Here is a 209,850-nt window from a genome sequence, read left to right on the forward strand (position 1 = left end):
GAAAAGCCCATCGCGCGGACCCCGTTTCCCGATCCCTCCGTCCCAAGGAATCCCGCCCGGCCTCCATCGGGACGCGGAGAGGCCGTCCCGCGGGAGAGGTCGCCGTGTCTTTCCCTGCCTTCCGTCCCCCAACTCTCCTTCCTTCTCCTCCAGACCCGCACATCGCTAAACCCTCCCTCCACCTCCCCGTGTTCCCGTCTGTGCCAGTCCAGGGCTGTCACGCGCGCACAGACGCCGCTCCGGCCTGCGCGCGAGAACCCACACGCGTGGGCCTCGATGGTACGGCGGGAAACGGTGGAGACGGAAAGCGATTGCGGCCGTGGACTCCTCCGCGTCGTAGCCAATTCGGAACGCGGGACTCCCGGCGAGGGGTCTCGGAGAGGGCCGGGTGGCCCCGGGAGGGTTCCGTCGGCGGGTCCCGCGGAGGGCGGAATCTCCCCCAAAAAGACTACGGGCCCAACTCCAGCCGGATTCCCGAACGCTGGAGCGGGGGCCGGCAACTTGGGCGAGCGCCTGGCGGCCGGTCGACCGGCGGGGGCGGGCGGGGGTCCGCCGGGCCCTCTCGGACCACGCTGTCCGGCGGGGAATCGCTCCTCCCTCCACGGAACCCTCCCCCGGTGCCCAAAGCGCTCTTCCGAACAAATGCCTCCATGCCTGCCGGGGAAGCAGGAGGCGGGGACGTCTCCGACCGCTTCCCACCGAGGGAGCCCCCCCGGGCCTTTACGGCCAATAAGCACTTCGATGAGGAAAAAGGGCTCCGATCCGCGTGACAAAGACCCAGGCCCGCCGTCGTCCGAGACCGGACCCGAACTGCGAAAAAAAAGTCACTTTGACTCCCTCTTGACTTTCGTTTGGAGAGAACCTTTTTGTACGATCCCTTGACCTGACCAAAACGATGATGATTTTATTTTTGGCTGATTTTTTTTTTTTTTTTTTTTTGGTTTCGTTTTCCAGGGTGGGGGGGAGGGAGGTGGCTTCCGGCAGCTGTGTCGGACGTCCGTGTGTTTTGAACGTCGAGCTCGTGTAAAAGCTGCTTCTGTATCCGGTGTGAGGTGGTGTTTACAGACGTCTCGACCGCAGTGGAAGTATACTAACCGGTGTCTGTGTATCCGAACTGTTTAATTTTGCGTTCCGTTTGGATGAAGAAATATTTATACGTCCTTCACCCGACGTTTCTTTGAATGTTGGTAAATATTACTCTTCGGCCGTCGGCTCCGGTGTCCTTCAGAAGTGATCGCGACGGGTGTACTTGAGCAATGAATTCAGTATATCGAGCTTTCATGTTGCTAAGATAAATGAAAAAAAATCAATAAATCGCCCTTCATCCCACTGACAGTAAACCCTCCCGGTGTGAGTATGGAAAAGTCGAACTTCAGGATAGGGTCTTTCGAGTCGGAGCGCGTCGCCAGAACGTCTCTCAGGGCAGGGTTGGAGTTCCGTTACAGAGAGTGGAAGGTAGCGTAGATCTGGGGGGGGGGCGGGGAGGTGGTCGCCCGGCCCCGATGGGGTCAAGACGCGAAAGAGGCGCCGGGACTCTCTCCCCAGGACGTAGGAAACCGTACCGACGTGACCAGTCGCATCCCCGTTCCGTCCCTCGAGTCGACCTCGCCGTTAATATCGCAGTCCCGTGACTTTTTCGGTCGGGATCCGTTCGGTGCTACGGCTTGGCGCTCAGATGGAGGGTCTCGAGAAACCACCGTTTCTGGCTCTTGCTCTCTGCCGTCCATTTTTACCACAGATTTTTCGTTGAAACTTCCAAAGGTTAAGAGCTCCTTCACAACGGCCGCGGCGACTGCAGCAACGACAAGATCGACCCTTGAGATTGTTTACACGTCATCCGAGTCGGGCCGGCGGGGCTGGTTTCGAGGGTCGAGGGAAAGGAATTGGACTCTTGGAGGAGCGAGGAGGGTGAATAAAGTTTCAGGTGGGTCGTTCCTGACTCGGACGGCGACTGTACAGTCGGTTCGCCTCTGAGGAGCCGACGTTCTTCCCGAATGTCGTTCCGGAAGCCGAGAGCCCCCTCCTCTCACCCTCCTGTGCCTCCGGGGGCCGTGGGCTTGGCGAGACACCCTTCCTCCCCTCGGGGATAAAAGCCCGCCCTGTTCTCCGCGGGCTCTTTCCACCAACCGCACAGTTGCCTGCAGTCTCTCCCCGTCGCATCGTCGCCAACCCGCCGGCCTTTCCGGCACTGCCTTCGCAAGAACCGTCCCCATCCCGAATCCTACCCGAAACCCCGAGGGAAAAAGCGCCCCGTGGCAGGACCCAGCGTGAAGACCGAAAAGGGCCTCCGGAAACTGAATTCCGCTTGTTGTTTTACAGTGCTACTACGGGGCAAAAGCCAAATTAAACCTTTCGCAGAAAATCAAGTGCTTCCCTCCGTTTCACTAAAGGCGGATTCCCTCCCGTCCCCCCAGAGTTGGTAACTTATGTCCCTGACGCAGGTAGATCGAGCCGACGATCGATCGATCGTCGGATAGATACTTTCATCGCCGAAGGCAGAGGTGTCAGATTTTCAATCTGAGCGTGACGGGTGGAAAGGGGTGTTGGGAGAGTCAGTCGGTCGTATTTTTTGAGCGCTTGTTGTGTGCAGAGCGCTGTGCTACGCGCTTCCGAGAGTACAGTAGAACAATAAAGACATATTCCCTGCCCATAACGAGCTTCCACTGCGGAGGGGGAGAGAGAGGTTAATAGAAATGAATAAGTAGCCGATCTGGACAGAAGTGCTGTGGGGCTGGACGGGAACCGGGACCCAGTTTCCCTCACTGTTCATTCATCCAGTTAATCGTATTTATTGAGCGCTGTGTGCAGAGCACTGTATTAAGCGTTTGGAAAAGTACAACTGAACAATAAAGAGTGACATTCCCTGCCCACGACGAGCTCACGGTTTAAAGATGAGGGGCCCGGAGATGCGAAGTGACTTACCCAAGGTCACACGGCAGACAAATGGGATTAGAACCCAGGTCCTTCTGACTCCCAGGCCCAGGCTCTATCTGTTAGGCCTCACTGCTGGCCCCGACTCCCATCGTTTTGGAGACCGAGACCACAGTTCTTCCACAAGGGTGGCGAGGGCGTCTCCAGGAAAATTCTCTTTCGGAGAAACTGCTCTAGGGAGGACTGGGAGGATTGGTTTGCCGCCTCGGCGCGATTCAAAGACATCAATCAATCAAGAGTTCCGATCGAGCGCTTACTATGTGCGGAGCACTGTTCTGAGCTCTTGGGCAAGTACGATACTGAAGACATGGATCATTTCCCCATTCCCCTTTCCTCAGCTTTCGTTGCCCGGACATTTTGGTCATATTTCTTCCCACTGGTAGGATTCTGGGGAGAAGAAACGATAAGCATTCAAGATGACTGGGCATTTGTTAAGAGCCTAGACCGTAAACTCGTTGCGGGCAGGGAGTGTGTGGGTGTTTACTGTTCTGTCATACACTCCGAATAAGCGCTTAATACAGTGCTCCGCCCAGTAAGCGCTCTATAAATACGGGCTGGAGCAGATACAAGTCAATCGGGCCCAACCCAATCCCTGTCCCACGCGGGGTTCCGGGGCCGAGGGGGTGGGAGAACGGGGATTGGATCCCCGTTTTACGGATGAGGAAACCGAGGCCCAGGGAACTGAAGGGACTTGCTCGAGGTCACCCAGGAGGCAAGCGGTAAAGCCAGGATTAGGACTCGGGTCTCCTGACTCCCAGGTCCGGGCTCTCTCCATCAGGCCACGCCGCTTCCCCCGGGGCGCAAAATGGAAGCCTGCGTTACTCGAGCTATGATCAGTGGTATCGATTGAGCGCTTACCGTGTGCCCGGCCCTGTACCAAGCGCCTGAGAAGCGTACCGTGTCACAGAGTCGGTAGACACGTTCCCCGCTCACAATGAGCTTACGGTCTGGAGGAAGCGGAGCATTAGGAGTCAGGGTTTCATTTTCTTTTACGGTGTTCGTTGAGCGCTTACTATGTGCCAGGCCCCATGCTAAGCGCCGGGGTGGATACAAACTAATCGGGTTGGACACAGTCCCTGTCCTACACGGGGCGCACGGTCCTAATCCCCATTTTACGGATGAGGGAACTGAGGCCCAGAGAAGTGAAGTAGGCAGGGAACGAGTCTGTTTACTGTTATATCGTGCTCTCCCAGGGACTTAGTAGGGGGCTCTGCGCACCGTCAGCGCTCAGTAAATACGACTGAACGAACGAGGTATGCCGCCAGCCCCCGCCTCCTCGTGGCCGGGTTTTCCAGAGGGGGTCACGAGGCTCCGCAAATCTCGGGGCGGAGGGGCCGGAGCGCCGAGGTCAGAGCCCAGTCCCGTTGGGGGGGCGGGCCGCGCGGGATCTGGTCCCCCGGCAGTCCGACGAGAGCCCCGGTCCTAACCCCGCCTCCTCTGCCTGTCTGCTGTGTGACCTTGGGCGAGCCACTTCACTTCCCTGGGCCTCGGTTACCGCATCTGTAAAGTGGGGATTGAGACCGTGAGCCCCTCGTGGGACAGGGACTGTGTCCAACCCGATGTGCTTGTATCCACCCCGGTGCCTAGTACGGGGCCTGGCACATAATAATCACTTAACAGATGCCATTATTGTTATCATTATTACCACCGGCGTCTTCACTCAGTCCATCAGTGGCGTGTAGTCAGTCAACCCTATTCATTGAGCGCTTACTGTGTTCACAGCACTGTGCAGGGAAGCGGCGTGGCCTCGTGGATAGAGCAGGGGCCTGGGAATCGGAAGGACCTGGGTTCTAATCCCGACTCCCTCACTAATCTGCCGGGTGACCTTGGGCGAGTGAGTTCACCTCTCCGGGCCTCAGTTCCCCCATCTGTAAAATAGGGATCAAGACTCGGAGTCCCACACGGGACAGGGACTGTGTCCGACCCCATTTGCTTGTATCTACCGGAGTCAGTCAACCGTCTTTACTGAGCACTCACCGTGTGCAGAGCACTGTGCCGAGCGCTTGGGAGAGGACAATACAACACTATAACGCTCCCTGCCCGCAACGAGCTTACAGTCTGGAGGGCACCTTAGGGTCCTGAACCGCTTAATACCAGTGCCCAGCACATAGCTAGCAAGCACTCAAATTCCTTTTATGTACGTGTATATCTTCAGCGATATCGATTTCTGTGCATCAATATAGGTATCGATAAATATGTATACACGCTACCATCATAGCGCTTTGTACCGGGGCCTGGAAGATAGTAGGCATCTACATACCGTATGTATGTGTGCGTATATGTGCCTATACACATACATGTATATGTATAAAACGAAACGATGCAAGAGCGCACCCATCATCCAGCTGTCGGCGAGGTATATCCGGTTCCTCGGAAACCTGGCTAAGAGCGGGATGACTGACGCAGCGCCGCGTCGTTTGCACTGTCCATGAGAACGCCCCTTCGGCCGAAGCCGTGGCCCACGAAGCGGAACGCGGCCGTCCCCGGGTTTTTCCGGAGGAGAAGAGGGGGCTGGGGATTTCCTCCGCGAGGCAGCGTCTGAAGGGAAAGAGACCAGACACCCCCTTCGCCCCGCCCCGCTCCCCACGGAGAGGCCACCCAGCACCGGTTGCCAATCCCCCGGTCTCTGGGCTTCCTCCACCACCCCTCTCTCTGGGGAGACCCTAACCGACAGCACATCCGTCCGTTCGTTCGATCGTATTTATCTGAGTGCTTACCGGGTGCGGGGCACCGCGCCGGACACCTGGGAGAGGACACTAGAACAATAAACGGGTGCGATCCCTGCCCGTGCCACGGCCTTCTGTTTTCTGGGCCCGCTCCGTCCCCCACCTTTCGGGAGGACCGTCCCTCGCCGTCCTGAAAGCCGAGCGACCCGGAAAGGCGCCATTTCACTCCCGCCCGGGATCGTCCCCGCCCCCCCCCCGTCGTTTCAGAGGCGGGCCGCCGTCCTCCCACAGCCGGGGGCGGTGAGGGCATCGGGGTCCGTCTCCCCGGGGGCTAGTCGGAGGGAAATGGTAAGGCCCTTTAGGAACCGGCGGGGTCGGAGGTTAAAGGCCTCTCGATGCCGGTCGGTAAAAACGAGGGGAAGAGGGAGACGGGGTCACGGGGCTGTCGGGTGGACGCTTCGAGGGGACCTCTCGCGACCCACCCGGCTCCCGCGCCACCGTCTCCTACCCAACCCGTTCCGCGGCCCACCTCCGCTCCCGGAGCTCGAGCCGAGACGCCGCGCCGACCCGGACGTTTCCCGACGGACGAGACCCCGACTCCCGAGGGGAAGGCTCGAGTCGCATCCCTCGACCCGACCCTTCTCGGAAAGGGCCGGGAGGGCGTGGTTTCGGATCCGGGCGGACCCGGACGCGAGCTCGGGAGTCCGCTCCTCCTGCCGGGCCCGTTCCGGGCTCCGGGCTAGTCTGAGTTTTAACTTATTTTGGAGTTGAAATGTCTTCGTTTTTGAAATTTTTGTATGACATTGTAAAGGTCGAGAATGTCACTCGTAATTTATTTTGTTGCCATACCTTGATACATTGTCATTTCTATATGAAGTGTATTGTTTATCGATTGCTTCTCCGGCAGCAATAAAGATATGAAAGTTGTTCTCGCTTGCCTGTCAGAGTTAACTACCGTCACGATGGTGTTTATTAACGATGATAATCGCGGTATTTGTTAAGCGCTTAGTATGTGCCAAGTTATGAGAGAAGCGGCGCGGCCCGGGCGGAGAGAGCTTGGGCCTGGGAGTCAGAGAACCCGGGTTCTAATCCCGGCTCTGCCGCGTGGCTGCCCTGTGACCTTGGGCGGGTCACTTCGCTTCTCTGTGCCTCAGTTTCCTCAGCTGAAAAAGGGGGATTAAGACTGTGAGCCGCAGGTGGGACAGGAACTTTGGGATCGTCTTGTGTCCGTTCCAGAGCTTGACTTAGTCCCGTGCCTGGCACAAGTAAGCGCTTAACAGATGCCACCATTATCATCATCACTATCATTATTAGGCACTATTATTATTATTATTATTATTATTAGGTAGCAAGCGGTGTGCTAGAGTGCAGGGGGGAGATACATGGTAAATCAGATGGGACACAGCACGGTATCACAGAGTGGGCAGACGCATTCCCTGCCCACAGCCGGCAGACGGCCCAGAAGGGGAGACGGATATTAATATAAACGAACAGACGACGGATAAATGCAGTCCGGGCGAGGGAGGGGTGGGAATTAAAGGTCCAAATCCAGGTGCCTCTCCTTACAGGACGTGGCTCCGTCCTCTCTCGACCCCTCGGCCTGCCAGGGTCTCAGGGGGTACGATCCAGGCCCGGGGGGGGGGGGGGAGGGGGGGTGGTCTCTCGCAAGAACGGACAAACGCCCCGTGAGGATCGGTTCACGCCCCCGCCCTGATTTTCCCACCGGTCACCACGACGGGCCGGTAGGCACGGGGCCGCGGGGGCCCGGTCTACCCGGCCCCAGTTGAAATCCATCGATCGTTCCTCTTTACGGAGCGCTCGCCGTGTGCCCAGCACTGGGCCAAGCCCTGGGGAGAAACCCACGGCCCCCGGGGGAGGTCGACCTTCAGCCCGGGCCCGCGGTCCGCGAGGGAGGGCAAGAAGAGATCGGTTTCCTGCTTGAGTGAGTCCAAGGGCTGAAGCGGCGACCTCCTCGCCTACGAAGGCTTCCGCCTCTCGGCGAAATGTTATTATTCCCGCAGTCTGACTCACCCCGTTACACCGCACCACGCTCTGATAAGGAGCGAAACGCTGCCAGCGTGAAAATGTATCTCCGGGGGAATGACTAATAAGACTAGCGGAGGCCTGGGGGGAAGGGAGAGCAGAAGCTAGAGGAGTCCAGGGAAAACGGAGACGCCGGAGAAGCGGCGTGGCCTAGTGGACGGAGCCCGGGCCTGGGAGTCGGAGGGACCCGGGTTCTAATCCCGGCTCGGCCACCCGACCGCCGGGCGACCTTTGGAAAGTCTCCCCCCGGTAGACCGTCACTGGGCAGGGATGGTCTCGATCCGTGGCCCGACCGTCCATTCCAAGCGCTTAGTACGGTGCTCCGCACGGAGAAAGCGCTCAATAAATACTACTGAATGAAGGAATGAATGAATGAACTTCTCCGGGCCTCAGTTATCTCATCTATAAAACGGGGATTGAGCCCCACGGGAGACAGGGACCGCCAACCCGACTGGCTCGTGTCCACCCCAGCGCTCAGCACAGTGCCCGGCACATGGTGAGCGGCTGGACAAACACCGTAATGATCATTATTACCGTTCTTCAAATGGGGATGGAGTCCGCGAACCCCACGAGGGTCAGGGAGTGGGCCCAACCCGATCGCCTTCTATCTACCCCGGCGCTTAGAATGGTGCTTGACAGAGGGTAAGAGCTCAAGAACTACCCCCGGTGAAAATAATACAGAGCCACGGTGATAACAGAGTCCTTCTAAACCCCTTGGAAATATCGAAAACAGAACCAACAGCGTACGGCTGCCTGACGGGGCCACTAGATGTCAGGTTTGGACTGAGGATTGTGGAATCGGGACACGTCAGGCCACCAATTTGCACGGGATTTCATAAAGTCGGAATCTGCCCGGCGCTTACTGCGTGCCGAGCACCGTTCTAAGCGCTGGGGTAGATACGGGGCGATCAGATCGTCCCACTGCCTCAAACCCCATCTTACGGGTGAGGTGACCGAGGCACCGAGAATAACGCCAATCGCGTCGGCATCTGTTAAGCGCTTACTCTGTGCCGAGCACCGTCCTAAGCGCGGGGGGAGATGCATGGGGATCCCGCTCCCAGTCTTCATCCCCATTCTACAGAGGAGGTAACTGAGTCACAGGGAAGTGAAGTGAGTCGCCCACAGTCACCAGCTGACCAGAGGCAGAGCCGGCAGTCGAACCCATGACCTCTGACTCCCAAGGCCGGGCTCCTTCCACTGAGCCGCGCTGATGCTTGAAGTGAGGTGACTTGCCCAAAGTCACACAGCTGACAGGTGGCGGAGCCGGGATTGAGACCCGTGACCTCCGACTCCGAAGCCCGCGCGCTTTCCGACGAGCCACGCTGCTTCTCTGTTTTTTATTCCTCTCTTGTCTCCTTCCTCCATCAGTCCTTTCGAGCCGCCGATATAATTGTAAAAGAGAAAAAGGCGAAAAAAGAAGAAAGACATCTATCCACGTCAGCCTTGGAGACGAGAGTCGTGTCTTCCCACTCTGTGGTGCTGTACTCTACCCGGCGCTCAGTACAGTGCCCACCGCCCAGCTAGTGCTCAAGACAAGTAAGGGAAATAAGAAGTAAGAGAAACCGTGCGGCGCAGTGGAAAGAGCCCGGGCTCGGGAGGCAGGGGACGTGGGTTCTAATCCCGGCTCTGCCGCCTGTCCGCTGTGTGACCTCGGGCAGGCCACTTAACTTCTCTGCGTCTCAGCTCCCTCATCTGTAAAATGGGGACGAAGGGCGTGAGCCCCACGTGGGACGACCTGATTGGCTTGTATCTACCCCAGCGCTTAGAACCGTTCTTGGCACGTAGTAAGCGTTTAACAAATACCATCATTATTAACAGTGATGATAACGATAATAATGATAATCTTCTAGACTGTGAGGCCCCTGGTGGGTAGGGATTGTCTCTATCTGTTGCCCACCTATACTCTCCAAGCGCTTAGTACAGTGCTCCGCACACGGTAAGCGTGGCCCCTGTCGGCCGCGTGACCGCGGGCAAGTCACTTCCCTTCCCCGTGCCTCGGTTCCCTCATCCGGAAAATGGGGGTGAAGACCGTGAGCCTCACGTGGGACGACCTCATCCCCCCGTCATCTCCCCCAGCGCTTAGAACGGTGCTCTGCACGTAGTAAGCGCTTAACGAATACCGACATTATCGTTAATAAATACGACTGAATGGATGAATGACGATTATTATTAAGAATGATAAACACCACTGATCGACTGTGCTCTGCATCGCAACAATGATGGCGGAATTATTCTGTAATTCTAATTACAAGACCGTAAGCTCGCGGTGGGCAGGAAACGTGTTCCGTCCTTCGTTCTCTTGTCCTGTCCCAAGCTCGTAGTCCGGTCCTCTGCTCCCAGGAAGAGCTCAGTAAATACGACTGAAGGACAGGATGAACCCAGGCCCTTCGGACTCCCAGGCCCGTGCTCTGCCCACTGGGCCCCACTGCCCCTTTCCGACTTGACTCTCCCCAGTAGACAAGCAGCGCGGCTCAGTGGAACGAGCGCGGACTTGGGGGTCGGAGTTCATGGGTTCGAATCCCGGCTCTGCCGCTTGGCAGCTGGGTGACTGCGGGCGAGTCACGTCGCTTCTCTGTGCCTCAGTCACCTCGTCTGGAAAAGGGGGATGAAGACTGCGAGCCTCACGTCGGACAGCCCGATTAACAGTGCTCCGCACGTAGTAAGAGCTTAACAGACACCGACATCGTTATTCCTGTCCGGAGAAATGGTGCGATCCGCGTCCCCCCCCGGGCTCCTGACCTGGAGTCCTCCCACACGCGGGCCACGGGCCGGCTCCGCCCGGCCGGCCCGGGGTCTCGAGTGATTGCCCTCTTTGTTCTCCTCTTCGCCCACGGCAGCTCCAGCCCTCTCTCTCAGTGCCCTCTGTGCCGAGGCCCCCAACCCACGCGACATTCCCCAACCTCGGACCAGCCCCCGCCGCAAGGATCCTCCCCCGACTCAACCCGGCGGTCACACGCTCCGCTCTCCCCGCTCCATTTCCCGGCCCTCTCGGCCATTTCTCCTTCTTGTTTTCTCTTTCAGTGGTATCCGCTAAGCGCTTGCTACCTACCAGGGGAGCGGCGTGGCTCGGTGGAAAGGGCACGGGCTTCGGGGTCGGAGGTCATGGGTCCGAATCCCGGCTCCAACTGGCTGTGTGACTTCGGGCGAGTCGCTTCACTTCTCGGTGCCCCAGTGACCTCATCTGTAAAATGGGGATCAAGACCGTGAGCCTCACGTGGGACGACCCGATCCCCCCGAGTCTACGCCGGCGCTCAGAACGGTGCTCGGCACATGGTAGGCGCTCAACGGATACCAACATTATTATCACTATTATGCGCCACGCTCCGTAACGGTAATAAGGATGCGCCAAGCACCCTTCAAAGCACTGGTTTAGATACAACTCGTTGTGGGCAGGGAACGGGTCTGTTTCCTGTTGCATCGCACTCTCCCGAGCGCTTAGTACAGCGCTCTGCACACAGCAAGTACTCAATGAATAGGATCGACTAAACCCACGAATGCAAGCCAATCGGGTCGGACACGGCCCGGGCCCCACATGGGGCTCACGCTCTTCATCTCCATTTCCCAGACGAGTTAACTGAGGCCCAGAGAAGGGAAATGAGTTGCCCGAGGTCACACAGCAGAAAAGTGGAGGAGCCGAGATTAGAATAATGACGTTAGCATTTGTTAAGCGCCGACCGTGTGCGAAGCGCTGGCGTAGATACAGGGTGGTCGGGTTGTCCCGCGGGAGGCTCCCAGTTAATCCCCATTTTACAGATGAGGTAACCGAGGCAAAGAGAGGTTAAGTGACTTAATAATACGTGCCGAGCACCGTTCTAAGCGCCGGGGTAGACACGGGGGAATCGGGTCGTCCCGCCCGGGGCTCACGGTCTTCATCCCCATTTTACGGATGAGGTCGCTGAGGCCCGGGGAAGCGAAAAACAGTCACCCCGCTGACAAGTGGCAGTGCTGGGATTCGAACTCACGACCTCTGCCTCCCTTTCCACCGAGCCGCGCTGCTTCTCTAGCCGGAAGCCGAGGAGCCCCATTTTCCCCTAAGCGTTTGGGCTTCACGCGGTAGCGAATCTGGGGTTATTATCATTATTATCGTTCGAAAGACAAATCATCGATTGATGTGTAAAAACGGGAACAAGATAGTGAGCTTCCTGGGGGAGAAGGCACCCCGTCTGCTCCCGATAACCTTCTTTCTACACTTAATGAATACCATTGTCATTCAAGCTCTGTAGGGGGGGGGGGGGGGGAGAAAAAAAACCCCTCAGGCCATTATAAACATGCAAGGATAAAATTCATTAAATCAGTTTAAAGTTTCCTGTTACCCCGGAGCCGCTGACTGCGCTGGGCATCGAATCAAGATTGCATTGTTTCGCCTTCGCCTCGTCAGTCGTCATTAGCTTCGCACAAAGAACTTCTTTGTGACTGGTTAAGGTGTGCGGTTAATTCGGGGTCACCTTTAAGGGGAGGTCTCCGTCTGATGCAAATTTTGGGGGGGTGTTGGGGGAAAGGGGGCCAGGGGGCCCAGGCTTTAGCGTAGCCTGGAGTCAGGAGATGGAGCGAGTCATTCAGTTTTTCATTCGATCCGTCTGTCTGTTGAGCTCTTCCCGCCCTTTGGAGAGGCCGAAGTCACAGTAAACAAGCACATTCTCTGTCCGCGACAAGCTCGCTTTGCTGCTTCCTGCCTCAGTTTCCTCATCTGTAAAATGGGGCTCCCTCCCCCTAGCACACAACCCAGGTCAACTCCCCGGGCTTTTTCTTTTTTTTCTTCGCTATCCCTTAAGCGCTTACTATGGACTGCGCAACGGGGTCGTGGGACAGTTCCCGTCCCGCGCAGGACTCGCACTCTCAATCCCCATCTTACGTTAAACGAGGTAACTGAGGCCCGGAGAAGTGAAGTGACCTGCTCGATGTTACACGGCGGACGAGCGGTGGGGTGACGATTCGAACCCAGGTCCTTCTTGCTTCCAGACCCGTTCATTGAATTGTATTTAGCGTGGCTCAGTGGAAGGAGCCCGGGCTTGGCAGTCAGAGGTCGTGGGTTCGACTCCCCGCTCTGCCACTTGTCAGCTGCGTGACTGTGGGCGAGTCACTTCCTTCTCTGGGCCTCAGTGACCTCATCTGTAAAGCGGGGATCAAGACCGTGAGCCCCACGTGGGACAGCCCGATTCCCCCGTGTCTACCCCGGCGCTTAGAACGGCGCTCGGCACGTAGCGAGCGCTTGACGAACACCAACATCATTATTATTATTTGCATCATAACCGTGGGTGTCGGTTTAGCACTCACTACAGTGTCAGACACTCATCTAAGTGCTAGGGTAGATACAAATTAACTGAGTCCTACATGGGGCTCCCACTTTGAGTAGGAAGGCGAAAGGCTACTGGATCCCCATTTTGCAGGCGAGGGAACTGAGGCCCACAGAAGTGAAGTGACTTCCCCGAGGTCATCCAGCAGACGAGCGGCGGAGCCGGGATTCGAATACAGGCCCTCGGACTCTCGGGCCAAGGGCTCCCTTTTCCCTTAGGCTCAGAGCGGGGCTCCGTGGAAAGAGCCCGGGCTTGGGAGTCAGAGGTCGTGGGTTCGACTCCCGGCTCTGCCACTCGTCAGCTGCGTGACCGTGGGCGAGTCACTTCGCTTCTCTGGGCCTCGGTTGCCTCATCTGTAAAATGAGGATGAAGACCGGGAGCCTCCCGTGGGACAATCTGACGACCCTGTATCTACCCCGGCGCTTAGAACGGTGCTCTGCACGTAGTAAGCGCTTAACAAATACCAACGTCGTTATTACCGAGCACTTACCGTGTGCGGACCGCTGTCCTAAGCGCTTGGGAGGATACGGCATAACACTAAACGGACTCATTCCCTGCCCACAATGACATTACAGTCTAGAGGGCTACCCACTGGGCCACGCCTCCACCCCGTCGCTTAGTCCGGTGCCTGGCCCCTAGTAAGCGTTTAACAAATAGCACGTTTAGAGTCCAGGATTTACCAGGTCTCTTAGGCGATTAGTGGCTGAAAGCCATGCTTATTTTCTCTAGAGGGTTCAGAGAGGACACGTTTGAGAAAAACAAGTCCTTCTTATCAGCAAATCCCTTAGCAGAGGAGGAAGGGGAGAGGAGAGAAGGAAAAGAAAGCTGTGTGAACTTTAGAGAGCAGAGAAGCAGCGAGGGCTAGTGGTTAGAGCCCGGGCCCGGGACTCAGAAGGACCTGGTTTCTAATCCCGGCTCCGCCACCTTTCCGCTGGGCGACCCCGGGCAAGTCGCTTCACTTCTCTGGGCTCTCAGGCGTCTCATCTGAAAAACGGGGATTAAGACTGCGAGCCCCCTGTGGGAGCTGGAGCGGGGCCGTCCTGACTAGCTTGTGTCTACCCCAGGGCTTAGTACGGTGCCCGGCACATAGTAAGCGCTTTACAGATCGACACACAGAAAAGGCACGGTCACACAAGGAACCGATCTCCGCTCTCCACAAACTTTCTCCGGAAAGATCGGGAATCGGCCTTCGGGAGACGGGGTTGTGCCAAACACCTGCCTCTCTTCCTCTCCCTCGCTGGTCTTTTTGAGCCTCACCTGAGCCTCCTGTGCATTAGAAAAGCCCGAACTCGTCACGGGTCAACCGGATTTGACCGGGCAGCCAACCGGGTCACCTGATCTCCACCCCACAGCTGGGACCTCTTCTATCCTGAGCCATTCAAAATGCGTGTTCGCTCCCGCTTGGAAAAGCATCATAATCAACTCCAAGGAAGCTGGCCCATTTGGAAATTGGAAAGTACGTGGTAAGGCGGAGTCTATGTCTAAGACCTCCTTTCTCTCTCTTTCCACAGGACCCTCTTTCACATCCCCCAAAACGACTGCTTCTCTGGCTCAAATATCCGTTCCGGGCCCTGGGTTGGAAGAACTGAGGGGAAACAGCCGGACCCGATGCCGTTGCTGAAATATTTTTATTAGTGGAAAAAATGGTTGGGCTTTTATAATATAAAACCTCCACTAATTTGGCCTAAAGGGCCCAAATTAGCCTGAATTAGTGGAGTATGGATTCTGGAAGGGGTTTTTGTTGTTTGTTTTTGGGGTTTTTTTGAGGTACTTTTACTACTCTAGTGGGAGGAAATCTTTTTAAATGTGTCAATCAATTAATCAATAGGATTTATTGAGCTCCTACTCTGCGTGTCTTCTTTATTAAGCGCTTAGGAGAATGCAACAGAACTGGCAAACGTGTTTCCTGCCCATAGAGAAGAAACTGGCTTAGTGGAGAGAGCATGGGCCGGGAGTCCGAGGTCATGGGTTCTAATCCTAGCTCCGCCACATGTCTGCTTTGTGACCTTGGGCAAGTCACTTCACGGGGCTTCAGTTACCTCATCTGTAAAATGAGGACTAAGAGCGTGAGCCCTATGTGGGACAGGGACCGCCCAACCTGACTACCTTGTATCTACCCCGGGGCTTAGAACAGGGCTTGGCGCATAGTAAGCCCTTTATAAGTAGCATGATTAATTTTTTTAACAAATTTAACAAGCTTACAGTCTAGAGGGGAAGCCGGACACTTTTTTTAAAATGATTTCTAATGTATAACTAAAGATTTTAGGAAGCAGCATGGCTTAGTGGAAAGAGCCCGGGCTTGGGAGTCGGAGGACGTGGGTTCTAATCCTGGCTCTCCCACTTTGGGCAAGGCACTTTACTTCTCTGAGCCTCAGTTACCCCATCTGTAAAATGGGGATGAAGACCGTGAGCCCAGCGTGGGACGACCTGATCACCTTATATCCACCCCAGCGCTTAGAACAGTGCTTGGCACCCGGTAAGCCCTTAACAAATACCATCATTATCATCATTATTCTCTGTGACCTTTGGACGGTTGATATTTGCAGCGAGCGCCGTGGGATCGCTGCAAATATCAAGAGTCCAAAGGTCACAGATTCAAGCGCGTAGATGAAGCAGAAGGGAGAGCGAGCCCAGGAAAAGGAGGCTTAATTGGGGAAGGGGAAATGGGGGGAGCCCGGCGGGATGGGGTTGATGGAAGCCAGGGATATTACTCGGTGAGCCTAGTAGGGTGTTTCTCTTTAAATCAGCCTGTGGGGCCTCTGGATTCCCCCTCGGGCCCCTTGCTTGACTCCACCGCAGTGATTTAATGAAGAATTAGTAAGCCCTGGGTCACTCTTCCCCTTCCCGCCCAAGGGGAGAAAAGAAATAATTCTACCTTTCCTGTGTAGTCCAGAGTGGAGGTGAGAGAAGAAGAGGCAGTAAGTACTCTGTGCTCAGTGATAATGATAGGGGTGTTTGCTAAGCACTTCCTTTGAGCCGGACACTGTTCTAAGCGCTAGGGTAGATAGAAGTTCATTAGGTTGGACTCAAAACCTGTGTGGCACGGGGACAGACACGTTCCTGCCTATTACGAGTTTACAGTCTAGAGGGAGAGAGAGACATTAGAGCAGTGTGGCTCGGTGGAAAGAGCCCGGGCTTGGGAGTCAGAGGTCAGGGGTTGGAAGCCCGGCCCTGCCGCTCGTCAGCTGTGTGACTGTGGGCGAGTCACTTCACTTCTCTGGGCCTCAGTTCCCTCATCTGTCAAATGGGGATTAACTGTGAGCCTCCCGCGGGACAGCCTGATTCCCCTGTATCCCCCCCCCAGCGCTTAGAACGGTGCTCTGCACATAATAAGCGCTTAACAAATACCAACATTATTATTAATAGGAATCATTTATAATATGTACTTTAAAAAGATGTACACAAGAGCCATGGGGGTGGGGTGAATATCAAACATCCAAAGGCCACAGATCCAAACGTACAGAAGACGTAGAAGGGAGAGGGAGTCGGGGGAAAAAGAGGGCTTAATCGGGGAAGGCCTCTTGGAGGAGATGTGACCATAATAATAATGATGATGATGTTGGTATTTAGGCTTTGAAGGTGGAGAGAGTGGTCTGCTTTAGGCGGAGAAGGAGGGAGTTCCGGGCTAGGGGGAGGATGTGGGAAAAGGGTCAGCGGTGAGATGGACAAGATCGGGGAAGAGGGAATAAGCCGGCGCCAGAGGAGCGGAGTGTCCGGGCCGGGCTGGAGGAGGAGGGCAGTGAGGTGAGGTGGGAAGGGGCGAGCTGATTGAGTGCTCTAAAGCCAAGGGTAAGGAGTGGGATGCGGAGATGGATGGGCAGCCACTGGAGGTGCTGGAGGAGGGGGGAGACGTGAACTCGTGGGTTCGAATCCCGGCCCCGCCACTTGTCAGCCGTGTGACTGTGGGCAAGTCCCTTAACTTCTCTGGGCCTCAGTGACCTCGTCTGCAAAATGATGATGATCCCGTATCTCCCCCAGCGCTTAGAGCGGCGCTCAGCACACAGTAAGCGCTTAACCAACACCGACGTCGTTATTATTATGAACCGAACATTTTTCTCGAAAAATAATCCGGGAAGTACGGTCTGGAATGGGGAGAGCCGGGAGGCTGGGAGGTGAGCGAGGAGGCAGATGAAATAGTCAAGGCGAGATGGGATAAGCGCTTGCATCGGCATGGTAGGAGTTGGGATGGAGGGGGAGAGGGCAGATTTTAGCCTCGTGGCGAAGGGAGAACCGAAAGGATTTGGTGACAGAGTGAATAAGTGGGTAGAAAGAGAAGGATGAGCCGAAGACCGAGTTTATGGGCTTGAGAGAGAGGCGGGATAGCGGGGCCGACTGCGGCGATGGGAAAGATGGGGGAGGACAGGGTCCGGGTGGGAAGGTAAGGAGTCAACTGTGATTTTAGTAGGGCTTCAGAGATGGGGAAACTGGGTTTTCTGGACATTCTAGCTGTCTCTGACACTGAGGGTTGAGTCAGTAAAAATATGGAAAGCTATGGACTGAATGATTTGCGTGGATAAGACATTTTTGAAGAGAGCTTTTTTTTCTCCCGGTACAGTAGTAATAGAATTTATTCATTATGATCAGCATCAATCCCGAGCTCTTTCTGGAGGCATTCATTCATTCATTCGATAGTATTTATCGAGCGCTGACTACGTGCAGAGCACTGTACTAGGCGCTGGGAATGTACAAATCGGTAACAGATAGAGACAGTCCCTGCCCTCTGACGGGATGACAGTCTACGGGACCTACAGATGGGTCAGGATTTTTTAATGCAACCTCTGCCTACTGCCTAAAGTTGTTGGAGTGAAATGCCCTCTAAGCTGTTGTGTAAAGGTGCAAAGAGACTGAAAGATCCGTGTGCCCTCAAACTTTCCATAGGGTGTTGAGGGTTCTTTCGGTTTCCTATCTGCAAAGCTGCTGTATCCACTCATTCTTTCGACTGTATTGACTGAGCGCTTACTGTGTGAGGAGCACTGTACCCAGTGCTTGGGAGAGTACAAGGCAGCAGTAAAAAGAGACGTTCCCTGCCCACAGCGAGCTTACGGGCTAGAGGAGTTGTTAAGGGAGGTGGTTCAGTAATAATAATAATAATAATAATGTTGGTATTTGTTAAGCGCTTACTATGTGACGAACACTGTTCTAAGCGCTGGGGTAGACACAGGGGAATCAGGTTGTCCCACGTGGGGCTCACGGTCTTCATCCCCATTTTACAGATGAGGTCACTGAGGCACCGAGAAGTTAAGCGACTCGCCCAAAGTCACACAGCCGACAAGTGGCCGAGTGGGGATTCGAACCCATAACCTCTGACTCCAAAGCCCGTGCTCACTCCGCTGAGCCACGCTGCTTCTTTTCTCCTTAAACCAAGGAATGAGTAGCTTCCAGCGTCTTGAATGGAACTCCTGTGAAAATGGTTTCCCAACAGCCCAGAATATCTGAAAGTCTGGTTTCTAAAGCACTTGAGAAGCCCGGCGTGGGCCGGGATTGTCTCTCTCTCTTGCCGAAGTGGACGACAACACTATACGTTCAGTCACGGCCTCCCTCTTTCCAGGCTAAAGAGACCTAATCCTTTCAGTCGCTCACGCGGAAATGAACCCCTCTCCTCCTCCTCCCCGACCCAGCTATCCATCCCCCCCCAAAAAATCAGTGTAAGAAACTGGGTGTCTCCCACGCGGCAACAAAACTTTTCCTCTTTTCATTTTTTTTTCCTTTGTATCTCTTTCTTGAAGGGTGAGCCCGTTCATGAAGGGGCATGTGAGATGAAAAGGCCCTTTTGCTTGCGCCGAGGGTTAATGAGCGTATCGGGACGGTTCCGTGACGGTACCTACTGGCAGAGCATAAGACTATCGGTAGAAAGGGCGACAGCACTAGATTTTCTCGCGTCCCGTCTCGTTTTCGGCCCTCTCTGAGCGTATTTCGCTCCCCGGTTCGTCCACCGTCGCGACGGGCGTCCTGAGCCCTGTGGATTCGGCGGGGAGGACGTACGTCTTAAATCCAGTTTCCGGGTTAAATTTCTCGGCCCGATTCGCTTCCGTTTTTAGATCCTAGGAGCTATAACGTCGCCCTTCAGTTTGTCTCTGCCTCTCACCGTCCCGATCGAGCTCGACCGACGCTCCGCTTGAGCTCGATCTGGGCATCGCTAGTCAATCGGCCGTATTTATGGAGTGCTTGCCGCGGGCCGAGCACCGGACTGATGGCTCGGGACAATGTAAGGCGTTGTCTTTCCTCGGATCCATCCGATTCGGGGGCGGGCGGGCCCGTCTTCTTCTCTCGGGCCCGGAATAAGCGTTTGGCTAGGGCACGGTGGATAAATTTGGAGATGGCCGCATTCCATCTGGGGCTAGACGACTCACTGTAAACCGAGAGAAAGACGATGAATAAAAGAGGTCAGGCCCTGATGATGGGTGGGAGGGGGCATTCAGCAGCCGAGGGCTGGGAGGGGGCTCGGATAAGTTTCCCCGCGTCGCGTAAAACAAACGTCTGCGAGAGATTAATTTTTTCGGTAAAGGTACCGGATGGTGCGCTTTAATAAAGAAGTTTATTCCCACCTTTGGACGTACGCCCACATCTGCAGTGAATCTATAGTGATGTCCGTCTCTCTCCCCGGACACCGGGGGCAGGGGAGGTGTCTGTTTATGGTTGCATCGCACTCTCCCAAGAGCCCCGCACACCGTAAGCGCTCAGTACCTACGACAGATGGAATTGACGACTCTCCTCCCTTCCGCGCTCACTGGGTGCAGAGCACCGCGCTAAGCCCTCGGGAGGCAGGGTCGGCAGGCACGTTCCCCGCCCGGAACGTATCGAAATCGACGGATTTCAGGAGGGGGATTTTCTCCCGGGCGGAATTTAAAGTTAATTACAGGTTAGCGTCTATCAACCGTCCTCGCTCCAAGTTCTGAACGACCGGGAACGTGTCCAGGTCGAAAGCCAGGGTCGTGACCCGTCACCGAGCCGGCGCTTCTCCGAGCCTGTGTCGGCGACGACGACATCACGTGGCCTAGTGGAGCGCCGAGGTACCGACCGGCATCGGAACCCACCCGCGTTTTAAAAGCAGGCCAGCCGAACTTGCCACAGAATAAACAGACGGGCCCGGACCCGGCCCTCGGCAGAAAAGAGAAGGGCACCGTGATGCGATCGCAGAGTCGGGGAAGCGGTGTCCATTGCGGGGGGCAAAATATTTACCTACGAAGGAGAGGCGGGTCGCGCTTCACGATGCGGGGAGAAGAAGAGCGTCCATTCGGGCGCCGGTGTTTTGATTTCCAAGCGTCGACTGAGGGGCCGGCGTTTTGATTTCATTCGCTTTGACGCCGGGGGCCCTCACAGGCTGGAACAATGGGACTGTGTTCGGTATTAATGAAGCGAACCTCCCGGGAGTCTGCGCGGGACCCTCCGCGCATACAAATCCCGTTTCAGTTGTACGGTCCGACGACGACGCGGTGTGAGTTTGAAGGGAGATTAACATTTTAATTAGCACTCCGCTCGGTGACCCAGGGTTTCCAATCCCTCCCTTGGTGGCAGTGGGGAGAAACCTCTTTCTCTCGCCTCCCCGCCAAACAACAACCGTTCGCTCGCATGTACGGGGCGCTTACTAAGCGCAGAGCACTGCGCTAAGCGCTGGGGCGGGTACGCTACCACAGAATCAGCAGACGCGTCCCCCGACCGTAAGGAGCCTACGGTCTAGAGGCGAGAGCGGGAGTGACTCTCTCTAAAGAGGGCGACGGAGTTGGGTAGGGGATGACCCAGGGTCCCCAACGTTCATTCGGCGGTATTTACCGAGCGCTTACCGTGCGCAGAGCGGCTTGACGGAAGGAGCCCGGGCCGGGGAGTCAGGGGTCGCGGGTTCTAATCCCGCCCCCGTCACTTGTAACTCCGTGACTTCCCCGGGCCTCGGTCACCTCATCCGCAGAACGGGAACGAAGACCGTGAGCCCCCCCCCCCCCCCCCCCGTGGGACAACCGGGTGACCCCGCGGCCACCCCGGCGTTTAGGACAGTGCTTGGCACGTAGTAAGCGCCTCACAAATACCGCGGCTGTATCAAGTGCCTGGGAGAGCACGCTATAACAGTGAACGGACGCCTTCCCTGCCCGCCGCGAGTTTACGATCTAAAGGGGACGCTTAAGTCCCCGGTCCCCTAGACCGTACGCTCATCACAAGCCGGGGCGGGGGGGGGGTGCCCGCTCGTTCCGTTGCGCCGGCCTCTCCCGAGCGCTCGGGGAAGCAGCAGCGTGGCTCGGTGGAAAGAGCCCGGGCTCCGGAGTCAGGGGTCACGGGTTCGACTCCCGGCTCCGCCACTCGTCAGCCGTGTGACCGTGGGCGAGTCGCTTGGCTCCTCCGGGCCTCGGTTCCCTCATCTGTAAAATGGGGATTTAGCCGTGAGCCTCCCGCGGGACAACCCCATGACCCCGTATCTCCCCCAGCGCTTAGAACGGTGCCCCGCACACAGGAAGCGCTTAACGAATACCAACCTTACCGTTACGGTGCCCGGGCAGACGAGTCGACGGTACTTACCGTGGCCCGGGCACTGGACCGAGCGCTCGGGAGTGGGCGCGCACGTTCCCGGTCACGACGACCCAACGGGCCGGCCTCCACCCCGGCGCTCAGGACAGTGCCTGGCACCAGGGTGAGGGCTGAACAGAGGCTGCCATTATGTGGGGGGGGGGGGGGGGCTTCGGGAGAGGAAGGGGGGAGCTAAGGGAAGGTGTAGTCGAGGCCCCCTTGGGGAGCGAGGCCTGGGGGGGGGGGGCGGGGGTCTGGGGGTTGGGGGCGGGGTTTGGGGTGCTCGGGGGCGGGGTTTCGAGCATCGGGGGCGGGGCCGCAGGTCTAGGGGCGTGGCTTCGTGCCTCGGGGGCGTCGCTTTTGGGCCCGGTGGGCGGGGCTTGGCGCCTCGGGGGGCGGGGCTTCGTGCATGGGGGCGTTGTTTCGTGCCTCGTGGGCGGAGCTTCGTGCGTGGGGGTGCGGCATCGCGCCTCGTGGGCGGAGCTTCGTGCGTGGGGGTGCTGCATCGCGCCTCGTGGGCGGAGCTTCGTGCATGGAGGTGCTGCACCGTGCCTTGTGGGCGGAGCTTCGTGCGTGGAGGTGTTGCATCGTGCCTCGTGGGCGGGGCTTCGTGCATGGGGGTGCGGCATCGCGCCTCGTGGGCGGAGCTTCGTGCGTGGGGGTGCGGCATCGCGCCTCGTGGGCGGAGCTTCGTGCGTGGGGGTGCTGCATCGCGCCTTGTGGGCGGAGCTTCGTGCGTGGAGGTGCTGCATCGCGCTTTGTGGGCGGAGCTTCGTGCGTGGAGGTGCTGCATCGCGCTTTGTGGGCGGAGCTTCGTGCGTGGGGGTGCTGCATCGCGCCTCGTGGGCGGAGCTTCGTGCGTGGAGGTGTTGCATCGTGCCTTGTGGGCGGGGCTTCGTGCGTGGGGGTGCTGCATCGCGCCTCGTGGGCGGAGCTTCGTGCATGGGGGTGCTGCATCGCGCCTCGTGGGCGGAGCTTCGTGCGTGGAGGTGCTGCATCGCGCTTTGTGGGCGGGGCTTCGTGCGTGGAGGTGTTGCATCGTGCCTTGTGGGCGGGGCTTCGTGCGTGGGGGTGCGGCATCGCGCCTCGTGGGCGGAGCTTCGTGCGTGGAGGTGCTGCATCGCGCTTTGTGGGCGGGGCTTCGTGCCCGGGGGCGGGGTTGAGCGCCTCGTGGGCGGGGCTCGGTGCGTGGTGGGCGGGGCTCCGCGGGGTCCCGGGGGGGCGGGGGCGGCCGGCGCGGCGGCCGTGGCGGGGAGCTGTCTGCCGGCCGCGGTGCTGCACCCAGCGCGTCCCGCCCGGCTCCTCCTCCTCCTCCTCCGTCCCCTCCTCCTCCCGCTCCGTCCTCTCCTCCTCCCGCTCCTCCTCCTCCTCCTCCTCCTCCTCCTCCCGCCGGTGTCGGTGGTCGGCGGGGGATGCTCGGTGTTGGGGCGGTGGGGGGCTGAGCGCGGGGCGGCCGGTCCCGGGAGGGGGGCGGCGGCGGGATGGGCAACCAGGAGGGCAAGGGTCGGCGCGGCCCGGCGGGGCCCGAGGGCGGGGAGGCCGCGGGGCCCTGCGGGGCGGCCGAGCCGGGGCCGGGGCCGGGACCGGGGCCGGGGGCCGGGGCCGGGGCCGAGGGGGGCCGGGCCCGGGCCGCGGGAGGCAAGAAGAGCCGCTCGGACGCGCGGGGCTCCGTCTTCTCCAACCTGCGCATCCGCAAGCCGCTGGGCCGGGCCAAGGGCGCGGCCGGCCGGGGGGGGGCCCGCGGCCCGGAGGACGGCCCGGCGGCGGCGGCGGCGGCGGGGGGGGGGGACGACGAGGATGCCCCGGACGAGGCGGGCCCGGGGGGCTCCGGGGGGTCCCCCTCCCCGCCCCCGCCCCCGCCCCCGGACGGCCGGAGGCCCAGCTCGGGGTCGGAGCCGGACCTCTACAGCTTCCACTCGGCCGCCGAGCAGGAGGACCTGCTGTCCGACATCCAGGAGGCCATCCTGCTGCGGAGGGCCCTCCCCGCCCCCCCGGCCCCCCTCCCCGCGCCCCCCGCCCTCCCCTCCCCGCCGCCCCCCGCCGCCCCTCACCGCAACGACTATCGCAACGTCTTCACCGGTGAGTCCCCCTCGCCCGGGGCTTCCCCCGACTCCGCCGTTGGCGTCGACGGAGGGGGTGGGGGGCCCGAGTTGGGGTCGGCCCACCTGGGGCTCGCTCTCTTCGTCCCCATTTTATTAATGATGATGATGGTGGTGGGAGCGGGGAAGCGGCGACTAGGTGGCCCGCACTGGTCCAAGCGTTGGGGTAGAGACGGGGTCGTCCCACCTGGGGCTCGCTGTCTTCGTCCCCATTTTATTAATGATAATGATGATGATGATGGTGGGAGTGGGGAAGCGGCGACTAGGTGGCCCGCACTGGCCTAAGCGTTGGGGTACGGGCGGGGTCGTCCCACCTGGGCCTCGCTGTCTTCGTCCCCATTTTATTAATGATAATGATGATGATGATGGTGGGAGTGGGGAAGCGGCGACTAGGTGGCCCGCACTGGCCTAAGCGTTGGGGTACGGGCGGGGTCGTCCCACCTGGGCCTCGCTGTCTTCGTCCCCATTTTATTAATAATAATGATGATGATGGTGGGAGCGGGGAAGCGGCGACTAGGTGGCCCGCACTGGTCTAAGCGTTGGGGTAGAGACGGGGTTGTCCCCATTTTATTAATGATGATGATGATGATGATGGGATCGGGGAAGCGCCGACTAGGTGGCCCGCACTGGTCTAAGCGTTGGGGTAGAGACGGGGTCGTCCCACCTGGGCCTCGCTGTCTTCGTCCCCATTTTATTAGTGATGATCGTGATGATGATGATGATGATGGGAGTGGGGAAGCGTCGACTAGGTGGCCCGCACTGGTCTAAGCGTTGGGGTAGAGGCGGGGTCGTCCCACCTGGGCCTCGCTGTCTTCGTCCCCATTTTATTAATAATAATGATGATGATGGTGGGAGTGGGGAAGCGGTGACTAGGTGGCCCGCACTGGCCTAAGCGTTGGGGTACGGGCGGGGTCGTCCCACCTGGGCCTCGCTGTCTTCGTCCCCATTTTATTAGTGATGATCGTGATGATGATGATGATGGGAGTGGGGAAGCGTCGACTAGGTGGCCCGCACTGGTCTAAGCGTTGGGGTAGAGGCGGGGTCGTCCCATCTGGGGCTCGCTGTCTTCGTCCCCATTTTATTAATAATAATGATGATGGTGGGATCGGGGAAGCGCCGACTAGGTGGCCCGCACTGATCCAAGCGTTGGGGTAGAGACGGGGTCGTCCCACCTGGGGCTCGCTGTCTTCGTCCCCATTTTACTACTACTGATGATGGTGATGACGGTGGGATCGGGGAAGCGGTCACTAGGTGGCCCGCACTGGTCTAAGTTTTGGGGTAGAGACGGGGTCGTCCCACCTGGGGCTCGCTGTCTTCGTCCCCATTTTATTAATGACGATGGTGGGATCGGGGAAGCGGTTACTAGTTGGCCCGCACTGGTCTAAGCGCTGGGGTAGAGGCGGGGTCGTCCCATCTGGGGCTCGCTGTCTTCGTGCCCATTTTATTAACGATAACGATTGATGATGATGGGAGCGGGGAAGCGCCGACTAGGTGGCCCGCACTGGTCTAAGCGCTGGGGTAGAGACGGGGTCGTCCCACCTGGGCCTCGCTCTCTTCGTGCCCATTTTATTAATAATAATGATGATGGTGGGACTGGGGAAGCGCTTACTAGGTGCCCCGCACTGGTCTAAGCGCTGGGGTAGAGACGGGGTTGTCCCATGTGGGGCTCACTGTCTGTCTTCATCCCCATTCTATTAATGTTAATGATGATGATGATGATGAGATTTGGGAAGCGCTGACTAGGTGGCCCGCGCCGCTCTAAGCGCCGGGGTAGAGACGGGGTTGGCCCCCGTGGGGCTCGCGGTCTTCGTCCCCACGGATTCCGAAACGAACCCGAGCCCCCCCCATCCCTTGGCGCGGAATGGCTCGTCCGTGACATTGACCGAGCGCTCGCCCCGGGCGGAGCGCTGTCGTCCGCGGATGCCCGTCTACCTGTTTCGACGTCCGCCTCCCCCCGTTGCGGACGGTGAGCCCGTTGTGGGCAGGGATCGTCTCTCTCTGTTGGCCGGGTGTACTTTCCAAGCGCTCGGTCCGGTGCCCCGCGCAGAGGAGACGCTCGATACGTGGGATCCAACGAGCGAATGGTGGTCCGCGGTGAGCGGGGTTCCCAGCCCCTCGCCGCGGCGGGGGAGGCCCGCGGCTCCTCGGGGGTGGACGTGTCTAAAATTCAGGTCGGAGCCCGACCGTCGGAACGGAGGTGCCGGAGCCGCGGACCGCCGGCTGCAGGGGTGTCGGGTTTTTGCCTTGGCACGAGCGAAAGCGCCGCGTCTCGCGAAAGCCCGTTCTTCCCTTTCCCATCGCCCGCGCCTCTCTCTCCCCGACCTCCCCCTCCTCTTCTTCCTCTTCCTCCTCCTCCCCGTCAAGGTCTTCCCGGGTCTTCCACCCCGTGACCTGGAAGAAGCGCCGGCAGCGACAGCCTTGCGTGAGGTCGACGACGCGGCGTGGCCCGGTGGATAGAACGCGGGCTGGGGAGTCAGAGGATCTGGGTTCTGATCCCGCTCTGCTGTGGGACCCGGGGCGAGCCGCTCGACTTCTCTAGGCCTCAGTTCCCTCGTCCATAAAATGGGGATTGGGACTGGGACCCCATGCGGGACAGGGGACTGTGTCCGACCTGATCGATGCGTGCCGCTCCCAGCGCTTAGTACGCTGCCCGGCGCACGGTAAGCGTTTAACGAATGCCGTTGGAGGAAAGAGGGATCGGGCCGGGAGGGAAGAAGCGAGCCCGGGTCGGTGGTATTGGAGCCACGAGCCCCGGACGCTAGCCTTCGGGAGGCCCTGCCCGGGGCGCTCGCCGGGAGCTGAGCGCAGATGCTCTTCCGCCCACCGGGGGTATCGAGAGTGTCTACCATCTGCAGGGCACTGTACTAAGCGCTTGGAGTCTGTAGGTAGAATCCCTGCCCCGAAGGAGCTGACGACCAAAGTTCCAGGCGGGGCTGAGAAGAGCCCGGGGTTGCCGGGGGTTGCGGGGTGGGGGGGGGGCGGTTGGGTAGAAGTGGGACTTTATTTCGGACCCGGGCGGCCCGCCAGCGGGTCGAGCCGGGAGAGCCGCGGTTCTGGGGCTCGGAACGGCCCCGGGCCCGCACTGCGAGACGGTGGGGAGGGTGACTCCTGGACCGGGATGACCGGCCCCGAGTGCTCTTTCCGCTCTCTCCGGGAAAATCCCCGCCCGGAGCCGGGCCGCCGAAGCCCGGCTTGGTCGAGGCCGCCGGTCGGGAGGGAGGGAGCCCGGGAATTCTGGGCCGGTCTCTTCCCCTCCGCGCCCCGGTTGAGAGAGGACGGGGATTTTGGCGAGGGGGAACTCGGAGGGGAGTGGGTTTCCGAGCGCCGTTTAGAGAGCTGCCGTTTGCGGCCTTCTCGGCCCGGACGGGAAACTGTCGGGTCTTGTCAGAGGCCTGGAGTGAGGGAGCCCGGGAGTCCCACGGCGGTCGATGACGTGGGCCCCGCGGGGGTCCGGAAAATTTTCCACCTGCCCCCCGGAACCGGTGTGACCTACACGTGAGGCGGGGGGATCTTACCTGGTCGGGATGTCCTTGAAACCAGTGCTCCGCCCGATGTAAGCGCTCGATAGATATCGGTGAATGATTTGAAATGCAAATTTGGAGTTCAATCCAGGTACCTCGGAATCTCGTTTCTCCTCCTCCGGACTTAAAAGATCCTGTCTACCGCTTCTGTGGTATATTTTAATCCCCGTTAGATTTTAAAAATCCCTAAGGGTGGGAACGGCGTCTACTGGAAAGCAACGCGGCCGAGCGGATGGAGCCCGGGCCGGGGGCGGTGGGGGGGGGGGCGGAGGGACCTGGGTCCTGATCCCGGCTCTGCCACTCGGCTGCTGCGTGTGACCTTGGGCAGATGGCTTCGCTTCTCTGGGCCTCAGTTACCTCATCTGGAAAATGGGGATTAAGGTGCGAGTCCCACGTGGGTCAGGGACCGTGTCTGACCCGATTTGCTTACGTCCACCCCGGCGCTTAGTACGGCGCCTGTCGCATAGTAAGCGTATAACAGATACCACGATTATCATTACCGATTCTACTGCGCCCTGCCAGGCTCTTGATCCATCACTCGGCGTGCAGTAGGTGCTCGATAAATACCAGTGATTGAGAAGGATCACCGTGATGGCAGCATTTGTTGAGCGCTTACTGTGTTCCAAGCACTGTTTTAAGCGCTGGGGTAGATACGAGGTCATCAGGTTGTCCCACGTGGGGCTCGCGGTCTTCATCCCCGTTTTCCAGGTGAGGTAACTGAGGCCCAGAGAGGTTAAGCGACTCGCCCAAAGTCACGCAGCTGATAAGCGTCAGAGCCGGGATTAGAGCAGACGACCCGTGACTCCCGAGCCCGCGCTCTTTCCACTAAGCCGCGCTGCTTCTTTTGATGGACTGATGGAAGAGCCGCTGTAAAGCCGAGGTAGATCTTTCCCGGTTTATATTGCCGCCCATCAGACAGAGCCCATAATTACGTGACCCTGGCCCAGGCCAATTAGAGCTTTGGTTTATCCCCTCTGGGGCCAGAGAGGGGATCGGGCAGAATTAACCGCTAGGTTTTGGCGGTGGAGCCGTGTGAACCGCCACTGCTTTGTCGACGATCCCGCGGATTAGGGTGCCGACCGAAGCCGTGGCCACCTCAGACCCCGCCATTTTGCCCGCGGTGAATTGAGGCCTGCACGTTTGCAGATATCCTCCCACTTGGAGGGGTCTTTTGGGAGACCTCTACGCCTCCGTTCTTACGGCCCCTCCTACCGTTTTGCTCTCGGAGGCCAAGGCCGACGAGTCTCGGTGCCGAGGCGAGTCTATCTTGATGCTGTTGACGCCTGCCCGCTTCTTTCGTTTGGTCGTCCGTCTCCCCCTTCTATCCGTGAGCCCGTCGCTGGGTAGGGATGGTCTCTATCGGTTGCCGGATTGTACTTTCCAAGCGCTCAGTAGAGCGATGTGCACACAGTAAGCGCTCAATAGATACGACCGAATGAGTGAGGAACGAAGCGTAGAATTTCCCCGGCTTGGTTCCCTTAGCTTGGCATCATTCCCTCGGCTCCTGGAGGTATCCAGGATCCTCCGGACCGGGAGCGTCCCTCTCTAGGCTGTAAGCTCGTCGCGTGCAGGGAATGTGTCTGTTCATACTGTCGTACTCTTCCGAGTGCTTAGTACAGCCTCTGCTCACGGTAAGCCCTCGGCAATCCGTTGGACTGACTGAAGATATCCGAGTGATCGGGGACGTAGCCAGTCTCTACTCATGCGGTTTCCTGGAGGGGCTGTCGATTTCCCTGAGCGCTTTGGTCGCTTGGGGGCTAAGGAAATAATAATAATGACGATGATGTTGGTATCTGTTAAGCGCTTACTACGTGCCGAGCGCTGTTCTAAGCGCTGGGGTAGATACGGGGTCATCAGGTCGTCCCACGTGAGGCTCACAGTTAATCCCCATTTTACAGATGAGGTAACCGAGTCACAGAGAAGTGACTTGCCCACGGTCACACGGCTGAGGCACTTCCTGCTTCCAGCAAGGGCTGGAGGCGGAAAGAGCGGGAAACGGGTCCGCCTACTCTGTTCTGTTGGACTCTCCCAAGAGCTTAGTACGGAACTCTACGCGCAGTAGGCACTCAGCAATGATGACAATGGTATTTAAGCATTTACTATGTGCCACGCACCGTTCTAAGCGCTCAGCGAATCCCGCCGATTAAACGGGGCTTCGAGGACGTGACCGATCTAGTAGCCCTGCGACGCGTCGGAACCGGAAACGGAAGCCGCGTCTCACGACGTTGGGCCCGGGCGACTTTTCCTGACACTGCTAGGTTTGAGCACCTGCACGGACACGTCTGGAAGTAATGATAAAAAAAAAGTTCGCTCGGTATAGTGCTTGGCCCACGGTAAGCGCTCAACGGAGGCCGCGGTTATCGGCTTGACAGAAAAATTCTAAACATGAAAGATGACTTTTAAGCTTTAATAGTCACGGCAGGCTATTTCGCGGGGAGGATAAAACTGTCGGGAGCGTCATCTTTTCAGGACGGGAGTTCTGGAAGCCGTTTGGGGGAACCGTTCAGGAGCGGGACGGGGTGGGGCCGGTCTTTGGGCCACGTTTTTCTCACCGGACGCATCCTTCACGTGCGCGCCGACGGTCCTGAAATCCGAGGGATTCTCCTTCCCGGCCTCCATCTCCTGCTCCCCTCTGGGCCTGGCGGGCGTGTGACCGGAAGCGGAGCGCGCGACGGCCGTATCTGTGGGCGATGGCCGTATCTGTGGGCGATGGCCCGGTCCCGAGGGAGACCGCCTCGGCCATTATTTCCTGTGTAAGAAGTGGAATCAATTAATTGCCAGCTGCCTCTGAAAGAAGAGGCTCCCACTGTCTATAAAAGTCCCTGGGGCTTCTTTTTTTATTTTATTTTTAAACCACACAATGAGGGGTGTCGGCTCAGTAGAGAGGAACAGATGTTTCTCCCTCCCTCCCTCCCCCTTTTTGTATTGCTTGTAGAAGGCAGGGTGGAAGAAACCCCCTCCCACACCCTTGTCTCTCTGAAACGAGGCGAAGGAGACCAGCTCCATCCTCTCGTCCCCGTCAGAGGACGAAAAGGGATCTTGGCTTCGCCGTCCGGTCCCGTCCGTCTCTCCGATATTTTCCCTCCACTAAGGGTTGCCTTTTTTTTCCCTCTAATTCAGAAACGTGTGGCTCGTCAGAAGAGCCGCCGTCTCGCAGCGAAGGCCTTCGCCCCGTGTCACTGGTCAAAAGAGCAGTCAGCTCGAAGCGAAGGCCTAGAATCGCGTCGGTCGCGGATGCGGCCGATTCCGGCTCGGTCCTGCCGCGTGGCCTCGGAACCTGGCTTTAACGACGGTGTTTTAGGAGCCGGGACTGGCCTAGTTTCCGACCGCAGTCACGCGCGTGTCCAGGCGGCTCCGGGCGCTTTTTCTTCGAGGCGGCCGGCCCTGCCGTACGATGCTTGTGGAAGGGGCGCTGACGCCCAACCGCTGAGGGGAGGTTTCGAGCGTTTCCCTCCTGGCTCCGGGTCGACGTCCCGTCGGATGGACGTTGAATGTAGTTACCAATCATCGCGGCGTTTCGGTCTTATTTACCTGTCAGACTCTTGCTCACTTTTGAAGACAGACATTTAGGGCCCTCTTTACACACGCTAGAGGAAACCCTCAGAAGTCTCGTTTTAGGAATCGGCTGCAGATGGACAAGGAGGCTCTCGTCGCCTTTTTCATTCATTCGATCGTATCTATTGAGCGCTTACTGTGAGCAGAGCACTTTACTAAGCGCTGGGAAAGTACAATTCGGCAACAGATACGCTCCCCGCCCAACAACGGGCTCACGGTCTAGAAGTGGTGAAGCAGACAACAGAACAAGTAGACAGGCATCGGTAGCATCGATATAAATAAAGCGAACTGTAGATATATGTAGATTATTAGTAAAAATAGAATAACAAATACGTACATTTACAGACCTTATTGTGAAAACGGTCTTTAGAAAAGCTCCACTGATTCGTTCAATCGTATCTATTGAGGGCTGAGAATGTGCAGAGCCCGGGAGAGGACGGAATAGCAAGGAACAGGCACATTCCCTCAATTTCAGGGAAATTCCCTCTGGGGAGGGAATCTCTTTTTGGAATTTAAGTGCTTACTATATTCCAGGCACTCGTCTAAGCAGTGGGCCGTGGCTGAGCGGAAAGAGCCCGGGCTTGGGAGTCAGCGATCATGGGTGCGAATCCCGGCTCTGCCACTTGTCAGCTGTGTGACTTTGGGCAAGTCACTTCACTTCTTTGTGCCTCACTAATCTGTCGAATGGGGTCGAAGACTGTGAGCCCCACGTAGGACAACCAGATTACCTTGTATCTACCGCAGCGCTTAGAAGAGTGCTAGGCACATAGTAAACGCTTAACAAGTACCATTATTATTATTATTATTATTACAATACAAGGTATTCAGGTTGGACACAGTCCACGTCCCACAGTCCTAATCCCTATTTTACAGATGAGGTAACTGAGGCACAGAGAAGTGAAGTGCCTTGCCCAAGGTCACACAGCAGGCAGGTGGCGGAGCCGGGACCGGAACCCAGGTCCTCCTGACAGATGTCAGACCTGGATGCTTTGAGGGAGGGACGATGTGATCGCAAGGTGGGAATTCTTACTGTCGGTCCATCAGTCGGTCCGTGGTATCGACTGAGCGCTTACCGTTTGCAGAACCCTGACCTAAGCGTTTGGGGAAGTACAGTACAACAGACGGGGTACGCACATTCCCTGCCCGTAATGAGCTTGCGATCTAGACTCTAGTTCACAGCAGACAAGAGTCTGCTGTGTGACCTTGGGCAAGTCACTTCACTTCTCTGGGCCTCAGTTCCCTCATCTGTAAAATGGGGATGAAGACCGTGAGCCCCACGTGGGACGACCTGATTCCCCTGTGTCTACCCCAGCGCTCAGAACAGTGCTCTGCACATAGTGAGCGCTTAACAAATACCAACATCGTCATCATCATTCCATCCATCAGAAATATGTACCGAGTGACCTCTCTTGTGCAAAGCTCTGTACTAGGTGTTGGGGAGGTTAGGAATCATGATCTTTGCCCTCCAGGAGCTGAAGATCTAATAGAGGGAACAGAGATGAGATAATTTAGAGGTAGAAATGAAAAGAAACTCAAAATTACTATCGATTAATGATATTGAGTGCTTACTGGGTGCAGAACACCGTCCTCAGCATTTGGGAGAGTACAACAGAGTCGGTGACAAGTTCCCAGCCCACGAGGAGCTTACAGTCTAGACTGCGTAAGTCCGTCGTTAGGATTTGAGTTCCTCCCGACTGCAGAACACTGTGTGCAGTATTTGGGGGAGTGAAATAGAGTTAGAAGACGGGATCTCCGCACGCGAGGAGCTCCCATCTCCCTTACCCTCGTGACAACAGCTGTTTGGGTCTCCTGAGGCGTTGGAGTCCATCCTGACGTCTTTGGGTCCATCCTGTTCTGTATTGTTCTGAGATGCTTGGGTCGTCCCGAGGCGGTTGGGGTCGTCCCGAGGCGGTTGGGGTCGTCCCGAGGCGGTTGGGGTCGTCCCGAGGCGTTTGGGTCGTCCCGAGGCGGTTGGGGTCGTCCCGAGGCGGTTGGGGTCGTCCCGAGGCGGTTGGGGTCGTCCTGAGCAGTTTGGATCATCCTGCGGTTACTCCTCCTTCTCACGTGTCTCACCCAGCAGGGCCGTATTAAGCTTTGATGCTAGAAGACTGATGACTCTAAGGAACGTCCTCATCCATCGTTCTGTCTTGCCTTTTACTTTTTAAATTTTTATTAATGGTATTGAAGTGCTTACTGTGTGTCAGGCACTGTACTACGTGCTGGGGTAGATCAAGGTAATCGGGGTGGACACCGCCCCTGTCCCTCATGGGGCTCGCAGTCTTCACCCCCATGTTATCGATAAGGTAACTGAGACCCGGAGAAGGAAAGTGACTCGTCCGGGGTCGCTCCGCAGGTAAGTGGTGGGGCAAGGATTAGAACCCAGATCATTCTGACTCTGAGGTCCGTGCTCTATCCACGAGGCCGTACTCCTTTCTCATTGGCTTTTGAGACTGGGCTGTAAGCGATGGTGATGGAACTCCTCAAGGAACCGGGTGGGATAAGTGGGCCGGATCCCGGGCTCCCAACGGGAGGGAAAGCGGGCCCTCGCTCCAGCTCTGTAGACCTTCCGTTGGGTCGTCCACACTCTGGCTGCCTCCCTAAGCACGCCCGGGCCCTTTCCGATGAACTTTTCTACTTATCCTTCACCGCGTCGTCCATCAGGGCACTGCCCAGGTGGTGGATATCTGGGATGGCGTCTGAACCCCGTCTGGCCTAGCGGATAAAGCCCGGGCCTGGGAGTCGGAAGGCCCTGGGTTCTAATCCCAGCTCCCCGACTTGTCTGCTGCGTGGCGAATCAGTTCACGTCTCTCAGCCTCAGTTCCCTCATCTGTAAAACGGGGATTAAGACTGTGAGCTCCATGTGGGACAGGGACTGTGTCCGACCCGATTAGCTTGTATCTACCCCGGTGTTACTACGGTGCTCGGTGCGTAGCAAGCGCTTAACGGCTACCTCTATGTGAAGTTTTGGTGGTGTCTTCATGGACCCATCAGAAGCTCTCCGATACAAAACTCCAGGACACGTCAGGATGGGGTGGGTGGGGGTTTTGGGCAAGCAGAAGAAGCCACCCTCCCCCAAGAGGGAGAACGATCTGTGAATTCTGTTACATTGTTGCGTCGCCCTCTCCCTAGCCCTTAGCACAGTGCTCTGCACACAGTAAGGGCTCGATTAAATATGATCGGCATTCTCTCGAGCACTTAGTCGGTGCTCTGCACATAGTAAGTGCTCAGTAAATACGATTGATTGATGGATAAAACGGGACTTGTTCAGTTGGTTCCCAGCTTCTGGAAGTTCATAAATCCTAGAATAGATAGGGAGCCAGGCAATCCGGAGTCCATTCGCGACAGCGTCGCCGGTCAGTCGCCCGAAGCGGTCGAACCCTCGGATCCGTTCTCTTCCCCAGACTCTCTTTCAGGGTTCCTGAGAGGCTTCGTCGGTGCAGTCGCTGAAAGTTGCCCGGGAATCCTCTGAAAATGCTAATTGGTCGAGTTAACTATGCTTTGGCCTATGTATTTTCATCACTCGTCTTTTCCTTTTGATCCCTTGAGAATGATACCGAAGGCCTTGTTTTTGTAGTGTTTGAAAATGGCCCTTGCGCTGGGCAGCTAGAGTGGAAACGTTCGGTTTCCTAACTCTTTGCCGACATTCAGGGTTTGCATTTTCCTGTTATTCAGGCCACGGCAGGCATTTCTCAGGACGCACTCTGTAATCTCAAACCACGCTTGGGGAAGGGTCTCGAGCGGAAATAGATCGGATGAAGAGGAAGAGTTTCAAGACCAAACAATCTCGTTCGAAGCCTTGAGTAGTTCAGCGATCAGGTATAGGATGGCATGGGGATATCGATCGGTGACGTTTAAGAATGATGCTAACTGGGGTATTTGCTAAGTGCTCACCGTGTGCCAGGCGCTGTACGAAGTGCTGGGGTGGATGCAAGGAAACCCGGGTGGACGCGGTCCCCGACCCGCGTGGGGTTCACGGTCTCAATCCCCCTTTTCCAGATGAGGGAACTGAAGCCCGGAGAATAACGTTGGTATTTGTTAAGCGCCTACTATGTGCCGAGCACCGTTCTAAGCGCTGGGGTAGACACAGGGGAATCGGGTCGTCCCCCGTGGGGCTCACGGTCTTCATCCCCGTTTTACAGTTGAGGTAACTGAGGCACAGAGAAGTGAAGTGACTTGCCCACAGTCACACAGCTGACAAGTGGCGTAGTGGGATTCGAACCCATGACCTCCGACTCCAAAACCTGTGCTCTTTCCACCGAGCCACGCTGCTTCTGCAGAGTGCAGAGAAGTGAAGTGACCTATCCAGGGTCACCCTAGAGCTACGTGGAGGAGCTGGGATTAGAATCCATGGCCCTCTGACTCCCAGGCCCGTGCTCTATCCACTACGCCGTGCTGCTTCTCGAGTCCTCGCTGGGTGCAGAGCACTCTAGTCAGTGCTCGGGAGAGTACGATCGACCAGATTTAGTGGACGCTCTCTCTGCCCACAGCAAGCTTACAGTCTAGAGGGAGATCTTAGACAGGCAACATTTTTCGTCTCCAAAGGACGGTGAGACAAACATCCGTGATCTGTGAATTAGGAGGGGGTTGCAAGAGAATTTTTTCCTGATTGGAGCTCAGTGTTTATTGGTTAAGCGCTTACTGTTTGCCAGGAACTGTACTGAGCACTGCAGTAGATACAAGCTCATCGGGTTGGACACGGTCCATGTCCCACATGGGGCTCACGGTTTTTATCCCCATTGTACAGATGAGGTAACCGAGGCCCGGAGAAGCGAGGTAACCAGCCCCGGATCTCACGGCAGATAAGCGGCAGAGTCGGGATTAGAACCCAGGTCCCTCCGACTCCCAGTCCCGTGCTCTGTCCGCTCGGGCCGCGTGTTGTATGAGGCACTTATTTTGAGAGCTGTGGAGCGGGCATTCTCAGAGCGATGACCACTGGGGAAAGGCGCTGTGTGGTCACACGGGATGGGCCAATGGGGGAACAGCGAAGCCGCGTGGCCTAGTGGGTAGAGCCCGGGCCTGGGAGCCGGAAGGACCCGGGTTCTAATCTCCAGCGGTACTTGGGGTTGACGCTTGATGCGGCGGGATCCCAGGGAGGCTCACCCCGGCGGGGAACGTCACCGAGCTGGCCCTCAGACGGGGAGAGGGATCGTTGCACGGCACAGGACGGGAAAGTTAAACAGCGCTGACCTACTTCTGCTCGGGGACTCGCTCCTTTCTTCCTTCCCATTCGAGAATCAGAAGCACATCTCGCCGACACCCCGCCGTTTCTAGCCTCAGCTGCCAGGGAGCCCAGAGGGCCCCGGTCTCGGTGGGGGGGGGGGGGAGGCGGCGTTAAGCGCCCCGTGTGCTTAATGCAGTTCTCCCTCACCTGGCAGACGCTCAGTAAGTAGCCCCGATGGGTTTGGGCTGGCCTGGCAGCCCGTCTCATTCCCCTGATCCCCGTGGCGTGTCTTAGACGAATCTACTCTAGACCGTAAGCTCGTTACGGGCAGGGAGCGTGTCTGCTAATTCTGCTGTACCGTCCTCTCCCAAGCGCTTAGTACAGTGCTCTGCACATGCGGAGCGCTGTATCCGACAGACGGTCCCGCTCCCCACCTTCAAAGCCTGATTAAAATCACGTCTCCTCCAAGAGGCCCCTCATCTCCTCTTCTCCCAATCCCTTCCCCGTCGCCAGGCGCTTGGATTTGCATCCTTAATTCCCCCCTCCCTCAGCCCACAGCGCTTACGTCTCGAAGCATAATTTACTTATGCAAACGTCTCTCCCGCTTTAGACTGTGAACTCGTTGTTGGCGGGGCGTAGGTCTACCTACTCTGTTGGAGCGTGCTTTCCCAAGCGCTTAGTACAGCGTTCTGCACACAGTAATCTCTCAAAAAATGCGATCGAGAGAATCGGGAGCTTCTGTGCGTGGGAGAGGTTGGAATCGACAAGTATCAATGATCGATTCCGACCTCTTCCCCGCGCATTTTAAGTTTTCGATTACTTGAGGCATTTTGGAGGGGGAGGGGGGAGAGAGAATCTCGATCTTCCCAGCGCCCACAGACTCACCGATCCAGAAGAAGCAATTTCAGAAAGCAGCCCTTTTGGATGTTTTCGAAGTCCCGTGCTGGGACAGCATCGGTATCGATCTCATTTGTTAAAACTCATTTCTGAAGTTGGATGGCGGCAACCAGACGCTTTATCGTTTTTTCCTTTTTTAAATTTGTGGTATTCATTAAGCTCGTACAGTGCCAGGCACCGTACTAAGCGCTGGGGTAGATAGGAGATAATCGGGTTGATGGCGCATGTCATTTCATTTCATTCAATAGTATTTATTGAGCGCTTACTATGTGCAGAGCAGTGTACTAAGCCCTATGTCCCACACAGGGCTCACGGCCTCAATCCCCACTTTACAGATGAGGGAACTGAGGCACAAAGAAGTGAAAGCGACGTGCCCGAGGTCACACAGCAGACAAGCGGCAGAGCCGGGATTAGAACCCTGGTCCTCTGAGTCTCAGGCCCGGGCACTAACTACTGGACGATGCTGCTTCTCATTTGTTTCTTTTTTGAACCCTAATGAAGTCGACTCCGTAGCGATCCATGTGCCTACAGAGGGTTCGGTTCGGTGCTGTACGCTCTTTTATGACAGTGAAGTTGGGAATTAATCTGCTTACTGTCTTGCTCTTTTCCAAAGAATCAGGAGCTTCAACGGCTGGTGGGAGTCGGAGGGCATTGTGACAGAGGATGGATTTTTTTTTTTTTCCCTTGCCCCGGTGTGGATGTTGCCCCTCTCAACGGACCTTTCATTTGAAAGAAATCGCTTCATTTGAAATTCATGAATTCAATCAGAGCACTGTATTAAGCTCTTATGAAAGTCACTATCGGGCACTTAAAAGCAGCAGGGCTGAGTGGATAGAGCACGGGCCTGGCAGTCAGGAGGACCTGGGTTCTAATCCTGGCTCCGCCCCACGTCTGCTGAGTGACCTTGGGCAAGTCACTTCAGTTCTCTGGGCCTCAGTGACCCCATCTGTAAGATGGCGATGATAGCGTGAGTCCCGTGTGGGACAGGGACTGTGTTCGATCTGATTAACTTGAAAGATAATAATGATAATGATGGTATCTAAGCACTTAATATGTGCCAGGCACCGTTCTAAGCGCTGGGGTAGATGTGAAGTAATCAGGTTGTCCCACGTGGGGCTCGCGGTCTTAATCCCCATTTTTATAGATGGGGTCACGGAGGCCCAGAGAAGTTCAATGGCTTGCCCGAAGTCACCCAGCTGACAAGTGGCGGAGGCGGGATTAGAACCCACGACCCGTGACTCCCAAGACCGGGCTCCTTCCACTGAGCCCCGCCGCTTCTCGCGTGCATCTAATCCCAGCATTTAGAACGGCATCGGCGTTTGTAACTTGTATCTATCCCGGCACTTAGAACAGTGCTCGGCACAGAGTAGCCACTTAACGAGTACCATCGTCACCACCGTCATCACATAGACAGGGCCCCGTGGTTGATCTGTGGGCCGAAGGTCAGTGACCAGAGACTCAAGAAAGAGAGGAGGTTTAATATGATAATTATAATGATGAGAATAATTAATTGTGGTATTTAAGGGCTTATGTACTAAGTGCTGGGGTAGATCCTTAATAAGCAGGTTGGACAGAGTCTAAACAGGAGCGAGAACAGACGTTGAATCCCCATTTTACCTCCGGGGAAAACCGAGGCCCGGAGAAGTCGAGCGACTCGCCCGAGGCCACAGAGCGGACGAGTGGCGGGGCTGGGATTAGAACCCAATCCTTGGCCTTCCGTGCGCGGGCCTGGGATCGGGATTGGAACCCAGGTCTCCTCACTCTGTCACCGAACTGGGATGTGACCCCGGGCAAGTGATCCAACTTCCCTGGGCCTCTGTTTCCACGTCTGTGAAATGGGGATACAGGACCCGCTTCTGCCTCCCTCTTCGACTGTGAGTCCCTTAGGGGATCAGACCCAGTCGGGATCCGATCATCTCCAGTCTACCCCGGCGCTTGGCATAAACGTGACGATAACGATGGCGAGGCAGGGCCGGAGCAGAGGGGTTCATCCTCCGGGAGGTTGATGGAGGGCGGCTGGCCTTGTTTGGCAGCCACCTGGAGTCGTTGAGGTTGCCTAGAGCCCGGGGCCCCATGAGAAACTGCCACAGTTCCTCTGAGGGAGGGAGAAAAACTGCCTTCTCTGGGGGGCGGCTACTGTAGCCATCAATGTACTGAGAAGCTGAGCCAACTAGATGGAACAGAATCCTCTCCTTCGAGGATTTTGTTCTCGAACTACAGGATTGGTAAACCTGAAGCTTTTGAGGAAGGAGCTCTCTCTTTCCCCTCTCTTTCCCCTCTCTCCCATTTTTACCCTCTTTCTTTCTCCCCCTCTCTTTTCTCCCCCTCTCTTTTTCTCCCCTCTCTTTTTCTCCCCTCTCTTTTTCTCCCCTCTCTTTTTCTCCCCTCTCTTTTTCTCCCCTCTCTTTTCTCCCCTTCTCTTTTTCTCCCCTCTCTTTTTCTCCCCTCTCTTTTTCTCCCCTCTCTTTTTCTCCCCTCTCTTTTCTCCCCCCTCTTTTTCTCCCCCCTCTTTTTCCCCCCCTTTCCCCCCCCTTTTTCCCCCTCTCTTTTTTCCCTCCCCTCTTCCCCCCCCCCTTCTCCCCCATCTCTTTCTCCCCCATCTCTTTCTCCCCCATCTCTTTCTCCCCCATCTCTTTCTCCCCCTCTCTTTCTCCCCCTCTCTTTCTCCTCATCTCTCTCTCATCTCTCTTGTCTCACTTTTCCTCCCTCTCCCTCTCTCATTCACTCACTCTTTCACTGTGTGTGTGTGTGTGTGTGTGTGTGTATGTGTGTGATATCCTCTATGGACCTGCTATGTCGTTCTTGTAGGCAGAAATACCCAGCCAAAAAGATATTCATCCTCTAATAATGGAACCGAGTTCTGTTATTTGGAATCAGTCGGTGGTATCTGAGTGCTTTTTTAATGGTATTTAAGTGCTTACTAAGTGCCGGGCACTGTACTAAGTGATGGGGTAGATATAAGGTAATCAGGCTGACACAGCCCGTGTCCCACGACGGGCTCACCCTCTTAATTCCCATTTTACAGAGAAGGGAACCGAGACACAGAGGAAGTGCAGTGACTGGCCCAAGGCCACACAGCTGATAGATTAGAACTGAGGTGCTCTGACTTCCAGGCCCGAGTTCTTTCCAGTAGGCCGTGCTGCTTCTCTTTTGTGACGAACACTGTACTAAGCTATTGGGGGAGTATAATACAGTTGGCAGATTTGATTCCAGCTCTCATTCATTCGGTAGTACTTATTGAGCACACATTGTGTGCAGAGCACTGTACTAAGCGCTTGGAATGTACAATTCGGCAACAGATAGAGACGGTCCCTGCCCAACGACGGGCTCCCAGTCTCAAGGGGCTTTCAGTCTAATGGAAATTATACTGAAGCATTGATTTATTTCTTAAAAACAAAAAAAGGAAACTGCTTATGTCCTGGGTGAGTCCTTATCAGTTCCGCTTCTGTTAGCTCTGTACATTTGATGTGGTCCTTCACAAGTTCCTTTGTTCCTCTTAAATCTGGCCGAAGTCATCCCAGAGGTGTTTTTCTTCCCCCAAGAGGATTAATTAATCTGTTTGGATTTGAGACTCCGGTAGGTAAGATGAAACTTGGCTTTTCTGTGAAGGGTAGCAGAAATGAGAACCAATGAAATGGCCGGCAGTGGATCTCCGAACCCTTTCCGCTTGCCGGCTCGGTGACCTTCTGAACGATAGTCAAAATCAGAAACTAAAGACGTCGATTTGGCCGGGTAGAAGAGTAAGACGCGACAAGCCTCGGGAAATGCTCTCCCTCCGGACTGTAAGCCCGCTGCCGGCAGGGAACGTTTCTACCGACTCCGTCGAATCGTCCTCTCCCTGGCGTTCAGTCCATTGCTTCGCACACAGTAAGGGCTCAATAAACGCGGCCGGTGGATCGGTCGTATTTATTGAGCGCTTGCTGTGTGCAGGGCACTGGGCTAAGCTCTTGGGAGAATACAAAGAGATACATTCCCTGCCCCCAGGGAGCTTATAATAACAATGATGATGATGATGGTATGTTAAGCGCTTACTTTGTGCAAAGCACTGCTCTGGCTTATGCTCTAGAGGGGAGACCGGGCATTGGTAGAAATAAATGATTTACAGATGAGGACATACACGACGTGGGCCGGGCGGGGGGGGGGGATCAAACAGTGATAGTGAGTGCTTACTGTGTGCAGAGCACTGTACTGAGCGCTTGCAGGGAGTCCACCGGAAAAGAGCCATTCCCCGCGCACCAAGAGCCCGGGGGCCGATCGGTCGGTCGTATTTATTGAGCGCTTGGTCCCGGCTCTGTAGGGCGCACCCTCTTGGAGAAGCTGTTCAGCCAGCAGGAGAATGCTCCCCCGGAAGAGGCGGAGAAGTTCTGCTCCCGGATCCTCGCCCTGGGCCTGCTCCTGCCGTTCAGCGACTGCTTCCGGGAACCCTGTCCTCAGAGCGCCCACGCCCCAGCCGCCACCTTCGACGTGAGTCCGCCCTCTCAGCCCCCGTCCCCCCGCGGTCGCCAGGCGCAGAACGCTGAGCTGAGAGCTTGGGACAGCCCAGTCCTTCCCCCCCCGGCAACGTGGCGGCGGTTGTTGGGGGGGGCGTGGTGGTCCCCTCTTTGGCGCCTTCCCCAAGCGCTTAGGACAGCTCAGGGTGCCAAGCGGGCGTCCGGGACGTGCGACGACTCTTCTTCGAAGATGGACGGTTTTCGATTCACGCTCACTGGCGCTAGAAAGACTCGAAGCTGCGTGGTCTAGTGGGAAGAGCCCGGGCCTGGGAGTCTGAAGATCTGGGTTCTAGCCCCGGCTCCATCCCGTAACGATGATGATTTTCATGCTTGTGGTATTAAGCGTTGATTATGCATCAGGCACTGTCCTTGGCACTGAGGTAGATGTGAAAATTTCAGGTCGGACACAGTCCCTGTCCCACATGGGATTTAAAGTCTTAATCCCCACTTTACAGATGAGGGAACTGAAGGCCACTGAAGGAAAGTGACTTGCCCGAGGTCACACAGCAGACAAGCGGCAGAGCCGGGATTAGAAGCCAGGTCCTTCTGACTCCCAGGCCCGGGCTCTGTCCACTAGGCCTTGGGCAAGTCATTTAACTTCTCCGGGCCTCAATTCCCTCATCTGCAAAATGGGGACTCAATACCCATTTTTCCCTCCTACGTAGAATCGGAGCCCCTTCTGATACTCGATTATCTTCTACGTACCCCAGTGCTTAATACAGCGCTTGGCACATAGTGAATGCTTAACAAGTACCATTTTTATTATTATTATCGTCAGCATTTCTGTTGGCTCTAACCTAATTACCTTCCCCAGTGCTTAACCCAACGCTCGGCACCCGGTAAGCTCTTAAATACCTCAGTGGTCGTAATCGTTCCCGATACTCATTAGAATGCCTACTCTTATTACTGTCGTTAATAACGATGCATCCGAGCTGAAGGCAGAGGGTTGGGAACCAGCTTTAGCAAGCAGGGGGATGCCAGAGAGTCAGTCAGTCAATGGTATTTAGTGAACGCTTACTGTATTTACTGAGGCGACGAGCACGTTTACTTCCCTTTCCCCGTATCTCTACAGTGTCTCTTTGGCGACCTGTAATTCAGTTATTCCTCTTAGCGTCCCTCCCCCTCTAAATCGGAAGCTCCTCCATGGCAGGGAATGTGTCAGTTTATCGTTGTGATGTGCTCTCCGAAGTGCTTAGTACAGTACTCCGCCCGCAGTAAGCGTCCAGGAAATGTGACTGAACGAATGAGGGGAGTGAGGGGAAACCGAAAGCCCCTTGTGTGGAGATTTCCGGGAGCTGTGTTTTCTCTTTCCCGTCCCGCCACGATTTCGTTCCTTCGGTCGGATTTATTGAGCACCGTACTAAGCGCTTGGAGAGTACAGTTCGGCAACAGAGAGAGACGATCCCTACCCAACAAGGGGTTCGCAGTCTAGAAGGGGGGGGACAGACAACAAAACAAGTAGGCATCGATAGCATCAAAATGATGATTTCCCCTCCGCCCATCCACCGTCTCGCCCTCTGCCGCTCTAGCAAGACCAGCTTTACACCTGGGCGGCAGTGAGACAGCCCCCGCACTCGCTGGATTTCCTGCAAGAACAGCCGCCCTCCGACGCCGCTCGACAGCCCCGACCTCCTGAAGCAGGTAGGACCGTTGGGGGGTCCGTACTGACCTCCAGCTCACTCTGGAAAAGCTCAGCTTCGCAGCAGGGGCCGGGGCGGGCCGGGATGCGGGAGAGGGCTGTGGCGGTCGGAGCTCATTCCTATCCTTGTCATAACGATAACCGCGGTATTCGTTAAGCGCTTACTACGTGCCAGGCGCTGTACTAAGCGCTGGGGTGGACACAAGGAGATCGGTGCCACGCGGGGTTCGCGGTTTTCATCCCCATTTTACAGATGAGGGAACTGAGGCCCAGGGAAGTGAAGTGACTTCCCCGAGGTCACGCAGCAGACGAGCGGCCGAGCCGGGATTAGAATCCGTGACCTTCTGATTCCCAAGCCGGTGCTGTAGCCCCTGGGCCCTGCTGCTTGGATCCACCCCGGTGCTTAGAAAAGTGCCTGGCACATAGTAAGCACTTAACAAATACCATTATTATTATTATTCATGTCTTCATCAGCTGTGGGTATTGAGCCTTGCAGACTGTAATCTCGTTGTGGCCAGGGAACCCGTCTGTGCATCGTTAATAATATAATATTGGTATTTGTTAAGCGCTTACTACGTGCCGAGCACTGTTCTAAGCGCTGGGGTAGACACAGGGGAATCGGGTCGTCCCACGTGGGGCTCGCAGTCTTGATCCCCATTTTCCAGATGAGGTAACCGAGGCACAGAGAAGCGAAGCGACTCGCCCACCGTCACACGGCTGACAGGTGGCAGGGCCGGGAGTCGAACCCATGACCTCTGACTCCGAAGCCCGGGCTCTTTCCACCGAGCCACGCTGCTACAAGGCGGACATGGACTTGTCCAACCTGATTATCTCGAATCTACCCTAACGCTTAATACAGCGCGTGGCACCCAGTAAAGCTTAACAAATGTCGACGTTATTAGCCGCCAATCTTGAGTCTACCCCAGTGCGCAGCACAGAATGAGGGCTCGGTGTCTTTATCGCTGCGGTTTCCCTCGGCTCAAAATACCGGATTCTCTTTGAATGGACTCCCTTGGGGTGCTCGGTAGTGATGGTTTGCGGATTTGGAGTTGTAGTTCCTTCGAATAGGCTACCGAGAAGATAGAATGTAAAGCGTGCTTTTTCATTTTCCCGAGTGCTTGAAAGCAAGAGTTGTGCACGTAAAGGCCGGAGTAAGCAAATTTTCATCTGTCGACTTTCTTTTTTTCCTTTTGATATGCCTTCCTGTAAGTGGATGCTGAAGGTGAGTGTGATATTTCACGTCACTAGTCGATGAGCCTGTTGCGCTGCCTCCCCCTGAATTTCAGGGGCAAAGTAGCATTTGCCCGGTCCTTAGAACGGGTCTAGACGGGGAGCTCGTTGGGGGCAGGGAACGGCTCTGCCAACTCGGCCGTGTCGTCCCCTCCCAAGCGCGTAGTGTCCCGCACGTAGAAAGGACTCGGTAAGTATCGTTGATGATGATAAACGAGTAGTCATTTTTCCAGTCAGAATGTTGGTATTCGTTAAGCGCTTACTGTGTGCAGAGCACCGTTCTAAGCACTGGGGTAGACACAGGGGAATCGAGTTGTCCCACGTGGGGCTCACGGTCTTCATCCCCATTTTACAGATGAGGTAACCGAGGCACAGACAAGTGAAGCGACTCGCCCACCGTCACACGGCTGCCAAGTGGCCGAGCCGGGATTCGAACCCCTGACCTCCGACTCCAAAGCCCGTGCTCTTTCCCCTGAGCCACGCTGCTTCTCCAGCCTTCTCGTGGTGTCAGCACAGTTCTGGATTTCCCTTTTGGGTGAAATCGCTGCGGTTAACGGAGACATACCAGAATTCTGGACTTCCAGAATTGTTCCTCTGCAGGCCCACCCCACCCCCAGATCCCACAGTTAGTTGTTGTTGTCGCTGCTGCTGTTTTGTTAGTACCGCGTTTAAGTGCTTACTATATCTTGAGCCCCGGTCTAACAGCGAGGGGTAGAGACCGGTTTCAGAGGAGGGATGCACACACACGGGGCTCACCCTCTAACTTCTCTGTGCCTCAGTTACCTCATCTTTAAAATGGGGACTAAGATTGTGAGCCCCACGTGGGACCACCTGGTAACCCTGTATCTCCCCCAGCGCTTAGAACAGTGCTCTGCACCTAGTGAGCGCTTAACAAATGCCAACGTTATTATTATCATTAAGTATGAGGGAGAACAGGTATTGAATCCCCGTTTTACCCGTGAGAAAACTGAGGCTCAGAGGAGTGAAGTGACTTGGCCAAGGTGACCTTCTGACTCCCAGGCCTGGGCTCCATCCACCATACCACGTTTAAGTGACTCGTCCAAGGTCTCACAGGTGGCAGAGCTGGGATTAGAACCCAGTTCCTCTGAGACCCAAGCCTGGGCTCTTTCTGCCGGGCTCCCAACCCGCTTGCACCGCGTCTTCCAGATGAGGCGGCCCAGAGGGGGTTGTTGGGTCTGCTTTGGGGTGTCAGTCTTGGAGACGGGGCTGGAAGTTGGACCTCGTGACCCCCCTGGTCCTAGGCTTCTGCAGAGGAGCCGATGGGGACCCCCCCGATCCTCAAGTGAACGTCGGCCGCAGCTTCAGGTCAAGGGTCCAGGGGGACGGAGAGGGAGATCTGCAGCTGGAAACAGACGATTTCCGGTCGCCGTGACTTGTGAAGAAGGGAGGTCTGTGGCCCGAGCGGAAAGAGCCTGGCCCTGGGAGTCAGAGGACCTGGGTTCCAATCCAGGCTCCACTACTCATCTGCTGTTCGGTCTTGTCCAAGCCGGTTCACTTCTCTGGGCCTCGGTTCCCTCATCCGTACAGTGGGGATTGGGTCTGTGAGCCCCACATGAGATAGGGACTGTTTCCAATCCAATTAATTTACGTCTACCCCAGCGCTTAGTACAGTGCCTGGCGTATAGTCAGAGCTTAAAAAATACACTTTTCTTTTTTTAAAAAAAAAAGATTGCTGAGCTTCCATTCTGTGATTTCCTAGAAAGAAAGCCCTTGGGAATTCCAGAATCCCAGCTCTCCTTTCCCAGCCTCCCCTCTAATCCAAGAAAAGAGCTTTTACCAGTCTGAACTGTGCAGTTCAGCTAGGGCAAAGCACAAGGCCCGTGCGTCAGGAGGCTTGGGTTCTGAAACTGACTCCGCCCCTTGCCTGCTGTGTGACCTCGGGCAGATCACTTAGCCTCCCTGGGCCCCGGGGTCCTCATCTGCAGAGCGCACCGCACCCGGCGGGCGCTCAATAAGTGCGATCGATTGACAGGCGCGTCGGAGGGGATCTGAAGCTTATCCCGAGGGGGCTGTGAACCCACTAGGTGTCGCTTACCGCTCTAGGGAAAGGTCTTCCCCGCCTCTGGGTGGGATTAAGGGAGAAAATAAATGAAATTAATTTCATTTACCCCCCCCCCCGCCCATTCCTGCCTCCTCCTTAACAGGTTCAGCCGTCAGTCTTCCAGGCAAGTGTCAGGCGCGCCCCCTTCTGGCCTCCTCGAGAAACATTACCTCCTATCTGGAATAATAATAATAATAATAATAAAAATAATAATTGTGGTATCTGTTAAGCCCTTACTACGTGTCAGGCACCGTACTAAGCGCTGAAGGGGAGAAGCAGCGTGGCTCAGTGGAAAGAGCACGGGCTTTGGAGTCAGGGCTCATGAGTTCGAATCCCAGCTCTGCCGCTTGTCGGCTGGGTGACCGTGGGCGAGTCACTTCACTTCTCTGGGCCTCAGTTCCCTCATCTGTAAAATGGGGATGAAGACCGTGAGCCCCACGTGGGACGACCTGATTCGCCTATGTCTACCCCAGCGCTTAGAACAGCGCTCGGCACATAGTGAGCGCTTAACAAATACCAACATTATCAATAGCGGCAAATCGGACTGGACACAGTCCATGTCCCACACGGGGCTCCCCGTCTCCCTCCCCATTTTTTTTTTTTTTACAGATGAGGCCCGGAGAAGGGAAGTGACTTCCCCAAGGTCACACAGCAGACAAGTGGCGGAGGCGGGATTGGAACCCATGAGCTGCTGACTCCCAGGCCTGGGCTCTATCCGCTACGCAGTGCTGCTTCTCTATGGGGGGGGACAGTGGTCGTTTTGTAGGGTCCAGGGGTCAGAGCATCTCAGGGTAACTACGGACACGCTCTCCCCACCAGCAGCTCTTCCCGGGAGTGGAACAAACCCGGAGTCAGTCAGGAAATCGTATTTATTGAGTGCTCGCCGTGTGCAGAGCACTGTGCTAAGCGCTTTGTAGCGGACAATATAACAATAAATGGACGCGTTCCCTACCCGCGACGAGCTTACAGTCTGGAGGGACTGTATCTACTCCGGTGCTTAGGACGGTGCGTAACACACAGCAAGTGCTTAATAAATGCCATTTAAAACAAAAAGTACATAACTCCGGATGAAATCGCTTTTTACCGGGGCGAAACAGTCTACAGATGCCCCAATTCTCCATATACTGAGCTAAGTTTGGGGCAACCAGAGAACTATCTCTGTGAGATTTCTGAAGACCCAATCAATAACCTTTGTTCGTTTAGCGTATTGTTTCCCCAGAGTATTCCCTCTTGCCATCAGAGCCTTGATTTTTTATTTTCATTTCAAATGTCATGGAGGTCAAGCCCACCATCGAACGGCTAGACACCGGGGGGCCGTTGAGATCGGGGTCCCTCGCTCGGGGAGGGAGACATTGACCCGTCCCCTCCTCCCGGTGGAAGGCAGACCTGGGTGATAGAGAGGGGGAATATCATCCCGGCTCTGCCACTTGTCTGCCGTGTGACTTGGGGCGAGCCACTTCACTTCTCTGTGCCTCAGTTACCTCATCTGTCAAATGGGGATGAAGACTGGGACCACCTGATTACCTCGTATCTACCCCGGCGCTTAGAATAGTGCTTGGCACATAGTAGGCGCTTAACCTATACCATCATCGTCGTCATTGTTATCCTTCTCTCAGGGCTTCTAACTCGGCCATTTCCTTTCCCTTCCAGAGTGTCAAGGCGCGGATCCGGAGACGCGGCGGCTAAGCCCTGAATCCGTCTGCCCGACGGAGGTGAGTGGAAGCTCTCCGTCGGATTGGGGTGGGGCGAGTTCTTCTTTTCCACCGGCTCAGCGGGCAGGAAGGAGGACAGGAAGATTCTGGAGGCGCGGGGAAACACGGAATGAAAGTTTCTGTGGAAAAACGATCCGGGCAGCAGAGTGAACTATGGACTGGAGTGAGGAGAGGCGGGAGGCTGCCGGGCTTGTTTCTTGATGAATGCTTACTGCGTGCAGAGCACCGTACTGAGCTCTTTGGGAGAGGACAAAAGAATGGCAGATACATTCCCTGCCCGCAGTGAGCTTACGGTTCGGATGGACGTTAATATAAATAAACTCCGGATACGTAGACGTAAGTGCCGTGGGGCTGGCAAGGGGGAGGTGAATGAAGGGAGCGAGGCGGGGAGATGCAAAAGGGAGAGGGAGGAAAGGAGGGCTCAGTCAGGGAAGGCCTCTTGGAGGAGATGGGCTTTCGATAAGGCTTTAAAATGGGGAAGAATCATTGTCTGTCGGATTTGGGAGGGAGGGCGTTCCGGGCCGGAGGCGGGACGTGGGCGAGATAGAAGAGAGGGAAGCACGGGGAGAGGCTTAGGTTTAGAGGAGCAAAGTGTGCGGGCCGGGATGGAGTGGGAGAGCGGCGAGGGGGCGAGGGGATGGACGGCTTTAAAGCCAAGGGCGAGGAGTTGCTCTCTGATGTGGGGATGGATGGGCGACCGCTGGAGGGTCTCCTCCCCTCGTCCCCCTCCGGCTTCTCGGCCGCGGTCACGGAAGGGTCCGGCCTGCCCCCGTTTCCTCAAGTTTCATTCGTTCGGTTGTACTTATTAGCCACTTGGCGTGGGTAGAGCACTGTACTGAGTGCTCGGGAAAGTACAGTACAACCAGAAAGTGATATTCCGGGCCCACGACGAGTTCCGTTTCCAATCTACCTCACGTCCTCGTACGGACGACGAGGTGGGGAGAGCAGGCGTCCGTTCCCCCCGTTTTACAGATTTTTCTTTCTTTATGGTATTTGCTAAGCCGTGTTCCAGGCCCTGTCCTAAGCGCTGGGGTAGATAGAAGCTAATCAGGTCGGACCATGTGGGGCTCACAGTAGAAATCCCCATTTTAGAGAATGAGGAAACTGAGGCCCAGAGAAGTGAAGCGACTTGCCCAAGGTCACACTCAGTAGACAGATGGTGGAGCCGGGATTCGAACCTCACTTCTCTGAGCCTCAGTTCCCTCGTCTGTAAAATGGGGATTAAGACTGTGAGCCCCAGGTGGGACAGGGACTGTGTCCAATCTGATGATTTTATAGCTACCCCAGCACTTAGTACGGTGCCTGGTACATAGTAAGTACTTAAAAAATACCAAAAACAAATAAAAATCTTCCAGCTCCGTGGCCTAGCGGAAAGAGAGTGGGCGTGAGAGTCAGAGGACCTGGGTTCTAAGCCCGACTCTGCTGTGTGATCTTGAGCAAGTCGCTTAACCTCCCCGAAGCCTCAGTTCCCTCATTTGTAAAATGGGGATTCGATACCTGTTCAACTCTCCGACTTAGACTTTTTTTATGGTATTTATTAACTGCTTATTATGTGCCAGGCACCGTTCTAAGCGCTGGGGTAGATACAGGTTAATCAGGTTGGATGCAGTCTATGACAGTCTCAATCCCCATTTGACAGATGAGATAACCGAGGCCCAGAGAAGCGAAGTGAGTTGCCGGAGGTCTCGGGCGGACAGGCGGCGGAGCCGGGAGAAGCAGCGTGGCTTAGGGGCAAGAGCCCGGGCTTGGGAGTCAGAGGTTGTGGGTTCTAATCCCCCTTGTCTGCTGTGTGACCTTGGGCAAATGACTTAACTTCTCTGTGCCTCAGTGACCTCATCTGTAAAATGGGGAACGCCAGTGGGGCAACCCGGCGATCTTGTATCTACCCCAGTGCTTAGAAGGGGGCTCGGCTCATAGGAAGCGCGTGGCTCAGTGGCAAGGGCCCGGGCCTGGGAGTCAGAGGTCATGGGTTTGAATGCCGACTCTGCCCCTCGTCAGCTGTGTGACTGTGGGCGAGTCACTTCGCTGCTCCGTGCCTCAGTTCCCTCATCTCGCGTGGCTCAGTGGAAAGAGCATGGGCTTTGGAGTCAGGGGTCACGAGTTCGAATGCCAGCTCTGCCACTTGTCGGCTGTGTGACTGTGGGCGAGTCACTTCACTTCTCTGGGCCTCAGTTACCTCATCCGTAAAAGGGGGACTAAGACTGTGAGCCCCACGTGGGACAACCCGATTCCCCTGTGCCTACCCCAGCGCTTAGAACAGTGCCCTGCGCACAGTAAGCGCTTAACAAATACCAACATTATTATTGTTATTAAAATGGGGACGAGGACCGGGAGCCTCACGTGGGACCACCTCATTCCCCTGGGTCTCCCCCGGCGCTTGGAACGGTGCTCCGCCCGTAGTAAGCGCTTAACGGATACCAACGTTATCATCGCCACGTATCTGCCGCAGCGCTTAGGAGAGCGTTTGGCGCACGATGAACTTTGACCCTCCTGCCCCGTCCCGGCTCTTGCTGTTCTCTTGATAGCCAGTAGATGGCAGCTGTGCACCTCGCTCCTTGTCCCTAAGTGACCGCGGATCGTATTTGCAATGATAATAATGTTAATAATAATGTTGGTATTTGTTAAGCGCTTACTATGTGCAGAGCACTGTTCTAAGCGCTGGGGTAGACACAGGGGAATCAGGTTGTCCCACGTGGGGCTCACAGTCTTAATCCCCATTTTACAGATGAGGGAACTGAGGCACAGAGAAGTGAAGTGACTCGCCCACAGTCACACAGCCGACAAGTGGCAGAGCTGGGATTCGAACTCATGAGCCCTGACTCCAAAGCCCGTGCTCTTTCCACTGCGCCACGCTGCTTCTCATGGCAATGATGCCATTTAAGCGCTTACTAGGTGCCAGACTCTGTTCTAAACGCTGGGGTAAGTGCACGATAATAGAGTTGGGCCGAGTCCCCGTCCCACACGGGGCTCACCGTCTTAATCCCCATTGGACAGATGAGGGAAGTGACCTCAAGCGCTCAGTACAGTGTCGCGCCCGCCGGAAAGGGCGCGATATAGCACCCGACTGGCTTGCCCCAGGTCACAGCAGAGAAGCGGAGGGGGTCGGGATTAGAACCCGGGTCCTTCTGACGCCCGGGGCCCCGGCTCCGTCCGCTAGCCCGTTTTGCTTCTCGGCCTCGGAGGCCTCGTTCAAATAGTTCCTCCTCCAGGAAGCCTTCCCTCATTAGTGTTTCCCGATGACCCATCTTCCTTCTGGGTCGTCTGTGTTCTTTGAGCTCTGCCCTCCGTAAGCATTTCAAGAGTCATCTCACCTCCACAGCACTTCTGTACATTTCCGTTGTCTCCGTTCCTCGTTAGTAGTAATGATACTGACGCTGGTATCGATTAGGCGCTCCCTAAGCAATAATAATAATAATAACGTTGGTATTTGTTAAGCGCTTACTATGTGCCGAGCACTGTTCTAAGCGCTGGGGTGGACATAGGGGAATCGGGTCGTCCCACGTGGGGCTCACAGACTTAATCCCCATTTTACAGATGAGGGAACTGAGGCGCAGAGAAGCGAAGTGACTTGCCCACAGTCACACAGCCCGTTCTAAGCGCCGGGGGAGATACAGGGTCATCAGGTTGTCCCGCGTGGGGCTCACGGTCTTCATCCCCAGTTGACAGATGAGGTGACTGAGGCACAGAGAAGGGAAGTGGCTTGCCCGAGGTCACACAGCTGACAGGTGGCGGAGCCGGGATCAGAACCCATGACCTCCGACTCCCGAGCCCGGGCTCTCTCCACCATCTGCGACTCCCCCATTAGACCGTAAACTCTTCGAGAGCAGAGATCTTATCTACCAGCTCTGCTGCATTGTACTCTCCCAGTGCTTCGTACAGTGCTCATCACGCACCAAAATACCACTCTTGGGTTGATGGGGGAGAGGTCAGAATTTGTGGTCTGAATCTATTTGGTATTCGTTAAGCTCGTGCTATAACAAGAATAATAATGTTGGCATTTGTTAAGCGCCTACTGTGTGCCGAGCGCTGTCCTAAGCGCTGGGGGAGACACGGGGGCATCGGGTCGTCCCGCGGGGGGCCCACGGTCTTCATCCCCATTCTGCAGATGAGGTAACCGAGGCACCGAGAAGCTAAGTGACTCGCCCAAAGTCCCTCAGCTGACGTGGCCGAGCGGGGATTCGAACCCATGACCTCTGACTCCAAAGCCCGGGCTCTTGCCACTGAGCCGCGCTGCTGTGGGCCGAGCGCTGTTGGAAGCGCTGGGTAGGTACAAGATAATCGGGTGGGGCGCAGTTCCTGTCCCACGGGGAATCCGTTCTCCCGGTTCGGTCGATCGGCGATATTTATCGAGCGCTGACTGTGCGCGGAGCACTGTACCAAAACCTGGCAGAGTGCAATAAAAGCGGGGTTAGTAGACAGGTGTCCTGCCCGCCGAGAGCTTACGATCTAGAGTGGGAACTTGCTCTTCATCCGAATGTGGTTTCCCAGAGGAGCAGCGTGGCTCAGTGGCAAGAGCCCGGGTTTAGGAGTCGGAGGTGGTGTGTTCTAATCCCGCCTCCGTCACTTGCCAGCTGGGCGACGGCAGGCGAGTCCCTTCGCTTCTCAGGGCCTCAGTCGCCTCATCTGTCAAATGAAGCAGCGTGGCTCAGTAGAAAGAGCCCGGGCTTGGGAGTCAGGGGTCATGGGTTCGAATCCCGGCTCTGCCACTTGTCAGCCGTGGGACAGCGGGCAAGTGGCTTCACTGCTCTGCGACTCAGTTCCCTCATCTGTAAAATGGGGATCGAGACCGTGAGCCCCACGTGGGACAACCCGATTACCCTGTATCTCCCCGGCGCTTAGAACGGTGCTCGGCACATGGTGAGCGCTTAACAGATAGCGACATCATTATTATTACGGTTATTAGAGCAAGCGCTTAACAGATACCAACATTATCATCATCAAAATGGGGATGAAGCCCGAGAGCCCCACGTGGGACAACCCGATTCCCTCGTATCCCCCCTCCCCCCGTGCTTAGAACAGTGCCTGGCACCCGGTAAGCGCTCACCGAAGGCCGTCGTCGTCATTTATCATGATTACCATCTCGCAGCAGGTAGCGATTCTCGGAATCCAGTGTGCGCGGAAGCATTTCCACAGACAGACAACAATCCCCGTGCGTACGTGTGTGTTCTGCGGCGGGGGGGGGGGTTGGGGGGGGAGGAAAGATTTGAAAGAAGGAAGGAAGGACCGTGTCTCCCGGGGCAGTGAGGCTCGGTAGATGCTCCTCGACCGTTTGGGGAGAAAGGAGCTTGAAGCTATGCCCATGTTAGGAGCTTTCCAAGGGGTCAGAGCTTTCTTGGAGTTTAGACCCAGGGCCGGGCCGCTCAGCCGAGTGGGCGGCTGGGCTCGTGCGGAACAAAAACCGATGCCGAGAAATCCAGCTCTTCCAAACTGTGTACGGAAGGATGGTTCCAGCCTGATCTTCCCACTTTACTTGTGATCCCCGCGTCTGTCTCTGTATGTCTGGGCGCGTCTCTCTTTCTCTCTCTGTCTCTCTCCCCCTCCCTCCCCCCACCTCACTGCCGCTCGGGTCACGGGGTTTGTCCCATGGAGCGCGGCTCAGTGGAAGGGGTCAGAGGTCGTGAGTTCGACTCCCACCTCGTCACTTCGCTTCTCTGGGCCTCAGTTCCCTCATCTGGAAAATGGGGACTAAGACCGTGAGCCGTCCCGATTCCCCCGTGTCTCCCCCAGCGCTTAGAACGGCGCTCGGCGCATAGTAAGCGCTTGACAGACACCGACGTTGTCATTCCTTCTCCCTCCCCCCGTCCACGAGGAAAGGAGACGGAAGCGGGCTACGGCGACCTATCAGCTCCTCGGAGGCAGAGGACGGGTCTAACGGGCAACCGCTCGGTAGTGATAACTGTGGCGTTTAAGCGCTTGCTACGTGCCGCGCGCCGTGCCAAGCGCGGGGGTCGATGCAACCGGATCGGGTTTGACACGGTCCCTGCCCTGCGTGGGGCTCCCGGACCCATTCCCCGTTTTCCCTCAGAGGTAACCGAGGCACGGAGAAGTTGTGACTTGCCCAAGGCCGCACGGCAGACGGAGCCGGGATCGGAACCCATGATCTTCTAACTCCGTGGCCTGTCCGCTTCGCTCTGTGCGGGATATGCAGCGCGGCCTCGCGGAAAGAGCGGGGGCCCGGGAGTTAGAGGACCTGGGTTCTAATCCCGGCTCTGCCGCTCAGCCGCTGTGTGGCTCTGGGCGAGTCACTTCCCTTCTCTGAGCCTGTTACCGCTTCTCTAAACTGGGGATTGAGACTGTGAGCCCCGGGGCTGCTGTGCGACCTGGGGCGGGTCACTTTCTGAGTCCGTTACCTCTTCTTTAAAATGGGGATTAAGACCGCGGACCCCCTGAAGGACGTGGGCCGTGTCTAACCCGATGACCTTCTATCTACCCCGGCACTTAGTACGACGTCTACCGAGCTGGAGCTTATTGGCCTCTTGGAGGAGGTGCGATTTTTTTTTAATAAAGCTTCGGAGGCGAGGAGAGCGGTCGTCTGTCGGATCCGGAGAGGGAGGGCGTTCCGGGCCAGAGACGAGACGTGGGCGCCGAGTCGGCGGCGAGATAGATGAGATGGAGGTTCGGTGAGTAGGTTGGCGTTAGAGGAGCGAAGCGTGTAGGCCGGGTTGGAGTCGGAAGTCGAGGAGGTAAAGCAGAAGTCAGGGAGGTAAGAGTAGGAAGGGAGCAAGGTAACTGAGTGATTCAAAGCCGACGATGACGAGTTTGTTGCGGAGGAAGAGGAGGAGGATGATGGTGGTGTTAAGCGCTTACTATGTGCCAGGCACTGGTGCGGGTAACCCCTGGAGTCGCTCGAGGAGCCGGGGGGAGACCGGACTGAAATTTTCTGTAGAGAAATGATCCGGGCAACGGAGCGAAGTACGGACTAGGAGTGGGGAGAGACAGGAGGCAGGGAACGTCAGCAAGGAGGCTGATGAAGTGATCAGGGAGGGCCGGCGTAAGGGTTGGATTAACGTGGCAACAGTTCGGACGGAGAGGAAAGGGCAGGTTTTAGCGACGTGAAGGTGGGACCGCCGGGATCCGGTGGCAGATCGGACACGTGTTTGGAAGGAGAGAGATGAGTCGAGGGCAATTCGGCAATTACTGCTGAACGGTGCTTTCCGAGCGCTCAGCGCAGAGCTCTGCGCACGGTAAGCGCTCCCGAAATACGACTGAATGACCGGATGAGGATAATGCCAAGGTTCTGGGGTTGGGAGACGGGGAGGGTGGGTGGGGCCGTCCACAGTGATGGGAAAATCGGGGGGAGGACAGGGTTCGGGTGGGGAGATGAGGGGTTTTGTTTGGGAATGACTTGCCCGAGGCCACACGGCAGGCAGGCGGCAAAGCGGGATCATCCCTTTTCTGGGAATGAGATGGTGACTGAAGCCGACTGGCCCAGTGGAAAAAAGCAGGAGTGGGAAGCGGGAGATCCGAATTCTAATCCCGGCTCTGTCACTCTGTCATCCTGGGGGAAGTCCCGCATCCTCTCTGGGCCTCAGTTTTTTTCAGCTGTAAAGTGGGGATGGAATTCATCTCCCTCCCCTGTAGACTGAAGGCCCCAGGTGAGACAAGCACCCGCGTGATCTGACGGTATCGAATCCACCCCGGTGCTGAGCACAGCGTTCGCCGCCCAGTAAGCGATGACGAAACGCCCCTACCGTCGTCGGTATTAGCGTCGTTATCAGTCTGACCGTCTTCAGAGGAAGCAGTCTGGGTGGCACCTTAAATCGAGCGTTAAAATCTACCCGCGTCCTACCACCGACCCACCCAGAATGCCACCTCTCACTTGTCCGATCGGACCGAGGACGCGGGAAGCTCGGCCTGTCCGTCGGACGCGGCGCGGACCGGCCCGAGTCAACGGCCACGTCCACCCCCGTCAACGGCCCCGGGTTTTAAGACGATACTTTCCCCGGGCAAAACACACCCACGGAGGGAGCGTATTAAGCACGCGACTCCCTGCCTGCCCTCCCTTCGGAACCGACGTCCTCATCTGTCCGCTCCTGCCCGTCTCCGTATCTGTCGTTCCCCGCCGACCCGTAGACTCTGGGCGGAGTTCCCAAACCGGATGGTGTTTTCTCGGCCATCGGTCCGAACCCCAAGGAGCGCCGGCTCGGGAAGGTACGGGCTCTCGGGTCCGCGGGAGCCGGCCGCGGCGGAGGAAGGGGACCCGGGACCCCCCCCGGGAGACGGAGACGTCAGGCCGTCCTCAGACGGAGGGGTTTTCGGGCCCGGGAGCGATGGGGGGGGGGGATCCGGGGTCGGGGGGGGCTCGCCGTCCCCTCCGCCCCCCGGCCCGAGGAGGGGGCCGTCGCGAAATGTCCCGTCGAGAGTGACGTCCGGGCCTAGGACAGCGGGAGCCGCTGGAGGAAGCGGGGGTTCCGTTCTGGCCGCCCGCCGCGCCCCTCGTCCGCTCGGTCGTGTTTATCGGGCGCTCGCCGCGGGCAGAGCGCCGCACTGAGCGCCCGGGTACCTCGGTGCCCTCGTCCCCACCCGGGGCACGGCGAGGAAGGAGGCGGGCGCGAGGGACCACCGGGACACCCCGACGTCGCCCCTCGCCCTCTGCCTTCGCGCTCGTCCGGGCGGCCTTCTCGAGGGCTCACCGTGCGTGGGTGACCTTACCGAGCCCGTGAGGGTCCAGCGGAAGGCTGTGACCCACGCGTTCCCCGCCCCCGGCGAGCCTCCGCGCCGGAGATATCGACCCGACCCGTGCCCTTCCGTCCTCTCCCGTGGCAGGGATCCCCGGAGCCGAAGGCCGAGGAGACGGAGAGCACCCGGGTGATCCAGAAGCTGGAGAGGACCATCGAGCACTTGAAGACGAAGCTAGCCCAACTGGAGCGGCGGCAGCCGCGGCGGCAGACGGCCGCCGCCCCCTGCCCCTCGGCGGCCGGAGACCCCCCGGAAGGGGACGGGGACCTCCCGGGGGGAGACTCGGACCGGCCGGACGCCCCCGGGGCCGAGGGGCCCGCTCCGGCCCGGAGGGTCTTCCGCGCGCGGTCGGCGCAGACCTCCCCGGCCGGAGAGGAGCCCCCCGGCCCGCCCCCGCCGGCCCCCCAGACCACCTTTTGCTCGGAGATCTCCCTGATCGTGTCCCCCAGGTTGATCTCGGTGCAGCTGAACGCCAGCCGGCCCCCGCCGCCCCCCGGGGCCCCGGGGCCCGCTCCCTCGCCTCCCGCGGCCGCCCCGGGCCTCGTCCCTCCCCCGCCGGGCACCGCCTCGCCGCCCCCGCCGCCGCCGCCTCCTCCTCCTCCTCCGCCTCTGCCGGGCGCCACGATGCCACCGCCGCCGCCCCCTCCGCCCCCTCTGCCGGGTACGGCGATACCGCCGCCGCCGCCCGCTCCGCCGGGCGTCGTGATCCCGCCGCCGCCCCCTCTGCCGGGTGCCACGCCGCCGCCTCCGCCGCCCCCTCCGCCCCCTCTGCCGGGTGCCACGATGCCACCTCCTCCGCCCCCTCTGCCGGGCGCCGCGATGCCGCCGCCGCCGCCCCCTCCGCCCCCTCTGCCGGGTACGGCGATGCCGCCTCCGCCGCCCCCTCCGCCCCCTCTGCCGGGCGCCACGGCGCCGCCTCCTCCCGCGCCGCCGTTGCCCGGTATGGCGATACCCCCATCCCCTCATTTGCCCCCTCCCCCTCCGCCTCCGCTGCCCGGAGCCGGCCCCCCGGCCCGGGGCCCGGGGCCGCCCCCCTGTCCGCCGCTCCAGCCGGGCGGCTTCCTCCCGCCGCCGCCGCCCCCCGGCCTGTCGGCCGCGGGGCCGAGCCAGGAGCGGGGGAGTCGGAAGCGAGCCATCGAGCCCTGTCGACCCATGAAGCCGCTCTACTGGACGAGGATTCAGCTCCACGGCAAAAGGTAAAGGCCGGAAACCCCGAAGACCCACCGCGGAGGGGAAGGGTGGCCCCGGGGGTCGGAGGTCGTGGCTCCTGATCCCGGCCCCGCCGCCTCCTTCGGTCGTATCGATTGAGCCCCGTACTGAGCGCTTGGGAGAGTAGGCCGCGACAACGGACGGTGACCATCCCCGCCCACGACCGGCTTAAAGTCCAGAGCCCGGTTTAGAGGAAAGAGCCCGGGCTTGGGAGTCGGAGGTCGTGGGTTCTAATGCCGGCCCCGCCGCTTGGCGGCTGGGTGACTTTGGGCGAGTCACTTGACTCCTCTGGGCCTCAGGGACCCGACCTGGGAAATGGGGATTAAGACTGTGAGCTCCACGTGGGACGACGCGATCACCTCGTGTTTACCCCGGCGCTTAGAACAGCGGCTGGCACGTAGGCCTAACGAACGCCATCGTTTTTTATGTCGTCGTCTACGGTGTGACCCGGGGCAGGTCGCTTCATTTCTCGGGGTCTGTGCTCCTCCGTCTGGAAAATTGAGGTCGGGAGCCCCGCGTGGGACCGTGCCCGACACGATTTGCTCGAATCCACCCCGAGGCTCCGTGCGGTGCCTGGCACGGAGTAACCAAATAGTGAATACCACAGTCGTCCTCATTATCGTTGTTACCGTCGAGTCGTCCCCCGAACCGTGGGGGAGAGCGACGTGCCTCTGGTGCCTCGGTTTCTCATTTGGTCGGTCTCTGGTGCCGCCGAACTTCTCGCCGGACCTCCCTCTCCCCTGTCTCGCCACCGACCCCCTGGCCCGCGTCCTGCCTCGGGCCTGGCACGCTCACCCTCCTCAGATCCCGCAGACGAAGACTCTCCCCCCACCCCAATTCGGAGCCTTATTGACGGCCCATCTCCGCCCAGAGACCTTCCCTGACGAAGCCCCGCTGTTTCCCCGTCTCCCCCCCCCGTTCTGCGTCGCTCTGACTTGCTCCCTTTGCTCTTCCCTCTTCCTTACATCCGTATTTGTCATTTGTATCGATGTCTGTCTTCCCCGCCCCCCAACGGGACTGTGAGCTCACTGTGGGCAGGGAATGTCACCGTTGATTTCTGTATCGTAATTTCCCAACTGCTCAGTACGGTGTTCTGCACAGAGTGAGAGCTTAATAAATACCGTCGAATGAATGAATTGATGGAAGAGGACAATGCACCGGAAGCTCATCGCGGGCGGGGAATGTGTCTGTTGTTGTAGTGCACTCTCCAAAGCGCTTAGTGCAGTGCTCTGCACACAGTGAGTGCGCAGTAGATACGATTGAACGAATGAAGAAGCAGCCACATTCCCTGGTCCTCTCTCCACTTCCTCCTCCCCTAAATTTGCCTGTAAGAAGCTTCCAAGCTCTTGGAATGTTTAGGAGGAGGCTCTGGCTGGTTTCTCGGCCTCTGACCAGCCCCACGGTGTCCTATTTTTTTTTTTTCTTTTGGACGATTCGGTACAGACAAAAATGAGGAAGAACCATGAGATGAAACTCTCATTCGGGGGCCGGGAAGATCGTATCCCGGCCGCCAGTCCTTGTTTCCTGGCTCCGGGGTGGCGGGTTGGAAGGCGGGCCCTCCCGCGATGTCGGGGCGCCATTCAATCCTCCGAGCCGGGGGGAGGAACCTGGACGGGGACGCCGACTGACCCCTCTGTGGCCGGGATCCGGATGTAGCCGATCCAAGCTGGTCTTCTCTGGCTTGGCTCGGCCGAGCTCCGGAAATCTCTCGGTCGGAGCAAAGTTGCCTTTGGCCTTTCTGCGGGGATCTTAGGTGACTTAATGATAATATTGATGATGATAACGACTGTGATATCTGTTAAGTGCTCACTACGTGCCCAGGCGCTGTACAGAGCCCTGGGTTGGATGCAGCTAGTCAGGTTGGACGTAGCCCATGTCCCACATGGGGCTCCCGGTCTTTCCCCATTTTACGGATGAGGTAACCGAGGCCCACGGAGTGAAGGGTCTTGCTCAAGGTCGTAAAGCAGACGAGGGGCGGAACAGGGATGATGATGATAATGATGTTGGTATTTGTTAAGCGCCTACTATGTGCAGAGCACCGTTCTAAGCGCTGGGGTAGATACAGGGTCATCGGGTCGTCCCGCGTGAGGCTCACGGTTAATCCCCATTTTACAGATGAACTAACTGAGGCCCAGAGAAGTGAAGTGACTCGCCCACGGTCACACGGCTGACAAGTGGCAGAGCCGGGAGTCCAACTCATGACCTCTGACTCCGAAGCCCGGGTTCTTTCCACTGAGCCACGCGTGACCTTCCGACTGCCAGGCCTGCGTTCCGGCCACTCCGTCAATTTTCTGCTGTGTGACCTTGGGCAAGTGACTTCCCTCCTTCCTGCCTCAGTTCCCTCATCTGTAAAATGGTGATTGAGACTGTGAGCCCCGTGTGAGACGGGGACCGTATCCAGCCTGATCTGCTTGTATCCACCCCAGCGCTTAGTTCAGTGCCTGGCACGTAGTAAGTGCTCAACAAATACCGCAGTCGTCGTTATAAATGCATCGACGGCGGGAAAGACATCCCAGTACACTCCCCGGATCAAAACGGGGCCCTTTCGGAGTCATGAATCACTCGCGTCCTTTTGTCTGTCTATCTCCGGCACGACCTCCTTGGTTCTCCCGCTTAACTCCAGAGATCCGAGCACTTCCCTGATTTGGGAAAAGATCGAAGAACCGCCGATCGACTGGCACGAGTTTGAGGAGCTGTTTTCTAAGACGGCGGTGAAGGAGAGAAAGAAGCCGCTCTCCGACACCATCACCAAGTCCAAGACGAAGCAGGTGAGTGCCGTTCCGGATCTCCGATCGCTCTCGGTGAGGTTACTGCCGACGGGTCCGCCTTTCCGGGCCGGGGTCGGCGAGGCGGGAGCGGACGGGGTCGTGGTCGGAGGCTGTGTGGTTTAAGGACCCCCTCCCGCCATCCCCCCCGCTAAGACGCGGAGATGGTCAGCCGACCCTCCCACACGGAGGCTAGAAAAAGAAGGGAGTTTATCCAGCGACGATCCAGACGTGAGAGGGAGGGAGGGAGAGCAGCACAGTGAGGTGGAGGTATCGGAGACACGGAGATGAGCGTGGGATTAGAACCCAGGTCCTTCTGACTCCACCCTTGGTCTGAGAGGTGGGTTTCTTCTGAGGTTCAAGGGCCCTTTCTGACCCCGCTGAGACCCCGAGGCTTCTAATCCCCGGTCCCCCACTTGTGATCCTGGATTTCTCTGAGCCTCAGTCACCTCAACCGAAGCAGCGAAGAAGCAGCATAGCTTAGCGGCAAGAACGCGGGCTTGGGAGTCAGAGGACGTGGGTTCCAATCCCGGCTTCTCCGCTTGTCTGCTCTGTGAGACCTTGGGCGAGTCGCTTCACTTCTCTGTTCCCGTATCTGTAAAATGGGGATTAAGACTGTGAGCCTCCCGCGGGACAGGGACTGTGTCCAACGGTGCCGGGCACATAGTAAGCGCTTAACAGATACCATCATCGTTACTATTACAGTGTCCATTTTGGACGCACTTCAGAGAAGGGAGCGACGGAGTGCCTCTTTCCGTTAGCTCAGCTTACTTCTGCTGTGCTTACCTTGCCTAAAATGTCCTGAACTTTAATCACGCGAACGGATAGTCGTATGGCGCTTTGACCTTTCCCCAAGTGCTTTCACGTCAGTGATCTCATTTCGTCTTCCCTCCGTGCCTGGAGAGTGGAGAGGTAGGAAATCCTCATCCCCATTTTCAAGGGAGGAATCAGACCGCTACGGGCAGGGAACGCGTCTGCTGATTCTGCTGTACTGGACTCTCCCAAGCAGTTAATGCAGTGCTCCGCACTTAGTAAGCGGTCAGTAAATACCATCGATGGATTGTGTGAAGGACCGCACTGAGGACTTGGAAGGATCCAATAAAACAATAAACCGCCACGTTGGTTACCCGCGGCAAGCTTACGGGCCCGTGGCCGACCCTGACAGACCCTTTTTCTTTTCAATGGTACTTGTTAAGCGCTTAAGCTCGTCGTGGGCAGGGAATGTGTCTGCTTATTGTTGTACTGTCCTCTCCCAAGTGCTTAGTACGGTGCTCTACACACAGTAAGCGCTCAATAAATACGATTGAATGAGTGACTGAATGAATGAACGTGCCAGGCACCCAGTTAGATACGAGCTAATCGGTTTGGACAGAATCCCTGTCCCACGTGCGGCTCACGGTCCTCATTCCCATTTTACGGATGAGGGAACTGAGGTCCAGAGAAGTGAGGTGAGTTGTCCGAGGTCACGCAGCAGACGAGTGGCAGAGCCGGGATTAGAATCCAGGTCCTTCTGACTGCCGGGCCCAGGCTCTGTCCACTAGGCCAGAGAAGGAGCGTGGCTCAGTGGAAAGAGCCCGGGCTTGGGAGTCGGAGTTCACGGGTTCGAATCCCGGCTCTGCCACTCGTCAGCTGTGGGACTGTGGGCGAGTCACTTCACCTCTCTGTGCCTCGGTTCCCTCATCTGTCGAATGGGGATTAACTGTGAGCCCCACGGGGGACAACCCGATGACCCCGTATCTCCCCCAGCGCTTAGAACGGTGCTCTGCACGTAGTAAGCGCTTAACAAATACCAACATTATCATATTAGTAGGCCATACTGCAGAACCAGGCAAGAATCGATCAGGGCTCTTGATTGAGCACTCACTGCGGGCAGAGCGCTGAACTAAGCGCTTGGGGGAGTGTAGTATAAAAGAGTTGATAGGGACATTCCTGCCCACAACCGGATTGCAGTCTAGAGAGAACGCACGACTCCTGATTCCCAGAACCGGGCTCCACCCACAGCACCACTAGCAAGGCTTGCAACGTGCTCATCACAGTGATCTGCGCAATGAGCCTACGAGCCCAGTGGGGTTTTTAGTTTTTAATGGTATTTGTTAGGGCACTTACTATGCGTCAGGTTCTGTATTAAGCGCTGAGGTAAATACAACCTAATCAGGTTGGACACAGTCCCTGTCCCACCTAGGACTCACACTTCATTCATTCATTCAGTTGTATTTACTGAGCGCTTGCTGTGTGCAGAGCACTGTTCTAAGCACTCGGAAAGCACAATTCGGCAACCAAGGGAGACGATCCCTGCCCACACCGGGCTTACATTCTGTAAAATCCCCATTTTACGGGTGAGGTTACTGAGGCCCGGAGAGGGGACGTGACACGCCCAAGGGCACACGGCAGACACGCGGTGGCGCCGGGATTAGAACCCAGGTCCTTCTGGCTCCCGGGCCCGTGCTCTGACCATTAGGCAACACGGCTTCTCGTGAGGGTTTTTTTGCAATAAGAGCCTGCTCGTCGGGCTGTGGAGAGTCCTGCGTGTTTCGCCTATAATGAGGAGGTTCACCGAACTCCCTGGAAAATCTACGTGAACTAGAGCAATCAGAAAATAGTTTAAAATGACAATTTCCGATATATTTCAGGGTAGATCATAAACATTTGGAATTTTGGAACCGCTTGCCTGACATCTGCTTTTAATAGGAATACATTCCTTTTGCGAGCTTAAAACTGTATTTACATGAAAAGCCACATCAAAATGCAAGCTGTAATTAGAAAACAGGTTTGGGAGATTCTGGATTAGTCTTAGAAGGTGAAGAAATATGATTCTTCTTTTCTTTTTTTTAAAAAAAAAAAGCAGCGGTGATTATTGTCTATAAATAAGATATGACACTCCATCAAATGCTAAAATCATAAATTCCAAGCCTCTCCTTATGTTTTCATTTCTACCTAACGAATTATCTTTATCTTTTCTCGCTGGATGGAAATAGTTGAAAAACAAGATAGCCTCTTGGCAAAGGTGCATTATGATTAGCGTTTCGAGGAGTGTAGCTGGTACTAGAGGAACGATAGCGATGCAGCGTCTGGGGGGGTTGACACCTAGCCTCGGTGAGTTGAGCAGTGCTCGGTACGTACGAATGCTCAATAAATGGCATCATCATCATCGTATCGTTTCTCGAAGCTGTTAGGGTGTGGCTTTATGATAGAAATCTGTCCTGAATCAATGTTTGGAGGGTAAATGTATTCCGAGGGGCAGAGAATGCAATCGGCCGGAACTCCGTCCCCCTTCATAGCCGACAGAGGAGCATCACTCTTCCCACCTCCAAAGCCTTATTAAAGTCGCTTATCCTTCAAGCGGCCTTCCCTGTCCAAACCCTCATTTTCCCAACTCCCACCTTGGGGCTCTACCCTTTTGTCCCGTCCCCCCCACCTTCAGCTCCACAACTGAGGAGCTTACGGCCTAAGGCGAATGATGTGCAGATTTCCTGGGGAATTAGGAATGAACGGTTTATCTCGTATTCATTCGGTGTTGGTGGAATTGAGACCAAACGGCTCCATTCTTTAGAATCGTAATGTTGGTATTTGTTAAGCGCTTGCTATGTGCCCAGCACCGTTCTAAGCGCTGGGGGAGATACACGGTAATCAGGTCATCCCACGTGAGGCTCGCAGTTAATCCCCATTTTACAGATGAGGGAACTGAGGCCCAGAGAAGTGAAGTGACTCGCCCACTGTCACACGGCGGACGGGTGGCAGAGCCGGGAGTCGAACTCATGACCCCTGACTCCGAAGCCCGGGCTCTTTACACTGAGTTGGGACTTTTTTTGGAGGGGAAGGAGTCCGTCTGTCCGTCCTAACCCAATTGTCAATTTTCCGTGTGCGTGCGTACGCCTGTGTTTTATGTTTCTCTGTCTCTCTAGCCTGAAAGCATTCATAGTTAATTGTGGTAGGTGTTAAGCACCCACCCTGTGTCCGGCACTGGGCTAAACCCTGGGGCAAATACAAGATAATTCGAGGCCACAATCTCTGTCCCCTTCGGGATGCAGGACCTGAGGGAGAAGAGATATTTGAACTCCATTTGGCACCTGAGGGAATGTGATTTGCCTGAGGTCACTCAGCAGGCAAGGGGCAGAGCCAGGACTAGAATTCGGTATCCCGATTCTTCCCATTGTTAGGCTGCCAGTTAATCAAAGGTATTTATTGAGAACTTGCTGTGTGCAGAGCGCTGTTCTAAGCACTCGGGAGAGTACAGTACAACAGGATTAGCTGACCAGTTCCCCGCCCATAATGAGTCTAAAGAGAGAGATGGACATTAATGCGTGGCTCAGTGGAAAGAGCCTGGGCTTCGGAGTCAGAGGTCATGGGTTCGACTCCCGGCTCTGCCACGCGGCAGCTGGGTGACCGTGGGCGAGTCACTTCACTTCTCTGTGCCTCAGTGACCCCATCTGTAAAATGGGGATTAACTGTGAGCCTCACGTGGGACGACTCGATTCCCCTGTATCTACCCCAGCGCTTAGAACAGTGCTCAGCACATAGTAAGCGCTTAACAACATTATTATTATTAATGGGAGTAGGAATGCCCGATTTCCTAGAGCTGGAAATTATTTTAGCGTCTCTATCCCCTACCAGATTGTAAGTCTCTTCAGGGCAGGGATCATGTCAACTTTGTTTTATGGTACTTAAGTGTTCGCTTTGTGCCAGGCACTGTACTAAGCGCTGGGGTAGATACAAGCTAGTCAGATTGGACGCGGTCCTCGTCCGATACTGGGGTCACAGACCTATTCCCCATTCTGCAGATGAGGGAATTGAGGCACAGAGAAGTGGAGTGACTTGCCCAAAGTCCCACAGCAGAAAGAGGCGGAGCCAGGATTAGAACCCATGTCCTTTTGACTCCCAGGCCCGTGCTCTATCCACTAGGGGAAGGGCATGGAACCAGTTGAAGCAGCTCCTTTTGAAAGGAGGAGGAGTCTGGTCTAGTGGTTACAGCTCGGTCCCGGGAGTCAGGAGGTCTTGGGTTCTAATCCCGGCCCCGCTACTTGCCGGCTGTGCGATGTCGGGCAAGTCGCTTCATCTTTCTGGGCCTCAGTTCCCTTATCTGTAAAAAGGGAATTAAGACAGCCTCAAGTGGGACAGGGATCCAACCCGTTTGGCTTGTATTCACCCCAGCCCTTAATATAGCTCTTTGCGCATAGTAAGCGCTTAACAAACACCATATTATTAGTAGTCTATGTTACTATCTTCCAGGATTCTCTTTTAAAGGATAAAAATCCCCCCATCCCTAGTCCGGTGTCCTGAGGTGACCTCCTGGGGTAGCCGCCCCCGCACTCATCCGAATCAACCAGCCCCGTAACCCCCTCGCCAACCGACCTATCGCTGCATCTTGATGGGGAAATTTAATGGGCCTCGCTGGGAATCGTGTGAGCGGTGACCTCACAGTCCTTGGCTGGCTTGGGGAAGACGTCCTTGCTCCCTCTCGGTTAACTGTTTCGAGGACCCCCGGGAGCCGTTACGGGCAGGGAACGGGACCGCTAATTCGGTCGGACCGGACTCTCCCAAGCGTCCGGTGCGGTGCTCTGCCCCTACCGAGGGTCAGTCAGCCGTATTTATCGAATGCTTACCGTGTGCGGAGCACTGTACTGAGCGCTCGGGGGAGCACGACAGTATAACAGACGCATTCCCTGCCCACCGTGAGCTTCCAGTCTAGAGGGGGAGGCATCCAGTCTAAGGACTCAGTCGTAATTATTGAGCACTTGCTATTAAGCACTCAGTATGTGCCCGGGTAGACACAAGCTAATCAGGTTGGACACCGTCTCTGTCCCGCTTAGGGCTCACAGCCTCAATCCCCATTTGCTCGTGAGGGCAGGGAAGGTGTCCGTTTGTGGTCGTATTTTACTCTCCCAAGTGCCTACTGTAGTGCTCTGCGCACAGAAAGCGCTCAGTGAATACGACTGAGTTTTCCCGTGCTCTATCCACTGGGCAACACTCCTTCTCTAGGTGCCTCTCATCGGCTCCTCTAGCCGTTAAACTCTCTGCGGGCGAGAGCCGGAGCCACCGACCCGTCGTATCCCGAGCCCTCGGTACGGCGCTCTGCACGCGGTGAGCGCTGGGTCAGTGCCGCCGATTCTGGGGGGTCGCCAGGATCCCGCCCTGTGACGGCGGAGACGGGGGGCGTCTCCCCCCCGGCCCGTCGACACCGCCGGAAGCTTCCTCGACTTCTCGGCCTTGGCCAGCGCTCACTGCCCCAGACCCAAGGAGTTTGGTAGTTGGTCTGAAGTTGTCAGATCTCCTAGAGATTTGATTAGCCTTTTGTTGTTTCTCATTTTATTGGCGACTCCAGTCTGTAGCCTGTAGGCCTAGACAGCTGCTGGTGGATGGGTTTTTTCTTCCTTTAATTTTAATTGTGGGAATCGCTTTAGGCACTTATGCTAATGGGCATGTTTAGTCAATTAGTCAACTATATTGTGTTTCTTTTAGAACCGCTGGATTTAGAGGTTGGGGGACTAGAGCTGCCCCTCCTTTCCTCCCCAACCCTCCTTTAAAACTACTGTAAGTAAAAGGATTGAAAATATTTTTTGGGGGGGGGGGGGTCTGAAAAGACGTAGTAAGTTGCACAACGGGTCACGTGGAATGAAAAGTGGAGCCTTATTTCAGCGACACTTTCTCCGTGTTCTCCGTATCCGCAATCCAGAACTGAGACTTTCCAATGAGGCTGTTTTTAACGCATCCTATTACCCCAAGTGAAAATCCATTTCCTGTGGAGTAAGAATTTATTTCCCAGCGTTTTCCCCCTGCTCCAGTTTGGGTCTAATTGGTCCAACTCTTGCGGTTCTTTCGAAATTGTTTAGTGGGTTTTGTTTTTTTTTTTTAATCATTTTCTTCGACTACCCCTTGGCTAGGAAGGATTGGAGTAGCCCAGTTTTTTCAGTGAATGCCATTCCCGTAATCAGTTGGGCGTATAATATTCGCGGAATGCCTCCCGCATGCTAAGCATTGTGCTAAGTGCTTGGGAGAGACCAGTGGGGATAGGAAGTCACAGTCCTAACTCTTGACTCGTGGTTTAACGGGGAAGACCTGCAGACTTGGATTTTGTAAACTCTTTGGGGGCAGGGATCACGTGTACCGACTCTATAGTATAATATCACTCTCCTGCGCGCTTAGTACAGTGTTCTGCGTGCAGTAAGCGCCACTGATTGAGGTCCAATGGGTCATCTGACCAGTGGTGCTGGGTTTTGGTTTTTTCAATGGTATTTAATAATAATGTTGGTATTTGTTAAGCGCTTACTCTGTGCAGAGCACTGTTCTAAGCGCAGGGGTAGATACAGGGTCATCAGGTTGTCCCTCATGAGGCTCACAGTCTTCATCCCCATTTTACAGATGGGGTAACCGAGGCGCAGAGAAGTGAAGTGACTTGGCCACAGTCACACAGCTGCCAAGTGGCAGAGCCGGGATTCGGACCCATGACCCTCTGACTCCCAAGCCCGGGCTCTTTCCACTGAGCCACGCGGCGCTTATTATGTGTCAAGCACTGCTCTAAGCGTTGGGGTGGCTACAAGTGGATTATCATATATTCGAATTATAATATTACAATAATAAAAATGGTATTTCTTAAGGTTGGACAAAGTCCCTGCCCCAAATGGGGCTCTAAGTAGGAGGGAGAACAGCTACCCCATGTTACAGCTGAGGAAGCAGAGGCACGGTCAAGTGACTTGCCCAAAGTCACACAGCAAACCATTGGCAGAGGCAGGATTAGAACCCAGGTCCTTCTGACTCCCAGTCCCCTGCTCTCTCCACTCAGCTCAGCAGACTTCCCCTGTACGCAGAAGGACTTCTGAGGGTCCAAGACCGTTTCAAATTCCCACTTGTGTGTTCTTTCCCAGTGGCTTCGAACAGCACCCCGCTCTCCGTAAGCACTTAAAAAATTGTACACTCCCCAAGTGCTTAGTACAGTGCTCTGCACATGGTAAACGTAGATGGTAAACTTCTCTTAGAGGAGAAGTAGCGTGGCTCAGTGGAAAGAGCACGGGCTTTGGAGTCACAGGTCGTGAGTTTGAATCCCACCTCTGCCACTTGTCAGCTGGGTGACTGTGGGCGAGTCACTCAATTTCTCTGTGCCTCAGTTACCTCATCTGTAAAATGGGGATTAAGACCGTGAGCCCCACGTGGGACATCCTGATTCCCCTGTGTCTACCCCAGCGCCTAGAACAGTGCTCGGCACATAGTAAGCGCTTAACAAATACCAACATTATTATTGTTATTAAACTCTCACTAAATACCACTGATTGTACAGTGCCCTACCCGCGGTACGCGCTCGATAAATACGATCGAATGAATGAATAATAAATACTATTATTGCTACAGAGAATTTATAATCTAATGGGAGGAGGAGGAGGAGGAGTTGAGTGGAAAGAGGCTAGCAATATACGGGACCATTTTATTGTGAGCAGTGAGGGAAGATTCCTCAAGTATCATCATTATTACTATTAAGGTTTTTGTTAATAATGTTGGGATTTGTTAAGCGCTTACTATGCGCAGAGCACCGTTCTAAGCGCTGGGGTAGATACAGGGTCATTAGGTTGTCCCACGTGGGGCTCACAGTCTTCATCCCCATTTTCCAGATGAGATAACTGAGGCCCAGAGAAGTGAAGTGACTTGCCCCCAGTCACACAGCTGCCAAGTGGCAGAGCTGGGATTCGAACTCATGACCCCTGACTCCCAAGCCCGGGCTCTTTCCACGGAGCTGCTTCTCTAAGCACTCTGCTTGTTAAGCACTTATAATGTGCCAAGCACTGTTTTAAGCTCTGGGGTAGGTACGAGTTCATCAGGCTGGATCCGGTCCCTGTCCCACATGGGGCTCACGGCCCCAGTTGGTGAGAGAACAGGTATTGAATCCCCATTCTACAGAGGAGTTAACTGAGGGATAGAGAAGTAAAGTGACTTGCCCGAGGTCACGCAGCCCACAGGTGGCATAGCTGGGATTTGAACCCAGGTCCTCTGATTCCCAGGCCCGGTCTCTTTCCACTAGGCCACTAGTTAGATTCTCAACAAGAATAGCAATTCTTCCCTAGCCTGGTGTGGTTTTTCCTCTCTTCTTAACAACAAAAATCCTTATTAATAACGAATAATAATAATCATTATGGCACTTAAGTGCTTAACGTGTCAAGTACTGTATTAAACATTAGGGTAGAGGTCAGGTAATCAGCATCAGCCCCCGAAAAGGAGCTTGATTTCTGCTGTCTCGGGCCTCTAGAAGAGCAAGATAATGCCAAGCCCCAACCTCTAAACCCCCAGATCTGGAAATACAGCAGGAAACCGAAGGTGCTATTCGCCCGGACGCTGAAGTCGTTATTAGCTCGGATGCACCCCAGTGCTAAATACAGCGCCGGACACGATGTAAGAACTCATCAGATACCGTTAAAAAAAACCCCCCAAACTACCAACTATAAACCTAGAATCCCAATCAGCAGATTAGACTTGACCGCTTCTCTTTTAGAAAGAAACTGTAGACTGTAAACCCCTTTTGTGACTGAGAATGTGTCGCGGATATGGACATAAGTCCTGGGGGGCTGGGCTGGGGGGAAGAAGAAAGGGACCAAGTCAGGGTGACGCAGAAGGGAGTGGGAGAAAAGGAAAGGAGGGCTTAGGGAAGCACTTATTATGTGCCAGGCACTGTACTGAGCGCTGGGGTAGATAGAAAATAACCAAGGTGGACACCGTCCCTGTCCCACGGAATGATGATGATAATTATGGTATTCGTTAAGAGCTTACTATGTGCCGGGCACTATAGTAAACGCCGGGATGGATGCAAGCAAATTGGGTTGGACAGAGTCCCTGTCCCACATGGGGCTCGCAGTCTAAATCCCCAATTTATAGATGAGGAAACTGAGGCCCAGAGAACTGAAGTGACTCACCCAAGGTCACACAGCAGACGAGTGGCAGAGCCGGGATGGGGACCCAGGTCCTTCTGCCTCCCGGGCCCGGACTCTACCCACTAGGCCACGCTGCTTCCTGAACAGGAACCTCTTGGGGTTTTCGGAAAAGTGCTCAGAACGGCTCCACCCCTCCCTTCCCACGCAGCCCCCGCCCCCCCGGCCACCTCGCCGAAACCTGACGAGCCGAAGACCTTTAAGCTCGGCCGGGGTCGCCCTAAAATAAACTCCGGGAGAGCCCCTGGTTAGAGCCAGGGGATCGGATTCCCACGTGATATGAACCCGGCCGGGCTGACCGACCCTCGGGAGAAAGGAATCAAATTCAGAGAGCCTTTACACCAACTGGGAAAACCAACCCTTTCAGTCAGTCGTATTTCTTGAGCGCTTACCGTGTGCAGAGCGCCGTACTGAGCCCTTGGGAGAGTACTATACGGCGATACGGCAGACGCGTTCACTGACCACAGCGAGCTTGCAGTCTAGAGGAACTTTCTCCTCCTCTCCTCCCTCTGGCTCGCCCCTCACTCATCTCTCGCACGAGACCAACAAGCAGCGTAGAGTTCTAGGGTTTGGGAAATTGAGAAAGACCGAGGAAGGGCGTCTGGGATTGTCTCTCTCTATTGCCGTATCGTACTTTCCAACCGTTCGGTACACTGCACACAGTAAGCGCTCATTAAATCCGATTGAATGAGCGAATGAATGAATTGGGGTTTCCTCCTGCCGTTCTTCTTTTCCTTTCTCCCTTCCCTTTTTTTTTTTACGGTATTTAAATGCTTACTCTGAGCTGGGCACTGTACTAGGCGCTGGGGGAGATACAAGCTCATCGGGTCGGACGTGGGGCTCAAGGTCTCCATTTTACAAGTGAGGTAACTGAGGCCCAGTGACGTGACTCGCCCAAGGTTACACAGCAGACAAGGGGCAGAGTCGGGATTCATTCATTCATTCATTCAATAGTATTTATTGAGCGCTTACTATGTGCAGAGCACTGTACTAAGCGCTTGGGATGAACAAGTCGGCAACAGATAGAGACGGTCCCTGCCGTTTGACGGGCTTACGGTCTAATCGGGGGAGACGGACAGATGAGAACGATGGCAGTAAACAGCGTCAAGGGGTAGAACATCTCGTAAAAACCGATGGCAACTAAATAGAATCAAGGCGATGTACAATTCATTAACAAAATAAATAGGGTAACGAAAATATATACAATATATATTAGAACCCAGGTCCTCTGGCTCCCAGGCCCATGCTCTTTCCACTAGGCCGCACCTCTTCCCTCCCACCCTCTGTCCTAGAGGAAGAAAGGGATGGAGGGAGAGAGGTTTGGGTGTGGTGGGGACAACGGGAATCGAATGCCAAGGAACACAGCCTGGTCCTCCATCTGTAATTTGCTGTGGACATGAAACATCTAACAATTTATGCTTTCCCACGTGCTTAATATGGTGCTCTGCAGACAGCAAATGCTCAATAAATACCGTCGTCGATTGATTGCCACGGGCTCGGAAATTCTTAGACAAAGCGCGTTGTCAGGGAAGTTATTTGAAGACTGCCCGTGGGGACAAGGCCGACTTATTCTCTGCAGGCAGGATTGAGGTTGAGCTCGAAGGGGGGAGGAAAAAGAGACCGTGAAGTTCCAGGTTGGGGAGGACAGGGAGGCTAAACGGAACTTGGCAGTTTTGAGTCAGGATCCTGTAGTTTGCCCTGACAGAGCAGTGGATCGGAAGTTAAGGATCTCTATTGTCTGGTCTTTTTTTTAATGGTATTAAGTGCTTACTGTGTGCTGGGCGTCAAGCTCTGGGGTAGATACGCACTAATCAGGTTGGGTACAGTCCCTGTCCCGCATGAGGCTCACGATCTTAATCCCCATTTTCCAGATGAGGGAACCGAAGCCCGGAGAAGTGACTTGACTTGCCCAAGGTCACACGGCGAGCAAGTGGTGGAGCTGGATTGAGAACCCAGGTCCTTCTGAGTCCCGGGCCCGTGCTCTATCCGCTAGCCCACACTGCCTCCCAATTCTTCTAATTCACATCTCTTGCCGCTGGCTAAGAGAGAATGAGCCTGGGCTTAGTCTAGCCCACCCGGATGAAGCGGCTTTCAAATTCAGTGACTTTCTATTCAAAACTAAGCTTATCCTGCCACGTTCCACGCCGCAAGCGCATACGTGAACCCAAAGGTTTATCTGCCTAGTGGTGGTATTGATTAAACACTTGGACTGATTAAACGCAGGCAAAGATGCTCGCTTATCAGACCGGACGCAGTCCCAATCCCGCGTGAGGGTGGCGGCTGAAGCGGCAAGAAACGCAGGCCGTTAATCCCCATTTTACAGATGAGAAAGAGGGAGGCTCAGAGAGGTTAAGCGACTCGCCCGAGGTCACACAGCAGACGTGTGGCAGAGCCGGGACGGGAGCCCTGGTCTTTTCGGCTTGGAGACGCCCGCTCTTCCCACTAGTTTGAATCTGGTTCTTCCCGATGAGAGTAAAAAAGGTGTCTGGGACGGGAGGGGGCTCGGTTGGGGGGGAAGGGTACGTACGGAGGGTTTGGTTTGGCTGGCGTTGGCAGAGAGGGAGAAGCGTTAGCTTGACCGGTTTGATCTATTGCCGGCCAAGGCCTCTAACCCGGGGAGGCTTTGTCTGAACCTCTTGCGTTTCATGGAACGCGTGTTTATACTTCTGTGGTCTATCCTTCTGAAAGTGTTTTATTCTTTTTTTTTTTTTTCTTTTCCCCTCATGAGAACCAGGAATGCTATTACTGCAATTACAAATATTGTTTTGCTCTGTGACTTTGAGGGGCAGCTGGGTAAGATTATTTTATTATTTCTGTGATTGACCTAATTTAACTAAAAAGGAAAACACGGTCAACAATTTTGATAGCTGTTAAGGCGCCTGCCACTTCTGGTAATTTGATCTTAACTGGTCTTCTCTCCACACCCCTCTCTCCCCCTCCAAACACACACACACACACACACACTCCCTCTCTCTCACTCCCCCAGTGTGTTTGTCATCTAACAGGTTTAAAACAAAACTTGAAGCGGAGAGAAATCCCCTCTCGACCCAGCCCATCTCTGGGGCCGCGGGGCCACAGACGGGCACGAAATGACAGAAGTGACATCGTCACAAAGCGGATTTCGAACCGCTTCGCACCACAGGCTGGAAAACATGGCGTGACTTTTCGGGGACTCCGGGCCGGAAGAACGTTCTACAAACCCCTGGTTCTTTGGGAGGCCCGAGCCGAGGCGCAGGGGTCAATTCTGTTCATCCTGGACCCTCTTCCAGGAGTCTAGTGGTGCGGGGTTAGCCGTTCGCCCAAGGCACCGGCCCCGACGTGAGCCTCAGATGGGCCCAATGCTGTTCGTGGTGCACCGTGGGTAGAGTCGGTACCGATGGACTTCATCGTATCGTCCTCTCCCAAGCGCTTAGTACAGAGCTCTGCTTTTTTCCTTTGTGGTGCTCTTTAAGGGCTTACTAAGTGCCAGGCGCTAAGCACAGACACAAGCTAATCAGGTTGGACCCAGTCCCTGTCCCACGTGGAGCTCACGGTCTTAATCCCCATTTTACAGCTGATTTAAAGTAGGCCCAGAGAAGAAAAGTGACTGGCCCCAAGATCACACAGCAGACAAGTGGCGGAGGTGGGATTAGAACCCAGGTCCTTCTGACTCCCGGGCCCGTGCTCTATCCAGTAGGCCCTGCCGTTTCTCGTGGTGCAGTATAACAGAGTTGGTAGACGCCCACCACAAGCTCAGAGTCTAGAGGGGGAGGCAGACATGAATATAAATCTATTAATTAAGGATACGGTCGTAAGTGCGGTGGGGCTGGGGGCGTGAATAAAGGGAGCGAGTCAGACTCCTCCCCACCTCCCCAGCCCGGCCCTCGGGGAGTTTCGTACACCTGACGTGAAATTGGCCCCCTCCCAGGCAGGCGGTGTGATAGCTGGGCCTGAGGGTCACACGTTCTTTATTTCTTGGACCCGAAAATAGCGCTGTGACATCCCCAGTCGGTCATCATCCCAGAGCGCGCGTTAACACTTGTGTCCTCTCACTTTTTTTTTGTTTGTTTTTGTCTCGAGCAGGTTGTCAAGTTGTTAAGCAACAAAAGATCCCAAGCGGTTGGAATATTAATGTCTAGCCTTCATTTAGATATGAAAGATATACAGCATGGTAAGTGTGGGAAAGATTCGAGCTTTGGAGTTGTAAACGTCGGGCTAAATGGCGGCAGGAGTCTTTGAAATGAAAACTATTTCTCAGGATGGGCTTTCTCGATATAGAATTACCAGGACATTTTCCTCTGAGGGCAGCTCGATATTTTTCCAGCAACCGTCTTGCCAGGGCTGGGAAAGGCTTCGGGTGTTTTGTTTTATGGTTTCTATAACTTCTGAGAGTCCAACGTCTGTCTGTCTCTCCCTCTCGCTCTCGGTACGACCGGAGGGAATTTTCGAGAAGGTCGGCGTAGCGTGTTCGACCCACCTGAGTATGTTTCCCCTCCCCTCTCCCCCATCCCCCCCCTCCCCCCCAGTTACGGACACCCCTCTGGGAGAAAACTAAATGGTTTTTTTAGTTTTGGGTGCCAGCCCTGTAGAATATCTGCAGTAGACAGGATGTTCCTTGGCTTCATTCTATAGAGCAAGAATGCATTGTTCTTTCAAATAACCATCACAGATGGTTTGAAAGTATTATTACCCACTCTATATTATTGCTGAGAATCCAGACACATGGAAGTAGTAATTTCATGTCTTTTTTTTTCTTTTATGGTGTTTTTCTTTTTTAAAAAAAACTTGCATCTTTAATTGGGCTTAAAAAAATTCGATCTGGGGGTCTGGTATTGGTTGAACATTGATAATCTCCCCGGTTTTGCTACTTTCAGTGTTTTTAATGTGGTCCGTCTAGCCGACTGAAAGTTGTGGCTGAGTGCGCTTCTCGACCCCCTCCCGCGAAGTCCCCTCCGGTAAATGATCCTCTCCCCTCCCCCCGGCCCCCGAGACCCCCACCGGTCAGGACCCACCGAGGGAGAAGCCAGGCCCAAAGGTGAAAAGTGGAATCGACTTTATATTCCCGAACGTCCCTTCGGCCGCCCTGGGGCTTAGACTAGATTCGAAGCAGATTGGAGTGTCCGGCGGGGGACAGATATGGTTTCAAGTAGAGCGCAGACTTTATAAATCCTGAAAACGTTTCCTCGCCTCGTCTCCCTGCTCCCCGGCTGTGGATCGCGTTTTGCCGGGCATAAACTAGCCTGTGAATAATCCATCAATAGCGCAGGCCCGGCCCGCCCCGATCCACTCGCTGCCGAGTAAACCCTTAATCACAATTTGCGTTTTTATGGAAGTGTTTTGATGGTGAGGCGATTTCCTTCCACCGCGGCCTTTCGGCGGGTAGAGTCACCGCTCAAGACCCCAGGGCTGGCGCCGAAGAGAGGTCGGTATTTCTGAAGCTGGCAGATGGAGCTCCGTTAAGTCACCGAGTGAAATCTGAAAACAATGATATGGTCCTTTCCTTCAGTCAAATATTCAGCTCGGTTTGAGTTAATAATGAGAACCTCATGAACCGAGGAGTCGGCCTGACATCTGCATCTGCGGTGAAGCCAACGCGAGTTCATTGAAAATTTGCTCGCTTAACATGCAAACCCTTACAATAACATGGCGTGAGCATCGGTAGTTGAAGGGTCATGAAGGATTACGCGCAACCTTGATCCTATTAGGCTCCGTCGGGCCCGGCTTGTCTGCCCCAGGAGCTACATCGCCGCGTTTCGGGGCAGATCATTCCACGTAGAGTGGAAATTTGGGAGAATGACTTTCCTCTAGGGACAGAGCTGCCTGTTTAAAGCTCATCTTTTGGCTCACGAACGTGTGTGTGTGTGTGTGTGTGTCCGTAATAATAATAAAAACTAATTATGGTATTTGTTAAGCGCTTACAATTTGTCCGGCACTGTAATAAGCGCTGGGGTGGATGCCGGGAAATCGGGTTGGACACAGTCCCCGTCCCACATGGGGTGGCACGTACACGCTTGGAGGGAAGCGGCGTGGCGTAGTGGAAGGGCCCTAGCCTGGAGTCAGAAGGTCATAGGTTCTAATCCCGGCTCCGCCACGTGTCTGCTGTGTGACCTCGAGCAAGTGGCTTTACCTCTCTGTGTGCGACATGATTGCCCGATACCTATCCCAGCGCTTAGATCAGTGGGCCGACGTGGAATAAACCCTTAACAAATACCACCATCGTTATTATTGTTATTCTACCCAAGTGATGATGTGTTGGGTCAAAGACAGAGAGACGATGGTAGAGTATGTGGTAAGATCCGTTTCTTGGATTAATTCCACGGAGACTTTACAGTAGAGAAACAGAACTGTTTTCTTAAGGCCGAAGTAGAAAGTGTACCTCCTTTCTTATTTATTTTTTTTAGCGTTTAGCCACTTGTTTTAACCTTTGAAAACAGAAATCTCTGGCAGAATGATGTTCAGACAAAGATTCATCCATAGAAAATAGAAAAAAAAAGTTTGTTTTGGAGAGTTGGAGTAGGAATTCTTTTATGGTTTCTCTAACCTTCTGACTCACGGTGGTTGGAGTCAAGTCTTTTAAACTTTTATTAGTTGGTCCTGGGTGGCAATAGGAAGCCAGTTTGAGTTGCCATTTTGGTGGAATTTTGGCCGAAGAATTCACGAAGGCACTGAGAGAGATCACCTAGTCCTAGACCTGAACGAGCAACTCGCCAAAATTATTTCCCCGTGTGGAACGTGTTCATTTCTATTCTAGTTGTAAATATTTCACATTTTTGTCTCCCTCGGTAGAGGGTAAGCGCCTCGTAGTCAGGGAATGCATCTCCTTCATTCGGTACTTTCCAAAGCGGCCTGGGATCCAGAAGGACCTAGGTTCTAATCCCAGCTCCTCCACTTGCCCGCTGTGTGACCTTGGGCAAGTTACTTCACTTCTTTGGGCCTCGGTTCCCTCAGCAGTAAAATGGGGATTAAGACAGCCCCGTGTGAGACAGGGACTGTGTCCAACCCAAATACCTTGTATCTATCCCAGTGCTTAGAACAGTGCTTGGCACATAGCACTTAAAAAGTACCATCGTAAAAATAATAATAATAATCGTGTTTGTATTTAAGTGGTTACTCTGTGCCAAGCACTGTTCTAAGTGCCGGGGGAGATACAAGGGGGTTATCCCAGGTGGGGCTCACAGTCTTAATCCCCATTTTACAGAGGAGGTAACTGAGGCCCAGAGAAGTGAAGTGACTTGCCCACAGTCCCACAGCTGACAGGTGGCAGAGCTGGGATTCGAACCCACGACCTCCGACTCCAAAGCCCGTGCTCTTTCCACTAAAGCAGGCTGCTTCTCTAAGCCAGGCTGCTGTTACAGCACATTACACAGAGTGGGTGCTCAATAAATACTGTTATTAATGAGAATTTCTCCCCCCCCCCCCCCGAGACCACAGTGCCAGTACCGTGTAACCCGTTGACCCGTTCGGTTGTAGCGTGTGTTTTCGACTAGCGGTTCCGGGAATCGGGAACCAAGACAGCACCCATGCAGTGTGGCTAGAAATGTTTGGGTGCCGGAGGTGGCGATATTAGTCGACTGAGAGGAAAAGCTGCAACTTGGGGTTTGGCCAGAGCACAACCCCACGTTCTTGGAAGGGCTACTGGATTTTCGTCGGCGTCCTGCTAGCGTGTCTTTTGATCCCTGCAGCCCATTCAGGATGCAGCTCTGAAAGATGCTTTCTTCATTCCTCAGGCCCCTTTCTAGGTTACAGGTGGTTGGAGTGTGAGCCTCAAGCATAGTGCTCTGCCCATGATAAGGGCTCAATAAAATAAGGGCTCAATAAGGAATTGTCATTTCCGCAGCTAGTGCTCTTTCTTGGTCCTCTGTGGCTGGTTTTATTTTCCCCACTTGCTGTACGAACCCGGCTTAATTGTGTGCTTTGGACGAGCTGGGATCTTCACGAATATATTCAGGTCCGTGCTTTTTTTTTTTTTTTTCTTTCATTTTTACGATTCTGTTTTTCTTCCCGTGAGTTATGGCGTCTTATAATCCGTTTAAAGTTTCTGTGGCCTTAAAAATGCAGTCGACGTTGGGACGGATCAGGGAACGCTTGGAATCGAAGCAGAATGTCACCCTTCTCCGCGAAAGTAGGAATCTGAGATGGAGCTCACTCCGGAGGGTCTCGATGTGACATTGGAATCGATTACGGTCTCGCGAGAGATTCAGGTTCCTGCTGGATAGTTGTACTTCTCGTTCGGTTCGAGGCCACATACGCTTGACCGCGGAAGGCGGCTTTATTATTTGTTCTTGGAGTCTAATTCTAGATGAACCCAGTGTTCCTTGAGGGAATCATTAAACTATTTTCCCGTCCCACATATCAAAGTAAAGACAAAGCATTGTAAGCAGCATTTCTGCGTGATGATTATGTAGGCAGAGAACTCTGGTTGAACTCAGACGGCTGTACTGATTCGCTTCCGTATTTTGACTATTTGGGAGATTCTGCAAAAAGGCTCTCATTAATATTAGTATTATTTCAAAGTGGAATCTGATGGCAGTATCGCGATTCCGTCAATCCTCGGTGTTTATAGAATTGGAACTGCTGCAGATTAACTCTCTAGAAATCTCCGTGGTGCACGAGACTTGTACACAGACCCATCAGTGGTAATTAACGAGCGCTTACCGTGTGCAGAGCACTGGACTAAGCGCTGGGGAGAGTTTAATACAGAAGGGTTCCTTGCCGACGTTCCCCCGTCCACACTGCGTGTTCAGTCTAGAGATGCAGGAGAAGTCTTTTGACATTTAAGTAATGGCATGAATTGAGCTTGCTGTGTGATAATTCAGATCTATCACTCATTCGAGGGATTTATTGGGCGCTTACTGTGCGCAGAGCACTGTAGAGAGGGGAGTACGATGGAGCAATAAACAGATGCATTTCCTGCCCAAGGAGGGGAAGGCAGACATTAATATAAATGAATAGATTTCAGAGATGCAAGCGAGTGCTGGGGGCTGAGGGTGGGATGGTATCAAGTGCTTGAAGGGTACAGATCCGGGTGCGTAAGTGATACGGAACAGAAAGGGAGTCAGGGATAGGAGGATATGGGCAAGGCCTCTTGGAGGAGACGTGAACTAAATGAGGCTTTAAAGGTCAGAGAGTCGTGGTGTGTCAAATTTGAAGGGGGAAGGAGGTCCAGGAGAGAGGGAGGACGTGGGTGAGTGATGGGTGGCAAGATAGACGAGATGTGGGGTACAGAGAGTAGGTTGGCTTTAGAGAAGCCAAGTGTGCGGACCGGTTGGTGAAAGGAAATCAGAGAGGCGAGATAGGAGGGAGCAAACCGAGTGCCTTAAAGCCGATGCTTTTTATGGTATTTGTTAAGCACGTACTATGCGTCAGGCACTGTAGTAAGCGCCGGAGTAGATACAAGAAGCAGCACGGCCTAGTGGCAAGAGCACGGGCTTGGGAGACAGAGGACGGGGTTCTAATGCCAGATCCGCCACGTGTCTGCCGCGTGAACGTGGGCTGCTCACTTCTCTGTGCCTCAGTCACCTCATCTGTAAAAGGGGGATGAAGACTGTGAGCCCCATGTCAGGCGGGGACTCTGTCCAACCTGATTATCTTGTATCCAGCCCAGGGCTTAGAACAGAGTAAGAGCTTAACAAACCATTATTATTATCATCATTATTATTATATAAGTTAGATTGGACACAATCTCTGTCCCACGTGGGGTTCTCAAAGGTGTGTGGTTTTTATTTTCTCCCACACCCCCAGCCCTGGGCCGTCTGGTGGAAAGTGGCACGAACTCTGCCGTCTTTTGGCCGAAGCACAGTGTTGCTCTTTCTTCCGGAGGAAGCCCTCCGTTCTCCCAGGCAGAAAGGACCAGAAGGCCTGTAACCCTAAGCTCGTTGCGGGCAGGAAACGGGTCTGTTTATTGTTGTATTGTAATAATAATAATGGTATTCATTAAGCGCTTACTCTATGCCAAGCACTGATCTACGCGCCGGGGTAGACACAAGGTATTCAGGTTGTCCCACGTGGGGCTTACAGTCTTAATCCTCATTTTACACATGAGGTAACTGAGGCACAGAGAAACGAAGTGATTTGGCCAAAATCACTCAGTTAAGCCACAGGGCAGGGATTAGAACCCTCCATCTCTGACTCCCAAGCCCGGGCTCTTTCCACTAAACCACCCCGCTTCTTTACTCTCCCAAGAGCTTAGCACAGTGCTCTGCATAGGGTAAGTACTCGATAAACGCGATAGACTGACTGACCGTAACCTCTCTCCTCCCTAAGGCGCTGGTAGCCAAGTTCCTCGGCCGACTGGAATTCCTGACATTCCCGGGAAAAGGGCCAGTCATCTCAGCTCTACCCGCTGGCCAAAAATGGCTCCAAGAGACGAGAACTGCTGTCGGAGCCCCATTTTTTTTTTTTAATGGTACCTGTTAAGCGCTTACTACGTGCCGGGCAGTGTTCTAAGCACTGGGGTAGATATAAATTAATCAGGCTGGACACGATCCATGTCCCTCGTGAGTCTTACCCCCATTTTACAGACGAGGGACCTGAAGCACAGAAAAGTTAAGCGACGTGCCCCAGGTCAGACAGCAGGCACGTGGCGGAGCCGGGATTAGAACCCGGGACCTTCCGACTCCCAGACCTGTCCTTTTTCTGCTAGCCCCCGTGTCTCTTCTATCGATGATTTGCTCCCTCTTTTCTTTCCCTCTCCTAGTCCCACAGGCCTTCTATCCGCATCTGTTATTTATTGATTTGTATCTGTCTCACCTGGGACTCCGATTCTAAGGGAGAGGGGGACTGGACATTGAATCCCCAGTGCTCAGTTGCCAAGTCTTACGGCATTATGAGCCTGCCAGGCTGTAATAATAATAATAATAGTGATATTCGTTACACACTCATCGCATGCCAAGCATTGCACCGAGCACGAGGGTAGACGCGAGATAATCGGATCGCCTTCGGTCTCTGTCCTATGGCGGACTCACAGTGTAAGAGGGAGGGAGAACAGATCCCGAATCCCCGTTTGACAGATGCGGAAACTGAGGCCCAGAGCAGTTCAGTGACTTGCCTGATGTTGCCCAGTAGCCAAGAGGAGGAGCTGGGATTAGAACTCAGGTCTCCTGACTTCCGGCCCCCTGCTCTTTCCATTCAAGAAGCAAGGCGTCCTTATCTTTTCCCCCCTCTCTCAAAATGCATCAAACCGACGGCAGATGTAGTATTTCTTGTGAACCCGACGTGGGACAGGGACCGTGCCCAACCCACGTAGCTTGTGTCTATCCCAGCGCTTAGTACAGTGCCTGGCACATCGTAAGCGCTTAACAAACGCCATTATTATTAGTGTTATTATTACTGGGGTCTTCAGGATGAGGCTACACGCAGGCCAGCGTGGATTAGCAGCTCACATAAGTTTCAGCTCTGCAGGCAAGCTCTCTAAAACTGTAAGTTCCTTATGGAGTGTCGGTCAGTCAGTCGTACTTATTGAGCACTTCCCGTATGCAGAACACCGGACTATGTGTTAGGGAGAATACAATCTAACAGTATTCATGTAGTCAATAGTATTTATTGAGCGCTTACTATGTGCAGAGCACTGCACTAAGCGCTTGGAATGAACAGGTCGGCAACAGATAGAGACGGTCCCTGCCGTTTGACGGGCTCACGGTCTGATCGGGGGAGACGTGGCAATAAATAGAGTCGTGGGGAAGAACATCTCATAAAAACAATGGCAACTAAATAGAATCAGGGTGATGTACGTCTCATTAAACAAAATAAACAAAATAAATAGGGTGATAGACACCTTCCCTGTCCACAGTGAGCTTACAGTCTAGAGAAGAATGCACCCAGCCTAGAGAGCGTTCTCTCACAATTGTTCTCCCAAGCGCCTAGTACAGTCCCTAATTTGGCACTCAATAAGGGCCTCGCCCAAGGTCACACAGCAGGGAAATGGCAGAGCCGGGATCGGAACCCAGGTCCTCTAACTCCCGGACCCCGACTTTTTCCGCTTAGGCCAGGTTGCTTCTACATTGGACTAACCTTAACTGCGGGGTCATCTCTTCTTCAGGAACTCTGTGAAGCTTGTTATGGGCAGAGCTCCTGTCTGCCAATTCTGTTGTATTGGAGTCTCCCAAGCACTCAGTACAGTGCGCCGCCCGTAGTAAGCACTCACTAAATGCCACTGGTAAGAGGCAGCGTCACGGACAGGAAGGGAATTACTTTTGCTCCTCTCCCTAGCCTAGTCTTTAGCTTTTTATTTTAATCACCCTCTCGTTCGGGCAAGAACTTGAGGAGGAGGGAGAACGATGCGGTTTACTAAAAATCCTCAAGAGACCGTGGCTCCTCACGGTTTGAACGGATCCGCTCTTCTCCGTACGGGGCCTGGAGTAAACTTTATCTGCGGCCGTGGGCCATTCCCCCGGCTAGGATCCCCACCCAACATTCTGTCACCTGCCAAACTCAAATAATTCATCTCTAAACAGCTGAGATGAGCAGCGAGTAGGACTCAACAAACCTCTCTGAAAACAGAAACGAAATACAATATTGCTAGATTAAACAGTGCTCAGCCTCAATCATGTTTGCGTTTAAACATTGTATTCTGAAAGGAGTACAGTCTCGACTTCCTTTTTCTTCCCCCCTCTTCCTAGACAAGGAGGCGACAGACCGACTCAAACAAAACTTATTTGTTCTTTAACGATTTAACTTGCACAAGTTTTATAAACAACGTCCATAGGTGTGTGGCACGGACCGACTTAATCGGTAACTTACGTCCTCTAGACTCGTATGAGCATGTTTAGCCGAGATGTACCAGTGATAGAACGTGTTCTGACTCCAAAGGAAAGCCTCCTTTATATAACCGAAGCACGAAAACCGCATTATCCCGGCCTCTCAGAGAACCGTTCCTTCCGGGAGATGCGTCGTCTTCGTTATTCCTCTCTTTTCCCCTCTTCCTAATCCACTTTATTGGCCGTCCCCTCCTGCAGACTGTAAGATCTCTGCGGGCAGAGAGCGCACAACTACTGAACTGTTGTATTTTGCCTCCAATCTGAAAGCTCCTTCTAGACCGTAAGCTTGTTACGGGCAGCGAATGTGTCCGCTACTTCTTCTGGGTTGAGCTCTCCCAAGCGCTTAGTACGTTGTTCTGCACATCGTAAGCGCTCAGTAAATACGTTTGCTCCCGAGCACTCGCTACAGTGCTCGCTCAATGGATACCCCTGATCGGTGAATAATAATGATTATGGTATTAAGCGCTTACTATGTGCCGAGCACTGTTCTAAGCGCCGGGGTGGAGGCGAGGTAGTCAGGTTGTCCCACACTGGGCTCACGGTTTTAATCCCCATTTTACAGATGAGGGAACCGAGGCACAGAGAAGTGAAGCCACTTGCCCAAGGTCACACAGCAGACAAGCGGCAGAGTCCGGATTAGAACCCAGGTCCTCTGACTCCCAAGCCCGGGCTCTTTCCACTCAGCCACGAATTAATTCATTCGTTTGCAAGACTCACTGGTCAGAGGTTTGCAGACGATAAAGGTAGTTTTCAGTTGGTTGTTTCCCCCCTTCATCATATGCTTTGAGATTTTGTGGATGCGTCGCTCTTACGATGTCTGCGCTCGACTGCCGGTTTTGTCTTGTTCTGTTTTGCTTTGCCGTCTTCCTCCCCCGTTTAGATTGTGAGCCCGTTAGTGGGCAGGGATCTCTATCCGTTGCCTAACCGTACACTCCAAGTGCTTAGTACAGTGCTCTGCACATAGTAAGCGCTCAATAAATACTGTGGAATGAATGAATGGAGACTGACCGGTGACATGAGCGGTTCGTCGCTGCAATTGGATATATCTGGGGAGGGGCCTGGGGGAGCGACAGGGAGCAGGGTGAAGTATCGGGGTATCCGGTAAACGTTTACCACGTGCCGGGTACCGTTCTAAGCGCTTCCTTAGAAATCGGGTCTGACAGCGTCTCCGTCCCGCTTGGGGCTCGCAGCCTTAATCCCCATTTTACAGCCGAGCTAACCGAGACCCAGAGAAGCAAAGCGACTCACCCAAGGGCACACGGCAGACAGGCGACGGAGCCGGGGTTAGAACCCAGGTCCTTCCGACTCCCGGACCTGGGCTCTTTCCACTGGGCCGCGCGGCTTCTCGGTTTTCCGCGCCTAGGGAGGGGTGGTGCTACTTAGCCCTGGCCGATCCGCACCCCGGGCTGTGACTCTAAGCTCGTTGGGAGCGGGGGAACGTGTCTGTTCATTGTTCTCTCGTACTCTCCCAAGGGCTTAGTACAGTGCTCCGCGCGCAGTAAGCGCTCCCTAAATGCGACTGAACCAACGAATGTACGAATGCGACTTCGGTTAGGAAGCCGGGGGTGATGGACAGAGGTGGTCCCGAGCCGGTGAGGTTTGGAGGGAGCCCCTTTCGTATCCCGCGAGGAGGCAGAAGCTTAAAAGAAGGTCAGGGTCCGGAGCCGGCTAGCGTTGAAAAAGCCGCCACGGATAAATCGCGGCAGACGGTCCGCGCTTAGATCGCCGAGGCTCAACCGGGGCCACCCTTTGAAAGCCGAGAGTGGGAGTCCAGCGGAAAAGCCCGATTTTCAGTTTTATTGCCCGTATCTCGACTGGCGTGTTGAAAGAAATCTGTGGAATTAGTGGGGACCGCTAATATTATTTCTAAGTCGCCTGGAATGGGGGGGAGGGGATTGGAGCGGGATTTAAGAGGAGGAGTCTGGTTACGGCATCACTGATTCCGTGCCAGATGGGGAAACGACCCGGGCTGGCTGAGCTGGAGCCCACACCTCCGTTAGGAAAGGAGCGTGGTTGTAAGTAAGTGAGAGGGAAATCTCGGTCGGTCCATCAGTGGTATTGATTGAGCGCTTACTGGGTGCAGAGCACTGTGCTGAGTGCTCGGGAGAGGACGGTACAACAGAGTTCGGTTGATGAATCGCAGAAGCAGCGTGGCTCAGCGGAGAGAGCCCGGGCTTTGGAGTCAGAGGTCACGGGTTCGAATCCCGGCCCCGCCCCTCGTCAGCTGTGTGACTGTGGGCGAGTCGCTTAATTTCTCTGTGCCTCGGTTACCTCACCTGTAAAACGGGGATTAAGGCCGTGAGCCCCACGTGGGACGACCCGATTCCCCTGTGTCTACCCCGGCGCTTAGAACAGTGCTCGGCACATGGTAAGCGCTTAACGAATACCAACATTATCATTTATTGAGCCCTTACCATGTGCGGAGCACCGTAATAGGCGTTTGGGACAGTACAGTGCAGCAGAATTAGCAGACATGTTCCCTATCCAATAGGAGCTTGGTAGACACGATTCTTTCCCCCAGCGAACTTGCAGCCTAGAGGGATTGGAGCGTTTTTCCCTAGGTTTTGGTTTTTTTCTTGGAGCTTTGTTAAGGGTGTCAGTAATGATGACCGTGGTACTTGTTAAGCGCTTCGTGCCGAGCACTATGGTAAATACAAGATAATCAGACGGGACCCAGCCTCGGTCCCTCTTGGGGATCACAGCCTAAAGAGGAGCGAGAAGGGGTATCGAATCCCCATTTTACAGATGAGGAAATGGAGGCAAAGAGTGTTAGTCGACTGTATTTATTGAGCACTTACTGTGTGCGGAGCGCTATTCTAAATGCTTGGGAGAATACAGTATAACAGACACATTCCCTGTCCTCAACAAGCTTCCAGTCTAGAGGGGGAGACAGACATTAACAATAATAATAACGTCGGTATCTGTTAAGCGCTTACTATGTGCAGAGCACCGTTCTAAGCGCCGGGGTAGACGCAGGGGAAGCAGGTCGTCCCACGTGGGGCTCGCCGTCTTAATCCCCATTTTACAGACGAGGTAACTGAGGCACAGAGAAGTGAAGTGACTCGCCCGCAGTCGCACAGTTGACAAGTGGCGGAGCTGGGATTCGAACTCGTGACCTCTGCCTCCAAAGCCCGGGCTCTTTCCACCGAGCCACGCTGCTTCTCTTTATTTAACAGAAATAAATACGTGACAGATATGGACCTAAGTGGTGTGGGGCTGGGAGGGGGGGGTGAATAAAGGGAGTAAGTCAGGGCTACGTAGAAGGGAGAGGGAGAAGAGGAAAAGAGGCCTCGGTTAGGGAAGGTCTCTTGGACGAGAGTGGTTAAGTTCATTTCTTCATTCAGTAGTATTTATTGAGCACTTACTATGTGCTGAGCACTGTACTAAGCGCTTGGTCAAGTGACTTGTCCAAGGTCACACAGCGAGCAAGTGACAGACAGGGCCTCGGTATCGGAAGAAATGGTTCGTGCGCGGTTTCGACGGTACGCCACGAGGGTTTTTTTCAATACGGTATTTGTTAAGTGGCGCTTACGATGGGAATGTGTCTGTTAGATTGTTACAGTGTACTCTCCCAAGCGCTTAGTACAGTTCTCCGCACACAGTAAGCGCTCAAGGAATACAGTCGATCACGTGCCGGTGACCGCACTACGAGCTCGGATACGTACAAGCTGAATCAGGTTGGAAGCAGTCCCCGTCCCACGTGGGGCTCCCTGTCTTAATCCCCGTTTTCCAGATGAGGTAACTGAGACCCAGAGAAGGCAAGTGCCTTTCCCAAGTTCACCCAGCAGGCAAATGGTGGATCGGGGATTAGAACTCAGGTCCTTCGGACTCCCAGGCCCGGGCTCCATCCACTAGGCCTCGCTGCTTCAGAAAGCTCTGTGAGAGCTCAGCTCCTGCGTGACAGGAAAACCGTCCATCACCTTCCTCTGACTGCTTCCCGAACTTTCCGTCGCACAAACATTGCTCGACTGGTTTGTCCCCCAAAATCCAGATCGGCGCCACGTTTCTCGACAAGGATGTCTGGTTTCGGATCGCCCTCCGGCCCGGAAAACTGGCTTTCGTGTCTGACTCACGGTTACGGGACAACGCTGAGACAAACCTAGGGCCTCCTCGGGTCATTACTTGGGCGTTTATATCGTGGCGACGGGGCTATCGGTCGACCGCCCCAGTTGCTAGGAGGAATGGCCAAATAATGACTGGGCTGCCGTGAGTAATAACCAAATCACGAAGTACTTCCCAGTCCGTAACTCACGAACGCACAGGCTAAAGATGCCTACCTAGCGGATAGATCCCGGGCCTGGGAGTCAGAAGGACGTGGGTTCAAATCCCGGCTCCTCCACTGGTCTGCTGTGCGACCTTGGGCAAGTCGCTTCACTTCTCTGGGCCCCAGTTACCTCATTTGGAAAATGGGGATTAAGACTACGAGCCTGTGTCCCAACCGATTTGCTTATATTCCCCCCAACCGCTTTATACGGTTCTTGGCACGTGGTAGACGCATAACAAATACCACCGTTGTTGTTGTTATTGTTTCCAATGAAATTTAAAGATGGTGGTGATAGTTAAAGTTTCCACCTTCACCTTTAAATTCCCCAGGAGGGAACAGAGATCCAGAATGGCCTAATGGAGAGAGCACGGGCCTGGGAGTCCGAGAGACCTGGGTTTTAATCCCGGGTCCTCCCCCTTGTACAGGGAAACTGAGGCCCGGAGAGGTTAAGTGACTGGTTCAAGGTGCCCCAGCAGGCCGGTGGACCCAGCCAGGTCTCCTGACGTCCGGCCCCTTGATTGATTGGAGCCTGTCCTGGGAGCGAGAGCGATGATGACAGTTATCATCGTCATCATCGTATTTCAGCGCCCACGGTATGCCAAGCACTGTTCTGAGCACTGGGGTAGGTACAAGTTGAGCGGGTTGGTCACTGTCCCCATCCCGGCTCACGGTCTTAATTCCCATTTTCCGGATGAGGTAACCGAGGCCCGGAGAAGTGAAGTGACTTGCCCAAGGTGACACAGCGGACGTGTGGCGGAGGCTGGGATTAGAACCCAGACCCCCCCGGCCCCGTGCTCTTTGCACTGGGCCACGCTGCTTCTCCACGTTCGGGGAAGCTCATTTTTGGACCGTTTCCATTGTCCGGGCCATCCCGTTTCGGCCTATTTAGATTAGTTACGGGTTTGAATTTGCTCGGAAATTATGTCTACCGACTCTATTTTATCGTACTCTCCCAAGCGGCTAGTATAGCGCCCCACCCACTAAGCCCAGAGTAAATATCACTGATGATGATGATGTTGATGACGTGATGAGTTCGGGGGTTTCGGGAGCTGTTCGGGGAGGGGCTCCAGGCTTTGTGTGGTCTCTTCTTTAGTTCACAGACTCTCCGATGTAGACCGACTCTCAAGTGGCGACTTGGGATTTAGACTGAGGGGAAGAAAGTATAAATTTGGAAAGGAGGAGGTTTTTCTGTTTTGTTTTGGTATTTGAGTGCTTACTATGCGCCAGGCGTTGTACTTAGTGCTGGGGAGACGCAAAGTCATCAGATCGAACCCGGTCCCGCTATCACGAGGGGTTCGCGGTTTTAGGCCTTATTTTTCAGCTGGGGTAACTGAGGCCCGGAGAAGTGAAGTGACTTACCCGAGGTCACACGGCCGACAAGTGGCGGAGCGGGGATTAGAACCCATGTCCTTCTGATTCCTGATGCTATTTTTTGCTACTGTTATTGTCCGTCTCCCCCGATTAGCCTGTCAGCCCGTCAAAGGGCAGGGACTGTATCTGTTGCTGATTTGCACATTCCAGGCGCTTAGTACAGTGCTCTGCACATAGTAGCCGCTCAATAAATACTATTGAATGAACGAACGGTGTGACTAATAGAAAGAGCCCCGGGCTGAGAGTCGGGAAACTCGGATTCTAATCCCAGCTCTGCCGCTTGCCTGCTGTGTGGCCTCGGACAAGTCGCTTTACCTCTCTGACCCTCAGTTTCCTCCTCTGTAAAATGGGACTAAAATATAAACTACCTGCTCTCCTTTTAGACGCTCTGTCTCGTGAAGGAACCGGACTGTATTTGATCCGATTGGCTCGCATCTGTCCCAGTGCTTAACCTAGTGTTTGGCACAGAGTAAGGGTTTGACTTGTCAATCAATGCTATTTATTGAGTGCTTACTTTATGCAGAGCACTGTACTAAGCACTTGGGAGAAGTCGGGACAGTGGGTAGACTTCCTAAAGAAAGAACTGTGGGACAGGGGCTGTGTCCAACCTGATTAACTTGAATCTACCCCAGTGTTAAGAACAGTGTCCGGCACATAGTGAGCGCTTAACAAATGCCCTTTCAAAAAAAAAAAAAAGTTTGAAACCCAAGACATGAAAGGCAGGGAAAGTATCTACCAACTGTGTTATTTTGAACTCTCCCAAATGCTTAGTACAGTGCTCTGCGCACAGTAAGCACTCAATAGATACAACTGACTAATTGAAAAGGGAACGCACCGGCGCTTTCAGCCCGTGGAATGCCGTCTAGGTGGTTTGCAGACTCTCTGGGGTCTCGATGAAAGATTTTTATCAGAGCCGATGTGGCGAAAATGCTCATTTAGCACCAAGAAAAAACAAATCGAGAGGGTTGAAAGGCAAAGTGCCTGCCTACTAATTGATTTTCAGGCTTTGGCCACGCCCTGCAGGTGTGCAAATTCCCAGGGGAGGATTAGCCAAACCTGGGCCCACCGGCTGTCTCCGGGAATGACTTTACGCTCCCCTCGCTTCTCTCCGGAAGCACCCGCCGTGACCCATTTCCCGCTTTTCCTCGGCTTGGGATCTCCGGCTCTCTTTAGGGGATGATCCCTTTTCCCCACCCGAGGCCCCCTTTTCATTTTAAGCGATATCTCTTAAGCGCTTACTTAAGTATATGCCAGGCGCCGTACTGAGCGCTGGGGGAGATACGGGCTAATGGGGTTGGACACGGTCCCTGTCCGTTGTTTCGATGAGATGTTCTTCCCCTCCACTCTATTCATCGCCACGGTTCTCGTCCGCCCGTCTCCCCCGATCAGACCGTGAGCCCGTCAGAGGGCGGGGACCGTCTCTGTCTGTTGCCGACTTGTTCATTCCAAGCGCTTAGTCCAGTGCTCTGCGCATAGTAAGCGCTCAATAATTACTATGGGGTCTGAACCCCCATTTTCCAGATGAGGGAACTGAGGCTCAGAGAAGTGGAGTGACTTGCCCGGGGTCACACAGCCGACAGAACCTCCGGCGTGTGCTCCGTCCACTAGATCTGCCGCTTCTCTTTTCTTCGCGTTCACCCGCAAGCTCTACCGGGCCGCTTCGGCAGTAGGCGCTCAGTACAGTGCGTTATAGTAACTTCCCCTGCAAGGGGCGAGAGCATTTTAGAACCTACTGAGCACCATTTGTAGATCCCAAATTTCTGAATGACCCTGACAAGTAATTCACAGGTAGAGTCAGGAACAGAAGTCCGAGCCTTCTTCCTACAAGAGAAGCAGCGGGAACTGTGACTTTGGGCAAGTCACTTAACGTCTCTGTGCCTCAGTTACCTCATCTGTAAAATGGGGATTAAGACCGAGAGCCCCACGTGGGACAACCTGATCACCTTGTATCCCCCAGCGCTTAATAACAGTGCTTTGCACTGAGTAAGCGCTTAACAGATGCCACCATTTCATTTTAGTGGATAGCACGTGGGCCTGGAAGTCGGGAGGACCTGGGTTCTAATCCCGGCTCCGCCACTCGTCTGCCGTGTGGCCTCGGGCAAGACACTTTTCTTCTCTGTGCCTCAGTTCCCTCATCTGTAAAATGGGGATGATGACTTTGAGCCCTCTGTGGGCACAGTGGGGGGGTGAAGTGTTTCCAATTTGAATAGCTTGTATCTACCCCAACACACAAAGTAAGAGCCTAACAAGTGTGCTTTTCTTTTTTCAAAACGTCTCAAGCGCTCAGTATAATGCTCTGCACCCCGTGAGCGCTCAATAAATATCACCGACGTCCGACGTTTAACCTGTAATCACCCTGCTTTGTGCAGTGAGGCAGTGACAGGGACTGTGTCCGGTTCCCTCCTGGGTGTCCTTTCCGAGCGCTTAGTGCAGTGCTCCGTCACGGTAACCGCTCAGTAAATAGCGCTGTTACAATTTCCTGGCTACTAGGGTGATCTCGTGCCCCTCTGTCCTGTTTCTGGAGCAAGGGACAGGATATTTCCCCCCTTCTAGACTGTGAGCCCGTTGTGGGCGGAGATCGTCTCTATACGTTGCTGAATTGTGCTCTCCGAGTGCTTAGTCCAGTGCTCTGCACACAGTAAGAGCTCAATAAACGCGATTGAATGCAAGAATGAGTATCAGAGTAATATAGCGTGAAGCTGGGAGTGGTTGTGGGTAGGGGATGTGTCTGTTTCTGTGCTAAGTACAGTGCTCCGTACACGGTAAGCGCTCCAGCGCTTAGAACGGTGCTCGGCACATAGTAAGCGCTTAACAAATACCATCATTATGTAATAAATCTGATTAAATACATGAACGAGAGCGTATGGGGACCGGGAGCCTGGAGAGGGGGGTTCTAATCCCAGCTCTGCTGCTGGGTGGTCTCTGGTCAATGTCTTAACCTCTCTGGACCCCTGTGATCTCATCTGCCGAAGGGGGGATCATAATAGCAGCCTCTTTCAACCTCACAGGGATGTAGTGAGTGTAAAACGGGCTCATGGACGTAGAAAGGGCTTTGAAAAAATCCAAGGACCATACGAACTCTAGGTAACGTCATCGTTTAACCTCTCTGGACCTCCATTTCCTCGGTGGCGGAAAGAGGATCGTAATAGCAGCCTCTTTCAACCTCAAGGGATGTTGTGAGTATAAAATGGGCTCATCGAAGTAGAAAGGGCTTTGGAAAAATCAAAGGACCATACAGACTCTAGATAATACGAAAGCAGCGATGACAGGAAAATCTCTTCTCCAAGCATCTTTTTTCTGATCCCGGGCCTTCGCGTTATTAAAAGCACCAGGAAAACAAATTTCCAGTCCAGATCGCTGAAGGCTTCGCCACGGTTTCCGGACGACGACCGGCTATCGTACGACTCTACGTCCCTCGGTAAGACTGAGCGTCCGCCGTCGACGGGAGAGAGTCGTATGGAGCCAGAAGACGACATCGCAGTGATGAAAATGAATCGAGCCGCCTCCCTCCCCCGCCTGCAGAAATTGGCAGGTATCATCTGGGGTGGATTTGTGGTCTTGGCCAGCGGCGGAGCAGATGCCTTGTTAACTGGAGAAGCAAGGGAAATTGTCGAATTCTCTTACCGAGCTGGCTAACGTCGCGGAAGTCAGAACACGCGCCACCAGAGAACAGCAAGGATTGCCCTGGGAAGAATATCACCTAGACGCATTGAGGGCACATTCACACTCGTTCACGCACTCGTATACGTACGCCCTGCGCCCATCAGAACGGATGGTCGTTGATACCCAATCCAAAGTGAAATTCGGGAGTGGGTCTAAAATGAGATCCTTACCGTACGACGTTTCGGAACCGCTGGGACATTTTGCATTGAGGTGATCCACCCCTGCAAAGTCCAGTATCTTGGGTAAATGGGGGGGGGGGGTCATCGGTCAATCAATCTTATTTACTGAGCGCTTACTGTGTGCAGAACATTGTACTAAACACTTCAGAGAGGACAATATAACAGACATATTCCCTGCCCATAACGAGCTTGCGGTCCAGAGGAGACAGGCATTAATATAAATAGATAAATGACAGATATGGACAAAAGTGGTGTGGGGCTGGGTCGGGGGCGATGAATAAAGGGAGCAGGCGAGGTGGAGGCGGAAGGGGGTGGGAGAAGAGGAAAGGAGGGCTTAGTCAGGGAAGACCTTTTGGAGGAGACGTGTCTTTGATAAGGCTTTGAAGGGAGGGAGAGTCATTGTCGGATATGAGGAGGGAGGGCGATCCAGGCCAGAGATGGAACATGGGCGAGAGGTCAGTGGCGATGGACCGTAAGCTGGTTACGGGCAGGGAATGTGTCTGTTTATTGTTATATTGTACTCTCCAAAATGCCTAGTTCGGTGCTTTGCACGCATAAGCACTCAATAAATACGAGTGAATGATGGACGAGATCCAGGTAGAGTGACTAGGGAAGGTTCATTCAATTCATTCAATAGTATTTATTGAGCGCTTACTATGTGCAGAGCACTGTACTAAGCGCTTGGGATGAACAAGTCGGCAACAGATAGAGACGGTCCCTGCCGTTTGACAGGCTTACAGTCTAATCGGGGGAGACGGACAGACAAGAACGATGGCACTAAACAGCGTCAAGGGGAAGAACATCTCGTAAAAACCGATGGCAACTAAATAGAATCAAGGTGATGTACAATTCATTAACAAAATAAATAGGGTAACGAAAATATATACAGTTGAGCGGACGGGTACAGTGCTGTGGGGATGGGAAGGGAGAGGGGGAGGAGCAGAGGGAAAAGGGGAAAATGAGGCTTTAGCTGCGGAGAGGTAAAGGGGGGATGGCAGAGGGAGTAGAGGGGGAAGAGGAGCTCAGTCTGGGAAGGCCTCTTGGAGGAGGTGATTTTTAAGTAAGGTTTCGAAGAGGGAAAGAGAATCAGTTTGGCGGAGGTGAGGAGGGAGGGCGTTCCGGGACCGCGGGAGGACGTGACCCGGGGGTCGACGGCGGGATAGGCGAGACCGAGGGACGGCGAGGAGGTGGGCGGCGGAGGAGCGGAGCGTGCGGGGTGGGCGGTAGAAAGAGAGAAGGGAGGAGAGGTAGGAAGGGGCAAGGTGACGGAGAGCCTCGAAGCCTAGAGTGAGGAGTTTTTGTTTGGAGCGGAGGTCGATAGGCAACCACTGGAGTTGTTTAAGAAGGGGAGTGACATGCCCAGATCGTTTCTGCAGGAAAATGAGCCGGGCAGCGGAGTGAAGAATAGACCGGAGCGGGGCGAGAGAGGAGGAAGGGAGGTCAGAGAGGGAAGGTGGGCGGGCAGGGCCCGGGACGAGCTCCAGGACCTGCTAGGAGTGGTGAAGGGCATCAGGACAGAGCAGAACGAGGGCCAGACATTTAGTGACAGATCCCTGAAGCACGGGCACGGCGTCCCTCCGCCGGGGGTTGAAGGACACCGACTTCCAGCGAGCGAAATGAACAGAATCAGAGAGTTCCCCGGCGGTGGCCTTTCCAACGGCCAGATCAAGGTTGGGGGTGGAAGCTCGGCCTCAAGATGGCCCCCGCGGCTTTACCCGTTGGAGAGCCGAGACCTGCTCCCCGCTAGCTGAAGCAGGCCCGCTTCCGTGTGGGTATGCGGCTGTCCAACGAGGCGTCATGCCTCTTGCTCTCCTACCTGCGTTTAAGCGATGTCCCTGACGGGAGCCCACCCGGGAGCGCTTTTTACCCTCCACGAAGAAATAAGCTCTCGGTCTTTTCAGAACCGATCCGTCCCCCTGCCCCCTTCCTCACAAAACGATCCCAGCGAGGTACCGTCCCCGGGTGGGGGGAGGATAGGAAAGGCGGATTTTAGAGCCCTATGAAACCCGTCAGCTTAGTTCCTTAAAAGATCTGACCCGCGTCAGGTGACTCGGCGTTCATCGGCTAAACGAGCGAGAGGCCGAAACCACCCAGTGACAGGAATGGGCTCGACGGGTTTCCCGGCGGCCCGCGGATTTGCGGATTTTTCCTAAGTCTCCCGACTGAGCCGTGAAAGTCCGAGGCCAAGCTTATCTCCGATCTCTGGCTTTCGCCACCCTCACGGGATCGTGTTTGTGTACGGTGTGGGAGAGAATACTTCAGCGGTTGACACCCGTCCGTTGAGGAACCCGGTCGGGGTTTCAAGGGACCGTTGTCGTTAAAACCTTTAAGCTGTCTGACCACTGGGTCATGAAATCTCTAGCCAGGAATAGTTGGGGATCTTTTCACAGCTGGCTGACGATCGTCCTGACAACGAATTTCTTCCTTTTTGTGTGTTTTGCAGCTGTGGTGAACTTGGACAACTCGCTGGTTGACCTGGAGACCCTTCAAGCCCTCTATGAAAACGTAAGAAGAGAAAGAGGGTGGCTCGGGAAGAAGGAGAGAAATAACTTGGGGCCTCACGTGGAGTGGCACATGGTTTCTGTGAAGAAAAATGTGTATTCAAAGTGTGTGTGTTTGTGAGCGTGTATAAGAAGGGAAGGCGTGCCAGATATGTGAGGTTATTTTTTCCTTTTTGGGCCTAAGCTACTGGCGCTATTAAGTGGCATTAGTGGTATTTATTAAGCACTTGCTACGCGCTAAACGCTGGGGCAGGTACAAGAGAAGCAGATTGGGCACAGTCCCCGTCCCATTGGGAACTCACAGACTAAGAGGGAGGGAGAACGGGTATTTTACCCGCGATTTACAGAGGAGAAGATGAGGCACTGAGAGGTTAAGCGGCTTGCCCAGCGCCCCGGAGCCATCAAGTGACCAAATCCCGTGCTCTCCTAGAACAAGAGAATTCTTCTCCTAGAGAGGCTGTATGGCCTAGTGGAAAAACCACCGGCTTGGGGGTCAGGGGATCTGGGTTCTAATCCTGTCTGCTGTGTGACTTCAGGCAATTCGCTTTACTTCTCCTTGCCTCAGTTACCGCGTCTGTATAAAGGAGATTAAGACTGTGAGCCCCACGCGGGTCATGGACGGTCTCCAGTCTATCCCTGCGCTGTGCCTGGTACATAGTAAGCGCTTAACAAATACCAGGTGGTCGAATCTCGAGTTTTGGGAAATCCCCACATGATCAGCATGACCAGAAAAGTAGATAGACTCCAGGGCAGTGAGACTGGGGACGGTTCCTAATTCCCATTTGTTCTGGACATCCGGCATCGGTGGTTGGGTTTTGTGCCGAGGTCTATCAAAGCCGGCCTTCACGTCTACTTCGAAACCCAGATCTGCTGCCCTGGGGAGTCCGAAACACCCACCATCATCACCTTCACCATGCTGAGAAGCAGCATGGCGTAGTGGATAGAGCAAGTGGATAGGTCGTGGGTTCTAATCCCGGATCCACCACTTCTCTGCTGTGTGACCTTTGGCAAGTTACTTCACTTCTCTCTGCCTCAGTTATCTCATCAGGAAAATGGGGATTGAGACTGAGCTCCATATGGGACAGAAACTATGCTCAACTTGATTTGCTCATATCCACCCCAGCGCTTAGTTCAGTGCCTGGCACGTAATAAATACTTAAAATGCCATTATTATTATTATTATTATCCTTGGTCCCTCCCCTCTTCTCTCGTTGGGCTGGGTTTTAGAGCAGCCCCTCCAACAGCAGACCTCATGTCCTCAGGGTTTTGGGGGGTTTTTTATGGTATTTAAGCGCTTACTCTGAGCCAAGCATTGCACTATGCGTTGGGGTAGATACAAATTTATCAGATGGGACACAGTCCCTGTCCCACGTGGGGCTCACGGTCTGGGTTCTACCCCCGGCTTTGCCGAGCGCCTGCTGTGTGACCGTGGACCAGTCGCTTGACTTCTCTGGGCCTCGGTTCCCTCATCTGTAAAACTGGAGGTTGAATCCTATTCCTTCCTACTTAGTACAACACCTGGCACATGGGAAGCACCAGGATAGATATGAGATGATCAGATGATGGGTCGTGCCTCTGTGGTCCCTACCCAAATGGTCTTCCCTCTGGATCCCCCTGACCTCCCAACAAAGCAAAGTGACATGAAAAACTGGATTAGAACCCCCTCGGTTTAAGGGAGATCTGGGCATTCTGATGTGGCGGTGGAACTGATCTTTCCGCCCCTACCCATGCGCCCCAGAGGAGCCAGGAGACCGATTTTTCTCTTCCCTCTAAATGACAGTCCGTTCAGCTGAAGGGTTCCGTCACTTGGGCGGCCGAAGAACGACCGCCTCTGGGCCCGAAGGAGGGATTCCCGGAAGCTGAGAGGAGCAGATGCGGAATTAATTTATCCAGGGCTTATTTTGGAAGGCATTCGGTTTGGGGAGTGCTGGACTTGTTAGGATTTCCAGGCCAGAGCTAAGCTGTGAAAGACATCCCAAAAAGGGGGCTCATTCAGCCTCTACGGTCTGTCTCGGGGAGAGATCGAGTTGGAGAGACCTTTGCTTTCATCTGTGGAAACATGGAGGCCTAGACTTCATGAGCTCTGTCCTCCTTAAGCGTTCCTCTACGTGTCTCGGAGGACACGGCTTCGCTAGCCCAGCCCCCCGTCTTCACAGACACACTGAAGTTTCCTTTTGCCAGATCCTTAAATATCACCGGGCCCGTCTTTAGCAGTTTCATTTGATCTCCGAGAAACATATGGGGGCATTCGCTTTGCGATCTTTCTTCAGAATGTAATCGTCTATTTTATTTTTTTCCCCCCTTTTCTGATTACATATGTTTGGCAGAGGGCTTTCTCCTCTAGACATGAATGAAGTTTCGGCAGTCTCCAAATCTAAACACACCCTAATTTCAAAAGCCACAATCCTGAGAGGTCAATTCCTGTTTACTGAGGAATTAAAGCCTAGTTAAACCACACAGTTACTAAATACATCTTGGTGATTAAAAAAAGGGAAAAAAAATGAAAGGCAAAGACTATGTAGTTTACTTAGGGTTATTGGATAGCATTTAATTTAGACAGTAAAGTCTTTTCACAAAGCCCAAAGTCCTATTTACAGTTCGTTACTTTGTTGTAGCGCTCCTGTTTGCTCTTTGGGCTTGAGGAAGGGAGAGAGTGTCTGTGTTTTCTAAGATGAGGGAAGAGGATTGTGATAGAAAATCCACCCCCAACCAAGACACGAGTTTTTCCTATGTATTTGATTCAGTGATGATAATTGCGGGATTTAAAATAATAATAATAATAACGATGGTATTGGTTAAGCGCTTACTATGTGCCGAGTACCGTTCTAAGTATTGGGGTAGATACGAGGTAATCCGGTTGTCCCTCGTGGGGCTCACAGGTGAGGTAACTGAGGCACAGAGAAGTGAAGTGGCTTGCCCAAGGTCGTACAGCTGTCGAGTGGCAGAGCCAGGATTAGAACCCATGGCCTCTGACTCCCAAGCCCGGCCTCTTTCCCCTGAGCCAAGCGGCTAAGTGCTTACTAAGTGCCAAACACTTTACTAAGCACTGGAGTAGATACAAGGTGATCGGGTTGGACACAGTCCCTGAACCACCGGGGCTCACGGTCTTAATCCCCATTTTAGAGATGAGGGAACCGAGGCCCGGAGAAGTGTAGTGACTTGACCAAGGACTCACAGCAGACACGGGTGGGGGGGGGGGGAGTCAGGTTTAGAACCCCCATCCTCTCCTCCTCCCAGACCCGTGATCTTTCCACTAGGCCCTAGTAGTTTCAAATAGGGTTCAGTTCGGTGTCGATTTAAATTCATTAAGTACATATCCTTACTCTCTGGCGTTCCCCTTACCTGAAATCCATTTTAATGTCTGTCTCCCCGACACGATTTTAAGCTCCTTGAGGGTGAGGATCATGCCTGCCAGCTCTACTGTATTGTACTCTTCCCCAGTGCTTAGTACAGTGCTCTGCGCACAATAAGGGCTCAATAAATACCATCGATCGATCCCCTACTTTGCCACTGTGCGTGCAGAGAGAGTGCAAAAAGTAAAGCTTTGTGGGAAGAGGCCTTGGCTGTGTGCTTAAATCGCCCCCACCCCCCCCCCCCCAAATTCCTCTCCCTTTTGTAATGAAACAAATCCTAATCCAATTAGGAAAAAGAAAACAGGTAAGGTAGAAAAACTTGGCTTGGGAGCTCAACTTCTACTTCTCAGGATCGGGTTTCGAAGGCATGGTCAGAAGTTGTGACACACAGGAATCTGGATTTGGGAGGGAGGTTGGGTTTGGCACCTGGAGAGAGAAACCTTCAAAAGTGGGGAGACCAGAGTGCCTTTCTGGAGGGGAATTGGGCTATTAATTTATGGAACTTGTCAAGCGCTTTCTCTGTGCCGAGCGCTGTTCTGAACTCGGCGGTAGCCACGGGTTTATCTGGTTGGACACGGTCCCTGTCTCACGTGGGGCTCACAGTCTAAGTAGGGGGGAGCGGGATTTAATCCTGGGGGAACTGAGGCACAGAGGAGTGTAGTGATTTGCCCAAAGTCACAGAGCACACCAGTGGCGGAGCCAGGATTAGAATCAATGTCCTCGGATTCCCAGGCCCTCGCTCTTTCCACTGGGCCATGCTGCTTCTATGAACCATCGAGGAAGTCTGAGGAACTCTCAGAAGCATTATATGGCTTGTAGGCCACCTTGAATCATCTTCCTTGCCCCCAGATCAAGTCGGGGTGCTTCTTTGACCGCTTTAAAATGGGTGTCGCCACATTTCACGGCCTTTCCGAGCTGGGTCTAGAGGTCCCTGCACGGAGGCTGCTTTTTTTTTTTCATTATTAAACCATTTTAAAGATGACTTGCAAGACCCGAAATGCGTTCAGATCTCATTTCGGTAACCCTCTCGATGATATTAAGTACTTGCTCTGTGCCGACCATTGTTCTGAGTGCTGGGGTTGACAAGATAATCGGATCCAACACGGCGCCCGACGCCCCCCCCCCCCCCCCCGACGAGCTCGTAGTTTAAGAAGGAGGGAGAAAGGTATTTTATCCCCATTTTACAGAGGCGGAAACTGAAGCGCAGAGAAGTTAAACGACTTCCCCCCAAAGTCAACACAGCAGGTAAGTGGAGGAGCTGGGAATAAAAACCCAGATCTGCTGACTCTCTATCCCACTCATTCATTCATTCAAACATATGGATTGAACGCTTACCGTGCGCAGAGCACTGTACTAAGCGCTTAGGAAAGTACAGTACAGCAATAAACAGTCCCGGTCCCTGCCCGCAATGAGCTTTCAATCTAGAGGGAGAGCCAGGCATCAATATAAATAAATATAGCTACGTGCACAGGTGTTGTGGGGTTGGGAGGGGGGAAGAATAAAGGGAGCAAGTCAGGGCCACTCCCAACCCCACAGCCCTTATGTATATATCTGTAATTTATTTATAATAATAACGTTGGTATCTGCGAAGCGCTTACTATGTGCAGAGCACGGTTCTGAGCGCTGGGGAAGATACAGGGTCATCGGGTTGTCCCGCGTGAGGCTCACAGTCTTAATCCCCATTTTACAGATGCGGTAACTGAGGCACCGAGAAGTGAAGTGACTCGCCCACAGTCCCACAGCTGACACGTGGCAGAGCCGGGCTTCGAACCCGTGACCTCTGACTCCCAAGCCCGGGCTCTTTCCACTGAGCCACGCTGCTTTATACTGATATCTGTCTCCCCCCTCTAGACTATAAGCTCGTTGTGAGCGGGGAATATGCCTCTTTATTGTTGTATCGTACTTTCCCAAGCGTTTAGAACAGTGCTCTGCACCTGGTAGACTCTCAATCCCATTGATTGGTTGGCGGTTGCTAGGAGGAAGAGTAGAGCACGAAGGAGACTCTGGGGAGGCTTGACACACGTTTTATCCGTGACCTCTTTACTAGATACCCCATCCGATCAGGCGGTACTACTTACTGAACGTCTCCTGAGCTCTGAGCGCTAAACTGTGCTGTTCCACGGCGTCAGAACACTGGCTCCCTGCCCTGTAGGAACTTCCCTTGCAGTGGGGAAGATATATATATGTAAAAAAACACCTTTACAAATAGTGGGAGCGGGAGGAAGGATGAGGAAAAGACAGGAAGCAATACGGGTAGCTCAGGATGAGTTGGGATAATGCAACTGAATCTACCCGGATGCGTAAGGGCTGAGGTGGGAATATAATATTTGAAGCAGTGTAGCTCGGGGGAAAGCGGCTGGGAGTTAGAGAACTTGGATTCTCCTCCCAGTTCTGTCACTCGCCTGCCGTGTGACCCTGGGCAAGTCCCTTCACGTCTCTGTACCTTAGTTTCCTCATCTGTGAAATAGGGGTTCAGTGGCTGTTCTCCCTTCCCCTCAGACTGTGAGCTCCATGTGTCCGTCCTGATTATCTTGTGTCGACCCCAGCGCTCGGCTATCAGTTATTTTTACTCCTAAAGGAAGCGGTTGAAGCAACTTGAGTTGGGGTGTTTTGAATTAATTCATTCAGTAGTATTTATCGAGCGCTTACTCTGTGCAGAGCACTGTACTAAGCGCTTGGAGCGGACAAGTCGCTAACAGGTAGAGACAATCCCTGCCCAGTGACGGGGACACAGTCTAATCGGGGGAGACGGACGAAAACGGTAGCGATAAATAGAATCAAGGGGATGTACATCTTATCTCAGCTCCGCTACTTGTCTGTTGTGACCTTGGGCAAGTCACTTCACTTCTCTGTGCCTCAGTTACCTCATCTGCAAAATGGAGATTGAGACTGTGAGCCCCATGTGGAACAGGGACTGCGTCCAACCTGATTATCTTGTATCTACCCCAGTGCTTACAACAGGGCTTGGCTTATAAGAAGCAGCGTGGCTCAGTGGAAAGAGCCCGGGCCCGGGAGCCGGAGGACGTGGGTTCCAATCCCCTGCTCTGCCACTTGTCCACTGTGCGACCCTAGGCAAGCCACTTAACTTCTCTGTGCCTCAGTGACCTCACCTGCCAAATGGGGACCAAGACCCTGAGCCAACCTGATTACCTTGTATCCTCCTCAGCATCCAGAGCAGTGCTTGGCACCTAATAATCGCTTAACAAATACCTCTAGGACGGTAGCTGGTGAGATCCTTGAGGGTACAGATCACGTGTATTAAGTCTCCTGCACTCTTCCATCTCTTGGAATATACGTGCAAATATGTATGGGCAGAAACAACGTGGCTTAGTGGAAAGAGCATAGGCCTGGCAGTCAGAGGCCCTGGGTTCTAATCCCGACTCACTTACCTGCCGTGTGACCTCGGACAAGTCCCTTGGGCAGGGAACGCGTCTATCTACTCCGTTAGATTGCACCCTCCCGAAGAGTTTCGTACGGTGCTCTGCACACGGTAAGCCACTTGTCAGCTGTGTGACCGTGGGCGAGGCACTTAACTTCCCTGTGCCTCAGTGACCTCATCCGTAAAATGGGGATTAAGACCGTGAGCCCCACGTGGGACAACCTGATTCCCCTGCGTCTACCCCAGCGCTTAGAACAGTGCTCTGCGCATAGTAAGCGCTTAACAGATACCAACATCATTATTAAGCACTCAGTAAATGCCACTGATGGATGTGATCGCTTTGCCAGTAGGCATTGAAAACAGACTCGCTTGTCTTGTATCTATTCTAGCGCTTGACATCTGGTAAGAAACAGTTACAAAATACCACCGTTATTATTGTCATCTTAGAAAGAAACGGGAACGCCAAATCGAAACTCCAGCAACGAAATGTTACTGGAGGGGCGGTAGAGGAGAGGCAGGTAATAAGAATCGCCTAATGACACCGTTCACCGTCCCGGCCTGACCGAAAGTGATCAGAGGAAGTAATTATCATTAGTACTGCCCATCCCGCTCCCCTCCCCCCGACGTCGCCCCGTTGGATTTGTAGCAGATACAACGGAACCGGGCAACGCTCCGGAGAAGATGATAGGTCGCCCAGCCCCGGCAGCTAGGGATGCCCAGCTCGAATCCCGATCTTCCCCCCAGCTTGTTTGGAAAGCCGAGTGATTCCGGATGGCACCCCCAAGTCAATATGGCTGGCGGGTTCCAGTAGCGCGCACGTCTGCCGACGCTGGGCGAAGGGCGAGAGACAGATTTCCGGGCCCACCCCCCCCCCGGAAAACCTCGCAGCCGATCGGCAACCGGGTCGCGACTGAACGCGTGAAGCGTTGGGCAGTCGAAGGTTACGGCTCTCGACCGATCGCTGAATCGTATTTATCGAGAACCCGCCGTGTGCAGAGCGTCGTACTAGGTGCTTGGGAGGGCACAATGGACAGCCTCGCGGGGCGTGGGGAATCCACCCTCTTCTTAGGTGTCAGGATGGCCGGGGGGTCTAAGGCGCCAGACTCAAGTTATCCCTTCCCTTTGTTGGATGTTGGGTTCGAATCCCACCTCTGACCAATCCTTAGAGAAGCAGCGGGGCCTAGTACCTAGAGCCCAGTCCCGGGAGTCAGAAGGACCTGGGTTCTAATCCCAGCTCCGCCACTTGTCTGCTGTGTGACCTTGGTCAGGTCACTTCACTTCTCTCGGTCTCAGTTCCCTTATCTGTAGAATGGAGACTGACTGTGAGATCCACACAGGACAGGGACTGTATCCATCCCAATTTGCTTGCATCCACCCCAGCACTTAATACAGTGCCCGGCACATAGCAGATGGTTAGCAAATACCACAGTTATTATTATTACTATAATTTTTAAAATCAGTATTATTCTGATCCCTTTGGGGAGGACCTAATCCAAGCCAGGGGCCGTCGCTTTGGACCGAAACAGTCGCTCACCCCTTTTTGTTGTAAAAAGGCAGTCTGCTTTTTGGCGACCCAGATACTAGACTATAAGCTCGTTGTGGGGAGGCAATGTATCTGTTCCATTGTACTGTCCCAAACATTTAGCACAGTAGTCTGCACTCTGTACGCGCTCAATAAATACGATTGACTCTCTCATCTTCCCTTCGAAAGTTTTTCTCCATTTCCCAACTTTCCACCCGCGTCCACCAGACCTGCAGACTCCCAGAATCTTGGAGAACTCTTTGCCTCCTCTCTGTCATTAGTTTCCCGCTTTCAACATGTTTGTACTCAGGAATCATGCCCAGAAGCAGGGTGGTCTAATGGATAGAGCCCGGGCCTGGGAGCCAGAGGACCTGACTTCTAATCCCAGCTCTGCTGGTTGCCTGCTGTGTGACCTTAGGCAAGTCACTTTATTTCTCAGTTTCCTCATCTGTAAAATGGGGATTCACGTGGGGCGGGGACTATGTCCAATCTGACTTGTATCGATCTCAGAGTTTCGAACAGTGCTTGACACCCAGTGAGCATTTTACAAATGTCATAAAAAAAAGACCCGAGACAGAAATGCAAGCGTGAAGCTGCATGGCCCAGTGGTGATCTCACTGTGGGCAGGGATCGTCTGTTCCTACTGCTGCATCGTACTTTCCGAAGTACTTATTCCAGTGCTCTGCGCCCGATAGGCGCTCAATAAATACGATGGAATGAATGAACGAATAGACCTGGGAGTCGATCATTCAGTGGAATTTATCGAGCGCTAACTATGTGTAGAGCACTGTACTAAACGCTTGGGAGAGTACAACAGAGTCAGGGGACTGCATTCTAATCCACTCCTTGTGTGTGACCTTGGGCAGATCACTTGTCAAAGCCTCAGTCACCACACCTGTAAAATGAGGATTTAAGACTGTGGGCCCCTTGTGGGACATGGGCTGTGTCCAACCTGATTCTAACTCGGTGCTTGGCATATAGTAAGCACTTAAATGCCACAGATCACCATCAACATCCCAGCGCTCAGTACAGTGTCTGGCACACAGGATAAGCACTTACCAAATGGCATGAAAAAAGTGATATAGGAGTTTGTGAGTTCAGCAGTGATTGAAGAGCCCTGAAGTGGCAGTTGGTGGGGACTTTAATAATGATGGCATTTGTTAAGCTCTTACTATGTGCCAGGCACTGTACTAAGCACTGGGGTGGATACGAGCAAACCGGTTTGGACACGGGCCTTGTCCCATGTGGGTCTCACAGTCTCAATCCCCATTTTATAGATGAGGGAACAGAGAAGTTAAGTGACTTGCCCAGGTTCATTGTGGAGAAGACTGGCAGAGCCGGGATTAGAACCCATGACCTTCTGACTCCCAGGCCACTTGCTCTATCCACAGTGCCGTAGCGCTTCTCGTTGGGGGGTGGTCTTCTACACCCTGGGTTATCCCCTCCCGTTTCAAACTTTAGAAGTCACCAAAGGAGGTGTTCTTGTTCCGACTAAGTTTCTGTCTAAACCAAAGACTGAGGCAAGGAGGAAATTGGCAAGTCAAGGCAACTGAAGATGTGGGGGGAAGTCCACGCTTCACGGTGCACCGAGGCGATGAATGACTCTGTTTCGTGGAAATATCGTTTAGCGGAAAATAAAGGGCCAATTTGAAAACACGGTCATAAACTCCCAATGCCTGTATCTATCATAGTAAACCTAAACCGCTGTAAATCGACTCGAGGATGTTGAAAGTGACATGGAAATAGAACGAGGTTTCCCAGGGACATCTGAAGATTATGTCTTTTACGGGACTGTGCTGACAATATGTTAAGGGTATAAATGTAAGTCGGAAGTAAGGGGGAGTGGGCAAGGGACCGAACGCGAGAAGGAACCAAAACCCACCGATCCACAAAGAAAGTACCCAGGCCACTGTGTTTTTTCAACATCAGCTTTGGAGTTAATTCTTTTGCAACTTTCTTCCCCAAACCTAAAAAAAGAAATGACCAGTGATGGAGATGGTTAATGTTTGCAAGCGCTCTCTCTCTCTCTCTCTCTCTCTCAGGCATCACTTTAAATAAATCTTTAGGCGCAAATGTATCTTGATTGATTCTTGAATGAGAAACCCCACTTAAAAAGCAAAGACTTTCATCCTAGGGAGTATATAAACAACTCCAAATAGGGAGGAAAAACGTATTGTCTCAATGCATGCTCGAATGAATAAATCTTTTGCAGATTACTAATCGTCAATAACGTTATTTGGAAGACTTGGAGACGATCTGTTTTGCATCAGCCATATTTACACTTTAAAACGCCTCGTGAATTAAGTAAGGTTTTACGGCAAACAGATGGTAAAGCCTAGGAACATGGAGAAGTAAAGGCTTGCCGAAGAAGGGCCACGGTGGTCTATGGGGTTAGACTGGCTGGGTTTTTGAGGATCTGCTTTTGTCTCTTGTTTTTTTTCTAGAGAGCCCAGTCGGATGAACTGGAAAAAATAGAGAAGCATGGGCGATCGACGAAAGAAAAGGAAAACGCCAAGTCTTTGGATAAGCCTGAACAGTAAGGGTGGCCTTGTAAATGTGAGGAACTGGGGAAGAGCAGTGTCTGCTTGACTCTTTTTCACGTGAAACGGAAGTGGGCGTGAATTCTGTTTTCCCTCAGCTTGATCACGATCGACAGTATTGTACGCAGGGCACTATACTAAACGCTTGGCGGAGTTCATTAGGCGAAGGAGGCTCTCCTTGACTTCGAGGATCTGAAAATCTAGCTGGAGAGGCAGACACTAAAATGTGTGTTAGGGTGGGTAGATGTGAGATTAATCAGGGAATCAATCGGTGGTATTTATTGAGCGCTTACTTTGAGCAGAGTACCCTACCAAGCCCTTGGGAGAGTATAATCTAACAGAGTCAGTCAGTCTGGGGTATTTATTGAGTGCTTATTGTACGCAGAGCACGGCACCAAGTTGCTTGGGAGAGTACAGTATAATAGTCGTATTTATTGAGCACATACTGTGTGCAGAGCACTGTACTAAGCGCTTGGGAGAATACAACAGTAAACGGAGACATTCCCTGCCCACAAGGAGCTTACGGTCTAGAGGAGTTTCTAGTCTAGAGGAAGAAGGCTTCTTGGAGGGAAGATTTAGTCGTCTGATGTGGAGAAGGGCAGTAGGGGTTTGAGCTGGTGCTTTAGTAGAAGATGAAGATGTTTTCTTAAGTAACCGACACTTGGCTTTATCCCTCCAGGTTTCTCTACGAACTGTCTCTGATCCCCAACTTTTCCGAGCGGGTGTTCTGCATCCTGTTCCAGTCGTCTTTTTCGGAGAGCATCTGCTCCATCCGCCGCAAACTCGAGTTGCTGCAAAAGTTGTGCGAGGTGGGTTCTGACGCTCCCAAAGCTCGAGCCCCACTTGGGCTTCCCCGGTCTGCCTCGCTGGGATGCCACGCTTGCGATTTCACAAAGTTTTCTTTGTCTACTTCAAGCGCTCATTAAACGGGAAGGGGGGTAGTGGTCCTGCAAGAATGGACCATTTTACGATGGTGCCCCCAGATCAAAGCGAGCGTGGTGACCGGTTTGGGGGAGGAACCCGAGTGTCCCCAGAGATGGAGGTACCAGAAGAGTCTACAGCGAACCCCTATGTGCTAGCCTTTGCCAAGGCGCTTTTTAAAAATTGTATTTGTTAAGCACTTACTATGTGCCAGGCACTGTACTAAGCTCTGGGGTAGGTACAAGCTCATCAGGTTGGACACAGTCCATGTCCCACGTGGGGCTCCCGGTCTTCTTCCCTCATTTTCCAGATGAGGAAATGCTGTTTCATTTCCCCTCACTCCCTCCATAAAGACTCCCCATGAATGCCGCTCAAGAGTTTTCTTTTCCGCCCGCCGTTTTGAGTGATTCCACCCATAGGGTCTAGAGACTGTAGTGGGGCTAAATTCTGAGGAGACACAAATACTTCCAATGTATATGTAAAATATATATACCTATATATGTATATGAAAGAGAGAGAGAGAGATGAGAGAGAGAAAAATTCATATATGCATGAATCTCCATACCCAGAGAAGAGGCGATTGATGAAGAAGTCCACCTAAGGATTCCTGGACCCTCCACTTGTCTGTTGTGTGACCTTGGGCAAGTCACTTCACCTCTCTGTGCCTTAGTTTTCTCATCTGTAAAATGGGGATTAAGACCACGAGTGCTGTGTGGAACAGGATTGGGTCCGACCCAATTAGCTTTTACCTACCCCGGTGCTTAGTACAGTGCCTAGCACTTGGTAAGCACTGAACAAATACCAGTCGGTCCGTTAGTCCTCCTATGTCCTGCCCAGCGTAGAAGGGGGTTTCGACACCGGGGCACTGACTAGGTGCGGGTTCGAGTTCTGCTGCTGCCTTCATCTCCGGACCATGGGCGACGTCCTCGGATTCGGGGGAAGAGCACGCGCCTCCCTCCACCCCTCCCGAGCATCTGGGACTCACCCCCTCGGGATTCAGGAAACATCCGCCTTCCGCTCCAAAGACTCTCCATGCCTTCAAAGGCTTATGGAAGGCCCACCTCCTCCAAGAGGCCTTCCCTGACTAAGCCCTACTTTCCTCTTCTCCCACTCCCTTCCATGTTGCCCTGACTTACTCCCTTATTCAGCCCCCCTCAGCCCCACAGCACTTATGTCCACATCTGTCGTTTATTTCTCTCTATTAATGTCCATCCCCCCATTTAGACGGTGAGCTCACTGTGAGCAGAGAATGTGTCTGTTTATCGTCTTATCGCCCGAGCACTTAGTAAAGTCCTCTGCACACAGTACGCGCTCAATAAATACGACCGAATGAATGAACCCGCCCCTTGTCCTCTCTTGCAGATGCTGAAAAATGGGTCAGGGGTCATGCAGGTCCTTGGCTTGGTGCTGGCCCTGGGCAACTACATGAACGGTGGGAACAAGGCCCGGGGACAAGCCGACGGCTTCGGCTTGGACATTCTGCCCAAGCTGAAGGATGTGAAGAGCAGCGTAAGTCCCCGAGGAGCAAGTCACTCAAACTCATGTGCCTCGGTTACCTCATCCGTAAAATGGGGATGAAATTCTCCTTCCTCCAACTTTGACTGTGAGCCCCAAGTGGGACAGGGACTCTGTCGACCTGACTGTCTTGTACCTATCCTATTGTACCTATATTGGAGAAGCAGCATGGCTCAGTGGAAAGAGCACGGGCTTTGGAGTCAGAGTTCATGGGTTCGAATCCCGGCTCGGCCACTTGTCAGCTGTGTGACTTTGGGCGAGTCACTTAACTTCTCTGTGCCTCAGTTACCTCATCTGTAAAATGTGGATTAAGACTGTGAGCCCCACGTGGGACAACCTGATTCCCCTGTGTCTACCCCAGCGCTTAGAACAGTGCTCTGCACATAGTAAGCGCTTAACAAATACCAACATTATTATTATTATTATTATTACTATCCCAGCACTTAGCGTTTGACGCACAGTAAGCACTTAACAAATGTCCAACACACCCTGAAAAGAAATAATCATTCCCGATCATCATTAAGTAGAGGCGGCCCCTTGGGAGGAGTCCTAGACTGCCTAGCTGGTGTCCAAGGATTTTGGATTTGAAATAAAAAACGAAATACGGTTTCCCATATTCAGACTGCCCAGATTTGAGGAGTCAAATCCGGTGGCTCGGTTGAGCAATGCGAAAGAAGTTTCCAACAGCAGAAGTGGCGCTGTTACGCCTGAACCACAAAAATCAGCCCTTGAAGCGTGGGGGTCTTGGGAAGATTCCACGTGGTTTTTAAAGCACTCTGGTTATTTTGTTTTCCTTCACTGTGGGTGTGCAGATCGCTGAAACCTGACTCACCGGAGGGTCGACATCAGAGCTTGTAACATGAGGTTTTGTTACAGCTGCCAAATGCCCAAGAAGATTTTTTTTTTATCAGAAACCCCCAGAGGGAGACCTCCGCCGATTTCCCTAATCACAAAAGCGTTGAGCCTGAAGTCTACCTGGAGTCATCATGGGGCCAACTAGTCTCTGACTTCAGGCTCGAAAGAGACCGAGTCGTCATTTGACTGGCATCAGGCAAACACGACACCGAAGCACGAGTTTTCATCAGCAAAACAAAGCTGAGCGGCTTTACCTGCACGTCACACGATGCGCTACTGCCTAGGTAGCAGAATTCAGGCTGGGGAAAAAAAATTAACCGAAATTCACTAGCGAGGCAGTAGTGAATCCAGTGATGTGCGGGTAACGCGCACCTCTCCCCCACTCACAGCAAAGAGTTTGCCCCTATGTACCCTGTGTATTTATTTATATTAATGTCTGTCTCCCCCTGTAGACTGTAGCTCACTGTGGGATGTGGTTCCACAATGAGCTTACGGTTTGTGTGTGTGCGTGTGTATACTCGACTTATTCATTCATCCATTCAATCATATTTATTGAGCATTTACTGTGTGCAAAGCACTGTACTAAGCACTTGGGAGAGTACCCTATGGCAGTAAGCAGACCCGTTCCCTGCCCATAATGAGCTCATTCATTTCATTCCTTCAATAGTATTTATTGAGCGCTTACTATGTGCAGAGCACTGTACTAAGCGCTTGGAATGGACAATTTGGCAACATATAGAGACAATCCCTGCCCAATAGCGGGCTCACGTGAATTTGATGATGTTATCGATTCAAAGCTGAACTGACTTTGGTCTTTCCGTCTAGGATAACAGCAGGAGCCTCCTTTCCTACATTGTGTCGTATTATCTCCGCAACTTCGACGAGGTGAGTGAAAAGGGGGTGGCGGCGGAGCCTTTTACCCCAAAAGAGTGCTTCCCCAGCCTGGAGACCTGACCCGCTTTTCCGTTATCATTCCCGGTGTCATTTCATCCGCCCGTCGATGACGGTCCTTAAAAGAGATCCTTCATCTCCCGATTTCAGGACGCAGGAAAAGAACAGTGCACGTTCCCTCTCCCTGAGCCTCAAGACCTCTTCCAAGCCTCCCAGATGAAGCTCGAGGACTTTCAGAAGGACCTCCGAAAGCTCAAGAAAGATTTGCGAGGTAATCATCCCCTGGCTGAGACGGCGGGAGAAGGGGGTCCACGTTCCCAGGCTCCACGAGGCAGGGGTTGTCGTCCGTTTATTGTAGTATATTGGACTTTCCCAAGCGCTCTGCACGCATTTTAAGTGCTCGATATCGAGCACATATTAAGTGCTCAATAAATACGATTGAATGAGCCAATCGGTGAACTGAATGAACGTATCATCATCATCCTTGTCTCTGACACACGGGTTGGAGTGCCTAGGATTGGATTTCTTTCCAACGTCGAATTTGTCACCCTGCTGTCGCTTGCATTGGAGAAGCAGCGCCCTGCTGATGCTTGCATTTGAGAATTGTGCTTTCCAAGCGCTCAATACAGTGCTCTGCACACAGTAAGCGCTCGGTAAATAGGATGGAATGAATGAATGAGAAGCAGCATGGCCTTGTGGATAGAGCACAGGCCTCCACGTCAGAAGGAGCTGGATTCTCGTCCCGGCTCTGCCACTTGTCTGCCGTGTGACCTTGGGCAAGTCGCTTCCCTTCTCAGTGTCCCGGTTCCCTCATCTCTAAGACTGTGAGCCCCACGCGGGACGGGGACTGTGTCCACCCTGACAGCCTTGTATCTACCCCAGTGCTCCGTACAGTGCCTAGCACATAGCAAGCGCTTAACGAATACCATTTTACAAAAAGCCATAAGGAAATGGGATTTGGGAGGTTTGCAAGTCCTTGTAGATCTGCAGTTTGGGGGTGTAAAAAGCCAATCGTGTTGGTGGGAAACTGGGAGAGTAGAGACTGCTCTTTGACTGGGACTGTACGGTTATAGGGATTTTTGAAAACCCGGTCTCCAGTTGTCCCATGCACAGAGGTTTATTTCCACCCACTGCATGGTGGTCCGGGCTAGACAGGAAGGAACAGGCCACCGTGATGAACTCTTGGCTTCTCGCTCCTTGAACCGCAGCCGCCTCCCCGTTAAAGGTAATCATCCACTTCTTTTTCTGCCACGAGATTGATTTTTAGGTGAGAAATCCGCTGAAACCTCAGCTCTCCCGGAACTTGCAACACGGCCTAGGGGGAAGAACCCGGGCCTGGGAGCCGGAGGAGTTTTAATCCCGCTCTGCTAATTACTTGATAATAATGATGGTATTTGTTAAGCGCTTACTTTGTGCCAAGCACTGTTCTAAGCGCTGGGATAGAGGCAAGTGAATCAGGTTGGACACAGTCCCTGTCCCACATGAGGCTCACATTCATCCCCATTATACACTTGAGGTCACTGAGGCACAGAGAAGTTAAATGACTTGCCCATGGTCACTACCAGACACGCGACAAGCCGGGATTAGAACCCAGGTCCTTCTAACTCCCATTTCCATGCTCTATCCACTAAGCCACGTTTGCTGTGTGACTTTGGGCAAGTCACTTCTCTGGACCTCGGTTACCTCATCTGTAAAATGGGGGTTAGTCAGTCAGTCATATTTATTGAGTACTTAATGATAATAATAATGATGTTCATTAAGCACTTACTATGCGTCGAGCACAGTTCTTAGCACCGGGGTAGGTAAAGAGTAATCAGGTGGGACACAGTCCCTGTCCCACGTGGGGCTCACTTTCTTAAACTTAGAGAAACAGCGTGGCTCGGTGGAAAGAGCACGGGCTTTGGAGTCAGAGATCATGGGTTCGAATCCCGGCTCGGCCACTTGTCGGCTGTGTGACTCTGGGCAAGTCACTTAACTTCTCGGTGCCTCAGTGACCTCATCTGTAAAATGGGGATTAGGACCGTGAGCCCCACGTGGGGCAAGCTGATTCCCCTGTGTCTTCCCCAGCGCTTAGAACGGTGCTCGGCACATAGTAAGCGCTTAACAAATACCAGCATCGTTATTATTATTATTAATAAACACTTTATACTTACCTTGGGCGGAGCACTGTACTAAACGCTTGGGAGAGTACAACAGAGTCGTGAGCCCCACAGGGGACACGGACTGTGTCCAACCCGAATAGCTTGTATCTAACCCAGCACTTAGAACAGTGCCTGGAAGGTAGTGAGCGCTTAACGAATACCATAAAAAAAAGTGTTTAGTTCAGTGCTCTGCACACGGTGCACAGGGGGTAATTCTCCTTGACAGGGAGGTGGTACGCAGGTAAAGGAGCTTGAGGAAGCTGGCCGTGTGCCATCCTGTAGGCCGATTTTTTTTCACCCAAAGGTATTTTCCCCAATCCAACCGGAGGAGGATTTTCGGGCCCGGCGAAATCGGAGAGGCGGGGGTACTTGAATCATATTTTTGTTGCTAAGATCACCTTAAGTGTGGCTGCCTGCAGCTGGGATTTTTTTTTTTTTCCCCCCCGATGTCCACGTTTTATTCATTACAGAAGAAACTTGTTCCTCTGAACGGAGGGTTCCAGGGAGACGTAATGTGATTAGAGCTATTTTTGAAATTTGAACAGGGCTGAAATAATGTCCTTTAAAATGGCTTAAGAGCTCTCCACAGCGCCTGTCTGCTGACAACTTCTCCGTGTCACTCCGTCGGGACGTTTCGGCTTTGACGCCCGTGCTTGGTCATGCTCGAAATCTCACCGCCCCGGGCCCCGCCTCAGTCAGAGAATTCCCCGTGCCGCACCGGAATCGAGTTCTAGTCCCGACTCTGCCGCTTGTCTGCTGTGTGGCCTTGGGCAACCCGCTCCACTCCTCTGGGCTTCAGTTCCCTCATCTGTAAAACGGAAATTAAGACCGTGAGCCCCAGTGGGGCAGGGACTGTGTTCAACCCGATTATCGTGTATCTGTCTCAACTCTTAGCACGGCGTGTGTTGCATAGTAAGCGCTTAAAGACCAGTCAGAATAAATGAGGACACGCCACAGATTTCAGCAACGTCCCCCGGCCCTCACCATCGCCAAGGTGAGAGGGCTAACTTCCGGCGGGTTTGGCTTGCTCTTTTTCCTCGTCAAAGTCCTCCCGGGTGAACGTGGAAGAAAAATCAGTGTCCATTAACCAGCCTGGCCTGGTGGAAAGAGCCAGGCCTGGGAGGCAGAGCGGATCTGGGTTCTAATTCCAGCCCCGCCCCCTTCCTCCTGAGTGACCTGGGGCGTGTCACTTAACTTTTCCGTGCCTCGGTTTCCTCGTCTGTTAAACCGGTTCTCCCTCCTGCTTAGAGTGGGAGCCCCGTGCGGGGCAGGGACTGTGTCTGATCTGATTGTCTGTATCCGTCTCAGCGCTTAGGGCAGTGCTTGGCACAAAGTAAGTGCTTAAATGTCACGTTTATTATCATAATCATCATTACTAACCACATGGTCCCAGTATCACGGTGAAACTTCGGACCACAGGGGGGCAGAGCGGACACAATCTCCCTTTTGGATCAGTTGTAGGAGAGAGGCAGAGATCATCAAGAATTTTTAATGTCCCTATTCCTTCCAAAGGCTTTTTTGTATTTGAAGGATACCCGTTAAGCACTTTCTGCGTCCCAGGCTCCGGACTAAGCACCGGGGCAGATACAGAGTCATCAGGTTGGACGCAGGTCGTCCCCCCCTTCTAGACCGTAAGGCTCACCGTCTTAATCCCCATTTTACGGATGAGGGAGCCGAGGACCCGGGGAATGACTCCCCCAGGGTCACACAGCAGACAGGTAACGGAGCCGGGATTAGAACCCAGACTCTTCTGATGCCCGTGCTTTACGCAGAGGCCATACTTCTCGTTGTGGGCACGGAACGGGTCTACTAATTCAGTGTACTCTCTCTAGCACTTGGGTATAGTGGTCTGGGCTCAGTAAATCCTTAATAAATGCGATTGATTGGAGTCGACTGACTCTCCTGTCGACTCTCAAGGTGAACTGAGGTTGGTTGGGTTTGTGGATAGAGAGGGTTTCAGACTGGCGGGAAATTGGAAAAGTAGAAGACAGAGGATTCTTCGGAGGGGATCTTCAACTCGGGAAAACCTTTCATTCTTTGGAAAAAGCCCAATTAATACTATTTTATCATCACCTACTATGTGCAGAGCACTGTTCTAAGCACTTGGGAGAGTTCGGTACAACAGAATTAGCAACCGCTGGGACCCCTAAGGATGTCTGTTTAATCTGCATCCACTGTCTGATTTACTGGCTAGGTGAGAATATTTAGTTACTTTCTACCGTGTATTATGTTGCGGGTAGAGGTTCATATTTATGAATTACTGTATTTTTGAACCTGGAATGTTCAAAAAGGAAAATACACTAGCTCACAAAAATAAAGATTTCTTTTCCTCGAGACCACCGAGGTTTTCGGCACATGAAAAACAAAATCAATTAGGTTCCTTTTTATTTATATTTCCAATGGGTGTCTTTCGGAGAAACTAGATACCATAATGTATTTGCCCCAGGTACGCGTCTTCCTTTGCGTGTCTCCACAAATTAAACATTTCCCTCTCAGAATTATATTGGATTTGGGGCGTAATGATCTGTCCCCTGATTTTCTACAACAGGGCAGTAAATGGGAAGGTCGAAGGGCACTCAGAGCTGTGGGGAAGCTTTTCTCAAGTGTTGAGGCATTCACTAATTTTCTGGAAGTTTCTGGATGAACGGGCAAGGAAAATTCAGGACACTTTTAATTGCACTCGCCGAGAAACACTACAGAACTTGTTTGAATGGGATAGCTGCGTCTCAGATTTTTGGGGGGGGGACTATTATTACAAACTCACTGGGATTCTAGGACGTGTCAAAGGGCAGAGTGTTGCTTTACTCGAAAGAAAGTTCCAGGAGGGCAGGGATCATGTCTGCCGACCCTGTTGACCTCGGGACACCTTCGGGAGGCCAAGGAATGGGGAGCGAGAAGAGGTGTGGGTGAGCGGAAAGAGCACGGGCTTGGGAGTCTTGAGGAGGAAGTCTCAAGAATCCAGCTCCAGTATTTCTGTTAATCATAATAGTAATAATTATAATAATTGTTAAGCATTTTCTGTGTGCCAGGTACTGTATCATGTGCTGGTTTTTACAATTTACTCCCGGCTATGCCGATCGCTCTGCCAGTTGCTTGCTGTGTGACCTTGGGCAAGTCACTTCATTCTCTGGCCCTCAGTTACCTCATCTGTAAAATGGAAATGGAAAAAGCCCCACGAGGGACAGGGACCATATCCAACCCGATTTGCTTGTTTCCACCCCAGCGCTTAGTACAGTGCCTGGCACGTGGGAAGTGTTTCACAAATACCATTATTCGTGACTGCCCCACAGCTCAACTCGAGTCCTGTTTTTCGAATATCCATCTAACAGGGTTTGGGGGAGTTTGGGGTTTTTTTTTTTCCCAATCTCCTCTGGCCCATCTTCCCATTTTATCTAGAGGAACGACATGAAGCTTCCATTATTAGGCCTTTCACCCAAAACAAAACTCTCTTGGAACCGGGAAGGTCTTTCAAAACAACAAAAGCCCAGAAGATTGGAATTAACTTGCCAGGCCAACTCAGTCGCCTCGCAAATGTTTTTCAGGACTTGGATTTGACTACAGTGCCTGTTTTCCAAGAACACTATCTCAATCTGCCTTTAGCAACGCTTCCAACCAACCCCGCTCATTTGATCAAGATTGCAGCATTTGGTATTAAAAAAAAAGAAAGAAAGAAAGGAAAAAAAGGGCCTGGATCATATCTGAAGGTCACAGGCAGCGGCCTGGAAGATAAGATAGGGAAAGATAAGGACCTGGGTTCTAATCCTGGCTCGGCCGCTTGTCTGCTGGGTGACCTGGGGCAAGCCACTTTCCTTCTCTCTACCTTAGTTACCTCATCTGTAAAATGGAGATTAAAAAAATGGTGAGCCTCAGGTGGGACATGTACTGTGTCCAAAACCTGATTAGCTTGTATCTACCCAAGCGCTTAGTACAATGCCTAGGACATAATATGCGCTTAACAAATACCATAAAAAAATCTGTTATATGCCCTGTGGGCTCCAAAGTGGACCTTACTGTTCGAGATGGCATTCACTGGGCACGATCCAACATATTTATATTATTTATTTATACTGTTGTCTGTCTCGCCTCCAGACTGTAAGTTCCTGGTGGGCAGGGAATATGTCTATCAACCCTGTTATACCGTACCGTACTCTTCCGTACACATCAAGCGCTCAATAAATGCAACTGTTTGAAGAAGGAAGATTTCTGACCACGGACCCCCTTTGGGTCATGGAATGGGTGTGTTCTGATTAACTCAGTGGAATTTATTGAGCGCTTACTGGGTGCAAAGCACCGTACTAAGCGCTTAAGCACTGTACTAAATTTAGCACTAAACCGGCACTAAGAGTACTGAGCGCTTAAGCACCGTACTAAACCGGCACTTGGTACCGTACCTGGCACACAGAAAATGCTTAACAAGTATCATTATAATTATTACTATTATTATTATTATTATTAACAGAAATACCGGAGCTGGATTCTTGAGGCTTCCTCCACAGGGTGGCCTAAATAGCAACCTCCGTAGAATGCCAGAGGCTCGTAAAGTGGATCGTTTTCCGTAATCTCCCTCCGCATCTAGCTGCACCGGGTTCTCCTTTCAGAGCTGAATGTTCTGGTTTTAGAGGGCGTGATTAGCGTTTATTTAGGACCTTTTGTGTATGTGTGTGTGTGTTTGGGGGGAGCGGTGAGGGTAGTTTAAGGAGGGCCCTGTTTTCCAGCAGCACTGATGCCTGGAATGCTCTAAAGGAGTGAAAGCTAAGACCCAGGGAAGTCCAGAAAACCCTCTTCAGGTTAAACAAGAGAATTAGTAGCTTAACGGAGTTCAAATTCCAGGGACGGGGCCTTTATGTCGGCCGTTGAATGCCTGACTCCGTGCTGGCCGGGGTGAGGAGGCGAATGAAGGCCTTTAAAGTCTCAATTTCACGGGGAGCCGCGGTGGCGATTGGTGGTTTTGGCTGGTGGGGGGAGGCTTGGTGTTTTCTGTTAAGCGCTGACTATGTGTCAAACACCGTTCTAAGTGCTGGGGTAGGTACAGGTTTATCAGGTCGGACACAGTCCCCGTCCCACGTGGGGCTCCCGGCCTAAGTAGGCGGGAGAGCGGAGGTCGAATCCTCATTTTACAGTTGAGGAAACTGAGGCAGTGAAGCGGCTTTCCCAAGGTCACGTGACACAGCAAGGGACAGAGCTGGGATCAGAACTCGGGTCCTGTGACGCAAAGGGCCGTGCTCTTCCCACTAGAACATAAGGCTTCCCACTCTCCTCCTCCCACTGTGGCTTAGCGGATAAAGCCTGGGCCAGGGAGTCAGAAGGTCATGGGTGCTAACCCCACCTCCGCCATTTTGTTTGCTGTGTGACTGGGCGACGTCTCTGGGCCTCAGTCACTTCATCTGGAAAATGGGGATTAAGAGGGTCAAGCCCATGTGAGCCAGGAACTCTAACCTTATTAACTTGTATCTACCCTAGTGCTTAAAAGAGTGGTTGGCACATAGTAAGCGCTTAACAAGTACCATAGTTATCAACTATCATCATTGTTTCGTGATGACGGTGGTGGAATTTGCATCTTCCGGCAGCCGACGAGCCGGATTCTCCCACCCTGCCCCGCGGACATCGAGAGCGGAATCATCGCCTCAGAGTGTGGCCCCGGGACTTCTAAACGATTTGTTTCTTGCATTTCAGCGTGCGAGACCGAGGCGGGGAAGGTGTACCGGACGTCCTTGGAGGAGCACCTTCAGCCTTTCAAAGGGAGCATGGAGCAATTCCTCAGCCAAGGTACGACTTCCAGACCCTCGTTCACCTTCCCCTTCCCTGTCTGCAGGAAACACCGGTGCACTCTGGGAAAGAGAGAGTTTATTTTGGCATCGCAGAATCCCGGGGATTAAGTTTAATCATGAGTCACTCAGTCCTGGGAGAGGAGCAATTTGCTGAAGACTGGGTTTCGTGTATGATGCTCATTAGTTTCCTCTCTTGACTGACAGGGAAGACAAAGAATATTGGCTAAAATGTCTTGTTATGATGTGTTTATAGGTCCAATGAAAAATAGTTTTATGCTTTCCGTTGCACGCAGATACATATTTCTTTAAAGATGTAGCTGGGTTCTTGACCTGGATCCAGTGTGGAGTTGAGGGTGTCGTAACTTTGGACAGAAAGAACAAAGGGTGTTGACTTTTTTCCTATGGCCTAAACCCGAATTCACGGTCCTCTTCCGCGAAACGTGAATAACACGGAGGACGTATGGAACGCTCTTCTCCCTCGATGGAGTTTCCATCACCTCTTCGTGCCGCGGTCCTCCGAGTCCGAATAGATGTCGCACCTTCGTCCTCGAGGAGACAGAGAAACAATCCCGGGCGGGGGAACGAGAAAAAAAGATCCCGGAGAAGCAAGTCAGGGTTTACGTGCCCCATCTTGTGTCAGGGAGAACAGAGCTGCCGTTTAAGTCCTCGTGTTTTGAAATCTCCAGTTCTGCCATGACACGTGTTTCCAATACGTGTTTTGGCCAGAATGCGATCAGGGAATTAGGAAGCGTTCTTCCGACACGGCGAGCCTGTCTGGGCCCGGCCCAACGGAGGGCTCGAGCGCATGTGTGTTTGGGCGTTTGCACCTGCATGTGTGTGTGTACACACGTGTTTGGGCATGTGCAAATCATGCGAGCATATGTTTGCTCGCACGCGGCACCGACCGGAGAGCGTGCCGCCTGGGTTTTCCTCCCTGTGGGATTCTGGGTGGACACAGCCCTGCAGACGTCCGGTTTCCCTGAAGCCTTTTTACTCATAAGCGTTGAATTGTGTCCAACCTGATGAGCTTGTATCTACCCCAGCGGTTAGTACAGTCCACGCACGGTAAGCACTTACCAAATACTGTAATTATTATTATTAGTATTACCCCCAGAGCTTAGAACAGGGCCTGTAATAAGCGCTTAGGAAATACCTTAAAAAATAAAACAAAAAATCGCCGATGGTCCGTCGGAGACGCTTCATGATAATAATGTTGGTATTTGGTAAGCGCTTACTATGTGCAGAGCACTGTTCTAAGCGCTGGGGGAGATACAAGGTAATCAGGTCGTCCCACGTGAGGCTCACAGTCTTCATCCCCATTTTACAGATGAGGGAACTGAGGCCCGGAGAAGTGAAGTGACTCGCCCACAGTCACACAGCTGACAAGTGGCAGAGCTGGGAGTCGAACCCGTGACCTCTGACTCCGAAGCCCGGGCTTTTCCCACTGAGCCACGCTGCTTCCCAGAACTTTAGAGCAGGTTGTCGCGTTCTGGGAAAATTCTCGGTCCCCCGATCTTTCTTTCCAAGGTACCCATTAAGCGCTTTCCACATGCCAGCCACTGTTAAATCTTCTAGACTAAGCTCTTTGTGTGGGCAGGGAATGCGTCTGTTAACTCTGTTATTTTGTATTCTTCCAAACTCTTCGTACAGTGCTCTGCACACAGTAAGCACTGTGATTGATTGATTGGTAGGTACAAGGTAATCAGGTCTCACGCGGGGCTTACAGTGTTCGGGCCCATTTTACAGATGAGGGAACTGAGGCCCAGAGAAGTGAAGCGACTTGTCCAAGGCACACAGCGGGCAGGCGGAGGAGCCACAATTAGAACCCAGGTCCTGCTGACTCCCAGGCCCGTGCTCTTTCCGCTAGGCCTCGCTGCTTCTCCGTCCTTTGTGTTTGAAGGTTAAACGACCGTAGGTGAGGTCTTTTTTAATGTTGGTATTTGTTAAGCGCTTACTCTGTGCGGAGCACTGTTCTAAGCACTGGGGGAGATACAGGGTCATCAGATTGTCCCAGCTGAGGCTCACGGTCTTAATTCCCATTTTACAGATGAGGGAACTGAGGCACAGGGAAGTTAAGTGACATGCCCACAGTCACACAGCTGACAAGTGGCAGAGCCGGGATTCGAACCCATGAGTTGTTAACTGAGCGTGTGGCGGTGGCCGAGAAATCACAGCATCAACCGGCAGAATCTTCCACTTTGGGTAAACGCCAATATCTTCTGCAGTGCTCTGTAGCCGACTAATCGCCACCAGTGTTTGATGACAGTTAAGTCGCACCTTTGCCTTCTCGTCGGCCGGCAAAATAATTCCAATTCCCCTAGCTTTCCTTCAGAGCCTTTAATCTCCACGTACCCCAAGCCCATGTTAATTTAAGGAACCACGCAGCCGTCAGTATTATACAATAGGGGCTAAATTAATCGCGAGACTCTTCGGCTCGGGGAGGAGCCCAAATCAAAAAGAAATCGATCAACCAGAAGAGAATACCAGTCGGCCATTATTTAGATGAACCTAACCGGAGGCCCGGGGTAAGTTACAGTGGGTGTTAATGAAAGGAGGAGGAAAGGGAATAAAAAAACGAAAAAGAAAAACCCAGAGTGAGACTCTTGTGTCAAAATTAAAACACTGTAATTAGAGTGCCCTGAAGAGTATTGTATAAAGATTCTGGAGAGAATATTTTGGGAAAGTGCATCAGAGGATGTGAAGTCCTTGCAAAGAGTTCGGGGAATTCGCTGCTCTAGAAAGGAAATAATCGAGTTGGCGGCCTTCTGAAAATAAAGGATCTGAAATACCTTGCGTTTTGAAATCCTTTGTTTGCACTAGGTAGGATTGAATTCAGACTTGAAAGAGGCCATGTTTAAAGCAGATTTTGTTTTCTTTCCCCCGCTCCGGTGTTTGACAGGCTTTTGATCTCCATAGGTTTTTCTAAGGGCTTTTGTTGTTTATGTCTCTAGAATAATCGATGGGTCTTTTCAGCTAGAATTCACACTCGGGTCAAACGAAGAAAGGAGCAGGATGATTTCTGTCCAAGGGAGTGGGGAGCAGAGGTACTCTCCGTTTGAAGGAAATTAAAATCGGGATGGCAGCGTGGCCTTTTGAAACCGGTCGGCCATTTCTGGAGGAAGGCGAGTTTTTCAGGAGAGGAGGAGAGTTGAAATCGACTCACGTAGAAGGAATTTTTATTGCCGATTAGTCCTGGCATACACAATGCTTTCGGTCAGGTTAGGTTACTCCAGAGTGAGATTAACCTATTCAACGTTAGTAAGCCGTTATTCCCTTTTGATATCGGGGCTGTGACCAAACTGGAAAGGCCCTGAAATGTTTTTGTGTGTGTGTGTGTGTGTGTTGGGGGCGGGGGGGAAAGGGTTGATTAGGGGAGAGGGAGAAGTTGAGTATTGGCTTATAAACTCAGCCGCAGTCACGGAAAGATTTGGTGTTTTATACGATGGGCTAAAAGTGACCCACTAGCGCCTGGTTTACCTGTTGGGGTGAAGGAACCGTGGCCCAGAGTCGCTTGCTTAATGGCCAGGATTCACGGTGACAGAATAAAGCAAGAGAAGCGTCACGTGGTCTTGCATCGTGTTCCAGAAAAAGTAGACTGCCAATGTGGTGGTTTCTGTTTCTGTTTGGTTATTTCACCATTTTCCCCTAACCTTACCCTCCATGTCGGTGGATTTTTTTTGGATTGCAGAAAGAGCAGGAACACAATAGATGGGGAGGAAGCAAGAGAGCATCGAAGAATTAGCTTCAAAAGATCAGGAGTCTCACCGGGACGCCGTCAGGCTAGTGGCCCGGCCTCCCCAGAACCTAAGACGCTTAGAGCGCTGCGTGATGATTTCCCTTTTTTAATGGTATTTATAAAATGCTTACGGTGTACTAAGTACTGGGGTAGATTCAAGACGATCGGGTTGAACACAGTCCATGTCCCCCATGGGGCTCTCAGTCTTAATCCTCAGTTTTCAGATGAGATAGTGGAAGCCCAGAGAAGTGAAGAGATCGTCCGAGGTTGCACAACAAGCAAGTGGCCGAGCCGGGATTAGAACTCAGGTCCTCCGACTCCCAGGGCCGGGCTAATTCTACGAGGCCACACAAGCGCTTGCTAGGTGCCGAGCACTGGGGTGGATTCGAGCAAATCCGGTTGGACCCAGTCCCTGTCCCACATGGGGCTTACATTTTAGTGACTTCCTCTCCTGCCAGACGGTCAGCTCCTCGAGGGGAGGGATCGTAACTACTAATTTAGGGGTGCTCTCCCAAGTGCTTAGTGCAGCGCTCAGCACAGAGGAAGCACCCGCTGAATACCGTCGACAGATCGGTGGAATTATTAGGCAGGCGTCAAGGAGCTTGGTCTGTGTTTCGTTTGACCTCGTGGAATCTTCCAGTTTCTTCGGTCAGAACATTTCTCCGCTGATAACCGGCCACCTCGGCCCCGTCAATCGTATCTATCGAGCGCTTCAAAGACCGTGAACCCCGTGTGCGACAGGGACGATATCCAACCTAATTAGCTTGTATCTATCCCAGCGCTTAGCACGGTGCCCGGCACAGGTTAAGCATCTGAACAAATGCCATCTTTATTTTTATTAATAATGTTGGTATTCGTTAAGCGCTCACTATGTGCCGAGCACTGGTCTAAGCGCTGGGGTAGACGCAGGGGAATCGGGTTGTCCCACGTGGGGCTCGCAGTCTTAATCCCCGTTTTACAGATGAGGTCACTGAGGCACCGAGAAGTTAAGCGACTTGCCCAAAGTCACACAGCTGACAAGTGGCCGAGCGGGGATTCGAACCCATGATCTCTGCCTCCAAAGCCCGTGCTCTTTCCGTAGCGGGTAAACCACAGGCCTGGGAGTCGGAAGGAGCCGGGTTCTAATCCCGGCCCTGCCACGCGTCTGCTGGGTGGCCTAGGGCAAGTCACTTCACTTCTTCGAGCTTCAGTTACCTCATCCGTAAAATGGGGGTGAAGATTGCAAGTCCCCTGTGGGACATGGTCGGTGTCCAACTCCGATTTGCCTGTGCCCACCCCGGCGTTTAGTACCCAGTGCCTGGCTCTTAAGTATGTGCTTAAGAAGTACCAGGGTCATCGTTATTATCAGAGAAGCGGCGTGGCTCAGTGGAAAGAGGCTGGGCTTCAGAGTCAGAGGTCACGGGTTCGACTCCTGGCTCTGCCACTTGTCAGCTGTGTGACTGTGGGCAAATCCCTTCACTTCTCTGTGCCTCAGTTACCTCATCTGTAAAATGGGAACTAACCGTGAGCCTCACGTGGGACAACCTGAGTCCCCTGTATCTCCCCCAGTGCTTAGAACAGTGCTCCGCACAGAGTAAGCGCTTAACAAATACCGACATTATTATCATTATTATTATCAAGCACTGGGGAGAGTCCAATATAAGAGCCGCATCCCTACCCACAACGAGCTTCCAGTCTAGAGGGAGAGATCATTTCCCCGCCCCGCATCAGCTCCAGACCAGAACCCAGCACTCTCCGTCCCCAGAGGTTCCCTCCGCTGGGCCGTGGCTTTTACCTGAATTGTTTTTTGAAAAGACGCACCTCATCTTTCATAGAATCCCCCGCTTTCAAGCTGTTGGAAGTAGAAAAATGGGAACGTTCCTTTTCGTGAGACCAATGAAGCCTGGTTTTTTTTTTTTGTTTTGTTCTGTTTCGCCTCCCCATCCTTTTGCAATTCAGAAATACCTCACGGGACTTTTCTGTCGCTTTCCCTTCTGCTTCTCCAAAAACTTCTCCACAAGAAAGAAACCAAAGATGGAAAATTGCAGCTAAGAACCGGAGAATTTTTTTTTGGAAAAAGAGAATAAATCTGTAAGCACAAGACTATAATTAAAAGGGTGTTGAAACCTCTGTTCTCTAAAACGTACAGCCTTTGGTATTGGAAATGCTATACTTAGGGATGAAGTGATGGTGAAAGCAGTGGATATTTAAATGCACACACGCACACAATCGCACATATGCAAACACGTGCACCCCAATCCATGTGCTCACGCGCGCGTACACACACACACGAAGCACGGGAGTGTATTTCAATAATAATTGCGGGATTCTGTGAAGAGCTATGTTCTAAACGCTGGGATAGATCCAAGAAACTCTAGACTATTAACTCCCGTGGGCAGGGAACCTGTCTTCCAACTCTGTTAATTTGAATTCTCCCAAGCGCTTAGTACAGCGTTCTGCACACCGTAAGCGCTGAATAAATCTGATGGATAATCAAGTCACAGTGCCCGTCTCACCTGGCAGTCACAGTCTAAATGGGAGGGAGAACGGGTATTGGAATTTCCCTTTTCCAGATGAGGACACCGAGGCACAAAGCGGTCAAATGACTTGCCCTAGCGATAGGCGACAGAAGTGGGAATAGAAGACAGGTCCACGTGGACTCTGGGTCGACGTTCATTCCGCCAGGCTGGGCTGCAGAGAGCATTCCTCAAGGGAGGGAGGGATCTGTCACCTCTCCCTACCCAAGAGGAGGCATCCCGACTGTCCAGGGAGGTGCAGTGTCCTGTCTGTCTGAGGGAGAATGTCCTGACTGTCCGGGAGGGTGGGGGGCATCCTGCCTGTCCAAGAGGCGTTGTCCTAACTTTCCCAGAGGGTTCTCCTCCCTGTCCAGGAAGGGGAATCCTGCCTTTCCAAGAGGGGGCATCCTGACCGTCCAAGAAAGCGTCTCCGAAACCCAGATGGTGCCATCCATTTTCAACCTTGGGGCTCTGGCTTCTCCCTGCCCTTTACCAGCTCGAAAGTGTTGTGGACTGGGGTGACTCGGAGCTTAGCGCGGTGCTCTGCGCACCACAGACTGGAGCTCCTCGAGGGCAGGGAGCGTGTCTACTTTATCGTACTCTCCCAAGCTCTTAGTACCGTGATCTGCACGGAGTAAACACTCAGAGAATTGATTGATACGTGATGGCTTTGGAGAAGAGGTGGGACTAATAATAATAATGTTGGTATTTGTTAAGCGCTTACTATGTGCCGAGCCCTGTTCTAAGCGCTGGGGGAGACACAGGGGAATCAGGTCGTCCCACGTGAGGCTCACGGTTAATCCCCATTTTACAGATGAGGTAACTGAGGCACAGAGAAGTGAAGTGACTCGCCCACAGTCACACAGCTGACAAACGGCAGAGCCGGGAGTCGAACCCATGACCTCTGACTCCATAGCCCAGGCTCTTTCCACTAAGCCGCGCTGCTTCCAGTAATAATGTTGGTATTTGTTAAGCGCTTACTATGTGCAGACCACTGTTCTAAGCGCTGGGGGAGATACAGGGTAATCAACTTCTCCCACGTGAAGCTCACAGTTAATCCCCATATTACAGATGAGGTAACCGAGGCACAGAGAAGTGAAGCGACTCGCCCACAGTCACACAGCTGACAAGTGGCAGAGCCGGGAGTCGAACCCGTGACCTCTGACTCCGAAGCCCAGGCTCTTTCCACTGAGCCACGCTGCTTCCCTGTTCCCTGCTTCCCTGACTCCCATGGATGGTATTTTTAATGATATTTATGGGATTTGTTAAACGCTTACTATGTTCTGGAGTAGATACAAGCCACGTGGGGCTCCCGCTCTTAATCCCCATTTCACAGACGAGGGAACTGAGGCCACGAGAACGTAAGCGATTTGCCCAGTGTCTCATAACGGACAAGTAGCAGAGCCGGGATTAGAACCCAGGTCCTTCTTAATCCCAGGCTCGTCCCTCTAGGCCTCACTGCCTCCCCAGATTGCAGATCAGACAGCGTGTCCGTGCTGGGGGGAACAATCCGCGCAACTGCTGGGATTGTCGATTCTGCCGTCAGGAACTGAAAGGGGGAAACCGTAAGGGTGGTTTCTTTGATCTCCCGGCGAGCTGTTTATAGTGGCTGATTGCGGTGCTGAGCCACACAAATCCCCCTGGCTTCTAAATCCCGACAAAGCCACGGCGCGGAGAAACCAAACACGGCGCTCTGCCCCTTGGGATGAGCTCTCGGGGCTGCGCCGAGGATCGGAGCCCCGCTGGGGTGTCGGAAATAGCCCGAATCCCCCCTCATTCCCGCTCGTCTGTGGGAAAGGACGTTCCTTTTTTTATTTTTAAATGGTATTTGTTAAGCGCTTACTGTGAACCAGTCACTGTATTAAGCCCTGAGGCAGATATACGATAATCAGGTTGGACACGGGCCCTGTCCCACGTGGGGCTCATAGTCTTAGTCCCCGTCTTACAGTTGAGGGCACTGAGGTACGGAGAATAGAAATAATAACAACTGTGGTATTTGCTAAGCGCTTACTTTGTGCCAGGCCCTGCACTAAGCACGGGAGTGGATACAAAGCAAATCGCGTTGGACGCAGTCCCCGTTCGACGTGAAGCTCACGGTCTCCTTCCCCATTTTCCAGATGAGGGAACTGAGGCACGGAGAAGTGAGGTGACCTGCCCTCGGTCGCTCCCTAGACAGAGGCGGAAGTTATCAGTGTTGATGCCACTCGTCTGCCGGGTGACCTCGGTCAAGTCCCTTCGCTTCTCTGAGCCTCAGTTACCTCATCTGGAAAATGGGGATCAAGACTTTGAGCCCCCTGTGAGATAGGGATGGGTCCGACCTAATTGATTTGAGATACTCCAGCGCTTAGTACGGTGCCTGCCATATGTGAAGTGATTGACAAATATCGCTTTAAAAAAAAATCAATCACCCCGAAAAGCAGCATCACTTAGTGGATAAAGCATGGGCCAGGGAGTTAGAAGGACCTGCGTTCTAATTCCCGCTCTGCCACTTGTCTGCTGAGTGACCGTGGGAAAGTCACTTCTTTGCGCCTCAGTTACCCTCTCTGTAAAATGGGGATTGAGACGGCGAACTCCGTGTGGGACTGGGACTGTGTTCTACCTGATGAGCTCTTATCTACCCCAGCACTTAAGTAAGCACTTAACAACTACCGTTAAAAAAATCAATCAATACCAGTGATTGATTAATAAAGTCATCCAACTCGGTGACCCTCTTTGATGGGGAAGCTTTTTTTCTTTTCTTTTTTTAATGGTACTTGTTCAGCACTTATGTGCGAGGCACTGTACTAAATGCTGGGATAGTTACAAGCTAATCGGACCGGACACAGTCCCTGTCCCATATGGGGATCACAGTCTAAGTCAAAGAGGGACTTTGCGTCCCCATTTCACAGATGACAGATCCGAGGCCCAGAGAAGTTAAGTGACTTGCCGAGGGTCACAAGCAGTCAAGTAATGGATCGGGGATTAGAACCCGGCTCTTCTGAGTCCCCGGCCCTTGCTTTTTCCACTAGGCTATGCTGCTTCCTGCAGAAGGACTGGAACATTAACCAACCCGTCAGCTTTTGCATAATGACATCGCTAAAGGGAGAATCGGCCTTTTTTTATGAGGCCCCATCGAAGCCTACGAATCCAGCGAAGCTCTTTGAAAAGCTCCGCTGACTTTGTATTCCTAGGGAGGAGTGGAAGAGAAGCGGCGTGGCCTAGTGGAAAGAACGCGGGAGTCAAAGGACCTGCGTTCTAATCCCGGCTCTGCCAACTGCTTGCTCTGTGACCTTAGACAGGTCACTTCCCTTCTCTGTGCCTCAGTTCTCCTGCTCTCCCACCTACTTAGACAGTAAGCCCCATGCGAGACAAGGACTGTGTCCAACCTAATCAACTTGTATCTGCCCCAGCCCTCTGAGCAGTGCCTGACACATCGTAAGCACTTACCAGTGCCACGATAAGAAAAACAGCGTTCCGATTTCAGCGGAGTCTGTCCACGTTCCATTCTTCCTCGCCCGGCTCCTGGATGGAAATGTTTGTGATACCAGGCGGGCCTGAGCAGATTTTTATGGTGCAGTGTGTTCCCACTGGAGCCCTTTCAAAGAATAAATCATGGAGCATGTGTCCCATCTCTTTTATTCCGTAAACAGTTGACCTGTAGGCTTATGTAAACCATCAGATGGGCAGAGGGAGGGCGTCAGCGCGGGGGAAAAGAAAAATTCTACCGCCAGCTCCGGGGAGCCTGTCGAAGCCGTAGCGGTCCTGGTGGGGGGCCGGGAGGTGTGACACCCGCTTACATCCCCTTCCCAGATACTGTACAGACGTCCAAAATCTCCATCCCGGGCCAGGAAAACGCTAACCAGTGTGAGCTCTCCTCTCGGACTCCAGAGAGACCGATGCAACTCCGCTGCTCCCAAACAATCGTTATTCGAATGCAACCTCTTGACCGAGTTTTGCCTCGTGACTGTCTTTTTTTTTCCCTACTCTTCACACGTTTGCATCCCACGCGGACATGCAGAGATATACACGTGCACCCGTGTAAGAGAAGGACACCACGCGCGCCCCGGAATAATGCGGCTGAAAGGGAAACTCTCTCTTGAACCACCTTAGCCCTGGGCCCCTCTGGTGGGTGTTGGGGCATTTCAGGGAGACCTGCCAAATGGGGTTGACACCTGACCTTCCTCTTTTTTCTATTTTTATTATGGTATTTGTTAAGGGCTTACTGTGTTGTCAAACACTGTTCTAAGCGCTGGGGTAGGTACAAGTTAATCCCATTGGACACAGTCCCTGTCCCCCACGGAGCTCACATTCCAAGTAGGAGGGAGAACGGGGTTTGAATTCCCCTTTTACACTTGAGGAAACTGAGACAGGTATTGAATTCCCTTCTTGCAGTTGAGGAAACAGAGGCCCGGAGAGGTGAAGTGACTTACCCAAGGTCACACAGCACGTAATTGACAGAGCTGGGATTGGAACTCAGGTCCTCTGACTTCCAGACCCGGGCTCGTTCCCACAGGGCCTCGTTGCTTCTCCTCTTCAGTCCAGCCTGGCCCCTTTCCTTCCTAGATCACTTCGGTTGGGTCGCTCTCGGGGACTGGAGAGCACATTTTTTGTTTTGTTTCATTGTCAAAGGCACTTGTTCAGCACTGACTACGTACCAGCTTACTAAGCGGTGGGGTGGATACAAGGTAATCAAGTTGGACACAGTCCCTGTCCCACTGGGACTCACAGTCTTAATCCCCATTTTCCAGATGAGGGAACTGAGGGCCAGAGAAGTTAAGTGACTTGCCCGTGGTCACAAGGCAGACAAGTGACGGAGCCAGGAGTAGAACAGAGGTCCTCTGATGTCCAGACTTTTCCCCTGGGCTATTCTGCTTCTCTGTGGAGAAGCATCTGTGGCCCAGAGCTAGTCTGCAGACAAGCAGCGTAGCTCAGTGGAAAGAGCACGGGCTTGTGAGTCAGAGGACTCTAATCCCGGCTCCGTCACTTGTCTGCTGTGTGACCTTGGGCAAACCACTTCACTTTCCAGTCCCTCAGTTACCCCATCTGTAAAATGGGGATGAACACTGTGAGCCCCACGTGGAACAACCTGATTACCTTGTATCTGCCCTAGCGCTTAGTGCTTGGCCCATAATCAGCTCTTAACAAAATACCATTATTTATTTTAGTTACCAACACGATTCCCAAAATCGGACATTTCAGACTCCAGGTCTTGCCATCATTCCAAGAATTCTCTCTTCCTGTGTTTCCATCTTCACCTTGGGGTTATAATAATGATCATAACTGGGGTATCCTGAACGGGTCCTCATTTGGCAGTTGGGGGAACTGAGGCACAGAAAAGTGAAGTAACTTGCCCCAGGTCATACACAGCAGGCAAAAAGCTGATCCCAGATTAGAACCCAGGTCTTCTGATGCCCAGTGTGGAGCTTTTTGTAGGACGATTCTCTTTACTTCGAAGTGAGCCCAGGGACATTCCATTTAGGAGTGCCGGTCGGGCTGTTGGTTGAGGATTTTGTTAGAAAAAAAAATGCAGTCAACCTTTCAAACCCATGGTGAATTGGAGGGGGTGGGTTTAGCCCTCTGACACACGGAACCAATCAGTGGGATTTATCAAGTGCTCACTATAGGCAGAGCACTGTACTAAGCATTCGGGAGAGGACAGTGCCACAGAGTGAATGAACACGTTCCCTGCCCACAGGAAGCTTCCATTTTAGGTCCTTCAGTGAGACGAGCTCTGTAAATATCAGTTAATGCAATGTAGAATCCTAATATTCTGCGCTATCCAGCATTTTGGGTTGAGTTGGGGATTTCCACACTCCCTTCACGGGAGCTCCAAAATTGAGATAGCCTATGCAAGTCTTCTCCTACCCCACAGAATCCTCGTGAATTCCTTGCACGAAGCATCTAGTCAACTATAAGTTGATTGTGGGTAGGGATCGTGTCAGTTTATTGTTGTACCGTACTCTCCCAAGCGCTTAGTACAGTGTTCTGCACGCGGGAACCATTCAGTAAAGACGATTAAATGAACGAACGAATCTTTGGTCAAATGGGAAGAACTCTCGATAGTAATAACGCAAGCAGTTAAGTCTCTGCCCTGAAGGATGAAAAGTGGGTGGGTTGTTCTAACTCCCTGCAAGAGAGGTGGGTCGGGGTAGCCTGATGAACATGAAATGTCTTAAACATTTTCATCATCTGTTCCTCTCTCCTACCTTGTATGCAGCAAAAATCGACCAAGAAGCTGAGGAGAACTCCCTGTCGGAGGCTCATAAATGGTGAGAAAAAACTCCGCTTTATGCACTGTGATTTGGGGCAATCAGTCCGTCAAGGGTATTTATTAAGGGCCTGGGATCTGACGGGAGGCAAGAGAGCCCCATTCAGCCTTAATGGCGGGAGGCCTCAGTTACCTCAGCGGCAAAATGGGGATTAAGACAGAGAAGCAGTGCGGCCTAGTGGATAGAGCGTGGGCCTGGGAGCTGGAAGGATCTAGGTTCAGGGCCTACGGGGCACATGGTTCTGGTGGGGAAGGGGAAGGCGGATGTCGGGTGAGCTTCTCAGGGAGGAGGGAATGGAAAGTGTCCTCAAGCCCTGAGGATCAGATTCTGGTTTTTCCACCCACACCCCAACCTGGAGAAGCGACCTAATCGAAAGAGCACGGGCCTGGAAGTCAGAGGACCTGGGTTCTAATCCCATCTCTGCCAATTGCTTGATGTGGGACCCTGGGCAAGTCACTTAACTTCTCTGTGGCTCCATTTCCTCAACTATAAAATGGGGATTCAATCCCTATTCTCCCTCCTGATTAGAATGGGAGCCCCATGCGGGGCAGGGACTGTGTATGACCCAAAGAGCCTGTTCCTTGTCCCAGCGTTTAGAACAGTGTGTGACACATAAGTGCTTAACAAATGCCATTAAAAAGAAATGCCTAACCACCAACGCCCCTGCTCTTTGTCCCTGGAGGAGTCCACCCCGGACCAGAACTGAAGTATAAGGGGACCAGCAAGATGTCAATAAAATTACTTCCTCCTAACAGGTCCCTTACCCTTGATGGTAATTCAAGTCAGTTTCATTGGTCGGTTTTTTTATATGTTTGTTTTTTTGCAAAATCCTCTTTTGTTTCAAAAGTGAAGTGAAAAATGGGCAAAAGAAACACAGTGCTCAGAGTCGGATAAGAAGCAAAGGTGAATGAAATCGAGGTCGTCAATCACCCATACATTAATTTAGCACTGTGTGTGAGAGAGAGAGAGAGAAAGAGAGTCAGAAGGAGGGCTTTCTAATTGTGTGTGTGTATATGTAAAGGGCTTATATTTTTGTGTGTGTGTGTTTATAAAGTGCTTTATAATTTTGTGTGTGCATGTAGAGGGTTTTAAAATGACATATGTATGTAAAGGGATTTATAATTTTGTGCGTGCATCTAGAGGGCTTTAAAATTGCGTGTGTATGTGTGTGTAAAGGACTTTATAATTTTGTGTGTGTATGTAGAGGGCTTTATAATTTTGTGTGTGTGTGCATGTGTAAAGGGCTGTATAATTTTGTGTGTGTATGTAGAAGGATTCATTCATTCATTCATTCAATAGTATTTATTGAGCGCTCACTATGTGCAGAACACTGTACTAAGCGCTTGGGATGAACAAGTCGGCAACAGATAGAGGCTGTCCCTGCCGTTTGACGGGTTTACGGTCCGATCGGGGGAGACGGACAGACGAGAACGATGGCGATAAATAGAGTCGAGGGGAAGAACATCTCGTAAAAACAATGGCAACTAAATAGAATCGAGGCGATGTACAACTCATTAACAAAATAAATAGGGTAATGGAAATATATACAGTTGAGCGGACGAGTACAGTGCCGTGGGGAGGGGAAGGGAGAGGTGGAGGAGCAGAGGGAAAAGGGGAAAAAGAGGATTCATAATTTGTGTGTGTGCGTGTGTGTGTAAAGGGCTGTATAATTTTGTGTGTCTATGTAGAAGGATTTATAATTTGTGTGTGTGTGTAAAGGTCTTTATAATTTTCTGTGTGCATGTTCCTAAAGGGCTTTCTATCTGTGGGCAGCCAGGACTGGACTTCACATATTTGGAGCGGTCTTTGGGTATTTGTCAATGGAATGATCTGTTAGTGTGATCAGGCTATGCGTGGGGATGGAAAAATACCATCACATCCTCTGCAAGCAAGTTTGAGCGCCACTTCCCAGCTCTTCCCACGGGACAGCAGAGCACGATTTCCCTCCTAACCAAATAGAAAACGGTGGGCAGGGAAGAGGGGTACCACCGCCGTTCTGTCGTACTCTCTCCAAAGTACAGTGCTCTGCACACAGTAGGCGCTCAATAAATATCATCGATGAATTGGTAACGTCTGCCTCCCCCTCTAAACTGTAAGCTCGATGTTGGCGGGGAATGTGTCTACCAACTCTTTCATATTATAATGCATGTTGTATACAGTGAGTTCTGAATAAATACGATCGACTGTTGAGCGCTTACAGCGTGCAGAGCACTGGGCTAAGCACATGGAGAGAGGGCAACGCAACAAGAAACAGACGCATTCCCTGGCCACAATGAGCTTACAGTAAAAACCACCGTTTGAAGAAAAAACCCTGAAAATCTTCCCCCGATCCAATTCAAGATATAAGGATGATATTTCAAATCAGACTTTGGCTTTTAACGGCGGCCAAGATGTGGACCAATCCGGATCTCTGAGCCCCTGCTTTTTCAAGAAAATCGTATCACAGATTGCTCTTGTCCAAGATTGGCTAACACCTGTTGACACAGTGTCATTATTTCCTATTCCTCAGAAGCTTCCCGTTACTACTCTGTCCCTGTGGTATATAGAGACCCTCGTTTCCCACAGTAAATAGTGGCGTCGAAGGCGGGGCGGACTGAAGGGCGTGGAAGTGGGAGAGAGTGGACATTTGCATTAAGTATAATTTACCGGTGACTTTCTGGAATTTATTAATTTATATTAATGCCCGTCTCCCCCTGCAGACTGTAAGCTCCTTGTGAGCACGGGACATGTCTGCCAACTCCGTCGCTTTGCATTCCCCCAGGCACTTAATACAGCGCTCTGGATACTATATAAGCGCTCAGAAATACCACCGAATGAATGCAGTGTGGTTTAGCGGATAGAGCCCGGGCCTGGGAGTCAGAAGGGCCTCCAAGCGCTTAGTACAGTGCTCTGCACATAGTAAGCGCTCAACAGATACTATTGAATGAAAGGACCTGGGTTCTAATCCCAGTCCACCACATCCGCCGGGTGACCTTGGGGAAGTCACTTCACTTCTCTGGGCCTCAGGTACCTCATCCGCAAAATGGAGATTAACAGGGTGAGCCCCATACGGGACAGGGACTGTGTCCAATCTGATTGACGTGTATCCACCCCGCCGCTTAGTACAGAGCTTGGCATGTAGTACAGAGCTTGGCAAGCACTCAACAAATGCCATAAAATCATAAAAAAGCACTTAACAAATGCCATCAAACCCTAAAAAAGCGTTTAAATGCCTCAGATGTTGTTGTTATTATTCTTATAATTAGTACTACTATTATTATTGTTATATTTCTAGGCCTGGGGCCAGCCCTGGGCAGATCAGCAAGAGGCAGTGACCAGCTACACCCTTCACGTGACTCTCCCGTCCATGTCACCGCATCTCCTCAGCTCACCCCAAGTGGCTCTTTGGAGAGGAGCAAAATAACCAAGGAACAAGGAAGGGGGCAGAGGGCATCCCCTCCCCCACCTCCCCTTGCTCGGGCTCCAACGCAGCCTCCTCAGGGGGGTCTCCGGCTAGAGAGCAGCCCTCTCTCGCTCAGCTTTGTCTTTTCCTCTCTCGCTTCCAGTTCCCCTGAGGATGAAAATCTCCTCTCGGGGTGTCCCGAGGATCTCTCTCCCAGGTCACCTCCATGGGAAGGGTTTGCCGGCGGGACCTTGTTCCGATTTACGTCATGAAAAGGGATCTCGGAGCGGTTTCTGTGCCGGACAATCTCCCTTTTGGGGACCGGGCTTAAGAAGCGAAGGAGGGCTTAGTTAAATCGTCTGTCGGCCGGCAATGGCCCGGAAGAATAGCCAGGGAAGTAGCACACACTGAAGCGATGGGTTAGATGGAGCAAAATTAATGTGATTAATGTGCATGGATTTTTTTTTTCTTTTTGAAGTGGTGAAGTGCAGCCTGTTCGCCTCTTAGCTCTGCTGAATTTCTTTCATTCTTAGCAAGGACTGAAGAGCTTCTCCTCCCCCCTTCTCGGCCCCCTCCTCGTCTCCGCCCCCCCCACCTTACCCCACTTTCTCCTAGCACCCCTTCACTGCCCAGCAGAGAATTTGGGAAGCGATGACCTCTGATAAAAGCCCAGAAGCGTGAGGAAGGGAAACGCCACATTTGGGAAACGGCCTCAGAATAACCAAAACTGTTTTGCCCACTTCATTCTCTTTATTTTTTCTTTTTGGCCCCTCCCCTCCTACAATGCTGAGACCAAAGTTCTCCAGTGGATGCTATGCAGAAACTAGAATTGCAAAACAGAAGAGTTGAAATGGAAAATTCATCTTTCATGCCCAGGAAAGATAAAGCAACGGAATGCCAATCCCCCAGGCTCCGTACAACGTGTAAGCGTTCACGTCTCGGGAGAGAAAACATTTAAATCAGCTCTATGCTGACGGACCCTCTCTTTATTATGTTGCGGGGCTCTGAGAGTGTCAGCGTGGAAAGTGTTTATCCTAGGAATGGATTTCTGGCACATGGAGAAAACGAAAAGTGAAATGTTTAGCTCACAATAGGCCTAGTTTCCAACCTCGCTCTGAGGAAGCCGGCTCCGATGAAAAGACGGCACGCGGGTCTGTGTTTATTGAGCTTTCGCCGGCAGACGAGACAGGCTCCAGTCTGATCTTAAAGCCGGAGTGACATGGAATGTCTTCCCTCAACGCCAAACAATGACATCACTCCCTTATTAACGATCTTACTACGAAGAAAATGGTGTGGGACATGAGCAGGGCAGGCCTCGAGTTAGGCTCCCGTTGAGCTAAACGTTTCAGGATTCTTCTGCTTCACGGCTTTGGAAATCGGGCTCTTTCTGGGGAAGCGATTTGGGGTGAAGTCTGCTCTCTCTTACTGTGCATCTCTCTGTAGAAATGATGGTATGGATACTTGTTAAGCGCTTACTACGTAGCGAGCACTGCTGTAAGGATCGGGGTATACGCAGGCTAATCAGGTCAGACGCACAGGGCTGAACAGTCCGATTAGGAGGGAGAAACAGGTATTGAGTCCCCAGTTTTCAGACGAGGACACTGAGGCCCAGAGACGTAGTGACTCGCCCAATATCACGCAACAGGCGAGTGGAGGAGCTAGGATTCGAACCCAGGCCCTCCGACTCTCGGGCCTGCGCTCTTTCCACTAGGCCATGCTGCTGTTATTAATCAGCCGTGTGACTCTGGGCAAGTCACTTCACTTCTCTGTGCCTCAGTTACCTCCTCTGTAAAATGGGGCTGAAGACTGCGAGCCCCACGTGGGACAACCCGATTACCTTGTATCTTCCCCACCGCTTAGAACAGTGCTTGGCACATAGTCGGCGCTTAACAAATACCGCTATAATTATTATTTATCAAGCGCTCACCCATTTCAAATCTCCGCACTAGAGCAACAGGAGAGAATACAGAGATGAGAACGAGACCCTGTCCCTTCGGGGGCTCACAGGTTTAAGAGGAGGGGATCGAAGATGGACGCATCAGGAGGGACGGTACGGGAGAGGGCCTCTGTAATCGCTATAGACATAGTTAGCTGCATGCTTATGCTTCTATCTCATAGAAGTTGCCTCATAGCTACGTGCGTCTTTACAGATATCAGAGCTGTCTCTATCCACGTATCAGTGAAAACTCTGCTAGATTTCCCTTTATAAGACAGTGGGAGGGAATTTGATTAGAACTGCCATCCCCTTGTTCTGAAGCCCCATCCGTCCTTTTCCTTGATCGCTCAACTCCGTTGCCACCCCAGGATCTCGATGGATGGCGTGCAAAGGCAGTCAGAGGCCTGTAATTATAATAACGATAATGATGATTGTAGTATCTGCTAAGCGTTGACTCTATGCCAAGCATTAGATGGGAAGCAGCGTGGCCTAGGGGACAGAAGCCAGGCCTGGGAGTCAGAAGGACCTCGGTTCTAATCCCGGCGGCTCCTGCCACTTGTCCGCTGTGAGATCTTGGGCAAGTCATCACCCTTCTCTGTGCCTCAGTTCCTCCATCTGTAAAACGGGGATTAAGCCAGATTGAGTCCAGCCCCTTCGGGTCGTTAAGGAAGTCGATCAAAGTGGGTGAGAATCTTGGGAATTTCGATAACCCACATCCCGCCTCCTTTCATGAGCGGTATTGGCCGAAAGCGAAAAAGAAGAAGAAGAAAATGAGAAGACGGTTCCCCTAAGAAGCTGTCGAATCGGGACATATAAGGGAAGAAGTTGACTCTCAACTTTAAATGCACCAGGACAGGAAGCTATAAAAGGAGACCCAGTTAAAGGGGCAGAGCGCTTTCGGCAGCCAGGCAATAAAACTTTACGAAGTATGAATGGACAGCGAACCCTGCCTCGCTCTGTTTTCCTGCCGCTCCTCTCTGAGGGCGCCTCGGGAGGAGCGGAATTGAAATTTTCCGAAAGAAGTCACCCGTGCGTGTTTCCTTTCGCATCTGCTGGTGGGGCTCACGATCAACCCGGTCAGTAAATCTCTCCGTTTAATACGATCATCGTTAGCATTTATTAAGTGCGCAGATGATCCACCTCTCTTGGGGTCAGATGACCCGCTGGGTTGAACCTCATCATCGTTAGCGCTAACCTACAGGAAGCGTGAATCACGCACACGGTTCTAGACGAGCTTCTACGGGAAGGTAGCAAAGATCGAGGAAGACGTGGGTCGTGGGTCATGAAGAGCAACGGCAATAGCGTTCGAGCAACAGTGAGATCATTAATAATAATAATCGTGGCATTTGTTAAGCCCTTTCTATGTGCCAATCACTGTATCAAGCTCTGGGGTGGATACAAGCGAAGCGGGTTGGACATAATCCCTGTCCCACCAGGGGCTCACGGCCTTAATCCCCGTTTTACAGCTGAGGGACCCGAGGCACAGAGTCGTGACTTGCCCAAGGTCCCAAAGCAGACGAGCGGCGGAGCTGGGACTAGAGCCGAGGTCCTTCTTACTTCCAGCCCCGTGCTCGATCCACAAAGCCACACGCTTCTCTATGAGAACAAGTCAACCTGAAACAAATGGAAGGTTCCTCACAGTGCAGAAAGTTCATCAAACACCAATTTGGGAGGGAGGGAGAGAACTCTTGAAGTCATCCACCCTCTCCTCCCCGCTTCAGATTTCCTTAAACTGCTGCTTTCCCACAGTCTCAGGTGGAAAGAGTGTTCAATAAATACCCCTGAATGAATGAAAGGCAGAGGTTGCCTCAGATAAGTCTCCCTCCTGTTGCTGTTATGTTCCTGCCAGGGCACAGAATGCAACGAGCGCGGCATAGTGGGTAGAGCGCACGGGTCTGGGAGTCAGATTAGAGGAGGATCGGTTCTAATCCACCACTTGTCTGCTTTGTGGCCATGGGCAAGTTACTTCACTTCTCTGGGCCTCAAAACAGGGATTGCGACTGTGAGCCCCACATGGGATCGGGACTGTGTTCAATCTGATTTGATTGTACTAAGTACAGTACACTGTGAACACTTAAATACCACAATTATTACTATTATTACTATAGTTATTCCAATTCCCAGAACCCGACTCTTTCCACTGGACAAAAGCAGGACCCTGAGCAGCCCATTAATCAGTGGTATTTACCGAACGTCTCCTCCTATACCTTGGGAAAGTACGAGCTAACGGAGTTGGTAGGTGCATTTCTTGCCCACAGTAAGCTTAGAGTCTAGAGGGGGTGATAGACGTTCATATAAATAAATACTTTATAGGTAAGTGCGTAAATGATGCGGAGCTGAGTTAGGGGTAAATAAGCGAACGATGATGATGACGATATCTGTTGAAAGCTTACTATATGCCAAGCACCGTTCTAAGTGCTGGGGTAGATACAGGTAATTAGGTTGTCTCACGGGGGGCTCGCAGTCTTAATCCACATTTTACAGATGAGATAACTGAGGCACAGAGAAGTTAAGTGACTTGCCCAAAGCCACACAGCTGATAAATGACGGAGCTGGGATCAGAACCCACAACTTCTAACTCCCAAACCCAGGGTCTTTCCACTAAGCTACGCTGCTTCTCTTGTGCTGAATCCAAGCGCAAGAGCAGTGCATAAGGGAGAGGGAGAAGAGGAAAAGAGGGCTTAGTTGGGGAAAGCCTCTTGGAGGAGATATGTGCTGTTAAGGAGTCTTTAAAGACAGGGGGAGTGATTGTCAGATATAATGATAATTATTATGATATTTTTTAAGTGCTTACTATGAGCCAGGCACCGTACTAAGCCCTAAAATGAAGAGGGAGGGTGGTCCGGGCCAGAGGCAGGAGTTCGGTGGTGAGATAGATGAGATCGAGGTACGGTGAGTAGGCATTAGAGGAGCGAAACATGCGGGCTGGGTTGCAGTAGGTTGTAGTTGTGCTCAGTGACAAATTGGGATTCATTTCCTTCCCCGCGTCCATGACTGAAGAAGGAAGGTTTCCACCTCACACAGGATGCCATTTGGGGAATTTCACACCATCACCTCAGATTCTACATTGGCGTCAGCCGCCCGAGTAGCGGCCTCGTACGCCGAGTGAGATCTGCGGGCAGGGAATGTGTCTGTTATATTGTGCTCTCCCAAGCACTTAGTACAGTGCCCTGCACGTAGCAAGTGCTCAATAAATACGACTGATTGGACGCAGGGCAGGAAATAAAACTCCATCCGAGTACAACTACAACCTACTCCAACCCAGCCCTCCCGCTTCGCTCCTCTAATGCCAACCTACTCACAGCCCCTCGGTCTCCTCTATCTCATGAGTTGTAGAATCGTGCATTTCAAAAGCACGTCGCTTCACGGAAGTTTAACCGGCGTTTAGAAAGCAGTTGGTTCGACGCGATGTCTTGAGAGTCAGTGCTTTCAAAGTGGAGTGATTGCGTTTTTTGTGGGAGGTGTCGTCTCACGTTGCGGGTGAACCAACACGTTGCGTGTTCAGTGGAGAAGCTGTCAGGAGATGTTATTTGGACAAGTACGAGGTGAACTTTGTAGATTGACGGGAGATTGAATGTGTTTCCCTCCTCGTGAAAATGTGGCCTGTTTCAGGCCTCCCGTGAGCATCTATTTAACCTAGGTAAACAGGCTCTAAGGTGAACCGAAAACATTACAAAATGCCTCGTGAATATATCACGCCCACAGTCCTGCCTGCTTTTCATAGTTTTACGGGCAGGCTTTGTTCGGGCGAAGCGGGAGGACTTCTGTGATTTATGGATATTTCTAGAAGAAAACATCAAGCTGTGGAATGGAGACTCGGATTTTGAGGAGTTTGAAGACGAGGGAGGCAAGGAAGAGGAGTGAAAGTCTTTGCCCAGGATGCTTTATTAGTTTTGGGTCACTGGTCACTGGTTTGGGGAAAGCAAAACACCTGCATAAGAAAGTCTCGAGGAATGAAAGAGAGCTGGCTGGATAGACACAAGTTAATCAGGTTGGACTCAGTCCCCGTCCCCCACAGGGCTCACGCTCTTAATCCCCATTTTCCAGATGAGGTAACTGAGGCCCAGAGAAGTTAAGTGACTTGCTCGAGATCACACAGCAGACACGGGGCAGGATGGGGATTAGAACCCGGGTCCTTCCGACTCCCAGGTCCGTGCCCTGTCCCCAAAGCCGAGACGTTCCAGATAGCTCACGTTGCCCAAAAGAATGTGCTTGATCCAGGGAGGTGTCCTGGCGCCGCTCCGTGGAAGGGTGTATGTTTATTGTACTTCCCGAGCGCTTAGTACAGTGCTCTGCATACAGTAAGCGCTCAATAAATACGATCGAACGAACGAATGAATATGTGTCCGTGTGTGTGTCTGTGTGCACACACGCATGCCCTGTTTCCCAAGTCATCTTTCTTTCCCCTTTTAGCGGAGAGCCTAAAGGGAGTTTTCCTTTTGCCATAGAGGGTGTTCTTGTTTGTGTTGGCGAGTTAACAGGCCGGCAGGACGGAACGGAACACGAGATTAAAGATGACGTTTGCCAGTCCTCCCTTAGCCCAAGGGCGTCTAACTCCAACCCCATCGAACACGCACACAAATGCGCAATCTCTCTTTCTCCGTTCATTCTTCGAGGGGGATGGAAAGACATAGCTAGGGAAGGGATAGCTGCTCTAGTTTTGTTTTACCGCTCGCTCTGCCCATCGTGTGCACGTCTCCCTGTCTCTCCCCGTTAGATTAGCAACGTCTGGAAGGTGTGGAGCGAGGTGTTCGGCCTCTGTGGTATCCTCCCGGGCGCTCAGTACGGTGCCTTGCACTCAGTCGGTGGTCCGCACGTACCCCTAAGTGCCGCTGTAAGAATTACGGTAATCGTTAAGCACTTGCTACGTGCCAAGCACCGTTCTAAGCACCGGGGTCGAAGCAAGCTAGTCAGGTTGGACACCGACTCTGTCCCACAGGGCATTTAATGTCTGATTCTCCCTCCTACTTTTACTGACCTGGAGGGACAGAGACTCTCTTGATTAATTCATACCCTACCCCAGCACTTAGAACAGAGTTCTTCACATAGTAAGCACTTTACAAATACCATAATAAATTATTATCAATTCCCCCGAGCGCTCTTTCCCAGTGCTTAGCCCAGAGTTAGCCCATAATGGATACTATTGCTATTGCCGCTACGTGCCAAGCACTATTCTAAGCACTAGGGTGGAAGCCAAACCCGATCCCCGTCCGGCTTAGGGCTCACCATCTAAGTAGGAGGGAGGACAGATACTGGAATCCCCATTTTGTAAGCGAGGGAACTGAGTCACAGAGGAGCAAAGTGACTTGCCCGGGGTCACTCAGCAGGGAAGTGACGGAGCCGGGATTGGAGCCCGGGTCCTCGTGACTCCCAGGCCCGGGATCTACACATCAGGCCTCGCTCCTTCCCCCTCACTCTTACTCCCGGACCCTCCATGCTCGCCATCTGAAGCAGAGGCGGCAGCCCCCGAGCATCCCCCCTCCCACCGCTTACTCTCCACCTGTCCTCGTTGAGGGGGCCACCAAACCAGGAGCGCGAGGGGGAGCCCTCTGAAAATGATGGACGACCCCTGAAGGGCTCTTAATAAAAAGTTCCTTTATTATCCCCCTTTGGAGCAGTAAAATCTGCTGCACTTAATAGAACTTTCTGCCGGCGGGGCGGGGGGAAGGGGGAGAAGGAGGGGGAAAACGAGGAAGATGATTTAGGATTCCAAAAATTGCAGTGGCTCGGGGAAGGTTTTCACTGAAAATAAATCATCTCTCGAGAGACTCGAGTTGGTTCGGAAGAATAATATTACAAAATCTAGCGTTGCACAATAAGAAAAAAAAAGAGGTGAAAGCAAGGGAAGATTGATGATGATGACAGTTGGCAGGTTCTATGAGCTGGTATGTTTGCCTGGCTTGCTTCTCCTCTTGAGAAGCCTGGGGTCTTTTTCGCTGCCTACAGGAACGTAATCGAGTCCAGGGTGTGAAATCTTCATTCCCCTTCAGAACCAGGGTTCCTTCCTAGGGCATTAGGGTAGCTACCTCCCAAAAGACCCCGTCTTCCCCCCGATATGGGCTCGATTGGTAGCTCCTTGAGGGGACGCGGTCCGTGCGGGAAGCTCGCTGTGGGCAGGGAACGCGTCTGCCAACTCGGGTGTACGGTACTCTCCCAAGCGTCTCGTGCGGTGCTCTGCGCAAACTGAGTGCTCAATAATTGTCACTGAATAAATACTCTTGAAGAAGGTACAGCCTCTGTTACCAAGGAGATGAGCTTTTTATTTTTTTTAATGGTATTTGTTAAGCACTGACTCTGTGCCAGGCACTAGTAACTGAGGCCCGGAGAAGTGAAGTGACTCTCCCCGACGGCAGACAAGTGATGGAGCCGGGATTAGAACCCAGGTCCTTGAGTCCCAGGGCCGTGTTCTATCCACTAGGCCATGCTGCTTCTCTTTCTGTTTAACCTGAGGTCGCTTAATCCACCCAATAGGGTTTTCCTGGGACAGGCATATCACTCAGTATTTATTGAGCACTTAAAAGTGTGCAGAGCGCTGTATCGAGTGCTCGGGAGAGGACGATCCAATAGATTTGGCCGATGCCATCCCTGCCCTGAAGCAGCGAGAAGCAGTGTGGCCTAGTGGATAGAGCCAAGGCCTGGAAGTCAAAAATACCGTGTTCTAATCTCGACTCCACCACGTCTGTTGCGTTGGGTAAGTCACTTCGCCTCTCTGGATCTCAGTTCTCTCAACTGGAGTATGGGGATTAAGGCTGCGAGCCCCAGGTGGGGCAAGTGATTATCTCCTCTCTATCCCGGCGCTTAGTACATCGCCTGGCACATAGCAAACCCTTAACAAATACCATTTAAACAAAAATTAAGCCAAAGCAGCATGACCCGTGGGGTGACATCTCTCCCCTTAGCCACCTCACCGGCCAGCGAGGCCATCCCAGGTCGAAGCAAAGCGTCGGGGTAGGAAAGGAAGCCAAAGGCACCTTTCCAATGCCTCTGTTCCAGCAGAGAAGGGGCAGCATTGGCAGATTTCCTGGCTCCGCAAGTGTTTCTTCAGAAGAGGAGTCTGCCAGCTGTGCCTTCAGGAACCAGGAAAGGGAGGAAAGGAACGTGCCAGATGGATGGGGGAGTATAGTCGAAAGCCACCCCGATTAACCTGTTCGCGAGGGACTCAATGAAGAGAAAGGATTGGTGGGATTTAGTGGGGCGGGGGCTAAGGAGTATGGGGGGGTTTGGTTTGCTTTTTGTTAAGCATTTACTGTGTCCTCCGAGCTCGTGATTCTGCCGAATAATTATATTAATTGTAGTAAGCGCTCGGTAGAGGACACCTATAGACTTAGGAGGGGCAATCCCTGCCCTCGAGAAGCTTTCAGTCTAGTGTAAGCTTGCAGTCTGGTTTGTCCACGTCAAGTACAGTAGATCAATAAAACTAGGTCAGGTTGGTGTCCGTACTTCTGATCAAACACAGAATCAGCCCTTGACATTTCTGAGTTCTTAGAAAGTTGTTTAGTTCCATGGTTACAGTGGGCAGGTGAACTTATTCAAACCTGAACTTCTTCACCACTGGCCTTAACCCTCAGGTAATAGAGCAGCTCACCGAACGCCCTCCTTCTTAGACTGTGAGCCCAATGGGCATGGGCCGTGTCCGGCATGATTAACTTGCATCTACCCAGCGTATAGAACGGTGTTTGACACCTAGTAATCGCTTAGCAAATACCATCATCTTTATTACTGTCTTCTCAGTAAAGTATCTTGACCTCTCTACTTGTAAATATGTTTAAGTTTGTCATCTGCATCAACTGCTTGCGGGCAGGGAATGTGGCACTTTTTTATTCTGTACTTTCCAAGTCCCCGGGAAAGCCGAGAGCCCCAAGATGGCACTCAATAATTAATAATTCAATTAGAGAAGGAGCATGGCCTAGTGGATAGAACCCAGGCCTGGGAGTCAGAAGGGCCTGGGTTCTAATCCCACTCTGCCACCTGTGTGCTGGATGATCTTGGGCAAGTCGCTTTACTTTTCTTGGCCTCTGGTCCCTCCCATGGAAAACAGTGTCCAACCTGATTAAATTGTATCTATACCAGTACTTAGTATGGCGTCTGGCACATAGTATGTGCTTAACAAATACCATTAAAAAAACCCATAATTCGCAGAGAGGAAGAGGAAGCGGCTAGAGGATAGGGTAGTCTACGAGTTAGTTCTAAAATGGTAGTTTGTCTCCAAAGTACACACGTCTCTGCCCAAGCCTCCGTCTCCCATGCTGAGAATGTCTCTCATTGGCGCTCTTACCTTGGGAACGCGTGCCCACATCAATGAAAGAAGCCTTTTAGGGAGAGAGAAAGGACACCCCATTTTGGAAAGTAACGACAACTTATTCCTTTGGTTTTCTCGTTCCTCTCGACAGCTTTTTGGAAACGGCGGCCTACTTCTACATGAAACCAAAAATGGGAGAGAAGGAAGTTTCTCCCAATGTGTTCTTCAGCCTCTGGCACGAGTTCAGTTCCGACTTCAAGGACTCCTGGAAAAGAGAGAACAAACTTATTCTCCAGGAAAGGTAGGCGGTTGGCGATTGGGCAAGGCCTTTTTTCCACCCGGAACCGGTGCTCTATTAGGGCTGGTAGAGGGGACACCGGGGATGGAGGCTGGGAAGAGGAGGCTGGCAGGAAGGGGGAAGGAGGTGGGGGCTGAGGTAGGGGTGAGGAGGCCGGGGCGGGGAGGAATGGAGGCTAGAGCTGAGGTAGGCGTGAGGAAGCCTGCAGGGGTGACTGGGACTGGAAGCTGGGAGGAGGAGGAGGAGGAGGAGGAGGAGGAGGCCAGAGGGATTGGAGGCAAAAGGAGGCCGGGGCTGAGGTAGGTGGGAAGAGGCTGGCAGGGGGAACTGGAGCTGGAGGCTGCAGGTGGGGGAGACTCCCGGACCGGACGCCGTTGGGGAGCTGTGGGAGAGCGGGGGGCGGTGCTGGGGCGAGGCTAGGGCAGGAGGCCGAGGAGACCGGGGCAGGCTCCGAGCGTGCCCTTTTGCCCTCAGATTCTGAAATGTCCTGCTATTCTTGGCTTGGAAAAGTGCTTTTATACTTGGAAAGCGCCAACCATTTGCCTACAATCACATTTATCACAACTGAGCCTCTCGCCTTTGTCTGAGCCTCCAAAGCATTTTCTGTGTTTAATGATGTGAGTGGCGTTTCTGGAATAGTTTTGATGCCTCTGGGCATCGGGATGGAAATCAAAGGGGAGGTGGGAGGGGGGCGTTAAGTCCTGTCCTGAGGTCTCCTGGCCAAGCTCTCCGGACCGATCTCTCTCCGGCCGAACTCTCCTGGCCAAGCTCTCCCCCCGACAACCGGTCTCCTTCACGGGCTCCTCCACCCCTGCCTCCCACCCCCTGACTGTGGGGGTCCCTCAAGGTTCAGTTCTGTGTCCCCTTCTGTTCTCCATCTTACACCCACTCCCTTGGAGAATTCATTCGCTTCCATGGCGACCACCTCTGGGAAGATGATATCCAAATCTCCATCTCCAGCCCTGACCTCTCTCTCCCTCTCACATTTCCTCCTGTCTTCCAAACAGCTCTACTTGGATGTCCTCCTGTCACTTCAAGCTTCACATGTCCAAAACTGAACTCCTTATCTTCCCACCCAAACCTGTCCTCCCCCTGACTTTCCCGTCACTGTAGACGGCACCACCATCCTTCCTGCCTCACAAGCCCGTAACCTTGATGTCGTCCTTGGCTCCTCTCTCATTCAACCCACATATTCATCGCTAAATCCTGTCGGTCCCACCTTCACAGCGTCACTAAAATCTGCCTTTCCTCTCCGTCGGAACTCCTTGTTGATACGATCACTCATCCTATCCTACCGGGATTACTGCATCGGCCTCCTTGCTGACCTCCCAGCCTCCCGTCTCTCCCCACTCCGGTCCGTACTTCGCTCGGCTGCCAGAATCATTTTTCTACAGAAACGTTCAGGACGCGTCTCCCCACTCCTCGAAAAAGTCCAGTGGTTGCCCATCCAACAGAAACCCTCACTATCGGCTTTAAAGCATTCGGTCACCTTGCCCCCATTCTACCTCACCTCGCTACTCTCCTACTACAACCCAACCCGCACACTTCCCTCCTCTAATGCCAACCTTCTCACTGTTTCCATCTCGTCTGTCTCACCTCAGACCTCTCACCCACATCTTGCCTCTGGCCTGGAATGCCCTCGCTTCTCAAATTTGACAGACAGTGACTCTCCCCCCTTTCAAAGACTTATTAAAGGCGCATGTCCTCCAAGAGGCCTTCCCTGACTAAGGACTCCCCCCTTCTCTGACTCCCTTCTGCGTCACCCTGACTTGCTCCCTTTTTTCATCCCCCCCGCCTTTCCAGACGCACAGCATTTATTTACAAACCTTTAATTTATTTATATTAATGCCTGTCTCCCCCCATCTAGACTCATTGTGTGCAGAGAAGGTGTCTCTTTAGTGTTGTACTCTCCCAAGTGTTCAGTACAGTGGTCAGCACGTACTAAGTGCTCAATAAGTACAATTGAATGAGTGAATAGGCCACGCTGCTTCTCACCAAAGAGCAGACCTGTGGTGACGGGCAGTGACAGCTGGGAAAGTTGTATTTCAGCACGGGATGCAGTAGAAACAGTATACGAGTGTCATAAATAATTGGCCCCGGTGGTCACGGTTACGAGCAGGGTATAATTCACCCCCCATATTCTCTGACCTGAACACTTATATGCCCCCATAAACATTCCTCCTTTTTTATTGTCTGACTTGAGGCACGAATGTGGGGTGTCCTTTTCCTTATCAAAAATTCCGGCAAACGGCAAAGGTTGATCGCATTATTCAGTCCGAGCGCTTCATTTCTTTCACTTCATTTCTTTAGAAGCAGCCTGGCGTAGGGGCTAGAGCACGGGCCTGGGAGTCAGAAGGCCCTGAGTTCTAATCCCAGCTCTGCCGCTTGTCTGCTGCGTGACCTTGGGCAAGTCACTTCACTTCTCTGTGCCTCAATTCCCTCATCTGTAAAATGGGGATTGAAACTGCACTTGGGAGCTTGGGAGAGTCCAGTAGAGGTAGGAAAGGAGAAGCAGTGTGGCCTAAAGGAAAGAGCTCGGCTCTCGCTGGGTTTTTTTCTTTGGTTCTTTTTAAGGTTATTCCTTAAACGCTTACTATGTGCCAGCCACTGTATTAAGCGCTGGGGTAGATAAAAGATAATTGGGTTGGACACAGTCTCTGTCCCACCCATAAATTCCCCCAGTAGACTGTAAGCTCTTTGTCCACGTCTACCAACCTTATTATATTGTACTTTCCCAACCGCTTAGTACAGAGCCCTGCACACAGTAAGCACTCACTAAATGCCACTGTTTGATTTTTCTTCACTACTCGTAGCACTTATCAAACCGCTCGAGAAGAAGGGATGAGGGAGTTTTAAGTTTCCAAAATTTAAGCAGCGCACAGTATTGTGGACGATTAATCTGATTCTTAGCTTGGGCTCAAGTATCCTTCTGGCCTTTTTAATTCTCTTTTCTCCTCAATAATACTCTCGCCTCAGTAATACTAATAACAATTATAGTATTTGTTAAGCGCTTGCTCTGGGCAAGCACCGTTCTAATCGCTGGGGTAGACGCAAGATCATCAGGTTGTCCCACGTGTGGCTGATGAGGTCACTGAGGCCCAGAGAAATTAAGTGACTCGCCCAGGGTCACACAGCAGACCAGCGGCGGCGCCGGGATTAAAACCCATGACCTTCTGACTCCGAGGCCCGTGCTGTATCCACCGTGCCATGCTGTTGGTGGACGTGCCAAAATTCCTCAACGTCAGGAAAGTCGAACGCCAGACAGAGCTACCGAGGAAGCATATGGGACCTCTTTCTCCTAGAAGTTTTTTGGGTTTTGGGGTTTTTTTTTTAAGTAGACTCGGCCTCCACGTGTGGTCGGTGGTTTTGGAGGCAGGGGAATGGACCGGATGGCCTCTCGAGACCTCACCCGTTCTACCAATCAGCTGCTCCATCTCCCTCATTCTCCATACCCCGCCGGGGCCAAGTCTGTGGGCTGAACCCGCCTCTAATATAAACAGTGCCCAAATGATAAAAATCAAAGAATGTTTTTGCAGGCGGCTGAAACGTCCGTGAAATTTCATCGTAATCTGTTTTGAATGAGACCGAAATTATGGTGAGGAAATTGGGAATTTCAAATGACTCCGAAAGCTTGTAAGTCGCATGTGTTTAAAAAAAAAATGCCAAAAATGCCTTTAAAGAGCTCAAAGTGAATTTAATTCTGGAATCTTCAGGATTGGGCTAAGTGCACAAAACAGTTCTCTCTTAATACCCTGTCCAAATACTTCAACTTAAATTTACTGGTAGCTGTGGATGGAGAAACTGCAATCATTAGTTTGTTAGAAAGAAAACAGTTTTGTCTTCAAATGTTTGGGGGGAAAGATTAAAGGCAATTTATGGCTTGGGTGGAAAGTCGTAAAAGTAGCAACAATGGATTGTCTTCTAAATTGTCATCGTTTTCTGGAATTACTAACAAGACCGTCCAGACCAGACTTTGTAAAGGCCAGATAAACTGCTTTTGTTCGTCAGCCCGGAGCGTACACCGTCCCCTCGGTCTTACCGCGGCCGATATTGTTTTTCATTCGTTTCCTTCAACCTTGAAAATCAACGTTTCTTTGGGCCGTCTCCGGAGGTGAATTCTTGACCCAGAGGGTCCTCGTGGAAGGAGACCTTAACCCTGCAGAGATGGGAGGAGGAAAAGGTTCTCGTGAGATCTTGGGAGGGAAAAAAACAACTTTTGTTTTGTTTTGTTTTGCTTAATGATATTTAAGTGCTTACTCTGTGCTAAGCTCTGGGGTAAATACGAGACAGTCAGATTGGACACAATCCATGTCCCGCATGGGGCTCACGGTCTCAATCCTCACTTTTCAGATGAGGTAACTGCAGCACAGGGAAGTTAAGTGACTTGCCCAAGGTCACCCAGTAGACAGGTGGCAGAGCCCGGATTAGAACCCGGGTCCTTCTGACTCCCGTGCTCTTTCCACTAGGACGTTTGACACCGGACGAGTGGCGTCGCTTCTCTGCGCCTCAGTTTCCTCGTCTGTATAATGGGGATTCAATACCTAGTCTTCCTCCTACTTGGACTGCGAACCCGACTTGGGACAGAGGCCCTGTCTGTCCGCATCATCTTGGATTGGCCCCAGTGCTTAGTAGAGTCCTTGCTATGGAGTAAGCACTTAACGAATGCCAAAATTATTATAATTGAAAGGAGAATCTTGGAAAGGACCAAGAACAGATGCACCTCCCCCTCTTCCTTCAGACCAGAAGGACTTTCTGTCTCTCCTTGATGAAGCATCAATGTTACTTCCAAGAAAACCATCCAAAAACAGGAGGAGAAAGACGGTCACAGCCTGTTCTCTTCTTCAGACCATTTTCAAGCCCCCCGCCTGACTCCTTTTTTTTTTTTTATGGTATTTTGTTACGCACTTACTATGTGGGTAGATACAGGCTACTCAGTTTTGTACACAGTCCATGTCCCTCATGGACTCACAATCTTAATCCCCCTTTTACAGATGAGGTGACTGAGGCACGGAGAAGTGAAGTCACCTGCCCAAAGTCACCCTCAGCAGGCAAGTGGCGGAGCAGGGATTAGAAGCCAGGTCCTTCCGGCTCCCAGGCCCGGGCTCTTTCCACTAGACCACAGTGCTTCTCGGAGGCCACGTCGCTTCCCTTGATTCTGATCCGGGGACCGAGGGAACTGTGGGATTCTGCCGGCGGAAACGGCCGGATGCATTTATCGGGAGCGGTGATTTCTTAGCCCCCTCCCGGGGTCACGCCGCCCCAAGCCGCCCCCTTCCCCCACATCCTCACCCCCAAGCACGTTTGCCAGACGTTCCCGGTGCCTAACCGACTCTGGGTATATTTTGTTGTCTTTCATTTTTGTTTTATTCTATGTGTTGGGCGATTTCTATGTGCCAGGCACTGTACTGAGCGCAGGAGTGGGTACAAGATAATCAGTTTTAGGCACATTCCCTGTCCCACGTGAGGCTCACGGTCTTAATCCCCATTTGACAGATGAGGGAACTGAGGCCCGGAGAATTGAAGTGACTCGTCTGAGGCCACACAGCGGACAGGAGTCCTGCTGACTCCCGGGCCCCGGGCTCTACCCGCTGGGCCACACTGCTTCACCGGGTTGACTCCCAGCGGTGGTCTCGGCCAGTCTCAGCGATGTCGCTGGGAACGAGACGGCCTTGGCTTACTGGAGGGTGCTGGGAGAGGGGGACAAATGTGTTTTCAACGGATTTCTCTCTTCCCCTAGGGTGAAAGAAGCAGAGGAAGTGTGTAGACAGAAGAAAGGGAAGTCTCTTTACAACATAAAGCCGAGACACGACTCGGGAATAGTGAGTGCTCCCGCCTGCTGCCTTGCTTAGGTTTTCAGTTCGGAAGCTTTCATCCACTTTCGAAAGTGTCCACATCCACAAGCCCTCCCACCCACACATCCCGTAGCCCTCCCGTCTACACACACAAGCCCTCCCGTCTGCACACACAAGACCCCCGTCCACACGACCGAGCCCTCCGTCCACACCCACGAGTCCTCTCGTGCAGACGTAAATGCTCTCGTCCACTCCCACTGTCCTGTCCACGGGAATTCCCCCCAACCATCGACCAACCACTCCCCCCGACCGCACACACACAAACACAACCACAATCCGAAGTCCCCAACACCCCCAACGACTTTCAGGCTGACCTGTATTCAGATAGAGACTCCCAACACCGCCCCCCGCCCCCGCCGCCCCCCCCATCATCCCTGCTCCTCCCACGGTGACTTTTCCTTTCAGAAAGCGAAGATCAGTATGAAGATCTGAGCCCAGACCAGGAGAGCTGCAACCCACCCGGTCCTCCCGCCAGGGAAGGCGACCGCGTCTCTCTGCCCACCGGGACTCCCGACTCGCTGGCGGTGATGTCCACCACCCTACATCGACTCGCCGGGGGCCGAGAGAGAGGGACTCGGCAGCCGTACGGAAAAGCCAAGTCGCCGAAGGAAAGCCCTCTGGCCTCCACGTGCCCTCTGCCCTCTCCGTTCCCTCTGCCCTTCCCGTTTCCTATGTCCTTCTGTTCCTTCTTGTTTCCTATGCCCTTCCATTCTGTCTGCCCTTCCCATGCCCTCTGCCTTTTCTATTCTTTCTGCTCTTTCCGCACCCTCTGCCCTTCCCGTGCCTTCTGCCCTTCCGGTCTCTTTGCCCTTCCTGTCTCTCTGCCCTTCCAGTCCCTCTGCCCTCCCCTGCCCTCTACCCTCCGCCCTGCCTACATCTTCCACCCTTCCCGTTCCCTCAAACCCCCTCTAAAGATGGCGATGGGTGCAGGGGACGAGGTATGCGGCATCGCCGGCTATTTTGCCCCAGCCAGCCTCACCCGGGGCAAGACATTCCCCAGAAGCCCTCGGTGCACAACCCGGCCGCTCCCCTTCCCCGTGGAGCACAGTGTCTTCCTGGGGGCCGTCGGGCATCCTTCCTTTCACGTCCGCGTCGGTGTTCCGTATTTTCCATCCCCGAGTGCTGTTGACACGGTATAATCAGTGCTTTCCCAGCTATTTGGTTGCCCTCCATGGTTGAACATTTGTGGACCCAGATGCTTATCCTCTCTATTGTTCAAGCGAGTGAGGGCCAGAGAGAGACTAAGGGGAGAAAGAGAAGAGAGCAAGGAAAGGCAAAACCCCTTGGGAGTAGCCGTGGGGCTGAAGCGGAATCGGGAGTTTTCCGGTCAGCGAGGGTCCCTGTCTCCGTCCCGAGTGTCCTGATCCATTGACAGAAGTGGAATTTGGAAGGATCCCGTCCGCCCCTTATGTACTTGCAGCAACCTGGATCTTCCCCTTTCCAAATCCCAAGGAGTTTTCTCCAGCGGCATACTGAAAGCCAGGTGAGCACGCGAGCGAGATTTGAGCCGGGAGCGGCCTTCATTTGATAAATCAACCAAAGAGTTTGCCGTGGACGAATAATTCCGGAGGATGATTTCCATTCATCAGCAACAACGTTTCCCGACCTCTCGAGTGGGAAGGGCCGTCCACTTCGACACTTCAACGTGAACACGTCCAACTGAACGGATTCTAAGCCCGCTCTTCGCTCAGCCCCCGTCCTCTCCCGTGAAAAATTCCCTTTCATTTTTTGGATGGAGTAGAACTTTCTAGGACTAGTGCAGAACAACCAGATGTCTCCCACAAGCTGAACTTGAAGCTCTGATGACCCACGATGAAATGAATCGCTGCATGATTTGAAATCCGACCCAGTCCGGTTTATTTATTTTTTTTAACCTCTCTTGGTTTCGGGCGCTACGGACTGGAAGAGAAATGTCCACCCCAGCCCCCGGCTTTTATAAGGTGGTAATATGACAAGTGACTTGAAGGAAGTAACGTGAGAATGTGATAATCTGATGTTTATTACCGGACAAAGTTCTAGAAAAAGTTCAATTTTTGTTTCTTTTGTTTTAACAGAGGAAAGAAAAGAATAATAATTCGAGCCTCCGTCCTTCCGACAGAGCTAAGTAAAATTCAGCGATGTGCTTGTACTTTATCCTGGCAGCCTTAGCCCGACCAATAATTGATTTCTGAAAAAAAATCAAAACCCAGTGTGGTGGATTGGAAATAACGCGATTTTCCAGGGGAGAGGGAATTTGATTTCGGGTCCGAGCCAACATCCGCAAAGCAACTTAAAGTCAGACCTACTTCAGGGGCACGGATTCATCACCACGTTGGTATTTTTGTCGAATATCGAAGGAAGCTCTCAAAGTTTTGCATTTATCTCAGTTGCAAAACGACAGCTGCATGTGTTTGCCGGAAGCCCATTCTGTTTCCCCTCCAGAACCTCCGATGTGTATAATACCGTACTGCAGTGACGTAATAGGACACTTAACAAAGACCGCTATGTGCAATATTGTATTTAGTGTTTCTATTTCAATTTTTTTGTAGAATGTTAATTTATATGAAAATAAAACGAATAATGAAAATCGGCTGTGTCTTCTCGTGCCCGGTGACTTTGGCGGCTACTTGAGAAGGAAGAAACTTGGCGAAGACTGAGTGTGCTTGGGGACGCTGCTTTGGATTTTCTTTGGGTCGGGCGGAACCCTGCTCGACTCTGGGTGTTGGGGATGGGGAAGAGAAAGCGGCGTGGCCTTGTGGATAGAGCACGGGCTGGGAGTCAGCGGACCTGGGTTCGAATCCCGGCTCCCCAACTTGTCTGCCAGCTGACCCTGGACAAGCCACCTTAATTTCTCTGTGACTCAGTTTCCTCAACGGTTAAATGGAGATTAAGACTGCGAGTCCCAGGTAGGATACGATCTGTATCTAGTCCAGTGCTTAGGACAGTGCCTGGTACATAGCAAGCACCTAACAAATACCATTTTATAAAAAAAGGCAACCACCCCCTCTTCCGGGGGTCTCTGTTGAGCCAGAAGACTCAGGCACGTGATAATTCCACTCCCTTGTGCCTGGCAACCTATATGTAGCCCGTTGTGTGAGGAGGGAATGTGTCCGTTTATTGTTATATTGATCTCTCCCAAGTGCTTAGTACAGTGCTCTGCACACAGTAAGCGCTCAGTACATATGAGTGAATGATGGATGATCATCTGGGGAAAGGGTTTGCCTGCTCTTTTTTTTTTCCTCCCCCTGCCAAATCTTTTCAGGCAGCTTGTGAAAGGAGACTGAGTTACCCCGACAGTGTCCCTTGGGCTGAACTAAGCAGATGCATAATCTTGATTTAGGATCATCTCAAAAATTGGTGGTTCTCCCATTCCTTTTTTTTATGACATTTCTTAAGCTCTTACTATGTGCCAGCCACTACACTATGGGCTGGGCTAATCAAATTGGATACAATCCCTATCGCACATTAGGCTCTCGGTCTTAATCGCCATTTTCTCTATAAGGTAACCGAGGCGCAGAGAAGTGAAGCGACTCGCCAAGGTCACACGGTAGACGAGCAGCGGAGCCGGGATTAGAACACAAGTCCTTTTGACTCCCAGGCCCGGGCTCTATCCACGACTCCTATCCTCTAGATGGTAAACTCACCGTGGGCGGGGACTGTTTCTTTTATATCGGTCTAATATACTCTTCCAAGCGCTCGGTACTGAGCTCTGCACACAGTAAGCACTCAATAAATACGACCCACTGACTCAGTTTCTCAGGCCCGGGCTCTTTCAGGATCCCCTGAGCAGCCGTTGCGTGGGAAGCTGAGCAGAGGGCGAGGTCTTCTCTGGGAGGAGACTTGCTTTTCAGAAGGGCTTTGGAATTGCAGAGCTGAGGTCTGTCAGAAGCGCGTAACACCGTATTGGTCTCGTAGTAAGCACTTAGATGCCATTATCGATCAATGAATGGTTTTTATTGACGCTCATTGTGTGCAGAGCCATGATTTAAGAGCTTATTACTATCGCCGTCATTATCGTAATAAGGAAAGCAGCAGGGCCTGCTGTATCCAGACTTGGCAGTCAGTAAGACCTGGGTTCTAATCCTGGCTCCGCCGCTTGTCTGCTGCGAGACTTTGGGCAAATCACTTCTCTTCTCTGTGACTCAGTTACCTCATCTGTAAAGTGAGGATTGAGACTGTGAGCCCCATGTGGGACAGGATGGTGTCCCACCCCATCTGCTTGGATCCACCTCAGCGCTTAGTCCAGTGCCCGGCACATAGTAAGTGCTTAACAAACGCCACAGTTACTATCGTCATTATTATCATCACTGGTAATGGCAATCCACCCTTCGTTTCCCAGAGATTCCCTGAATCTCCTGGTTAGTAATAATACTTACGGTATTTGTTACCATAATTCAGTCTCAATCCTCATTTTACAGATGAGGTAACTGAGGCTCGGAGAAGTGACGTGACTTGTCCAAGGTCACACAGCTGACGAGTGGCAGAGCTGGGATTAGAACCCAGGACCTTCTCACTCCTGGGCCCATGTTCTGTCCACTACGCTTTGACTCCTGTGAGTCTTATTCAAAGTGCCTTCCCCATATTTCTTTTTGTAATGGTATCTTTTAAGCGCTTACTATGTGCCAGACCCTATGCTGAGCACTGGGGCTCACGCTCTTCATCCCCATTTTCAAGATGAGGTAACTGAGGCCCAGACCTTGGGCAAGGTCAAACCCGGCAGACAAGTGGCGGAGCCGGGATCGGAACGCAGGTCCCTCCGACTCCCAGGCCCGGGCTCTATCCACTAGACCACGCTGCTGCCATGTGAGCGGGCGACGCTGTGCCCCTCCTCCTGTCATGTTATTCTCCTCCGGAGGGTTTGGAATCCACGAAATTCCATAGGAGGGTCGCATCTGGTTTTAATGCGGTGGCTGAAAATAAAATAAGAAATATCAAACTCACCACATTGTGGGCCGATGACTCTCGTGAGCGCGTGATGACCGAGATCCTTTTCTCTGTCCTTTCCAGTTCTCTCTCTGATGTCACCACCCTTCACAGAATAATGCTTTGAACTTGAACGGCGACTTCCCCTCGCTGGAAAAGAGATGGATGTCGCCCGGGGAACCTGGGCGGTGACCTCTCCTTTCAGACGGTGAAATCTGACGACGGGGGATCGGGTAGATTCCCCCGCCGGAGGAACGGCCCCCGACGTGAGGCTCTCTGAAGACCCCTTGGGCATGTCGCGGTTAGCTCCGGGGCCCATCGGGGTGAGTTACAGAGGGATTATGTCCAACCGGATTATCCTGGATCTGCCCCAGCGCTTAGAAATACGGTACTTGAATGAATGAACGCTTGGCACACAATAAGCACTTAAATGCCGCTCCTTAGTAGTAGTATTGTTACTGTTACTGTTATTAATGATGGTAGTAAGTGGGATCTTTAGGAGCAGTAAGGGCAGGGAATGCTGTTGGCATTTGTTAATAAGCGCTTACTATGTGCAGAGCACTGTTCTAAGCGCTGGGGTAGACACAGGGGAATCGGGTTGTCCCACGTGGGGCTCACAGTCTTAATCCCCATTTGACAGATGAGGTAACCGAGGCACAGAGAAGTGAAGTGCCTCGCCCACAGTCGCACAGCTGACAAGTGGCAGGGCAGGGATTCGAACTCATGACCTCTGACTCCAAAGCCCGGGCTCTTTCCACTGAGCCACGCTGTGAATGCGTCTGTTATAGTCTATCGTTCTCCCCCAGATGCTTAGTACAGTGCTCTGGACACCGTAAGCGCTCAGTAAATACGATGGCCGGACTGACTCGGCGTGGACTACGGAAAGAGCTCGGACTGGGGAGTCAGAAGACCGGGCTTCTAACCCCGGCTCCTCCACTTATTTTCATCATCATTGGTATTTATTGAGCCCCTTTTTTAAATGGTATTTGCTTAGCCTTTACTATGTACTAAGCGCCGGGGTAGACAGAAGCTTATCAGGTTGGACGCAGTCCCTCTTCCCTATGGCGCTCACAGTCTTAAATCCCCATTTTACAGGTGAGGGAACCGAGGCACGGAGAAGGTAAGTGACTTGCCTAACGTCACAGCGGACGAGAGGCGGAGCCAGGATTAGAACTCAGGTCTCCTGACTCCCAGCTCCCTGTTCGTTCCTTTAGGCCACTCTGCTTCTCAGTGCAGAGCACCGTAGTATACGCTTACCTGCCGCGTGACCTCGGGCAAGTCACTTTGCTTCTCTGTGCCTCAGTTCCCTTATCAGCAGAAGGGAGAGTCGATATCTGTTCTTCCTCCGCGTGGCTCAGTGGAAAGAGCCTGGGCTTCGGAGTCAGAGGACATGGGTTCGAATCCCAGATCTGCCACTTGTCAACTGGGTGACTGTGGGCAAGTCACTTAACTTCCCTGTGCCTCAGTGACCTCATCTGGAAAATGGGGATTAACTGTGAGCCTCACGTGGGACGACCTGATGACCCTGTATCTCTCCCAGCGCTTAGAACAGTGCTCTGCACATAGTAAGCGCTTAACAAATACCAATATTATTATTATTATTATTAAACTGTGCGCTCCATGGGGGACCAGCTCATCTTGAATCTACACCAGCATGTAGCACAGTGCTTCTCACTCGTTATGGGCGGGGAAAGTGTCTGCTAATTCTCTTCTACCGTGCTTTCCGAAGTGCTTAGTACACAGCTCTGTACATAGTAAGCACTCCCTAAATACCACTGATGGATTGGCAGGTGGTAAGCACTTAATAAACACCACGATTATTGTCTCTACACCAGCGTTTCGTAAAGTGTTTGGCATAGAAGTGTTCAACAGGTACCCTGATAAATTATCATTACTATTTCCGTACTGCCAAGGGGTGGGGGCCCTGAGGAGAAAAATGACAGTCAAGCAGGGAAATCCCCCTGAAGGAGGGAGACTTTGAAGGAAGTCTTTGAAGAGAGGAAGAGCTGTGGTCTCTCGGATTTGATAAGTGGAGGTCTGTCGCGAGCGAGGGGTCGGAGGCTGAAGAGGTCGGAGCGAGTAAAAAGAGGAACGGGGCGAAGGGTCATTTAGGATTCCTAGATGGGACAGTTGGAATCTAGGCCGCCATTTTGCCTCACGCTTTTCCCTCTACCTGCTCTCAAAATGGCGCCAGAAGATAATAATAATAATAATGGTGGTATTTGTTAAGCGCTTACTATGTGCAAAGCACTGTCCTAAGCACGGGGGGGGGGGGGTGCGGATACCAGGTGATCAGGTTGTCCCTCGTGGGGCCCACAGTTTTAATCCCCATTTTACAGATGAGGTAACCGAGGCCCAGAGAAGTTGTGACTTGCCCAAAGTCACGCAGCCGGCAAGCGGCGGATCCGGGATTAGAACCCCCGGCCTGTGACTCCCAAGCCCGGGCTCTTTCCACCGAGCCACGTTTCTTCTCACGGAGCCCCGCTGGAGATGTCGCCTCAGCTGCCTTGTGAGCTTAGAGAACTTTCTGGATACTGGGCAGAGATGTGAGGTACCTAGGATTAAAATTCCTCACAAGGAATTGTGTGCTCCACTTGGGGGTAACACTCCTTTCCCGTGCCTCAGCCGTACCATTCGGCGCTATGGAATCCGGAAGCCTTTCCCAGGGCCTGCTGAGAAATTTCCCGGCCGGCCAGGCTGCGGGAAGCGATTCATTCATTCAATAGTATTTATTGAGCGCTTACTATGTGCAGAGCACTGTACTAAGCGCTTGGAGTGGACAAATCCAACGTCTTGGTGGCCTGGACACTGTTGGGCCTAAACCCCTGAATTTACCACCAGGTTTCCCAGCCCCGAACGCCCCTCACCCCCTAAATCAGACTCTCAGGCCTCGGGCTCCCCCGGCTGATGACATATAATCCTAGAGTATCTTTATTTGTTCTATAATTTAATAATAGTACACCTATAAAATAATTACATTATACTTATAGCTTTTTCTTCATTTATAAAACAAGGACATTTAAATACAGTTTGAACCGTTATAAGGTAAACTTCATTTTTACATACAAATGACCTCAGGAAGGCTCTGGACACTGCAGCATATCGTATTGCTTTCACGGATACGCGCCCGGCCTCGGGGTAGGAGGAACTGTGAGGGGGAAGAGGCGTCGGCAAGGGTGGGTTGTGGCTGTGTGTGGCGTGGTCGTGTGCGCGCGCGCGCGCCCGTGAGTGAGACTTAGTATTCCCCAGAGAGGCCCGGTTGCCTGGCGCGGATTATCTCCGAAGGGAGACCCGTCCGTCCGTTCGTCGCCGCCAGGAAGACATAACCTCGTTGGGTTTTTTCGGTCTGAACTTTCCGACGCCAAGAACGACTTGCGAGGATTTGCGCTAAGCGCCGAATGTCAGCTCTGGAGCCAGGAGAGGACTCGCCTCACCCCGTCACCCAGCCCCGTGGGGATTTTAATTTAGCGCTTTCTAAGGCCGCTTCGGGGCTCAACTGCCCGTGCCAGTCACCTCCACGCTCCCGAATCCCGTTTCTCCCGGGGCTCGAGACAGGGGACACCGGGAGGAGCTAAGGCCGGGGGGATCAGGGAGGGAGTCGGGCCGCAGAGCGGCCGCCCGTCCCCTGCTCCCGGCCCCCGCCTTCCAAACCGGTTAGAAGCTCGTCCGTCGGGTCTTTTGTGTGACTCGGGGCCTGTTCTTTTCTAGGGCTCCTGGGTGCCGGCACTAATGGCTCATCACTGGGTGGGTTGGAGGTGGGCGGCGCTGCAGAGGCCTCTAACGTGACGGGTTTCTCTTGGTGGGCCGTCCCGAGAAGCCGTCCACACCAGGAGAGGGCCCTGAGACGGGCGTGACGGTTTATTAGAGCCCTATCGGAGGTGACACGTCGGTTCCATCCATGAGGATCTTGGGAAGGATTCTCCCGGAAAAGGCCCTCAGGCCCGAAACACAGATGCCGGCTCACGCCTCGGAAACGTTTCCGGGGCTCTTGAGCCCGGAACGTCGAGTCCTCTGTGGCCCGTTTGCCCGGGATTTGGGCCCGTGGATCTAATTTCCCACCTCCACCTCCTGCTCCTCTCTGGGATATCTCCCCCCTCTCTTCCCCCTCACTCCTCCCCGACCTGGGATTTAGGACTCTGAGTTTTCCTTGGTTTGAAGAGTTAAAAAAAGAAAACGCTCCTTCTCCCACTTAAACACCTTAGTAGTTGAGGAAGCTTCGATGCTTCGGGATGACCTCCAGTGACTTTCCGGACTTCCCACCCCTCTCCCCGGGCCCCTCGGTCTGAGGGTGGGGGGGAGGGGGTCGGCACCCCGCCGGAGGATGCGGTTCGGAGGGTTGCTAGGCAACGGGGAGCCCGGCCCGGGTCTCGGACCCGATCCGGAGCTTCGCTCCCACCTCGGAGGCCCAGGCGACACGTGAAACAATACATGGATAGGGCGAGAATAATACTTCTTAACAGCTCTTTTACTACGGGTCGATTATAAAACCGGCGTGAACAAAGAGACCCTCTGTGTCTAGGCTGCAGCTGGGGCTGGGCAAACCCAGGAGGGGCTTTTGGGGGGTGGCGGGGGGCGGCGGTGTCCTCCCTTCCACTGTCGTGTTGGAGGCCTTTGGCCTCCTCTTGGCTCCCGCCACAAGTCAGAGGTCTCCGCCTCCCACGGCCTCTCCGCCTCCCCCGCCGTCCACCGGCGTCCCCGGATTCTGGAAGCGGAAAGCAGGGTCCCCCGGCCTGGATCTTTTTGGGGGTGGGGAGGCGCAGACGGGGGTGGGGGGGGTCACGTCGGAGTGTCGGATCCAAGATTCCTCTTCCACACAGTGGAAATGATTAATGCTGGACTGAACAGCACGTCGCCTTCGGTGTCCTCTTCCAGAGGATGGGGCTCGGGGCCGAAGACCGCCGGTCCGCGGCAGCGGGGACCACCCCCTCTTGGCCGGCGGGGGCGGAGGGAGGGGAAGGGCCCCGGGCGGGAGACGGGGTAGGGGCCGGCGGCAGCGGCGAAACCAACAGGAAGGGGCGAGGGGGCAACGGAAGGAGGCCTTAATGCTGAAGGGGCGCTGCTCGGGGGGCGGCCGGGAAGGGGCCGAGGCGCTCACTGCTTATCCGAGTCACTGAGGTTCACCGAGATGCAGCGGCACTGCTTGACCTTCTGGATCTTCTTCAGTCGGAAGGGCGGGTCGAGGCCCGGGCAGTCGAGCTCGACGAGCACGGAGGCCAGCCTCTGCGGCTTGCAGAAGGCGCAGGACTGGAAGGACTCCTCCTCCTTCTTGACGTGGCGGGGGATGTAGAAGGAGTTGCACTGGCCGTAGCAGAAGCGGTTGAGGACGGTCCGGCTACGGCAGCCCTCCTCGCTCACCGTCTGCCGGAGAGGCTGGGTCTTGCACCAGTCGCTCTTCAGGTACTTGCGCTCGGTGACTACCAGGGCCTCCTGGCTGGAGGCCAGGACCTCCTTGACCTGGTGTTGCCAGCGCTCCGAGTTATTGCCCCCTCCGCCCCCTCCGCCGCCCCCGTCCTTGTAGGGGGAGGGGATGGCCCCCGCCGGACGGCTCTTCCGGGCCTCGGACGCCCTCAGCAGCACCACCGCCAGGGTCAAGGTCAGCCGGAGTCTCCAGGTCATCCTGCAACGAGAAGGGAGATCAGCCGTCCGCCCCCCGGCCCCCCGAGGAGCGTACGGTCTACCCGGCGATCGGTCGGTCAGTGGGTCGTCTCTGTTGAGCGCTTACTGCGTGTGGAGGACTGTACTAAGCGCTCGGGAGAGTCCGACGCGCCAATAAACGGACACGCTCCCTGCCCACAACCAGTTTGGAGGCTTACTCTGCGCCACTGGACTGAGCTGTGGGACGAGAAGCAGAGCAGACTAGTCAATAGAGCCCGGGGCGTGGAGTCGGTAGGACCTGGGTTCTCATCCCGGCTCTGCCACTTGGTGCTGTGTGACCTCGGGCAAGTCAGTTCACTTCTCTGCGCCTCAGTTCCCTCATCTGTTCAACGGGGATTGGGCCCCATGTGGGACGGGGACTGTGTCCAAACCGTTCAGCTTGTATCCTTTCCAGCGCTCAGGACGGTGCCCGGCACATAGGAAGCACTTAACAAATACCACAGGTGTCATTATTATTCTGCTTCGCGTTTCCAAGCTTTTAGGACAGTGCGCTCCACTCAGTAGGTGCTGAAAAAAATACCACTAGAACTGTCACTGCTGAATGCTCTCAGTCTTTGCTTCATCTAATGAAAGCGCTCTATTTCTTCAGATCGTTTATGTACTGGTTCATTTGTCCTGAAGTCACCTTCCCATCTTCCGGCTGGCCGTGGGAGTGTCCGGGAGGCCAGATGTCCGTCTGACCTGTTGCAAACCCCGAACGACGCCCAGCAAGGGGCCACCTACTCCAAGGTATTTCGTCCTTATTTTTGTTTGCTTGGATGATAGTGAGAAGGGCAGGTGGATCCGAGGCTCAGCCCCAGGTGGAGCCAAGGATTGGACCTGATTTATTTACCTTTCATCTGCCCCAGAGCTCAGCACGGTGTTCGGTCAGAGAGCAGGCTCTTACCAAAGACCGGAAGCAGTGTGGCCTAATCATGATGATGATGATGGTATTTGTTTAGTGCTTACTCTTTTGCAGGCACTGTACTGAGCACTGGGGTGGAAACGAACAAATCCGGTTGGACACGGTCCCTGGCCCGTGTGAAGCTCACAGTCTCAATCCCCATTTTGCAGCTGAGGCCCGGAGAAGTGAAGTGACTTGCCCCGGATCACAGAGCAGACAAATGGCAGAATTGGGATTAGAACTCATGACCCTCTGACTCCCAGGCCTGTGCTGTCTCCAGGACGCCATAGTGCTTCCCTCGTGGCTGGAGTACCGGCCTGGGAGCCAGAGGGAACTGGGTTCTCATCCCAGCTCTGCCACTTGTCTGCTGTGGGACCCGGGGTAAGTCACTTCACTTCTCTGAGCCTCAGTTACTTTATCTGTGAAATGGGGATGAAGACCGCGATCCCCACGTGGGACAACCTGCTTGCCTCGTATCCACCCCAGCGCTTAGTGCTTGGGACGTAGTCGGTGCTTAACAAATACCCTAACTATAATTATTATTGTTATTAGTTTGTATCTATCCCAGTGCCCCATATCCAGTGCCTGGCACATAGTAGGTGCTTAACAAATACCATAAAAACCCCACACGCACACAATTCTCGGGATTTCCTGAGGAGCGGGGAGATCTGGGTAGTTGTGGAAGTCCAAAGAAGCAGATAGAGGAAAGGGAAAAGCTGAAGATGAGTGAACGGGTGGAGGTAGAAAGGGGAGAAGATGATTTTTTAAGTCTTTTGAGGGAGGGGAGGAAGGAGCAGATGGAGTTATTTAAAAAGTTTTTAAAGAACTTCTCGCTCACATCCTGCTTTCCATGCTTGCCCTTACATAGGAAAACAGTCACACTTCCAACTGGCTCACAGCAAACTTTAAATATTAGTCCCCTGAAGTTTACATGTCTTATTATATTTGGTGAGTGATTTTGGATTCTCTGGGGTCCCTTAAAAGCTTTGCAGTTCAGTTTTAATAATTTCCTATATTATTAACATTTTGAGTAAACATGACCCAAAACTTTGGAAGCCCCCGCAGGAAAAAGTTACAGAATCAAGTTTCTCCCATCCGTCACAAGCCAGTAAAAAATTCCCAAGCCCGTAAAGGCTTCCCTTCGCCTCTCGGGTGGGTCAGTTAATCCCTGTGTTCATTCCCTCCCGATCTTTCGCGGAGTCAACAGTGACAAACTGTCTTCTATCTCAACTGGGGCAAATATGTTTTGAGATCCCAGAGCTGGAATTGGTAGATAATAGCACACATCTCTAGAGCACTTTGGGAATTTGAAAATCATTTGGAAATCATCTTTGGAAGTCATTCTTTACAGGAAATGGAAGGTGATTGAAGCTGAAACAACTCATTTCTCCCTGGATCTCTGCTTCGCCCCTTTCCCTGCCTATCTCTCTCTCTCTCCCTCTCTCTCTCTCTCTCTCTCTCTATATATATATATATATATATATATTCTCAGGCTTTGTGTGCCTCTTTTTTCTCTGTCTCTTTCTCAGTTTCTCTGCATCTCTCTTCTTTCAGTCTTTCCGTCTCTCTTCTTTCTCTTGTTTTCTCTGTTTCTCCCCCTCTGTAACTCTTTTCTCTGTCTCTGTGTCACTTCTTTTGTTTTCTCTCTTTCTCTGCTTCTCTCTCTGTATCTCTCTTCCCTCTGTATGTCCCTCTTCTTTCTCTTGTTTTCTCTAGGTTTCTCCCCTCTGTAACTCTTTTATCTCAGCCTGTTAGTCTCTGTGTCTCTTCTTTCTCTTGTTCTGTCTCTTTCTCTGCTTCTCTGTTAATATATCTCTCTTTTTTCAGTCTCTCTCTCCCTCTTGTTTCATCTCTGTCTCTTTCTCTGTTTCTCTCTTCTTTCAGCCTGTCTCTCTGTGTCTCTTCTTTCTCTTGTTTTCTATTTCTCTTTCTCTGTATCTCCCTTCTCTCATTCTACCTCTCTGTGTGTCTCTTCTTTGGTTTTTCTCTCCATCTTTCTCTATTTCTTTCTTTGCATCTCTCTTCTCTCAGTCAATCCTTCTCTCCTTCTGTGTTTCTTCTTTCTCTTGTTTTCTTTCTCTCTGTTTCTCCATTTTCCTCTCTGTATCTCTCTCCCTCCTTTCAGCCCCTCTCTGTGTTCCTCTTTTCTCTCCATCTCTTTGCCAATCAATCCGTGGTATATATTGAGCATTTACTATGTGCAGAGCACTGTTCTAAGTGCTTGGGAGAGTTCGGTACAACAGAGTTGGTAGACATGATCCCTGCTCTCCAGAAGCTTACAATCTTTCTTTCTGTCGCTCTCCGTGTCCCTCTTTTTTTCTCTCTCTGAGTCTCTGTCTACCTCCTAATCTCTCTCCCTCCCTTGACAGTAACTCCCAAAGACTGCGAGCCCGTTGTTGGGTAGGGGTTATCTCTATTTGTGGCTGAAATGTACTCTCCAAGCGCTTAGAACAGTGCTGTGCACACAGTAAGAGCTCAATAAATATGACTGAATGAATAACCAAGGAGGGTCAAGGAGGCAATGGATCTGTCCTAGCGCTTAGCTCACCAACGTCTCCTGCTCAGATGATAAGGGATTAGAGAACCAAAACCAACTGGATTTCGTGTTTTGAATTAGAGTCACCCCCAAACTGCCAAGAAACTTAATTTCTCAGGAAAAGATGGGCAAGTGAGAAGCGGCGGGCTTTCCCCTCATCCAGATCACCCGGCCGATGTCGTAAATGGGTCGCTTCCCCGGGACTCCATTTTCTACCCCACGAATTGTGTCCGTAGCACATCTCGCCTTGACTCTATAGGAGGAGCTTACAGTCTAAGAATCAGTCAGTGGTATTTATTGAGCATTTACCGTGTAAAGAGAGAATTGTGCAAACTACTGGGGACAGTACAATAGAGTTGACAGGCTCGCTCCCTGCCCACAAAGAGCTTTCAGTCTATTACACAATCCCTTGGTCCAGAAGAATGCGTGGAAGCAGGGCCCGATCATAGCATTAAGGAATCAAACCCGAGTGGTATTTCAAAACAATCTCATTTGTGAGGGAAGATTGGAGGAAATTTGGATATTGAAGTCACTCTCTCTCTCTCCCCATCTTCTCAATCCCAAACTTGGAAGTTCAATTGCAAAGGAGGCAGGGGCTGACACATCATGCCCAGGTGTGTGTGTGTTTTTATTTATATAATTCTATTTATTTGTATCGATGCCTCTTTACTTGTTCTGCTGTCTGTCTCCCCCGCTTCTAGACTGTAAGCCCGTTGTGGGCAGAGATTGTCTCTCCTAATTGCTGAACTATACTTTCCAAGCTCTGCACACAGTATGCGCTCTATAAATACGACTGAATGAATGAATAAATGAATGTGTACTGCCCGGTCAACTCCCTGATGCTTGTCTTTGATAGCTTCAGAAGCTGTCTGGTCCCTTCTCTTGGAATGATTTGATAAAGAGATTAAAGCCTCTGTCAATTTAGCATTAGATAATGACATCTAGCAGAGATAACGGCCCATCTATTTGCATGAATTGTCTTCTTGCTGCCTAGGATGTGAGAGGTAACAAGGTGAACATTAAACGCTGGATTTACCCAGGTACTCAATCAATCAACCCAGCGGTATTTTTTGAGAGCTTTCTCTGTGCAGAGCACTGTGCTAAGTGCTTGAGAGAATGAACTACAAAAAAAAAATTCGTAGACTCGGTCCCTGCCTTCAAGGAGCTTGCAATCTAGAAGGGGAGGCAAACCTTAAAATAAACTACATATCTGTGGATATGAAGTAGACCGTGAGACTGAAGTAGATTCTAGACCCTAAGCTCACTGTGGGCAGGGAACATGCCTGCCAACTTTATTGTTCTGTGCTCTCCCAAGCACTTAGTCCAGTGCTCCGCACATAGTAAATGCTCGGTGAATACCACTGACAGATCGATTAAAGGGGGAGGGAATTCCTGGCCAGAGGGAAGACGTGGGCGAGGAATTGGCGGCGAGATGGACGAGATGGCGGTGAGAAGTTTGAAATTAGAGGAGCAAAGCGCGCAGGCTGGGTTGTAACAGGAAAGTAGCGAGGTGAGGTGATGGGGGGGCCGATGGTATGGAGCTTCTGTCTGACGTGGAGGTGGATGGGCAACCACCGGAGGCTAATGAAGAGTGGGGAGACGTGGACAACTTCTTTTAGAAAAGCGATCTCCAGCGCTTATTGTGTGTAGAGCACTATGCTACACGTTAGGGAGAGTGACTACAATAGTCTTCATAGACATGATGCCTGTCCTCAAGGAGCTTACCATCAAAGCAAGGACTCTTCAGCTTAGTACTCCATTGTAATTTTCTCTAGACTGTAAGCTTCTTGTGGGCGGGGACCGTGTCTGTCGACTCTGTTGTATTGTTCTCTCTCAAGCGTTTAGAACAGTGCCCTGCACGCAGTGAGCACTCAATAAATACCGTTGATTTACGGAATCAACTAAGAGCACTAACAGAAATCTAACTGTAAAGGAAAGAAAAAGATGGGAAACATTAACCACAGGTAGGAACCAGAAGCAATCAGTCAATCGGTGATATTTATTGAGTGCTTACTGTGTGCAGAGCACTGTACTAAACGCTTGGGAGAATACAATATAACAGTTGGTAGATACGTTTCCTACCCAGAGGAGCTTATAGTCTAGTGGGGGAAACGGACATGAAAAGAAGTTACAAAGGAGGAACATTAATACCGACGTGCAAGTAGAGTGTGGAATGACCATGGCAACTCAAGTGACTCAGAAGAATGGGCTTTCCACTGTTTCATCTACTTTTCCAAGCGACACTGCCCGACTGGAAGACCAAAGCCCACTTTTTTCCAGTTCTATTTCTTCTTGGAAGAGTCAGACGGAGTCCATAAAACAACTCTCCACCTCAGAGGAAATGAAGGCTGGCATCAGTTTCTCCTGTTCCTGAACTCCAGGTGGGTCATTGCGCAGAATAAGTTTTGCTTGTTTTTTCCAACATGGGGGACAATCTTTAGGTGACGGCCTCCAGTGCGCTGTGGGAACGGATCGCTTCCCCTCCTTCATCCCTCCTCTCTCTCTACTTACTGAAAGCTCATTGTGGGCAGGGATAGCGGTCTACCAACTCTGTTATATTGGACTCTCCCAAGAATTTAGCCCAGTGCTCTGCACACAGTAAGTGCTCAGTATATATGATTGATTGATTGACTGATCCCTAAATCTAGGCTCTCATAAGTGAGTCGATGTGAGCAAGGGGAGGACCACCCTGGAATGGGAATTTGGAAATTTTGCCTTCCATTCACCGAGGTGCCCGGGCTGATGTCCTGAGTGATTCGCTTCCCAGGACCCCATTTTCTCCTCGATGAATGGGATTCATGGCACATCTCGCTTCCCTTCTGCGGGGACTTCATCGTCATCATCATAATAATAATTGTTGAGCACTTACTAAATGCCAAGCGCTGAATGAAGCACTAGGACAGACACAAGCAAACTGGAGACAGTTCTTTTCCTGAATGGGGTTCACAGTCTAAGGGGAAGGGAGAAAGACGTATTGCACTGCCATTTTACAGATGAGGAAACAGAGAAGCAGCGTGGCTTAGTGGAGAGAGCACAGGCTTGGGAGTCAGAGAGCGTGGGTTCGAATTCCACTTCTGCTACTTGTCAGCTGTGTGACTTTGGGCAAATCATTTAGCTTCTCTGTGCCTCAGTTACCTCGTCTGTTTAATGGGGATTAAGACTGTGAGCCCCACGTGGGACAACCTGATTACCTAGAATCTACCCCACCGCTTAGAACGGCACCTGGCCCATAGTAAGCGCTTAACGAAAAACAAAACAACATCGTGAAACAAAACAAAAACAACAAAACAAAAGCCATGATCCCCTCCCACCGGGAGCTTAAAATCTAGCGGGGGAAACAGACTTTCACCGCGCCCTAATTCCCAAACTATCTGATTAAGGGCTGAATTCCCACGTCCTGGAATTCTGACTGGTCCTCCATGCCCCTGCTTGGGAGTAGGCCTATATTTCCGGACCGACGAGGAACTGCCATTTTTTTCCCTTGGACCCTTTCGGCGAGGAAGCATCTTTAGCTTTGACCGTAGCTTCCTGCCCCATGGCAGATGCTGAATATAGAGTTCCGTCGCCTCTTGTTCACTGGCTTGGCTCCATCTCCACTCTCTTCTGACCGAGTTCTAAAAACGCCCAGACACCTAATGAGCCCCTGGGGGACGGGGAAGTCTGCCGCTCCGGTAATTTAATTAAAACAATAAGCCCTCGCTATAGCCGGTCTGTATTCTGCCTTCTTTTTCATCCGTATTGACAGTTGATGCTAATACAGATGAATTAGAAGGCCTATGCAGTGGCCTCGGATGAAGGAAATAAACACTATTTGCAGACATCTGAGAAGCTGAAAACCCCTGCGATGAATCTGGACTGAATTATAACAATTTAGGGGAAGGAAAAGAGGGTATTGGGGATTTACTAGTGATCACACACAAAAACGTGCATGATGGTGATAGCTTTCTCCCCGACTTCTGTTCTCCGTGATAGCCGCCTGCGGAGTTCAGACTTCCCAAAAACAGGCTCGCGCACTAGTTTTCTGAGGGGGAGGTTGGAGACGCAGCGTGGCCTAGTGGATGGAGCGTGGACCTGGGAGCCAGGGGATTTGGGTTCTAATTTCGGCTCCACCACTTGTCTTCTGGGTGACCTTGGGCAAGTCACCTTACTTCTCTGTGCCACAGTTACCTCGTCTGTAAAGTGGAGACGAAGACTGTGAACCTCATGTGTTTCAGGGACTGAGCCCAACCCGATTATCTTGTGACTTCACCTGTGCTTAATATAGCGTCTGGCACCTAGGAAGCACTTAACGAAGCCACACATTATTATGTTCCTTGGGAAGACTAAGTCGCCCGCTTTTCTATCTCCTTCCTTGGATGTCCCCTCTTCTCCGGTTTATATTTACGCTTCTCTATCATGCCCACTCAGAGCTGTTCATCTTCCCCAATGCTCCCCTTGAAATACGTACCCTCGCATCCTCCTTTGGAAAAAGACCATTGACTCGCTCAAAGAATTAAGGAGACATGAATTGGACTGGCCTTGGGTAAATAGCATAGGACTGACTGGTGGAGGAAATAGGAGTTGGGGTAGATGGTAAACCACTCCTGGTTGTTTTTTTTTTTAACCAAGAAAACTCTCTGGATACACCAGCAGAACAATTGCAAATGGAAGTTGGGCTTTCTGGGAGAGAGGCGTCCACGGAGTCGCTAGGGGTCGGAGACGACTCGTCAGCGTAAGACAAGAATTAATTCTCATGCTGGCTAAATCGATATCACGTTAATACCAACGCAAGCACTCTGCTCTCCAAATATATCTCCCGGACCTCTCTCCCACAAATCTGGGGCACGTTCCACAGAAACTGAACGTGTGAATGGCACATTTCCGTGCGGCAAACCGTCAGAGTCAAGGAGAAAAGGCTTCCCCACTCTTAGGAGATCGTCGGATAATGCAGCGTGGGGCGTGTGGAAAGAATTTGGGGTGGAACCGATGTTATTTCATATAATGTTGTGTGGGAACCAGTTTAAAGAAGGACCAATAAGCCAGGAAACAGATGTTCTACAGAACTGAAGTTGTTTCAAACATTATTGAGGTGGGGGTTGGGGGGATGGGCTGCGTGATGTCCTGGAGTTGTGCCAGAGCCTGCTGCTGCTGCTGCTTGGGAAAACTAGTGGAAAATTGGGATCTCTGGAAAACATCACTGGAGGCTGGCCTTGGAAAAGCAGTCCACAGAGGGATTTCCTGAATGCCAAGCACTGGACTAAGCACTGAGAAGCAGCATTGATGTAGGGATAGACTAAGGGCCTGCGCGTCAGAAGGTCAGGAGTTCTAATCCCGGGTCCTCCTCCTGTCTGCGGTGTGACCTTAGGCAAGTCACTTCACTTCTCTGGGCCTCAGTCTCCTTTTAGGTAAAATGGGGATTCATTCCTACTCCCTTTACTTAGGTTTGTGAGCCCCATGTGGGACAAGGACAGAGTCCAACCTGATGATCCTGTATCTTCTCCGGGGTTTACTACAGTGCTTAATAATCATAATTATAGTACTTGTTAAGTGCTTGCACTGTTCTAAGTACTGGGCTAGATACAAGTGTGTGGTGGAGTCAGGATTAGAACCCAGGCCCTTCTGATTCCCAGGCCCGTGCTCTATCCACTAAGCCATGCTGCTTGGCAGATAGTAAGTGCTCGACAAAAACCATGATCGTAGAACTTACAGTCTAAGAAGGAGACAGCACAGGCTTGAATCCCCGGGTCACCGATGGGGAAACTGAGACAAGGAGGAGTTAATAACGAGAATATTAACTATGGTATTTGTTAAGCGCTTACTATGTGCAAGGCACTGTACTAAGCGATGGAAATGACTTGCCCGAGGTCACACGGCAGGCAAGTGATAGAGCCCGGATGAGAACCCAGGTCCAGGCACGAGACCACACCGTTTCCATAAGCAGATTTGAATAAGGAGGAGGACGTGCGATCACCTTTTTTTCATTTCCTTTCCCTTCACGGGAGGGTTTTTTCGGAAATTAAACGGGGCTGGGATTTATGGCTTAAGGAGGTCCGCTTTCCAGTACAATCCCACCACTGGAGGAAAAAGGAGTAGGGGTCAGGGTGAGATAATGTCAATTTGGAGCTCCACATCTTGGGGTTTTCCCTCAAATTTGGCTCCAGAGAGAGCAATAAAGGAGAAGAGTCATTACGGCAGCCTTTCTGTCTGTCTGAGGGAAGAAAGTGCGTGGGTATTTGCATCGTCTTGGATGCGTTTCAAACCAATCCTGATTTTTTTTCTTTTGCACAATTCCCCATCCAAAGCAGAAAGAGGTCACCACTAAACTACATCGCTGTTGTTAAATTACTAGGTGTTGACTTCTCTGACTTCCAGAATCTTGAGCTCCCAGGCTAGAACCGTGAATCTTGCCCGAAATGAGAAGATGAGAGCAGACCTCCCATGTTCCTTCCCCACTTCTAGTCCACCGGCTCCGAGAAGAAAAGTTTAAAGTCAGGTCACCCAGCGGCTTCTGAACACGACGGTGAAGTAGCCCTAGGCCGGAGCTCGTTCATTCACTCAATCACTCATTTGATCGTATTTATTGAGCACTTACGGTGTGCAAAGCACTGTACTGAGCACTTGGGAGAGTGCAGCACTTGGGAGAGAAGCAGCGTGGCTCAGTGGAAAGAGCCTGGGCTTGGGAGTCAGAGGTTATGGGTTCGAATTCTGGCTCCACCGCTTGTCAGCTGTGACTGTGAGCAAGTCACTTCGCTTCTCTGTGTCCCAGTTACCTCATCTGTAAAATGGGGACTAAGACTGTGAGCCTCACGTGGGACAATCTGATGACCCTGTATCTCCCCCAGCGCTTAGAACAGTGCTCTGCAAATACTAAGCGCCTAACAAATACCAACATTATTATTACAGTGCAACAGTAAACAGACTCATTCCCTGCCCACAGTGAGCTAACGGTCTAGAGGGGGGAGACAGACATTAAAATGCACAAATAAATGAGTAAATAAATAAATAAACAAACAAAAATAGAATAAATAGGACTGAGAGCTCACAATGCTCAGGGATTGACAGACGGGTATTATTGATAGAGATTCCAGGAAGACACATGGGATGAGGCTGTAGATTCTTGCTCTACCAAAATTCCTTATCAGACGCCCCCGATTCTGCCTAAAAACATGTGTTTTCAAAATCGGTGGGTAGGTACTTAGCGGCTCCTGTGTCCTGCGCTAAGCACTTGGGAAAGTAGAATCAATAGTATATCTGTAATGTATTTACCTCCACTAATGTCTGTCTCCCCCCCTTAGACTGTAAGCTTGTTGTGGGCAGAGAATGTGTCTGTTTATTGTTCTAATGTAATAATAATGTTGGTATTTGATAAGTACGATTGAATGATAGAATGAACGAGTGAACAATAAACAGACACATTCCCTGCCCGCAGCGAGCTTACAGTCTAGAAACTAAATGCTTGGGAGAGTGCAGTAGGATGAATTGAAGTGATCCCTACCCTCAAAGAGCTTATATGTTTATTACATATAACAATATATAAGAAAAAATTATTATAAGGAGCTTATATAGTCTCTATTTTTTTGGCTAGAGTTTGATGAGGGGATTTAGACCCTTCTTCCAACCCCAAATTTTCTGGGCTCCTTGAAATAGCTTTTAACACCGGAGTAGATGGATTTTTTTTTCCCCCTCGGCTCCTGGACCCTGTGCAAGGGGGAAGCTGTGCTGGCGCCGGCGTTGCGTCGAAGGGAGGACCTTGCGAAAGCTCGTAGCCGCCTTCGCGTACTTTAGCATTCCAGAAGTTTCGGTCTCACAGCAGAGGCCTGGCCTACTGAGATATCGGTTCAGGCAGGGCCCGAGTGAAGAAATCAGGGTGAGGATTTTTCCCACAGCAGCAAGAGAGAAAGGCCTAGCGCCTTCAGCGAGAAATATTGGGGTGACCATGGAGAAAGCCAAGATTCTTTCTCAAGAATTGTGTAATTGATTGAGAAATGCCGCATCACGGCTTAAGGGAGGCCAGGGGACGGAGCAGATCTATTGCCGAAACACCCGATGAACTCTGGACAGATTCTGAAGCCAAATGATGGGCAGAAATGCGTTGCGTCGTCTTGCCTCACATGAGATTTCACTGGCCGCTCGTTCGGTTCGGCATCGCCCGACTGGCTCGTCGTCGCCAGGGTGGTTAAAGGTTCTGCTGCAGGGGAGAAAGTCTAATGGTGTGAAGTGCATCCTTGGCTTCTCGACAGCCAGAGCACGTCAAACCCGTCGTGGGCAGGGAGTGTATCTGTTTGTTATTGTATTATTTTCTCCCAAGAGCTTAATACGGTGCTCTGCACGCAATCAGCGCTCAGTAAATACCGCCGAATGAGTGAATGGATGAATTGGGTAGTCTCTAAGGAAGATTCCCTCTGGACTGTAAGCCCGTTGTGGGCAGGGAACGTGGCTGCCAACTCCATTCATTGAATTATATTTATTGAGCGCTTACTGTGTACAAAGCACTGTGCTAAACGCTTGGGAGAGAACACTGTGACAACAAGCAGACACAGTCCTGCCCACAAAGAGCTCAAAGTCTGTTTTATTGTACTCTCTCAAGCGCTCAGTACAATGCCCTGCACATAGCGAGCACTCAATAAATTCCATTGATTGGTATTCTGTCACTCTACTGATCAATATCCTCATATTTATTAAGCACTTACTACGTGTCAAGCACTGCTGTCAGCACTGGGTAGATACAAGTTAATCAAGAAAGATACAGCCCTGTCCCACCTCAAGTAAAAGGTACTGAATCCCCATTGTCAACTGAGGAAACTGAGGGACGGAGAAGTGAAGTGACCTGCCCAAGGTCATACAGTAAACGAGTGGAGGAGCCAGGGTTAAAACCCGGGTCCTCTGGCTCCCGGGCCCTTACTCGGCACACAGTAAGCGCTCAGTAAATACAACTGATTGAAGAAGCCAAGCGAGGCATGAGAAATCAGCCCTTTTCACGATTCTCTTCCCTGCATCCTCCAAGAGCACGGAGCAAAGGTCAGAAAAATACGATCTGAAAGAGGGGTTGCTTGCAGAGGGAAGAGGAATCATCAAAGCTTAGAAGAAGGCCATTTCGGGTGTGCGACCTCTTCAGTGTCCTTGGCGTCCGCAGCTCCGGACAATTCGCACTGAGAGAACAATGATGGCGTGAAAAACAAGAGGGGTCGACTTCTACAACGGGGAGGGAAAAAGCTTCCCAAAGCCAGTAATCAAATCTCGCCCGCTCCAGCCTTGAAATTTCACACTAGGGATTTTCCAGCGGGAAGTTACAATCTTTTCTCTGGGGACGGTATTCTGCTGGATGCTGATTTTCCGAGAATGGATTTCACGGCAAGATGGCTGGGTTTTGTTAATCTCCTTTCTTCTTCACCTGAGCCAAGTTCCTTTCAACTCCCTCAAGTCAGGGAGAATAATAATAATAATGATGATGGAATTTAAGCGCTTACTGTATGTCAAGGATTCTTCTAAGCGCTGGGATAGATTCAAGCTGGTCAGGTTGGACGCAGTCCCTGTCCCACATGGGGCTCACGGTCTCAATCGCCATTTTACAGATGAGGTGACTGAGGCACAGAGAAGTGAAGTGACTTGCCCAAGGTCACACAGCAGACAAGTGGTGGAGCCGGGATTAGAATCGGGTCCTTTTGACTTCCAGGCCCGGGCTGCTTTCGCTGCATTGTCTCTATCTGTTGCCGAATTGTCCATTCCAAGCGCTTAGGACAGTGCTCTGCACATAGTGAGCGCTCAATAAATACGATTGAATGAATGAATGACTAAGTCAGAAGTACTGATCACTGTTTGCTTCCATAATGGTTAATCAATCCATCACTCAATCGGTTAATGGTTTTTATCGATCGCTTACAGCGGGCGGGACGCTGTACTGAGCGCTTGGAAGCGTTTAATACGGTAGAGTCGCAAACTCGATCCCTAAGCTAGACCTCACCCGCTCTCCTCACTAGCCTTGTCATATCACATCCTGCTGGGCCCAGAGGGGAATTGGAAGAGTGGGGATGACTCTGTGCAAACCATCACCACTGCTCCTGAAATAACTGAAGGGCAGGGTCTGCTGGCAATAGACAGAGCTTCACCCTCATTCAATAGTATTTATTGAGCGCTTCCTATGTGCAGAGCACTGTACTAAGCGCTTGGAATGGACAAATCGGCAACGGATAGAGACAGTGCCTGCCCTTTGACGGGTTTACGGTCTAATCGGGGGAGACGGACAGACAAAAACAATAGCAGTAAATAGAATCAAGATCACTGATTGGTCTTGACCACTGATAATAATGATAATGTTGGTGTTTGTTCAGCGCTTACTATGTGCAGAGCACCGTTCTAAGCGCTGGGGGAGATACAGGGTCATCAGGTTGTCCCACGTGAGGCTCACGGTCTTAATCCTCATTTTACAGACGAGGTCACTGAGGCACCGAGAAGTGAAGTGACTTGCCCACAGTCACACAGCTGACAAGTGGCAGAGCCGGGATTCGAACCCATGACCTCTGACTCCCAAACCCGGGCTCTTTCCACTGAGCCACGCTGCTTCTGTGTGCCAGGCTTGTGGCAGTTACAAGCTAATCAGGTTAGACCCAGTCCCTGTCCCACATGGGGCTCACAGCATTAATCCCCATTTTCCAGATGAGGTCACTGGTGCTCAGAGAAGTGAAGTTACTTGCCCGAGGTCACACAGCAGACAGGTGGCGGAGCTGGGATTAGAACCCAGGTCCTTCTGACTCCCAGGACTGATCTCTGGGCGACGCTGCCTCCAGAGTGAAGGTGAAACCATTTCTGGATAATGTCCCGCCTCGTTCCCCACCAATGCTCCCACAGTTGAGTCAGGATAAGGACATCTAACAAGATCGCGGGGGGTTTTCTGTCCTGGGGATGTCCAGAGGCCCACCTCGAAAGCAATTTTATGTCCAGCGTTGCCAAAGTCACATCACGTTTAGCGTGAACTTTTTTCTAACGGCGGTTTTCTCGCTACCCCACTCACGGCCCCTGGGAATTTCTTGCAAGGAAAATGAATAAATATCAAAGGGTTTGGATTTGCCATCTTCATTATCTTGGCCACCTCCATTAACATTTCCCCTCTAGGCCGCGAGCTCACTGTGGGCAGGGAATGAGTCTGTTGGAGTCTCCGAAGTGCTTAGTACAGTGTGCTTTGCACACCGAAAGCGCTCAGTAAATACGATGGAACGAATACTCTCAGAGTGGGGTTGCGATTCTGTCTATACCGTGCATCCCTCTAGGCTGTGATCTCATTACGGGCTGGGAACGTATCCAGTAACGCTGTTGTTTTGTACTCTCCTAAGGGCCTAGTACAGTGCTCTGCACATGTGGGACAACCTGATGACCCCGTATCTCCCCCAGCGCTTAGAACGGTGCTCTGCACATAGTAAGCGCTTAACAAATACCAACATTATTATAAGCGCTTCGTCAGTAGCATTAATTGATTGATTCCTTGGGCACAACCCCCAATTTAGTGAATGTTAGTAAGGAGTAAAGGTCAGAACGAAGGATCCGCCTGAAGATTCACATCCAGAGGACAATAATAGCAGGGGATTTATTGAAAATGCACTCTACCAAGCACTGGGAAAAGTTCGCCAGAAGCCCAAGGCACATTCCCTGCCAACAAGGAGCTTACGCTTCAGTGAAATAATTGATGAAAACCATCCCGGCCAGAGAAGCTGACTGTGGGCAGGGAACGTGTCTACCGAATCATGGCCTAGTGGCTTGAGCCCGGGCCTGGGAGTCAGAAAGTCATGGGTTCTAATCCCGGCTCCTCCACTTGTCTGCAGTGTGACCGTGGACGTGTCACTAAACCTCTCTGGGCCTCGGTTCCCTCCTCCGTAAAATGAGGATTAAGACTGTGAGCCCTATGTGGGACAGAGACTTTGTCCAACCCGACCGTCTTGTTTAGCGCTAAGAACGGGACCTGGCGCACAGTAAGCTCTTAATGATTGCCGTAATTTTTTTATACTCTCCCAAGCGCTTAGTGCTCTGCACACGGTAAGCGCTCAACAAGTATGACAATCGATTGCTATAACAAATGATCCGGGCTTGACCCGAATTAAGGAATGGAAAAGAAAGCGTAACTCCTCATCGATCACCGACGGCAAGCACTCTGTAGCAATCGGCTTTTAAGTTTTCTCTATCTAGACCACAGCCCGTGGGACGGGAAGGCGGTTGTGTTTACGAAATAATCCCGGCCGTGAATTTAAGGGAGGCGTCCCCCAACGATTTCAAGCAATCCGACGCAGCCCGTGGATTGCGGGAAATCATCTGGTGGGCACCACTTAGGGGGGGAAAGGACTCTTTCGAGAAAAGAAGCGGGCAGAGCTCGAGGCCAAGGGGCGGGGATGCAAAATGCCATCAGGCCCTCCCTTAGGACGACAGCCACAAAACCCAAAAACCAACTCAACGGGTACCAACTGCGTAAAGGCATGAAGGTCGGCCGGAAATCCCTTGAATCACCACGGCACGTTGGATAACCGCAATGCCATTTGGAAAATAGACATTTTTACGGTCCGGTAATCCGGGAGAATCAAGCCCTCTCCCTAATAGGACGAGCTAATGAGAATAAGTGATTTACGGGAAAGGAAAAACCCAGTGAGATGCCTGAGAGCGTCCAGTGACATCCTGCAGAGGCTTGAGGACAAAAAAAAGCCCAAGGTCACACAGAAGCCCTGGTCACAGCACTGAAGTCCGTAGCTGTAATTTATTTATTTATATTAACGTCTCTCTCCCTCTCTAGACTGTCAGCTCGTTGTGGGCAGGGAATGTATCTGTTTATTGTTATATCGTACTCTCCCAGGTGATTAGCACAGTGTTCTGCACATAGTAAGCGCTCAATAAATACGATTGACTGACTGGATGATAATGAAGATATTTGTTAAGGGCTTATTAACGTGCCAAGCACTGTTCTAAGCACTGGGATGGATACAAGGTAGCTGGGGTAGATGGATCAGAGCCAGGACTAGAACCCGGGTCTCCTAATTTTTACCTCTGTGCTTGCTCCACCGGATGATGAGTTGGGTTCAATAAGATAGGGATCAGAGTTGGGATAATAATTGTCCCCTCCCCTCCCCTCCCGGATGGGCGTTGTGGGGAAGCGTATGATTCCTTCCGTGGAAGCTAAAGCCGGGCAGCTTCTCTTTTCTGACCAGTCTGACTCTCCCGGGCCCCCCAGAAAAAAAAACCACTTTGACATGTCTGATTCCGTTTTTTACATGCCAAAAGTGGTTTTAATAACATCAAAGGGGCTCCAGTGGGTGAAAATGACTATAAAACCTTTTGAAAATATCCAAACGTTAGACGAATGCCAAAAGGGGAATATTTCACCACTGCCAAGTTCGGGCAGGAGCAGCTAGTCTCTTTCGGCCGGAAGGATTTTGCTTCTAGGTTCGATCTCCCAAATGTTTAACGGTACCTACGAGAAAGCCGAGGTGGACTTTGTCACACTTAAATACGATATTCCGGCACGATGGGTTTCATGCGTCTGAAGGGCTGGAATTCAAAGCGGAAAAGGTCAGGGCAGAGGGAGGGGAAGTTATCGAGTTGCCTACAAAGTTCGATTTGTTGGCCACTGGCCTGACAGCAGCTCGGACCGTGACCAACTTGAGCGGGTTCAGAGGTTCAGTCTGGGTGGGCCTCCAAATCCTGTGGTTGCTGGATCCGAGATGAATTTTCCTAGAGTTTATCTTCCCTAGGTCGCCTTCCCCGACCTCCCCTGCTCTGATCGGTGCCTGACAACCGACTCCTGCCAGGAGCCCTAGCCCGGTGCATTGCGGAGGGTTAGATGAAGCCGAGAGATCACCCGGTCAGTCGTATTTATCGAGTGCTCACCGTGTGCCGAGCACCGTACTAAGCGTTTGGGAGAGTGCGATACGACAACGGAACAGACGCGGGCCTGGCCCACAGCAAGCTTCCAGTCTAGGGGGGATGGCGGACGTTAACGTAGATGAAAAGTTTACGGATATGTACATGAGCGCTGTGGGGCTGGGAGGGGGGATGAATAAAAGGAGTAAGTCGGGGTGATGCAGAAGGCGGTGGGAGAAGAGGAAAGGAGGGCTTAATCCGGGAAGGCCTCTGGGAGGAGATGGGCTTTCAATAAGATTTCGAAGAGGGGGAGAGTCATTATCTGTCAGGTATGAGGAGGGAGGGAGTTCCAGGCCAGAGGCAGGATGTGGGCAAGAGGTTGGTGGTGAGACAGACGAGTCAGGCAAGAAAGACGAGGTGGGAAGGCAGTGCAGTCCGACGGGAAGAGCGCAGGTGGGGGAGTCAGAGGACCGTGGTTCTAATCCCTGCTCTGTCACTGGACTGCTGTGTGACCTTAGAAGGGTAATCAGTTCAGAAATAGTCCCTGGCGTGAGTGGGCCCGCAGGCTAAAAAGGAGGGCAAATGGGTATATTATTCTCAGGACGCAGACGAGGGAACAGAGAGACAAGAAAAGTGAAGTCGCTTGCCCAAGGCCTCAGTACAGTGCTCGGCCCACAGTTAACACTTAATAAATACCGCTGATTGACTGATAGAAGCCAGACATCCTGACGCCCCGTCTCGTGAGCTTTCCACCAGACTGCTTCCTCTCGTTTTCCTGAACATTGGGAGAACGGGATAGACTTAGTACATCCTGCTCTTGCCCTCAAGGAGCTTCCAGTCTGATTGAATCCGATTGCCTCAGCCCTTCCTCCCCCCCCCCCCCCCCCCCCCCGCAACTACCGCTTCCTCTTTCCCAAATCCATCAACCCTACCCCAAAAGGGCCCGAGTATCTGTTGGCAAAGAGGACGAATGGTATTCGAACGATCTCCCGAATGAATGATTTTTTGGAGGATGTGATTTTTAGGCATGAAGTCATAGCATCAGATAATTGGCAGCAAAATCATTTTCCCAAGTACAGTCGCCAGACACAGAATAACCCCCCGCCCCACCGCTTTATGGGTGGATGCAAATCCGAAGACTCTGAGGCTCCATCTCGTGCTTATGCAGTTTGAGGATCGGAGCCCTTAAAAGTGGGAAAGATAGAAAAGAATGGCAAGTGGTATCGAGCCGTATCCACGGCGATCCATCAATCGGTGATATTTAATGAGGAACTTTTGCATGGAAGACATGCGACTAAGCAGTTAAGGGACCACAACAGGATTAAAACCAATGATAATAATAATCGTGGTGTTTGTTAAACGCTTCCTATGTGCCAGGCACCGTGCGAGGCGCTGGGGTGGATACAAGCAAATCGGGCTGAACACCATCCCTGTCCCACGTGGGGCTCACGATCTCAATCCCCATTTGACAGATGAGGGAACTGAGGCACAGAGAAGTGTAGTGGCTTGCCCAAGGTCACACAGGAGAGAAGTGGTGGAGCTGGGATTTGAACCTTCTGACTCCCAGGCCCGTGCTCTACCCACTACGACATGCTGCTTCCAATATTTCCCGCTAGACTGGAAGCTCAGTTTGGGCATGGAACGTATCTATCAACTTTATTGTACTCTCCCAAGTGCTTAGTACAGGGCTCTGCACACAGTACGTACTCAATAAACGCCACTGATGGAATGATTGATTTCCCATCCTCTGACCATCCCGGACGCCTCCAGCACAAATGTATTTCCATCAACCAACCGATGCTATTTATTGAGCACTTACTGTGTATGCAGGGCACTGTACTAAACTCTTGGGAGAGTCCAATGCAAAAGGGTTAGTAGATACAATCCCTGCCCTTCAAGGAACGTGCAGCGAAGTGGGGATTTATCTTCACTCTCAGCACTTCAGTGTATTCGTTTCTTCAGTTGTACTTTCAACTATTTATCTTGCCGACTCTGTAACCCTTTTGGGGTCTGAGTGGAAGCTTCTTGAAGGCAAGGAGCATAACACTACTCAGCTTCATGCTTTCCCAAGTGCTTAGTACAGAGCACGGCACCGAGTGGACTCTCAATAAATAACCTACTATTACTCTGCTGTGATGAGGGGCTACTTTGGCCAGCCACCGTTACTATTGTGATTACGGACACGTAGAGCATTCATTTATTCATTGATCACCTACCGTACAATCAGTTTGCCGATCCATCTACCTCTCAGCTGTATTTCTATTTTAATCAATCAATCATTCAATGACGTTTATTGAATCTTTCCTGCGTGCAGAGCAATGTGGTAAGCGCTTGGGAGAGTATAGTTCTCTCCCGAGCATTTAGGGAGAGAAGCAGGGATAGAACACAGCTCTGGGAATCAGGAAGACCTGGATTCTTATCCCAGATAAAAATAAAAAATGAATGACGGGTTAAGCGCTTTCTAGGTACTAAGCACTATTCTAAGCTTTGGGATCTGCCACTTCAACTCAGTTCGACTCGAATGTATTTACTGAGCGCTTATTGGGTACAAAGCACCGTACTAAGTACTTGGGAGAATGCAATATAACAATAAAAAGACGCGAGTCCGCTGTGTCCATGTGGGCAAATCATTTCACTTCTCCAGGCCTCAGTTCCCTCATCTGTAAAATGGGGATTAAGACTGTGAGCCCCATGTGGGACATGGACTGCGTTCAAGATTTAACGGCTTCTATCTACCCCCGGGGTTAATAATTTGCCTGGGACAAAGTAAGTGCTTAATAAATTCTATAAAAAAATTAGAAGCGTGCCCTGCACCTAATAGACCCTCAGTATATATTATTGATTGATTGATTGATTGATTCTGAGCTCGGCCGGTGCGGTCCTCCACAAATCCAGGTGGAAGATTTACTTAGCCTGTCGTCCCCCCGCCGGGCAGGGACTGTGTCCAACCTGATGATTTGGCATCTACCCCAGCGCTTAGTACAGTGCCTGGCACATAGTAAGCACTTGACAAAAAACACCATCATTACTGTGATCATTCTGAAGTCTTAGACCTAAGAGGAGACGCAGGGAAGCGCAGAGAGGCAGGCAGACGGTTGGAATCCACGCCTCAGCCCCAGGAGACCCTACGAGCCTTTTTTCACCGAAACGTTATTGTCAGTCTTCCAGTAATCCACGTCTCGAACATCCCAAATCCTGGAAACCCATCCCGCCTTCCTGCTCGGCGCTGAGAGCGACACTTCTCCTTCCCACATCTGAGATCTTTGCGGCTTTCGATTCATTCCTCTCGTCGATGCCTTATTCTGTTGTCTTCTCAGAATGTAAATATTTGTTCCGTCTGCCTTCTGACTGGCCGTCTTGATCCCTCATTGCCTAGGAGGTCTGTGGTAAATCTAGGGCCTCAGGAAGTGCAGACCGAGGCTGAGAGGTTTTATGACATTAGCTTCGCGTTTCAGCCAAGCACTTTGTTTCTCCGCCCCCGCCTGAATTGAAGTTATGTCTTTAATTGAAAACCAGTATTATTTTATTTCTCTCCACAGAGGGGGAAATCAGAACTCTCATGGAGGACTCTGAACACTTCCCAAACCACAGGAGTCTGTGTGAGGTTGTATAATAAGAGGGCCCTTCTACACAGCACATTTACAATCTCGCTGCTAATTAGCTTAATTTTCTTTGTCTAGACTAACTTAATGCACTGAAGAGTTCCTTTTTTTTTAAAAAAAAAAAAAGGCGCATTGTTCGGGCTTTTCTTTGCGCCAAGTGGAAAGGGAAAGGCATATCAATAGAATTGGGGAAAAAAAGAAAAGAAAAACAAACAAACCATACTGAACCAATGTAGTTGTCTAGGAATGAAGGGTTTCCTAGAATCCTTGGAGTTTTCAGATTGTGCTTTGGGGGGAATTAGTTGAAAATCCCTCTAGGCCTTGTTCTAGCCATGCTTGGGCGGGGTTTGGCCTGACAAGAAGAGCACCGAACAGTGGATCAATCAATTGTGTTTACTGAGCATCTACTGTGTGCAGAACACTGGACTAAGTGCTTGGGAGAATACACTAGAGAAAGTAAACAGGATCACTGCTCTAAAAGAGCTCACAGTCTATCAGGGAGATGGACACTAAAATAAATTACAGGTAACAGGAAGCAATAGAGTCAAAAGGTAAGTATAGATTACAGGGAAGCGATGTGGCCTAGTGGAAAGAGCCCCGGCCTGGGATTCAGAGAACCTGGATTGTAACCCTTTTTCCCCGACTTGTGTGCCGTGTGACGTTTGGCAACTCACTTCCCTTCTCTGTGCCTTAGTTTCCTCATCGGCAAAATGGGGATTCAACATCTATTCTCCCTCTTTCTTAGGACATGAGCCCCACGTGGGACCTGATTATCACATATTTACCTGAGCGCTCAGTACGGTGCTTGTTACCTAATAAGCAGTTTACAAATATCACCATCATTATCATTCTTAGTGCGGAAGTGCTACGGGGATGTAATGATGATATTGGTATTTGTTAAGCGCTTACTATGTGCAGAGCACCGTTCTAAGCGCTGGGGGAGATACAGGGTAATCAGGTTGGCCCACGTGAGGCTCACAGTTAATCCCCATTTTCCAGATGAGGTCACTGAGGCCCAGAGAAGTGAAGTGACTCGCCCGCAGTCACACAGCTGACGAGTGGCAGAGCCGGGAGTCGAACTCATGACCTCTGACTCCGAAGCCCGGGCTCTTTTCCACTGAGCCACGCTGCTTCCCCGGCTTCCCTGAAGGGGACCAGGGACCTGGATGTCACAGAAGTCCTGAAGTGGCAGATCGGGTAGATACGTCCTGAGGAAATAGGAATTATAGGGACCGATCCTGGCTCCTCCTCTGGTCTGCTGTGGGACCTTGGACAAGTCATTTCACTTCTCTCTGCCTCAGTTCCCTCATCTGTAAAATGGGGATTGAGATGGTGAGCCCCATGAGCCCCATGTGAGCCCACTGTCTAACCTGATTACCTCAAATCTACCCCAGCTCTTGAACAGTGCTTGGCACATAGTAACTCTTAACAAATGCCATTTTAAAAAAGTCTACAGAGCTGTAGACATCAGACTCCACCTCTAGATAGTAAGCCGCTCGTGGGTAGGGCATGATATGAAATCACCGCGTCAGTCACAGCCCCTGCCCCGCTTGGGGCTCACAGATATCTTGTGGGTCCCACGTTATCCACTGTAGTATTTACCAAGTACATACTATGGGCTAAACACTGGGGATTACCCAAGATGATCAGGTCAAATCCCTATTCCACCCACAGTTCACAACCTAAGAAGTAAGGAGATGAGCTATCTTGCCCCTCCTCTCACAGGTGAGGAAACTGAGGCCCAGAGAGGTTTGACCACTTGCTCAAGGTCACCCAGTGGGTCAGGGGGCAGAGGATCGCGGGGGGGGTTTCCGCGCCCAAGCTCTTTTTACTAGGTTAGGCTGCCTCCTAATGGCAAAGTTAGCGATCCATCGGAGAAGCTCGCCCTCCAAGGACAGTTTAGATGACCGGTGGGATGAAATTACTCAGGTAATAATGACCATGCTAGTCTGGGACACCTCTGAAAGCATCCTTGGTAATTCTCTTCCAATTGGGCTGGGTCGTAGTGGGAGAGCCGCGAGGAAAGGCGGCAGGGGGAAAGAAATCATGTCATAAAATGGGATTCTAGTAGAACTGTCACTGTGATGCATAATTTTAGTTTAATTACGGTATTTGGAAAACACGCACTAGGTGCCAAGCACTGTTCTAAGCTCCGGGGTAGGTTCAAGTTAATCAAAGTCTAAGCTGGAGGGAGAACAGGTATTTAATCTCCATTTTACAGACGAGGAAACCGAGTGCAGAATAGTTGAGGGACTTGCCCAGGGTCACACAGCAAGAAGTTGGCAGGGTGAGGAATAGAACCCAGGTCGTCTGTCACCCAGGCCCATGCTCTCGCCATTAGGCCAGGCTGCTTCTCTACCTTCAGAGGCCCTCACCGGCCGATATCTAGGGTTGATTCCACACGCTCCGATTACTGAGTCAGTGATTGGGATAACTCTTTTTGATTCCTCAGAAGTAGACTCAGGGGGCCAGGTGAAATGTCCTTCTCACCACACAAAATGAGAGGGACCCGTCTACGCCAATCTGAACAGCTGACTTGGCTCAACGACTGCTTACAGTTCTCTGTGGGCAGGGAACGTGTCCGCCAACCCTGTCATATCGTACTCTCCCAAGCGCTTAGTACGGTGCTCTGCACAGAGTACACTCTCAAGAATACCACTGACTGATTTCAGTCCAGCTTAATGCTCCGAATCTCCCCGGCCTTGAACGAGTCCTATTGAAGGGGGCCATAATTAGGTAGGCAGGGGAGAGGAGGTAAGAATAATCGTAATTATGGTACGTGTTAAGCGCTTATGATGTGCCAAGCTCTGTACTAAGAACGGGGTAGATACGAGACCCTCGGATGGGACACAGTCCCTATCCCACGTGGGGTTCGTGGTATAAATAGCCTCAGTTAGATCATAGGCACTGTCCATGGTATCTCGGGGGGTATTTCTGAAAAGGAAGCAAGAGAAAATCTTTTGTAAAGCCAATAGACATGTTCTCCGTTCTCTCAGGGTGTTTTTCACTACATACCTGTCAAGCATACGGTAGAATCAATCAGTCAGCCGGTGGTCTTTAATGAGCGCTTATTGTGTGCAGAGCACCAAGCACTTGGGAGAGTACGGTACAACCTGTGTGTTGTGTGACCGTGGGCAGGTCACTTCACTTCTCTGGGCCTCAGTTACCTCATCTGTAAAACGAAGACTAAAGCCGTGAGGCCATGTGGGACTGTGTCCAACCTGCTTCTCTTGTATCTAACCTAGTACATAATCCAGTGCCTGGCGCGTATTAAGCACTTAACAGGTAGAATTTTTTTAAAAAAAAGTACTCTCAGGAGATGTGCTCTGTGAAAAGTACTCTATTAAGTATTTCAGAGGTTCGTCATCCACTCTGATCGTCTAGAACGTGAAGGGGGTTGTTATTTTTTTTCAAAAGCAATCGTTCAATCGTATTTTTTTTTGAGCGTTTACTGTGTGCAGACGTCTCAGACCTTGGGAGAGTGCAGTACAACAGAGTCAGTAGACACATTCCCCGCCCACAGTGAGCTCGCGGTCTAGAGGGGGAGACGGACCTTAGTATAAATATAGAAATTATGGATATGTACATAAGGACTGTGGGGTTGTGGGCAGGGTGAATAAAGGAAGCAGAGCAGGGCAAAGCAGAAAGGAGTGAGAAAAGAGGAAATCAGGGCTGACAGGGAAGGTTCCTCGGTGAATTACACCTTCAGTAAGGCTTTGAATGAGGGGAGAGTAATTGTCTTTCGGATATGAGGAGAGAGGGCTTTCCAGGCCAGAAGTAGGATGTGGGAGAGAGGTCGGCGATGAGAGAGATGAGATCCAGGTACAGTGAGAAGGTTGGCATTAGAGGTGCGAAGTGTGCGGGTTGGGTTTTAGTAGGAGAGTAGAGAAGTGAGGTAGGCGGGGGCGAGGTGATTGAATGCTTTAAAGCCGATGGTAAGTTGCGTCTGTTGGGTGTGGAGTTGGATGGGCTACTACTAGAGGTTCTTGAGGAGTGGGGAGTCGTGGTCTGACTATTTTTGTAGACAAGTGATGGGACCAGCAGAGTGAAGAATGGATTGGAGAGGGAAGAGACAGGAGGCTGGGACGTCAGCAAGGAGGCTGGTAGAGTAATCAGGGCGGGATAGAATAAGTGCCCAGATTAATGTGGCAGTGGTTTGGATGGAGGGGAAGGGGTGGATTTTAGTGATGTCTTGAAGGTCGAGCTGACGGGATTTAGTGATAGATTGACCGTGTGGGTTGAATGCGCAAGAGAATGCAAGGATGACACCCAGGCGATGTGGCTTTCCCAAGATCACACAGCAGACGAGTGGCGGATCCAGGATGAGAACCCAGGTCCTTTGACTCCCAGGCCCGTGCTCTACCCACTAGGCCACCTGCTTCTCAGCCTTCCAACTTCCTCTCCTCCTCTAGCTGGTATGGATTGCCTAAGAACCCGAGATAACAGCCTAGTTATCTCGAAACCCTAAGCTCATTGTGGACAGGGAACGTTTATGTTATATTGTTATATTGTACTCTCTCAAGTTTTTAGTACAGTATGGGGTCAGTAAAAACTATTTAAGGACTGACTGACACGAGATGGAAGGGAATCTTCTCTTACAAAACCCTCCGGTGAAAGAGTCTCCGCAGCCTTCCTCCAGAAACTAACTCGGAATCGTTCTTGAAGGTGCTTGCGGATCCATTTGTAAATAGCGAGGGGAAAGGTAATGTTCCTCAGCTCTCGGGATCAGAGAGGTTAAGCCACTTGACTAAGGGAATTCAGCGGGCACAATTAGAACTAGAGTGGAGATGTTCTGACTCTTGGAACGGAGAAGCGGCTTTGCCTAGTGGATAGGGTACGGGCCCGCTGAGTCAGAAGAACCTGGGTTTTAATCCCGGCTCTGCCACTTGTCTCCTGTGTGAACTTGGGCAGACCGTTTCACTTCTCCTTGCCTCAGTGACCTCATCTGTAAAATGAGGATTAAGACTATGAGCCCCATATGGGACAGGGATTGGGTCCACCCTGATTATCCTTTCATCGACTTCCATGCTTAGTACAGTGCTTGGCACATAGAAGATCCTTAACAGATGTCACCGTTGTTCTAATTATTATCCAGTCGTTCCTGTGCATATATGTACTCCAAACCACCTGAAGCATTTAATAGTAGTAATAATAATGATTATAATAATAATTGGGATATTTCTTAGTTTGTGGACAAGCACTATGCTAAGCAAGGCAGTAGATTTAAGATCTAAATGGTATATTATTATAGTATACATTATATTATTACAATTGTATGGTATAACATTCATATTAACGTCTGCCTCCCCCTCTAGACTATAAGCTCATTACGGGCAGTGAACGAATCTGCTAATTCTGTCGTATTGTACTCTCCCAAGCGCTTAGTACAGTGCTCTGAACATAGAAAGTGCTCAATAAATACCGTTGATTGATTGATTGATAATAATGTTGGTATTTGTTAAGCGCTTACTATGTGCAGAGCACTGTTCTAAGCGCTGGGGTCGATACAGGGTAATCTGGTTGGCCCACGTGAGGCTCACGGTCTTCATCCCCATTTTACGGATGAGGCACAGAGAAGTTGAGTGACTTGGCCACAGTCACACAGCTGACAAGTGGCAGAGCCGGGATTCGGATCCATGACCTCAGACTCCCAAGCCTGGGCTCTTTCCACTGAGCCACGTTACTTCTCACAGACCCTGTTCCGAGTGCGACTCATTTAAAATATACCCTGTTCCTTAAGCATTAACTCCTGTACGTCCTCCCTTGCCTTCTTCCTCCTCTCTGTAAATGATTTCAATTTCTGACATCCTGCTACATTGGAAGACCCTTGAGGTTTCTGGCCTAACAACTCTATTGTACTCTCCCAAGTGCTTAATTCAGTACTCTGCCCAAACTAGGTGCTCAAAAATTTCTCCCGATTGATGGAAACCCCAGGGTAAAAGACTTATCAAATCCCAACTCTTCCGGGGTCAAAGTATCGTGAAATCTTCTCAGAAAGAGTCCGGCCAAAAGAGTTAAGAGATTAATCAAAATCCCCTGAAACCCTGTTTAGCAGCTTCTCTTTTTCCTTAAGCACAAAGCACCAACTAGCCCTCCGAGATTTAGCCGGCCCGATTTAAACCGATTACACTCCGGGGTTTTCAGGCGATATTAACCCTCGGGCTGACGCCGTTTATTTAGGTATCGAATATTTCGGAAAATGGAAAGAATGGAAAGAAAGTCAGGATCCAAGGGGGAAGAAATGAGAGGCAGCATGACCTAGTGGATACAGCACAGACCTGGGAGTCCGAAGGACCTTGGTTCCAAAGCCGGCTCTGCTACCCGACTGCCGCGTGACCTCGGGCAAGTTGCTTCACTTCTCTGTGCCTCGGTTACCTCATCTGTCAAATGGGGATGAAGACTGTGAGCCCCATGTGGGACGGGGTCTGTGTCCTGCTTAGTTCAGTCTCTGGCCCATAGTAAGTGCTTAACAGATACCATTAAAAAAAAAAAGATCAGTGAAAGGGCCCAGCCCAAATCCATTCCCTAAGGCCCTGTGGAGGTGGGTAAGATGAGAGAGGCTCAGGGGGCCTTTCCAGAAACGTGGACGCAAATAGCACGTTCCGGCCGCTGGGCTCCTGGGGTAGAGCCGTGTGAAAATTGCTCAGGGAAGCTCGAAACCACTCGCAAGATCGGGGCCGACCCATCGAAGGTCTATGTGGATTCCCTCAGTGTGGTTGTACCCAGCAAACCGCTCAAAAGCCAGGAATGTCATTATTATTATCATTAGAGAAGCCGCATGGCCTAGTGGAAAGAGTTTGGGGCTGGGAGTCAGAAGACGGTAGTTCTCATCCCGGCTCTGCCAAACATCTGCTGTGTGACCTTGGCAAGTCACTTTGCTTCTCTCTGCCTCAGTTCCCTCATCTGTAAAATGGGGATTAAGACTGTGAGCCCCTTATGGGACAGGCACTGTGTCCAACCTGATTATCTTACATCTACCCCAGTGCTTAGAACAGAGCTTGGCAGATAGTAAGCGCTTAACGAATGCCACAGTTACTATGATTATGATTATCATCATTATATTTGTTGAGAATTTACTCTGTAATTGTGGTATTTGTTAAGTGTTTAACTTTTTGCCCAGCACTGTACTGGGTGCTTGGGTAGATACAAGATCAACAGGGTGGTCACAGTCCCTGTCCCACATGGGGCTCACATTCTAAATAGGAGGGGGAACAGGCATTAAATCTCCATTTTACCGATGAGGGAACTGAGGCACAGAGGAGTTAAACAACTTGCCCAAGGTCCCACAGCAGGTAGATAGCAGAGCCGGGATTAGAACCCACATCCACTGACTCCCGGGCGCTGGCTCTTGGCGCTAGGTCATGCTGCTCCTCTTCATTTGTCTAAGAGGCTGCCGGCCCCATTCTTTTCGTAGTTTTTCTCTCAAAAATAGCCCTGAAGATACAAGGTAATCAGATTATTCATTCATTCGTTCAATCGTATTTATTGAGCGCTTACTGTGTGCAGAGCATTGTACTAAGCACTTGGAGAGTATATACTAAGCGCTTGGAAAGTACAACAATGAGAGAGAAAGAGAGGGAGTGAGAGAGCGAGCCAAGTTTCTTATATCCACTCTACAGATGAGGAAGCTGAAGTCCAGAGTGATTAAGTGATTTACCCTCAGTCACACCGCAGATCTGTGCTAGAGCCAGTCAGGCAGTCAATCCTATTTATTGAGTGCTTACTGTGTGCAGAACACTGCACTAAGCCCTTGGCAGAGTACAACACGACAATGTTATAGACACATTCCCTGCCCACAATGAACTTACAGTCTAGAGGACACTGTCCGTAGACCCCCGTGCTTTTCCCACTGGGACACGCTGCCTTGTTACGTCGCACAATTAATAATGTTGGTATTTGTTAAGCGCTTACTATGTGCAGAGTACAGTTCTAAGCGCTGGGTTAGATACAGGGTAAATAGGTTGTCCCACGTGAGGCTCACAGTCTTCATCCCCATTTAACAGATGAGGTAACTGAGGCACAGAGAAGTTAAGTGACTTGTCAACAGTCACACAGCTGACAAGTGGCAGAGCAGGGATTCGGACCCATGACCTCTGACTCCCAAGCCCGCGCTCTTTCCACTGAGCCACGAATTAAATAGTGCTGAGTATTTCCCTGGGCACGCAGAAGAAAGGGGCAACCTTCACATCATCATCGGTGGTACTTATTGAGCTCTTATTATGTGCAGAGCACTGTACTGAGCGCTTGGGACTTGGAAATGGGTGGAGAGAAGCTGGATGCGCGATCCTCTGTCTTCGCCAGGCTGTGATGGAAACGTTTGACCTATGGCACCTGGCTAGGATGACCTGTAGGTTGAGGAGGTGAAGGTTAGAGTCTAGGCCCCAGTTCGGACATTACAAAACAAATGCGGGGCTGGTGGAGGGGAAGGCCTGAGGGGAACTGTGATAAACTGTGATGAACTTGAAGGACACCGATTGTTTAAGCCAAATTTTATGCCAGGACTTTGAGTCCCCAGCTAAACCCAGAGGAGAACTGAAATTCTGCGTGAATGTTCATTAACCAAAATAAACAGTAGATTGTTTCTCCTTTCTGAAACCTCAGGTTGGAGTGTTTCTCAATCCTTTCCCCGTCCAAGGGTCCGTGTGGTGACTATATGTACTGAAGAATTGCCGTCCCTTTCGCTGGGTTGGCCCAAGGCCCGCAGAGTGGGCTGGTGGGTAAGCTCCCGCATGTTGTCACTGTCTGTAATTCCATGGAGTTGGAGGAGGAGGTGGAGGACGACAAAGAGAAGGAGGAGGAGGAATTCCCTGCAGCAATCCAGTCTACAAATTTCACTCCTCCAACAACATCCTACTCACTATACCTCTTTCTCATCACCCACCCCTTGACCAAGTCCTCCCTCTGGCCTGAAACCCTCTCACGCCATATACTACGGACCGTCACTCTCCCCGCCTTCAAGGCCCTCCTAACACCACATCTCCTCCAAGAGACCTTCCCCGACTATGCCCTCCTTTCCCCTACTCCCTCCCGGTTCGGCGTCACCTGTTCCCCTTGAATCTGTACCCTCTGAACACCCGACATTCACCCCACCCTCAGCCCCGCAGCACTTAGATGCATATCCTTCATTCATTCATTCATTTAAATGTCCGTCTCCCCCTCTAAACTGTGGGCAGGGAAAGTGTCTACCGACTCCGTTGTATTCTTCCAAGTGCTCGGTACATAGCTCCGCCCACACAAAGTGCCCAATAAATACCCTCGGTCGAAGTAGCCGGCAATAGCAGCAGCAGTGGTAATGAGAAAATGTATTACATCGTACTCACCCAAGCACTTAGTACAGCGCTCTGCACAAAGTAAGCGCTCAATAAATATGCTCGATAATCGAATGAATGAATGAATGAAAATCAGGAAATATGACAGGGGTAAGAGAAGAAGTAATATTGCTAATAGCAGTAAATGTAGTTTATTGTACTCTTCCAAGCAACTAGTACAGTGCGCACGGTAAACACTTAATAAATACGACCGATTGATATTAGAAGTAGCAGCGGTAGGGAAAATATAAGTAATTCTATTTTCCGAGCGTCCACTACATGCTTGGCACTGACCTAAGTGCTCAGGAAAGGACGAAAGAAGCAAAAAGAGAGTGAAATTGGCAGACCAAATGCAGCAAAGGGTATCAGAAAGAGGATCTGAAGACCCTGGTTCCAATCCCGGTTCTGCCCCCGAGCTCCTGTGTGACCTTGGCCAAGTCACTTGACCCTTCTGGACCTCAGTTTCCTCATCTGTAAAATGAGGATATGACACCTGCTCTCCCTCCATCTTGGACTGTGAGCCCGATCTGATCATCTCATCTCTATTTCGGTGATTAGCACAGCGCTTGACGTGGTTTTAGCATTTAAGAATTATCGCTATTTAATGATTCTGTAGGTGGGTACAATGAAAACTCGAGAAGATTTGCTATCGCTGACACGATAGCCTACTTTTAGCATAGTCCTTTTCGGAAACAAAGCTAAATGCTTGAAATCAAATCTCATTCTGATTCTGTGGGCGAGTCACTTCACTTCTCTGGGCCTCGGTTACCGCATCTGGAAAATGGGGATGAAGACTGTGAGCCCCACGTGGGATAACCTGATGACCTTGTATGTACCCCAGCGCTTAGAACAGTGCTTGGCACGTAGTAAACGCTTAACAAATACCAAGATTATTCTTATTATTATTGCATAGCAAGCACTTAACAAATACCAACATTATTCTATGTGCCCATCCACCTTCACATCAATCAGAAACGCCTTAGAGCGGTCAATCAGCTGCGTGCCTGAAAGGAGATCAGAGAGAGACAGAGACAGAAAGAGAAACAGAGAGAGACACAGTAATAGAGAGATAAAGGGACAGGTAGTAGGAGAGAGATGGCAAAGAATGACAGATAGACCTTAGACTCCGACTGCCAACTGGCCATTTTAGTTCTTCTGTGACTTTTCTCTTGCTTTTCTACCCTTGTATTAGCAAGCAGATCTAGAGAGAAAACATGTTACTTATTATCCACTCAGTCAACTATCTTTGGCGACCAGGAGCAAATAGATTATGGGCTACAGAAGTACAAGCTGTAATTGGGTTGGATACATTCAAAGCCCTTACAAGGTGAAGCTTAATTGGAAAATCGTTCTAGTCGCCTAGAATCCGATAGCACTCGACTCCTCTTTCCCCGGTGACATCTATTTTTCTAAGATAAGAATGTGCCGAAGAGCTCCCCATTCCACCCGCACCCTGACACCCAACGTGTTGACAGTAGTATCCAGAGCTCTGCCGTTCCCACCGCAAACACTCAATAAATATCCCTTGCTGACGATGATAGATTCCCTTGAACTCATCACTCACTCGCTAATCTTCATCTCTTTAACTGGCGCTTTGAAGGGTTTCCTTAGCGGTTTTCAAACAAGGGCTTTAGAACTTGTAAAACGGTCTGACAGCAGAATGTCACTTGTTTTCACCTTCCTAATCTTTACTCTTTAGACTTCTGAGAACGGACGACGTAGCGGCTCTAATCCCCTCCCCGCGTTAAAAAAGCAACGAAAACTTTAGAATATCTGCTATCGCTGACACGATAGCCTACTTTTAGCGTGGTCCTTTTAGGAAACAAAGCTCAACGCTTGAAATCAAATCTCGTTCCCCTGATTTACCAACTGGGCTTGCCTTCATCTTACTTTTGCACTCTCTCAGATGCAGTAGCTTACAGAATCCATCTCCCGAGCAAAGGACTTTAAAAAGGGACACAGATCAGCAGCAAATAAAGCCTGGTCTCTGCTCTTTCTCTTCTGCTCTGCGTCCTCACGCGGACACGTTACGGTTATGAAAACCTTTCTCTGAGAATCTACCTCGCCGACACTTCAACCCTTCGAAGTAGAACCGATTCCCACATCATTCAATCGGTTACTTTTACCGAGCGCTTCCTGTGTATTAAGCGCTTGAAAGAGGACAATATAGCGTCCTCAGAGGTGGAGGCCGGGGTTTCAAATCCTCACTGCTGCTGGAGTGGACACTGAACCCCTCCCAACATCCATTCCTTTCCCCTCTCCCTCCACCGCCTACCGGACCCTCCGCCTTGCCAGAAGGATGAAGGCCTTGAAAGTGAAAAAAAGGACGGGATCCCTTGTGATCTTTAAAGCTGTCTCCCTGTCTAAGCCTTCCCCTGGCTCAGAGAGGATTGGGATTCCCCTCTGACAGGTGGTGTCAGGAATCAAAGCTCTAATCCCCTGGAGGCCTCTGGGTGTTCGGTTACTTTTCCCTCTCTGTAGGTGGAATCCCTATCTGGGCCATTAGTTTAATGTTTCTCTGTGGAAAAGACCCGGAGAGGGCGGAGAGGGCGTTGGGATTTCCAAGACTCCTGCAGGGAATTATTTATAGCTCAGGGAGACTTCTCCCTCAAGCTAGGAGGAGCGGGACAAGAGCCGTTGGGATGGTGTAGCAGATAGTTCCACCTTTATACAATAAACTCCTTTTCCTCCTGGTCCCTGGGTGTATGTTACATAATGATAATAACGTGGTATTTGCTAAGCTCTTATTATGTGTTAAGCACGATATTGAGCGCTTGGGGAGATCCAAGATAATCAGGTCCCACATGGGGATCACAGTCTAAGTAGGAGGGAGAACAGGGATTGAAGCCCCTATTTGCAGATGAGGAAACTGAGGGACAGAGAGGATAAGATTCTTTTGACACTGTCTATACCCTAAGATCTATTCCCTTTGGACATTTGACATCTGCCCCAATCCTACGGCACTTACCAACATATCTTTAAAGTATATGTAATAAATCACTTTTTATGCGCATTCGTGTCCGTCTCCCATTCTGGACGGTAAGTTCGTTACGGGGAAGGAAACGTGTCTGCTAATTCTGTGGTACTCTCCCGAGCTCTTGTAGTTCAGCGCTCTGTACATAGTGAGCGCTGGGTAAATGCCACGGGTCGACTGATAGGAGTAGGTGGGATTCAAATGACTAAGTTCATGGCAGAATAAGGCCTTGGCTACATTACTGAGTAGCGCCTCATTTCCAAGATGCTGAAGGAATAAATCTGGAGAATGTCAGCGGATTCCAGCTAACTTCAATCCATCAATCGATCGACCGTATTGATGGAGAGTTTCCTGCGTGCAGAGCACTGTACTAAGCACTGGGGAGAGTATACCAGAACAATGTAACAGACACATTCCCTGCTCACAACTCTGTGGCAAAATGAGCTGCAGGGAACGGGTCTACTTATTGTCTTACTGTACTCTCCCAAGTGCTTAATACAGTGCTCGGCACAGAGTGAGCGCTCAATAATCATGATTGAATCAATGAAGGAATGAATGAGGCCTTGGCTAAGACATGTATTTCTGAGCAGTACCTCATTTCCAAGATGCTGAAGGAATAAATCTGGAGAATATAGCCCGATCCCACTAGCTAACTTCAAATAATCGACCAGTCATATTGACTGAGAGCTCACTGTGTGCAGAGCACTTTACTAAGCACTTGGGAGAGTACAAAAGAGCAATATAATAGACACATTCCCTGCCCACAACTTCGTGACCCAACGAGGCTTTGGCTAAAAAATATATTACTGCGAGGTGCCTCGTTTCCAAAATGCTGAAGGAATAAATCTGGAGGATATTGGCATAGAAAATCAATTAAGGAAACAACCAAACAGTCCAGAAGGGAAAGACCATTTTGGGTCCAAGTGATCAATCCAAGACCAAGGCAGAGTTCCCATTTTTTGTCTTGTCCTCTTTAGATGTGAGAGAGAGAGAGACCCACAGAGCCTCCTGGGATATCTCCGATGATACAGGCGAAGGAGATTCATGGTTCCAGAGAGAATCCCGCTATTCGCCCAACAGCCCCCCGAACTCGTCTATCTCTTCGCCGACCTCTGGCTCACATCCTCTGGCCTGGAACATCCTATATCCGACCGATCATCGCTCTCCCCACATTCAAAGCCTTATTACAGGTACCTCTTCTCCAAGAGGCCTTCCCCGACTAGGCCCTCATTTCCTCTTCTCGCCCGCCCTTCGGCGTTGCCCTTATACTTGGATTTCCACCCTTTATTCACCCCTCCCTCAGCCCCACAGCCTCTAAGTCCATGTCCCTCATTTATTTATTCATATTAATGTCTGTCTTCCCCTCTAGACTGCAAGTTGGCTGTGGGCAAGGAACGTCGTGTACCAACTCCATTCAACTCTCCCAAGTGCTTAATACAGTGCTCTGCACACAGTAGGTGCTCAGTAAATACCACTGATTGTTTGACTGATTGATCATGGTCTCTAGGAAATGCTCCCTATGTGATGAAAGGAATTTGCTAAGTGATGGAGTGATTCAGATAAAAAGAAAAGTGTCTCTGCCCCGTATGACTCACAGTCAAAGAGGCAGCTAGAGCAGATACCTTATCACCAATTCATAGATGAGGAAACTGAGGGTCAGGGAGATTAAGTGATGCAGAAATCCAGTGGGGCGAGAACCAAGGTATCCTGACTCCTCGGTCTGTCAGTCAATCGTATTTATTGAGCGCTTACTCTGTGCAGAGCACTGTATTGAGCGTTTGGGAGAAGACACTAGAACAGTAAAATAAATACATTCCCTGCCCGAGGCGACTCTACTTTTTCCGCTCAGCAACGCTGCCACACGTTTGGTAGAAATGGATTTGAGGTGAAACATAAAATCATAGAAAATCACAGAAAACGGCTGCGAAGAGAAAAACAGGTAACCACTCTCCATTTAGCAGATGAGGGAACTGAGGCGCAGAGAAGTTAAGCGACTTGCCCAAGAGCACACAGCAAACAAGTGGCGGAGGAAACGGTGGATTGACAGGCCACCTTTGCATTCCGTCGAAAGGGGTGGGTTTGGTTGAATGACCTCAGTAGCGCGTCAACCGAAAAAATGATTTCAGCGCTCGAAGGTTAACATTTTCCTTAAGGCAGCGTGAGAGGTTCATTCGAAACCAAAAAAATCACATGAAGCTGAGTTTGTTTGCTGGAACCAGCGTGATGCCATTGGCCAAGGCCCTTCTTCACCTTAATTTGCCCTCCGCCTTGAACTTGGAAATCACTCAGGCTTTCTTCTCCAGATAGATTCAAATGATTTCTGACTGAATTTCCCGGTTTCGTTTGGGTATGGTAATAAATCCTCATTCTGACAGCGGGTCACATGTCCCATCCTAACTTCCTGTTCTGGTTTCAGACAAAGCCACAAACCCACTGAGATTCATGGCTCTGGTTTGGTTGGGTTACAAAACGTTTCTAAAGAAACCATGAAACCGCACGACAAACCTATAGCCAGTGAGGCTGCCAACCATTCCTGATTGACCTAGTTAGAACGGTAATGAAAACATGTATCATGGAGGGGAAATCCACCAAAGGAGCCTTGTCAAGCTGAAATAGAGGATTTCTTCGCCTTAACTCTTTGTCGGGATCAGAATGGATTTATAGGACGGGAAGTGTGCCGCAGGACAAATGGAGAGTTCTCTTTTTTCCTCCCTTCCTCAACAGCCTTAGCTTGCCCACGTGCAATTCAGAGACAGTTTAACTCCGGGGCACTGAAACTCGGACCTGAAATCGTTGACTGTCTGTTCCGAGTCCCATACTGTCCGGCGCAAAGCAGTTCCAATTAGAGCCAGAGAGACTTGGGATGAATTTATGGCGGCTGACGGGCCGCATGGGGTACGCTTTCCTCGGAAAAGCAAAACGCTTGTAATAATTACTGATAAGAGGCATCGTACCCTTCCCGCTGGCCCCATCTCAGCTTCTAGGCCGTTGTTCTCCAAAGTCCTCGTTTTTCCAAGCTAATTATCCTTTGCCTCTATTCCCCAAACCGGCTCATAAGCGAGCCCCTAACTAGTTCAAAACGGTCCCTTCCTATTCTCCTCTTCAGATCCGCTCAGCCCTGGAAGCTCTCTCGTAAGCGAGCTTTAAAAATATTCCCGGGAGCATCAGCATCCAAATAAAAAGAGGGGTTTTTCCCCTCCCACTCCTAAAATCTTACATGGATTGAGCCAGGTTAGAAGTGAAGTTGTCGCAACTCATTTCAACGGAGAGACGTTCTGAAATGAAAAACATGTTTCTTCTGTCATGTGTCATATGACCAAGAAAATAGAAGGGGAAAAAAAAAGGAAATCTTAGTATGTTCCTAATTTAGATTCCTCTTCTTCTTTACTATAAACACAACTTTCTCCAACAGTGACACACAAACAAATATATTGGATGGTCCTCGAGTACTGAGGAAACGCCTTTAGGTGTGGTTAACGCTGCCGGGAGGATGCTGGTGACTGGAGTCAGTGGACCCGGCACCACTCGAGGGGAAGTTGAGGATAGCGTTGGTGGCTTGAGTGGGGCCACAGTGAGCTTCAGGGCTGGATATGTTCCAGAGATGAAATATGGCACCTCCACTTGTCTTCAGTATGACCTTGGGCAAGTCACTTCACTTCTCTGTTCCTCAGGGACCTCATCAGTAAAATGGGGATTGAGACTGTGAGCCCCACGTGGGACACCCTGTTTACCTTGTATCTACCCCAGCGCTTAGAACAGTGCTTGGCACATAGTGAGCGCTTAACAAATACCATCATCATTATAATTACTTGACACAGATTAAGCACTTAGCCAATACCTCAAGAATAATAATGATACGATGCAGCAGAGTTGGGAGACAGATACATTTTACAGTATAAGCATGAACAAGATAGATACTTTCAATTCTCCACGTGACCTTTATTTATTTTTATTAAGGCCTGTCGCCTATTCTAGAACGTAAACTCTGTAAGGGCGGAAAACATGTTAATCAACTCGGTTACACTGTACTCTCCCTAGCACTTGGCACAGTGCTCTGCACACAGTACTCAGTATTAACCGTTGGTTGATTGATGGATTTTCATAGTGTTGGGCAAAAAGCCTTAAGATTTTCAGGATTTTTATTTTAGAGCAGCCACATCTTTTTTAAGATATTTATCAAGCACTCACTATGTACCAGGCACTGTTCTAAGTGCTGGGGTAGATACCAGCTAATCAGGTTGGACGCCATCCCCGTATCACACGGGGCTCAAAGTCTTAATCCCCATTGTACAGATCAGGTAATTGAGGCACATAGAAGTGATTTGCCCAAAGTCACACAGAGGGCATGGGGTAGATCTGGGATTAGAACCCACGTCCTTCTGAGTCCTAGGCCCATGCTCTATCCACTAGGCAACACCGCTTCTCCCCCCATCACTTATCACCCTATTCCTTATCAATCCATTCGGTCTATCACATTTAGTGATGGATTTTGAAATGGATAAGATTTCTGTGGCTTCTACCGTCGTCGAGGTCTCGGAGATATTCTGTTGTGTGGACATAGACTACCCCCATTCTCCCTCCCAACTTCTATCCATCCATCCATCCACCCACCGCCATCCATTCACATACCCATCTACTCAGCCATTCATCCATCCAACCATCCATCCATCCTCCTCTCAACATGATAAATAATAATATTTATGATATTTGTAAAGTTCCTACTATATGCCAAGCACATATTTATGCGGGAGAGATACAAGTTAATCGGGTCGGACTTAACCCCGTCCCACGTGGGTCTCACCGTCTAAATGCGTGTATACGCCCACCTGTCTTCATCCATCCATCCGTCGTCCTATTCGTCCGCTTTCCTCTCCATCTATCTTCCTTCATTTATCTACCAACAACCATCGATCCACTCAGCTATCCACCCATTCATCTAGCAAGCTACCACCATGTTGGATTCTTGGGTTGCCAAGGCAAGAAGTCTCTCACGTCCATGCTCCTCTCCCCGGTTTCTGCCCGAGAAGGCAGAAACGTTCCTCCCTCGAACCCAGCACTCCCCCGAACCCGTCCCGCCTTCCCCCCCACCTCGATCATCTTCATCCACCCACACAGCAGCATGGAAGCAGCACGGTGTAAAGGATAGAGCATGGGCCTGGGAATCAGAAGGTCATGGGTTCTAATCTTGTCGGCTGGGTGGCCTTGGGCAAGTCACTTAACTTCTCTGAGCCTCAGTTCCCTCTTCTGTAAAATGGGGATTGAGACTGTGAGCCCCATGTGGGACATGGACTGTGTCCAACCTGATTTCCTTGTATCCACCCCAGCCCTTAGTACAGTGTGTGGCACATAGGAAACGCTTAACATATGAATAGCGGTAGCATTTCTGATGGGCAAACATTTTCATCTGTGTCTACCTCTGCAGAAGTATGTGCCTGCATGCCTGTCGCCATATGTCTCCCCGTTGTCTGTCTGCATGTGCGGAGCCGTGCTGCCAGTGTGTTTATATGTATTCATATATTTCCAGTGTTTGTGCCTCTATTCCTATGTCGAATGATTTGCTGCGATTTATTTCAGTGATTCCCTGGTTGTGTGTCTATATGTATGTGTCTGTGGGAGGTTTGGGATCGTTTGTGTACGAATTGTGTGTGCCTGTGTGTGCGAGTCTGTGTGTGAACGTGATTCCCACACAAAGCCTGGGTGATTTTTTTTTTTTTGCTAATTTGATAATAAAGAGGTAAACAAGGACGCTTTTGACCTCATCGTTAATCGAACTTCAATTCTCCTGCCTCGTGTCACGTAGTTGTACCCAAATTTAGCAAAGCAAACATTTGGTAATCTCGTTCCGTGCACTTGGGGAAAAAAATACCCGGGCTATGTACGACCTTTGGCTACGCGCTCTCTCCATCTCGTTACTGGCCAGTGCACAAGTGAATGAGGAGGAGCCTGTTACCCCCTCCCCCTGCGAGCCTGTCCGAGCCCAACGTGGACCCCGAGATCCACACCACATCGCTTCCGCTTTCCTTCCCTTCTCCAGCATCCATTTCCCAAGAGAGGAAACCTCGGTGACTCCGACAGAATCCTGAGAGCTTTGTTTAAATCCCGGGCTACAGTTGAGAATTTGGAGACCCGAGGCATTCGTCACAGAGTTTGGCACATAATAAGCGCTTAAAAAAATCCATTAGTATTATAAGAATGAAAAATAATCTATTCACTTATATTAATGTCTATCTCCCCCTCTGGACTGTAAGCTCACTGTGGGCAGGGAGTATGTCTGTTTATTGTTCTACTGTACTCTCCCAAGCACTTAATACAGTGTTTTGCAGACAGTAAGTGCTCAGTAAATACAACTGGATGATTGAAGGAACGAAAGAGCAATAATAATAATTACAGTACTTGTTAAGCCCTTATTATGGGCCAAACACTCTACTAAAGCGTTGGGGTAGATCCAAGATAAGCAGGTTGGACCCAGGCTCTGTCCCTCATGGGGACGGAGTAGGAGGGAATGGGATTTAATATCCCATTTAGAGAAGCAGCCTGGCTCGGTGGAAGGAGCCCGGGCTTGGGAGTCAGCGGTCATGGGTTCTAATCCCGGGTCCGCCACTTGTCATCTGGGTGACTTTGGGCAAGTCACTTAACTTCTCTGGGCCTCGGTTCCCTCATCCGTAAAATGGGGATGAAGTCTGGGAGCCCTCTGTGGGACACCCTAATTACCTTGTACTGCCCCAGCGCTTAGAACAGTGCTTTGCACATAGTAAGCGCTTAACAAATACCAACACTATTTAATATCCGTATTACAAACGAGGAGACCGAGGGACATGAAGCCTTAAAGTGACTCATCGAGGCCCCCGCAGAAGGTGACAGCTGAGAAGAGCGAAGCCTTCGGGCCAATCGCCGCTCCAAGGAGAGTCTGCGACGGCACCCGGCCGACTCGGGAGACAGCCAGAGTCCTAATTTATCATGCCCACGGCCCATCGAACGTCTCAGCCACACCCGCACGCATGGAAAAGATTTCGCCCACTGAGTCATCTTCAGACCCTGAAAGACAGCACGCTTATAAATAGCTGCCCTTTGAGGTTCCAAGATGGCTTTACTGACAGCGAGATCTCGTCCATATGTACGAGCGGGACGGAAGAAACTGAACCGTCCGCCTTCACACGGTGTACCCGACCGATTGTCTTCCGCTGCCTCACGGCAGCTGAGAAGCCACGTGGGCTAGGGGGTAGAGCCCGGGCCTGGGAGTCAGAAGGCTCCTAATCCCGGCTCCGCCACCCGTCTGCTGGGTGACCTTGGGTAAGTCGCTTCACTTCCCTGGGCCTCGGTCTGTAAAATGGGGACGGATGATGACGGGATCTAAGCGCTGGGGGAGAATCAGGGAAATCAGGTTGTCCCACGTGGGGTTGACAGTCTTAATCCCCATTTTACAGATGAGGTAACCGAGGCACAGAGAAGGGAAGCGGCTTGCCCAAGGTCACGCAGCAGACGAGCGGCGGAGCCGGGATTAGAACCCGTGTCTTCTGACTCCTAAACCCGCGCTCTTCCCGTTAGGCCACACTGCTTCTCACTAGGCCGCGATGTGAGCCCCATCTGTGGTAGGGTCGGTGTCCAACCTGATTAGCTTGGATCTACCCAGTGCTTAGTACAGTGCCCGGCACATAGTAGGTACTTAACAGTTACCATTAAAAAAATGTGTGTGGCTTCCCTATGCGTCTTCTTGAGGGACTGTGTGGCCTAGTGGAGAGAGCCCAGAACCAGGAGTTAGGAGACCCAGGTTATAATCCCCGCTCTGCCATTTGCCTGCTGTGTGACCGTGGGCAAGTCACTTGGTCTCTCTGTGCTCTCCCAAGCCCTTAGTAAACGCTTAACGGTTACCGCAATTATTATGATTGAGTTATTTTGGGAAGGCCTCCCGGAGGAGGCCGGATTTCAGAAATTCAGACTCAAAGCAGAGGTGGCCTGAAGGGCAGAGTTGGCATCCAGTGGAATCCCACCCAGAGGCACCCCCATGCCCACCACGTGCCACTGTAATGAAATGTCTCCCCTGGCATCAGACGCATGGTACAAAGGTGGTGAAAACTTGCTCGCTTATCGCGGCCGATAAGATGAGACTCCTCCCACGCGTCACAGTCCCAGGACGAGCGGCGGTGGAACAGTATTCAGTAATTATTATAATGATTGTGCTATTTGTTATGCTCCATGTGCCGGGCACTGAACTAAGACCTGACCGAGTCTCTGTCCCACGTGGGGCTCACGGTCTCAATCCCCATTTTACGGATGAGATAACTGAGGCACAGAGAAGTGAGGTGACCTGCCCATTATCTCACACAGCGAAGCGGCAGAGCCGGGAATAGAACCCATGGCCTATCCATTACACCGTGCGGCTTCTTATAAGCTGTATTCCCAACGCAGATGCTGTTTGCCCAAGACAGAGTCAACTTAGCATTTTACGAGGGCAAATCAAGCGTTCTCCTCTTCCTCACTGGGTAAATAAAGCGTAGGTGAGGAGGGATTCAGCTTGGCACCCCCGAGGGAACGAGGGCCCTTCGTGGGCACGGCCGGAAATTTGGCATCACGTACCCGGATAAACGCTTTCCTCCAGGGACCACAGGTCACCCACCCCCCACCCCCCGCCCTCCTCAAGGCTCATCCCTGGGTTTTCTCTGCCCATAAATGGTGCCTTGGGACTCTTGGCCCTGAGGAAAATTGTTCTGGGAGGGTTACTTTATGGATTCAGAAGAATGTTCTTTCACTTTTCCTCTCAATCGGGTGGGTTCCTTCCTAGGAATGGGAGAACGGCCGGCCTCCAGATGGGAAGGTGGGCCGGAGGAGAAAGAGGGTGAGACCCGGGGGGGGGGGGGGGTGGCTGCCAGGGAAGGGGAGAGCAGATGAGGAGGGGTAAGAAATCTGCTGCTGCGTGCCAGCGATACTGGCGGAATAATAACGGCGGTATTCGGTAAGCTCTTACTGTGTGCCGAGCACTGTTCTAAGCGCTGGAGGAGATACACGGTCATCGGGTTGTCCCACCTGGGGCTCTCAGTCTTCATCCCCATTTTACAGATGAGGCCCAGAGAAGTGAAGTGATTCGCCCCAAGTCACACAGCTGACGAGCGACGGAGCCGGGATTAGACCCCGCGACCTCTGACTCCCAAACCCGGGCTCTTTCCACTGAGCCTCGCTGCTTCTCAGGGTGGCGGAAGTCACGACGGGGGCGGGGAAAGGTGGGACAAGGGTTGTGGAATCCCCGAGGAGGGTCCGTGGTGAGGGGCTGGGCTGAAGAGGGGGCAGTGGGAGCTGAGAAGGAAGAGTCTGGGGCGGTGGTGGAATTCCGTGGAAAAAGCCGGGCTAGAACATTTGCGCGAAAGAGAGAGCGGGTTCTGAGGCCTCGTCCTCACGATGATTCCCCAAATCCTCCCCTTCCTGACCCGCTGCTGCCCTTCCGCCTTGGTCAGTCAGTTGTATTTATTGAGCACTTACTGTGTGCAGAGCACCGGACCGAGCACGTGGAAGGGTAAAATGGAAAAATGCAACAGACGTGTTCCCTGCCCACCGTGAGCTTACAGGCTACAGGGCGAGTTCACGAGAAACTCCTTTGAGCATCCAAACATGATGGGAAAATCCTCCACCAACCGGAGTGAATGGATTTCCATGGATTCCTCTCTCCCGAGCGAGTTATCGTTCCCGGAAAGTAATCCTGCAAAGGGAGGGGAGCCTGCCATTTCCCCTCTTGACCAGGTACCGGGCAGTGGAATCACAACAGGAAAATGGAAATCCTGGATTCCTCAAAGCTGTTGCTAAATCTGTCTTTGGCATCGCTCTCTCTCACCCTTTGGACTGTAAACTTGTTGTGGGCAGGGAATGTGCCCGTTACATTGTTCTCTTGTACTCTCCCAAGCGCTTAGTACAGTGCTCTGCACACGCTGAGAGCTCAGCAATTACGACTGACTGGCCCCTGCCCTCGCCTTGTCCCTGGGGTCACGACCCAGGCCACGCTCCCTCTCCCTGATGGAATTAGGAGGAGAAATCTGAGCTCCAGGGAATTCCAGGGAGAATAGAAGATAATGTCAGGTTTCAGTCAATCACGCAGTCGGATCGGAGGGATTTATTGAGTGCTTACAGCGGGTAGAGCTCTGTACTAAGCAAACGGGAGTGTTTAAGACAGAGTTCATGGACACAGTCCCTCCCCATCATGAGCTTAAAGGCTGAGGAGGAAGACAGAGATGTGGACAGGGAATGTGTCCGTTTATTGTTGTCTTGTACTCTCCCAAGCGCTTAGTACAGTGCTCTTCATGCAGTAAGGGCTCAAGAAATACGAGTAGATGAATAAATGAATGAGTTATAGATATGAACATAAATGCTATGGGGCTGAGGGTGGGGTGAATGCCAAGCGCCTAGAAGACTCAGAAGGGAGAGAGAGTCAGAGCACATAATCATGGAAGGCCTCTTGGAAGAGGTGTAGCCCACGGCTTAGTGGGAAAAGCACGGGTTTGGTTCTAATTCTGTGTGACCTTGGGCTAGGCGCTTAACTTCTCTGTGTCTCAGTGACCTCATCTGTAAAATGGGGACTAAGACTGTGAGCCCCACGGGGGACAACCTGATCACCTAGTAATAATAACGTCGGTATTTGTTAAGCGCTTACTACGAGCAGAGCACTGTTCTAAGCGCTGGGGTAGATACAGGGGAATCAGGTCGTCCCACGTGAGGCTCACAATCCTAATCCCCATTTTACAGGTGAGGTAACGGAGGCACAGAGAAGTTAAGTGACCTGCCCACAGTCACACAGCTGACGAGTGGCAGAGCCGGGATTCAAACCCATGACCTCTGACTCCCAAGCCCGAGCTCTTTCCACTGAGCCACGCAGTAATAATGTTGGTATTTGTTAAGCGCTGACTATGTGCCGAGCACTGTTCTAAGCGCTGGGGTAGATGCAGGGTAATCGGGTTGTCCCACGTGAGGCTCACGGTTAATCCCCATTTTACAGATGAGATAACTGGGGCACAGAGAAGCGAAGTGACTCGCCCACAGTCACACAGCTGACGAGGGGCAGAGCCGGGAATCGAACCCATGTCCTCTGACTCCGAAGCCCAGGCTCTTTCCACTGAGCCACGTAGTATCCTCCCCAGCGCTTAGAACAGTGCCTGGCACATAGTAAGCGCTTAACAAATACCACCGTTATTAATATTAAGGTGGGGAGAGTGGCGGTCTGGTCTATGAGAAGGAGGAGGGAACAATGATACCAACAGACAATAACAAATACCAACATCGTTATCATCATTATGAGAGGGAGGACGTGGAAAAAGGGTTGGAGCGCTTAGTACAGCGCTCTGCACACGGTAAGCGCTCGATACATACGATTGAATGAATGAGATCAAGAGTTTAGTACAGTGCTCTGCCCACAGCAAGCACTCAATAAATCTGACTGTTGCGGGGACAGCGGCTGGCTCTAGAGGAGCAAAGCGCAGTAGACGTGGGAGGTGAGGCGGGAGGGGACCATCCGAATGAGCGTCTTCCAGCCGAGTCACTTAATTCACTCAACCGCATTTCCCGGGCGCTCGCCGTGTGCAGAGCGCTGTCCTCGGCGCTTGGGAGGGGACAACAGAAGAAAAAGCAGGCCCAATTCCCGGCCCACGACCAGCGGGTAAGGAGTGCTATTTGAGGAGGAGGAAAGGCTGCTTTTCTCACAGCCGTCTGGATGCTCAAGGGTTCTCGAGGGCTTGGTAGTGGCGATCGCGGCCGGGACGTAGGATTTTTCCCTCCTCCTTCCAGTGACCAACAGGAAAAGATTGTCGTGGCCGATTTAGGGGCTGAATTTCAGATCTGCGAATACTGCCCTCTACTGTCCCGTGCCCTCATCCCATCGCCTTTACCAAGGACTCCGTGTTGGACGCCGACCCTGAGTTCGATCGATCGCATTTATGGGGCGCTTACGGTAAGAGAGCACTGTACTAAACGCTCGGGAGGGTAACAGGGAATCTTCTAAGCCAGCCTTCCCCGAAGCTGACTTTTTCGACCTCTTTAAACCTCGGGCCTCAGACCCAAAGCCCCGGGGATACGGATCTTCATTCCGGCAACGGACCAGGCGCCTTCCGACCCCCCTCCGCCAACGCTCGGACGCTCCCTGGCCTCCCCGGGTGGGCGCTGGCCGGCTCTCCCCCGGGTTCCGATGGTCAGGCTAGACCTGGACGGCGAGGCCTCGGCCAACGCCCGCGGCCGGCCCTTCCCGACCGCGAGGACGGAAATCCCGAACGGAAGCGTAATCGACCGGCGTCGGGAGCCGCGCCGATCTACGACGCGGAGAACGTCGAGAGCGAGAAGGATTTTTTCACGGGATCGTTCGAAATGGCGGGGGCCCCGTCTCTACGGAGAACCGAACGCGTCTCGAAGCCTCCCGAAAGGGCCGACCCTCAACTTTGACAGAGGCAGAACTCCCACACTGGGGCAGGAGGAGGGTAGGTGGATCCAAACCGAGCTGATTAATAGAAGCGCCGTGCAAATAGTTGCCGGCGGCGAGGATGGCCCATTTTCAAGACGGAGCCAACCGAGACCGAGAAGGTTTGGGATCTGTGCCAAGTCAGCCAGGCACGATCGGGACCAGAAAACTGAAGCCAAAATGAGCCCTCTGTCAACCAAACGATCAATCGTATTTATTGAGCTATTACTATTTGCAGAGCCCTGAATTAAGCACTTGGGAGAGTACAGTATGACAGATTTGACAGGCACGTTCTCTTTTCCATTAGCTCAGGATCCAGATGCAATTCCTGTCACACCTCTCCTAGCTGAGACTCTTGAAACTAGTTTCTCCCAACATCCTTCCGGGAAAGAAGACCCAAGCGTAGAGAAAATGCGGCTCAAATATTGTCCTGCCTTGCACGTCCCTTTGAAGAGATCAATGGCTCCTCCCGGCCTAATTTGACTCCGGGCCTTGACCTCATCTCTTTTCTGCCGATAGACCGTCCCGGCCCGAAACTTGCCAGTTCGCAAGTTACCCACCCCTGGATAAGGATCCGTTATTGTCCCAACAAATCCGAGTGGGAAAGCTGAGGGAGGAGACGTTTATTTTGGAGTCGCTTTGAAGGACGGTATATAATATTATTCAAACTTTATCTCGCCGGGAAGCCCAGGACAGCTGAAAGGCCATAAAAAGCAGCTGTAGAAAAGCCAGCGAGAAAAGGAAAGAGAGGTAGAAAACCCTCCTCCCTCATTTTTGGTCCATCCTTGCCATTTAGAATGAACTTTAGTTGGCGAGAGTTAAGGCTGCATTTCCTCAGATGTGAAACCGTCTTCTTTGGGGGGGAGTTTTTTTTTTTCGTCGCATATTTTCCTTCTGATGCATGTGGGGAAAAAAATCACTCCCCGGATCACGTCTCTGAGCTAATTCAATGAGTGCAAAGGAGATGGGGGCCGGTTTCCCCATCTATATCGGGGTACATAAGGACCCCTGCGACGAAACTCCAGGCCCGCGGGGTTTCGGGAGAGGGGCCGTCGCGAAGACAGGCTCAGGGGCTTCTTTGCAAAGGATAAACACAGACGCGTCTCTCTGCGTCCTCTATCTGGTCTAGCTGATATCGCGACCAGGGTTCACATCCCGGAGGGCTCCAAGAGGCTCCATCGGGAATCTCCCCCCGCAGACAAAACAGATCTTGGGGATGCGACCTCCTCCCGGGCATCCGGGTCAGGCGGCCTCGGCACACGGAGGGTATATCAATCGACTCGCTCCCGCACCTGCTGCCGGTTCTCCCTCCCGGCTAAAATGGGCCTGGATTTTTAAGGCGGCAGCTTCTCCGGGCGGGAGGGGACGCTCCCGCCGGAGATTCCAGCCGGCGGGAACCGGGACCGTCCGTCGACAATCGGGCGTCGGACGGGATTTCGAAGGACGGTAGGGTCTACCGTCCTCTGCCTAAAGCTGGGCTGTGTGGATCTCGTTCTGGGGTCTTCCGTGTATCCCGGGGAAGCCCGGGGAGGCCAGGTTATGTAAGTACCGTCCCAGAGCCGAACGGGAACTCGGAGTGCCCCGGCTTTCCGGACGAGGCCGGGGAAGGCCTGGATGATCCCGCTGGCCCGATGGAGCCTTACATCGGCACCGTACAGCTCATCCCGTTCCCAACTCGGATCCACCAGGACGGCAGCTGCCAGAAGGACTGGGATGCGGGCTTGGCAACTGAAAATCCATCCTCAGCCCAAACCCAAAATGAACAAAAGGGCCATCTGAGCCCAGAGAGGGTCCACAGGCCTGCCCCCCGACCCCCTCCCCATCAATCTCCAGAGGGAAAAGGAAGTAGTATTTTGCTCCTGGCACATCCTAACATATTGTTCGAATCAAAATCAAGCCCAAGTCCATCCCGCTTCTTCAGCTATCAGCGGCGTGCCTCGGCTCTGACGCTGATTTGAGGCGAAAGGGGGAGCGACCGAATTTAGATTCCGGTGGAAAATATTAGAGGATTATTTTCCCAGCTGTCAGATGGCTCTTTGCTTCCAATTACAGGTAATTAAAATGGAGGCACCGAAACGTCGCCTAACGAACGGCTCGATGGGCTTCGCGAAACAGGCGCTGCCCGGTCTGAATATTCGCTCCGATTCTCCCACGCTGAGCGTTCTTTCGGCGAAGGAACCCCTGCCCTAGAAATCCGGGGGGGACGGGGGCCTCACAGGGCACAGTCGAGAAGGTGGGTACCCTCTGTCTCTGTCTAAGGGACTAGTTTCATTTTACTTTCCAAAGCCAGCGGAGGGTGAGCGGCTGCCTTAAGGCCCGGGGAGATCAGAAATCACACCCCCGTTGGATTAAGAGGGATAAATTCCATACCTGCGGTGACGCTCCCGTGCTCTCTCGCCCTCGGCGTCTGTCTCCCCGGCCTCTCCCGCTCTCGTCCGTGGGTTATATAGTCCAATGCAACGGCTTGAGCTCCAGCCTCTCCACTTTCAACCCCCTCAGCCAAGCTAGGCTTAAATTCCCCACCAAGAGCAACAGCGCGGCGTGGCCGCTTCGCTACGGATGTGAAAGGAGGACTGACGATTTTAGGTCTGACTGCTCTCAGTCCCCGCACGGGGATATTATCGCAGGCTAGGTTTTCTATTGGCTCCGTTCGTCAAACAAATCACACCCGTCAACCTCCCCCCACCCACCCCCCGCCTTCTCTGTTTCACTCAGCGCTTGGTTCTCAAATATTACAGCCACACACACTCCGGCTTCTAGCAACGATCCCCCTTTCCTCCATCCGGCTGTCGGTTTAGAAGCCCGCGGACGGCGATTTTTTTTTTTTTAAGAAGACTTCCAAGGCAGAATCCTTGTTTATGCACAGACTTCTTCCCGCAGAAACCTTCCCCGCTCTGATCTTCTTCCTCCTTTTGTTGACGGGCTTGCAATGCTAAGAATGCAGAAGCCGGGATCGCTCTGACATTCACACGCGTGGGGCTCCCTTTGGTTCTGCACAATCGAGGCTAGTGAAATTAAAAGCACGCGGACTCTAACGAGCGGAGGGAGGTCGCCTAGTAAAATCTCCAATTAAGTCAGCACCGTCTGGGTTTTCGTTGTTGTCGTTTATGGGACCCGGAAAGTTCCGAGGCCGAATCGACCTAGCGATTTCCAAGGAAGGAAAAAGAGGACCGGGGAGGTCTCACAGCCTCCCCCCACTGCATTGGCTCCGTCCGCTTCATCAGAGCGAGGAGGGCGGTGCCCGATTTTATTCTCCCCTTCCGATCAATCGATCCTTCGATCGATGGTATCTTTCAGTCCATCGGTCAACGGGACGGATGGGGGGCTCGCTCGGCGCGGAGCACTGTACGAAGCTCTTGGGAGAGTACGACAGAGGACGTGTATAGTGCGTGGGTCAGGACGGGGCAGCGGTCCTGCCTCAGTCCTCGTGGGGATTTAAGGAACGGGCTGCCGGGAACATTGGGGTCAATCGATCCATCGAGAGCATTGATCGGACACCGGCTGCGGGCAGAGCGCTGCGCTGAGCGCTTGGGAGAGTGCAACAGAATGAGTAGACGTGCTCCCTGCCTTCAAGGAGCTTACAGCCGACTCTGTGCAAAGCGCCTTGCCAAGCGTTGGGG

The 209,850-nt window shown here is 52.1% G+C and overlaps 2 protein-coding genes across 3 annotated transcripts; one reads left to right on the forward strand and one right to left on the reverse strand.

Moving 5' to 3' along the window:
• The first annotated feature begins 22,893 nt into the window (after nucleotides 1–22,893).
• FMN2 (formin 2) lies at nucleotides 22,894–152,703 on the forward strand. The gene is made up of 20 exons (XM_039914856.1): nucleotides 22,894–23,403; nucleotides 27,139–27,199; nucleotides 40,958–41,124; nucleotides 42,680–42,791; nucleotides 44,000–44,011; nucleotides 47,732–47,793; nucleotides 56,560–57,668; nucleotides 60,305–60,449; nucleotides 74,414–74,501; nucleotides 95,006–95,067; nucleotides 105,762–105,853; nucleotides 106,537–106,666; nucleotides 108,141–108,287; nucleotides 109,974–110,033; nucleotides 110,190–110,310; nucleotides 117,854–117,946; nucleotides 130,376–130,427; nucleotides 144,136–144,285; nucleotides 150,020–150,101; nucleotides 150,540–152,703. Exons 1-20 carry the CDS (start codon nucleotides 22,909–22,911, stop codon nucleotides 150,564–150,566), a joined length of 3,267 nt encoding a protein of 1,088 aa, XP_039770790.1. The 5' UTR covers nucleotides 22,894–22,908; the 3' UTR covers nucleotides 150,567–152,703.
• A 5,241-nt stretch (nucleotides 152,704–157,944) lies between these two features.
• On the reverse strand, nucleotides 157,945–208,853 carry GREM2 (gremlin 2, DAN family BMP antagonist). Of its 2 annotated transcripts, none has more exons than XM_007672445.4 (2): nucleotides 208,601–208,853; nucleotides 157,945–160,653 (listed from the first exon to the last, which is right to left on the reverse strand). In XM_007672445.4, the coding sequence occupies exon 2, from the start codon at nucleotides 160,650–160,652 to the stop codon at nucleotides 160,128–160,130; it is 525 nt and encodes a 174-aa protein (XP_007670635.2). In that variant the 5' UTR covers nucleotide 160,653; nucleotides 208,601–208,853; the 3' UTR covers nucleotides 157,945–160,127. The 2 variants fall into 2 exon arrangements, with proteins under 2 accessions (XP_007670635.2, XP_028903533.1); XM_029047700.2 differs by lacking the exon at nucleotides 208,601–208,853 and adding an exon at nucleotides 160,850–160,980.
• Between the last annotated feature and the right edge of the window lie 997 nt (nucleotides 208,854–209,850).

This window comes from Ornithorhynchus anatinus, chromosome 19 (assembly GCF_004115215.2).
Source record: "Ornithorhynchus anatinus isolate Pmale09 chromosome 19, mOrnAna1.pri.v4, whole genome shotgun sequence".
NCBI lineage: Eukaryota > Metazoa > Chordata > Mammalia > Monotremata > Ornithorhynchidae > Ornithorhynchus > Ornithorhynchus anatinus.

Coding starts and splice junctions, on each gene's coding strand:
- GREM2 (XM_007672445.4), bottom strand. CDS start 160,652: ATGACCTGGAGACTCCGGCTGACCTTGACCCTGGCGGTGGTGCTGCTG.
- FMN2 (XM_039914856.1), top strand. CDS start 22,909: ATGGGCAACCAGGAGGGCAAGGGTCGGCGCGGCCCGGCGGGGCCCGAG. Junction 47,794..56,559: donor AATCCGTCTGCCCGACGGAG/GTGAGTGGAAGC, acceptor CTCCCGTGGCAG/GGATCCCCGGAGCCGAAGGC. Junction 150,102..150,539: donor CGAGACACGACTCGGGAATA/GTGAGTGCTCCC, acceptor TTTTCCTTTCAG/AAAGCGAAGATCAGTATGAA.